At 38.8% G+C, this 262215-nt stretch overlaps 2 protein-coding genes across 7 annotated transcripts; one reads left to right on the top strand and one right to left on the bottom strand.

Annotated features, from left to right (window-relative positions):
- Nucleotides 1-73364: 73364 nt before the first annotated feature.
- On the top strand, nucleotides 73365-126982 carry slco5a1.S (solute carrier organic anion transporter family member 5A1 S homeolog). The gene is made up of 10 exons (XM_018223786.2): nucleotides 73365-73673; nucleotides 80923-82366; nucleotides 94144-94276; nucleotides 97267-97487; nucleotides 103768-103932; nucleotides 110585-110783; nucleotides 114011-114170; nucleotides 117775-118016; nucleotides 121589-121653; nucleotides 126259-126982. The coding sequence occupies exons 2-10, from the start codon at nucleotides 81382-81384 to the stop codon at nucleotides 126717-126719; spliced, it is 2631 nt and encodes an 876-aa protein (XP_018079275.1). The 5' UTR covers nucleotides 73365-73673; nucleotides 80923-81381; the 3' UTR covers nucleotides 126720-126982.
- A 10246-nt stretch (nucleotides 126983-137228) lies between these two features.
- On the bottom strand, nucleotides 137229-239968 carry sulf1.S (sulfatase 1 S homeolog). Of its 6 annotated transcripts, XM_018223784.2 has the most exons (22): nucleotides 239617-239967; nucleotides 217728-217829; nucleotides 208179-208369; nucleotides 190608-190847; nucleotides 188845-189084; nucleotides 183949-184100; nucleotides 174759-174928; nucleotides 174175-174325; nucleotides 171645-171820; nucleotides 171090-171218; nucleotides 169834-169890; nucleotides 167873-168002; nucleotides 163259-163475; nucleotides 160578-160881; nucleotides 159248-159344; nucleotides 157390-157484; nucleotides 156806-156871; nucleotides 154146-154321; nucleotides 152178-152320; nucleotides 151969-152092; nucleotides 150718-150751; nucleotides 139707-139877 (listed from the first exon to the last, which is right to left on the bottom strand). In XM_018223784.2, exons 4-22 carry the CDS (start codon nucleotides 190777-190779, stop codon nucleotides 139847-139849), a joined length of 2664 nt encoding a protein of 887 aa, XP_018079273.1. In that variant the 5' UTR covers nucleotides 190780-190847; nucleotides 208179-208369; nucleotides 217728-217829; nucleotides 239617-239967; the 3' UTR covers nucleotides 139707-139846. The 6 variants fall into 6 exon arrangements, with proteins under 6 accessions (XP_018079269.1, XP_018079271.1, XP_018079270.1 ...); XM_018223780.2 differs by lacking the exon at nucleotides 150718-150751 and having other exon boundaries at nucleotides 137229-139877; nucleotides 239617-239968; XM_018223785.2 differs by lacking the exon at nucleotides 139707-139877 and having other exon boundaries at nucleotides 150722-150855; nucleotides 239617-239968.
- Nucleotides 239969-262215: the final 22247 nt, after the last annotated feature.

The following is a 262215-nucleotide window of genomic DNA, read 5'->3' as shown; positions in this document are numbered from 1 at the left end:
CCACCCTGGACCAACAGCCAGGGGAGTTGATAAATCATAATAATAATTAAAATTAAGTAAAATAAAGAGCTTATAAATGATTGCATTGAAGAGCTTTCAAATGGATTAGTGAGGGGTCTGATATGTCTCGTTGATGCTGCATGCAAAATATATAGCAGGTCTGATGGTGGGTCAACTGTCTTGGTGTGCCCCAGGCAAATGCCCTTTTTGCCCATTTTTAAAAGGGGTCCTGCATAACTGTGGCCTGATTGGCTGAATGACCATATTAGATGACTACTCTGTGTCCCTATTGGGCATGTCTTTCTCAATTTTTCCTTCTCCCTGCCCTTTATGGAGGCTTTTAACATCATTCCAGACTACACCCAAAATTAAATTAGATTAAAATTTTGTTTTCTCTTTTGTGTTAGCTAAGATTTTTATATATATATATGTATATATACTATATCCTGTATATCCTAATAGAGGTGCTAAATGACACCAGAGCAGTGACCTAAAACAACCCAGCAAGATCATTTTCTTTTTAACCTGTAGCAGTCTCTGCAAATCTGATTGGTCACTACAGTTATCAAAACTTGTCGACTCTTCTTAGTACTTATGGGAGAATGAACTTGTCTATTGATAGTGTATACTGTATATGTACTTATTAATAACGAAATATGTGTCAAAAACAGAAAAGATAAGACAATGGTGGCCTCTCAAATACAGTATGCTGATTTTGAAGAGTGTGATTAGGGCAGATTAGGGCAAATGTTTGTTGTCTATTCCGTGCCTCAGCCACTGCTTAATAGGGAGTATCAAATGTGCTTGCTGCATAAAGGGTTACTAGCAGGTGGACAGGAATATAGAGGGCCAGGGATCAGGCACATCATTTATTTACACACAGAAGGCACTTGCAAATGGCCCAAGGCTATGGCCAGTAGGATATAGAGGAAACAATTGACCCCCTATGGCTTTGCTGGTAGGTCAGTCTGAAGGCAGAAAGTGGAAGGGCAAAGTAACAAATTCCCTCCTGTTTTTGTTTTTTTCAACATAATGACTTGATAGGCATGATTAATTGGTGGATAATGCATTAGATAAGCCAGGATCTGTTTTTCCTACAGATGCTGTGTGACTGCAACTCCCACTCAGCACCCCACTGACTGCTGAAAGGTTTGCTTAATATCACTATATTGCTGCCACTTTTGTGAGCTGCTGCTAAGTTATGCCCAGTGCATGAGTAATCATTCAACTCCATATGTTTACATGAGGCACAAAACAAAGGACTGTCTATTGCAGTGATCCCCAACCAGTAGCTCGTGAGTAACATGTTGCTCTCCAACCCTTGGATGTTGCTCCTAGTGACCTCAAATTAGGTGCCTATTTTTGAATTCCCGGCTTAGGTGCAAGTTTTGGTTGCATAAAAACCTGGTGTTCTGCCAAACAGAGCCTTAATGTAGGTTGACAATCCACATAGGGGCTATCAAATGGCCAATCAAAGCACTTACAGTATTTGGCACCCCAAGAACATTTTTCATGCTAGTGTTGCTCCCCAACTTCTTTTACTTCTGAATGTTGTTCACGGGTTCAAAAGGTTGGGGATCCCTGGTCTATTGAACCTGCCTTCCCATACATATTCATGCATACCCAGATGGATGGGTGGTAAGGTGGGAACATTCTGTCTCAAGAGCTATAAATATCTGGTAAACTAAATTCTCAATAAACATTGCTTAGCGATGTCATCCTGTAAATGATTTCTATTACCTGCTCTTAGTGATGTAATCAGTTATAATCAGTGCTTAGTGATGTAATTTATGTCACTTCTGAGTTCCATAACCTGTATAAAATCACTTGGCCTTTAACCTTGTGCCTTTATATGATCATGGAACGCCTTGGTGACATTTTATTTTAGAATGGGGGATACATTATTCTCTATACAGCATATTCACCTTTTACTAATGGGAAACTGACATTTTTTTTTATCATGCTTTTAATGTTTCCTAAATTTCCATTCCATTTTCCAAGGGCTACTACTGCATTCCTGCGACTAATCATATTCAGTTTTCCGAAAGCTACCAAAGTGGCTACAACTTTTTAATAATGCAAGTACAGTGTAAATCTAATTTGAAATCCTAATGATGTACAGTATGTGCAAAAACATGTGGCATTTGAAAAGACGTGGACAGGATTTTTTGCGGAATGTGCTTTTTAACTATATAGGTGAAACGTGCAGACAATGAACAAAGATTTGTACAGGAAATAAAATAAAACAGAGTTTTAACTTTATTGCTCATGAATATATATATATGTGTGTATATATATATATATATATATATATATATATATATATATATATATATATATATATATATATATGGCGTCTAGCATGCCGAATCAAACAACAAAACTTCTGAACTGATCTTTGTCTCATGGTATGAGCCGAGGTCCTTGTGGTTTGGAGGTTGCCTGTTTTAGTTCTCCTTTACTCCCAAGTTCTCAGCGGGCTAGAATGACTCTCCCTGGAGGAGCTTCACTTTCCAACATGTTCTGCTCCCAGACTGTCTCCGAGTGTCTACCTGTCAGTTCCTATTACAGCCGTACCTTTGCGCTGCTCCACAGAGTGCTGACCACTGACTGACAAATTACCTGTATTGATTATCTAATAGCTGCCAAGGTGGAGTGATACTATTCTAAAAGATCCTCCAACATCTTAGCTGAGTAGGACCATAAACACTCCATTAAAAGGTTTTACTCAATAACAGCTCATCTCTAAAATAAATGGACAAATGTCCTCAGTCTACCCGGCAAACAACAAATGTTATTTTCAGGAGAATGGAAGATGAAGATGCCAATAAATCATATATAAGAACAGATTATGTATTGCAGATAGGGCAGAATATTAAAGATTACGCTTAGTTTACAGGCTATCTCACTGGTGCTACAGGTTCAATAGCTCTATATACTATAAATCCATATTTCATATATTCCTCTTAGTTCCTGGCAGTTTGTAACAGTAGCATAACTAGATTTTATTGGGCCCCACTGCAAACTCTTATACATAAATTCATATGGATTGCTAGAGCTTTATGTAAAACTGACACACGACAATTGTTATATTGATCTGATAGGTGAGCCTCTGGGCAGGGAAAATGGAACTTGGTGCTAATTGTTGGCCTACAGAGCTAATTGGCAAAGGATGCAGAAAGGAAGTACAGCCCCTATCACTTCCTGTAATTTAATAATCACTGCAATTAAATAATTGGAGATAATAATCAAATGAATTATCTCCATTACTATTTTCTGTAAAACTGGAATCTACACTGCCACTGAGTGTGCACATTAGTGACATATAGTACCCCACTCAACTGATGTCCAATAATGAACCTTGTTATGTATCCCGAGGCTTCTAAGGTAATATTTAAAAAAAAGGCACAATTTTGGATCTGAAACCATACTGTATAACAATGAATGGGCAGGTAGAATTTATTGGTCAACTGTCTAAAAGCAAACATCTAATTGGTTGCCATGTGTATTTACAGCTGTTGCAGAGTTTGTGCCTTTTATTACATTCTCATAACACCATTCCTAGTACAGGTATGGGACCTGTTATCCAGAATGTTTGGGACCAGGGGTTTTCCTGGATAATGGATCTTTGCATAATTTGGATCGTCATACCTTAAGTCTACTAGAAAATCATGTAAACATTTAATAAACCCAATAGGCTAGTTTTACTTCCAATAAGGATTAATTAAATCTTCGTTTGGATCAAGTACAAGGCACTGTTTTATTATTACAGATAAAAAGGAAAATCTTTTTTTTTAAAATTTGGTTAATTTGGATAAAATGGAGTCTGTGGGAGATGGCCATTCGGTAATTCGGAGCTTTATGGATAACGGGTTTCCGGATAAGGGATCCCATACCTGCACATATCCAGCTGAATGCTGAATCCTGTAACATATTGTGCTGAATGGATGCATACCTTAAAAGGGCCCTTGCACAATATGGCCACCTTTCTATTGTTATCTTGTTTAGGCCAACAGCCTGATTGATGGGAACAGCAGGAAGAAAAGACCAAGTGAATTTTTATTTAGTCTCACATGTGCCCATGTATTATACATTGGCCAACATGGTGCCTCAGCATATTGAATAATTGAATCCTACCTGATTGAAGAAACAAACAATAGCCATGGTAAATACTTATCATTTGGGATTGTCCAGCCAGTGCACATGGACCACGTTTTTAACAAAACAGTTGAATTGGTACAGTATGTGTATGGACAACTTAACATCATAATCACCCTTCATGCTTTTAGCGACAAAATATAGCAAAATATTTCCTTTATCAGCCAAAATAATGATTTCTTATTCAAGGAAGCACTGATTATTTTAATTAAAATTTCATTCAATTACATAAAATTTTTAAAAACAACCTGAATCAGATTCCAATGTGCGGTTGTGGTACCAATAAGCCACAATACAACTGTGTAGTTAGAATTTGCACATTGTTTACTAAAAAATCCCACCAAGAGTTTCAAAAATCAGACCTGTGTCCATTATATTATTATTTTTTTCCTTTGAAAAACAGCACACCTTTTTTTTTTTAATTAAGCTGCGTAGAATCAGTTTCCCCACATGCCATTTAAAGGGATTCCAAGCAGATGATTTGCCTGCCATGGCAGATGTTAGCCTCACCACTTGTGCTGCTCTTGATTAATTCTGTCTACCTCCGGGTCCCAGAGGAGTCAGTCTCACTGGCCACTTATTCACTTCTGCCCAGGGAGACTGCTAAATATTTTCTAAGGCTCTTTGTAAGTGGGATGACCACCCTGAAGATCAGGCAGTTGCAGTCAAGCTAATGCATCTCTGACTGTCAGAAAATTACTTATTCCTTTTTCTCTTCATTCACAGTTTTTGCATATTTAACTGTAAAACATTTATGCTAAAAGGCCCCTGCAAATTGCAAATGAGATTAGGGAAGCAGATTTTAGCAGAACTAGAAGAAAAGCCTTTCCATTTTATCAATGCGTCTGTAAACACTGTCGGAAACCTTTAGGAACAAACTGACCAATACCAAGGTTGCTATACACATGTATGGTCTTTTGGATTGCTGCAATACTGTTATGGTTGACTCATGTATGGTCACCTTAAATAGGTAACACCTAGGATGTTGCCCAGCACCCTGTCTTTTCAGGCATGGAGGTCAGAACTGGTTTAGCCCCCCACTTTATCTTTCTATACCACCACTCAGTCCTTGGCAGTTGTGGAGTATTTCAAATACAAAGAGCTGGAGGGCTGCAGGAGGGAACTTCCTATTTCCAGCATTTTCTCATTTAAAGCTCTGCTTCATAAAACCATTGCAATAATGGTTACAACAAATTATGGTTATTACCAACATATAATCACCAGATATGTTCACTGTTGAATAAATACTAATGCCCCATGATCCCGAGGTCTAATTCTGACACTGTAGAACGTAATTCCCAACTGAGTTCCTAGGATGAATTGCACAGTGGGTGATATTCCATCCAAGCCTATACAAGGAATTCTGTATTTTCAAGAGGAAAACACGTTACAGGCTATTTGTGACTTCCCATAGAGACTACAGTTTATATTTCCGCCCACAGTTGGAACTGGAGTCTCTGCCACCTAATGATCATCATTTATTTAGGGCTCATTGGCTGCATTATTGTACCACATTAGTATTGATCATCACCATTTTCTAAAGACTTATTTTCAGGTTTCACAAAAAGTGAGTCAGAGGTCAGATAGTAATTAGGCTGAGGTTCCAAAAGAACTGGGATTCTTACACTCATTAACAGCTAATCAGAAGCACAATGAGATGTGATATCAATGGTGCTTGTGTGATGCTATCCTGCATTTCAATAATAAAACTACAAAAATATAAGGGCACATTCTCTTACTCTGATGCAGTGAGCAAAGTGTAATTTCAAGCACAATTGCAATTTCCCCCCACAATGCATAACATGAGTGTTGGATAAGACACAATTGTGCTGTCTGATTCATCAAAATGTTCACAACTGAGCATGCACTCCATTGCAAAGTAGATGAAGTTGCCCCAAATACTTTTTATGTCTCCCTGGCACTCTATGACCTCCATGTCACTTGGAGTGCAAGTGATATCTGTGCCCAATTCTTTAGATATAATTGTGTGCCAATAAATGCAGGGCGCTGAGTGGACGCAAGAGGTACTGCCTGGTCAGGAGGTGGCAGTAGCTTCATGGTTTCCCTGGCATCAACAGGTGCAGCTGCACCCATTTCAGAACAGAAGACTATATGGAAGAGCACATTTGGACACAAGTGCTTTTACTATGGGGATAAGTGCTTTTTTACATAAATGAGCCCTATAGTTTATTTGTAGGTTTTACTTATATACTTGAAATAAAGATAATCAAAAATGGATAGCACACCCAATTAAAGAAAAATTTATTACAAAACAAAAAAAAAAATTATAGAAAAAAAAAATCACAAAAAAATACTTAGTGAGCCCAACGCGTTTTGACCTTAAGGATCTTCCTCAGTGGCACAAATGATAAAGAAATCAAAAAAGGTAGCTATCCATTTTTGATTACCTTTAGTTATTTTTGGAGACCCTTATGGGGAGCCTCCTATGGATCAGTACCCTGTAGTTTATTTAGAGGGTGTGCGTCTCCTCTCTCTATTGTATAGTTACTTATATTCTTGCTCTTTATGTTTTGTTAACAGTTTCATTGACCATTACTTGGATATACCAGACGCTTATTTACTCTTGATATACCATGCTTAATGCGACCATACAGGACCAGATTTGGTCAGACAGCTTGGCTAATTTTGAATTTACTGCCTGAACATCTGGGCATGTAAATTACATTGGTCACCCATACACTGGCCCAAAAAAAAGGTTTGGAACTCGGGGTAGGCAGAAGAGGCACGTGCTTAGGGTGCAAAGCTTGGGTGGGCTCCTAATATGTTTTTTACCCCTAGTCCAGGCTCTTGTCCCTACACTGCCCACAAGCTGAATAACTCTCTGTACTGCCTATAACAAGTGCGTGCACTTGCTTATTCGCTTGGGTGGTTGGGAAAAGGTGGCCGGCTGGGTTGCCTAGGGCACCTAGCTGACTTGGACTGGCACTGGGCCAATAAGCCTCTAACTTGTTCTGGAAGGGCAGAGTTGGCAACTATTACTTAACTTGCAAGCTGGAGGCCCCAAGCTGCTGACTTTGTTACTTCAGACCAAGATGGCAGCTTATATCCATCAGCCATGATTTTATAATCCTGCCTGAAAAGGACTGCATTGTCATATTGATGTGATCCTCATCTAATGGCTCATGGTAAGTCTACTGTATGGTCCAAAGGCTCGGACTGGCAAAAGGCTTGGACTGGCAATCTGTGGGTTTTGGCAAATGCCAGAGGGGCTGCTGTAAAATGCCAATGACAGTCACTATTTAATGGGCTCGTGGGAGCTGTTTGGGTCTCTTGAAATTCCAGGGCCTATTTTAATTCTCAATCCAGACATGGCCCTGAGTCAATGGCTGGATCAGAAATGTTTGGCTCACCATACCGAGCAGAGATCCACTCGTTTAGCAAACTTACCAGACATGCAGATATCAACACGTACGGCAAGTTTAACAGATCATAGACTGACAAGCAAATATATGCGCAAACATCCTGGCCATTTTATTATAAGGATTAGGCTTGATGGAAGTAGTATAATATTACACTGTAAGTGAATCCTTGTTAGAGCTCATAGCTGTTAAGTCACATATGGGGTTCCCTCCTATTTTATTCTTGCTCAGCCATCTGAAGACATCATAGTGACTGGCTGGTGTGAACTAAGTGCTGTGGCTGCAAATTATAGATTTTATATGCGCTATTAAAATAACCTAACGGTCTTGATTTTAGCGATCGAATAACACTATTTTTAATCTTATTGCGGTTGGATAATTTTAGCTTCTTCTTCCTCTTCTTTTGGATTTGTTAGGGAAGTCAGTTGCTCCATCATAGATAGGGAAGGTACTATTGAAACCACTGTCCTTGATACTCTGACTTCTCCATCTCTGTGGTGTCCCAGAGGCTGCAAAACTACAGATAGTTCTATGAATTTCCTTTTCCATGCTGCGATCAATGAATTTGAGTTTTAGGTATAATTAATATCAACAGCACATCGTCACTTTAACTTCTGGAATCTTTTTTTATGTTATAATTTATGAAATGGAGTATAATGGATAATTGACCAATTATTCTTATTATATCTATATATATATATATATATATATATATATATATATATATATATATATATATATATATATATATATATATATATATATATATATATATAAAATTATATACTTATATTAATTTCCTATTTAATCAATTGAAATCATTTATGCATGGGGGGCATTGTAATTTAGTATAATTAATTTAGTGAACAAGCACTAAGCACTTTTTAAGTATACATAGGTGGGAAATTATTTGATAATTTAATCCTCAATTTAATTCTTGTATTGCAAATTAAGAGGAGAGGAGTTAATGAGCTCAGTACTATTTGATTTCGAGTGTACTATTTCATACGATTAATTTATAGTAATCAATTCATCGGTCATTTGTTTAAAAACTGTGGGAACACAGGTTTCTCTACTCTTCATTCATAAAAAACGAAATTCATGCTGTGGCTGCACTGTAATGGACCCGGTTACTTACCCCGTGATTTCCCCTCTCCATGGTCAGCAGCGACACAGCTGAGCATCGTTTCACTCCACATATAAACTGCATTTCTGTGATTTACTAAAAGCCTTTATTCTGCCATCTGTCTCATTCAGCACTGGCCAAAAACACTGCTCTAACATTCAGTAACTTACAGTATCTAAAATTCTGTTTTGAAAATCCACCTGAAAAGGGCAAACTCTGCCCCTTGGGGGGTTATCATTGTTTGACAAATGAAAGAAAAACAAATTAGATTAAACATGTTTGATTATTTCATACAGTAGTTATTCATAAATACAATTGTAATTGGAAAGACTGTAAACTGCTTATCTGTTCTTGAACAGGAGTAGGGATTCGATGTCAACTTCTGGCACATTTGAGGGGGTTTATTAAAATATTTGTTTATTTGATTTTATTAAAAAATTCAACATATTTTCAAAGAAACTCTATGCAGGGAAAGGTATATTTTTGTCTGTTTGATTGGCTTTTTCTACCGAGCAGTAGATGGTTAATATAAGAAACCTTTGCATCCTTTTATTTCCAGAGTTAATAAACTGCCATGAGGGAAGGATGGAAGGAGACAAATTTGGGGAGGTCATACAGTCACGCCAATATCAGTTAGCTGCAGTTAGCTGCAATTTCCCTACCCACCTCCCTTGGGTCCATCTGCTTCATTATCTTATATCCTAATCTTTTACACCTTCTCCTGTCCCCAATGAGGCTTCATTCACTGTATCATGACACTCTATTCATTTGTTCTGGGCACCCCAGCACCCGCACGTTTCATGATACATCATCTATACCGGTCATGAGAAATGACTTGGGATCTATTAGCCACCTGTTATCCACAGAGATCCGAAGTAAAGCAATGCCATTTCCCTTCTACTGCCCTTTTGGCCTATTTCCTTTTTAATCTGTAATATAAAGCCAGTAGTATTAAGTAAGGCTGCACTGAGGAAGACAGAAGACCCAGAGAAGTGCAGCTCATTTACAATCCCTAGAGAATTGTGCCCATGTATAAACACACTTGCACCTATCAGTGCCACATACACCAGTTTGCAAGTAGCACCTGTTTTGGTGTACAAGGTTCAAGACGTAGTTCAAGCTGGAGCAAGGACGAGACGGAAAGTACAGGACTCCTGTTTGTGACTGTTGTACCACTGCAAGTGAATGTAAACAAAGTGTGTGTAAGTAAATAAAAAGTCCTTCTTTACTACTCCACAGTCATGATGTGAACTGGAATTGTTCTCATTTTATTCTATTACCAAAACTGTTTTATATAGTACAATGCACTGCCAAAAAAGATTTAGGACAACTTTAATTAACTTTTAGTAAAGCAATTTGCAATTGAACTTGTTTTTTGGGGTTTACTTTTGTTTTTTCAGTTAGCTTTTTGTGTAGCACTTCTTCGCTTTGTTATTACATCAGCTATCTGGTTGCTAGGGTCTTATTTAGCCTAGTAACCAGGCAGTGGTGTGGATAACAGACTGGACCGTGAATAGGACTTAATAGAAATATATGTAATAAATGAGTAAAAATAATAAAACTGTACCTTCGGCAGAAGAGCAAGACAAATAATTACAAATGTATTAAAAATAAATTATGAAGACCAATTGCAAGGTTGCTAGGAAGAGACCATTCTATAATATACTAAAAGTTAATGTAGAGGAAAAACCACCCCTTTAAGAAGAACTGAATTTCTTGCATAAAGCTGTGTTGGAGGAAACTCTAAAAAAAGAGAAGCTAAAGGCAGGAGTGTATAGGAGATTTATAGGCTATAATTAGGATATTTCCCCTTGTTTAGAAAATGTTGTATTTAGTACAATGAGCATAGCGCTGGAGTTTGCACCCAATAGAAATGCACATTGCAGCTGTAGCACACACTGACCATTGACTGGTTTCAGCCATTGACTTTCCAGGCTGCTGATATGTAAGAGCTGTTTAGTGGATTTGGAAGGATTAGGCAATACACAGGCAGGCATTAGGCCAGATTGCAGGGATGGCCTTCCTCAAGGGCCGAAGGCTAATAATTAAACCTCCCGAGACCAATAATTTGATAAGAGCTTGTGTAGAGCAAAGCAGTGCAAGAAACATGATAGAAGAGCCAGGGAGTCGAATGTTGTTCAGCTGATTGATGGCAGAGGGTGGTAAAACCTGTTTTATCAATAAATGTCATTAAGAATTAACAACGTTGACAGAAATGTAGCCAGTTGGAGGTTTAATTTATCGAAGGGCCTGCCTTCCCCTCTGCCTCCTCCTCTTCTTGCCACCTTGCCTGCTCTAATCAGCCTCTAAGTCTTCTTCTGATTTAAACATAATCATAACAATGACTGATCTAATAGCCTGCTCACCAGCTAAAGCCAAGGGGGAGAGCAACTAGTGCCATGGGCAGCTGGCCGGGGGCTTATTGTCCATCTTTATACCATGTTACTTGCTCTGAGGGGCCAGACACCTCTGACCTTAACTTGTTTAACTGACATGATTAAAAAGCTATGTGGATAATTGAAGCTGACAAAAGGCATCTCAGATCTCAATAACTCACATCCCCACAGCGCCCTTTCAGTGGTTAACATATTTCTCATTCTGCCATGGAAGTGGAACAGACCACATTATGTAACTAAATGAATTGGACATTCTTGTACTGTGTATTTGCATAGGTATCACCCGTCTCACTGAGAAAACATCAGCAATAAAAGAGAAAATATCATGGCATAAAACCATTTCTGATATAGATAGGGTAGTTAAAATAACAGCCACATGCAGATCCACCCTTAGGTGCTAAGAACTTATAATTCACTTTATTTTTCAGATTCAATACATGATTAAAATTAAGGTACAGCAGAAAGAACATTTGTCCCGGATCCTCAGCACTCAGCAGGCAGGGTCTACACTGGCTTTTTTTTACTACCTGAAGCAAAATGCTGCCATACTGCTTATCCCACCCTCTCAGAACCCCCTTTACTTCTATAATAAGTCTCAATATGGAGCAGAATGTTGTACTGCAGAAATGGTGCTTTAACAGCTGCAGCTACAAATGATTTATCCTTACTTCAGCCCCAGTCTTCTGCATACGGCTGCCGAGTTGCACAAATATTCTGATGGCTATTTTAATTAATAATTAAAAATATTTAATAGATTAAATAGGGATGCAACGAATCCAGGATTCGGTTCGGGATTCAGCCAGGATTCGGCCTTTTTCAGCAGGATTCGAATTCGGCCAAATCCTTCTGCCCAGCTGAACCGACATCCTAATTTGCATATGCAAATAAGGGACAGGGAGGGAAATTGAGTGACTTTTGGTCCCAAAACAAGGAAGTAAAAAACGTTCTCTCCTTCCCACCCCTAATTTGCATATGCAAGTTAGGAGTTGGATTCTCTCGCAAAGGATTCAGGGGTTGGGCCGAATCCAAAATATTGGATTCCGTGGATCCCTAATATTAAACAACCTACCAAATATTTTAAGAAGAAAGCAATACAGATAAAATGAAGACCAAAATACCAGGCAGACAGGCAGGCATATTTACTGACACTGGGCAATAACCCAAAGCAACCCAAAATTGGCTCCCTGTGCCTTATTTACATTAATATAAGCAAGGTATATTTGGGGTACCTATCTATGCAACTAATAACTGGAGAATTGGCAACCAGATTATTGTATGTAGTTTACAGGGAACTAAAGTTATTCGTATTAAACTGGAGATGCCGTTGAGGGATATGATTACCTGATACAGGTATAGAACTTTTTATCCGCAATGCCCTGGACCACTGGTTTTCTGGATAAGAGATCTTTCTGTAATTGGATCTCCATAACCTTAAGTCTGTTAAAAAAAATAATAATTGTATTGTTAATATTAAATAAACACAGTAAGATTGTTTTGCCACCAAATATGGATTCATTATATCTCAGATGGGATCAAATACAAGGAATTGTTTTATAAATATAGAGAAAAAGGAAATACTTTTACAAAAATGTCCAATTATTTGATAAAACGGACTCTATGGGAGATGGCCTTCTGGTAATTTTAAGCACATTTTTAGGTTTCTGGATAACAGGTCAAGTCAATGAAGAATATATGTCATGTTTCTTCTCTGGGACAGAGTGGGTAGAAATGAATGTTCACCATATGTATAAAGTAGGTAAGTTATGGAACTCTGTTATTAGAGGCTGTAATGTACTTATGTTATCATCAAATAAAATCAGTACTGATTGATCTGTTTAATTGGAGTTAGGAAGTATTGTTTCCCATGTATAAGGCTGGATTGGCATCTGCCATACATGTCCAGATAGTGGCAGGCACTTTGGCTAATTTTGATCCCACTACCCTGTCTTGTCTTGGGGCTTAGTATCTGATCTATCCAGTATGTTAATTTCTTTCATTGATGCACTGTGTCACCTAAATATCATTTCCATGACATCTCTTCATTTTATGCAACCAGTCTCTAGCATTTATAGCAAAAATCACGCCATAGCTTTATAAGCATCCTGCAGAGAAATAACTGACATTTTCAGTTTAACCACCCTTAAAGCGATCCTGTCATCGGAAAACATGTTTTTTTCAAAACACATCAGCTAATAATGCCACTCCAGCACTGAAATCCATTTCTCAAAGGAGCAAACAGATTTTTTTATATTCAATTTTGAAATCTGACATGGGGCTAGACATTTTGTCGATTTCCCAGCTGCCCCATGTCATGTGACTTGTGCCTGCACTTTAGGAGAGAATTGCTTTCTGGCAGGCTGCTATTTTTCCTTCTCAATGTAACTGAATGTGTCTCAGTGAGACATTGGTTTTTACTATTGAGTTATGTTCTTAGATCTACCAGGCAGTTGTTATCTTGTGTTAGGGAGCTGTTATCTGGTTACCTTCCCATTGTTCTTTTGTTTGGCTGCTGGGGGGGGGGAAGGGAGGGGGTGATATTACTCCAATTTGCAGTACAGCAGTAAAGAGTGATTGAAGTTTATCAGAGCACAAGTCACATGACTTGTGGTAGCTGGGAAATTGACAATATGTCTAGCCCCATGTCAGATTTCAAAATTGAAAATAAAAAAATCTGTTTGCTCTTTTGAGAAATGGATTTCAGTGCAGAATTCTGCTGGAGCAGCACTATTAACGGATTCATTTTGAAAAAAATTATTTTTCCCATGACAGTATCCCTTTAATTTCCCTAGTTTCAACATTATCTAATAAGTGTCAACCCCAAATATTACCCTCAAGGAGCTTTCAAATGTCTCTAGAAGAGCAAACTGGTCACCTGTATTGTTTGGGAAGAAGAACAACATTAGCCTGTGGTTGTGACCTCTTGCGGGGTCTTTCCTCCTATCTACACCGGTTAGCAATGATCATTTGTTTTCTTTCGCCCTTCTCTGAGTGCTGATAATGTGCTTAATTGGTAGAAAGGTACATTAGCCTGTTCAGGGCACTATCTAACTAATAAGACAAATTCTTTGTACACTAAACTCATTTACCCCCTTCATGGTATATTTTACAACAAGCCCTATGCAAAAACAAGGAAAAACAGTAAAGTTTGCTTTTAAAGATTCATGACTTGTTATTGGCCCTCATTTCTTTTTTATGTGCACTAACTGCCGTCTCTCTACTGCCAGGGCTAATGCACTATTGGAAGCATCTAAGTGTAAACAGCCAGATGACCCCAATTTGAGCAGTGCTGGTCAGCAGTGAAGGGAGCAGTAGATTCTGTGCGGTTACGACACTAACCAGAGCTTTCCAGTAGTGTGTGACCTTGTATTAATGACCCATCTCTCAGCAGCTCACATACACGTGTCATGACACCAGTCTCATCATATTCAATATATCATATAATAATCATATTCTGCCCTGACATCAACATTTACAAATTTCTCTTGGATATACCAGTCTGCCAGTCAACATAAGTCTTTAGTTCCAAGCTGTAAGATATGAAAAAAATGTAAAGTAGGTTAGCATTCACCCCTACATTAACCTGTTAATGGTTCTATTAGGAATCAGTGAGACGTCTAACATCTCAGCTAGATCTTATAAGGGCATTACTCCGCTCATATAAAACCATATCTATGCCAATATCGCACAGCTACAAAATATACTGTCTCCGAGGCAAATCTGTATAGAGTGCCGGATGCCTGTTACTTATGTTATTACTATGCTAATTTTTATATCAAATTAAAACATATATATATATATATATATATATATATATATATATATATATATATATATATATATATATATATATATATATATATGTATATTTATATATATTTATTTGTTTATATGTGGATATGGGCGCTGTCGCATGTGGGGGTTTTATAATATCAGCAAGCTGCCAGTTTAGGGATTCACAGCATTATGTAACTGCCTGGAGCACCTACTGTTCCAGTTCCAAACAGCTTGACTTATGCTGAAGCCTATATCATATATAATAAGCACACAAAAAAACTCCAAATACATTGAGATGCTAATCTGGGAATTTATTTTGCATTTAATTAAATATAAATTTAGATTTCTAGAAAATATTTTGGTACAAAAGATGTTCTTTAAAGAGAAAATATACAATACAGTGTATTATATATATATATATATATATATATATATATATATATATATATATATATATATATATATCAAAACAGGGGGGTTGTGGGAGCACTCTAAAGGCTTTAAAGTATATATATATAAGTATAATAAATGCTATTGCATATGTACTCAAAACAGGGGTTATTTTGTTACAAAGTTATGATCATAAAATTGATAAGCCACCATACCACGTCAAGGTAAACCCCATCCCACCCCATACCCCCCCTTTAAACTAGTGGTGATCCTATGCTTTTAAAATTGGGCGTTTGTTTTGGGAATATCTCTCCTTTAAAAGCCTGATTGCTGGCTGGGGAGGATTTAGCCCTCAGTGAAAAAACAGCGTTCAACGGACATTGATTACAGGTAATGCTAAAATGCACATAAAATATAAAACAAGTTAGGGACCCCCATTCGGGGTTTACCTTGACGTGGTATGGTGGCTTATCAATTTTATGATCATAACTTTGTAACAAAATAACCCCTGTTTTGGGTACATATGCAATAGCATTTATTATACTTATATATATACTTTAAAGCCTTTAGAGTGCTCCCACAACCCCCCTGTTTTGATATATATATATATATATATATATATATATATATATATATATATATATATATATATATACACACACACACACACACACACACACACACATACAGGTATGGTATGGGATCCATTATCCGGAAACCCGTTATCCAGAAAACTCTCCCATAGACTCCATTATAAGCAAACATTTTGTCTGTAATAGTAAAACAGATCCTTGTTTTTGATTCAAACTAAGATATAGTCAATCCTAAATGGAAGCAAAACCAGCCTATTGGGTTTATTTAATGTTTATATGATTTTATAGTAGACTTAGGGTACTAAGATCCAAATTACGGAAGGACCCATTATATGGAAAGCCCCAGATACCTGTATTATACAGTATATAAACAGTATATAAATTACATGTATGGGATCCATTATCTGGACACCCATTACCAGAAAGCTCTGAATTACAGAAAGACCATCTCCCATAGACTCAATTATAAAAAATGATTTCCCTTTTGTCATAAAAAAAACAGTACCTTGTACACGATCCAAACTAAGATATAATTATTATTGGGACAAAACCAGCATATTGGTTTTGCTGATTGAGAAACAAAGCATAAAAATAATTCCAACATGATCCCGTTTATGGAATTCTTTCTGGCCATTCTAACTGTGAAAACAATTCATGGTGCCTAATTCCAGCACGGTGCAAATGTCGGCCCTTTCCAATTAAAGCAGAACAACAGTAATATTATTTGTGGCGTTACAGTCAGTCTATTAAAAAACAAAAGACCTTATGCTTCTGTCGCTTATGGATGCACTATTGATAATTACTAATTGTCTGAATCCCAGTGTGAGAACCTTTGCTCTGATTGGCACGACAACTCCATTTAAATTGCTGTGGAAAGGAGAAAAAAGAGACAAACAAAATGCAAAAACAACTCACTGTTGTGGAAACCATCTGTAAAATCATTTAAATGGAGCCTTTCATATTAAATGAGATGGAAATAAAGGATATCGGATGATGGAATCTTTCATGCTGACTGGTTTTAATGGTTACATTTGTGTTTGGATTATAAATCGGAGAGTCATTTTTCTTCTTCATTCCAAAACAGGATTCTAGTTAATTATAAATAACAGCTACTAAAAGTGATAATTCCTTATTTCAGCCAATATTCTGTTTTCCACTAGTCTTTGCTTATGTACCCTGGCTGTTTTACAGATCTATTTCATTGTAGTTACAGGCTTTAAAACTGAATGGATTATAGTAATACTCAAGCTGTCTATATTCATGTGAAAAATTCTGAGAACTATTATACAGAGGAACAATAATATCAGTAATATCCATGCTCTGAAATACAAAGGTATTTCTCGATATGATCACATTCTGATTTCTGTTGACAGGACCCTTTGTCTGTTCTTTGCTTTCCAGCTGCCTCCGGGAAATTACAGAGGAATCGTCCCTAGAGTTTATGGAGCCTTTACAACTATGTTTATACATTTTTGTTAGCTACCATTGAACCTAACACTCTGTCAATACCCAATTAGTTTGAGCTGCAGTTTCCAGCAGTTTATGTAATGTAAGCAAAACATAAGTCAGATAAAAATTTATCTATCCATGTTGTTTGATTCCCAGTTCAGATTGATTTCTTGATTTTTTAATGCCTTTTAGCATAAACATACCTTCGCTGCATTTGTGTACTTAAATTGTACCATAAATGGCTGACGCGTGGCAGTACCTTTGTATGGCATATATATGACGCTCCTTAGTCATTATATTGAATATGTCTTACTTTAAAAAGTGTGACCTCGAGCTGTCATTGGTCTGGTGAAACAGGCCTCTATTAGGAAGCATCCATTAATGTTCTAAGATATGTGCTACAGTAGAGCTCATCCCCCAGAGAGACGCAATATAAAGGACCTTTACTATCCTCTAGACACTATGATCCATTTGCTGGAAAACTTACAAGCTGGAGGTGATGGATTATAAAACTCAGTTGCTTTTTTTGGCAAAGCGCAGTATATATATAGCTAATTATTTGACTAATCCCTTTGTTTTTGAAGGTTAGACTCATGTTATAATTTTCTTAGACTGGCTACGTCTGGCTTCGCCATAATATCTGATTATTTAGAGTGCTATAACTACCTGCTTGACTTATTAGATATGATCAATATAAGCAGTAAAATAGGAATTTTGTTTTTGAAGGTTAGACACATCTTATTTTTCTTAGACTTGCTAAGTCTGGCCTCGCCATAATATCTGATTATTTAGAGTGCTATAGTTACCTGCTTGACTTATCAGATATGTTCAAGGAGGAAATCAGGTTCAAAATGCCTGATAAAATTAACCATAGTGTGCCCATGTGATAAGGAACCCAAGCTGGCCATGTAGGTCCATATTTACATGGATAGTCTGGGCAATTTCAACTATGCTGTCCAGCTATCAGGGGGTTAGGGGTTCAATTAAGACAGACAATCTTAAGATCCTGCCAGATCTTCCCTATTTGAAAATTCTGCCATTCAATGCACCATTTAGTGGTTACATAGCACATTCCCAGGTAAGGATTTGAAAAGGAGACACAACTACTTTCTACTACAAATCTCATAGTTTGGGCTGTCAGTCCAAAGGGACAAAACAATAGAAGGTAGCCATGGTCACTTGTACGTTATACATCCATCCGGCCTCCTTTTCTCCATTTTCTCTAAGACCAATACAATCCCTAAGATCCAGATATGTAAAGTAATCTTCTCCTGTACAAGAATAGTGAAACTCAATCTAGATTTGATTATAGGTGATGGAGTTTTTATCTGCAACTATATAATCACTAGTCTATTATTTTTTATTTAAACTACTTTTCTCTCAGTATCTATCTATACAGTATGTGACCACCTCTCTAATTTGCAAAGTCATTAGTCTTAGCTTGACATTGTTGTGGTTGCTCCAAAGCAATTTGCATAATGGTTTTCAGAGAGTCAGGAAACAATGTTCTTATATGATAGCACTGCATTAGTAGCTATTTGCATTCTGAGCAGGTGACATACAACTATAGCACCCATTGCTCTCTTTTGAGAGAAAATATGCACTATATCCCAAAACCTGGCTGAACTTTTAGAACTTTTAGGAAATTTATATAGGTCTATGTAGGCTATATAGATAAATTGCATTTTACAATATAGAAGTCATTGAGATTTGATTAAATAAATAAAGTCTTGCAGACACACAACACTTACTCATATTGTCTGACATATGTTTCTCATTTGACGCAACTCAACCTACTATAGAGGGTTACATTATACCATACAAGGATATCTTTAGAGCATAGCTTTTCATATGGATACCAGTGGGGCATATGCAGTCGTCCAAGGCATCTTAATGGCTCATAGATTTCACCAATTTATTCTATATAACATCATCTTTAGCTGGCACCACAAACAACCAACTATATGGATAAAACTTGACACCACTACTAGCGTATCACAACAATCTGATGTTATGTCCTTTGTCTACTCATCATTTTCACCCCAAATACTAGAAAAGATTCTCGAAAATGTTGGCCTACCGGTTGCAAATAATGTCAGGCTTGCTCTCCTGGCAGCTGCTATGATGCTGGAATTTTTGGAGAAAACATGAAGAAACATAGTGACTGCTTTGGAAGTGCACTTTCCACACTTGGTCTGCGTTAAGTAAATAACCTCTATTGCCTTTTACACCAATTGTACCAACTGACCAGTTAGGTTTACTATGGTTAATGTTACCATATTGCAGTTTATATAACTCTTGGGATCAAAAAAGCTGTATATAAGGTTTTATCTTGGAAGCATTCATATTTAATATGAAGACCGAGTCCCATAAACCTAAGTCACTGATTATATGGCTGGTTTTCTAATAGACATATAAAATGTTTTTTTTCTAGGCCTTGGCAATCTACGATCAGCTTAGCATATTTATAATGAGCCCATCATGTTTGTCATTAAATTAATTTCTAAGAAACTTGTAGTTTTGATGTGTCTGGGGGTGAATAATATGTAATGATGTCACACCCCCATGTAGTGTGGGGTATTAGGGGAAATATTAATCTGCTATAACTGTTATACAGTTATATTCAATCACATATTTAGAATAAGGATTGCTACATCAGCTATAAGTTTCTCTTATTCTTTGCCTTAAGTAAATAAAAAAGATCCGACTAAAATCAATGAAGTAACTGTAACCAGTAAACATGCCTAAGTGCAGGAAGACAGAAGGTAATGATGGTTTATGATACATGGAGTTTTATTCCTTGCTGACATCTATCACTTTATATGTATGAAATCTCACTTTAGGCTTTTCTTTTACCAGAAAGAAGAGCATCTTTAAAGGAAATGCTTCAAGACAACTTCTCAACGTCTTAAGCTAATGGTCCTTAATATACTGTGCGTGTTTCTATATCTTATCATCTAATTTTTCTTCTCCTTCTGGATTGACTAATTCTCAGCTGTATAAGAACTAGAACTGGGAAACTCACATAAACTGTTTTGGTAATATTATTTAAAAAAAAAAAAAGACCTTATTGTTCAAACAAAAAGCTGCAGCATTTTTTATCTACAGCTATTCCATTAAAATGGAAGATCTATTGCGCCATACGAAGGCCAGTTAGGGGTGAGATCTATGGAGAATGGCTGATTTCTTTGATTGTCCTAGAGGGTAGTGCCCTGTCATAGGGACACATTGGGAACCGTATAGATGAAAAGCAGCCTAGGTTATTGGTGCCCATGATGTGTCCTAAATATAAGACTTAAAGGTAAAGAAACAGTAACACCAAAACATTTAAGTGCTTTAAAGTAATGAAAATATAATGTACTGTCGTGCTGCACTGGTAAAACTGGTGCATTTGCTTCAGAAACTCTACTATAGTTTATATAAACAAGCTGCTGTGTAGCCATGGGGTCAGCCATTCAAAGCTAGAAAAAAGGCACAAGATCCACAGCAGATAACAGAAAAGATCTGTAGTATACAATGGGATTTTTCAGAATTTATCTATTATCTACTTTTAATCCTGTGTTTGAATGGCTGCCCCATGGCTACACTTAACTGTATAGTAATGTGACGCAAACACACTAGATTTACCAGTGCAGGGCAACAGTACATTATATTGTCATTTCTTTAAAGCATTTTCTTTATTTGGTGTTAAATAGCTAAAAAGACAGGGAAGTGAAGGGAAAAATAACATTTAAATACAGGAACTCACCTAAACCAAACTTCATCTGTTAGATACTAGTCCAACCCTCTTTTTCAATACGGTATTATATTCTTTATTTGTTAAATTAAAGGAGAACTAAACTCTAAAAATGAATATTCTATACTCTATACTGAACTTATTGCACCAGGCTAAAGTTTCAGCTTCTCAATAGCAGCAATGATCCAGGACTTACCGCACTCACATGCTCAGTGGGCTCTGTGCAACTCTTGAGAAGTTAAGCTTAGGGGTTGTCGCAAATTATCAAGCAGAAAATTAGGTTTATCTGTATTATAAGCTGATGCTACATGGCTAATTATTAAATTCTGGTGCTAATTACACTGGTTTCTGTGCTGTCATGTAGTAATTATCTGTATTAATTACTAATCTGCCTTTTATTGTGACATTTCTATTCTATGTGTACTGTATATTGTGAGTGGGTCCCTAAGCTCAGTAAGTGACAGCAGCACAGAGCATGTGCAGTGAATCAGCAGAAAAGAAGATGGGGAGCTACTGGGGCATCTTTGGAGACACAGATCTTTACTGCTAAAGGGCTGTGGTTTCATTGGGCTTTCATATAGGTAAATGTCACCACAACCTTTCAATGCCTTTAATGCTTTTCACTTGGTCTGTTTACCCATATCCATTCCTTAGCTCCTGCATGCAGGGACTGGGCATTGGAAGTTTCAGAATACAAATAAATTGTAACACCTTGTAAACTACTGTATATCATTGTTGTGCTTGGGGGTTGCCTCCTGTTGCTGACAATCGGATCTGTTTCCAAATAACCCCTGTAGTTACACCCAACAAGGCTTTGATAACAAATCTGTGATTACTGTTTCAATAGCTTGTATGATACATAAGGTAATGTTATGGTGGAGGAGGTTAATGCCAGACTGGCTAGAAAAATAACCAAAGGGTTATATACACCAATTGTTTACACTCATTAGAAATACTTTGCATAACTAATCAAGGAAACAAAACCTTAAATAACTAATTAAACAGCAAAGCTGCAAAGTTATAGTTCATTAGAGTAATTTATAGTATCATCCTACAGTTCTTCTAAAGTAGTTATTCCAGGCGCATACAGCACATGATTATGCTATAAATTAAAAACGTTACATAATTAAGTATAACTGTCCAACAATTATATGATTAAGATTCAATATATTGGGTTCTGCAAAGAATAACTTTATGAAAAAAAGAACAGATGATGGTTGTCTGTATTTGTCTGGAGTCATTTATGGATTAGAAATTACCTTCCCTCTGTCCTTGTGTGGCTTTAAGCATCAGTGCTCCATTGATCCCAATTGGGAAGTTAATAAGGTTTGGGCTAATTAATCCAATGCGTAGAGACTGGAACTGCACTGCAAAGCTCAATCAAGTCATCAGAACTCTCTGGCCATGAAATAGGTAATTAAAGAGAGCAAATGCCTGGGATTCAGAGACGGAACTTTTGCAAGAGCTGAACTGCATGATCATGTGTATATTTTCCATTAAAGAAATGCCCTAAAATCGCTCACACCTGGTAATTTTATTTTAAACATAGGTTCAAGATAAGAAGTGTCAGTCCCTTTCAGAACCAGTTCAATAGATACCATAATCCACATAATGATGCCGTCAATAACCAATCATTAAATCCTTAAATGGAATATACTCAAAATAAACACAAAAATAGAGAAATTGACCTGAAATGTAGGAAGGCCCTGACGGCGCTGTGTGAAGTTAGATAAATCTGCAACCCTCCTTCAACTGTTGGTTGGATGCTGACATTTATTAAGGTTTGGGCTAATTGTAAATTTCACTAATTACTTGGCAAAAAGTACAAAGTGTTAAATCTCCTTCATAAAAAGTGCTCGTCAATTCATAAATAACACAAGCAACGCTTGCTTCAGGTCTAGCCACATTAAGCTACCAATATAGCAAACATGACATTAGGATGATTTCCATAGTTTCCAACTAAGGGCTTGTCACTCCAATATGTAGATAATGTATTAAAGGTGAAACATTTCTGCTAGCTCTAATAACCTGTAGGAAGTAGGAACCAACCAGATGTTTATTCTAATAACCTGTAGGAACCAACCTTGCTTTGCAACTTTAGCATAGGAAAGGCTAACTGTGATTGGTTGCTATGGGTTACTACAACTGAAGTAAGCTGGATATAACCCAGTTAATGTATTAAAGGTAAAACATTTACACCGGTTCTAAAAACCTGTAGGAACTAACCAGATGTTTTTTCTAATAACCTGTAGGAATCAACCAGATAGAATAAATATAATACACAAGAGCTATGAATATCCTGTAAATTATATCCTTATAATCTACAGTCTGGTCATATACCCTATGGGACCAGACTGTAAATTAGATCCTTATAAACAGCGCGTTCTGATGTCAGAATGTGCCGTTTATAACAGGGGTTCCCCGGCCACCGAATTTGACTCAGCGCGTCCGAATTTGATGCTGCACGTCCGAATTTTACGCCGCACGTCCGAATTTGATGCTGCCGCGTTCAAATTGACCGCCAACATGTCCAAATTGGACACCGGCCCCTCCGACCCCCTTCGGCCTCGTGCTTTTATATGGTCACAAAACTCCTCATTGACATAATATCTTTATAAATTACAGTAGGGGGTACATTATCCACTATATAAATGGTGTTTAGTTATGTCATCAACAAGCCTTGGGCTTGTAGTTTTATATCAAAAAAAGGATTGAAAAAAGACCTATGCAAGTCTGAAACTTTGTGTTTTATCTGGGTCAAGAGCCTATGTCTCAATAAAAGCGTTTTAAGAAAATACATTCATGGATGGTGCTGTCTGTGATACAAAGGATTTGAAAATCAATTGGTGGTGGAAACTATATATATATATATATATATATATATATATATATATATATATATATATATTCAAATACAAGAGTCCTCTGCACTCAACCCATTATCAATATATTTAAGACAGCGACATTTTGTGCATACTGCTACTAAAAAATGCCTTACCCTTTAAACAAAACAGGGATTGTTTGTCCATATATTGCAATATATTTAAGCTGGCCAACTACGTCAAAGTCATCCCATATCTGGCCAGTCCTATGCTTAATTTTCATCTGATTCATTAAGAATTCTATTGCTTCATTATACATTTTACAAAGGGACTAGGTTTTACCTGCAACTTACTTGCTGCTTTCAAAGTAAACCTCCATACTTGGCTGCCCTTTTATTAGACACCAGTGGGATCACCTGACTATAGCTGGGAAGGGTGGGAGCTACAACATGGAGCTGGTCACTGCTCCTGTATAAACTATAACAAACAAGGGAAAGTTGTGCTCACCACTATTTCCTAAAACCATTAGGCGGGGGTGCAATGAGGCTGTGACCACAAAATACATATAGTCAAATACAAGAGTCCTCTGCACTCAACCCATTATCAATATATTTAAGACAGCGACATTTTGTGCATACTGACGTAGTTGGCCAGCTTAAATATATTGCAATATATGGACAAACAATCCCTGTTTTGTTTAAAGGGTAAGGCATTTTTTAGTAGCAGTATGCACAAAATGTCGCTGTCTTAAATATATTGATAATGGGTTGAGTGCAGAGGACTCTTGTATTTGACTATATGTATTTTGTGGTCACAGCCTCATTGCACCCCCGCCTAATGGTTTTAGGAAATAGTGGTGAGCACAACTTTCCCTTGTTTGTTATATATATATATATATATATATATATATATATATATATATATATATATATATATATATATAGATACAATTGTAAAATGTAAGGATAAAAGGATAGTATAATTCAGGAGCTACATGACTATACATATAAAAGCACAAGGCCAAAGGGTGAGTGCTTTTGCACAGGTCATGGAACTCCAAGGTTACATCTAATATCCTCATATTTTGCAACAGGGGGGTACTTTATTCATTATAATACACAAGTTTCAGTAAGACATGTGACAGAAATGACCTTACTAAGCTTTGATTATAACTGATTACACCTCTTTCAATGAGGAGAAACATACAGACCCCCCATATACAGCAAATGATAATGAGCCAGTGAGATGCAGGTTGCGGCATGGTACCATTTCCCAGTGATGGTTCTCAGATCTGCTGCATCTGAAACACCAAACACTATGCTCATTTACAGAACAGCAAGTGCCAAATCCCTTGATGATAATAGTAATTAAGCAATGCAATTATATACATGAATTGAAAGGTGTTACTCTTAAGCCTAATGATCACCTTTCCTATAAATCTAAGTTTAGAATCTGCTGCCCCTTAATCCTTCAAAAGATTCATTGGCACTCAAAGGCTGGTGCAAGCAGGGACGAACCCTTGCGTGTTTATTTGCAGTTATGCAACGGGTAGCGTAGCGCTGGCGGGGGGCATTTAAAAAAAAAAAAACTACTGTTATTCCCAACCGGAATGTGGGCTCTATTAGCCCCCAACTTTGGTTGGGGATAATATTTTTAACCAACAGGTGCCCTTTAAAAGCACTGAAAATGTTCAATAAATGTATATCATAAAGTTGCTTAGAATTATGTTTTCGTGTATTAGGCAAATTTTTATTTTGGGGTTGACTTGCTCTTTAAAAACTGTTCTTGCTTTAAGGTCACTCGTGGATATACCTTGGAGGCCGAGCATGCATATTTACAGTACCTTGGAGGTCACTCACATGAATATACCTTGGAGTTCTAGATTTGCCATTTTTCCACCTACAAAGCATTTTAGTATGATTCCTACTTTAGTCATCAGGCTTTTGGCAACATTAGAAGTGTCACTGGAAGTGTGAATATAAGTTACAGTATATGCAATAGCAAGTCATTTCTACTCAGCAGTAGATCCATTGGTCTTTAAAGGTAATGGTGGATCTGTGCAGAATAAATAAATTTTTATATTTTGACTAAATACGCGAATGCATTTTTAGCATGTGAAAAGGGACACCTGAGCTTCCACATATGACTTTTCTATGTAGAGCTGTGAGTGTGTATATGTGATATATGTCAATTTTGTTGTTCAGTGATAAAAGAGGATGAACAATATAAGTATACCGTAAGGAAACTGTAACTGATGTTTCTCCTCCTCAAAGCAAACATCTCGGCCGAGGAAACACCAAAGTCAATATCATATACAGAGTACCCATTCACAGGTGTACAGGTGTACACCAGGGGCCCACCAAACGTTTTTAGACCAGGGGCCCACCCTCAGTACTATTTTCTTCCTCTCCTCACTCAACCTCTTTCTCCTAGTCTCTTTTTTTTTACATACTATAATCTATTATTCCACCAATTTAGCCTCTTTGTTCTCATAGAAATAAGGAATGACCATGAAATAGCCCAAAAGTTTAGCAGCATGAGGGCCCACTGACATCTGGGCACACCGGGAGTTTTCCTGGTATCCCTGTGGGCCAGTCCAACACTGCTTTATATCATTATATTTCTCACCAGGGCCACCATAGGGGGGCACAGGGGGGACAGTTGTCCTGGGCCCAGGGGAATTTAGGGTGAAATGGGGTGGGGGCGGCTGTGCTCTACTTTCTGCATTAGCTGGGCCCCCTTATGAGCATGCAAGCCAAAGCCAAAGACCCAAAGCCGCCAAAAAAGACCCAAAGCCATGAAAAGCGATGAAGACCCAAAGCAGCCAAAAAAAAGACAGAAGCTGTATGCCTGAATGCCGTAGAAGATAATCAAAGAAACTGCCATTGCCAAGGACAAGGAAGAAGTTCCACTGAACTTTAATGTTTTTAGTTTTATTTTAATTAAACCCCTGGCCACCAATGTTTTTTTTTTTTATATTTCTAAGGGGGCTCCTGACCACCAATTGTTTTTTTTAACTTGTAGGGGGGATCCTGGACACTAATGGGCTTTTTAACTTGTAGGGGTACCCTGGCCACTAATGTTTTTTTAAACTTGTAGGGGGGGACCCTGGCCACCAGTGTAATTTATGTAATGTTTATGGGGGGACCAGACCACCAATTGTTTTTTATTAACATGTTGGGGGACCCTGGCCACTAATGGTATTTTGAACTTGTAGGGCGGACCCTAGCCACCAGTGATGTTTATGTAATGTTTATGGGGGGACCAGACCGCCAATTGTTTTTTTTTTTAAAGAAACAGTAACATCAAAAAATTAAAGTGTTTTAAAGTAATTAAAATATAATGCAGTGTTGCCCTGGTAAAACTGGTGTTTGCTTCAGAAACACTACTATTGTTTATATAAATAAGCTGCTGTGTAGCAATGGGGGCAGCCATTCAAAGGAGAAAAGGCTCAAGTTACACAGCAGATAACAGATAAGCTCTGTCTGTCTAATGGTGTTATCTGTTATCCATTAGTTAACCTGTGCCATATAGCCTTTTTTCAATTTCCGCCATTGCTCCACAGCAGCTTGTTTATATGAACTATAGTAGTGTTTCTGAAGCAAAAACACCAGTTTTACCAGTGTAGGGGTAAGGAAAATACATTATATTTCCTATTACTTTAAAACACTTTTATTTTTTGGTGTTACTGTTCCTTTAACTTGTAGGGGAGGCCCTGGCCACAAATGGCCTTTTAACGTTCATGTTTTAGCGCTCATGTTTGTGTGGCTTTTTTTAACTGTTGTGTGGGGGGTCTGGGAATGTTGTGGTGGGCGAGGCCCAAAGGGCCCAGAAAATATTTTGTCGTATGGGGCCCCTGTGATTTCTGATGGCGGCCCTGTTTGTCACTGTCTAACATGTTACACACTTTGTTTTAAAGCTCAGCTTCCCCATTGCACACACTAGCACCTTAAAATGAAATGTTTTTAAATGCACTTTTTGCTCCAAAAATTAGGATTTTAGAAGTCAACCTAGAGATCCTTTGAGGCACTCACATGGTGTTATGGAAAAAATATATCTGGAACGGTCTAAATCCTAAGACGGACGAATGGCTAGTGTCAGAGGGTTGATAGTTGTCACCCCCGCCCTCTATGACGCCATAACGCTATAGGGCCCAAGGCAGGATGGACTATAAGGGCTAATGGTCAACTGTGGACAATGGTCACTCATATAACTTATACTAGGCCATACAAATAAATTATCTCCACTCTGTTACTTAGAAGAGTGTCAGCATAGTGTAGGGATGGGCGAATTTTTTCGCCTCGTTTCGCCGAAAAAATGACGCCCATAGACTCGTATGGCAGCGTGCATCAAAAAAAAAAGACGCGCGTCAAAACAGTCCTGACTGTGAAGAACCCTCTACGTTGCTTCAAATGAAAGTTCTTTTCTTCTAGTCTAAAGGGGTGGCCTCTGGTACGGTGATCCACTTTATGGGTAAAAAGGTCCCCTGCTATTTGTCTATAATGTCCTCTAATGTACTTGTAAAGTGTAATCATGTCCCCTCGCAAGCGCCTTTTTTCCAGAGAAAACAACCCCAACCTTGAGTCTCCCCTCATAATTTAAGTCTTCCATCCCTCTCACCAATTTAGTTGCAGGTCTCTGCACTCTCTCCAGCTCATTTATATCCCTCTTAAGGACTGGAGTCCAAAACTGCACTGCATACTCCAGATGAGGCCTTACCAGGGACCTATAAAGAGGCATAATTATGTTTTCATCCCTTGAGTTAATGCCCTTTTTTATGCAAGACAGAACTTTATTTGCTTTAGTAGCCACAGAATGACACTGCCCAGAATTAGACAACGTGTTATCTACAAAGACCCCTAGATCCTTCTCATTTAAGGAGACTCCCAACACACTGCCATTTAGTGTATAACTTGCATTTATATTATTTTTGTCAAAGTGCATAACCTGCATTTATCAACATTGAACCTCATTTTCCAGTTTGCTGCCCAGTTTTCCAATTTAGACAAATCACTCTGCAAAGTGGCAGCATCCTGCATGGAACCTATAGTTCTGCACAATTTAGTATCATCTGCAAAAATAGAAACAGTACTTTCAATGCCCACCTCCAGGTCATTAATAAACAAGTTGAAAAGCAAGGGACCTAGTACAGAGCCCTGCGGTACTCCACTTACAACACTGGTCCAATTAGAAATGTTCCATTTACCACCACTCTTTGTAGTGTATCTTTTAGCCAGTTCTCTATCCATATACAAATACTATGTTCCAGGCCAACGTTCCTTAATTTAACCAGTAACCTTTTGTGTGGCACTGTATCAAATGCTTAATAAATGACTTAAAGACTCCACTATTTTATGTACCATAGTGTCATACATACATAGATGAATATAAACTAGTATGCTATTGATGTGCAGTCCACAGAATGCACATTCTTGAATAACGGTAAGTGGAATTGGATACTGGAAAAGCCCATGCGTGGAGGGTTAATATGTGGGACACGTGCCTCATGAAGCCTCTCCAGAGAGGCCTGTGGACATTAAGGATATTGAGTAAAATGTAAAGATGGCTGTTTAAAAGGTTTAACCAGTGAACAGTTTGACCTCATAACAAAGGGATTGTGTTTGGGAAGGGGAAAAGTGCATCTCCTTTAAGTAACTCAGTTGAAATGTATTTGACAACAAGCAGATCAGAAGAAAAGCCCTATTTGACCCCTCTCTCTCTTGAGATTCCCTTGATCGGCCTGATCAGACAACAAATGGGTTAAATAAGAGGTGCACGTTACTAAAGTGAGATCTGTATTACATGCACATCTGTCTGCTTTCCACCTGTGCTAAACCCAGACTGCAAGACAGTTGGATGAAATGAAACCTTCCCAGGTGCTGAAATGCTCTCTCTCTTTCCCCTGCTCATTTTACACTGCCAGATGGAACACACCGGCTAATGAAAATCAGATCTTGCAATGATCTCCAACTGCTTCTAATATTTGGCAAGGCTTACTCAGAGACCGGTACCTAAAATTCTCTTTATTGATATAGACCACTGTCCTAACCAAATTCTAACCCAGACACTGATAGTTATGGGCAGGAGCCAGAGGATCATGAATATAGACCAAGATTAAAGGGACCAAGCTATACCTTGTATGTTACTAACAGGGACAACACATGCTAAACATGGTTTATTTTCCCTTGTTTATCAGATACCATGCTGCTTATTTAGCAGAAGCATTTTTCAAACACTGCAGCTGCAACAGGCAAATATTTATTTTACAAAGACTGCATTAATTGTTATGAAACAGTACTTACTTATTTTACATTTATTACAGACTGCTGAGAGTCCCTTAGACAAAGAAAGCAAGATGGTAACTCCCTTGTAATAGTGCAAATAAGCTTAAAATAAATATTTTCTAAAGGTACTATATATCCACTGGTTTATTCAATGTTAAAGGAGCAAAATGAACGATAAATCAAGCTTGTAGACATGGTACAGGTATGGGACCTTATATCCAGAATGCTTGGAACTTGGGGGATTTAAGATCTTTCTGTAATTTTCATCTTCGTACCTTAGGTAAACTAAAAACATATGCAAACACCCAATAAGTTGATTTTGCTTCCAATAAGGATTACTTATATCTTAGTTTGATTCAAGTACAAGGTACAATTTTATTAATACAGTGTAAAAAGGAAATCATTTAAAAAATCTTTCTGGGTTTCCAGAGAACGAATCCCATACCTGTATATCCTCATTATTTCATTCATAGCAATAATATCAAAACAGAATGTTCTCCATAACTCAATATAGACATTCTGTGTATTCAAGTAACATATAATACAACACAGATAAACATACAGTCAATGGAACCTACTCCCAAGAGCTAACAATCAGATCATTAAAGAAATAGTCAGCTGCGTGTGCCTTTGATTAAATATGTCTTTAATGCTTTGCACACAAAACATGACAGTATTAATACCCTGAATCCCGCACTCAGCTCCGGACTGTAACATTATGTTCCAAGACCAGCTCATTGCTGCCCTCTGAAACTCCCAGGTAATATATTTACAGTAAGAATCAGGACTGGCGTTAGAGATGAAGCAAGGTACGCCAGATATAACATAATGTGAATAATCATTCTTAGGGCAGATTTAATAACTGGTGAAAATTCATCAGCGTCCACTTCGCACCCATTGCAATACTTCGCCAGGCGAAAATACGCTCAGACAATGCTAATTCATTAAAATGCGACGTTTCATCGTGGGCGCCAGATGCTGGGAAATTTTCACGTTACTTCCGAAAAGCAAGCAATTCAAAGTGAAGATGCGCTAGTGTTCATTTGTGCCTAGCACAAATTTGCACCAGATCTTGTCTTTATGTTATATGTGGCAGCAAACACATTACATTTACACTATTAAGGTTTGTAGTTTGGATTGTACAGATATTCTGTAAATTATTTTATAGCTGTAATTAAACTAAATGTCCATTTACAATGCTTTGCATTGGTTGCAAATGCAGCTGTACCCTGACCTGCTGTATAGATTCCCATTAACTAATAAAGAATATGTGCTAATGGCACTCTTTCTTAATTGATACCTTTCTATAGTTGATACATAGTTTTTGATTATTTCTATTCTTTGCAAAAAGCTAGCTATTTAACCAAGATTTTTTTCCTGAGCCGTATCAAAAAAATGTAATCTGGAATAAATAAAACCTGTGGCTATTCCCAAGGGATAGGCTGTGTCCTCAGTTTTCCTGAAGCTCATACAGTACACGTAGAGGGGAATTTGGGAGCTAAAGCCCATTAAGACCAATCAGTTAACAGGTCAGTCATTAAAAGATGACATGTTTGTCACACCTCAGTATCACAACAACTGCACTGGTGCATACACCTGGAAGGATCTAATGGTCATTCATCTGATTTACTCCAACAACAGTAGACAATACATACACAAATAATACCCAAGGCAACCTATTAGCTCAATGATTACCCCACTCATTGCTGTTGCACATAAGGAAAATGAGTCTCATGATCCTTATTGTGTTCCAGGAATCTCTGCTGTTACATGAAGTCATTCTTTTTGCTTCAGTGAAAAAAATAGCACCAACTTTTCCATTTGATTTATTGTTTGATTTGGACAAGGAAAGTCTATTTAAAAATCTAATTCTAACCCCTAGCTGCATCATAGCATACTACTTGCTAGACTAAACTGGAAGCCCAACACTATTCTGTTCTTTCTATTCCATTTCTTACTGCACTGGCTAATCAACGTCCATCTTGGTGGTACAGCTATGGGATCAATTATCCAGAATCCTTGGGATCTGGGGTTTTCCAGATATAGGGGTATTTTATCATTTGGAACACCATGAAAACTTAAAATAAAAGCTCAGTATGATTTTACTTTCAGTATGGCATCTATATGGATTTATGCAACTTAGTTTCATAAAGTACAGGGTTTACTTCTTGTATAGGTTGCTGGTTGTTTTTTTGTATGTAATACTTACAGTATGTTCAATGTATACATCTTTTTATAGTACAGTACTGCAGAATATGCTGGGCCTTTATAAATAAACGTTTCTTTTCAAAATATTTTATTTATTTGTCATTGACAAGCAAAATATACAGCAGTATGCCAAAATGCTATTGTAAGGGTAAACAAACCAGATATTCAAATCTGACCAAATGGCAGGCATGCTTTACAAACTAGTAAAATATGGTAAAAGAGTATAAATCAAAACATATCTCTTTTTCTGCTCATATAATTTATAATAGAGTATAAAGGATTGATATGTAAATAAATATATGTTAATATCAATTATATTAGTTTTTACAGAAGAAAACAAATGCATAAAAAAAGATAAATTGTCATTTAAACATTATTGCCTGGTTTCTTTCCTTTAAAAAAGAAAATATATGTAATTAAACGTTTAAATGTTTATTGAATATAGAATAATGGTATTGCATAGAGCATGATGAAAGTAAAGAGTCTGATGCTGATTTCTTTATATAAACCCATTGCTCTGCATTTTCTAATGCAAATTCAGCAGTTTTCTTTCAGCATTTTTTATTTTCTATTGTAGTATGAAACTTGATGTAAAAGGAGATCATGGTGCTCCACCCCTAAATACCCCGATAACCCATTTTGCAGTCCTGACCCATAGGGGGGTTATAAAAATAAAAGCTCACTATTTTCTGAAAACTACTAAGACCAAATCCACACTGACTTTTTCACCCATTTATCAATACATTTTTTCATGTGCAGGAGAAAAATCGTTAAAATTGTGAAAAAATCCAAATCGTACGAATCTTTCAGATTTCTCTCCGAAAACTGTGACTTTTTTCGGATTTTACGCCCAAAACCTGTGACTTTTTCGAATGAAATCTTCCAATTATTGAACAAAACCCAGACCAGATCAGGATATCGGTGGGACATCTGCCATTGACTTCTACATGAACTCGGCAGGTCTAAGTTGGAGTACTTTTTTATTCAGACTTTTAACATCATCAGGGTTTAATAAATCACAAAAAAAATCTTTTTTTTTTTTTTAGACGAAAAAATTGTTTTTCCCCTTTAAGTCAGACCAGAAAAAATCTTTAATACATAACCCCCATAGTGTTGTCAGATCTGCATGAAGGTTTTGGCTAGCTGGTTGTTGGCATGTCGGGTGGCAGTTCTAAGAACAGGTGCCCTATGCCAGCATTATTTCTTATTTTTTATGGTGAAAAGTAACAGTGCCCTTCCACTTGGCTGTCTGTCCTATCCATTTATTTGTCACACATCATGTATTTAGTTTCTTGTTCTATTTTACACACTTGTTTGTTGAATTTATACATCATTCTTTGTTGTTACCCCCTTTTTTTAATTGCTTTCCTTCATTCCTTCTGTCTTTCTCCGGCGACCTATCCATGCATCTACCTACCTTTGCCCATCTATCTTTGTTTCTCTATCTTTGCCACTATCTATAGATCATCTGTCTCTGTCCTCATGCTTTCTTTGTATCGGGGTAATGTACTTAAACCTACTGCCCACATGATGAAGTTAATTGCCGTTCTTAACTGCTGTGTCTATATGTAAAAGAGTGGCACACTTTGAATGGCGGGGCAGTAAAAGAAAAAAAAAGACTTACCAAAGGGTAACCCCCCACCCTTTAAAAAAAACCTTACAGTGCAATTGCCTTTATTACCAAGACCACAATGTTGTTAGAAGCCCACACAGGCCTGATGCTAGAAGACTTAAACAATGCCTGAGGCACATGCAGACACAATTACCATAGGCCTGCACACTTTACATCTTAATAGGGATTAAGTCTTCTTAACACGTGTGCAGCACACTCCCAGCAGCCATCGCACTAATTCTGTGCAAGGCAGCATCAGTCAGAGACAACAGAGAACGTAGGACAGGGCAAACAGAATGCGAATACAGTATATTGAATGATCCCTTTAAAGCCCATGTGCACTTTTGAATGCATTGAATATCAGCACCTCTGTTCAGGGCACCTATGGCAACCATAAAAACCTACAGTTTATGGCCACCACACCATAGTACGGCATCATTGCTGGCTGTCGCTGAAGCAAACAGGACTTTTATTAAATGACTTACTGCCAAGACTGATTTAAGTGTTTACAGTCTCATTGACAGCAGGAATCTCTATACACATATAACTTGTCCAATTATCAATGAGCTAAACTGAGCGCTCTTGTATCGTGATGGCTTATTTTGGATCAACACTTTGTAAGACAAACCTCTCGGGGAGATAACCTCTTCTGTAGGTCAAGGCACAGTCTAGGTGAAGCGCTACCATAAGTCATCCAGTTGACCCTAGAAAAAGACTGATGCTTTGAAGACGTCTTATTTGGTTAGAATGATATAGCTTGCACTGAGGTATAAATGGAACATGTCTTGATCTCTCTAAATGTATGCTGACAATTTTCTTTTATCTAAAAAACACAGACAAAAAAGAGTAGGGAAACATGCACGGTGTTAAGTCCAAATAATGACAATAAATAATACTAAATAATTAATAATTATTCTCATAAATGAAACTGGACTGATATAAATATGTATTAATATTAGGTTCCAAGAACAGTAAAGAAATAATACTATAAGCAGTGCAGGAGCTGATTGCTCAGTATATATTATTGTAGTTATAGTACAGGGGCATTCTATACAACAAAATACCCATAACTGGAGCATAGTGTGTGGTCTTTTCTTATTCAACATGTCTGTCTGTACTTTTGGGGCACTACTTGCAGGCAAAGTCACCATAATCACAATATTTTGTTAACTGGATTTATATTGAGACAAATGGGCAGTGAGAAAAGGTTAATCTCACGGTTTATCGTGTGAAAACTCACGGATGAGATTCACTTCGAGGAGAAAAACTTTTCTCCAAATTCAGTACTAGTTTTTTCATAGACTTCACATGATAAACTATGAAATGAGTTTTTCTATATTGAAATGCATGTCAAATTAAATCTCATTGATGACTTTTCACATGATAAATCTTTTTTTTTTCTGAATTAAATGTGGCCCAAAGCATTATACAGCTATTATCAAGAATGCTTGGTGCCATGGGCTTTCTGGCTACACTTCTTTTTTTCATAATTTGGTGCACCATATCTTAAAGCTAGAAATACTATTATAAATAATAATGCCATTGTTCTAAGTTTGTTATCAAATACAATGCATTGTCTTATGATTACAGAAAAACAGCATATGTGTAAAAAACAAAGAAATGCTTGTTTAAATAGGGATTTCTGGATAATAGACGCCATACTTGTAATATAAATAATATGTTTTGCTCATAGGACTTTTTGTACCATCCCAGAGGAACAACAACAGGTCTAATACAGTGAACATGCCTCTTAGGTTATCCCGTGTAGCTTCAGCTTTTTCTGATCTTGTTCCACAATTGCCATGCTATGGGAAGGCACTATATACATCACCATGTGTTCAATGCTACTATAGGTTTATAGGATAGCTAGTCACGAATTAATATTGACAAAAGTTTAATTTCTGATTTGTATACCCATGGGTGTATGATTGTATCGAATGATAGTTTTCTCGTACCCCAGAGTCAATGGGGCAAATTCACTAAGCGCCGAACGCTAGCGTTACTTCGCTAGCGTTTGTCATTTTCGTTACTGCGCAAATTCACTAACGAGCGCTGGCGTAGTTTCGCTAGTGTTACTTCGCACCCTTATGCCTGGCGAAGTTTCGCTAGCGACGTAACTACGCAAATTCACTAACGCGCGCAGTGTACTGAACGCTACCTTTTACGCTAGACTTCCTTCACCACCTCAGACCTGGCGAAGCGCAATAGAGTAGATAGGGATTGTTTCAAAAAAAGGCAAAAATTTTTCTAAGTCCCAAGAAACGCTGGCGTGTTTTCTACATTATGGGTGATAGGCTGCAAAAGATCGAAAAATTTTTAGGGGCTCCCCTCCTTCCCCCCTACATTTCCTGACTCATGGCAACTTACCTAGACAGTGGGCACATGTGTAGGGCCAAATAAAATTTTTATTTGATGATTTGAAGGTTTTCTAGCCATTTGTAGTGCTGATACGTATTCCTCCATTGAAATTTGAATTTCGCGCCGTATGCAAATTAGCCTTCGCTAGCGTAACTTCGCTTTACTTAGCGAATCAACGCTAGCGCAACTTCGCAACCTTACGCTACCCCAGAGCGCAACTTCGGATTTTAGTGAATTTGCGAAGCGCTGGCGAAACTACGCCTGGCGAAGTGTGGCGAAGTGCGGCAAAGTTACGCCTGGCGCAACTACGAATCTTAGTGAATTTGCCCCAATATGTCTATGTCTACCTGGTAGCGTCTCTCTGGCATATTTCCACCTGGTTCCAGTGGTGACAGGTAGTTTATGTTAAATGATAGGTGGTACAGAAGCTTTCAAGCATTTCTCCATCTGGTGAAATAGCCTGTAGAGAATGTGTGACATTAGCCCCCAAAAGCCAAATGCTGTGATGAGTAAAAGGACAACAGTCAACAGGTAAGGGGCATTCTGTAGTGATAAGATTGATTCAATTGGGTCAGTTGTCTGGATTAGCACAATTATCTCAACATGGTAAAATGTGCATGCATGGTGTCATCAGTATGCTGGGGCAAAGGTAAAGGCCTCCATTAGGTATAAATCTATACGTGATAATTTTGAAACATAATCCTTCACTGTAATTTCACACTTGTGCTTAAAGTATTTGATTTCTAGCCTGTTGTCTTGCTGGGCATTAGCTACCCTTTAAGGGTATTGTTAAAAATTATTTTCAGACTGAACTGCTACAGTACCACCTACTGACGACAAGGGGGACTGCTGTTGCTTTAATGTGTCTGTGTTTTCACATTCATTATTGAGCATAAAAGAAAATGAGCAGAATTAAGGCATACGTGGACATATACAGGGCAAAAATGATCTGTACACACAATTATTCCTCCACATTCTCTACTTTATTGTCTATTTAACAGAAATAATAAAGATATAGAGGAATTATATAAACTGAATATATTTGATTCGGCCAGAGATACAGGTATAGGATCTGTTATCTGGAAACTCATTATCCAGAAAGCTCCAAATTACAGAATGGTTGTCTCCCATAGACTCCATTTTAATCAAATATTTTTTTTTAAAGTGATATCCTTTCTGCAATAATAAAACAGTACCTTGTACTTGATCCCATCTAAGTTATAATTAATCCTCATTGAAGGCAAAACAATCATATGAAGTTGGGAAAAAGCTTTACTATTTTAAAATGGGACCATTTTCCCAACATCAGCTTTTTATAAAGAGGCACCAAAATATAAAATACAATCCAGGAGTTCAGAGCATGATTTATGAGCTTAGGAAATCTTTTCATAATCCAAAACTTGTGAAGGGGTGGGGTTTGTTAGTTTTTAGCATGTTAAAGAGTGGCCAATTTTATTGGTAATTATTATTAATTTTGTTAAAAGTTTTTTCATTATTTGACTATTTCCAACTTTTAAATGGGGGTCACTGACCCTAGCAGTCAAAAAACTATTGCTCTGTGAGGCTACAATTTTATTGTTATTGTTACTTAATTTGTTGATTCAGGACCTCTCCTATTCTTTTACCAGTTTCTCATTCAAACCATTCCTTGGTTGCTAATGTAATTTGAATGCTGGCAACCAGATAGCCACTGAAATTCCAAACCAGAAATTTGCTAAACAACAAGTGAAATAATTAAAAACACAAATAATAAAAAATGAAGACCAACTGCAAATTGTCTTAGAATATTACTCTCTACATAATACTAAAGGTTAACTCAAAGGAGAACAACCCCTTTATATCAATGTGTGCCTCACGGAGTTTCACCTTCTCTGTGCCATTGGCAAATGCCATTCCTGGTTTAGGTCACAAAAGCTTTCTTTTGAGACTTCATGATGTCTTTTTTTGTGCGCCTAGTCCTTTGTTCACTTGTTGTGGTTTTTTGGGAGCACCACGGTAGTTAGAAAATATTCCTAAACTAGTGACTATCACATCATCTCTCTCAAACATGCAGAATATCTAAGCCCTCTGATAAAACAGCAGCACCCCTTTAAGCATGTTTGTAAATGTAAAAAAGAATTGTAGCAAATTCCCGGTACAAGTCCATCCTTTATGCAGTATTCCAGGAAAGTCTTGTCCATACACTATAAGTGTAATTCACGAATGTTGTTATAAATGACAGCTAAATGCAGCCATATCAAGCTCAAGTATTAGTGTATTTGAAGCTGCCACTCTGAATGTGATCGGTGCCAAGTGACTTGCACCCAAGGGAATGTGGGTTTCTGTGTAAGATAAGATCCTCAAGTGATTCCTGTATCAGCGCACAATCTATATTCCTTACTTGTCATCTACATTTTTAATTAAATACCTCATTTATGTAACATTTGTATATATCATTTTACAGCTCTTTAGAGAACAAAGGTAATATTGTGAAAAGTTACTATTATATACCGTACCTCTTGCTTTCTGTAGCAAAGTGGCGGCTGAGTGTTTCCCTACATGTTTGTTCTCTGTTTGACCTTGACTGTCAGTTCAAGCTCGTTATTCACCTCACAGTGGTTACCACTTCATTCCCCCCCCACCCATTTTTTTGGATTTATGTCTCCCTCTGGAGAAGATGTTTATTAACCTTGACTCAATTGCGGTCTTAAGCTATCAGTCATTCATTATTCAACATCATCCTATCCTCTAACCTCCCTCCCTATCTTTATTTATACCATCCGTGCAATATAAAATGATCCACAACCACAGATACAGTGCAACCTTAAAGGGATACTGTCATGGGAAAAAAAAAATTTTTCAAAATGAATCAGTTAATAGTGCTGCTCCAGCAGAATTCTGCACTGAAATCCATTTCTCAAAAGAGCAAACAGATTTTTTTATATTCAATTTTGAAATCTGACATGGGGCTAGACATTTTGTCAATTTCCCAGCTGCCCCTGGTCATGTGACTTGTGCCTGCACTTTAGGAGAGAAATGCTTTCTGGCAGGCTGCTGTTTTTCCTTCTCAATGTAACTGAATGTGTCTCAGTGGGACATGGGTTTTTGCTATTGAGTGTTGTTCTTAGATCTACCAGGCAGCTGTTATCTTGTGTTAGGGAGCTGTTATCTGGTTACCGTCCCATTGTTCTTTTGTTTGGCTGCTGGGGGGGAATAGGGAGGGGGGTGATATCACTCCAACTTGCAGTACAGCAGTAAAGAGTGATTGAAGTTTATCAGAGCACAAGTCACATGACTTGGGGCAGCTGGGAAATTGACAAAATGTCTAGCCCCATGTCAGATTTCAAAATTGAATATAAAAAAATCTGTTTGCTCTTTTGAGAAATGGATTTCAGTGCAGAATTCTGCTGGAGCAGCACTATTAACTGATTCATTTTGAAAAAAAAAATTTTCCCCATGACAGTATCCCTTTAATATGAAAAAGTATATGCATATCCAGTAGATTATTTCAAGTGGCACTTTGATCAGTATTAAAGTTTGTGTTTCTGTAAAACATTGTGTTAAATTCAACACAGTTATTTTAGCTTTATTAAATGTTATAGAGTGTGTGCAAGGATATTATTTCCTGTCATGTGACTTTTTTTACTTCCTTTCTGAGGCTGTTACCTGGCTGCATTTCAGATAGATTATACAGTGTTAGCTGTTGCTGTTCCTTTCTGTTTTGTAGTGCCAATGCCACTACCCCACCTAATCCCGCCCCTAATCTGCCAAATCCAGCCCCCATTTCTGATGAAGGGAGGGTTATTCCCTAAAAACATCACATGTCATCTAGTTTAATAAAATAGTCTAAATGACTTGAATGCACGTGGGTGGTGTTTCTGTTATTACAGATATAGGATGTATTTGTTACGATTGGTATTTCAAACCCAGAACAATCCCCAAGGTCCAAGTCGCGGCTCAGTCTTCCGCCTATAACAGTCACCTTTCGCTTTGGATGAGCCCTCCGCTATTCGGGTGTCGCCACGTCTTAGTGTGAGAGGACCAGGAAGAGAGTTCTGGGCAGGCAAGGGAACTCGTGGAACAGGAATGAAGAACAGGAAGCATATCAGAACCAAACAAGAGAGGCAGTAGTGGATCAGTAGACGAGAGAATAGTCAGGGTCACAGGCCGGCTCAATAACACACCAATATCTCAGTACAAAGTAGGAACCCAAGAGAGTAGTCAGAACGGGCAATGGCCAGACAGGCAGCAGACAGGAGAGAACCAGGGACAGGCAGGGCCAACAACTACTGGAATCAAACTAAGAAAGCAACCCTTTACGTTGGGCAAGGTTGGATGGTGCCCTAAATATTTGAATTTTGCAACAGCGCAAGGACGTCAGGTGCGAAGGCGCCAAATAAATCCTGAATCTGCTGAGTGACACGCAAACCCAGAAGTATTGGAGTGGAAGGCAGAAGCAAGCGCTGGGCGTCCCCGTGACTGAGGCAGTGGGCGTCCCTGCCGCCCAGGTAATTTTTTAACAGTATTATCCCAAATGCTTGGGATTTTGGGTTTTTCATATAAGGGGCCTTTCCATAAACATTTAAACAATACAAACAGAACATTAAAACATTTAAAACAATAAACCTGACAGGACTGTTTTGCCCCCAATATGGATTTATTCAGCTTAGTTGCAATCGAGTTCAAGGTAGTATTTTATTAAAAAGGAATGAATAAAAAAATGGAAATGACTTGCTTTAAATGGACTCTTTTGGACATGAACTTCCTATAATTCTAGTTTTCTAGATTACAATTTTTTGGATATTGGATCCTATACCATTAATATAATTTTACATGCCTAGCCCGACCATCCGGTTGGTCGGGGGCCTAACACTGTGTGATCGGGCCCCTAGCAGAATACATTTTCCAGGCCCCCCACTCCATGTAGTTCACTGGTCTCCCTTCCCCCATGTCTGGGTATATACACAACTGTGCATGCAGTCACAAGTCCTATATGTGATGAGATTGGTGTGTTTATGGTTTAATCCCCCACATTAATAAAGTTATTTTAAGTCCTATTTTGAGCAGCCACCATTCGATATCAATCTTTCACTTCTATGAGGCTTAGTCATTATCTTTAGGTCTTATTTGGAATAATACAGGTGTCCAAAATGTTTTATTTGTTTAAGGCTGAAGAGCAGAATATGGTTTTAGTAAGTGGCTTTGTGAATTGGACATGCATCCTTTAACAGGGAAATACAATTGCACTGTAAGCTTCAGAAAGGGGTAAAGCAAACCTAAGAAGCCTGCATATTCAGTTTAAGGCTTCTACATATAACTGTAAGTGGACAACGCTTCAGTCGTTTTTGGAATGACTTGTGGTAAATATGAATACGTTTTCTATATACACAAACTTAGAGTAATTGGCATGGATTGCGCACAGCTCTTGCCCCTTGTAGCTATTCATCATGTCTCTTGGTCAGTGACTGAAAGCAGAGAACCTTTCAGTGATCAATTAGTCATTGACTAGATTGCTCCTGTAAGTGGCTCTTCTGGGAATGACTAAATAAACACATCCAATATTTCAATAGAATAAAAGCAATGCTGCATCTGAGTTTCCATGATAGTTAGATGATCAGTTTCATTGTTTTATACAAACTTCCATCATATTCTGTTTCAAGATATGTCGATGCTGTGGCTCTTCAACTGTAAATCAGCTGTAAACATTCATCCTCCTCTCTTATTCTATTTTTTATAGTTCATATTGACAGTGAGCCTGCTCATTGTAGCTCCTTGTTTTTTTCTATATAAAGGTCATCAACCCACATTTGTTTTCTTATACAGTCACTTCAATGCGAGAACTTCCCACACCAGTCAGTTGGACTGAAGAAGCTGCACGGATGAGTAGTAAAACATCTTCGTTGATTACTCAGCAAGTCCAGTTTTTTTTTTTTTTAGATTTACCTATACTAGATATCACTTCAACTGCATTGATTAGTTGGTTAAACTCTTTCTTCAGTGGCTTCTTTGGGAACAAACCCCACAATTAGTCTTCATCTGTTATTCCTGTGTTTAGCACTAGATTCCATACAGAAACAGACCTTATACTATAAGGTCTGTTTCTGTATGGAATCTAGTTGTGTGTTCCATAATGTTCCACCACTTAATAACTGATTCCTTTCATACTATAAGGCTTATAGTATGAAAGGAATCAGTTATTAAGTGGTGGAACATTATGGAACACACAACATGGCTCTGTGTGAAGATAGACTTGTGCATACATGCCCATAGAATACAGAGGATTAACAAAATACGTGATTGTCCTGGGTCTTATATTGTACAAAAATTACAATAGGTGAAACTTTCCATTAGAGCTGTCTCTGAATTAGGGAGAGAGGTTTCATTTTGTGAAGTCACTGTGAATACATCTCAACAGCATCTTAACAGCTACAAAGAATACTTATTGGAAGAAACTATGCTATATTAAGGTGGCCATAGACGTAACAATTACGATCTTTCTTGGAAAAGATCTTTCCAAGAAAGATCGTTTGTTTCAATACACATGTGTAGAGCTGAATCGCCAGATATACAGGTAGATATACGGTAAGAAACAATAGAATTCTACCTGTATCTGACGATTCAGCACTAACAATGGGCAATGTTTGGGTCCCTTCAAAGGCACCCAATCAAAATTTTCCGTCCAGCCCGATTGACAAGCCAACCGATATCCATGTATTCTGCCGATATCGGTCGGCTCTTTTTCCACCATACACGCAACGAATATCGGACGAAAATTTGTTTCGTACGATATTATCTGTGTGTATATGGCAACCTTTAGGGCTCTTACAGACGAGTGTTTTTACCTGCGCTCCCCTGCGTTCCGTTTTTCTGCGTTCAGCCGCAGGGGAGCGCAGGGATAGACGCATTACATTTTTTCCAATGGGGCTGTACACACACAGGCGCGTGTAGGCGCATCACATCTAACTGTGAGATGCATATATTTATACCAGTACAACCCAACCTGCAGCTTTTTAGCTGTTGAAATACAACTCTCAACACCCATAGGCTGTTAGAGAGAGCTGAAAGTTGCAGTTCAGCAAAACCTAAAAGGCCATGGGCTGGAAAACCCTACTGTATAAGGAATGTAGGTCCTTGCCAGCACTAAAGGCAGCCCTACTGTTATTACACTTCCCAACAAACTGTTAAAGGATTGTCCTTATTTATAATGTATGCTGGAGATGTTTACACATGACTTTTATCTAAATGGATTTTATCATATACCTTTACTATAGTAGTAGGACCCGCTGTGCATTCTCTCTATGTCCATGACACAAACACATATAGCAATTTCATTGTGTCACACACATGCGCTGAACCAAAGCTTTGCTCTATGATGTGAGACACTCACTGAGCTGGAAACTGGTTTTGCTGATTAAGCTCATTAATCAAAGCCATCTGTTAGTATACTATTGGGGGCTATTTCATGTCTAGATACTTGAGGCGCATCCTTCTAGCTTGCTGTATCGGATGCCCTACCCAATCCTTTATGTCTATATTCACTGTATAGCATTTCAGGCAAGTGAAACGATTAGGGAAGGGAAATGTGCTGTACAATAAGAGAAGGGTATTTGTTTACAAATAAAGACCAGCAAAAAAAAAAGCGGGACCCTACTTATTAGTGCTTCTACGAAGTAAAAGCCAAATTAGAGAAACACAAGCTCTGCAGAGGGGAGAAAAGTAACTTAAAACTCATTGAAAAATTGTAACGAAAGTATGTTGCAATTTTGCTTAGAATTACATTTGTTTTTATTACATTACAAGTTAAATTATACATTTAGATTTTTAATCCTACATCTACTTTAGAACACTGGGAAATAAAATAAAAAGGGCATAAAATGTACATAAAGAATGAGCTGTGAAAAAAAAACATTTATCTCACATAAATTATTGCTTTCTTGTAATTGGCTACTGTATTTAATTGTATAGCTGTGCTTGGAAAATGTTTTGAACTGTTCTCACATCCCCTCCAGCCTACCCAATAAATCCAACCAGCACACTTGTGATAAAGCAGCAGCACAGTTCCCCCAGAGATCCCACTTCAGGTGTATTCCTGGCAACATTATACTTAAAAGAATGACTAACAAAGTGCACCTGTTGCAGGGCAGCAGAGATTTCAGCAGGCTGCACATGGGTTCATTTGCCAAGAGATAAGGGCCCTTGCACAGTGACTTAGTGTGTCTAAATGTGCCAAAGCTCTCTTATACACATGCTGAGCATGTAAAAGAGCATATATTGAGTTTAAACTTGTTTTTTAACACAACCTAAGTGTGTTTTTTTCCATTCCAAACGCTACACTCTGTTCTATCAATAGCTGAATGAGCATCAAGCACAAGAAAATGCAATATGCTGTGTCTAACTCGAAAAAAACACACTGCAACACAAATGGAGTAAAACAACTCAGAATGTTCATGAGTACAACCAGGCAGAATAGAATCGGTTAAATTAGTGAATGCGTTTATTTGTGCTCAAACCTGCGTTTAAGGGCTTTTACAGACGAGCGTTTTTAGCTGCGCTCCCCTGCGTTCCGGTTTCATGCGTTCAGCCGCAGAGGAGCACAGGAGTAGACGCACTGAATTCTTTTCAGTGGAACTGTACTCAGACAGATGCATGTAAGCGCCGCACGCAGGAAAAAATGCAACATGTTGCGTCCCAACCTGTGTTCAGCGCTTACATCTGTTCTATTCTATTTACATCTGTGTGAGTACAGCCCCATTGAAAATAATTCAGTGCGTCTACTCCTGCGCTCCCCTGCGGCTGAACGCGTGAAACCAGAACGCAGGGGAGGGCAGCTAAAAGCACTTGTCTGTAAGAGCCCTAAATGCATGTTAAAACCCCCCCAAAAAAACTCCTGTGTGTAAAAGCTTTAAGCTCACAAGCTAATTAATTGCACTTTATTCTGCCTGCCTGTTTCTGATTCGTGTATTAGCACAATTGTGCTTATTTGCAACATTTTGCATTTTAATGCACTTAAGGGCAGGACTACATTGCTGATTCAGCTGTGATCTGACACGCTGCGCAAAATCGCAGGCGTCATGTCGGATGCGACGGAAATAAAGTAAGTAATTCAATTGTGGCATCATGTTGCAGCATTGATGCAACGCAACACGACTGTCGGATGCAGACGCTGCACGCTGCTTCTGCATCCGACAGTCGCGTCGCATCAGCAATGCAACAAGATCTGACACTGCCATTACTTACCTTGTTTCCATCGCATCGGACGTGACGCCTGCGATTTTGCGCAGCGCATCAGATCACGGCTGAATCGCCCATGTACTTCTGCCCTAACACATGTTCAAAAGATAATAAAATAGAGAAATGCATGTTAACCACAAAAAAAACACATGGCAAAAAATGAATAAGAACATGATCTATGCATTCAGAATGCCTGTAAATAGATGCACCCATGTGGAACGGCATTGAGGGGTGTCCTACACGGCAGCTTTTGTTGCACATTCCTGAATCCAATGGAGCTGATCTGTAGTTTACCCAAAAGATACACACCATCAGAAGGGAATGTTGCATGCTGCATTTTCATCTAGCAAGATATCAGATCAGAGTCAGATAAACATTTGTGTTGAAATACAGGGGCTGCCGGATGTAGATTCATGAAAACAAGTAACTTAAACCATCCAACGTTATCTGATCGGATTTTACATTGCAGCACTGGGGGTCAGATTCTGCAGAATCCGCATCTCAAAAATCAAAGTGTGCTGTAGCTGCAGCTGTATATATATATATAGATTTTTTTGTTGGACAGATAACTCTATCCTTCCTATGTAGTTTAGCCTTCAGAAATAGGTAGGTAGTTATTTTAGAAAAAAATTAAGACAGAACAAGCATTTAACTGTAGTAGGAATAGATTAAACAGTTGCATGTACAGTATATTACATACAATATAGCAGGTGTACCCTGAAATGATACCTGGCGAAAATGCAGTGGATATTTTCATACTGAATGATTTCCCAACAGGTTTGATGTTTTTGGTTGCTCTTTAATTGAGGCCTCCTGTACAATTCAAATGCGAGTGCAGTCGATCAATTGGATTCATGGGCTTTCAGAAACTTGCATCCATTGAATTGTGGTTTGAAATGTGATTTCTGACAATGCAGCGGGGGGATGGATATGCCTACTCTGTCCCTCTCTATAGCAGTCGTTATTACTGCCCTGAGTTTTCAATGCACTGCTGATTTTTAAGAAGAGTACTATTTACAGGGGACATGATAGAGAGTATAACCCAACCAACTACAGGTATGGGACCTGTTATCCAGAATGTTCAGGACCTGGGGTTTTCCAGATAAGGGGTCTGTCTGTAATTCGAATCTCTATACCTTAAACCTACTAAAAAATAATTTAAACATTAAATAAACCTACCAGGATTGTTCTGCTTCCAATAAGGATTCATTATATGTTAGTTGGGGTTAAGTACGAGGTGCTGTTTTATTATTACTACAGAGAAAAGAGACATATTTTTTAATTTGTGAATTATTTCATTAAAACTGAGTCTATAGGAGGAGGCTTTCCTGTAATTCAGAGCTATATGAATAACAAGGTTTCCGGATAACAAATCTCATACCTGTGCTACAAACTACTTATGATCCTTTGCACAGATATAACAGATATAATCTCAGCAAGATAGAATTGACTTTATACGGTATATCCTTCTGAGATAGGCTTTTGATTTAGCCCTCTTTCATTTACCCATTGTCCCAAATCCACTGTTCATACAGTATGAATGGACATGATATGAATTAAACAAATATTTAAACCTCCAGAAATAATAAAGCAATGCATAGGAAACAATGCAAGTGTGGTAGGTAATTCTTCAAACAGAAGTGTTTGCCTGCCACCCCCTGTAAGATTAAGATCTAGTGATGAGCAAATTTATTCGCCAGGCATGGATTCGCGGCAAACTTCTGTACTTTGCCACCTGCGGATTTTTTCGCCAATTTTTGAAAAATTCTGAAAACATTTTTGAAAAAAAAGTGAAAAAATTTGCTGTGACAAAAAAGTCACTTGTGTAAAAATTGTCAGGTGTAAAAAAAAATGTTGACGCCCATTGACTTGCATTTGGACAAAAAAGTCTCAGAGACAAAAAAGTCGCCAAAGTCAAAATTGTCACTGAGGTTTTTGCCGCTCATTGACTTTAATGCATTTGGAGTGAGAAAAAATTGTCATGTGTAAAAAAATTTTTGGAGTTTTGCTAATTTTTCGGTGAAGTAAAACTGGACAGATTCACTCATCCCTATTCAGATCTAGGCCTTTATGGCATTTCCCCAAATTTAAGATGGATTCTGTGTGTCTGCTTTCAATTTGTGGCCTTTAATTATTAAAAGGGTGGTTAGAACCCAATATTAACATTCAAATCCTTTAGTGTAATTCTGTTCTGTGCAAAGGCAACACAACAAAGCTGTTTGATCTGTTGGGTTATTGGACTGGGTCCTATGTTACTCTTTTAGCCTATAAGTGTATTTCAAATGGGCAAGATTTTGGCCATTGGGTTGAACAGGCAGATCTGCCATTATGTAAGCCATAGACTTCTAATTAACCAAAAAAACGAAATTCCTAAATATGCCCTGGTACTTGGTAGGGGTATTAACTGGCCGGTAAAATCTGATAACCCTGCCCCTGCGGTACTTTTACAAACCCTCTCTTCATGCCCAGCAGCTGAAATATCAGTTTTATTGTAAGGCTGTTGCTGTTGGAATACTTCTGCAATTTGTGTAAAACAAAAGGGATTTCTTAGTGTAGCAAAACTCAGCCAGAGAATATTGTCAGGCCTGTAATATTCATTAGCTCCTTGCATTCAAATGCAATGAAACATCAAGAGCCCCACTGAGCTGTTGTCCCACGATCTCTGCATTCAGCTCTAACCCTGCATTTACCTCCACTGTCTCTTAACTGGTCATTCAGTACTGATTAATAATGTGTCTACAAGCACAACAACTCCTCCTGTTATGGAAATGTCACCCAGTGGAAGCTAGCACAGAAGAAGAAGCGCAGTTGGAAAAGCTTCTTTGTTCGCTACTTATGGAAATGTTCTCCATTTCTACCCTGTTGAGTCATTAACACTGGGATGTGTACTATACAGGTACTCTACCTGCCATTGTTATTGCGATGGCCCTTTGAGGGAAGAGTTTCACATTTCATGAGCAAATGCAGTGATGACAACATGGTACTGAGAAGACTTCTGAAAAAAGTTTAATTCCACATTGTTCACCTTGAATTCTTTGTTTGGCTGTACAGAACAGGACCATAGTTAAATAAAAGGTGACCTCAGGCAGTGTAGGAAAGTTGACTTGTTAAGGTGATTATTTTGGGCCCAAAGGCAGAGTTTTTGGCCAATTTCTACCTGGGCAAGAGCATCTTAACCCCCTACAGGTTTAATAGCTGTAATGTCTTCAGCAATATATAGTAATTAACTATATTAACTGGCTCCATATTATGCTAACATCTTCATGCTATATTAGAGGGAAATTGTGGAAGCACTCAAGGCTAAATCAAAATATATTTAAATATAATGGAAGTGCTACTTACAATGCACTTCCCTGGGCCCCTGTCTCATAAGTAATTCAGTATAAATGCAAGTGCATGTTTACAAAACAGGGGTTTTTAGTTACCAAAGTTATGATCATAAAATTGAAAAGCCACCATACCACGTCAAGGTAAACCCCATATGGCGGTCCCTAACTTACTTATTAAAAAGAAATGTTTCTCTGCATAATAGCATTACCTGTGTTCAGTGTATGTTGAGCATTGGTTTCAATTTGAAGGCTGAATCCTCCCCCGCCAGTAAAGGCTTTTAAGAGAGAGTGATTGCCCAAACCAACGCCCACATTTAAAAGCATAGGACCACCATTAGTTTTAAGGGGTGGGTATGGGGTGCTATTGAAAAACCACATGAAGCTAGGCCACAGCTTCAGGCCAATATACTATATTAGAGGGAAATTGTGGAAGCACTCAAGGCTAAATCAAAATATATTTAAATATAATGGAAGTGCTACTTACAATGCACTTCCCTGGGCCCCTGTCTCATAAGTAATTCAGTATAAATGCAAGTGCATGTTTACAAAACAGGGGTTTTTAGTTACCAAAGTTATGATCATAAAATTGAAAAGCCACCATACCACGTCAAGGTAAACCCCATATGGCGGTCCCTAACTTACTTATTAAAAAGAAATGTTTCTCTGCATAATAGCATTACCTGTGTTCAGTGTATGTTGAGCATTGGTTTCAATTTGAAGGCTGAATCCTCCCCCGCCAGTAAAGGCTTTTAAGAGAGAGTGATTGCCCAAACCAACGCCCACATTTAAAAGCATAGGACCACCATTAGTTTTAAGGGGTGGGTATGGGGTGCTATTGAAAAACCACATGAAGCTAGGCCACAGCTTCAGGCCAATATACTATATTAGAGGGAAATTGTGGAAGCACTCAAGGCTAAATCAAAATATATTTAAATATAATGGAAGTGCTACTTACAATGCACTTCCCTGGGCCCCTGTCTCATAAGTAATTCAGTATAAATGCAAGTGCATGTTTACAAAACAGGGGTTTTTAGTTACCAAAGTTATGATCATAAAATTGAAAAGCCACCATACCACGTCAAGGTAAACCCCATATGGCGGTCCCTAACTTACTTATTAAAAAGAAATGTTTCTCTGCATAATAGCATTACCTGTGTTCAGTGTATGTTGAGCATTGGTTTCAATTTGAAGGCTGAATCCTCCCCCGCCAGTAAAGGCTTTTAAGAGAGAGTGATTGCCCAAACCAACGCCCACATTTAAAAGCATAGGACCACCATTAGTTTTAAGGGGTGGGTATGGGGTGCTATTGAAAAACCACATGAAGCTAGGCCACAGCTTCAGGCCAATATACTATATTAGAGGGAAATTGTGGAAGCACTCAAGGCTAAATCAAAATATATTTAAATATAATGGAAGTGCTACTTACAATGCACTTCCCTGGGCCCCTGTCTCATAAGTAATTCAGTATAAATGCAAGTGCATGTTTACAAAACAGGGGTTTTTAGTTACCAAAGTTATGATCATAAAATTGAAAAGCCACCATACCACGTCAAGGTAAACCCCATATGGCGGTCCCTAACTTACTTATTAAAAAGAAATGTTTCTCTGCATAATAGCATTACCTGTGTTCAGTGTATGTTGAGCATTGGTTTCAATTTGAAGGCTGAATCCTCCCCCGCCAGTAAAGGCATCTTCATGCTACCAGTTAATTCCCGCATTAGTACAAACTGCTCTGAACCGCCCCTTTTGACCAGGTCTGATGCTAAACTTTTAAGCACGGAGCGGGAGAGAGGGGCGGCATCGGGGTTGCTGCCTCGGGTGGCAGCAGCCCACGGATCACCCCTGTGTATATGTGTATATAAGTAACACGAAAATATAATATTGGTGTGCTGATTCTTCCTTCAAGTATCTACATAGTTGGATCAAGCACCCATCTTAGTGAATTGGATCAGAGTGCGGACACACATTTGGATTTGGAAAAGTAGGAAGGTTCATGTTGATAGAGAAAAGTATGGACCAGCGATAAATATAAAGAAAGAAATCCCTATTTAATATTTTTTTGTTTTTTAAAATCCATTTTGATAACTCGAAAATCACATACAATAAAACATTAAAAAATCTGGAAACCCATTGCAAATTGTCTCAGAATATCACTCTCTACATAACTCTAAGAGGCATATTTATCAAAGGTCGAATTTCGAGTTCATGGGAGTTTATGGGAGTTTTTGAAAACTCACATGAACTTGAAATTCGACTTTTGATAAATGTGCCTCTTAGGGGCATATTTATCAAGGGTCGAATTTCGAATTGGAAAAACGTTGAAATTCGAATTCAAAAAGACCAACCGAAATTAAGACAAAGGTTTTTTTTGGTTGAATTGGTCAGTTTTCAATCGAATAGGTACCTGTATTCAGCGGAATTCGAATCGTATGAATTGCAGAAATAGCGCATTCGATCAAATTCGATTCAAAGTTTTTCCCAAAAACAACTTTTTTCAAAGTCCACCAATTGACTCCAAATAGGTTGTAGGAGGTTCCCCATATGCTAAAACAGCAATTCGGCAGGTTTTAGATGTCAAATGGTCGAATTTTTAAAGAAACAGTACATGATAAATTTCGATATTCAAATTCTTTTCAAATTTTAATCGAATTTGGACTATTCCCTAGTCGAAATACACAAAAAATAGCTTGAAATTCAACCATAAATTGATTTGAATAAATAATTGGAATATGAATAGGAGAAGACCTGAATAGAAAAATGAGTAATATCAAGTAGCAATAACAATAAGGGGCATATTTATCAAGGGTCGAATTTCGAATTGAATAAACTTCGAAATTTTACTTCAAAAAGACCAAACGAAATTAAATCAAAGTTTTTTTTGGTCGAATAGGTCCGTTTTCGATCGAATAGGTCCGTATTAGGCCAATTTCGAATCGTACGAATCAAAGGAATAGCACATACAATCGGATTCGATTAGATTTTTCAAAGTCCACCAATTGACTAGGTTCTAGGAGGCCGCCCATAGGCTAAAACAGCAATTCGGCAGGTTTTAGATGGCGAATGGTTGAATTTTTAAAGAGACCTTACATAATAAATTTCGATATTCAAATTTTCGAATTTTTTTCCAATTCATTATGGCCTATTCCCTAGTCAAAGTACACAAAAAATAGCTCGAAATTCGAATTTTTTTCATTTGAAAATTCACTTCGACCTTTAATAAATCTTCCCCCAAATGTTTAGACTTACAGAGCATTTGTTTTTTTAGATGGGGTCAGTGTCCCCTGTTTGAAAGCTGGAGAGTCAGAAGAAGGCAAATAATTCTAAAACTATAAAAAAAAATAATGAAGGCCAATTGAAAATTTTCTTACAATTGGCCATTCTCCTGGAGAGTCACATTGAGTATCTTGGCCCACCCTGGGCGAGTCTGGTTACTCACTGCATTCTATATTCCTTTTAGAGATGCAAAGAGACAGAAGAATCAAGGTTTCATTCGTGTGTCACTGCAATCAGTTTCTTGCTAAACATTGCATGGAGCATAAGGTCTCTTCTTCATTTACAGCATCTGTCATCCTTCCACCCAACCCTGGGCCAAACCATGTGGCTCATTACCTTTTTCCCATTTCTCCTGCCTTTGTAACTTTAGCCCATAATTGTATCCCGGACTTGGAGTGACCGCCACTCTTCAACCGCTGGTTTATATGAACTATAGTAGTTATTCTACAGCAAACACCAGTTTTACCAGTGCAGGGCAACAGTACAGTATGTTTTCATTATTTTAAAACACTTTAATTTATATCTTAGTTAGGGTGAAGTACACGGTACTGATTTATTATTACAGAGAAAAACAAAATCATTTTTAAAATTTTGGATTACTTGGATAAAATGGAGTCTATGAGAGAGATGGTCTTTCTGTAATTCAGAGCTTTCTGGATACTGGGTGTCCAGATAACGGGTCCTATACCTGTACTCTGTAGAAAGGCAGTGTTGATCATCGAATCTATGTTCAGGAATATGTTGATGGACCCACAGTGGTATTATACTCTTTAGCATGACATGATTATATGATTAGAGAAACTTCGGAAAAATTAGCAAAACTGCAAAATTTCGCAAAACGCAATGAAGTCAATGGGTGTTTTTACGAGCAACAAAGTTTTACGTGCATAACAATTTTTCTCGCTCCAAACACATTAAAGTCAATGGGCGTTTTTTCTTATGGCGACTTTTTTTCTCCAGCACAGTAAGAGAGCATCCACCATATTGATTTTGCATGCAGAAAAAAAATGACAGTTCTGAGACTTTCAGCTACCAAAGGAGGCACTTTACAGGGGGGAAAGTATAGTGATTAAGTTGTGCTAAAGGGTAGGATTATTTTGCTTAAACTTGTGTAAACATTAAATAAACCCAATAGGCTGGTTCTGCTTCACAATAAGGATTAATTATATCTTAGTTTGGATCAAGTACTAGGTACATATTATTATTGAGAAAAAGAAAATATTTTTTAAAAATGTAGATTATTTGGATAAAGTCTTTCCTTAATTCGCAGTTTTCTGGATAACGGGTTTCCGGATAATGGATCCCATACCTGAACTGTTATATTATGATGAAAAAAAGGAAATTTTTAAAAAATTTTGCATTATTTGATTAAAATTGGCTCTATGGGAATTGGCTTTCCCATAATTCTAAGCATTCTGGATAATAGATGTGTGTTTTCCAGATAATGGATCCCATACCTGTATATGCTGTAATGTGACTTCTTTGCTGAAGGATCCACTGCAGTATTATATATGGCAGCATGTCGACATACAGATCAATAATCTGGAAACCTATTATCCAGAAACCTAAAGGCCTTCTACATTTTAAGCACACATATATACTGTATATATATATATATATATATATATATATATATATATATATATATATATATATATATATATATATATCTATATATATATATATATATATATATATATATATATATATATATATACAGTATATATCTATATATATATCTATATATATATATCTATATATATCTATATATATATATATATATATATAAATATTTGTATGCTTTTTTGTAATAATAAAACAGTAACTGCATAAATCCATATTGGTGGCAAACATTCCTTCTTACATTTTTAATTATATTTTAGCAGACTCAAGGTAAGGTGATTCCAATTATGGAAAGACCTTTTATTCAGGAAACCCAGGTTCTGAGTATCTGGATAACAGACCCCATTTTTGTAGCTCGACAGCTATGGCACACCCACAGTAGTACTGTATTATGAAAATGTTGAGGGGCCCTTGGTAGTACCATACTGCACTGTAGTATCACAGTTTTTTTTCCTTACTTTGTTGTTTTTATACTCTGCAAATATAGTAGCAAATAAGTGATTTATAAAAGTTTTGGTGGAAAGTCATTCTGCTCATTTAGTTATTAATCTGTAAATAGGGTTTAGAATTGAGCTGAGCATTTAGAGCTCAGAAACTCCTGTACTGTTGATGGCGGCGGATGGGAACTAGCTATATGTTGATACAATGTCGCCACCTAATGTCAGAATAAGGTTCAGAATGATGTCTCTGTTCAATTGTTCTACTTTCTTTCTTACTATTGTCGGTTAAATAGTGAACAAGTAATTTACTATTTTTGGAAATGTGACTATTTTCATTATTATTTGATTATTGAATTTGATTACAGTATTTACAGGCCAGGAACTATACCAGCGGTTTCAGAGCTAAACTAGCTATAGGCTGGTACAACATTGCCACCGAGTGTCAGAATGGGGGTAAGCAGGGATGCTTCGCGAATGAGGCAAGTTGAGGCTGCCGCTCCTGGTACTTTCAGAACCGAATTTACTGTTTTCAAACCGGAAATTCAGCTCTTCTAGCGCAGAGAGCGCAGTTAGGCTCTCTGTGCAAGCGTACTGGCCCTCTCTGCTGCCCTCGTGGACCCCCCTGGTAAGCGCACGGGGGAGGGGGGGCGACAGCAACTGCTGCTGCCTCAGGCGACGGAGGGGCCAGGATCGCCCCTGGGGGCAAGATTCATGGTCCCTCTGTTTTAAATTTTGTTTTAGTAACCAAATATCTGGTACTAGTTTGATGAACCAAACACTGGATCACTGAAACTGCAAATTTGCTCAGACCCAATATGGCTGTTCCTGCTGGCTGAGGCTATAAGGAATGGGATGGTATGTTCCAAATTAGAAAAGGAATATTTTGCAAAGTCACCATATCTTCCTATTATTGAACATTAGCATAGAAAAACCTAGATGGTACATTGTAGAAACTGATGTTGGAGGGTAGAGGCAATCTGCTTAATCTCGCACTGATCTGCTTCCTCAGGGGCTCTCCCCCCAAAGCTCCCCGCCCAATCGCAATTAGTGTTTAACTGTGGTGAAAAAGTGAAATCCAATTTTGATTGGTTGCCATGGGTTACTGCTCTAGTGTAATTTTGGTTCTCTGGCCTGCATTGGGCTATCTGACCAATAATATTTCAGAGTTCCATTGGTGACAACCAAATACAAAAACATCTACCTAGGGGTTTTCAAAGGTGATGATCTTCAATTTGTGACCCCTCAAATGTCACACCTGGCCATCTGACCAATCAAATTGCACCATTCCATAGTTTTGGAGTACTATATTGTACCAGAGGAGAAAAAGAAATTCAGCTAGGGGTTTTCAAGGGTGTGGAGCTTCCATGTGTTTACAACAAAATCACACGCTTCCCCTCTCATGACCAATGAGATTATTTCATTCTATATTTTCAGATGATTAGCCAGCAGCACATTATGGAAAGAAGACAATATGCAGTTCAATCTGTGATCCATTTACCCCTAAAATCCCATGCTTGAAATTGGACCCATTCAATAGTATCAGAGAACTACTCAGTAGGGCACCATGAAAAGGTTAAAACATGTACCTAGAGATTATAAAAGGTGCTGAGCTTCAGCCTGCCATCCTTCATTGGAAAATAACATGCCTTCCATATGACCAATGAGATTGCACCATTCCATAGTATTGGCATTGTGCCAAAGGGCAATACACCTACAGGTGTTCAGAGGTGCCGATGGTCAATCTGCCATCCATTTACTTCAAACTCACTGGCCTGTCCATCTGAGCAACCAGATTTTCTTTAGTATCAGAAACTACTCAGCAGAGCATGGTTGGTAGAAAAAAAATCACTGATTGGGGGTTTCAAGTGTGTTGAGCCTGGTTGTGCAGTCCATTTGCCTGCAACCTCGATTGGTTTATCAGTCAATGCTGGCTACCTATCTGGCAGGTGGTAATTCATCATATCAAACACTGGATAACTTTTATCAGCACTAACACTTTGCAAGGCAGAGGAAGTACAGTATATTTAACAATCATCTATTGTTTGAATGCTGTAACATTACATTTTCCAGGTAATGTTGGATGCATCAACTACTATAATACAGTAAATATATATATATATATATATATATATATATATATATATATATATATATATATATATATATATATATATATATATATATATATATTAGCACTGGCATATTCTGCCATATCCAACAGTGTTACATCAGCCACTGATCCAAGAAATGTTATCTTTACTTGCTTACTGCAGGATCTATCGCTTTCTCTCCTATATTTTTGTTTGTAGGTGGACTGGAAGCCTACACACATCCGCAGAGAAAATACAAATAATATAGTCACAAAACCCAGAGCTGCAAGTTTAGAGCGCCACCTAGCTGTCAGTGTAAAAAACTCCACAATCCACTAATTAGACACTGGTGTTTTCTCTTACAGAGAGCTGCTTTGTCCAGATGCCCCATCAGGCCCGGACTGGCAATCTGTGGGTTCTGGCAAATGCCAGAGGGGCTGCTATAAGGTGCCATAGAAAGTAGGTATTTAGTGGGCTAGTGGGGGCAGTTGGGCCTCTGTGTGGGCTGATTGGGCCCCTGTGTACCTGAAATGCCAGGGCCTATTTTAATTCTCAGTCCGGACCTGATGCCCATTATCCCTGAGAATACTGTGGTGATTGAAACGCCCCGCACAGCAGTGCAACTGTTGCAATAAATGAGATTTTCTGTGGCAGATATAAAAGTGGTAAATTATCAATGGCTTTTTTTCATGTTGCCCATGGGCAGGGGTCGCACCCTCTTAACACCCAGAGGGAGTAGAATGGAAATCCAGTGTTATATGGGTTGTAGCCAGTGAATAAAGGAGGGATACACAAAATGGAAACTGCAGTTCTATTCACAGAATCTTTGAACAACAATGAAAGTTGAGAACATGTATATATTTTTTTTCATTCAGCAATATATAAGGCATTAAAATATAGATACAGCAACTTACAAATGTCATCAAATCATACTGCAGACTCAGCAACCTTGGAATTTTACTGCCATCTAGTGGCTCAGAGTAAATATAACTGTTGGGTTTTTTTTTTTTAGCAAAACACAATTTAAATTATGGGGCACACTCTGGTCCATGCCTCCATTTTTGTATGATGTAGAGAGTAGTGATGAGGGAATCTGTCCGGTTTCGATGGAAAATTAGCAAAACTACCTGGAAATCTGAGAAACAGTGAAAACTTTGTGAAAGTTTTTTGTTGCGTATCTATTTTTTTTAGAATCTATGGGCTTTTTTTTTCATATTACCTTTTTTCCCACTTTTGGACTACCAATAAAAATGTTTTTTGTACTTTCAAGTCTTGTTGACTGTGTTGAGCAAATTTGCCATATTTTGCTTTGTGTCAAGATTTGCAACTGGCATTACAATTCGCCAAATTGCATTGGAGTCAATTGAAAGGCAAAATCACATAATTTTTCCGCTCAGTATACTGCTACACACATGCCCTACATGGTTAGGGCACCTTCTATCTACTGGGCAGCTGCCTTTTCAATAGAAAAAAGGTTCCCATGTTGCCAATTTCTTACAAAATTTCTGAAATTACCTCTGGTCAACTGTTAATAATAACTCTGTTGCTGTTAAACCAAAATGTACCATATACCACCTTTCTAAATGCCCCCATTACCTTAGTGGAAGTGCAAGACTCAATAGCCTCCCTTCATCCTAACAAGACACCGGGCAAGATGGCCTTCCCTCAGACTGGTAAAAAACCTCTAGGGAACTCCTCTCCCCTTGGCTACACAAAACCCTAATGGATGTCACATAGGAGAACCAGCTCCCTTCCTTGTTAAATGAAGCACTGATAGTTGTTATTCCGAAAGAAGGGAAGGATCCTCTTGATTGCGGATCCTACAGACCTATTTCCCTTCTCAATACTGATGCCAAGGTGTCTGCAAAAGTACTGGCCACCAGACTAAAACAGCTAGTAGAGGAAATCATAGAACCAGACCAAACCGGATTCATGCCCAGTAGATCCACCAATATGAACATCCGCAGACTATTCACAAATATACATGCAAATCATAGTAACCAAGGCTCATGCATAGTATTATCCCTAGATGCGATTTAGGCTTTTGATTCCGTGGAATGGTTATACCTTTGAGGAATAGTGAAGAAATTTGGTCTCGGGGACCAATTTATTCGATGGGTGCAGCTCTTATATAAACAACCAACATTAAGAGTCATATCTAACAGCCAGCGCTGGATTTCTTTTCCGGCTGCCCCTAGGCCGCGCGGTCCGACCAGGCGGGCGCGCGGTCCTAGCGCCCGCCTTTCCAGTGCGCTGGTGAAAAAAACGCCGGTGCAGCTGGTGTAGTTGAACGGGGACGCGAACGTCCCCATAATGTGGCTGGGCGGCATGCCGTCCCTATTTTTTGCCGCCCTAGGCCCGGGCTAACAGCTACCTGTCATCAACCTTTAACCTGTATAGGGGCACCCGACAAGGATGCCGTCTGTCACCACTTCTCTTTGCCATAGTGATAGAGCCCCTGGCAATCCTGATTCGTCAGGCTGGAAACATTACAGAGCTTCGCCTGGGGGGAGTGGAGGAACGCATATCCCTGTTTACGGATGGCATACTGTTATACCTGGACAACCCAGGTAACTCTTTTCAGGCGGTCCTGAGCATAGTAGACCGGTTAGGCCAATTTTCAGACTTAAAGATCAACTGGGGGAATTCTAGATTTTCCCCATCGATACTGACATTGATCCTAACTCATTCCCTCCCACCCCTCTGGTTTGGGTAGACTCGTTCAAATACCTTGGCATCACTATACATAGAAGCCGTGACACTTTTATACCCTCAAATCTGGAGCCAATTCTGTCTAATATGAAAGAGAAACAGATGGTGTGGGCTAACTTACCCATATCGATTTGGTGTAGGTTCAATCTCCTAAAAATGAAATTCCTCCCTAAGTTCCTCTATGTCTTTCACAACCCCCCTGTTGCAAAAAATGAAAAGCCAATAGCTTATTCAAAAGTGGGGTGTTCCCAAATTTATTGTGGTGCTCCAGACACGTGAGTCATGTTCAGATGTTTCGGGACAACAACTGCCCTTCCTCAAGTGACAACCCACCATAGATCCCAGCATTGCTTATATATAAATATATCTAGTGCCATCTAGTGTGCAACCCCTATATTGCAAGCAATGATACATTGTATATAATTAACATTAAACAGTTGCAATAATAGCGACATTTCAGCTACAGTGTAACACCAAGTTCCAAAGATCCGTTTCTTGAATCAAAATTGTATAAAAGTGATACGAAAAAAATTACATTTTTTTTTTCCAAAAATAAAGTTCAAAAGTAAAGTCAATCCACCTGAGTCCATCACTATTAATTCAAAGTGAAAACAGGTCTGGTATATATATAACGTTATGTTAATAATTTCCAACAATTGTGTTAATCGTAATACTTACTAACTGCGGTGAAGGAAAAGACTCTATCTTATACCTTTCACTCAAATAATTTTTCAATTGTGTTCTTCTCCTTCACTGCAAAAAACGGAAGGCAGATATTAGACATCAGATTCATAAGAAACATGTATAATTAATTGCTTCATTAAGGCCCCTATGTGCCAGCATATTCAATTTCCATATCCAAAATGTTTCTCTCTGGTGAAGTTTCTGATCAGCATTGCCTGATTTGGTCGCCACCTCCCCTAACGCCATCCACCGTAGTTGTGAAATTGTATGTTACTCTCGGACCAATGTCGACTTACAGATGTTGGTTTAGGTTTAACATTTCGGATGGCACTTCTATGCTCGTTGAGTCTTACTCTAACCATCCTATTGGTTTTGCCCACGTAGGCTAGACCACAGGGGTACTTCAACAGGTATATAACATTAGTGGACATGCATGTATGATACCCTCTAATTTTGATCTGTGCCCCTGAAGTAGGATGTGAAACAATAGCCCCTTTGATGATTCCATTACAATTTTGGCATAAAAGACAAGGAAAAGTTCCCATTAGCGGTTTTCCTATAAATCTTTGGGTAGTCTTTGGTTGACTGGGATTCACATCACTATGCACCAATTGGTCCCCTAGGTTTTTGACCCATCTATAGGCAAACAACGGGTATTCTGTGAATACCCTTGAGGTACCTGGGTCATTCATTACGATCGGCCAATATTTCCTAATGATCTTACGTACCTCCTTTGAGTGGCAATCATAGGTCGTTACAAAAGGAATTCTATTGGTTGTATTTTCTTTTTTATTACATTTCAATAATTCGGTTTGCGGGATACGGTCAATTTGACTCTTAGGGGCCCATTCATTAAGTTCGAGTGAAGGAATAGAAGAAAAAAATACTTTGAATTTCGAAGTGTTTTTTTGGCTACTTCGACCATCGAATGGGCTACTTCACCCTTCGACTATGACTTCGACTTCGAATTGAACGATTCGAACTAAAAATCGTTCGACCATTAGATAGTCGAAGTACTTTAAGAAAAAACTTCGACCCCCTAGTTTGCCACCTAAAAGCTACCGAAGTCAATGTTAGCCTATGGGGAAGGTCCCCATAGGCTTGGCTATCTTTTTTTGGTCGAAGGATAATCCTTCGATCGATCGAACGAATTGCACAAAATCCTTCAACTTCGATATTCGAAGTCGAAGGATTTTAATTCCCCAGTCGAATATCGAGGGTTAATTAACCCTCGATATTCGACCCTTAATACATCTGCCCCTTAGACTCTTGTAACAATTTCTCAGGATACCCACGTTCTTTAAAGGGCATGTAGAGGCAAAAAAATAAAATCCCATTTTTAATTTTTTTATGAAAAAGAAAACTATCTCCAATATACTTTAATTAAAAAATGTGTACCGTTTTTATAAGAAACCTGACCGTATGCAGTGAAATTCTCCCTTCATTTACTGCTCTGGATAGGAATTATCAGATGGTCCCTAACTGCTGAGCAGGGAAACAATCATACTTATGAACAGCAGGGGGACCCCCCGCCTTACTTCCCAGCCATGCAGAACTCAAACAGCTTTGTTTATGACCATCCCTAAGCAGCCCAGACCACACTGAGCATGTGCACAGTCTTAGTCTTGCAAAGATGTTTAACAAAGTTACAAGATGGTGACCCCCTGTAGCCAACTTTGAAAGCATAAATTATTTGTTTGATTAGGCTTGTGGTGCAGTAAGTTCATGTTTATATTTAGTATACAAAAAACAGCATTTCTAGCCTTATTCTAGTTTACACCACATTATTTGGCTTTTGGGTAAGCCTTCTGTTGTGCCTGGTGGATGGAAGCTGTTATATAGTAGCATGTTATTTTTCTCAACTGGTTTTCTATATAGATAGTAGATAACATATTAGATTCACGGCATATTGAAACATCAAGGAATTCAATGTGCGAGGTGTCATCGTGTAATACAAATTTAATAGTAGGATGCCCCTTATTGATGTATTCAATAAACTGTGAAAGCTTACTGTGAGGTCCCCCTCAACATACATACCATTATTGGGAAATTGCTTTCTCCTGCACTTGCAGAACATAACAGCATTTAAAAACTGGCCGCACTGGGGCCTACGTACACTAGGGAATTTGCTTAAGGAAGGAAAGCTCCTTCCAAGGAAACACCCTCAAACTCAACAGGTCCTCCCTTGGTTCTCATACTTTCAACTGAGGCAAGCGCTGCAAACACAATTCCAGGGGAACAATATTCCCCTCATCATTATGACTATAGAATTAGCTCTCAGGGACACCTTCACCAGGAAACTAGTCAGCACACTATACACACGCAAATCTACTATCAAACCCCCATTCAACGCAGCAGGGGTCATCTGGACTAGGGACATCCCAGATCTGGAGAAAGATGACTGGGAAGAGGCATCTGAAAGGGCCTATGATTATCTGGTATCTACCAGAGACAAGCAAAACCTTTTTTAATATTAAAATTAAAAACATTATACCACAATGGTGCATAACAAAGGCACATAGAGTTGTACACAAACAGAATTTACAGAGCAGCAGGAGGGTTTCCCTTTAGTGAGGAAAATGCTTTTAACCTCCTGTTAATCCTGTTGGAACAGCAGGTCAGTTGTTGGCTCCTGGAAAGGCTCCCCAGTCTGTGTTGCCAAATCCTGGGGAGTTAGCAGTGCTGCTTCTGCAATTAGCGCTCCTGCGGGTGTTGGTGCTCCTGCAGGTGGTGTTGCATCCATGCATTGATTTGAATAAGAAACTGGAATATGAATAGGAGAGGGCCTAAACAGAAAGATGAATAATAAAAAGTAGCAATAACAATATATTTGCAGCCTAACAGAACATTTGTTTTGTTAGATGGAGTCAGTGACTCCTGTTTGAAAGCTGAAAAGAATCAGAAGAAGAAGGAAAATAATTCAAAAACCATAGAAAATAAAAGCCAATTGAAAAGTTGCTTACAATTAGCCATTCTATAACATACTAAAAGTTAACCTAAATGTGAACCACCCCTTTAAGAATACACAACACCTTTCAAACAGATTGCTATTCCTATATCTCCAGTTAGCACATGCACTTAAAGCACAACTGATTCCCACGATTTCAGATTAATTGTGATCACAGGCAGATGCAGTTGCGCTTGGACTTCAATGTGAATCAGACTCCACTGCACTGAAAATTTTCTAAGCTCATCTGGTGTCTATTTGGTGAAACTGTGCTGCAGAGATTGGTGCAGAATATGGGAACCCTGGAGTTACTGCTTGGTGTGGAGGTGGTGGTAAGAAGAATTTCACCGGCACACAGGAGTTGCAGTAGCAGGGCAAGCCCTTGCAATTTTATTATGCAGTAGTGCAACGTTTCGGGGTCACGCCCCGTTGTCAAGCATGCTTGACAAAGGGGCGTGACCCCGAAATGTTGCACTACTGCATAATAAAATTGCAAGGGCTTGCCCTGCTACTGCAACTCCTGTGTGCCGGTGAAATTCTTCTTACCCTTGTTGTGAGGCGGCCGATTCCTCTATCACTGGGCACCAGGATAAGAACCTTTGGGAGTGTGTGGTGTGCGGCTTCTCCAAAGTTTACGTGGAGGTGGTGGTATCAATAGGCATGACTGTGCAGAAAAGGAGCTAATGGGACTTTTATCACAACTGATTGCAGGGAAATTTCCGCCCCTCTCCAACTGAGGTGCAGTAAGTAAATGACCCCTATTGTCTAAACTCTACAAGAGATGTTGCTCTACTTAAAGCTGGCCATAGACGCAAAGATCCGATCGTACGAATCAACGTACGTTCGGACTTTCCCATCTCCCGACCCTCCACTAACCATTCAGATCAAAGTCTTACCATTCCGATCAAAAAGAACAGATCACCTAATGTTCTGCCCCTGACAGCAATCGTACGATACTTATGTAGGGGCCCCTATGGGTTAATCTGCCCTGCAGCTTTAAGGCCCCCACCTTTTTCTTAGAGTGATCTGCCAGGAGAGAATGACACTCCCCTGCTACACTGCTATATAGTGTGTGTAGGGAGTGGCCACTTCCTCTTTGGCCTGTGGATGGTGATCCAGCTGGGTGTGCTCAGGGGAGCCTGGGTACAGCTAGGCCCAGAAAGGCCCATGTGCTTTGGAGAAGAAGTCGGGGACCAGGTAACCCCGTGAATGAGGAATAGTTACACTAGGGCAGACTTGTCATAGTCTCTCTAGGAGAGAAAGGCAGATAGGATAGAGAGAAAGAGCAGCTGAAGCTCCAACAAGGATTTGCAGTAAGGGAGTAGCTTCCCAGAGGCTCTGTGTGTTGCCTCCAGTCAGGGACCTCAGTGAAGAGGGACTGTAGGGTAGAAGCTGCTTTCCTGACAACTTCCAGGAGGGAATGAGTGTGTAATACTGCAAATGCCTAATGGAGACCTTTCCTCTGTGAGAAATGCCTAATGCCTGCAGCTCTGTGTGAGAAATGTGCTATTGCCTCAGCTCCAGCGTGACTACTAAACCTGTGGTCACTTGCCTTGTTCATAGTTAAATAAACCGTTTCTGTTTTACTGCAAGAACCTCCTGGCGCCCATCTTTTGTTGTATGCATAGTAGCCTGGGGGATGTAGTTGCACTACACCATAAAGGGAACACTTCCACATGGCGAAGGCCCTGACCCTGTTGTGTGAGTCACAGTGTAACCCATGCTTCTACTGTTAGCTGGACAGTTTAACTATTTGTGTGCTATGCAGCCCAAATAGGTGTTACACTTATGTCTGACAACACTAGTGACAGTCTCCCTCTGAAAATCGTACGATCGGCAATACATACAGAGATATTATCGGCAGCCGACAGAAATTTTCTAACCTGTCCGATCGACCAAACGACCGATCTCCGACGGACGAAAAATGTCGGGACTCTCCACACATGGTCCGAAAATCGTACGAATCCACGATTCGTACGATCGGATCTTTGCGTCTATGGCCAGCTTAAGACTGACTAGCGAAACATCAGACAACTCTTCTAACTTTCTCAACAGAGAAACATCTCAACAGCTTTCTTTTCTGTAGACAGTTGGCCCAAATGACCAGCAGGTGGCACTGTTTTTACAAAACTCATCACAGCAGTTCAACAAAATCTAAAATTGTATAAATCTTGGAAATAAAACAAAAATTTTGTGCAATTTTACATTAACATTTTATTTAAGGGTTTACATATATCTTCAATTTAAATGATGTTTGTTTTACCTGTAAGTTTGGTTAAAATACCCTTTATTTTTATCAGCCTTGCTACACAGAGATGCCATGAAGAGAAATAGCCACACCGTTCCACAATGAGAAGATCAGGTTTAATGTAATGTTCAATTGGAGCAACCAAACAGGTTACAGGATATCTCTTTCCAATGGAAGTCTTTAAGAAACGTTGCATTTATACAGCTGAATAACACTATAGAAAATACTTGCATCATTTTACAATATTATGTGATTGTCCCGACAAGCACAAATATATCCAAGGCAGTCATCTTTAAAGGGGACCCGTCACCCAAAAAAATTATACAAAATCCTATTTTATCACATTGGTCAAAATGAACTTTAATTACACTATCTCAATTATTTGAATCTTGTTTCCTTCAGTCTGGGAATTCATAATTACAGCAAGCAGACAGGAGCCATTTTGTGGACACTGTTATTAAGACAAGCCTTGCATCATCTCAGAAACTTGTTTGTGCACCAGAATGGGGGACCTGATGTCCATCCCCATGCACTGGCTACACAATTAAACGGTGAAGAGAACGGGGGAATGTGGGGAGAGCAGTGGCATCTAGGAAGTGCTGAATGGAAAGTGAAAGTAATTGTCTGCCCTGCCTCTATGCCTAAGGCATAGAGAATGGACAGACAATATTTGATTGACAGCTGAGATGTTTAAATGAGTTTACAACAGCTATGAATGCTTTAAATAAAAAATAGAAATTGGATTTCATGTTTAATTTGAAAATGAATTTTATTATACAGCTTTTTGTGTCTGGGTGACAGGTCCACTTTAAAGGGGACTAGGGATGTAGCGAACTGTTCGCCGGCGAACTAGTTCGCGCGAACTTCGACTGTTCGCGTCCGCCGCAAGTTCGCGAACGTCGCGCGACGTTCGCCAATAGGCGTTCGCGTCAAAATCGTTCGACCATTCGATCGCTAAAATCGAACGATTTTCGTTTGATTCGAACGAAAATCGTTCGATCGAACGATTAAAATCCTTCGATCGTTCGAATCGAACGATTTTCGGATGTTCGAAGTTCGCGAACAGTTCGCGAACTGTTCGCATTTTTTGCCGGTGTTCGCGAACGGCGTTCGCGAACACATACTCGGCGGTTCGCTACATCCCTAAAGGGGACCTGTCACCCAGACACAAAAAGTTGTATGACAAAAGTCCTTTTCAAATGAAACATAAAACCCAAATTCTTCTCATTTTTATAAAAACATCCATACCGGTTATAAAAGTACTTACAAATATTAGCTGTCAATTCTAAATTGCCTGTCCCGCCACTATGGGCAGTCAATTACTTTCACTTTCCATTGAGTATTGAGTACAAAGGACTAAAGAAAACTAAACTAGACTAAAGGAAACACATTTTAAATAATTTATATAGTATAAGTAGTGTTTATTTTGCTTGGCAAACACAGTAAAGCTCTGCCTTTAGTATGAATACTGCTGATATCTTGCCAGCATCATACTTGGGATCCAGGGCCCACAGGGGCTTCCACCTCAGGGGCACCCAACCCCACTCCCACCCCCAGGGCCCTCCCACCACAGTCCTGAAGTAATTTGTGTCATGTGAGGCAGGGAGGACAAAAGTGCCCCTGTGTGGTCTTGGATTTATATCCCCAGTTCCACCAATGGAATGTTCCTTTGAAGACCCACAGCTGAATCAGCAGTGCACATTTTGGTAAACCCTACTTCTTAAGTTAGCATCAGAGAATAGATACATACACTACTGTATCATCATGCCATGGCCTCTAAGAACACTCAGTTACATCTATACATTCGTAATTAAAACAAATGCCGTCTGACGCCTTTTGTGCTTTCTATTATAAAAGCAGCCCAGACCTCACATTATGAAACTATAAATCTTCTTAAATGTCAAAGAAGATGGGACCTCAGAAAAAAACCCCAGCATTGTTACAGATCTTTTACAAGAACTTTATTTACACTTGCTGAAGAATAGAGCAGATGTGAAAAGTCTGTTGGGGGTTTGCTAATAAAATCCTAGCTGACACAGTGGTCATAAATTCATTTTATGGCTGGTCACAGATGAGAACTGTGTAAAGATCATTGTATACAAAATCACACAAATAGCTGCTTTTAACAATCATTTGCAATCATATAATGCTTTGTTCATTTTCTTTTTTTTACAGAAAATTTGACTATTTGACGGTGTCCTGTGGTTGCCAGAGTCAGTTATTCTAGCAAAAAAAAACTATTATTGCAGGGATGTGTAAAATAGCCATCCCCAGTATTATTTAGCAGGCAGTCCTTTAGTGTTATAGACACCTAACTGGGTCCTAAAATACAGTTGGGAGGGGTACTGTTTCCTATTCCTGCTTTAAGCTATGCCCCTTGTTGTTTCTCACAGTGACCAGTAGATGGCATTGTGGCAAAGTATAAAACCCTCTGAAGCCATGCTTTCAGGGTTCATTTTGTGCTGGCTCTAACCTGAACAGGCAGGTAGAGCTCTGTGGAACCTAGACAGGTCAGGTCTAGGATAAGATCGGCTACTCACCCTTAAGAGGTCACTCTGGGAGACAGGTTATTTAGCTGAGCAGCTAAAGGCTCCAACGAGGAGAGTCAGAGGGATTAAGATCCCGGGTACTAATAGCCCAGAAGTAGGTATTAAGTGTATAGTACTAGGGTTGAGAGGTTCCCCTCAGGTTCCACATAGGGAAAAGGCTGAAAGCTGGGTGTACCTTCATTGCTGCTGAGCACGTCCTTTTACCTGTGGGGACGAATACTGACCAACGGTGATGTGAGTATGTGCCTATCCATTGTTGATGTGGAATCCTGTCTGCTCTACTGCATACTCCATTGAAGATTGTATATGTTAAATAAATATGTTCTTGGTTAAGTTATAAGAACCACTGGCGCCCAATTATTATACCCTGTATCCAGTTACAGTTGCACTACACCCTGCCTCCACACCGCTGCGAGGGCTTACTTCCTAAGATTATAGGTCTCATCTGGAGCACAATATTGGGAGTGGAGCTCAATAGTAGTGTACAGAGCACACAATTTACTATAGCGCTACATTAAAAAACAGTAATCATCATAGCTATCAATGAATATAAAACAGTTTGGCATTTATAAAATAGTAAACTTTCTATATTGCAGCAAAAAGGATCAGCATTAACTACTAGTTTTGCAGATGCAACTTTATCTGTTTTAACTCAATGCAGGCTGTATGTGCTGAAGACAGTATAAATCTAGTTTGCAGTGGCATATCAACAGTTTTTAAAAAGTTTATAAACCATTAGGATAAGGATTACAACCTGAAAGACAATAGGAACATTTGCTTAATCCTGCACATGGGAGCTTGTGCATCAGGTAAAAGTTCCTGTCTCAGTTGTGCACATTGGTTCCTCCTGCACTAACAGAGCAGCCAGTGTTCTTACAGAAAAAATTTATCGCACAATTTTTATTGGGGGGGGTGCTTAAATTTGTACGTCTTACAAGTGACTCCAAAAACCAAAATAGGTGCATCTATATAAGTTTATTCACAGTCTATTCAAAGGGTATGGCCCTTCAGTAATAGAGAGTGTAACTTAGGCAATGAAAACAAGCCCCAATGTCTAGAAAGAATGGTGTTCTACAGTGGAGATTGCTACATTTTTCAAGCTCAGGCCAGGCCAGTATTTTTACCAGCAATGATGTAATGAAATCATTCCAGCCCTGGCACGTCCAGTCCACCCCAAGCAATGTTGCATCTAAGGTGTTTGTCGTGTGCAAGCACACAAATTTCGAGGACAGCGCACATAACAAATTGTGGTGCACTCAAAGAATTTTGTGTGAAAATACAACATTTTGTATCATTTCTGACCTGAGCACATCTTTTTTTAAAAACTGCACGCACAAGTTTAAAATGTGCTCACAAAATAACTTTTTTTGTGCATATAGACAAGGAAAAAAATTAGAGGGAACATTGCCCACAACTAGGTTTGCCACCTGGCCCGTATTTAACTGGCCTGGTCGGTAAAAAGTATGGTTGATCCAAATTAGGGTTGCCACGTTTGGAAATGGTGGAGACCGGACAAGGGGCGGGGCTGTGACATCAGGGGCGGGGCTGTAACATAGAGGGGAGTGTCCGTAAAGACAGGGGGCGGGGTTTGATGTGGCGATCGGCCATTGGCTGATTGACATGTCAATCAAGGGAATCCTGCCCGGTTTTCCTTATTTCCCCCGTGAATATATCTTATTGGGGGGCTCATTATTAAAATCACCAGAAATCCTGTCTCTCTACATGCAGAATTTGTGCAAAAGACAGTTATTGTGTTGGATTTTGTTTGTATTGGAATCAGTTATTTGAGTGAGCTCTTATACATCTGCTAGGAAAGGGAGCCCCCCCCCCCCTATAAGATATATTGGATCATTCATCGGACACCTAACTGCTGCATGAAGACAGAATGAAGAGAAACAGATGCTGAGAGAGGAATAGTGAATATAAACTTAATTATTTTAGAAACAATGCAGAATTTTTAATTTGTATTTAAAAAGTTTCTTAGTTCAGTATGAGGAAGCTTATATTAAATTTACATTTTCGTGATCTTTCCCCTTTAACATAAAAACTGAGATTGCCAGCATGAAGATTTGCCAGTGTGCAGTTGTGTTGCAGATTGCTGCAACTTATTTTGGAAAGCTGCATAAGAGTGGAAGGTATTGAAATCAAGTCTTTGATACAATTCAGCACCAAAGCTCTTCAGTTTCTTGCAGGGGATCTAAACCCAAAAATAAATTGATGTCAATTTACTCAGGGTGCTTCTCTCAGCACTTTTGCAATTTATATGAATTTTTTATTATTTCTGAGTTGCCTTTTTAGACTACTAATACTAGTCTTTTGGCACAAATGAGTGTCAGCAACCCTAGGATTATCTGAATACTGCAGGATTGTAGAAAATGCATGGACATTTAGGGTCACTGACACTATGACCTTCAAAGAGCGCTGTTGAAGTAGCATTTGCAGTCTAAAACTGCTTATATTTCAGAAACTACTAAAAACAGGAAAAGGACCACTTAGAATAAGTATACATTAATTGTTTAAAGGGTAACAACCATGAAATAAAAAAAAATCTTAATATAAGCTTTATCTTGTGGAAAAAAAGAAAACTTTCTTTAAAAAAATCGATACTGTTTATTAAATTGTGAAATTAGCCTTCAGTATTTCCCACTCAAAGGGTTTGTTCACCTTCTAATACTTTTTTCAGTTCAGTTGGTTTCGGAGAGTTGATCAGAAATAAAGACTTTTTTCAATTACTTGTTTTCTATTTGTGATCGTTTTTCTAATACTGAGGATTTTAATTTTTCACCTTTGTATGTCTCTCTGAAGCAGCTGGGGGGTACCTACTCTGTAATTGTTTTAAATTGATACATTTGTTATCTTTGTCCCTGCTGAGCAAGAATTGATACAATAGTTGATAATAATCCATAAATGCTGAAGTAGAATGTATCAACTAATCTAGCAAATTGTAAAACATCAGATTCTGCACCTGGATTACTGAGTTGCCAGACAGAAAAACCAGAAACAGGAACATTATGCTTTAAACTTTCTGGGGGGAAAAAAAGGTACAAAATAAAACATGGAAAAAAAACTTTATTTCTGAACTAACTATTTCTGAACAACTGAACTAAAAATTTTGGCAGGTGAACAACATTTAATGCAGAAATCTGAGTTTATTGACAGTTAGGTCTAATACATCATTGGTGTTTGCTTCCTTTAAATGGACAATGTATTAGAGCTAACTCTGTTTTCAGAATAACTGACACCTAAACAAAGCTGTATGTACAAAGAAAATTCCTAAGAGGGGGATTGTGAAGAGTAACTTGATTATTTAAGAATTGGTGGAATTTGTTTGTTACTTCCATCCGATGAAGCTTATATTAAATTTTCACTGTAGCTCCCCTTTAAGCTCTGTACAAATAAATTGAATACAGACAGTAAAGTAGCACATATACACAATGTAACCAGATGGTGCTTAGTGTGTTAGCAGCAGAGCGGAAAAACTGTTAAACCAGAACAATGACATCCTGTTCCTGTGAACATCAACCCTGTGTATCATGCCATAAGATGCATTCCAAGTACTTTCCTTATGTAAAGAACAAGCGCTTATCATGTGCATGAATGTGCCCCAGTGTGGCTGCCTGTACTGGGAGTGGGCACCTGGTGCAGAGGGCATAGCACCCAGTATTGTCCTTTTTCTGAAGAATAATATAGTTTCCCTCTTTTAAAATACAAAAGGTGTAAGCCTGAATCTCTGGTGGGGAAATTTTTTCTGATAAGTATCCTTTAAAGTATTAGAAGATAATGGTACAGCTCATTATCACTAAATGATTTGCCCAGGCCATACAGAATATCTTTAGTAGTAAGATAATCTAGACAATCATCATGTAATACATTCATTATTCATACATAATAAACTTTCAAAGCTTGGCTGCCATTTCGATACTATATGATGCCAGCATTCTTTAAAATCTCAACCTAGGGGTAAAAAGGTTTTTGGAATTACTTTTCATCACTTCTAGTATAACAAGTAATAAATGTATCTCTCAGATTTTCCTTTTTCAGTAAGCAGGACTTCATGTAAGTTAATGTTAAATGTTCTTACTATAATTGAATGAAGGCAGAATAACTTCCTGACACAGCAAAGACAATTTGTTTATCTGCAGGCCCGGATTTGCGGCAAGGCCGCATAGGCCCGGGCCTGGGGCGGCAAAAAAATAGGGGCGGCATGCCACCCAGCCGCATTATGGGGACACGTGCGTCCCCATTCAATTACAGCAGCTGCGCCGGCGCGCTGGGAAGGGGAGGTGGGCGCTAGGACCGCGCGGCCGCCTGGTCGGACCGCGCGGCCGCCTGGTCAGACCGCGCGGCCTAGGGGCACCCCTCATTGAAATCCGGCGCTGTTTATCTGTGCATAACAGAGATGGTGCCTATAGTAACAGTGTTTCTGGGAAGGGACTGTGGTTGTGGGATAGCAGGTATAGTAGGGGGAGATGGTGACTATAATAACAGTGGGATAATAGTCATTGGGAAGGGAGTGTGGCTGTAGGATAGCAGGTATAGAAGGGAGAGATGGTGCCTATAATAACACTGAGGATAATAGAAGGGCCTCTGAATGGACAGTCTTAGTTTATATAGGAATTAAATCCTACAGAGGCAGCAGGCTGATTTACCCTTAGAGCAATGGATAATAGGTTGAGGTAATGTACTACTTATGGACAGAAATATTGGGGTGTCCTGTTACAGAACCCTGTTTTGAGCATTGGATAGTATCCCATCTTTCGTGTTTAAGAGGAATGGGAATTGGGCCTCTTGTTTGTCCCCAAGTTTGTAGAGTTCTGCAAAAGACAAAAAGATTGTAGTTGGATGAGATTTAAGGGACCCTTAAAGTGCAGTAAATGGCATTCAAAGTTGTGAATTTTTGCAGGTATCGCAGACATTTAGAAGTGCTGTTGTATTCTAGTGTTGTTTATCTAACAACTTGTGAATATAGAGCCCAAAATGTGGGTAAAACCACATGAACAGCAGGAACTCCGTTTTTAGAACACTTCTCTGCAATTAACAGGGGAGTATAAAATCAGCGATCTCTAAACATGTTAAAGAGGCTCATGACGGTCGTGCAAGGGTTGACTTTCAGATAATAGATAAACTCAGACATAAAATCCTTCGACTTCGAATATGGAAGTTGAAGGATTTACCGCCAATACTTCGATCAAACGATTCTAAGGATTTTAATCCATCGATCGAACGATTTTCCTTCAATCAATTGCTTGCAAAACTTATGGGGAAGGTCTCCATAGGCTAACATTGGTGCTCGGTAGGTTTAAAGTGGCGAAGTAGGTAGTCGAAGTTTTTTTTAAAGAGACAGTACTTCGACTATCGAATGGTCGAATAGTCGAACGATTTTTAGTTCGAATCGTTGAATCGCAGTCGAAGTCGTAGTCGAAGGTCGAGGTAACCTATTCGATGGTCGAAATACCCAAAAAAAAACTTCGAAATTAGAACTTTTTTTCATTCGAATCCTTCACTCGAGCTTAGTAAATGTGCCCCTTGTTGTAGGATGTACATTTATGTGGTGTATATGTGGATATTGAAGGGTTAATGGTTGTAAAAGAATGGGGTCTGTATTAAGGAGGTATTTATATGTGTAAATAAGCCCCTCTGGCTTCTGAGGAAGTAGCCAGGGGCTACAAAACTTGTGATCTCCTTTGGAAACCTTTTCTTCCATGTGATGCACTATGTTTTTAAATAATAAATGAATAATAATGATTTTTAAACTTTAAATCCACAGTGCACCGTTTGCTTCACTTCAACTGATGTGAATTCACCAGAGAAACCTAACTACCCAATACCACATTCCTTCCATGTAAAGCCTGTGATACCCAAGGGACCTTAGTCACTGCTCTCTATTCTTCCTGAGCAACAAATGCAGGAGGAGCCTGAAGCAGTTGGGAGGGATAATAGCAACGCCTTATGCTGATTGGCCGGGACTCTCTGTTCCTGGCTGTGTGATTGGCTGCCGGGGCTTCAATTGCCTCTTTGCTTTACATTAGAGCAGATTGAGAGAGAAAGAAAGGAGAGGGAGGAGAAACCCCCTCGCCGCTATCATAGCGGGACCAGAGCATAACGGGACCAGGGAGAGGGGAGGCAGCTGATCGTGGGACGGACTGTACCAACAGCACAATAGCTTTCCTCTTACAGTAACGCACGCTGGCTCCATGCTCGCCTCGCAATAAGCAGCAGAAGCACAGTCAGTCAGTAAGAGTATTCAGGCTCTGATTCATTGCTGCTGACCTTCACCTCAGGGTAAGTGCTGTGTAGAGCTGCTGCTGCTGCTGTCTCTTGTGTGGGGACAACTGTTACTGCCCAACTCTCTGCTTGTCACACACTGAGGGGACGAAACAAAGGGACGCGCGTGGAATTACACAGGGAATGGAACAAAGGGGGACACAGAGGAAGCCCTGCTGCTGCTTATCCGCCAGCTGATTGGGCAACTGTAGGAAGCGGAGGGCTATAAAAACCACAGGAGCAAATGTCACCTCAGCAACAGGGGCCACAGTCAGAGGGGCCCTGGAGTAATTCGAAACCATATAAATCAGGGAGGTCCAACCTGCAGCCCTCCAGCAGCTGTTTACTTGTATCTCTCTGGATGTTTGTAGGTCAGACATTGTATATGTATTTGTATAGGGCTCATTGAGGGCAAAGCACTGTACAGCAGAACAATACATTAGTGCTACAAGGGGTCATTAGAAATACAATTCACATAAATATAAAATATAATTACAATACAGATCAAGTGCTCAGTGTCAAGGAAACAAAAGGCTCGAGGACCAGACCCCGTAGGGCTTACAGTCTAAATGGGAGGGTAACTTACAGACACAATTCCATTATGTAGGTATAAAACAACAACTATAATAATAAACACTTTTACTTTCACCCACAGTCTTCATTTCACAGGACATATGCCCTTGCTGCCCTACCCTTCCTCCCTAGTGCCCCCACTGTAATCACTATAATGTTCAGCATCTCTCCCCTCTCTTATCTCTTGGTGCATTCCTCCTTCCCAGCAGCGAACGTGTTAAAAGTGTTGTCACTTGGGTTTGACCTGTGTGACTCCCAAGTGTCCTCCTTTATTCTCCCTGCAACACCCACCAAGACAGTCATCCCCTCAAGTCCTGGCTGCCCCTCTCTGATCAAGATGAATGCTGAAAGGCGGCTGGATTGTGTTACCTGGGAAAAGGATTATTGCAGGATCTCACTCATTGTTCCTCTGTAATTGTATTTTGCATTGGGTTATCCCTGGTAACCAGATCCAGCACTCCATACAGTGCTTATACTGTCTATGCACAGGGAACATACAGCACATTCCTCCTGCTGCCCCCCACAGCAATGAATGGATTGCACTGCACTCGGCTTTTCCTTTGTATGCGGGGCCCTTACTCACTTCACTCTTTGCTATAACAAAGCCTTCCATGCCTTTGTGCTGCTCAAATCCGTGCACTGCTTTTTGTCTATCAAAACCTGAACAGCAGAACACAAGTGCCGGGACAAACTGCCTGCTGGAGATAGTACATTCCCTGCTGTATGTAACTGAATATTCAGCTCAGCCTGTGCGGGTATTTATAGTGCTGCCGCCACTCTGACATTTTCATTCTTGCTTGCCTCCAAACTACATTCAGTGCCATTTATCATTTATATGAAGCTGTTCCTCTTTGCTCACAAATAGACAATACTAATCTACTACTGTGCCACAATAGTGTTCATTTATATGTGTGTGTATATATATATATATATATATAAATACACACACACACAGTTAAACTCCCCATAGACGCGACGATTCTTCAAAATTATCGTGCGGTTAGTGGGATTCGAACGATCGTACATTTTACGATTTTTCGGCCGACATCTGTCAGGAAATTGATCGGCCAGGTCAAAAAATCTTTGTCTGTCCCAGTTGATGGTAAATTCGTACCATCGTTCCGAGAAAATCATGGTCTCACGACGAGGATCTGATCTTTTAAAAATCTCAACATCTATGGCCAGCTTAAGGTTCATAAATCTTTGGACAGAGACAACTTTATTTCTAATTTTGGTTCTGTACATTACCACAATGGATTTTAAATGAAACAATTCAGATGCAGTTGAACTGCAGACTTTCAGCTTTAATTTAGTGGGTTGAACAAAAACATTGCATAAAAATGTCAGGAACTAAAGCCTTTTTTTTTTTTTAACACAATCACTTCAATTCAGGGGCTCAATCCTTGAAAAAGGCCCTAATGTGAGCCAAAACGTCGGATATGCACAAAATAAAATTAATTTAATTAATCATAGAAGGTCTTTGAACAGATTTATATATACTACTTTTGATTCGAGTGTGGCTGCTTAGTTTTGACATATATACTGTATATAGCCCTCTGTTACTCTTATAACCTGGAACACTATGTAATTGCAGCTTTAATCTTTGCTTTGCTGGGAGGGGAGTGCCACATCTCAGTGATAAATGCACTGCCTATTCCTCTAGGTACAAATCAGCTGTTTCAGCATACTGTCTCAGCACTGTATGATTCATAGATTTTAATTTGGATGCATTGCCTAGAGTATTGTTGCTGAAAACTGACAAGCGGCATAATACATACAGTATATAGAGTTATAGAGTATATAGAGTTATAAATGATTATATGGAGATTTGCTATGGAAAGCATCAAAGCATCTTTAGCTGTCATGTATCATCTGTAGAGTCATCCAACTGCCAACTGCTATTGTTAGTCTTGAAGGAACAGAATAGTGTAAAAATAAAAACCGTATAAATAGATAGACTGTTCAAAATAAAAAATGTTTCTAATATAGTTAGGAAAAATGTAATATATAAAGGCTGGAGTGACTGATGTCTAACATAACAGAACACTACTTCCTGCTTTTCAGATCTCTAACTCTGAGTAAAGCTCCCCAAAGACGCAACGATTCTTCTTGCCGAGTGGCCGATTTTAGGGAAGTCCGACCAATCCTTCGAAATTATCGTGCTGTTAGTGGGATTTGAACGAACGTACATCTTACGATTTTTCGTCCGACATCTGTCAGGAAATTGATCGGCCAGGTCAAAAAATCTTTGTCGGTCCCAGTGCAATCTATCTATGTTTGCAGGGCCAAGCAGGCAGCTCACCTTTGTTTTTCTGGCAAATTGGTCTTTTTAGTTGATGGTAAATTCGTACGATCGTACGATCGTTCCGAGAAAATCGTGGTCTCACGATGAGGATCTATCTGATCTTTGACTTGAAGGGGGGCCATATGGGACATAAATGTTCAGTGAGTTGCAACTGATCCTCAGCATTCATCTCAGATTCAAAAGCAACAGTTATGGCCCATGTGCCCCCCCAAGTCACTGATTGGTTACTGCTTTGGTCACCAGGGTACCCAGTCAGTGGAAACCAAGAGATCTGCACAGCAGGAAGTAGTGTTCTGGCTATTATGTTACACATCCAGTCACTCCAGCCTTTATACATTACATGTTTGCCTAACTAACTATATTAGATTTTTTTTTATTTTGCACAGCCTATCCATCTACCCAATTTTTATTTTTATACTGAACAATTCCTTTAAATGTCACCTTCTGCCCAAAAATATTTTCCCCTACCAAAGCTGTGGGCTAATAGAACCCACACTTCTGCCATCCTGTGCATGTGCATAATGAGCAGGTTGGGGTATTCACTCATTATACGCATGCATGGCTGCTTAAATCAGGAGCTGCCATACTAGTGCTGGCGGGGACAAAAAAAATACTGTTACCCCCAACCAGAGTTCAGGCTCTATTAGCCCACACCTTTTGTGGGGGAAAATATTTTCGGCCAACAGGTGCCATTTAATTCTTTTATGCTGGGTTATAAACTTAAATGTCTCCAAGATGCCTGTTTAAATAAGCTCACAGTTCAAGGCAGGGAAATATTAGATGCACCTGTAACAGAAACAGAAGTCTCAATGACCATTACTAAATTTAAGAATGGCAAATCCCTGGTCCAGATGGCTTGGGAGCAGAATTCTATAAACTATTACTCTCAGAAACTACATCATTATTGACATCTTTGTATAACAACATTCTACAGGGTGATCCATTATGGGACAGAGCAACCAAAAAATTATTTTACTACAAAAAGAAGGCAAGGATCCCACAATACCATCCTCATACAGGAAAATCTCTTTACTAAATCAGGATTTAAAAATCATAACAAAAATAATGGCTAACAGGTTACAAAGAATTCATCCATACATACTTACCCCTAATCAGATGGGCTTCCTTCAAAATAGGCACCCGGGCCAGGCAATCAGAAAGGCTATAGCCACAATTTACCATTGCAATCTAGAAAAAAGAAGACAAGGATTATTAATAAATTTAGATGCAGACAAAGCCTTCGATAGAATTTCACATACACATATAAGACGACTCTTGAAATTCCAACACTTCGGAATTCATATGCTTAATCTCTTCAAAGCCTTAAACGATTAGCCTCAAACTTTCTTAACAGTCAATGGATACAACTCAGAAAAATTCAAAATTCAACAAGGGACCAGACAGGGCTGCCCTCTGTCCCCTTTATTATTCAACATAGCGCTAGACCCCTTAATACAACATCTCCTTCTCAATAAAACCTTCACAGGAATTCCTCTGGGGCATTTAAAACAAAAAATAACAGCTTTTGCGGATGACATCTTACTATTCATTAATCACCCCCAAACAGAGCTGCCTACAATATTAGATACCATCCAACTCTTTAGTACGTTTACAGGCTTCCGAATAAACCTGACTAAATCAGAAGCATTGGAATTTGGAGTAGAGGGAACAAATAACAGGACTGATTTTCCATTCAAGTTAGCGCAATCACACATAACTGCCAAAAAAACATACAGAAATTTACTCATTGAATATACGCCACACTATAGCTGATACCCAACAAGAACTCAAAAAATGGGAATCTTTGAATTTAATCTTTTTAGGCAGAATACATTTAATAAAAATGATCGTTGCCCTAGAATACTATATCAGTTACAAATGCTACCATATCATAAAGCCCTCAGACTACAAGAGACTACTTAAAATATGGATAAGCTTGTTTAAGCTACAACAAACTAAAGAGATGGGTGGGGTGAACTTCCCAAATATACGTGACTACAATGATGCATCACTTCTACGCTTTGCAGGTGATTGGATACACAATAGAGACATATATACCTCAACAGAACTAGATCAAACACTGACAGGAGAGCTTTCTCTCAACTATTTGCTTCACTCCTCGTTAAAAGATCTTCCTCAAGATATGCTTGAACACCCTCTATTCATAGATACTTACAAAGCTTGGAATGCAGTAAGACATAGATTTACGCTTACACCAGGTCACTCCACCTACCTTACATGGATGGGCAACCCAACTTTCCCAATTGTGAAAAATAATAAAACGTTACTAAATTGGCAAAATCAAAATATGAGATTGATCAAAGACGTAGCTACTGATCAACTCACTATACTTACCAATGAAAATCTAACTCAGAAATTCCCATTTCTATCCGACGATTATTTACTCTCTATCCAAATCCTTCATTTTGCTACTAAAGCTCTACAACACCTTTCTCAAATCGATAAAAATAACCCAATAAACACACTATGGCCCAGAAGAAATACAGTTAAAACCACATCTCAAATATACCATACAATTAGGACCACCCTTATAATTGAAACCCCAGATAATTTCATAAACAAATGGACTGCTGTAATCCCACAGACAGAGGCTACTCAGATACTTCAATTTCACGCAAAATCTATGCAAACATTATCGACTAGTAAATATCAGGAGATACAGATATTGCATCAATCTTACCTGACACATCTTCGGAGACATCACATAGGCACCACAAATACAGACAAGTGCTTGAGATGTCATCATCCTAGAGCTGACCTCGTACACTGCCTTTGGTCTTGTCTTAAAATCCAACAATTATGGGGAGAAGTTCAGGTATACTGGAAATCTCTAACACAACTGATGGCCCCCTTTACGTTAATATGGGTGATTATCGGGACACAAGCCCCCCCCACAATTGAAACTTACACGTTCAGAAAGGCTTCTAGCAGAAAGACTGACTGCCGCAACTAGGAAAACTATTCTACACCATTGGCTCTCTTCATCATCCCGCCCCACTCTCACTAGTCAAACAAAAACTCCAACACATTTTCCATATGTATTGGCTGGAATCTATGACAAACAAAGAACAACATACAGAAAAATTCTTCTTAACCTGGTTGAACTATATTGCCTCTCTTCCTACACATATTAAACACCTTACTATTTATGTATTTAGACACAACACATGGTTCGACACAGAATGACTATCTAACAACCCCATAGTACAAGAAACAGATGTATACATTCAAAATCTTTCTCTTCCACTGAAGCAGGGTCAACAATCACCCCCCAGGAGCCGCCAAATAAATCGGATGTTACTTGAATATCGCTAACTACCCTAAACTATGACAAGAGGAAATATCGATGTTTCTATTATTCTTTACTGACTATACTGATCTGTTACCTGACATGTTCTAGACAAAAAAATCTAAGAATATATTGAAATGGAACCCTCCTTATGTACCTCCAAACTTTTCCATTTTGTTATTACTGTTATTTACTTTTATTTGAAAATTAAATAAAAACATATGTTAAAAAAAAAAAAAAGAATAAGCAGCACCAACAAAAAGTAAAATTTCTCTGTATGTTTTTTTCAATGATTTCTGTTTGAAAAGTACAGGTATGGGATCCGTTATCCAGAAATCCATTATCCAGAATGTTCCGAATTACGGGAAAGCCATCTCTCATAGCCTTTATTTTAAGCAAAGAATTCAAACTGTTAAAAATCATTCAAACTAATCACATATTTAACTAAGATGTAGTGAATCATTATTGGAGGCAAAACAATCCTATTGATTGTTTAAATTATTTTTTAGTAGACTTAAGGTATGGAGATCCAAATTATGGAAAGACTCCTTATCCAGAAAACCCCCGGTCCTGAGCATTCTGGATAGCAAGTCCCATACCTCTTAGTAAATGACGTATGGGGAAAGTTTTGTCTGAAAATATAGGGTTACCATTTTTAGGGCAATAATAACCTTAGTTTGATGGCAGGCCTAAGGTGTTGAAAGGTCAGAGAACAGCATTCAACCCTTGAATTTTGGTCACCAGTGAAGTACTTAAACTGTATTCTAAAAGGTTTATCTGTTATATGCAGATCCTGCATACCTGCCTTTGCTGCTATATAGTAGCATATTTATGTACATATTAGAACTTCTGAAACTCACAGGCCAAGGAAACAATTAATCATATTTCTATGAAACCCTTACTTTTTGCTGTTACACATCAGTATGGTCATTAATAGGTATAGACTAAAGCTTTAAGGAATTTTTTTCAAATTATACATCATTATTCCTAAAGTTGAACTGCACCCAGATGCATTGTGCAAATGATTTGCTGAGCCAAGCAGCAGCCTGACCTTCTTTGCTTCTCTCACTGTATTACAGATCAGCAGAATTACCATTGGAGACTTTTACTGGAGACAAAAGGGATGAAAGAACTGCTGTCCGTGGTGGAAACAGACACGTGAAAGATGATGGGGGATAAATAATGGCAAACAATGCACCAGAGGATGGAGCTGTATTGAACTAATAGCACTTTTCTATTGAGCAACACCTCCAAATAGAAAGCTCTATGGGCCAACAGCAAGTGGAGGGAACAGAATCCCATTACCTTTGGATTCAGGGAGTCATTGTTCATATTAAATTCACTATGGGATTCACAACAGTGTATTGATGGAAGCTATGAATAGAAAACACTTTTCGGGGGGGAAAAAAGACTTTTTTTTTGTTTTTCCAAATTAACATAATACAGAAGGAATATGCTGTGCTGCTCTGAATATATAGTTAGTCCATTTCACATTGATATATCTTTTATTCATTGCACAAGATATATATTTGCTGATCATGGCTTTAGAAATCCATAATGCACCGGCTTTAATTGCCACATATCAACCTGACTGCAATGACCATGAAGAAAAAGAGGGACCCAGGGAATATGTGGAGAACTACAGGTCTCTAAGTCTGCCAGTCTTAAATGGGTGTTGTAGAACTGCTTGTCAAGGGTTTGAAGGAAAACTGGTGGACACAACACAGACAAACTTGACTCGGGATACGAAAAGATTTTTGCACAATTTTCAAGGTAATATTGATGCTCAAGGGAGACTTTCTAGTGATGTAACATCTCAAAGTCATGCATCTTCCAGCAGGATGGACATTTCTTTTCAAACCACTAACTTTTTGGCATTGGGAAACCCAGAATCAAATAGCAATGGTGGCAAACGGAAAGGGCTCTCTCAGTCTTCAACAGCCTCCTCCATAAGAAGCAGGAAAGGAGTTTTTATTGCACTGGCAGACTCCCGGTGTTTTCTGGTATGCATGAGCTTTCTAACTTTTATCCAGTCCTTAATGGTCTGTGGTTATTTAAGTAGTGTAATCACTACCATTGAAAGAAGGTATAGTTTAAAGAGCTCTGAATCGGGACTCTTGGTCAGCTGCTTTGATATAGGCAGTCTTCTGGTGGTGGTGTTTATCAGCTACTTCGGCGGCAAAGGACATAGGCCGCGATGGCTGGCAATAGGAGGCCTGCTCATTGCTCTCGGAGCGGCTCTGTTTTCTTTACCTCACTTTATTTCACCACCATATCAAATTCAAGAGCTGAATGCTTCAGTCTCAAATGAAGGATTGTGCATGAATGGCAACACTACGGCCAAAGATTCATTGGAGTCATCATTGTGCCCTGGTGAATCAGGTGGGAAAGATCACTCCCTTTATGTAGCTTTATTCATCTGTGCCCAAATACTGATTGGCATGGGATCTACACCTATTTATACTCTGGGACCAACATACTTAGACGATAATGTCAAGAAGGAGAATGCATCATTGTATCTAGGTAAGGCTTTAGTTGCTTTGTATTCTTACTTTTTATATTGTGTTAAGTGTTACATTTGCATGAGCTTATTCTCATCTGGTTTTAGGCTTCTCTCCATCAATCATTAAGTACATATTGATATTATTGACCAAAAGGTGCGAAAAGCCAACTAGCATAGAGCAAGTTGAAGTGATAGACAAGACATGGGACCTGTTATCCAGAATTCTCGGAACCTGGAGTTTTCAGTGTAATGGATTTTTCTATAATTTGGATCTTCATACCTTAAACCCACTTGAAAATCATGTAAACATTAAGGGGCAGATTTATTAAGGGTCTAATTGAAAATCCGAATTCGAAATTAGAATTTTCCAATTTATTTATGGTCAAAACTGTCAAATTCGACATGGGAGTTATTCAAATTCAAATTGAGTTTTTAAAAAAATCTGAATTAGATATTCGACATTTATCATACTCTGGCCCCTTTAAGAACTCAAATTCAGCTATTCACCACCTAAAACCTGCCGAATTGCTGTCAATGGGAGATGTCCAGGGATCAATTTGGAGTTGTTTGCAGCCTTCCTGACTTTCGAGTTTTTTTTGGAGATTCGAGTTTTCGGGTCGATTTAATTCATCCAATTAGATTCTTTTAATACATTTTAAAAATTTTAATTATCTGGATAAAATGGAGTCTATGGGAGACAGCCTTCCTGATAACAGGTTTGTAATCTGCTGCTTGCTTGCTAAGACATTTATAGCAGTACAGGTATGGGATCCGTTATCCGGAAAACTATTATTCAGAAAGGTCCAAATTATGGGATGGCCATCTCCCCAGGGGCACTCGCCTCAGGCGGTAGCGCCCCCCTGGTTGCCAGGGGCTGCAAAAATGCCGCTCCTGGTAACTAAGAGCCGAATTTCCGGTTTTCAAACCGGAAATTCGGCTCTTCTAGCGCAGAGAGCGCTATTGCGCTCTCAGCACGAATCGTCGCGGACCGTCCCTGCCCTCTCCGGTGCTATAAAGGTTAGTGCCGGGAGGAGGGAAGGGGGCGGCGAAAGAAGGCCGCCTCAGGCGGCATTATAGCAAGAATCACCCCTGCATCTCCCACAGACTCCATTTTATCCAGATAATTCAAATTTTTAAAATGTACTATCTCCTTTTCCTCTGTAATAATAAAACAGGTTTGTACTTGATCCAAATTAAGATATAGTTAATCCTTATTGGAAGCAGAATCAGCCTATTGGGTTTATTTAATGTTTAAATTATTTAAACTTATAGATTTAAGGTATGAAGATCCAAATTATGTAAAGATCCATTATCTGGAAAACCCCAGGTCCCAAACATTCTGGATAACAGGTCCCATACCTGTAATATATAAACAATGCAATATTTCAGTTACATCAGTCTCCTAACTCAGGGTAACAAACATAAATAACAATCTGTTTATATACTTTTTGGCAAAGTTTTTGTGCTTAAACACTGTACCCTATTGGTTGGTCCTGTAAACAACATAGTGCTGTATGTGTGTATAGATACAGGTATCCAAAAGGCTCAGGTTTCCAGATAAGGGATATTTCCATAATTCTAATATCTAATAATCACCATACTTTAAGGGGAAGATTTATTAATGGAGTTCACCATTTGATAAATATGCTTTTAAAAATCCCATAGGAATGATTAAGAAAGTGTGTGAGTTTTATTGTGGTGAGCTCTAATCTCACATTTTGGTAAATCCGATCCTAAATAAACCCATTAGTTCTGCCTCCAATAAGGATTAATTATATTTTAGCTTTGATCAAGTGCAAGGTGCAGTTTTATTAATACAGAGAAAGGGGAATCAATTTAAAAAAATTTAATTATTTGATTAAAATGGGTCTGTGGGTGATGGCCTTCCTGTAATTCAGAGCTTTCTGGATAATAGGTTTTCAGGTAATGGATTCCATACCTGTGTATATAAGTCCAAAGAGTAATCAGTTTGCTGATGCATGGGAATAACTGTATTGCAAAGCTGTCAACTTTTCTTTATGGGTCTCCAGGAGATAATTTTCTGGGTTTTGACTTCAGCAGAAGCAGATGTCATTGAAGCAGATGATAAAGGACTGATTATTAATCAGTTCTGATGCAGAATTTGCTCGTTTGTATGCTGCCATGTAAAGTGATGCTGAATTAATTACTAATTGATTACTGTGTTGAAAAAAAGTGAAAAAAGCTCAAAATCCTTATAATAGCACACAGGCGCACTGGGGAGCTGCGCGTCCCTGGTGCTCCCTATAGAGCGGCTGGGCTGCATGCCTTTGTGGCCTCACCACAAATCCCGGCCTGACAATACTCACAGGTAACTTTACACCTTCTTTGATCTTCCTGGAGCTTATCATGTGCCATTTTGGCTATTCTTTTATTCATTCAAATGGTAGTTTTCTGTTTTCTTCCACGTCTTTTAGGTTTGGTTGCCATTTTAAAGCATTTGAGATCTTTTTAGCTGAGCAGCCTATCATTCTCTGCACTTCTTTATGTGTTAACTATATAATCAATGTATGCTGTTCTAAACAACATCTGAAACAACCCATTTTACTCAGATTTTCAGAGAGAAATTCACTATAACCAGCATGCACAGCATTTGCTGCCTTCCTTCCTTAAAAAGGGACAGAATTGACACCTGTTTTTCACATAATAAATTACCTCACTAATTGAACGCCACAAGGCTATTATTTGGAACAAGCTGTTATTATTTTGAACAAGACTAAATGAATGATTCAGTGAGCACACAATCAGCAACATGCATGTCATGACTGTTGGGTCATGACATTATTTGCCATGTAGAAAATAATGTGTAGCACTTGTAGCCTAATGTATTTTCCAATACATTTTCTGTTCTTACACAGCACATCAACAGAAGAGGAAAGTACTGCTGCCTTGCAGCTGTATGTGTGCGCTGTGTATAATCAAACTCATAATAATTCTTTAATTCATATAGCATGGATATATACGGCCTTTAAACATCATTTACATCAGTTTTTGCTCCAGTACATCTATATAAAAGCTGCCGACAGACCGAGTCAGCAGCTCATTGGCCCGTGTATGGGGGCCCTTGACGTGCTTCCCCGATCGAGATCTGGCCAAAAGTCGGCCAGATCTCGATCGGATGGGACTAAAAATCCCGTTGGATCGCGCCCGCATCTGTCCGACTGCCTGTTCGCTAGGATCCGATCGTTGGGCCCTAGGGCCCAACGATCGGATCAGCCCGATATTGCCCACCTCAAGGTGGGCATATCGGAGAGAGATCCGCTCGTTTGGCGACATCGCCAAACGAGTGGATCTCTCCGTGTATGGCCACCTTAAGGCAGTGAGTGAACCCCAACCATGTTGCTCACCAACCCCTTGGATGTTGCTCCCATTGACCTCAAAGCAGGTGCTTATTTTTAAATTCCAGGCTTGAAAGCAAGTTTTTGTTGTATAAAATCAGGTGTACTTCCAAACAGCCTCCTGTAGGCTGCCAGTCCACTTAGGAGCTACCAAATAGCCAATCACATCCCCTATTTGACCTTTTTCATGCTTGCGTTGCTCTCCAACTCTTTATATTTGAATGTGGCTCATGGAACAAAAAGGTTGGGGACCCCTGATCTAAGGTATCTTTTACATTCGCACAAAACAGTTTAATCGGGAGCCAGTTCACCTTGCTTTGTCTTTTTGGCATGAAGCCCATGTAAGCAAGGGGAGAATATACAAACACTTGGAAGAGAGAGCCTCAGCTGGAATTGAACTGTGGGCTCCAGCACTGCAATGACTGTGCAGTTTCATGGTCTGCATTGAGTTTTTATATACTCCTCCTGTTTCTTGTGGTTTCATCTTTTCTTTGTTAGTCCAATGCAGATTTAACAGTGCATGGCCGGTGTCAGATATCGCTAAAAGAAGGCTGGTAGCAGCATGAAATGGGGTTCAATAACCCTGCAATCTTTAGTCAGGTAGTGATAGGTATAGTTGTAAGACCCCCCACAGTGATGAGGTTTTACGAGGTCTCACCTGGGGTTGTCAGTAGACTTTCATTCTCCTTTAATGGTTAGTCCACACGAGGAGATTCGGGGAGAATCTCAGCGTGTTTTCCGCTACAATGAAAAGTCTCCTGCACTAATGCACATGCGGCGATGCGTTTTCAATAGTTGCCCAAAGTTGCCTCAGTGAGGCAACTTCGGGCGACTATAGAAAACGCATTGCCGCATGTGCATTAGCGCAGGTGACTTTTCATTGTAGCCTATGGGAAAAGGCGCTGAGGCAGTTCGGGAAGATAGTCGCTCAAAAGACGAAGCGATTAGTCGCCAGGCGACAAAATCTCCCCGAATCTCCTCGTGTGGCCTTACCCTTACACGATTCAGATGAAAGGGAGCTGAGAATATATTACCTTAGAAGGAAAATAGATAGTAAACTTCACTGATTGGGGCATGAAGTCATATAAACAATTTCTTTAGGGTAAGGACACACTGGACGATTTGTCGCCAACGTTTTTAAAAAGTAAATCGCGGCGACAAGACGATCGTCTTTTTTGAAAAGACGATTCACAGCGACTATTGGCACCGAGCGATTTGTATCCCATTACTCTGTGCGGTACGTGGTCCACCCAAACCGGAAACGGTTTGTGCTTCCCGCTGTAACCTGGCATCTTTACGTGCTTGCGTTCTTGCGTCATTGCGTTCGCATTGTAATTTGAATTGTAATTTGCTGCTACTTATCTGTGTGTGTGTGCGTGTTTAGGAGATTTCAGTGATTTTCTAAGTACATGCTATTTCTGATAAATCGCTCGGAAAAGGGTCTCAGTGCGTTTTGGAGCTACAGGCGATTCACAAACGCGCTGTGGGCACAGGAGCTGGCGTTTTTCATTTGGTTTTGTTCAGAGACAAAACAAGCGATATGTCGCCGCGATTTGCTTTTTAAAAACGTTGGCGACAAATCGTCCAGTGTGTCTTTACCCTTAAAGTGATGTGAAATATGTCAGGGCTTTATCTACTTTGCCCACTGGCTCCGCCCCCGTTTGTATCACAGCCTGCCCCTTTATTGTCTGCCCCCACCACTGGCCGGTATTTTTTTTTTTTTTAAAGGTGGCAACCCTACTTGCAACCTGGGCACTAGCCCTAGCAATGCTGCTGCTGCCCACTGTTTGCCAGCCCTAACGTTAGCAATGGGCTTCCAAAAGAGCAGTCAGATTGCACTGGTCTGAAACTATTGTCATAAAAATAGCTAAAATTTCAGCCGTAATGCATTGCACAGCTGTTGCTATGAGAGAGAGAGAGAGAGAGAGAGAGAGAGAGAGAGAGAGAGAGAGAGAGAGAGAGAGAGAGGGGAAGGAAATAGGCAAGCACAAAACATGACATGTTGTTTCAGGCACAAATACAAACTTTGTTTTTGATGACTGTGTCCCTCAATAATATCTTGGGCTTGGCACCCACTCTAATATTTGAAAAAAATGGTGTAAAATACAGGAAAATGTAAAATCAGGGAAATTTATTATGCATAATATATCTGTGGGACCACAAAACAACAATGTAAAAAGGGGGAAAACTTAAAATCAGGGGATGTAACATTGGGCACATGTTGAAGCAAGTACCCTTTATCTGACAGGGATTTTCTGTATTGTACATATATATTTACTGGTTGTATAAAAACCGTAATGCACATACATTATTCACGTTTATTACTGGCTGAAATACTTGTGTGCATCTGCATATTTGCCCAATTAACCTAACAAGGCTCTGAACTTTGTATGACCTCTAAGCAGCGTGGCCATTTAGGAAATCCAGAAGCCCAGGAGATTTTGCTCATGTGTATTTGGATGCCCTTTTTCTTGATTGTTCATCATCTTTTGAGATGATGATGACTATGTGTTGGCAGACTGTAACCTGCTTTATTTCGTGTCACAACTAAAGTAAACGTATAGCTCCCAGCAGGTCTGCCGGCTCATCCCCCTCAAGGATGCAGCACTAATTTGCAGTTCATTTAGAGGGATGCTACTGACTGCACTGGTTTCTATGCAACCATCTAGTAGCCAGTATGCATTTAAGTTAATGAAACGACTTATGCAGTTTCTTGGCCACTCACATAGTAACATAGTAGTAACATAGTAAGTTAGGTTTTCAAAAAAGACATACATCAACAAGCTCAATCTTTTATGTCTATATAAACCTGTCAGTTGATCCAGAGGAAGGCAAAAACCCCTCTCCAATTTGCCTCAGAAGGGGAAAAATTCCTTCCTGACTCCAAGATTAGTCCCTGGATCAACTTGTGCTATGATCTATCTTCCATAACCCTGTATTCCCTCACTTGCTAAAAAGTCATCCAACCCCTTTTTAAAGCTATCTAATGTACATGTATCAGCCTATACGACTGATTCAGAGCGAGAATTTCACAACTTCACAGCTCTCACATCCAGGATTCGGTTCGGGATTCTGCCTTTTTCAGCAGGATTCAGATTCCGCTGAATCCTTCTGCCCGGCAGAACCGAATCTGAATCCTAATTTGCATATGCAAATTAGGGGTGGGAAGGGAAATAGAGTGACTTTTTCTCATAAAACAAGTAAGTAAAAAATGTTTTTCCCTTCCCACCCGTAATTTGCATATGCAGATTCTGTTCGGTGTTTGGCCGAATCTTTCGCGAAGGATCCGGGGGTTTGGAAAATCCAAAATAGTCAATTTGGTGCATCCCTAGTAAAGACCCTTTCTGAATATTGAATCACATGTTCAGTCTGAGCATGTGCATAATATAATTGAAAAGTCAAAGACCTAGGCATTTAGCACCTTGGACCTTTTTTTTGCTTATTGGCTGGTCTAGGTCTCATTGTTTTGCGGAGGATAGTCCCTGGATTGTTAGAACTTGTTGTTCGTGCTTTCCTCATTGATGAGATAATCTACTGATGTAGGTGCTAAACTGACCCAGTAGAAACCAATCATATCTTCGCTTGAAATGTCCAATGACAATTAATTGCACCCTAATTGCTATTGTTAACTGCACTAAGTGCATAGTAGATATATACATAGGCAAATTCACTGTATTTCAGATATCCCTGTTAAAATCTCTAGGGCATGTATATTTCTCCTAAAATAAGTATTTTCATACTTATGAGCAACTGGCTGCATTGTAAATATGGCCTTTTTCATGTTTACATCAAGGCATTCAGATCACTATAGAATCTACAGCCCAGAACAGAAAAAAAAATGGCTTAAAGATAAGAGTGCCTACAGAAACTTCTGTCAAATGCACAATTTTAGTATAATTTTCCCCAAAAGACTTTAGCTTTGTAACCTTGAAGCTTTTAGTTACACTTTTGTGAATCAGGAGTCTCCAGGTGCTACAGAGGCTTGTCAGCATATTAAGTGCAGCAAGTATACTAAGTGAGCTAACCTCATATGGTGGACTATCTGGTGCAATTCTGTAACCCATAGCAACTAATTAGTATTGATTGATCTAATGCAGTTAAACTGAAATTAGCTCTACTTCCAAAGTATTACTGCAATGGGGTAAATGTGCAAAAAAAAATAGGCAATTAACAGTGAAGGAACCAATAAAACTGAAATGGTGTAGAGGCAGAATAACGCTAAGGAACTGGGAATAATTTGTCATTTATTTAACAGCGGTGTAGCATCCTATAAAATTATTGTGCTGTTGTATGACAAGATTCTGTGAATCAGACGCAAGACTTTCTTCCTGCCATATAATTCATTAGAAACACATCTTACTTAAACTGGAAAATGAATGTAGGCAACAGCATGGACTCCTGAGTCACTACTACTGGAGAGAGAAACTGGTGTAGCTGCTATTGTATTTGCATTTTATCACATTTTTTAAAAGCATTTTTTTAAAGGAGAAGGAAAGCTCCAAGACAGTTTATTGCCGACAGATTAGCCACAATAGTGCAAGCTAGAACACTATATTTATTCTGCAGAACGCTTTACCACACCTGAGTAAACAGCTGTAGACACTGTCTCTGTTTACTTAGGATAGAAGTTGCCATATAAGCTTGGTGTGACATCACTTCCTGCCTGAGACTGCTCACTTATAGCTCTGAGCTCAGATTACAGCAGGGAGGGGAGGAGGGAGGGAGAGAGGAGCAAACTGAGCATGCTCAAGCCCTGCCCTGGAGGTTTATACTGAAAACAGGAAGTCTGATACAGAAGCCCATGTGTACACAATAAAAGGAAAGAAATGCTGTGTTTCTTTTGACAGAGGACTCAGAGCAGCATTACTTTGAGGGTTTACTGGTATATTTATATAGACCTTTCTGATAAAGCTGTAAGGGCCGACCTGATTTGTTTACGCTCACTTTCTGCCTGCCTCGACCCGGACAGTTTCGACTACGATTCTGTTTAACACCTTGTACCATGAACTTCTACCCAAAGACTTTGCTAACAGGCGTGGCCCCTTTGCTTTTTCAGAACCTCTAGCGTTGCACCTCTCGTTTAAGTCCTGGTGGCATCCAAGTAGCTGAGGGCTCCTCCCGAGGCCAACTGCGGTCACACTACAGGTGAAGCATGAGCCGAGATCAGGGTGCTTGGTATTTGTCCTGGTGTTGGGTGCCGACCGTGACCAAAGCTTACTTAATTTTAGCCTTTCCTTCTCCTTTAAGACTGCATTTTCTTGTACTTGACACATGTTCAAGTAGTAGAATAAAGCTTTGCATTTGGAACATTTCAGAAATGCATATTTATGCTTTAAGTGCTTAGCATGCAGTTGTAAACACATACAAATTCCAGTGTGCGTAAAATCCCTTACAAGGGAACAGGTTTATATCCAGTGCAGCAGAGGAAGCAGAGTGAAACAGAGCCATGTCCTTCCACAAGAAGGTTGCAGACCCCTGGTTGACCCTTTTATTCTTTCATGAATTAGCATACTTGCCCTATAACTAGACAGTAACGATATGATGACTTAGTTCATTGTGTGCACAGAATATTCTGGGTGGCTGACCTCTAGCTGCAAGTGATGTGTTATTACAGGTTCATTGTGGTGAAATATGGACAAGGGACCCTAATGTATATAATGACTTGTCAGTGACAGTGGAATTTAGAGGGTTCCATTTTTTTGGCATAGTGCTATGCACTCCTCTTCCTTAAAGGCTTTGTTCACCTTCAAATACTTTTTTCAGTTTAGCTGGTTTCAGATTGTTCACTAGTAATAAAAACTTTTTCCAATTACTTTCCATTTTTTATTTGTGACCATTTTTCTAATATTGTGTAAAGTTTCATTTTCACCTTCTAAAACAGTTCTTGGAGGGAGGGTCGCCGACTTTTCAACTGATCCTTATTGATACATTTAGTTGATACATTTCTTATGTTTGTTCCTGCGGAGCAGAGTCCCTGAGTTTCATTAAAGGCAGCTGTTAGAATTGATACGATAGTTGCTAATATTCCACAGATACTGCTGAGAAATGTATCAACTAAATGTATCAACTAAATGCAGCAAATTGTAACAGCCCAGAATCTGCTCCTGGATCACTGAGCTGCCAGACGGAAACACTAGAGACACGGACATTCAACTTTAAACTTCAATTTTGAGAAAATGGTAAAAAAATAAAAGATGGAAAGTAATTGAAAAAAGTCATTGTTTATAGTGAACAATCTGAAAACTACTGAACTAAATCAGTGTTTGGAAGGTGAACAACCCCTTTAATCATTACAAGTTCCCCATAATGTATGCAACACATAAACAAAGGACACAATCTCCTTTGTAAATAAGCGTGTCCTTTGGTCATTGCTAAATACTTCCGTGTAGCTGTGGCCAGCTCTTCTGGCCATTGGCAGTGATCATCTTTAATTTATTCATTTGCCAGCTGGCAGCAGTGCTAATCTGTTTCCCAGATGCCAGTGGTTAGCAACAAGTAATCCCTTTGCTGGGGTTTTGTTCGTTTTTTACCGTCATTCTTTGTTAGGCACTCGAGGCAGGTGCATGGGAGGCATGTGTAATCCCTACTAAATTTGACCATCCAGGCTTGTAACATGACAAGCACCTAACAAGGCCTGATATAAGTTATTATTGATTGGATACATTAACCGGAAACCCGTTATCCAGAAAGCTTTGAATTATGGGATGGCCAACCATCCATAGATTACATTTTATCCAAATAATGCAAATTTTTTTAAAAATGATTTCCTTTTTCTCTGTAATAATAAAATAGTACCTTGCACTTGATCCAAACTAAGTTTAATGTTTAAATGATTTTCTAATAGACATAAGGGGTTGATCACCTTTGAATTAACTTTTAGTATGAGAGTAGAGAGTGATATTTTGAGACCATTTGCAATTGGTTTTCATTTATTATTTGTGGTTTTGACTTCTTTATTGAGCAGGTCTTCTGTTTCAGCAATTGCAATTTGAGCAATGTGGTTGCTAGGGTCTAAATGACACTAGCATCCAAGCATTGAGTTGAATAAAAGACTGGAATATGAATAGAAGAGGGCCTGAATAGAAAGATGAATATTACAAAGTAACAATAAATGTGTAGCCTTACAGAGTATTTGTTTTTTTAGATGGTCAGTGACCCCCATTTGAAACCTGGAAACAGAAGAAAAAGCAAATAATTAAAAATGCTTAAACATAAATAAATAATGAAGACCAGCTGAAAAGTTGCTTAAAATTGACCATTCTATAACATATTAAAAGTTAATCTAAAGGTGAACCATCCAAATTATGGAAAGATCCATTATCTGGAAAACCCCTGGTCCTGAGCATTATGGATAGCAGGTCCTGTACTAGTCTTAATGCCATTTTATGTTCTGTGTAACTGCACATCCACTACACAGAAGGGAGGGGTGGGCAGAGCAGTGTTTAATATAACCCTTATCTCTCACACAGAAAAGCAGCGCCACAGAGACAAACGTCAAAATACGACCATTGAATTGCAATAATGGCCATAATCGATCGAAGTAAAATCGTTCGATCGATTAATTAAATCCTTTGATTTGAACGATTTAATCGATCAATCGAACGATTTTACTTCGACTTCTAAAAACTTAGCCAAATGTAGGCTATAGGTTCTAGGAGGTCACCAAAGGCTAACATAGCAATTCGGCAGGTTTAAGGTGGTGAAGTGTCGAAGTCGAAGTTTTTTAAAGAGACAGTACTTCGATTTTCGAATGGTCGAATAAGTATTTTCAATTCGATGGTCGAAGTCGAATTTGGCCTATTCGATGGTCGAAGTACCCAAAAAATTACTTCGAAGTTTTTGAATTCGAAAATTCACTTCGACCCTTAGTAAATGGGCCCCTAAGGGTGTTATTTAGCAAAGGTCGAATTTATGTGACTTTTTTTAACTCTTAATAAATTCGAATACACTCACAACTCAAATGGGAGGTTATTTATGAAAAAACTGGAATGTCTACTATTCAATCGAATAGTCCCGACCCGAAAATTCCTATTGAATTTAAATTAAGTTTTCCTCCGAAATACAACATAAAATATTCAAATGGTTCAACGGACCTCTGTAAATTAACTTGGCAGGTTTTAGGTGGCGAATATTCTAATTAGAACTGTTTCCAAGGTTGAGGTAAATCTCACATTCTAATTTACATTCAAGTTGGTGCTTTTAAATTTTAATTTCTGAGTTTTGACTCAAAACTAATTTTAAAAATCCAAATTCGAATCTATTACTACTTATAGATTATGAGCAAGCGTAAAAGATATTGAAATGCAAGAAATAGTTTAAGCAAACAAAAAGTACAAGGAAAAAGCATCAGACGGACAACTCTTATGGAGCGCATGTAGTATGTACTCCATGCCAGAGAATCTCATTCTTTCTGTAAGTTTCCTACTTCTGTATTTTCACAGCAATTATGTACGTCATGGGTGCACTTGGCCCCGCTGCAGGGTACTTAGTGGGTGGAGTCCTCATTGGGTTTTATGTAGATCCCAGAACCATTGTCCACATCGAGCAGAGTGATCCCCGTTTCATTGGGAACTGGTAAGAACACATTTAATTTATTATACACAGTGCTCATGATTTCTTATTCCTGATTTTTATTACTTGCTAACTTTTAATTCTGAAAGTGTTTCATTTAGAAAGTTTTATAGAGAATATTTATTTTATGATTAATGCATATACAAATGATCTTACATTAAGGGGGTCATTTACTAAACTCCGAATGCAAAAATCACGAAAAATTCGTGATTTTTTAAAAATTAAATCGGACTTTTAAAAAATCATGAATTTTTCGGAGTTCATTCAGAGAATGGAAAAGTCCGAACCAGAAAATCCAGCATCTCAGATCTGTCAAGGTTGCACATAAGTCAATGGGAGAAGCCCCGATGATTTTTTCATGTGTGCTGGGTTTCGTGCAATACCCCGAAGTTTTCGGGCAAAAATCTAAGCTTTCAGGTGAAAAATCCGAAAAAATCACGAAAATCTGATTTTTTTCCCGCAAACCAAATTTCCGGGAAAATGTAATAATAAATAATCGTAAAAAACCTGAGCGGATTTGATCAGAGTTTGTAGCAGAAAATATTGAGATAAATTCGGACTTTGATAAATAACCCCCTAATAGACAACATACATAACAATGAATAAATATTCCTCCCCCTCCAAAAAACAAAACAAAAACAGGTGTAGGGGGGAATGCACCAAATGTTAGATATAGTGCCTAAGCACAATAAGGGTGGTTGCTTATACTGTTACTGTATATTCAGTAACCACAGGTATTAATTGGTCTTATTCTTCTCTGTACCCATAGAGACTGCACAAGTAATAAACACAGAGAAAATAGATTGCATTGCAGCTGCATTACCACACACCCCACAGAGCAGCATATTGGTTTCATTTTACATGGAAAATAGAACACACTTTTTGTATAAGTAGTCAGTGCTGCATGCATTGTTTATCACTTGATTTAGAGAGTCAGAAAAAAAAACAAATCCATAACTGGGCAGAGGATTTAGCTTTCATGTGCTGCATTGCAGTATGAACAGTGATAGCAGGAGAAAAGCCTAGGTATTAGTATAAAGTCATAATGCTGTGTAGGCAGTAAAACCAGGGCAGGCTAAGGGGAGCAGGAGGATAAGCTCTAATATAATGGAAGTGCAGATAAGTGAAAGGACAAAGGCAGCAATGCTGTAGCATCAGTTAATATTACTGCAGGGATATTGCCTGTTATTGCTTTATAAGAAAGGAAACAATTACAGGTATTTAACAGTACACACATGTAAAACATACGCCACTACACTTTACAAGCACAAGTGCAGTTTTGGATGTAAGATTATGTTTTTTACCCAAAATGCTGCCCCCCCCTCATAATTACAATGTAATAGTGGCCTTTCCCCGAGTTGCATCCACTGCAATTGCACTTAAAGGTGCACAAGCATCATAATGCATTGCATCAGCATATTGTCTCCATCGCATCCATTTTAGAGCACCCCCACTTTCAGGTTCCTTTGTAAATCACCCCAATTGTGTTCCAGCTAGGGTTTCCACCTGTCCGGTTTTGACCCAGACAGCCCGGTATTTTGAGGGGCTGCCCGGGTCTATACTTCCTGCCCGGTTTTCCAAATAAGGAAAACCGGGCGGGATTCCCTTAATTGACACGGCGATCGGCCAATCGCTGATCGTCATGTCATAGCCCCAGCCACTGACGGCACGAGTCCGCCCACTGACGTCAAAGCCCCGCCCACTGACGTCATGGATCCACCCACTGATGGCACAGACATGCCCACTGACATCATGGACCCCTCCCCTGGTCTCAGCCAGACATAAAGTTGGCAACCCTAGTTCCAGCTCTCTCCTACAAAGTACATGCTATCTGCTTGCTAAGATGGAACCAATTGATTGTGAAGCTGAAATGTTATTATCATCATTATTGTTGTGTTTTTATTGCTTATGTAACGCTTTTTTGGGCTATCCTGCCAATAAGGAGTTAAAGAGTCCAGCTAGTGGAGTGAGCATGGGTTACATGTGACCTACACAACAGGGCAGGGCCTTCACCAAATGGAAGCTTCCCCTTGTAGTAGAACTACAAAACACAGGCTATTAAGTGCCAAAGTAGATAGAATGGACGCCAGGAGGTTCTTTGATGAAATAACAGGAAGGATTTATTATGCAAAGCAAATGTCCCCAGGTTTTACTCACATGACATAGGAGGTAACAGTAGATGGAATCACAGTGGACAGAGTGCCAAAAATTCAGTCAGATAATTGTAACTCCTTAAAGTCTCAGCAGACAGGTGTACATCAATTCATACAAGACAAATATTACCAATGTGGTGATTGGGATCAATCAATGTAGAGACCAGGCAGTCCTCTGCTAACCTAGGTCCCTATCACGGAGTTCCCTGCACTAAAGGCAACAACAAGGGAAGCCTTGTAGGAAGCTACTTCCTTCTACCAATCCTTGGTGGAGCGACAACTGCTCTTTCTGCTTAAAACTCTCTGCCTCACTCTCCTAGAGAGTCTATTACAATTGACTGACTAAGCTAGCTATTCCTCGTTCACTGGGTTTTCCTGGTCCCAAGCACCAAAGGTGTCAGGTCCCTTTGGGGTAAATGGCTTTACTGGGGCAATGGTGATCCCAGGCTCAATGGGAAACACCTAGCGGCACAGACACCAGGAGCCAAAGAGGAAGAGGTCACTCCCTACACAACACTATATAGCAGTGTGGCAGGAAGTGGTATTACACCGTTTGGCCTATAGCTGTAGTTGTTATAAAATAACTGTTACAATGGCTTATGCCCAATAACAAAGGATATGAGAAAAAGGGTAGGGAATTAACTCTATAGGGATAGCAGATCCTATAGGTCCCTACACTTATCTGTCTGCCTAAGCCCTCTGCAGCTAGTCATTCAAACCATTGGCTGTTTTATAGCTGTATTCCCTTTAGGGCCTTTATAGTATATTGTACTGACTGTATTCTTGTCCCAGTGCCCTGTATGTAGCTTTAATATAACTGGAGTCTGCTTCTGCTTTCAGGTGGAGTGGATTTCTGCTTTGTGCCATGGCCATGCTACTTGTCATATTCCCAATGTTTACTTTTCCAAAAAAGCTTCCACCTCGACAGAGAAAGAAGAAAAAGAAAGGAAACTCGTATGATGTTTCCAGCGAAGATGATGTCATGAAAGAGAAATCAAGCAACAAAATGAAAGCAAATGCTGATCCCGGTCCCTCTATTGGCTTTGGGAAGGATTTTAAAGGTGTGTCGATGATTTTCCTGTTACCATTTGTATGCTATATGGATGTTAGGGCAGTGGCATTCTCACATATGCTAATGGCCATAACAGATAATAATATGAAATATTGTGGTATCCGTTAGAGTAGTACATATTATGTACCAGAATCTTTTTGTGTGCAGCCCCCCGGGGAAAACCACAAAACCAGAATGAGGGTAAGAAATCATGGGTTGTCTTGTGAACTTTTATAAATGATTTACAGTAATTCTTAGCTTTAGATTCTACAGGCTTAAAACCAGTGTACATTGTCTACTAGTAATCAATATTTTAGTATTGAAGGCATGCCTCCCCCAACCCAGCAAATGCCTAATGACATCCATCATTCATCCAGTTTTTTTTACTTTTCTCCCATTAACTCAGATGTCCAGTATATTGTTTAATATTGGGCAAGTAGAGCAGGAGGCATTCATTCATTCATCAATGTTTTTAAATAGCAGAGTATTGTTTTTAACTGACCCTACATGTGAGCTGCATTATAAGAACATTAAACAGGTTAGATAGCATTAGTGATCACTGGTGTTTATTCAAAGCTCTGGCCATCAGGCTTCCTCCCCTCATCAGTTCTTATTATGATCTCTGACAGGCACTTGCTCAATAATTGTGATTTTACTGTATGAGCATGTTGGACAGTACTGGCTGCTAGAGAAGCATGTTTGGATCCATGTAGTGTCTGGTCAAAACACCGTACATGCTTCATAATGCAGACTACGTATAATAATCCCCTTTTCTGCCCTTCCTAACTAAGAATTTCACACCATTGTATCTTATCGGTCATCTCTAAAGCTGGCCATACATGTTCAGGTACGGGATTTGTTATCCTGAAACCTGTAAACCTGAAATCTCTGTATTACAGAAGGCCATCTCCCATAGATCCATGTTAATCAGATAATTCAAAATTTTAAAAAACATTCTTTTTCTTTGTAATAATAAAATGTGTCTGAATTTTTTAGACACACATGTACTGCTACTAATGATGGGACCTTGGAGGTGGTGGGAGCTCCAGGGCTGCTGGACATGGACAGTTAGGTCATATAGTGTATGGCATGGGTCTCCAACCTTTTTTTTTTTTTTTACCCATCAGCCACTTTAATGCAACATAAGCATTCTAAAAGTTTCTGGGGTTGCCAACATGGGGTGTGATTGGCTATTTGGTAGCCCTTATGTGGACTGACAGCCTAGCAAGGATCTGTTTGGTAGTAGACATGGTTTTTATGCAACAAGAACTTGCCATTAAGCCAGAAATTGAGGCCACTGGGAGCAACATCCGATAGGTGGATGAGCAATAACATGTTGATTACGAACCACTGGTTGGGGATCACTGGTACATGGTGTGACCCCATGTCAAGCTGGCCATAGACACATAGAATCGAGGATTCGTACGATTTTCGGATCGTGTGTGGAGAGTGCCGACAGCTTTTGTCCGGCGGAGATCGGTCGTTTGGTCGATCGGACAGGTTTGATTTTGACCCGACCGATCCCGCCGGAGCCCATGGCACATCGTAATCGGATCGTTCGGCCATATGGCCAAACAATCAGGTTACCCCCGATATAGCCATGCTCGTTAATGGCATATCGGGGAAAGATCTGCTCATTTGACGATGTTGCCAAACGAGCGGATCTTTGCGTCTTTGGCCACCTGTCTTAAAAGTATGTGCACACTTGCTGTCTATAAATTCACCAACTCATTAAGGGGCAGATTTACATAGGGTCGAATATCGAGGGTTAACCCTCGAAATACGACTGCTGAATGTAAATTCTTCGAATATCGAAGTCGAAATCGGATTTAGTGCAAATAGTTTGATCGAATGAAAAATCGTTTGATCGAAGGATTTTAATCCATCGATTGAACGATTTTTCTTCGACCTAAAAATTGTTAGAAAGCCTATGGGGACCTTCCCTATAGCTTAACATTGCACCTCGGTAGGTTTTAGGTGACAAAGTAGGGGGTTGAAGTTTTTTTTAAAGAGACGGTACTTATAGTCGAACAATTTTCAGTTCGAATCGTTCGATTCAAAGTCGTAGTCGAAGGTCGAAGTAGCCAATTCGATGGTCGAAGTAGCCAAAAAAAACATTCGAAATTCGAAGTTTTTTTTTATTCTATTCCTTCACTCGAACTAAGTAAGTGGGCCCCTGCATGTCCCTCTATGATCATTTGCCAATGCTTTAGTAGGATTTACTATTTCCTACTCTGGTTAATGTCTCTGTCTATGTTAGCATTTATATACAGGGTAAGTGTCACAATCATTCATTAAACCTTTCCCTTAAGAGTATGACCTTAGAGTGAATTACATATTGGATGACAGTTGTACGTTTTGCACACACTCTATAATACAATGTAGAGCAGTCGTGTTTAGTGATATCATGGTCAGAGTAAACCATATTCCACTTCTATTGTTTGCTGCTGCTAATGTAGCAAGTGTGCATTGGAGGCTTATTAGGGACCTGAGGACAATATAAGAGAACATGTTGGAAAAGGGTAAAAACAAAAGCCACAATTAAAGCTATTATTCACTTTCTAAACTATGCGGCAAATAAAAGGCTGCCCAGCTTCAGCATATTGCATTGCAAGCATGAACATATCGAGCTGTGTAATCCACAGACTCTCCAAAACAGGAGGCATGGTAAGATGAGAGATGTACTCTATTATTAGAAATATGAAAGGATAATAGAGGCTTTTACTTTTCTAGCCCTGACATTGATCTTAAAATAGGATCTAGCTTCCTGCAATCTTACAGAACAAAGGTCTGAAAGGATCAAGTGAAGGAAAATATCTGCCCATTATGCCTTCCAGTTTACATGATTTTTCTGTAGAAATGTGGGAAGGGATACTGATTGGACAGGTTTAAAATTCCTGTTGGAGAAAGGAGCTTTTGTGTTAGAGGCAGTCACTCCAACCGCCTGTTTTCCTATCATTATAATCCAATTGTTGGGGCCTAGGGCTATACACTTGAAGATATGCTTGTGTTACATGCAGATCATCTGGGTTCAGATGGGCTTTAATGTTCCACAGTATGAAGTGCACTTATTGCCACACCTTGATAAGCCCCAGAATACAATATTGTATATAACGGTGGTGCTGTTCTTCCAGAGCAATGCAATGCATCCATATAATATAGTACAGATATGGAACCTATTATCCAGAATGCTCAGAACTTCCAGATAAGGGGTATGCTCCATTCTAGTGATGGGCGAATCTGACCCCTTTCACTTGAAAAAAAGCTGCCAAATGAAGCCTATGGGTGACAATTTTTGATTATCCATTGGAATCTGATGAGTCTTATTTTCATGGCAAAACCTGGGGAAGAATTTTGCTTATTGCTAATCCATACCTAATGGCCACTAAAGAAAATCATTTAAGCATTTAATAAACCTGATGGGATTGTTCTTACTCCAATAGTGATTCATAATAGTTGGGATCAAGTACACGGTACTGTTTTATTATTACAGAGAAAAAGGGATTTATTTTTAAAAAATTTGAATTATTCAATTAAAATTAAGTCTTTGGGAGGTGGCCTTCCCATAATTTGGAGCTTTCTGGATAACGAGTGTCTGGATAACAAATCCCATACCTGTGTCTAAAATAATAAACACTCTGAAACAAATTAGGTAAGTCGCAGATATACATTATACATTGCCAAGAAACAAAATCCATTATGATTCCATTATGGAAGATATTGGGATTGAGATGTTGGTCTTGCTTCCTGGTGATGAATATTTTATAACTGAACCCAATTTGTTTGGGAGTGTGTTTATTTTTATGCATTTTATTAATGCACCATCTGTACTGAAGTATTAATGTATAGCAAAACACTTAAACACATAAAACTCTGCTTAGGATAAGTTTTCTACAGTCCAACAATAAAGAAAACTTTGTTCTACTGAGGAGCTGGTTCAACCTTTCAAGGCAACTTGGTCGGGTTAGTTTGGGTCATGCACCTCCTTCCCATTGGGTTTGCACATAATGTACGAAAATTGCTATGACAGAATCGTCTGGTACAATAGATGAGGTTATTATGTTAATTAAAATGGTTGTGGTTCAGCTGCAGAGAAACAGAAAGCTGACAGTTTGAAGACAGGGAGCTTCTAGATGTTGCAGTTGGAGGCCTCTGTCCTTAGATAACTTTCTCATTGTACATATTTAGTGGCATGACATGAGCAGATATGAAACATGTGCTTTATTTAATTGGTGAACATCACATATATTACTTATCTTGTAACAGAATTCAGCTGTTCTAGTACATTTGGTGGTTGGCTTTTTTAAAAAGGTAACAATCTCCAGTGGTGTAACTACAGAGGAAGAAGACCCTGCAGTTGCAGGGGGCCCAGAGAACAGTGGGGCCTGGACTGTGGCATCTGCTTTCCTCAATAGCTAATAAAAAAACCCTCTTCCCCAGCCACTCTCTCTTACCGAGGACGGTGGAAGCAAGTCGGGCCAGATATGGTCCTTTATTGATATTTTCATAAATGGTGTATGATGTATGTCGAAGCAATTAAAATATGCTACCTGCACCATCAGTCCTATTTCAAAACGTCAGCTGAACTGCTTTGTAGAAATACAGGCATTCTAGCAGCAGCTAAAGAGCTACGGAAGGGCCCCTGTGGTAAGCCCACCTACAATGCTTTTTTTTTTAATAAGCGCTATGCATGTCCCTTCACTGGAAAGCCATATCTGTCACCTTTATGGGAAACCATTGCATTTGATAGAATGCCCCTGTATCCTTACAGCTGTATGTGGCTTGATTTGACCATGCATTTATTATAGATGTCACCACTATTATAGATGTCACGTTAATTCACTTCCTTCTTGTTACACATACTTAATGGTTACAGATGTAGCACCACTTGGATTTATAATTTATTGATACAGATCCAGCAAGTTACACAGCACTTTACATTAATTTATTACAACAATTAAACAATAATTAAACAAACAAGGATTACAAAGTAAAAATCAGATCAGAGGGCCCTGTTCACAAGAGCTTACAATTTTCCACACACTCATTTCCTACAATGTCCTGATCATGGAGTGTAACTGAGTATAAATTAAGTTCTTTTCTTACTACCGTATTACCCAGATGCCAAGTAACTAACCAGATTTCATCAGTAGCTGTCTAGAATAATTGATTTGAATATAACCCCTCTAACCCACAGGAAGTAGAACTAGACATATAGGCTGCCAGGGGAAGTGTATTTTTGATATGAGCTAATTCAGTCTTGGTTTATGTAGAAAAGGTACAGAGCTTCAACTCTTTTGACTCAGCAGGTTAATTTAGCACAGGGTATACTAGGCTATAGCCTAGAGCCCAGTGTGATCAAGGGCCCATCTAACCTTTTCAATTATTATTTCTATATATTTTTTCATGTTAATAGTTATTTTTATTTGGGTCTGGTCGATCATACCTGCTGTAAGAAGAAGGCAGGCAAGTGAGGGAATACAAAGTTATGGAAGAGAGCTCATAGTAAAAGTTGATCCAGGGACTGGTACAATTGCCATCTTGGAGTCAGGAATTTTTTTTCCCCTCTGAGGCAAATTGGAGAGGCTTCAAATGGTTTTTTTTTGCCTTCCTTTGGATCAACTAGCAGTTAGGCAGGTTATACATAGACTTAAAAGGTTGAACTTGATGGACGTGTGTCTTTTTTCAACCTAACTTACTATGTAAGACTATGAAAGACAATGTAAGACTATGTAAGACAATGTAAGGCACATGTGTGCACGCATCCAGACCTAGCAGTAGCCTAGTAGGGGGCCCTTTGTGGATGTAGCCTAGGGGCCCCACATGTTGTTAATACTGATTCTACAGATTCAAAGGCATACCATGATCACTGGGAACAGTTTCCACCCCCTTAGGCTCACAGGGTAACAAAACCCTTCCCTAAATTTGTTCCATTGTGAATCGATGGATTCTGGGACCTCTGCAATTTGTATAAATTGCTGCAAAATCGCAACCTTCAATATTAACAAATACAACCCTTAGTTTGGGTTTATTGAGCAATTCGATCCTCCAGCAAATTCCACCCACAAAATCATTGCCAATGTTTTTATTGTAGTTATGTGTGATTCCTCTCTTGCCTCTTGCCCTTATAGTCCAATCTGTGCTAATATCAAGTGTGAAAACTCCTAATAGTTATAAAGTCAAAGCAATTGCACAGCCGGAAACCCATTACATGCTCTCCATTGCCGAGAATCCTGCTTAGATTTGCTTTTCCATCCATTGTTTATAATTCATTTCTTGTCATTTTTTAGACCTCCCAAGAGCAGCAGTCAGAATTTTAAGCAACATGACATTCCTTTTTGTGAGTTTGTCATACACAGCTGAGAGTGCCATTGTCACCGCTTTTATTACCTTCATTCCCAAGTTCATCGAGTCACAGTTTGGCATCCCAGCTTCTAGTGCCAGCATCTACACTGGTAAGATGATCATTATCACTGCAGGTATCAATAAGGGGGGCATGTGGGATCCTTTCAGGATAATGAGCCATGATTAAATGACAGATAAAGGACTTTGATCAGTAGGAAATTGAAGCCATCGGTAAGTTTTGTAAAGGTAAGTTTACCTATTAAAATTCTAGTGAGTTCTGCAAATTGTGCTACCGGTAAATGTTTTTTGCTGAGCCATCACTGTTATACAGTTCCTAAGCTGCTTCCTTTGGAAGAATAACTCTTTGTTTTTATGTTATTAACTAATCAGTGTGACTTCTGGAACAGTACATTGGAAATGATTTCCCTCGGGATCCGCATGTTTGTTGTCAGTAGCCGTCACTCTTCATAAGTTATTTCCTTTTAAAGCTTATTTGTTTGTTTTGTAAATAATCAGTGTGACTTCCGGTACAGCACATTGGCGCTCATTTCCCTCGAGACCTGATTGTTCTTAAGATATTTGTCATACAGCAAGGTTAAATTCATCGATAGTAAAATGTGAAGGAAGCCAAAAAACTGCAGAACTTTGCTGCTATTTTTTATTTTATGACATGTTTCAGATCACATGGACCCTTTCTCAAGTTTTTATTTTAAATAGGTTAAATTACTTTGAAAAAGATCCTGGAAGACTTTTTAAATTCCCAGATCTGCAGGGCAATAGAATGTTTCAGCCTTCCTCTGACAAATAAACACATTACTTACCGCCTTCCCCAATCAACCTTCTTCATGTTTTGTCTAGTTTTCCTTTCCATTCTGCCCATAGATAAGTAACTTCACAATTTACAATGGCCACATTACAACAAGCATTGAGCTACAACTGTGAGATCAGAGCCATCTATATTGGCCTTAAAAGAAGAGTAAAGCCTAAAAGGTCCACTTAGGGTTAGGCCACACTGGGCATTTTGGGGAGATTTGGTCGCCTGGCAACTAATCGCCTCGTCTTTTCGGCGACCGCCTTCCCTCACTCTGCGCCGGCTAAAATGAAAAATAGCTGGAAATGGTATATTTTATATACTGGCCTCTCTCTTTATCAGCTGAAAGGTTCAGCAGTGCTGTAACATTAATGATCCAGGCCTTCAAAGTTGCCCACCATCTTGCTCCCACCTTGTTAGGCCATATTTTGTATGACATTGGCACTGCATGTGCTCTGTACACCATGGGCTGCTATTGAAAAGCTAAGCTAAAGGCCAAGAGCAGACTGAGTGTTGGCTCTGCTAATCTGTGCCTACATATGTTTTCCAGACTGAGAGAAGCTGATCCATTCGATGCCCCATCTCCATTGATTTGAATAAGCAGCAGCATCGGTGGGCTCAAATATGAAAAAGCGAGCATTTTCAACCTGATCTCCGCTTCGCTACATGAGACTGCACCCTAGAGAATCTTATTCAAATCAATGGAGATGAGGCATGGAGCGGATCTGCTGCTCTCAGCCTAAAAAAATATGCAGACTGAGAGCAACATAGCTAATCCTCTACCTGCCCTTGGCCTAAGGGTTGTTTGATGTCAAAAAGAATAAAATGAAATTCATCTGTCACAAAATGGGGCTATTAAATTCTGATGAAAAAAACTCTGGTTACTGAGTTGCCATGTAATGTCAACAAAATTAATTACTAATCAGCCTTATATAAAGCCTATTACATATTTATGTAACATACATATAAAACTACAAATTGTGTGCAGCCCTGAGGATTTATGAAGATGGGGATCTACTTGTTGCACCTTCTGAGACAGAGATTCTCACAGCTAAAAGGTTGTGCTGGCCTATGGAGTTATTAATCAGGGTCTGTAGAAATAAGTCAAATCAACTGGACTTGCTATTTTTTTCTTGAAGACGTTCCACCAGTCATCCAACTGGCTTTCCTAATTCATTCTGAATTGAGAAAGCCAGTTGGATGACTGGTAAAACATCTTCAAGAAAAACACAGCAAGTCCAGTTGATTTGACTTATTTCTACAGATATACTGTACCATGACCTGTATCAATGAGAATCTTCACAAACATAATCAGGATCATTTACCAACTGGAAGGTAGTATGCAAACTGTAGAAAGCAGGAGTAGTCCATCATTTTATTTGCACTTTGCACCATGCTTTCCAGCCTTAACCAATTGCCACAGGTCTCTGCACTTTGTTTAAGAGCAGAGACACCTGCAACTGCCCCTTGAATACAATGCCACCTCTGTGCAGCAGCACTTTATTTATGATGGGCAGAATGGGCCTGGCATGTAGGTGCCCCCATTACCACCCTAATCAGCTGTCATTGACACATGCAAGGGAGTGGTGGAGGATGCAATTTGCATGGGCCTGTGCTCAATGACTCTATGCTCTGCAGTTTAGGCACAAGGTGCAGAACTTCCTGAGAAAGAAGTGCTTTCTGTATGAACATTTTCACATTGTTGCCTGGGATTATAAAAAATGTGTAGCATTTCTAGTTTCTGCTTCTTTGAACTTTTCTCCATCTTCAAGAACTAAAGTTTCCAGAATATTTGCTGGTTGGAGCATGCTGGGAATGTTCAGGTATCAGCAGATACTGCAGTGTTTCTCATCTCAAGGGCTTACCCTTATGAATCATCACTAGTGAGATTGTATAGTTAAGCTGATGGGGTCTGCAGTTAGGGTTGCCACCTCTTCTAAATTGTTTTATGGGCCTGTCAGGGGAGGAGATGTAAAACAGGCAGTATTGTCATATGAGGGCAGACATTCTAGCATAACATTTGGTCTAGATACTAAACGTTCCTTGCTGACGATGCTATGGCTGATGCTTTATTTTTTCTTCAACAAGTTGTTCAGTGAATTCTCTGTATTTGGATTAGCAGAACCACAATTTTTTAAAACAAGTAAGACAACGTTTTATATGCAAACCCCAAAAACATTAAGGCGTTTCAGATAGAGCTGTTGGCTAAAACAGATTTTTTGATGAATACTGAAGCATATTGATACTTAAGCATAAACAACATGATTAAATACACCGGACTCTCAGACATAGCTCTGGTAAAAATAGACCTGAAACGTTAGCACAAAATCAAAGCAGACTTCTATTAAGCAGAAGAACTTCCCAAGGACAATCCATTTGCATTTAGAGGTGACAGCTGAGAGGACCTAGACATCCAGAATGCAATGTAAACCCCTGCCTGCAGAAAACAATTGTACACATCCAAAAAAATTATTTTCATGTTTTTCCTTTTGACCATTCAATGACAATTAGAAGTATATATATATACTTTCTAATATTTCATATTTTGCACTAATGTTTGCACAGACTTCATTGCTTCTTTCAGAGGTGTTGAATTGAGATTAAACATTTTCCTATAGTAAAGGAAAAAGGTTTGATTCAAAAGAGAAACATGGTTGAGATGGGAAGGCTTGTGCATTTGTGGCACACAATGCTTGAAAGGATACTGTCATGGGAAAGCATGTTTTTTTTCAAAACACATGAGTTAATAGTGCTGCTCCAGCAGACTTCTGCACTGAAATCTGTTTTTCAAAAGAGCAAACTGATTTTTTTATATTTCATTTTGAAATCTGACATGGTGCTAGACATATTGTCAGTTTCCCTGGTGCCCCAAGTCATGTGACTTGTACTCTGATAAACTTCAGTCTTTCTTTACTACTGCACTGCAAGTTGGAGTGATATCACCCCCTTCCTTTCCCCCCAGCAGCCCATCAACAGAACAATGGGTAACCAGATAACAGCTGCCTGGTAGATCTAAGAACAGCACTTAATAGTAAAAATCCATGCCCCACTGTGACACCTTCAGTTACATTGAGTAGGAGCACTGGCTCTTTCTGAAAGCACATGACCAGGCAAAATGACCTGAGATGGCTGCTTCCACAGCAATATTACAAATAAAAAACTTCACTTCTTGGGTTAGGAATGAAACTTTATATGGTAAAGTTACATAGTTTAATTGGGTTGAAAAAAGACAAAATCCATCAAGTTCAACCCCTCCAAATGAAAACCCAGCATCCATACACACACCCCTCCCTACTTTCACATAAATTCTATATACCCATATCTATACTAAGTATAAAGTTTAGTATCACAATAGCCTTTGATATTATGTCTGTCCAAAAAATCATCCAAGCCATTCTTATAGTCATTAACTGAATCAGCATCACAACATCACCGGCAGTGCATTCCACAACCTCACTGTCCTGACTGTGAAGAACCCCCTACGTTGCTTCAAATGAAAGTTCTTTTCTTCTAGTCTAAAGGGGTGGCCTCTGGTACAGTGATCCACTTTATGGGTAAAAAGGTCCCTTGCTATTTGTCCAAATGTCCTCTAATGTACTTGTAAAGTGTAATCATGTTCCCTCGCAAGCGCCTTTTTTCCAGAGAATTATTTGCAGTGTAACAGTATAATTTAGAAATAAAACCTACACCATAAAAATCATGACAGAATCCCTTTAAGCACCATGTGGCATGGAAAGCCTTGTGCGAACCATGCCTGTGGCTTCTGCATGTCTACAGTTTACTACTTCTACTATTGTACCTCATTCCCCCAAAATATCGAAACCTCTGTGCTCAGATTCCCTGAAAGGGCAAATTGATTAAGTCAACTCCCTTGTGTGGGTGCAGTTATATGGCTCCCAGCTGTTCCTTGAAGCAATGGGAAGAAGAGATGCTGGAGCACTTTTGGCATAATGTGATATTTAATCTTCTTATTGATTGCACTTTGTGGACAGGCTTGTTTGCCCTTTCAAAGCTGAAAGGTTAAACTTCTTCCTGGTACAAGGCCGAGACACATTTTCCTATTGAATGTGACCTTGTGCTGTTCCGTCCTGTATAATCCACACCAACTCTGTCACCCTTCTAGTTTTGAATTGTGAACAGTTGCTCATTACTAGTCTGAAGCTGCTGCTCAATGTCCTGTAATTAACTTGTAACAGTATAAAGTGCACCCATATTCCCTAGGGCCAAACGATCGGATTATAACGAAGGAAATGGGCGCCAATGGGCCATAGGACCTCATCAGCTAGTTGATGCGGTCCTCGATCTCAGGAAAGATCAAACATGCCGATAGATATCAGGCCAATTTTTGGCCTGATATTGATCGGGGAGACTCTGAGAAAGCCCCCACACACACAGGCAGATAAGCTGCCCAATTGTTCTAAAGGACTGATATCAGCAGTTTTAATCTGGCCACTTTAAATCATTAGAATAAACATAAACATCTGAATGTGTGGAGGAGACATGTCAGGGTCTTAAAACCAGGATGCATCAGGCCAACTGTCAAAGGAAATGTAAACTATCAAAGCAAATAAACTCGAAGCCTTATCTTCCTCATTTAAGATATGAGCACAAGGACCTAAAAGTCACCTGATGTTTATGATTCTAATATAATGAAACTGAAACAAACGCTCCACCTGCTGGTCAGTTCTGCCAACTGGGCTGACAGGAGAACATTTCAGAAGAACAAGAGGAAACTCTTCTGATGTTGCTCTGAGAAGGCCAGAGAAAAGTCATTTGGTGTATAGCTGATTTCTAAGCAGCCAAACACCAGTCGGCAGACATTGACCAGCAGGTGGCACGGCCAAAACCAGAATTAATGTAAATTGGAAATAAATAGAAGTAAGGAAAAACATTTATATATTTTAGTCCTTAAAAAAAAATCAGTTTTTGCCTAAAGAAAATATCATTCAAAGTAACTTTCCATTATGCATTAATTCAACATTTTGAATCTTTTAAAATGTATTTAAAATGGTAATTCCCATTGGAAAAACTGTTTTCTAATTGGATTTATTTTATTTTTTTATAGCTTTGGAACTTTTTGTCTGATATTCGTCCCAAGAAACACATACACATGTTTATTATTATTCTTAAAACATATACGTATAAAGTGCCAAAATGTTCCACTGAGTTGTACATTTCATGGGTTTATACATAGAACATACAGAAGTACATACAAAGCAACCAGTAACCAATATAAGAGGTGAAAAGGGCCATGTCCAAAAGAGCTTGCAATCTAAAAAATATCTATTTCTTTATGTATTAAAGGGTTTTTCACCTTTGAGTTAACATTTAGTATGATGTAGAGCAGTGATCCCCAACCAGTAGCTCGTGAGCAACATGTTGCTCTCCAACCCCTTGGATGTTGCTCCCAGTGGCCTCAAAGCAAAGTTTTGGTGTACCAGATGTACTGCCAAGCAGAGCCTCAATGTAGGCTGACAATCCACATAGGGGCTACCAAATGGCCAATCACAGCCCTTATTTGCCACCATTTTTCATGCTTATGTTGCTCTCCAACTCCTTTTTCTTCTGCATGTTGCTCACGGGTTCAAAAGGTTGGGGATCCCTGATGTAGAGAGTGATATTCTGAGACAATTTGCAATTGTTTTTAATTTTTTATTACTTGTGGGTTTTGAGTTATTTAGCTTTTTATTCAGCAGCTACACAGTTTGCAATATCAGCAGTCTGGTTGTAGGTTCCAGTCTACCCTGGAAACCATGCACTGATTTGAATAAGAGACTGGAATATGAACAGGAGAGGACCTGAATAGAAAGATGAGTAATAAAATGTATTTGTCTTTTGTGTACAAAAATGTCAAATATTATTCAGCTTCTTCCAAAAGCAAGAGACAAGCTTTTTCATCCCCTCTATTATAACCACAGTTAAAACATGATGAAATGTATGTTCTCTTTTAGGCCTGATCATTGTGCCAAGTGCAGGGGTTGGCATAGTACTGGGAGGTTATATCATTAAGAAGTTGAAGCTTGGAGCAAGAGAATCTGCAAAGCTGGCAATGATCTGCTGTGGTGTTTCCCTGCTCTGCTTTTCCACCTTGTTCATTGTAGGATGTGATAGTATTAACCTCGGGGGTATTAACATACCTTACACCACTGGGTGAGTATAGTAGCCTGGCATTAGCAAGTCTCATGTGTGCCGTATACACAGTATGTGCAACAGGGATGTTTGTTTGAAACACAGTTAACTGCTCAAAACTATTCTTTATGCTCTTCCCCTATTTTCACCTTTTTCATTCATCTTAGAGGCAAAACCCCCAATAAAGAGATTAATCAAATCAAATATCATCAAAGATCTGGTATTTACCTGCTGAAAATAAGAAACTGACCTCATATATTTCCTTGTTATTCCAAGATGGTAATTTCCACTATAATTAAATTACAATTTTTTTATGACTTTTTGAAATACTCTGTATCAGGGCTGTCCAACTGCTGGCCGACGCCCCTTATGTGGCCCTCCACATCAAAGTCGGCCTGCTGTGTCTGTTTACCATTTGTAAAATTTAAAAGGTATCACTACAGAGATTAACTGGCCCCTGCATTGTTTAAACCTCAAATTCGTTTAAACCTCAAATTCAGAATAATCCCCTGTATTGTTCACACATGTAATGCCCCCTGTATTGTTCACACTTGTGACACCTCTATTGTTCACACCCTAAAGGCCTGTTCTGTTCACACCTGAGACCCAGACTGAAATTTCCCACATTGTTTAGTTATTCACACCTTATTCAAAATGCTAATGGAGCACCAGCACTGTGTCACTGTATGTAGTACATATTAGACTGGTCCTGATTTTTACTGTCTCCTGCTCTGTTCTGTCTCCCCTCCCTGTGTGTGTCATACTTTGCCTGCTCTTTGCACCCTGTGTGTGTCATACTCTGCCTGACCTATGATGCTTATGGAACATAAGCCTGGTATTTGTTCTGGGGGTTTGTTAGCATTTGAAAATTATTGTTAGGGGCCCCTAAGGTGTTTAATCATGTGTTGGAGGTACTGTATTATCCACAGGGGAGGAGGAGGCATATGGATTTAAGGATATGTCTTAAAATGACTTAACTTTTTTTCAGTGGCATCCCTGCCGGTGCCGGGCCAAGGTAGTTCGGCACCCTAGGCAAGAGCTTCAAACAGTGCCCCCTCTGTCCTGCATTACCATTTACCCCCTTACCATGATGGTTATTAAAAGAAAGCAAGAAAATGTTAAACACTTTTTCATTTATATTACTGCCCCCTGTACCAGCAAGCCCAGCAGCCATCCATCATACTACCCCCCATACCTGTGCCAGTAGCCATCCATTATACTGCCCCCCATACCTGTACCAGCAAGCTCAGCAGCCATCCATCATAGATCCCTCCAGCAGCCATCATATTGCCCCCAATCTTTACCTGTGTCAGCAGCAGCCAAAAATAAATCTGATCACATCATATTGCCCCCCAAGTATTTATGTACCTGTGCCAGCGCCCAGCCCAGCAGCAAAAGCAAATATATGGCCCCCAAATCTGTACCTGTCTGTGCCAGCAGGAAGCCTCACACTTTCACAGTAATAGAAAGAATGTCTTCAGTTCAGTGCAACTGTGCAAGGCTGAGAGTGCAAGCCATACCAAGCAGCCCCCCAGCTCTCTGCCTCTCTCTGCCAACCAACCGCATCAGTGATGTCATTGACGCATATACGCACCGCACAGAAGGAGCTATTACTTGCTGTCAAGAGGGAGAAGGTGAAGGAGGGGGGATTCCACCCAACTGATTGACCATGATTACTGAAACAAATTATTAACAAAAAATAAACGCTTGAAAAAAACCCAAAAAACGAAACAAACCCCCATTAAAAGTGCGCCCCTCAATGATGGCGTCCTAGACAGCCGCCTACTCTGCCTACCCCTAGTTCCGGCCCTGATCCCTGCAGTGAGCACCACCCATCTGTTTTTTTGGTGTGTTTTTAATGTGGACATGGTCTTGTGGTAATATGGGTGTGTTTTAAAGTGGGTGTGGTCTAAAACAGGGAGTGGCTAACACTGGCTTCCATTATCAGCCCTCCACCATGTGGATTAGAAAAATTCCGGCCCTCTGTACCATATAAATTGGACAGCACTGCTCTATATGCTTTTTGAAGCATGTAACGTAGGGTATCCCAAAACCCAGAACTAACACCAAGATCATGGCTAATGCTTCTGCCTCTTACTGCTGCCTTTTGCTTTTGAAGGAGCTGCTACTTGGATGCTGCCAGGTCTTCTAGTGAGACGACCACAGGGTCAGAAACAACTGTAGCACAATATGGTAACAGGATCCAAGAGAGGGGTCAATAACGGGCAGAGGTCAGGACAGGCAGCAGACTAGGAACGGTCAGGGACAGGTAAGGTCAGTAACAGGCAAGACAACTAGAAAACACACCCAGGAACTACATTGGGCAATGAATGTTCTCACTAAACTAGGTGACGTCACACGCAGCATGCGTGTCAGAAACCCTGAAGTGTGCATCAGAAGAAAGCAGCGCATCCCTACCATCCCGCTAGACCACCTTGTACTCTCACATGTAATCCCCTCTCCACATAGTAGGAAGTCATACAAGGAATATTCCAGAAGAAATGGTGAAATTGAGATGATTTTATTTGTTCCGCCAACCAAGCGATGGTTTAGCTCTACCAGCCCATTATCAATTCTAGCACCAGTTACACTAGTAACCAAATCCTGGCCCTAGCTTTAGGTTTGGCTGAACACTTAAAAAGAATATATAGCCCCACCCCCTTTAGACATGAGCTTATTCGGTTTATATAGAAAAGGAGCATAAATAGCATCTAAACTTCCAGAAACAAATCTAAATGTATTTTTTTGTGCTGCTGGGACCAGTTCTCCACCCTCCTTAGGCTCACATTGTAATGCAACCCCCTCCCTCAGGTTTTTCCTATATGAACTGATGGATTCTAGCACTTTCCCTCTGCTTTCCAGATAATCTGGAGAATCAGCAAAGGGACTTGAAGTCCCAGAATCCGTTACTTCACAACAGAACAAGTTGAGGGAGTGGTTGCATTACACTGTGAGCCTAATGGGGGTACTTTATGCTCTGGTGGTACCCGGGTTTGTGAGATCTAGTTGGAGGTACTATAGGACAGATAATAACCAGACATTTTGACATTGTTCTGTACAGTACACACTTCCCAGTCATAAAATCTATATTCTGCATTCCCCATAACTTGCCCGAGTGATCAGAACAAATATCCCAAGTACTTTGACTATTGAAATCCTTGTGAGAATTATAGGTATCTGTTCTGATCATGAATAAAATAAGGAATGTTACATGCAAGTGAGATGACTGTCTCTTTCTGAATTCCCAGACCCACACTCACCATGACGCAGAGAAATTTAACCGGTGGATGCAACGTTAACTGCGGCTGTAAAATTCATGAATATGAGCCAGTCTGTGGTTCAGATGGAATAACCTATTTCAATCCCTGCCTTGCTGGTTGCAGCAGTGTGGGAAATCATAGTGTAGCGGTGAGTATATCAGATGGGGTGTTCAGTAATGGAGGAATAATATACTAATGTACAGTACAGCTTACTGAGATAGAGACCAAAGCAGCAAAATAAAAAAAGCAGAAAAAGCTGTTGGGGTACTATAGTGCAGAAGCCTTGGATGCAGAGCTATCAAAACAACTATAACAGGGCTAGGCAAACAGTTTGGGGTTTATTGGCACACAAGTTTTTTTTTTTTGTAGTTTTTTGAGAAAGTAGGTATCCCTCACATAGCCACATGCAGAGCCTTTGTTTCAAACATTCAGACTTAGGGGAACTGTAACCCAGCATAGTAACTAGTGATGGGTGAATTTGTCCTGTTCTGCTTTGCCGAAAATTTTGTGAATTTCCCGGAAAACGTTGACGCCTGCATTAAAGTCAATGGGCGTTCGAATTATGTTGACGCAAGCAACTATTCCGCCACGCGTCCAAATGTTTTTTAGCGCAGACGAAATTCACCGCAAATTCACGTCTGGAGAATTTATTCACCCACCACTAAGGGCAGGACTACATGACGCGCTTGGACCCGACACGTTGCAATGCGACTAAACGCATGCGACGTGTCGGATGTTTTACATAAAACGGCAGTGAAGGAGAAATTGCATGTTACAACCGTCGGATGAAAACACACCTACATTGATCCGACAGTCGATTTCTCCTTCACTTCCGTTTTATGTAAAACATCCGACACATTGCATGCGTTTAGTCGCATTTCGCCGTGACGGGTCCAAGCGCGTCATGTAGTCTTGCCCTTATAGTAACCCATATCAACTGTGTGAATTCACTTACGTACCTTTCCTCCAGGTTCTTTTAGTTATTGTTAAAAATAGGTAAGCATGTAGAATAACAAAAGTAAATCTGTGATTGGTTGCTTTTGCTAGCAATGTCCATGTAACTGTCCAGTTATCTCTCATAGTCATTTTGTTATGGGTGGATAATGAAGTAGCTAAGATCTGTTCACAGAGATGAAATACTACAACTATTTAGACTATTTTATAGGGATTCACCGAATCCACTTTTTTAGATTCGGCCGAACCCCTGAATCCTTCGTGAAAGATTCGGCCGAATACCAAACCGAATCCGAACCCTAATTTGCATGCAAAAAAATTTTTTTACTTCTTTGTTTTATGGCGAAAAGTCACATGATTTTAAGGATTCAGATTTGGTTTGGCCAGGCACAAAGATTTGGCTAAATCCTGCTGAAAATGGCCGAATCCTGGCCGAATACCGAACTGAATCTTGGATTCGGTGCATCCCTACTATTTTATGTTGCATTACTCTCTAAAACTGAACAAAGACTGCAACTGAGAAACTGCTCTGATGATTCCATCTAAATATGTGCCTCTCTTTTCATAAGCATAAAGGCTGAGCCGAGCTGGGCTATGTAGACGCTGTATCAGTTGCAACTTTAGGATTTGATCTCAGTAGTCAAATTCCATTCTGTGCCTGGCCAATGCAACATGAGAAGCATGTGTTGTATTATGTCTTACTCAAGGAATCACTGTTCTTAAAAATAAATCAACAAGCACTTTTTTACTTTTTGAGAAATAAAATAATGACGAATGATAATCTGAAAATATTAATTTATGAGAATAATTGATTATCTAAATTGTATATAATTTTATTAAGCTCACCATACATGTGCAGATTTAAGATGTTGATTGACACTTCAGAGTCAGCAGCTTATCTAACAGGAAAGGTTTATACAAGGGCAGATACTGGGCCATAATCAGACACATACTGTGCTTATTGGGCAGATTGAAAATCCCATCAGGCCTGCATTGGCGCTCATTATGATTAGATCTTTGGCCTGGGGACCAACGGTTCGGATCAGACAGATATGGCTCAGAATGAAGGTGGTCAAATCGGGCAAAGATCCCTCATTAGGTGTCCTTGTCAAACAAGTGTATCCTAATGTGTATGGCCAGATTTATAGACAGTGGGGCTCATTTTTAAACACCAAATTTGCACCTGGGCAGTTACCCATAGCAACCAATCAGTGAGTGGCTTTTTTCAGCCAGCTGCAGGTTGAGCAATTGGTTTCTACGGGTTACTGCCCAAGTGCAAATTTGCCCAGTGTTTAAAAATGAGCCCCACTGACTTTTTGTATCTGACTATCTGAGCCAAAGATTTTCAAGAGGCTGTACCACCAGTAGCTAAATTATGGAAAATAGCAGAATCCATGCTGGGATTTACTGAAGTAATAAGGTATCTGTCTTACATAGCATAACTTTGATTTCATAGTGGGTTCCAATACTAAGATGTTACTGGAACTCTTTTATGTTCTTTATTGACTGTTCTTCTGCACCATGTTCCGAAACAAAAGCTAAAACCAGACCAGGGCCACACGGTGCTATGCTGCTCTTTTATTGAATGCTTGTGTTTGAACATCTCTCGTTGTGCTTAGAAACAATGAAAACTTTAGCATTACTGGTCAGTATAGTGTACCTTTGTCTTTGGGGTACATTGGGCAAAGGGGACTTGGCACAGAAGAACTGAGGTGGGGTTGCTCAGGCACATGTTTGTGTGGCCCTGATAGATCAGGCATGCTTGGTACTCACAATGCTTGCAATATTAAAAAAGGAAAATCTGGTTCATAGTCAAAGTCTATAGGTTGGGTCTAGGTGCACATACCCCGCGTATAGACAGCTCAAGGTGGAGGTTTTCAATCATGGAAGAAACAGCAGGTACTCACAGATCTCACATACTGCCAAAAGGCAAACAAAAAAAAGAACTGCAGACTTAATTACAGGCAAGGAGTGAAAAAACACACAGCCTTATGCGTTTCTTGCATGCCGGCACTCAATCATAGGCTTCAATGCTTGCCCTCACAATGCTTGCACTTATATAGAATATCACGGTGAAACCAGAGAAGGCAGATACTTGGCTGAAGCATCCGAATTCTAACTTTATTTATAACTGTGTAGACTGCACTAAGAACATTGGCATTTCCCTGCCCACAATCACTGGGGCTCAATTATAAACACTGGGCAAATTTGCTGCTGGGCAGTAACCCACAGCAACCAATCAGTTGCAGGGTGAACACTGAAAGCAATCATCTGATTGGTTGCTATGGGTTACTGCCCAGGAGCAAATTTGCCCAGTGTTTTTAAATGAGCCCCACTGAGTTCACTGACACTGGTGCAGACATACATGTATACAGCCACATCTCATTCATACTCAAGGCTTGCCCATACACCTCTAGTAAGCATAAAGGGGGACAGATACAAGAGAAGTAGAATTCTGCTTCTATATGCATCATTCATTAGCCACATATTAAATATAGGCTGGAGTTTTAGACTGTAAGCTGTAATAAGAACATAAAGGGACACTGACATCATTTTTATATCTATCCATTTTCTTTGTATAATTTTGCCATAAAAGTATTTGCCCAATGCCCTGTCTGATCCCCAATGTGAGGAGGCTGCCATATTGGTGCAGTAGTGGTCTGTTAGCATTAGAAACAGTTTGACGGGGGCCAGTCAGGTTGGCAAAACAGTAGGTTTAGGAACGCCAAATATGATTGGGTGCATGATTCATTATCAGGCACTGCCTAACGTTCTATATTCTATATATTTTGTTTTAGATGAGAAATTACACGGAATGTGGCTGTGTCCAAAGTCGCCAGGTCATCACTCCTCCAACTGGGGGACAACGTAGTCAGATGCAAGTGGTCATTGTGAAAACATATCTGAACGAGAATGGCTACGCTGTGTCCGGGAAGTGCAACCGAACATGCAATACTCTTATTCCGTTCCTTATCTTCCTTTTCATTGTTACACTCATCACTGCTTGTGCTCAACCCTCTGCAATCATAGTGACACTCAGGTGAGAAACTCTTGTGTTCTTCTAATGCACCATATTGTTTGGCCACTCTCTAATCCAGGAATCCCCAACCTTTTGAACCCGTGAGCAACATTCAGAAGTAAAAGGAGTTGGGGAGCAACACTAGTATGAAAAATCTTCTTGGGGTGACAAATAAGGGCAATGATTGGCCATTTGGTAGGCCCTATGTGGATTGTCAACCTACATTGAGGCTCTGTTTGGCAGGACACCTGGTTTTTATGCAACCAAAACTTGCCTCCAAGCCTGGAATTCAAAAATAACCACCTGCTTTGAGGCCACTGGGAGCAACATCCAAGGGGTTGGAGAGCAACATGTTACTCACAAGCTACTGGTTGGGGATCACTGCTTTAATCCATGGATAGATAGAAGATAGAAATTGTAGCTTTCCCTTTATTCTCTTCTACTCTCTACACTACAGTGATCCTTTATGAAAACAGTGCAGCATGCAAAGTACAATTTTAGACATGTTTTACCCACACTGCGGCATTTCCCCCCATTCATTTCAGCACGATTGCAACTATGCTCTGAGCTGTGGCCGTCACATTTGTCCCTGATACGTTTAAATGGATGCACTTACAAATTGCCCCTGTTTTTTGCACTTTGCCTTCAAAATAGTAAATGACCCCTTTTGTCTTCAGGGTCTGCAATGGTGCAATAGTTATTAATTAGGCCTCAGTGAACAAATAGCAAATGCCCAGCGCTGTACAGAAGTAAAAGTGCTACCGGTAGAGACATAAGATACATGTTTGCAGATTAGGGAGTCTAAGCAGCGGATAATTTGCTCTGAAATCTCCTATTTTTAAATTGTATAGATAATATCAGGGTCGGAACTAGGGGTATGCTTAGGGCGCAACAATGTGGGGGCACTGGGCAGGTGCCTGTTCAAGATTCTTCTGCCTACCCCTAGTCTGGATTCTCTCCCCTCTGCAGGTGTCGTCTACCCTCTCTGTTGCTCGCTCCTCTGCCCCTCTGTCTCTCAATCCTCTGTCCCTCCTTTGTCCATCCCTCCCATGTACGTCCCTCCCTTCCTCCCCTGCCGTGCCTTCCTCCATCCCCTGTTCGTCCCTCCCCTGTCCGTCCCTCCCTAACCTGTCAGTTCCCCCGTCCCCTGCCCTGAACCACTTCCCCTTCTTGCACCTACGTTATGGTGCCCGTGGGTGCACATATTCGCGTATGCATGCACGCGGGGGCGAGGTTAGCCAACCGGGTTGCCTAGTGCACCTGGTCAGCTTGGCCCGGCCCTGGATAATATATAGCCCTAATTTAGATCAATCTATTTTCTTTTAAATTAACCTTGAATTATGAGGATGCGGCTTCTTGCGCGCATTTTCAGTTTTACTATAGGACCATCTATGTTCAAACAGCAGAGGAGCTGTTCTATGAAGGTGTATGGAGAATGCTCTGTAGGAGAGCAGCAGTTTGCTCATGTATCAGTATATGCAGAGAGGGAATGTTATGTGACTGCACTGGGCTATAATATACATTGCTGGTTCTTGGGCATTAATACATATTATTGGTGGCCGCTTTAGTCATTTTCAAGACAGTTGAGAATATTTATTCAGCCTCTCCAGATGATTAGCGCATTGTACTTTGCTTTCAGGCTGCTGCTGATGCAGAACATGCACTGGGAATTGAACTGACATTTACATTCTGTGCAGAGAGGAGAAAAAACATTGAGAATCATCTGTGTCCTGGGAAGAACCCTGAGATGTATCACATGAGACACCCAGTTCTTAACTGCAGCCTTAGGCCTGTTTTTTTTTAAAGTGAACTGAGTTGACTTTCCTGTTGGCAAGACCAGTGCCCAGAGTATTACTGATTATAGATTAAATATATACAGTAGATATATAGATATCTTCTAAATACAATTGCCTGTTTTATTGGCTGTTTTCCACGTTAAATTGTGATTTGGTTGATAAAGGAAACAGTAAAAGATTGTGTGCACTTTTAGTGTCCCAGTTGGTACATCTTGTACAAGTTTCATCTGAAATGTTTTCGCATCAGTGTGGGTAATGACCTGGGCCACTGATTGTCATTTTTGGACCAGGGACCCAGGAGCAAAAGTCTCTAGCAAAGTCATACCTTCCAACATTTTGGAAACAGAAAGAGGGAAAAATTTTGACCTTGCCCATTTTGTGGCCACACCCCCTAATTACTGGTTCATTTACAAAATGTGGCAGGTTATGAAAGTTTGAGCATATTTCTGTGGTTTTTATGTGTTATTACAGTTTTACTAATGAAGGTGAATTGCCCTTTAAGCTGTACTTTCCCCTAGAGACCTGCTTATCTTAAATAGTTACAATTGTTTCTTTGCTGATCTTAAATTGTTACAAAGTATCCAAGTGCACCTGCTGTGTATTGTGGGCTCTCTGCCAAAAGCCAATTAGGTTAGAAACTTTGGGGCAAATTCACTAAGCGCCGAACGCTAGCGCTAATTCGCTAGCGTTTGGCATTTTCGTTACTGCGCAAATTCACTAACGAACGCTGGCGTAGTTTCGCTAGTGTTACTTCGCACCCTTACGCCTGGCGAATTTTCACTAGCGACGTAACTACGCAAATTCACTAACGCGCGCAGTGTACTGAACGCTACCTTTTACGCTAGACTTCCTTCTCCACCTCAGACCTGGCGAAGCGCAATAGAGTAGATAGGGATTGCTTCAAAAAAAGTCAAAATTTTTTCTAAGTCCCAAAAAACGCTGGCGTGTTTTCTACATGATGGCTGATAGGCTGAAAAAGATCGAAAAAATTTTTGGGGCTCCCCTCCTTCCCCCCTACATTTCCTGACTCATGGCAACTTACCTAGACAGTGGGCACATGTGTAGGGCAAAATAAAATTTTTATTTGATGTTTTGAAGGTTTTCTAGGCATTTGTAGTGCTGATACGTGTTCCTCCATTGAAATTTGAATTTGGCGCCGTATGCAAATTAGCCTTCGCTAGCGTAACTTCGCTTTACTTAGCGAATCAACGCTAGCGCAACTTCGCAATCTTACGCTACCCCTGTGCGCAACTTCGGATTTTAGTGAATTTGCGGAGCGCTGGCGAAACTACGCCTGGCGAAGTGTGGCAAAGCGTGGCGAAGTTGCGCCTAGCGCAACTACAAATGTTAGTGAATTTGCCCCATTGTGTCTGTTTCTGGGTGTTCAGTGCAGGAGATCAAAGAGAAAGTCGGGACATTTCAGTAACAAACCCGGGACTGCGGGTTGAGCTGTTAAAATTGGGACTGTCCTGGGAAAAATGGGACAGTTGAGAGGTATGGCAAAGTTATTAGGTAGGAAAAAGTCCAAGACTCAGCACAGAGTGGGTTAACAAGGTCCAAGTCCAAAATCCTGACTATAGTTTAGAGGCAGCATGTGGGCAAGTCAGTGATAAGCAATGCTCACAAATAGCAGGAGGGGCTACATATGGAGCAAAAAGGGCTATGCAAAATTAAAGTAATAGGAAATATGAATTTTCATTCGTAATTTTGCCTATTTATTTCTAAAGTTTTTCACATTCACTGTGAAATCAAAAGAGAGAAATCATACGTCACAGTTCCATTTCTTTTCTCCTGTAGGTCAGTGGATGAAGCAGAGAGGCCATTCGCATTAGGAATGCAGTTTGTTCTGCTAAGGACTCTGGGTAAGGCTCAAGCCATTATTTTATCAGTGCAAACAGTCTCCTGCCCCTACACTGGCTGGCACATGCAGCTTGGCTTCTATGCACATACACTGAACACTGCCTTGGAAATATAAAGGTCTCTGGTTATGTTTATTTTCCCATGTCTGTGAATAGAATGGGCAGCTTTAGTTTCTAAGGCCTTCCTAGGAGCAGCATGGGGCGACGATTACCCTTATCAATATAGAATCTTTGCCACTCCAGCTGTCATTATCTTGTGTTTATTTTTTTAAAATCTTATTTATAGCAAAATCTGACACAAATCTCTCCATTCACTGGTACAGTCGGTGATAAATTTCCTTCAGGGAAAGGGCAATGTTTGTGCAAAATGTTGCTCCTTTGTGCTCAATCTCCAGGCACCTCTCCCTGGGCTTTACTGCACTTCGCACCTTGGAGTAGAGTAAATTTTTTTAAATAAGATGGCACCCGCAAGGCTTCCCTGTTCTTACGGCAAGTATTAAGTATGAGCTCCTTTGCAGCTTGTACCCCTTGCACATCTGACTGCGTTAGGGGGCAGAAAAGTGTGAAGGCTTGTGCCTGCTTTTTGCACCTTGTGCCCTGCCCTGCCATCAGTAAATGAGCCCTCCAATGTCTTAGAATAGCACAGTCATATAACGGCACAATTATAGAGCACCACAGGAATATTATATTGCACAATACACATTATTAAAGGAACAGTAACACCAAAAAATGTAAGTGTTTTAAAGTAATGAAAATATCATGTGCTGTTGTCCTGCACTGGTAAAACTGATGTGTTTGCTTCAGAAACACTACTATAGTTCATATAAACAAGCTGCTGTGTAGCAATGGGAGAAATAGAAAACGGCTATATGGCACAGGTTAACTAATGGATAACACATAACACCATTAGACAGACAGAGCTTATCTGCTATCTGCTGTGTAACTTGAGCTTTTTCTCCTTTAAATGGCTGCCCCCATTGCTACACAGCAGCTTATTTATATAAACAATAGTAGTGTTTCTTAAGCAAACACAGCAGTTTTACCAGTGCAGGGCAACACTGCATTATATTTTCATTACTTTAAAACACTTTTATGTTTTGACATTACTGTTCCTTTAAGTGCAAGGCACTATAAATAATGACCATGATGATACTTTTCAGTATATAAAACCTGTGCCTAGTGGAATAATCATTAGCTTTTTTTTCTATTCCATAACATACTAATGTTTTCCTAATATTAACATAACTGTGCGATTTTTTTTTTGATACATTGGAAACCAAATGACAGTGTGCAAAGAATCAAGTGAATATTTGCCTCCAGTATACCATGCTGTCCATTACTGATAAATATGACTTGCTGAATGCCTTTTCCTCCTGCAACATCTGCTGCAGCTTTATATATAAATAAATATATATATATATATATATATATATATATATATATATATATATATATATATATATAAAGTTCCAGCTGTGCTGCACTCCAGTCAAGCGTTCTCTTCATGCCTGGGTGCTGTCAAATATATTGTAGAAAGTAGTTCCCCAAGATTGACGCACTCCAGGACTTCATAATGCAGTTTAGAAAAAGAAAATTTATTGTCAACGTTTCGGTCCCGTTCTGGGCCTTTCTCAAGACAATATATATATATACTGAAGGACACTATTAGGCTGCTGCTCCTTTTAGATGCACAGGAGAACTTAAAATAGATAATTCCACAACAGAAAAATCTGAAATAGCATAGAAAAAGCCAATTTATAAGAATGAGCATGCAAGAACGTGGATTTAGGTACATTGTGTGTCCTGAGTGGAGGCTTTGTTATTTGGGGACGGCAAGGCAACCAATGACCCAGACTAATGGGCCCCTAGTTACACCACACATTACTCTGCAGTTGTGCAGTGCTTCACTAACTGATCTTTTTATGATTGCAGTTTACTCTATAGTGTTATACACTGTCAATCCACTAGATGGCAGCCTTATCCAGCCATTGGCTGTTCTGGAAATACATTTTTCCCTGTTTCTGTAAGAAACTGCTGCAGTGCCTGCCTGGGTGCTAGTAGAAATTTCCCTTAGATTTTTTGTGCACAAATGTTATGGAACTTTAAAAAAACAAAACAAATACTTAGCTGCGACTCGTTTCGCTGTGCGTCAAAAAAAAATACCTTGTGTTGAAAACCAATGTTGCGAGCATCAAAAAACGATGTATGTGCCAAAAACACGCAACAAAATAGAAGCGTGCTGCAAACCAGTTTCACGAATTTGAATTTCTAAATACAATTAATTACATTTTCTGAATCATTTCTGAAATAATCAAGTTTATCTTCGCTATTCCTCTCTCAGCATCTGTTTCTCTTCATTCTGTCTTCTTGCAGCAGTTGGGTGACAGATATTCATTAACAGATAAATCCAATATATCTTATAGGGGGGCTCCCTTTCCTAGCAGATGTATCAGAGCTCACTCAAATAACTGATTCCAGTACAAACAAAATAACTGCCCTTTCCACAAATCCTGCATGTAGAGAGACATTGGGGCAAATTTACTAAAGGGAGAAGTGACTAACGCTATTCACCAGCATAACGTCATTTCGGACTTCACTGATTTACTAACGGTCGCCGGCGTAACTTCGCTAGCGAAGGAGATAGACTCTAGCGGTACTTCGCTCTAACGCCAGGTGAATTTTCTCTCTGGCGAATGGACGTTACTCTGCAAATTCACTAAGATGCAGATTTTACTGAACGTTACCTCTTGCGCCAGACTTGCCTTCACCACCTCAGACCAGGCGAAGTGCAATAGAGTAGATAGGACTTCCTCAAAAAATAGTTGTAAAATTCTTCTAAGTCCCAAAAAACTCTGGCGTCTTTTCCTTTTTCAGGGTAATAGGCTGCAAAAGAGCGTAACTTTTTCTACATTTCCTAACATATGGCACATAAACTATATACAGTGGGTTCATGTGTAGGGCATTATAACACCTCTATTTTATTTTATTAAGGTTTCCTGTGCTTGTGTAGTGTAATGTATTTGCTGCAACATATACGTCCAGTCAACTTGCAAATTAAGCAATGCTAGCGCAACTTCACTTTGCTTGGCGCAGTAATGCTAGCTCAACTTTGCCAGCGTTCGACACCCTGTCAATTTTAGTGAATTAGCGTTGTCCTACGCCAGGTGAAGTGTTGCACTGTGAGCGAAGCCGTCGCTGGCGAATTTTCGGAGGTTAGTAAATTTGCCCCATGATGATTGGTGATTTCAATAGAGTGAGCTCTAATACATGTTCTAGGCAAAAGGAGCCCTCCTATAAGATATATTGAATCTAACTGTCAATGACTATCTGACACCCAACTCCTGCATGAAGAGAGAATGAAGAGAAACAGATATAAAGGTAAACTTGATTATTTCAGAAATTATGCAAAAAATGCAATTGATTGTATTTAGAAAGTTTCTCATTTCAGTAGGATGAAGCTTATAAAATTTCATTTTCACAATAGTTTCCCTATAAGGACTATAATTAATTGACACACCTTGTGCTACCACACCTTCCCCCACGTTCACTTGATGCTATTTATCACAGAGCAGTGTGTATAATTATAGGCTTGATAAAGGGCCCAGTAAGACCCGAAACGTTGTCTTTCTTTGGCAGCATTTGTTTCAGCTGATAAATTCACCATGATACAAAACTGATTCTCCCTAACAGTGTGCTGCAGTTCCTTGGACTTCACGTTTAACTTTTGACCAGTGGCAGGTTGGGTAGTAAACTGTTCAGCACCTGATCCTAAAGGATTATAAACAGATGTTGAGCACATCATTATTGTTGGAATACAGATATGTCAGATATGACTTTGGTTAAAGGGATACTGTCATGGGTAAAAAAGTTTTTTTCAAAATGCATCAGTTAATAGTGCTGCTCCAGCAGAATTCTGCACTGAAATCTATTTCTCAAAAGAGCAAACAGATTTTTTTATATTCAATTTTGAAATCTGACATGGGGCTAGACATATTGTCAATTTCCCAGGTGCCCCAAGTCATGTGAATTGTGCTCTGATAAACTTCAGTCACTCTTTACTGCTGTACTGCAAATTGGAGTGATATCACCCCCTCCCTTTTCCCCCCAGCAGCCAAACAAAAGAACAATGGGAAGGTAACCAGATAACAGCTCCCTAACACAAAATAACAACTGCCTGGTAGATCTAAGACCAACACTCAATAGTAAAAACCCATGTCTCACTGAGACACATTCAGTTTCATTGAGAAGGAAAAACAGCAGCCTGCCAGAAAGCATTTCTCTCCTAAAGTGCAGGCACAAGTCACATGACCAGGGGCAGCTGGGAAATTGACAATATGTCTAGCCCCATGTCAGATTTCAAAATTGAATATAAAAAAATCTGTTTGCTCTTTTGAGAAATGGATTTCAGTGCAGAATTCTGCTGGAGCAGCACTATTAACTGATTCATTTTGAAACATTTTTTTTTCCCATGACAGTATCCCTTTAAGGTTAGTGTATAATCAGGTTTATAGGAGTGCATCCAGCACACAGTAACAAGATAATAGTGAGAGAATGGAAAATACATGGGATTCCTGCCCTGCTTAAACATTCCTTGTGTTTGTGTTGCAGCTTACATTCCCACTCCCATTTATTTTGGCGCAGTTATTGACAGGACGTGCATGCTCTGGCAGCAGGATTGTGGCGTTCAGGGATCTTGCTGGGAATACAACGTGACATCGTTTCGCTTTGTTTATTTTGGATTGGCAGCTGGTCTGAAATTCTTAGGATTCATTTTTATATTTCTGGCCTGGTATTCCATAAAACACAAAGAGGATCAATTGCAGAGGAGCAGATGGAGAGCGTCGCCAATAAGCACAGTCAGTGAGATGGTCGGCAATGCGACCGCTGAGCAGAGTTATGCACGCGCAAGGTCCTGTCCAGCTTTTGGTGCTAGGGATGAACCCAATGAAAATATAAACCACCTCAACCGAGGAATCCAACACACAGCACAAACCTACACTGGAACTTTCCTAGAAGCAATAAATTCCTCCTTTGAAAACTCTCAAGAAGAAACCCCAGCTGAAACTTAGACCAGACAATCAGTTTCATGGACCTCTCGGTTCCTTGGAGGAGTTCAGTGTTGGCGCCTTGTGGAACACACGTGCCTTCTTTTTCAACTAAAAAGGAGAAATCACAACGCATTTTATGAGTAGCTACAGGGTGATTGAGGGCTGGTTACCTCAACAGTTCATTTATTCTCCTAAATAAGTGGAGTTTTTAGTTTTTAGTAGTATCTTCATCTGTTCTCCTACCCTATGTGATAGAGTTACAAAAATGTTCGAAGTTCAGCAAGCCCTCAGCTCATAGGTGTCTTCACTCGTATGAAACTTAGTCCTCAGCTGAAACTTAATAAGCTCTCAGCTGATTAGTGACTTCGACCCGGCTGAAACTTTAGCATTCACTCAGCTGATAGGTGTCTTCAACTTGGCTGAAACTTAGCAGGTCTTCAGCTGAAACTTAGTAAGCCCTCTCACTTAGCTGATTGGTGACTTTGACGGCTGAAACTTAGCATTCACTTAGCTGATAGGTGTCTTCGACTTGGCTGAAACTTAACAAGCCTTCAGCTGAAACTTAGTAAGCCCTCAGCTGATACGGGTGGGCAACTTGGCTGAAATTTAGCAGGCCTTCATCTGAAACTTAGTATGCCCCCAGCTGATTCGGCAACTTGGCTGAAATTTAGCAATCATTTAGCTGATTGGTGACTTTGATGGCTGAAACTTAGCAATCACACAGCTGATAGGTGTCTTCAACTTGGCTGCAACTTAGCTGATTGTTGACTTTTACTCGGTTGAAACTTAGCAATCACTCAGCTGATAGCTGTCTGCAAACAATGCATCTGAACTTGACTGTGAGGTATGCTTTAAAGCACAACGACATTAACCTAAACTATGCAACTACATTTGGAAAATTGCATTTCAAGCATGTTAAATACGTAGCATAGGGAGAGATCAAACCTACATCATATACAAAGGAATATAGAAGCTATAAATCAGGTTTACTTTTATATCAGACTTCTATAATGCATAACTTAATATATACCAAGCATGGAAAATGTTTGCTCTGTCATAATCGTAGGCATTAGCTAAAAGTGGCCTGATATATCTCAAGAATATCCTTGGCTGTATATCTTCTCTGGGATTCAGAACAGAATGTATGGCTTAGAGGAACTCCTGTTTCATAGGCTTTATTTAATGTATGAGTACATTTTATATTTATTTAGCAACACACTGAGCTGTGCATGTTTAGAGAGGGACTAGTGGTGAACTCCATTTCATCAATTTTACTTCTTGCAGCCCTAGAACAACTCTGAATTTTAGTAGAAGTGCCTTTGGAGCTCACCCGAGGGACATCAGTAAAGTGTAATGCATATGGCAGCAATAGTACATCTTCAAGGATCGCTACCTACCAGACCCTTAACTGGAACAGATTGCTGAGTTCACATTCTACAATATTTATCAATATACTTACATAATTGGGTGCTTGAACCTACAGTAGATCTTTGCCCAGAGTGCAGAAATGGCAGCCAAATAGGACACATGCAATTCTTTGGAGAGTATTGAAAATGCAAGAACGCATGCCACATGATTTGAATCAAGATTTAGGAACAACATTGTTTTTGTTAAACTGAATATAATACAAAAAGGTAAAGCAATAACATTTCTCATGGGGCGAATTCACTAAAGGGCGAATTTTCACCAGCAACTGCTTCGCCACACTTCGCCATTTGTTAACACTACGCTAATTCACTTAAATGCAAAGCTGTGTCTCAGCAGCCGAACGTTGGCGAATTTTCACTAGCGTTACTTGGCAGTGTGAGCATTTCATAGCGAATTTTCAGCAGTGTTCATTTTTGCCTAGCGAAACTTCGGTCGTGCTGTTACGCTTAGGTCAATTTGAATAGAGCGGGGACATTAAAGTCGTATGGACGTCTTTATTAGAGATGGTGGTGCAAATGCTTGAAGTGGTCACTTATTATTACAAATGTCCAAGGAACCTGAATAAAGACAAAAGAGATCCTCCAATGCCCTAGACTTGAGCCCACCCTAAAACAAATGTGCCATGCCCCTCAAATTGTTAAAAAGATGTTAACACAAAAATACTAATAGTTGGGACTTTTGAAGGCAATCCCGCTTTAAAAAGTAAAAGTCGCCGGCATTTTTTACAACTTTAATGCATTTCCTGCAGACAGGATATGATGTCACTGACATAAGATTGAGGAGGATGTAGCTTTGTTTTATCAGTTTGCCTGGTCTGAGGTGGCGCAGTAAACTCTGGTGAAAGAGGTAACGTTCAGTAAAATTCTCACTTTACTGAATTTGAGGAGTAACGACTATTCGCCAGAGTGTGAACAAATGCTAGTGATGATCTTGTTCGCTAGCAAATTGTCCTCTACGCCTGTTAGTGGCGATGTTCCTGTGGATGGGAATTCTGGCGATTTGTCGCTTGGGTCGGCCACTTCGCCCTTTAGTGAAACTGCCAATATGGGAGGTAACTGCCTTCTAATAGCAACAGCAGGGTCGGACTGGGCCAGTGGGAGACCGGTAAAAAACTTGGTGGTCCCCCACCGACCCAAGTCCACCTCTTCACCTGGAAACTGCAGCCTCCAGATGCCGATCACGGAGCTCCCCTTGTGCACACAGTTGAGTATGCTCAGTCGCATTCAATGTAAGGTATGTGGAGGTGGTTTTTTTAAAAAAATTCCCGATTGGGAGGGGGGTTGGTTGCACTCACAATTAGGATGGGGGGCCCCAGTTAACGGCCCGATGGGGCTCGGAGATCCCAGTCCGACACTGCCCAACAGTACAATTTTAGCTCTTTTTTATGTGCAGCCCTAAAGATCTTGATTAGAGATTTGATGACTGGCTGAAGCCTGCAGGTTGGGCGGGTCCAGGCAGAATTACATGCAACCTTTGTGTCCATGGATTGGTTCAGATGCCAGTTCTTCCTGCAACCTATGTCTGCTTCCATCAGCAGTGATGGGCTGGTGTATAAATACAGCACTCGCTAGATTAGGAGCCGGTGCAGGTGCCAAAAGGGCAGGTTAGGGTTGACCCTCATATCACTGATCTTGATGTAAGGTCCTACTGAATCATTTTTATGACTCCTGACAAGATCAGATAAAAGGGTTTTGAGAGTTTTAGGGTTCGTGTAGCATTCTTCTCTGTATCAAGTTTATATCAGAGTGTCAGCTTTGGGCAAGCATTAAAGGGAAAACTGTTGGTTCAGGGGCGTAACTACTGGGGGAGCAGGGGGTGCAAATGGGCCAGGGCCCGCACCCCCGCAGGGCCCCCCCGGAAGATCGTGCGCGCTGCAGCCGGCTGGAGTCGGCTGCAGCGGCACAGAAAAATAGCGCACACGAGGTTGGGGGCGGGCCCGTCTGCACGGCTCGCACCAGGGCCCGCCCCCACCCCCACCAAGTTACGTTATTGTGTTGGTTGACACCCTAGAGTGACAGTGGTTCCTATTTATTAGCCTGTGAAGGACATTAATAGACTCAATTATTTAAAGAGGTTGTTCACCTTTAAAGTCACTTTTAGTATGATGTAGAGTGTGATATTGTGAGACAATTTGCAATTGATGTTCATTGTGGCTTTTGAGTTATTTAGCTTTTTATTTAGCAGCTCTCCAGTTTGCAATTTCATCTATCTGGTTGCTAGGGTCCCAATAATCCTAGAAACCATGCACTGATTTACACGAGACACTGATATATGAATAGGAGAGGGCCTGAATAGAAAGATGAGTGATAAAAAGTAGTACTAACAATAAATGTGTAGCCTTTCAAAGCATTTGTTGTTTTAATGGGGTCAGTGACCCCCATTTGAAAGCTGGAGGGAGTCAGAAGAAAAAGTAAATAAGACAAATTGAAAAGTTGCTTAGAATTGGCCATTCTATAACATGCTAAAAGTTAACTTTAAAGTAAAAATCTCTAGAAAAATGGAATTATCAGTGTCAGAATGAAAATTACAATCAGATGTAGAATGTTACCCCCCCCCCCTTTTTTTTTTGTTTCATGACATTCTTATGAGTAGGGAAATTTTAATCATTTATTTTCTAAAATGTGTCCAAAAAAAACGAATTCTCAAAGCTTGGAGTTGAGAAAGAAATGTTATTGAAATGTTGGTAAAAGTAAAATACACTGAGAAGTAGGTTAAAAAAAAATGAAAAACAGATTGTGCTAATTTTACAAATTCCAATCAGGGATCTACTGTAGGTCCATAGTACAGTGTTGGGTTTGGAACTTGTATTCCACCTCTGTGGATGTCTACGTTCAGTTCAGGTTTTACTTATACTGAATAAAATTGGGGATCTCACCCCCATCCCGATCCCTAACTGCTTCAACTGCGCTGCAATTCATATGTAGGTAATAGCAGATTCTGGGTTACATACGGGATATTACCTGGTGTAAATATTCACTCAGGGATCAATATGGAGGCGACATTAGCAGATCCTCCTGTTTCCCCCAACTGTCCTGCCTGTTGGGAATTAGACCTTGTCCATTACTCTATTATATTAACAGATGAATCTGAGTGATCCCTGAAACATTAAGATGGAGGCTCATCTCTTTTTGTCTTAGTAATAACTATTCCCTTATTTATTGTAGTCGTCTCTATGAAAATCCAGCACGTACTGTATTAGTGACTGTGTATGTTCTGTATAGATATTAACATCACTTGGGAAGGGATTAAAGGCCTTGTGGGACCAAATGATGATGAGAGATTCGGGGAGATTTAGTCGCCGGCAATAAATCGGCTCTTCTTCGGGGCGACTAATTTCCCCCGAACTGCCTCCCACCGACTAGAATCGAAATCGCCGGCGGGATGGCACTCGGAGAGTTTCATTTTCTAAAGTTGCCCGAACTTTCCTCGCAAGGCGAGTTCGGAAAACGAATCGCTCCAAGTGTGATCCCGCCGGTGATTTACATTGTGGAGAAAAGCAGACGATCCATTTAGTGTCCCCTTGCCCTAAAGGGTTGAAGACGGCAGATTAGAAACCTGCACTAAAAGCAATGGAATCAGGAGAGGGTGTGTGGGAAAGTAAAGCTATAGATAGTTCCCCTTTAAAGTGGATATAGAAAGGTAATGTAGGTGGGTTGTCAGGAATCATGGCAGTTAAATCAATTACAAATTGAGAGGTGTAACATTGGCATCTGGAAAAGAGAGGATAATGCTCTCAGCAGGATGATAAACAGTTAATAGAAGCAGTGCCAAATCCTGTGCAACCACCACTATATGCCACGTATATTTTAATTCTTTCTTTAATTCCCTATTTGCTCCCCCCCCACCTTGTCCAATATTTAATGTAGAACTTACAACAGTTGTAATTCCGAAACTTGAACAAAGGGGCAGATTTACTAAAGGGAGAATCGGCAGACGTTGCGGCACTTCGCCAGACGTAAATTCATTAGCACTAGGCTAATTCACTAAAGTAAGAAGTGGTGTCCTGGGTGACGAATGCTGGCGAATTTTCACTTGCGTTACTTCGGCAGTGCGAGCGTTTCAAAGCGAAATGACGATAGCGATCACTTCTGCCTAGCGAAACTTTGTTAGTCCTCTTACGCTTAGGTCAATTTGAATAGGGCTGGTACATTAAAGTCGCATGGACATCTTTATTAGAAATGTTGGTGCAAATGCTTGAAGTGGCCACTTTTTATTTCAAATGTCCAAAGAACCTGAATAAAGACAAGAGATCATATAATTCCCTACACAGGAGCCCACCCTAAAATGAATGTTCCATGGCCCTCAAATGTCTGGTGAAAACGTTAACCCAAAAAAAGTTTAATAGTTAGGACTTTTGCAGGCAATCCTGCTTAAAGGAGAAGGAAACCCCCTGGGTGCAAAAACCCCTCCACCCCTCCTGCCCAGCCTCCCTCCTCCCCCCTGGCCTACCTGTCCCCCTGGGCAAATGCCCCTAACTTGTTACTCAGGTCCAGTCCACAGAGTTCACAGACGCCATCTTCTTCCTGCTTTGACCAGCGCATGCGCAGTAGGAGCATTTCGCCGGTACGGATCTACTGCGCATGCGCCAAAAAAGTCACGAAGTCAAATCGGAAAACTTTGTGACTTTTGGCGCATGCGCAGTAGATCTGTACCGGCGAAATGCTCCTACTGCGCATGCGCCAAAAACGCCGGTTAAAGCAGGAAGAAGACCGCTTGGGAGAAGATGGCGTCTGTGAACTCCGTGGACTGAACCTGCGCAGAAGGCTAAGTAACAAGTTAGGGGCATTTGCCCAGCGGGACAGGTAGGCCAGGGGGGAGGAGGGAGGGGAAGCAACGCAGGGGAGGGGGAGGGTTTTTGTGCCCAGGGGGTTTCCTTCTCCTTTAAAAAAAGAAAAGTCACCATCTTTTTTACAACAAAAAGGGCAAAGTACAGTAAAATTCGCACTTTACCGAATTTGCGGAGTAACGACCATTCGCCAGAGCGAAAAGTTGCCTGGTGACAGAGTGCGAGTGAACGCCAGCATTGGTCCCGTTCACCAGCGAATTGTCACCTACACCTCTTAGTAAATTGGTGATGTCCCTGCAGATGGGATTTCTGGCGAAATGTTGCTCGCGTTGGTCACTTCGCCCTTTAGTGAATCTGCCCCAAAGTCTCTCTCTCTACTCTTCCCAATAGTTTGACTTAGCAGTGCACTGAGTTCTAGAATGTTTTGTTAGTTCCTTAGAATCCATAGTATAAATCATGGTTACATGAGAATGCTGCGTGTGCACCTATTGGGAATCATAACGGTGACTTAGAAGTGAATATATATCATGGAAGGTATTTGCTTACACAATGGTATTACCCATGATCCAGTATTATGCCTATACAGTTGCACTTTTATTTTTCCAAATATATACATTAGAAGAGAACAAGAGCCAAAACAGGAATTATGGGTAGAAAATTCGAAAAGCCTATCCGTTCATGTTTTAATAGCGCCTCATATAGAGGGTTGATTTGTGCTGCTGGAGCGATGGGGAATTCTTGCAAAGGATTTATTTGGGCATTTCTATCATTTATTGTACCTCTAGCAAAGCAATGACAGATGAACTGCTACGATATGTATATAATACACAAAAACAATGAATATCTTGTAAATTATATCCTTATAAACGGTGAGTTCTGATGTCATCAGTTATAAACGGTGAGTTCTGATGTCATTTCGGTCACATGACTCACTGAAACTTGCGTATTATAATATATTATAAAGTATATATTATAAAGTACCCCCAGTTGCAAAATATGAGGATATTAGAAGTTACCTCGGAGTTCCATGACCTGTATAAAAACACTCGGCCTTCGGCCTCGTGTTTTTAAATGGTCATGAAACTCCTCGGTAATTTTTAATATCCTTATATTTTACAAGAGGGGGTACTTTATTCACTATATATTGCACAGTTTGCAAAATTTCATTAAAGTCTAAAGGGCAGAATTATGGGTCGAACTGAAAATTTTAAATTTTGATTTTTTCCTGACGGTCCAAACTCGATTCGAGTTTTAATTCGAATTTAGAGATTTATCATACCCTGCCCCTTTAAGAACTCAAATTCGACTATTAGCCACCTAAAATCTGCTGACTTCGTGTATAAGTCAATGGGAGAGGTCCAGGACATGTTAGTAGCCTTCCTGACATCCGCGTTTTTTTCCAGAGAATCGTCGAATTAGATTTAGTCTTATTCAAGTTGGTAAAATTTGTGCGAGTTTTAGATATACAATTTTTTTTTACTAAATAACCCCCCAATCGAATTTCGAGTAAATTTGAATTTAAAGGAGTTTAAAAAAAACTCACATGAATTCGAAATTCGACCTTTAATAAATGTGCCTCCCCGTGTGTTGTGTAAGTGAGGAGCTTTGAAAGAAACGATGGAGAATTCTGTGCATTTCCTACATACGTTACTTACTCCTTAATTGGACTTCTTTGCGTCTCAGTGTAAATTGCCTGTATTGTTGGATGCATGTGTAAATGCCATATACAGGGGCGGATCCACTAAGTGTCAGATTTCACACCCGGATCTGATGCTGAGAGCCACACTGACCATGAGCCCATGCACCAGAGGAGGTTGCCACTGGCCGAGGGCGGAGGCCGAGTATTAATATGTTTTACTTGTAGTGTAATAGAGAAGCGCAGAACTGATTGCTGAATATGTTTTGCCTAATATAGGTTTGTTTTTAACTGATATTTATTAATACGGTGACATTAAATTCATTTGAAGCAAGCCCGACTAGTTTGTTTTATTCTTTATGACAATGTTTGTTTACAAAACTTTTTTGTTATACTTGATAACGTGACAATAAAAGAGAAACTGTATTCAACTGGTCGGCTCATTTCAATCTGTGTGTCAGACTCACAAGACTGCGTTTAGGGGAGGGAGTCTGTGCTCACACCCAGAATCACAGGGAGCCCTTGGAAGTTTCAGAGCCACTAGTCCACCATGAGCTGTGGTTATTTAGGAGGACGTTGAGCACTTGGGGTTCCAGAACAGGTAAGTCCAATAGCTTTGGGTTAAAGCAGGGGTATCCAAACTACTATTTTTAATTGGCCCGCAGCCAGGGCTGGATTACCCGGTAAACTGGTTGGTTTTCTCCACTCCCACGAATCAGGGCCTGCCTAGCTGAAGGGCCGGCCCATCATGGAGAAAAAGATCACCTGTCCCCCAAATCTTCCGGGCCCCTGCCGTGACGTCCGGCGAACTTCTGCGGGGGAAATGATGCCAAACTGTAGTGATACCCTCTAGTGTCTCTCTCTCTCTTCCTTCAGCACAGCATCCAGTGTCATTGCAAGTTCATTTATCTAATACACAGGCATAATATAATAATGATGCACGTGGTGCACACATTGAAAATATAGGATCATCAGATTAGCTTGACTGTTAGTCACACTCTCTCTCTCTCTCTCTCTCTCTCGCACATCTCAGGAGTGAGGGGAAAAAGGAGAGCACAACTAAAGATCCCCTTTCCCTCATTACACCCACTGCTGCAAGTTTAAACTTCAGTAAACATACTAAGCACAATTCAGCAGGAACAGTCCCCTAAATTTGCTCATAGTCTGTACAGAGAGATCCCATATATTGTAGTGGCTTCACAATTGATTTTGCCTGGGATCCAGCATGTCAGGCTCAATGGTCGGCCCCCACACATTTTCACCTCACCAAATCTGGCCCTCGTTGTAAAAAGTTTGGACACCCCTGGTTTATAAGAATATAATTTACAGGATATTCATGGCTCTTGTGTAATATATATTATATACACAGTATTGTATAAAGTGTGCCTGATTTGCCAAAATTAAAGCAAATGTGCTTCATTACAATTCATACACAATTGTACTGAATATTTGTCATGTGCCGTCATTTGTGGTATTCGCTGTGCAAGTGGCGTGTGCAGTGGAGTAACTACATATTACTGGTCTCACAGCAAATTTCAGACCCCCAAACTGTCTAGGGGTTGACCAGTTCTACAGATATTTATTTAATTTGTATATAAATTAGGGGCATTTAGTACAGGTATGGGATCCATCATACGGAAACCCGTTATCCAGAAAGCTCTGAATTACAGAAAGATTGTCTCCCGTAGATTCCATTATAATCAAAATTATTTCCTTTTTCTCTGTAATAATAAAACAGTAGCTTGTACTTGATCCCAACTGATATAATTATTCCTTATTGGAAGCCTAACCAGCCTATTGGGTTTATTTCATGTTTACATGATTTTCTAGTAGACTTAAGGGCAAATTCATCAAGGGTCGAATATCGAGGGTTAATTAACCCTCGATATTCGACTGGGAATGAAAATCCTTCGACTTCGAATATCGAAGTCGAAAAGGATTTTGCGCAAATACTTCAATCAAACGATCGAAGGAATAATCGAGGGATTTTAATCCAACGATCAAAGGAATATCCTTCGACCAAAAAAACTTAGCCAAGCCTATGAGGACCTTCCCCATAGGCTAACATTGGGTTCGGTAGCTTTTAGGTGGTGAACTAGGGGGTCAAAGTTTTTTCTTAAAGAGACAGTACTTCGACTATCCAATGGTCAAATAGTAGAACGATTTTAAGTTTGAATCCTTCGATTCGAAGTCGTAGTCGAAGGTCGAAGTAGCCAAAAAAACACTTCGAAATTCGAAGTATTTTTTCTTCTATTCCTTCACTCGAAGTTAATGAATTGGCCCCTGAAAGTATGAAGATTTAAACTACGGAAAGATCCATATTCCTGGAAAACCCCAGGTCCCGAGCATTCTGGATAACAGGTCCCATACCTGTAATGTAAGCAGTTTAACACACAACTCACTGTGTGGAAAGGTACAAGTTGCCCATCGATTTTGCACTCATAAATGAGCCCTATAGTTTCCATTCTCAGAACTAATACTGATATTTATTGACAAATCCTGATTCTTACTACAGACAACGCCATTGTATTTATTTTCAGGACAGAGAGTAGATGATTTATTTACCAACAGGGAGTCTGAATCTACACCTCGTCCCTCACGCTGGCCGGCAGCTGACTCACTTCATACCTTGTTTTGTATTTGCTCACAAATAAAACAATCCTTTTGCTCGAATCTTGGACATTTTTAAAATTAAAACACATTTTTATTTAAAGAAATCTTGCTTCGTGACTTTCCTGAAGTCAGAATTGTTCTATAAAAGTATAACAGAATTCTATACATGATTAAAAAAAAAAACGCAAAAACGGAAACTTAAGCATCCGAAAACTATTTACAAAAAAAAAAAAAAAAACCCCATCATTCATAACCATAAATAGTTTGTTCTGTCATCTGGCACGTGTATGTGTACAGCCACAAGTCACTGGTGGATATTTATCAAGGAGTGACGTTAGAGATCGCCACAGTCCATTCATTTGTATGGGATTTTAAAAGGCGTATTTATCAAAGGATAAACTTTCATTTTCACCCATTGATAAATACGCTTTTAAAAATCCCATAGAAATGAATAGAGAGAGGTGGAATTTCACTCTAGAGGACGGTGGCGATCTTTAACTTCACTCTTTGATAAATATTCCCCATTGTATTTTAACATATGTACATAGAGCATATACGTAAGAGAGGCTGTGACTTTGCCATCCCTGATATAAGGATTGCCCTATAAGTTATCTAGTCTGTTTTTTCCCCAGGGGGCTGCAGTACATTTGACCCACTGCCTGTGCCCTCTGAATACATTATACAGAATACGGGAGCCTGCGAGGCAAGAGCTCAGCTGCTACTTACTAAGCTCAAACCCCACAGGCGGAACGATGAAAGACAAACGCATTGATCATGAAAATCCTTAGACAACATGTTGACTGACAAGAACAAGGCATGGCTTCCACACAGACTGAAGGAACTGGCTGAACTATTATGTGTTTATTATAGGATCATGTGGATCTTAATGTAAAATATGTGCCACGCTGGTTTAGGGAGAGGTTTATCTGTATAAGAACAAGTAGAAGTTAGGCACCAAGCTGCTCTTTATATGCAACATTCATTGTGTAAGAGCATCAGGAGTAGAGTAGAACGTTCCTCTGTGGCTTTTCTTGTATAACCTTTCCAAAGGGGGTGGAATTGGGGGGGGGGGGGTTGCCTGTACAACAAAGGCAATCTCTAGGGGTTATTTATCAAATTTATTTATCAAAATCCGAATATTTTCTAAAATATACCCCAACCAAATCCGCACGGGTTATTTCCCCTTATTTATTAATCCATTTCCCCCAAAGAAATTGGAAAAATGATGAAAATTGTCCAAAAATTTGAATCGTCTAAATTTTTTTGATTTTTTTTTTAAACCACAAAATCTTCAGATTATTCCAGCACAGATCAGGAAATCTTCAGGACTTCTCCCATTGACTTCTATACAACCTTGGCAGGTCTGAGATGCCGGATTTTCAGATTCAGACTTTTTCCATCCTTGGGTATACTAAATCCCAAAAAATTTGAGGGTTAAAAAAAAACCAAATCCAAGTTTTTCATGAAAAATTCGGATTTTATAGGCAAAACACTCAGATTTTCCGAGTTTTTGGCAATCAGACTCTAATAAATCACCCCTAGTGTGATTGTTAAACATGGTTAAAAAAAGGTTATTTACTTCCACAATGTGCCACCAAAAGTAGAAAAAATGAAATTATGGGGTAAATTTGGTGCTAAAAGCTTCTGAAAGTGCAACAACTTAATTGTGATATCAAGACATTCCAGTGGTTAGAAAACAAAGCACAACTATATATTTAGTAGCCAACAAGCCGACCCATTTGGTGAAGGACATCAGAAGTGAATGTGGTGGTGTGTCCCACAATCCGTAGGAATTACATGCCATGCCGTACAAACAATAACATCGTGGGGAATAAAAAGTTGAATGGCCACATGGTCTGAAATAAACCTGGAATGTCAGGTGCTCATGGTTCTGTCGCTAATTCTTGCTAAACGGAAAAATGTTCTAATCAGACAAAAAGTGGGGATAAGGCACTGCCTTCTACATTGTCCTTGGAGATCTCCTCTGAATAACCCAGTTGAGATATGTTCTTCATGGTTTCCAGTTTGTTCGCGTTGTCTAGCTGTAGTGCAGGTAAAGCCATTTGGTGCAGAGGCTTTGAGTCAATGGAAAGGTAAACCTGATCTTCAAAAACGGCTCCACTCCTGTCTTGTTGACGCTCTTTAGAGAGATAAATATTTGTTTGAAGATGAAAGATGTTTTTGGATTCCATCTCTGTTAGTCCATTGCCACTAAACTCCACTTCATAGGGGTTGGATGCTGCATCTGTTGACCTCTCTGTGTCTCCGTTGCTCCAGAGTGATTGGTTCAAATCTGTCTGCTCAGGAAAATCATTGATTGTTTCAAGTTTTTTCTCGTTATTAAATACCACTATGCTCACATTCAAAGTACTAAAGTTTGTTTCCATAACAGGTTCTCTGTCTTCTGCAGCTGCACCACTGAATTCTTCGTCAGACTCTGCAGAGGCCATTTCATATAGTGAGGCGTTTGAGAAACCATCTGGTTGAGTGAGCAAAGTCTCATTTCTTCTAGTTTGTTTAGAGTTACTGTTCAGCAGTGCAAAAACTCTATCTACATCCTTCAAGTAATTAGCCCAGTCATCCAGACTAAGTCTATAGTTGTTTCTGTATCCATATAAAGTTTCATTTATGCTGTACAAATCTTCCAGTCCTTTCCAGTCAACCTCCTCTGCGAAATTTGGCAAGTTAGCCCTCCCATCTGTCCCATAGATGTCCCCTGAAATAATAAAACAAAACTTAATGCACTTTTAAAAGTTACTCAAAAGCATTCAACTTCCAGAACAACGAATGAGTATCTGAGCAAGCAGAGAGAACGCGTGGAGGCACATTTATCAGGGGTGGAATCATGAATTCATATGAGTTTTTTTAAATCTCTCAAACTCCCATGAACTTCAAATTCGACCAATCAAAATGTATTAATAAAATCTAATTTTTAAAACTCAAATGAATAGAATCGACCCGAAAACTTAAATCAAATTTGAATCGGATTTGAGTTTTTTTCTCTGAAAAAAACTTGAATGTCAGAAAGGCTGCAAACAACTCAAAATTGATCCCTGGATCTCTCCCATTGACGTAGGGGGCAGATTTATCAAGAGTCAAATTTCGAATTGCTAAAACTTCGAAATTCGACCATCGAATTGAATAATTCAATAGTCAAAGTTTTTTTTTTGTTTAAATTTAGCTGTTTGCGATCAAAATAAAATCGTTCGATCGAAGTACCCAAAAATTACTTCGAAATTTGAAGTTTTTTAATTCGAAAATTCACTTTGACCTGTGATAAATCTGCCCCTTACTGTAAACAGCAATTCGGCAGGTTTTAGGTGGCAAATAGTAGCATTCGAGTTCTTAAAGGGGTAGAGTATGATAAATCTCGAAAATAGAATCTAATTTGAATAACTCCCTAGTCGAACTTGACAGTTTTGACCATGAAAAAACTAAAAAATTCTAATTAGAATTTTCAATTTGACCCTTGATAAATCTGCCCGGTGGTGTTGCAGGCACAGAAAGTCTTACAACATGAGCACACATTCGAAAAAACAAATATATTAGTCGGTGTTCAAATGATATAAATACGGTATATACAATCTATCATCGATAAACCCAATATTCAAAAGAATGGCCCAATTGATACAAATAATTTTTCTTTTTTGACTGGATTTGCTATTTCCCTGTAGTAATAAAGTGCCATGTAATTGATGGCAAGTAAATTGCAAGAATCTCAATGTTGAGGGCAAAACAATCCTACTGTTATTTTTTCAGTAGCTTTAAAGGTATAGTGTTTCACATTACAGAAAGGCCTCAGAAAAAGCCAGGTCCAATAATTCCAAAATAACTGATTCCATACATTAGAATACAGTATATGTATCTGTAGGAGGAATTTGTGGCTGCTCCTCCATATAAGAGACATTACCTTGATCCTCTGGCCAAATCGCCTGCATCATGAAAGCCGAGGAGCTCCATGCCCTGGGTGTAGAAACTCTAGGTTGCCCAAATATGCACAAGTATGGCACTTTGCACAAGGCACTTTATGGAGCACATTTACTTAGGGTAGAATATTGAGGGTTAATTAACCCTCGATATTTGACCGTCAAAGTAAAATCCTTCGACTTTGAAGTCGAAGGATTTACCGCTATTCGTTCGTTCGATCGTAGGAAAAAAACGATTAAATCCTTCGAATCGAACGATTCGAAGGATTTTAATCCATCAATCAAACGATTTTCCTTCGATCAGAAATTTGTTAGAAAGCCTATGGGGACCTTCCCCATAGGCTAACATTGATGCTCGGTAGGTTTTAGGTGGCGAAGTAGGGGGTCGAAGTTTTTTTTAAAGACTATTGATCGAATGGTCGAACGATTTTTAGTTCGAAATGTTCATTTCGAAGTCGTAGTTGGAGGTCGAAGTAGCCAAAAAAAACATTTGAAATTCAAGGTTTTTTTCCTTCTAATCCTTCACTCGAGCTAAGTAAATGTGCCCCTAAGTGTTTACAATGCACTCACATCTTTTGCTCAGGCCTTTTGGCTGATTCAAAAAAACTTTTTATATTCCATCAGTCTGGGGCATATCAATGAACTTTTATCATTATTACTCTATTTATTTATCGTGCACTTTTTTCACATCAATTTTGTATACAACCTCTTCCACTTGGGTATTAACTTTTATCATTTTTACTGTATTTATTGTGCACTTTTGCACATCAAGTTTGTATACAACCTTTTCAACTTGGGTATTAACTTTTATCATTTTTACTCTATTTATCGTGCACTTTTGCGCATTGAGGGTGCAATTGACTCACTAGGGCAATGCCCCACAGACCAAGGGGAGTGAGAATGTAGGACCATCAGGTTCTGGATCCCAAAACAAAAACAAGACTTTAGTCTGGAAGAAACCCTGGGGGAAAATGATCCTCTTTGGCTGTGACACTAACATCAGGCAAAAAAAAATTAAGGGGGTGAATTCATTTTCCTTGAACCTCGAGCACTTGTAGTAATCGTTGCCTGATTAAGACCTCTGTTGTATTTTCTTATAGCAACCAAAGGATTATACATTTGCCCCTTAGGGGCAGATTTATTAAGGTTTGAATTTTAAATTCGAATTCTCGAGTTGGATTTTTGTTCAGAACTCACAAATTCGAGTTGGGAATAATCAAAAACTCGAATCAGAGTATATCATACCTTCACCCTGGGAACAACTCGAATTCGACTATTCACCACCTAAAACCTACCGAGTTCATGTAGAAGTCAATGGCAGAAGTCCAGTGACCCATTTGAAGATGTTATAAGCCTTCCTGACATTCAAGTTTTTTTCGGAGAAAAAACTTGATTCGAGTTTAGTCAATTTAAATTTGAATTCGATTCGAGTTTTCAAATCAGTAATACTCGTTCCAGTTTTAGACATTGGAGTTTTTTTCTTAAATAAGATACTATTTGAGTTTCAAGGTAATTCAAGTTCATTTGAGGTAAAAAAAACCTAACATTCGACCTTTGATAAATCAGCCCCTAAATTTTTTGGTTTCATTTTATCTCTCCATACTAAAGCTTAACTACAAAAGCTCCCTTGAGCAGAATGACTAACTTAGAGAGGGTAGATGAATAAAGAAAAGTATATAAAAAACTTTTTTTAACAGTTAATTGAATTATTGCAGTTTGAAATTCAAATTCCTATACAATCAGTTTTAAAAATGATGTTCGACATAAGAAGATTATCTTGGTTTTGGCATTGTATTACTTACATTTTTCTAAATCATCCCCTTACTGAAGGTTAATTAACCCTCGATATTCGACCGTCGAAGTTAAATCCTTTGACTTCGAATATCGAAGTCGAAGGATTTAGCGCTATTCGTTCGATTGAACGTTCAAAGGAATAATTGTTCGATCGAACGATTAAATCCTTCGAACCGAACGATTCGAAGGATTTTAATCCCTAGATCTAACGATTTTTCAGAAATTGGCTAGAAAGCCTATGGGGACCTTCCCCATAAGCTAACATTGATGCTCGGTAGGTTTTAGGTGGTGAAGTAGGTGGTCAAAGTTTTTTTTAAAGAGACAGTACTTTGACTATTGAATGGTCGAACGATTTTTAGTTCGAATCGTTTGATTCGAAGTCGAAGCCGTAGTCGAAGAAGCCAATTCGATGGTCGAAGTAGCCAAAAAAATACTTTGAAAGTATTTTTTATTCTATTCCTTCACTCGAGCTAAGTAAGTGTGCCCCCTATGTGTTTACACTGCACTCACATCTTTTGCTCTGGCCTTTTGGCTGATTCAAAAACACTTTTTATAATTCCGACCATCAGTCTGGGACGTATCAATGAACTTCGATCATTTTTACTCTAATTATTTATCGTGCACTTTTGCGCTTCAGTTTTTTATACAATCTTTTCCACTTGGGTATTAACTTTTTTAATTTTTACTCTATTTATTGTGCACTTTTGCGCATCAAAAACAACCAGTTTTAAAAAATTATGTTAGACATAAGACGATTATCTTGTTTTTGCCCAGATACATTTTCTAAATCATCCCCTTACTGAAGGTCAATAAGAAGACTTTTTGTAATTATCTTTCACTTTCTATAATGGGTGCAGAGGGAAAATTGTTGTAGTCTAATGAGACATGGAAGATTAGCTTTGTAGTTACTATAAGACTGGCCACATACAGTAAGATAAGATTTTTTTAATGACAAAAACTATCCGGGGGAAAGAATGATAAACTATTGAAGGGGTTGTTCACCTTCCAAACACTAGTTTTCAGTTCAGATTGTTCACCAGAAATAACACCCTTTTTTTAATTGCTCTCCTTTTTTGCAATTTTTCCAAAATAAAATGTAAAATTGTAATGTTCCTATCTCTGGTGTTTCAGTCTGGCAGCCCAGTGATCCAGATGCAGATTCTGAACTGTTATAATTTGCTCCATTAGTTGCTCCATTTCCCAGTAGCATTTAACAGTTTACAGAGTTGGTGACCCCCTCCCAAAGCTGCTTTAAAAAGACATATGAAGGTGAAATATGAAACTTTTAAACTTCAAAAAGGTCACAAATCAAGAATAGAAAGAAATTGGAAAAAAATCTTTATTTATGGTGAACTGAAAACAAGTAAATTTAAAAAATGTGTTGGAAGGTGAACAACACATTTAAAATGAAAACTTTACCCCCAAAATGAATATTTAAGCAACAGATAGTTTATATCATATTTAATGACATGTCTTACCAAACTTGTATATATATATTTATGTAAATATTGCCCTTTTACATCTCTTGCCTTGAACCCCCATTCCGTGATGGTCTGTGTGCTGCCTCAGAGATCACCTGACCAGAAATACTACAACTGTAACTGTAACAGGAAGAAGTGTTGAAGCAAAAGACAGAACTCTGTCTTTTAAGTGGCTCATGTGACCTAACATATAAGGTTTGTTTGTGTGCACCGTGAATCATAGGATCCCAGGGGGCGGCCCTTCTTTTTTAAAATGGCAATTTTCTATGTAGGATTATCCTGTGGCACATCCTACTAAAAAAGTATATTATAAAAATGGTTTATTTACATGAAGCAGGGTTTTACATATGAGCTGTTTTATTCAATATCTTTTTATAGAGACTTCATTGTTCGGAGGGTATGGTTTTCCTTTAACAAAAACGAAAAATCTAGATGATGAGATAATAATTATAAAAGTCTGGTCATTCAACCACTCATGCATGTTGAAGAAATTCACCAGCAAAAAAAAACAACCATATTATCCATAATATAAAGATGTCATTTGAGCCAAACTAAACTTTCAACCTGACAGATCAATGAAACAACCAAGATCTATGGTATGTCTGTTCCTGACACATACATCCTGAAAATCTTTTAACAACACATATCTTACTAATATCTGTAGATAGTACAGTATAGTTACATAGTTAAATTGGGTTGAAAAAAGACAAAGTCCATCAAGTTCAACCCCTCCAAATGAAAACCCAGCATCCATACACACACCCCTCCCTACTTTTAATTAAAATTCTATATACCCATACCTATACTAACTATAGAGTTTAGTATCACAATAGCCTTTGATATTATGTCTGTCGAAAAAATCATCCAAGCCATTCTTAAAGGCATTAACTGAATCAGCCATCACAACATCACCCGGCAGTGCATTCCACAACCTCACTGTCCTGACTGTGAAGAACCCTCTACGTTGCTTCAAATGAAAGTTCTTTTCTTCTAGTCTAAAGGGGAGGCCTCTGGTATGGTGATCCACTTTATGGGTAAAAAGGTCCCCTGCCATTTGTCTATAATGTCCTCTAATGTACTTGTAAAGTGTAATCATGTCCCCTCGCAAGCGCCTTTTTTCCAGAGAAAACAACCCCAGCCTTGACAGTCTACCCTCATAATTTAAGTCTTCTGTCCCTCTAACCAATTTAGTTGCACGTCTCTGCACTCTCTCCAGCTCATTTATATCCCTCTTAAGGACTGGAGTCCAAAACTGAACTGCATACTCCAGATGAGGCCTTACCAGGGACCTATAAAGAGGCATAATTATGTTTTCATCCCTTGAGTTAATGCCCTTTTTTATGCAAGACAGAACTTTATTTGCTTTAGTAGCCACAGAATGACACTGCCCAGAATTAGACAACGTGTTATCTACAAAGACCCCTAGATCCTTTTCATTTAAGGAAACTCCCAACACATTGCCATTTAGTGTATAACTTGCATTTATATTATTTTTGCCAAAGTGCATAACCTTGCATTTATCAACGTTGAACCTCATTTTCCAGTTTGCTGCCCAGTTTTCCAGTTTAGACAGATCACTTTGCAAAGTGGCAGCATCCTGCATGGAACCTATAGTTCTGCACAATTTAGTATCATCTGCAAAAATAGAAACAGTACTTTCAATGCCCACCTCCAGGTCATTAATAAACAAGTTGAAAAGCAAGGGACCTAGTACAGAGCCCTGCGGTACTCCACTAACAACACTGGTCCAATTAGAAAATGTTCCATTTACCACCACTCTTTGTAGTCTATCTTTTAGCCAGTTCTCTATCCAGGTACAAATACTATGTTCCAGGCCAACATTCCTTAATTTAACCAGTAACCTTTTGTGTGGCACTGTATCAAATGCTTTAGCAAAGTCTAAGTAAATCACATCCACTGCCATCCCAGAATCGAGGTCTCTACTTACATTCTCGTAAAAAGAAATTAAGTTAGTCTGGCAAGATCTATTACGCATAAAACCATGCTGGCACAAACTCATAGTATTATGATTTGCTATGAAGTCCAGTATCTTATCCTTTATTAACCCTTCGAAAAGCTTTCCTAATACTGACGTCAGACTAACTGGCCTATAGTTTTGAGGCTGAGAACGGGATCCTTTTTTGAATAGAGGCACCACATTAGCAATTCGCCAGTCTCTCGGCACTATGCCAGATCTCAATGAATCAGAGCTAAGCTCACTAATTACCCTGGGATGAATACCATCTGGCCCTGGACCTTTGTTAATCTTAACATGTTCAAGTCTCTTTTGAATTTCTTCATGTGTGAACCATGCATCATTAGTTGTATTACTAGAATGTCCACCATAACTGGGGAAATGTAAGTTGCTGTATAACTATACACTGATATAATGTTAAGGAACCCTGTAGTCAGGTCCAAACTGGGATTTAAAATCCAAACTGCCTTCCACCAGCCCAATAATTAGTGATTGTCCAAGGCAGTGGTCCCCAACTCTGGGTCCCTAGCTTATGTCACGACTCTGTCCCTAGCTTATGTCACGACTCTGTCCCTAGCTTGTGTCACAACTCTGTCCCTAGCTTGTGTCACGACTATGTCCGTAGCTTGTGTCACAACTCTGTCCCTAGCTTGTGTCACGACTCTGTCCCTAGCTTGTGTCACGACTCTGTCCCTAGCTTGTGTCACGACTATGTCCGTAGCTTGTGTCACGACTCTGTCCCTAGCTTGTGCCACGACTCTGTCCCTAGCTTGGGCCACGACTCTGTAACTAGCTTGTGTCACGACTCTGTCCCTAGCTTGTGTCATGACTCTGTCCTTAGCTTGTGTCACGACTCTGTAACTAGCTTGTGTCACGACTCTGTCCCTAGCTTGTGTCACAACTCTGTCCCTAGTCCAGTATCTTATCCTTTATTAACCCTTCGAAAAGCTTTCCTAATACTGACGTCAGACTAACTGGCCTATAGTTTTGAGGCTGAGAACGGGATCCTTTTTTGAATAGAGGCACCACATTAGCAATTCGCCAGTCTCTCGGCACTATGCCAGATCTCAATGAATCAGAGCTAAGCTCACTAATTACCCTGGGATGAATACCATCTGGCCCTGGACCTTTGTTAATCTTAACATGTTCAAGTCTCTTTTGAATTTCTTCATGTGTGAACCATGCATCATTAGTTGTATTACTAGAATGTCCACCATAACTGGGGAAATGTAAGTTGCTGTATAACTATACACTGATATAATGTTAAGGAACCCTGTAGTCAGGTCCAAACTGGGATTTAAAATCCAAACTGCCTTCCACCAGCCCAATAATTAGTGATTGTCCAAGGCAGTGGTCCCCAACTCTGGGTCCCTAGCTTATGTCACGACTCTGTCCCTAGCTTATGTCACGACTCTGTCCCTAGCTTGTGTCACGACTCTGTCCCTAGCTTGTGTCACGACTCTGTATCTAGCTTGTGTCACGACTCTGTCCCTAGCTTGTGTCACGACTCTGTCCCTAGCTTGTGTCACAACTCTGTCCCTAGCTTGTGTCACGACTATGTCCCTAGCTTGTGTCACAACTCTGTCCCTAGCTTGTGTCACGACTCTGTCCCTAGCTTGTGTCACAACTCTGTCCCTAGCTTGTGTCACGACTATGTCCGTAGCTTGTGTCACAACTCTGTCCCTAGCTTGTGTCACGACTCTGTCCCTAGCTTGTGTCACGACTATGTCCGTAGCTTGTGTCACAACTCTGTCCCTAGCTTGTGCCACGACTTTGTCCCTAGCTTGGGCCACGACTCTGTAACTAGCTTGTGTCACAACTCTGTCCCTAGCTTGTGTCACAACTCTGTCCCTAGCTTGTGTCATGACTCTGTTCCTAGCTTGTGTCACGACTCTGTAACTAGCTTGTGTCACGACTCTGTCCCTAGCTTGTGTCATGACTCTGTCCCTAGCTTGTGTCACAACTCTGTCCCTAGCTTGTGTCACGACTATGTCCGTAGCTTGTGTCACAACTCTGTCCCTAGCTTGTGTCACGACTCTGTCCCTAGCTTGTGTCACGACTCTGTCCCTAGCTTGTGTCACGACTATGTCCGTAGCTTGTGTCACAACTCTGTCCCTAGCTTGTGCCACGACTCTGTCCCTAGCTTGGGCCACGACTCTGTCCCTAGCTTGTGTCATGACTCTGTCCTTAGCTTGTGTCACGACTCTGTAACTAGCTTGTGTCACGACTCTGTCCCTAGCTTGTGTCACAACTCTGTCCCTAGCTTGTGTCATGACTCTGTCCCTAGCTTGTGTCACAACTCTGTCCCTAGCTTGTGTCACAACTCTGTCCCTAGCTTGTGTCATGACTCTGTCCCTAGCTTGTGTCACGACTCTGTAACTAGCTTGTGTCACGACTCTGTCCCTAGCTTGTGTCATGACTCTGTCCCTAGCTTGTGTCACAACTCTGTCCCTAGCTTGTGTCACAACTCTGTCCCTAGCTTGTGTCACGACTCGGTCCCTAGCTTGTGTCACGACTCTGTCCCTAGCTTGTGTCACGACTCTGTCCCTAGCTTGTGTCACGACTCTGTCCCTAGCTTGTGTCACGACTCTGTCCCTAGCTTGTGTCATGACTCTGTCCCTAGCTTGTGTCACGACTCTGTAACTAGCTTGTGTCACGACTCTGTCCCTAGCTTGTGTCATGACTCTGTCCCTAGCTTGTGTCACGACTCTGTCCCTAGCTTGTGTCATGACTCTGTCCCTAGCTTGTGTCACAACTCTGTCCCTAGCTTGTGTCATGACTCTGTCGCTAGCTTGTGTCACAACATGTATATTAGAAGTAGTTGGAACGAGATCAGAATGTTACGTAGTAGCTATGCTAAAAAGCCATCCAACCCCTCTTAAAGCTATCTAATGTATCAGCCTGTACAACTGATTCAGGGAGAGAATTCCATATCTTCACAGCTCTCACTGTAAGAAACCCCTTCCGAATATTTAGGAGGAACCTCCTGTTCTAATTGAAATGTGAGATTCCCCAGTTGTTATCATTGGCAGCGACTAAGGGAAATTATTAGTTCTGTTCCAGTCCATGTAACAAGGAATGTCACTCACACACAGTGTCCAGAGTGGGCCCCAGAAGTCCTTGCGCCAGAAACACAACAGAATTATGATTAGTGTTTTACACAGATGATATGGGGGCTGAGTGATTAAATGCTCATACAACCTGTCCAGTGGGCAGGTCCAGAGAATGTAAACCAGTTTCCTAGGTGGTTTATTTATCACACACCCCCTTGTATGAAATGAAATCTGTTGTGCGAGTTGTACAAGTGATTAAAAATGACTCCAGCAACCATACATTGATTTGAATAAGAAACTGGAATATGAATAGTAGGGATGCACCGAATCCAGGATTCGGCTCGGGATTCGGCCTTTTTCAGCAGGATTCGTATTCGGCCGAATCTTTCCGACTGGCCAAACTCAATCCTAATTTGCATATGCAAATTCGTGGTGGGGAGGGAAATTACATGACTTTTTGTCACAAAACAAGGAAGTAAAAAATGTTTTCCCCTTCCCACCCCTAATTTGTATATGCAAATTAGGATTCGGTTCGGTATTCGGACAAATATTTCATAAAAGATTCTGGGGTTCGGCCAAATCCAAAATAGTGGATTCGGTGCATTCCTAATGAATAGGAGAGGGTCTAAAGAGAAAGACGAGTAATAAAAAGTAGCAATAACAGTAAATGTGTAGCCTTATAAACATTTGTTTTTAGATGGGGTCAGTGACCCCCTTTTGAAAACCGGAAAGAGTCAGAAGAAAAAGCCAAATAATTCAGAAACGATAAATAATAAATACACATTAAAAAGTTGCTTAGGACTGGCCATTCTATAACATATTAAAAGTTAATGTAAAGGCGAACCACCCTGTAGCCCAATAACAAATAATCCGTTCTAATTTTAATATATATTGATATATACAAACCTATATATTTATACAACTAATGTAGGTTTAATAACTTTCACCACACTTAGATAAACAATATGAATAATTCAGAAACAAACCACAGTTAGAGGAAAAAAAAATACAAAGCACCTTCTTTTCTATCAAGTGATGTGGGAGTGGGTCAATGTTTGATTATGAAATGAATCCTAGGTAGAAAAATGAACACCACAGGCATGGAATGCGTTTATTGAGTGAATGCTTGCTGTGACAATGACGTATGTTAAATGCACAGTGGGTGGGTTTGAAAGCAGTGACTGAATTAAAGATGAGCACGGTTAGAATTGACATGCACCAAGAGCTACACCATGACGGAATACAAACATTAGTTGGAATGGGCTGGATCATGCAATTATTTGGAAAGAAGCCGCTGGAGAAGAATAGATAAAAAAGGAGCGAATACCTGTGCAGATCAGAACTTCCGCCATCTTTACTTCCTGATGTAGGAAAATACAAGAGTAACGTTTTGTTATTCACAAGGTAGATTTTCCTTGCACAGCAGTTTAAAAGAGGAACAACTGAGCCAGGTTATAACACGACTCTGATCCGATAACAAATTGGAAAAAAAAAGTAAAAATAAAGATATTAAAGGCAAACTAGTCAAAGCACTCGATTTTGTTATGCATATCACAATGCATTCTTCAAATAAATAAAGATGCTGCTTATCTCTAAACAAAAAAAAAAAAAAACAGAATTAGGGGGAGCAAGTAAAAGACCCTAGGGTTATCAGCAGGTTAGTGGCTTCATTTAGACAAGTGGTTAGATATCAAAAGCACCACCATTCTGAGCAGGTTTGGTTTATTTAATAGGCTTCTTATTGACTCAAGTGATCAAGAAACACCGTCTCTAGCCATAGAGTTTAATTCTTTCATTTTAGAGGGTATCCTAATTTTTTTTTTTATTTACGATACTTTAATAAAGTTATGTAGTATTGCATTTTAAGACTTAGGTTGTCCCCTTTTTATTACAACAAACCCCCGACAATGAGGTTTTTATTGATGCCTGAGCCTGTAAGGGAAATGACTAAATTAAGTTACTGTAATGAAATTCATTATTTTTTGAACTGCAGAGAACAATCCAGAGAAGCAGCTTCGTTCACTGAATAACATACCAGCAACAGGCGCTGAACCTGAAATTCTGCAGTTGCCACAAGGGGAGGCCCATTTAGCAAAGTCCGAATTTATCTCAATATTTTCTGAAAAAATCCCGACCGAATCCGTACGGGTTTTTTCTCCGTATTTATCAATACACTTTCATGAAAACTTTGTTTGCGGGAAAAAAAACGTGTAAAAAATCGTGAAATAAAACGAATCATACGGATTTTACACCCAATTTTTTCGTATTATATATTCAGATTATTGCACGAAACCCAGCGCAGATCAAAAAATCTTTGTGACTTCTCCCATTGGCTTATATTGAACCTCGGCAGGTCTGAGATGCCGGATTTTCGGATTCTGATTTTTTCCATTCTCGGGGTATAATAAATCCTGAAAAAATTGTGTTTTTTCCCCCCACTAAAAACAACATTTTTTTAGTTTTTTTGGCAAAATTAGTAAATAACCCCCCATACAGTAAGAATGCGAGGGGCAAGCAGCTGCAAGAACAAATCAAATATGTGTGTGTGATAGGAATGAGATTGATAGAACTTAATTACCTGCTTCTAAGACTTTGGGCCGTGGGTTGCATTGCTTGTGACCTTGACAGCTTCTCAATTCCATTAACTGTATGTGAAGCTGATTCAGAACTCCTCTTTCAATGGTGTGCACGGCATTTGTTAGCTGACATTGGGAGAGAAAATAGAACATATTACAGAATATAAAACCAATGTCATTTGGAAACGGTGCTTGGAAAGCAAGTGGTTACCTGATACGGATCAGTGTTCATATCAAAGTACTCCAAAAAGCCGGTGGCAAATTCGCAAAACAGGAAATTGTGAGTCTCATTGATGGTTCTCAAACACCAGTAGGTATTGTTATTGGAGCTCGTACAGGCACAAAATGATCCCACTGTAATGAAAGGAATGAGGCCCTTAGTGAAGTAGAACAATACAAAAACTTTTTAAAGGTAAAGTTTTTATTGTTTTAAAACACATAGAAAAACATAGAACAAAACACACGCCATTAAGCAGTAAAGTTTCGGTTACAAAATATTTATGAAATATGCGTTGTAGTAGTATTTTCGCTCCATACTGTTGGTTGGTTTATCAGTCATCTTAATCCCTGGGCGGGTGCCTATTCTTGTGTGAGGAGTCCTGCATTTCCCCATACTTACTGACGAATAAGGTTTGACCACTTCCGAGTTTTTACCAAGCAGTCACTTTAACTGATGCAGCTTTGAGTATTCCAGTTCATGTTAAGGAACCGTGACCACCTAGCCCTGCCTCCCACCATGGGCTCCAGATCTTGTCAAATCTTTTTTGTGAGTCTCTGGCTAATAGGATGACCTTAATTAGGGGTAGAGTCTGGTTCACTAGTGTGATCCAGTTTTGCACCACAGGGGGTTTGGGTCCCATCCATGCTATTGCAATTATTTTCCTAGCGTAGTATAAGAGGGTTCTGGCATGGTTAGTATTTATAAGATCATCTAGGACCCCTTATATACACACGTGTGGTGTTTAGGAAAGTCTAATTTGTCTGCTAGTAGATTCATGACTTCCATCCAAACCTTGGCCACCTGCGGGCAGGACCAGGCCATGTGCCGGACGTTTGCCCCTTCTGATCCACACCTGTAGAAACTTGCCCTGGGATTACTTCCCATAGATCTTAGTCGTACAGGTGTGAGATAGAATTGGTGAAGCCATTTAAACTGGACTAGTTTATCCCCTATAGAATATAGAAAGTAGTAGCTTCTATCTGTTGCCTCCTCCCAGTCTTCCTCTGTGAGGTCTGTGATATCAGTCAGCCATTTATGATAGGCCTTTTGGAATGGAGGGGAGGTTGTTTGCAGTAGAGTTTTATATAATGTTGACGTTGGTTTCATTAGCGAGGGAGACCAGAGTACTGTTTCCAATTGGGGTTGGGAGACCTCAACTCCACCAAATTGTGCTTGGAAGTACCGGAATTGGGATAGATTTGGTTCTGCAAGTTTCTCCTTAAAGAACTCGTACAAGCCAAGACTAGGGCCATCTAGCATATCTTGTAGGTGCCTAACCTGTTTTCGGGGCCAATATAGAAAGTCAGGAAAGTTATGGAAATGGGGAAGGTGAGAGTTCATCCACAAGGGTACATTAGGTATTAGAATTGGAGAATTTTGCAAGGTTCCAAGCCTTCCTCAGGGTTGTCATAACATCTGGAAGTTTCCTTTGTTTGAAATATTTTATTTGGTTTTCACAATAAACCATAAAAATCAATATGATAACAAATAGTATGCAGAATAAGAAGATTTCATCTGGAAGTTTCCCATGATCTGAAATTGCTCTATATGGAAGACCTTCCATTGGCCCTACAGCCAGTGCCTGAGGTGTCTGGTCTGGGTTGAACCACCATTTGATGTAGTGCAGCCAAATAATAGAGATACAATAAAAAACGTTAACCACTCAAATGCTGCTGATTGTAGAATCTATGGCATCAATATGTAAGTATTATAGTAAAGATTCTTCTCTGGCATGCTAGGCAACTGGAGAAAGAACTCTCAGCAAGATATTCACTGGAAAATATGGAGGGGCTGCATCGCTGCAAAAACATTTCTATAAAAGTGTCACACCCATTAAACTCCGTGAGGAATTTTCTCAGAACTTATATAGTACTGTATTTCTACCCTTTGATAAATATGTCTCAAAAATTTGGTTGCTCTTCCTATAAAGCCAAGCTCCCACTGATCTCCTGTACTTACAATTCCAGAATGGTGCTGTCTGCCAGTGGTTGTTATCATGAGTGAAGCAAGTAAGCCCAGGAAGGCTGCATTCTTCTCCCTTCTTCTTCTGACGTTTCTTCTCTTTCCTCTCTTTTTTCTTCTTGCGGTTCTCTTTAAATATCTGAAATTTATTGTCTACTTCTTGCATGCCTTCCCTATAAATATACATAAAATTACAAATGGAAAATGATGATCCAGTACCCTTATCAAATAAGGGCAATCCAATGGGCCACTGAATTGAGAAGTAAAGTGGTTTATCCATGGATGGGGCACCAGACTACCCCTGTAATCAAGTGTATCATCTTGTACTACAACCCACACAGATATAATTACATACCACCGCTCCAAACGCAAGTTCTATAACAGCAAATTTAAAATTTCAATATGCTGACTTTAAACGAGAATTCAACCATTTAAAAAAAAAAAAACCTACCCCCCACCCTACGTAGACCAATAACTTTATACTTACCCCTCGGTGCAGATTCAGGCATCGGAGTTCACCGCAGCCATCTTTCAGGTCAGCTGAGTGGGAGGCAGGCGAAGAGGCGCATGCGCAGTTGGAGCAATTTACCGGTTTGCGACAACTGCGCATGTGCCGAAATGGACGGAAATTGTCAAAGCTCCAGAAGAAGACATGAAGACCCGGAAGATGCCTGCGGTGAACCCTGATGCCTGAGGGGTAAGTATAAAGTATGGGGCATCTCCCCGAGGCGGGTAGGCTGGGGGGGAGTCTACGTGGGGTGGGGGAATGCCCCATACTTTATACTTGAATGGTTGAATTCTCCTTTAAGAAAGAGAAACCCTCATTTGGTTTCCATGAACAAATACCCCCTGACCTAAATGACCTTCAGTGGCAAGCGTTGGTAGTTAAATATCTATGGCTGCATATTTAATTTTGTGTAAATCCTCTAAAAACCTTCACATTTATTCTTCCAAATTAAAAACAGCAGAAATTGGTGAATAAAGTGCATAGCCTTAACAAATAAGTACTCTGATTTCTGCTGTTTTTAATTTGGGAGAATAAGGGGTCGATTTACTAAGGGTAGAAGTGTTTTGACCAAAAAAAAATTTGAAAATTCGAATTAAAACTTGACTTGAGTTTGGATGATTCACAATTAGAATTTGAGAGTTTTGACCATACAAATTAGAAAATTCATATTTTCGGAGAAAAAAACTCGAATTGAGTTTTTTTTAATTTGAATCGAATTTGATTCGAGTTTTCGGGTCGATTCAATTTGTCTGAGCTGAGAAAATTTGATTTTATGAATACATTTGGATTGTTTGAATTTCGAATTAATGGGAGTTTATGGGAGTTTTAAATAACTCACATGAGTTCGACCCTTGATAAATGTGCCTCTAAATGTTAATGTTTTTAGAGAAATTGATTTCACTGAAACCCATCATCCAAAAAACCCAGTATCCGGAAAGCTCTGAAATATTGGAAGGGCTGTAATGGGTAGTGGCTCCAGGTAGAAAGTGAACAGAATGTAGAGAATGGAATGCTGTTGGGGCAGATTTATCAAAGTGGGAAATACCAGCTCACCACAGTAAAATTCCACCACTTTCTATTCATTTCTATGGGATTTTTAGAGGCGTATTTATGAATGGGTGAAAGATCACCATTTGATAATGAATAAATAAATATAAAGTGGTGGAAATTTAGGGGCACATTTACTAAGGGTCGAATATCGAGGGTTAATTAACCCTCGATATTCGACCATCGAAGTAAAATCCTTCGACTTCGAATATCGAGGTCGAAGGATTTGCCGCAAATACTTCAATCGAACGATTAAATCCTTCGAATCAAACGATTCGAAGGATTTTAATCCATCGATCAAAGGATTTTCCTTCGATCAGAAAAAGCTTAGAAAACTTATGTGGAAGGTCCCCATAGGCTAACATTGATGCTCGGTAGGTTTAAAGTGCCGAAGTAGCTAGTTGAAGTTCTTTTTAAAGAGACAGTACTTCGACTATCGAATGGTCGAACGATTTTCAGTTCGAATCGTTAGATTCGAAGTCGTAGTCGAAGGTCGAAGTAGCCTATTCAATGGTCGAAGTACCCACAAAAAAACCTTCGAAATTCGAAGTTTTTTTTACTTCTAATCCTTCACTCCAGCTTAGTAAATGTGCCCCTTAATGTGGTGAGCTCTAAATTCACACTTTGATAAATCTGCCCTTATTGTACAGCATGCTAGGCACACTTGTATGCTCATTATGGGACCTGTTATCCAGAATGCTCGGGACCTGGGGTTTTCTAGGAATATGGATCTTTCTGTAATTTGGATCTTCATACTTTCAGTCTACAAGAAAATCATGTAAACATGAAATAAACCCAATAGGCTGGTTTTGCTTCCAATAAGGATTAATTATATCAATTTGGGTCAAGTACAAGGTACTGTTTTATTATTACAGAGAAAAGGGAAATTATTTTTAAAAATGTGGATTATTTGTTTAAAATGGAGTCTATGGGAGACGGCCTTTCCATAATTTAGAGCTTTCTGGATAAAGGGTTTCCGGATAAATGGTATAAAAGTATAGTAAACGATACTATACCTGTACACAGGTAAATAAATATGCTCCCCTGTGTCCAAACTAATACATGAGGATAATTTAACACTCAAACATAAAACAATACTTACTTAAATGGGTGCATGTGGCCTTTCAGCCTATCCTGCACTTTCACCCCTTTTTCTTTCTTGTAAAACCTGCAAGGACAAGGACAATACAGGGAATAAGGTACAGTTATTACCCAGTTAACTCATATGAATGCCTCAACTTTCAATAAGGTTTAAACATTAGAATTTAGATCATGAAATAAGGGAAATTATTTTAAATGAAAAATGTAATCAGATATTTTTCAGATATGTAACTGAAACATAAGGAATGTAGGATCGTGACCTATAATTAAAAAGAATCATTAGAAATAATTTCTTTGTATTTTTCCAATTTTACCATGATAAGATCTCTCTAGATTTAATCTAGATGCACTCGGCATAGCTAGTGGCATTAACTGGATTTTTTAGGGCCCCCCAAACATCAGGAATATGAACTTTTTCTTAAACATACGAAATGACACACAGTTGCTTCAGAACATTAACCTGTGATTTTAATTTTGACCAGATCTCTATCTGGGCCTAGAAGCTAAATGTTTAAGCATACATAGCCAAACAAACAGACCTATTTCCCCTATGTAAGCATTTCAGTGAACATACTCCATACTCACCCAGGCTTACTGCAGTCACATTCATCAGGTTTTCTTCGTTTAAGGTGTCCTCTTACTTCCCTTAAATCCTTGATTTTATCTTGAAGGGCTTCAATCTATAAAAGTACACTGATATTAGCATTATGATTTAGCGGTTCTTAAAGGAGAAGGAAAGGCTAACATTAAGTAAGTTTTATTAAAAAGGTCTATAGAAATACACCAATAAACCTTCAAAGTAATGCTGCTCTGAGTCCTCTCTCAAAAGACACACCACATTTCTTTCCTTCTATTGTGTACTCATGGGCTGTATCAGACTTCCTGTTTTCAGCTTAAACCTCCTTGCCCCGGGCTTGAGCATGCTCAGTTTGCTCCTCTCCCCCTCCCTCCTCCCCTCCCTCCTGTAATCTGAGCCCAGAGCTATGAGCGAGCTGGGAGCTCAGGCAGGAATTGATGTCGCACCAAGCCAATATGGCATCCTAAATACAGTATGGCTATCCTAAAAAAACAGAGAACACTTCAAGAGCTGTTTACTCAAGAATGGTTTAACATTCTGCAGAATAAATAGTGTTCTAGCTTGCACTATTGTGGCTAATCTACTGGCAATAAACTGCTTCAGTAGCTTTCCTTCTCCTTTAAACTGTTTTATATCATACAGTCTGGCATTATCTTGAATATCTTCCATCAAAAAATAGGTGAACATATTTTTCTGTTGAGTATTCCCTACGTACTCCTCAACCCCCAGCTTTGCTGACAGATATATAGAAAGGTCTGCGGCTGTGGATGGGGGACTTTTTTGGTTTGAAAAGATAATGTCTTTTAGATCGGCAACCAAGGGCTACCCACTTAAAGCAGTGGCCCTAGGCACAGGCACTTCGGTGCCTATATATAAATACGGCCTGTAATGAACAGGGCAAATAACCTTAAAACTATGGCAATATTTTGTGTGTTTTTTTAACTATTTGCCTTTCCAGTCTACTACTTTCCATACCACTTTGTTTCAGCCAAAAGTTTTAAATGCTATCTGGCTTAGGGTCACCGTCCACAGCTGCAAGAAAGTAGATACATTCTAAGGTTAGCTTTAAATTATTTATCACTTATCTTTGTGTTCATATTGAATTCTGTCATTCAAACTACTATCTTACTTCTAGTGGCAGATTTATCAAGGGTCGAAGTGAATTCGAGGGAATTTTCTAAGTAAAAAAATTCAAAATTCTAAGTAATTTTTTGGATACTTCAACCATCGAATAGGATACTATGACTTCGAATTTACTTCGACTCGAAGTAAAAATCGTTCGAATAGTCGACCATTCGATAATCAAAGTACTGTCTCTTTAAAAAAACTTTGACTTCAATACTTTGCCAAATTAAACCTGCCGAATTGCTATGTTAGCCTATGGGGACCTTCTACAAACTTTTTCCAAGTCTTTACACATCGAATAAAAATCCTTCGATCGATCACTGAAATCCTTCGAATGGCTCGATTTTTATTCGATCGCAGGATTCCCAAATTTGCTGAAAAAACGTCAAATTCGATATTTGAATTCAAAGTATTTAAATTCGATGGTCGAATTTCGTAGTATTTTCAACTTCGAAATTCGACCCTTGATAAATCTGCCCCCTAGTGTACGTGAGGCTGTAGCAACCCAAATTGGAGAGTTGAAGTACAAAAAAATTAAACAAACTTCCTTAGAATCCCATTGTCTATTTCTTACTACAAGTGAATTCTATGTGATCTGCCAGTGTAATTGTATCTTCAAGTATCTGTCACTGCAATCATGAAAACCTGATGCTTGCGCATAGCAGACCTGCAGTGTTCTACTGATCCCTGGAGGCACACGCAGTGAGGAATCAGATGCTATTTGATGTGGGTGCACTTTACCTCTTTATCAATGTAAGCTTTGTGATCCTTCCAGGCTTTGGTTGAGTGATACAATTCTCTCTCACAATGTACAGTATCGTTGGCAAGAATATAACACCTAAACAAGAAAAATTGATGGAAGATTATCAAGAATGCTGCTTGTATCAACACACACACACACTGGGTCCAGAATACGTTGCCAGACATAAACAGGGCATTTTTATAGATGCAAAGTAAAGTTTGAGCGAAAAAATTGTGTAAAAATTGGTATAAACGTAAAACATACTGTATCTGTAAAGCTGCAGATGTTACCCCGACTATTTTAGAAGGTCCTGTACTTGGAGTGGTCAGTTGAATTAAGTGGAAAAACAACATTGAGTATTTCACTGAATTTGTCATGATGAACAGCAGTGAAAAAAACAGCAAGGGAAATTAAAGGGGGTAATTTTTTCTTAAGTCCAAATTTTTCTGGTTCGATTTTTAAAGCAGAAAACACCAATTTTCCATGGAAAAAAAATAATAATTTTTTTTCAAATTTATTATACACCAAGGCTGCTAAAAGTCTGAATCAGAAAATTTTCCATCTCAAACCTGTCGAGGACATGTAGAAGTCAATGGCAGATGTCCCTTTTACAATTGGAAGATATAATCTGCGCTGGGTTTAGTATGATCATCTGAATAATTTGTGGTTTTCCGGCGAGAATCAGAAAAAATTGTATGTTCTGAATTTTTTCACGATTTTATTGAGATTTCAGAGTCTTTTCCTGCCCCAAAATTTTTTAAATTATTTTATTGATAAATAAAGTAAAATTGAAGATGGGAATTTGGTCGAAGATGTTTTTAATAAAATAATGAGAAAACTTCGGATTTTGGTAAATAACCCCCAAGAATTTGACATCACATTGCCATTGTAAAACAAAAATGGCCTAGAGATTCTATTTTTGGCATATTGCTTTATTATTGGGTTAAACCCTATCAAACAAAGTGGTTCAGGTACAGGTGCTACAGTGCGGGACCAAAGCCACCCGTGCCACTGAGTCTCCCTCAGTCTCCCCGTGCCAACTCCACCCTCTTCCTCTCTCAGGGGATGTCACTTCCTGATTGTCTTTCCCCACCCTCAGGGGTGGCTTCTGAATGGGATGGGCCAGTTGGACAGGGATGACAGTTCCTTCCAGGCAATGACTAAGTTTTGTTTGAATTTACTATAAAATTTACTATAAAATCCGAATTTTTAGTAGAAATTCATATGAGAAAATGCCTGTATTTGGCCAACAGAACAAAAAAATCTTTGCAATTTGAGGGTAAACGCAAATGGAAAAAACAAATGGAAAGTAAAACAAAAACTACGTACTTATGTGTGACTCGGACAGATGCAGATTGGCTTGCACTAATCACCCCATCAGCTAACATCATCTCATCTTCATCAGGAATAGTGGTCATATACTCCTCATCTTCCTCATATTCTTCATTGTCATCATCAACATCTTCACCACCCACTTCTTCTTCTTCTTCAGAAATGTAATGCCTCTTAGTAATACTCCTGAGCTGGGAAGCCTGGTGGTCCTCTTCTTCCAGATTTATGTCATAGATTTCACCTTCAAACTCAACGGAAAGTGAGCGTGTGTGCCGAGTGTGGACAAAACGAGGATTGAATTCTGCAGGAGACCAAAAAAAAAATAAGGTGATCTCTACAGGTATTTGATAAAAGGTTTCCCAATCCAAGAAATCAAAAGATGTATATTCCGGTACAAATGGTGCAAGTGATGACAGCATTGGATCTGGGACTTCAAAAAAGGTCCCCAAAGATTGGGTTTAGTTAATGTTTAAATCACATTTTAGCAGACGTAAGTTATGCGGAGCCAAATTATAGAAAGACCCCTGACCCTAGGTCCAGAATATTCAGCCGTTGCTTTTGAATTACTTATCGTTCTTCTCTGGTTCTCTCTCATTATGAGCACACAAACCAGATTTCATATTGACTATAAGATCAGAAAAGGCCTAGTCTACATAATCCATACATCACGTATACAGGCAGCCCCCGGGTTATGTACAAGATTATGTACAAGGTTCTGTAGGTTTGCTCTTAAGTTGAATTTGTATGTAAGTTAAAACATATACATTTACTTGTTAAACGCAACTTAGACAGATGTTTGTCTTAACATAGTATTAATTTTTACCTTTTTGTGCTCTGCAGTAGACAACTCATGCCAGAGGGGATTGGGGCAGGTGGTTTATTAAAGCTAAATGCTAATAAAGGCCAAGCAAAACACAGTATGTTACTGTAATAGCCTCTGTTTGTAAGTGTGAGTTGTATGTAAGTTGGGTGTATTTAACTCAAGGACCCCCTGTATTAACAGTGTCTACAGCACACTAAAAACTGACTATAAAAACCATCAGTGTGGATAAAACTCTAGATACGTGACATACACAGGCAGAAAAGTAACAACTGAATGAGAAAACATCTCTCATTTAACAAATGTGAATGCAGTTATATTCTTTTTTGTATGCATGGTTCTCAAAAACCAGCATGGTCTTGGCTTTGCTGTTATCTTCATTGGAAGTGCCATAGCTGCAATGTTTCTCTCCTCAGACACAAACAGTTAATGTGATTCATAAGGTTTTTCCCATCCATCACACTGTTGTTCTCTGCAACTCACTTAACGGAGCAGCTGTACACATAGAATTTAGAAGCTGTAACCCAAACATCTGGTGGCCTTTCATTAACTAGACCAACCTTTGTCCTTAACTGAGCTCTGACATCAGTAAGATCAATTAAGCTAATTGAAAAATGGCCTGAGTGAAATACAGACAGACTGAGATCCACACCAACTCAAAAAGGCAGAGGCTGTTTAAAAAAATAAAAAAAAAAAAAAAAAAAAACAGGTTCGCATATATGACTTTGTGGAGAATATTTTGAGGACTCTAAATAACAATTCTGAAAATTAATTTAGCAATTAAGCATCTTAAATGAATGGGAAAGACATAGCCTATGAACTCTGTACCCTTTAATGGACCACACAGTAACCTCCTTTCTCACACTAATTGCTGTTTACGTTGGTCCTTTATGACAGTATGAAGAGTTCCATGCACACGACTATTATAAAGCAGGGGGGGGGATTTTGGTAGCCCTTATTAGTACCCTACAGGCCACAGGTGGGAGCCATTATCAGTGACATTTGAAAGAAACAAATTAATCTCTCTCATTTCACTCCTTTCTTTGATTCTTTCTCAGTGGCAGAACAGAATTTAGCAAAGCATTTCCCTGGTAAATTCGTAATGTTTATCGTTGTGGCATTGTGCTCGCAGTATAAATGATGGAATTTGGATGACAGAATTGTTTCAGAAATCCACTAGGGGCCACTGTGTGATAATAATTAGTAGAAGGATTTGCTCATGCACCAACCCACATTCACAAAATACTAATTTATTGGTTTACTGGCAGAGCAACAAATGTTAAAATACGTTACAATAAGCTGTCATTAACCAGGTATAACATTTACTGCATCAACCTGGCCAAGCTGCGAATGTGTAGGATGCAATCCACATACACACACAACAATCTGGTCTTTGGCCGGTGGGATATTCCTACTGAGCAAGACTAAGCATCAATTAATCAGTTTAGGCAATCATACACATTCCATAAGGTTTCTGGGTTACTGTTTCTCATGGGCAGTATATATGCAAACTCATTTTTCTGCTGTATTGCTAACATGTCTCCCTTTTCCACTCTGGCATCTGTCCCTTAAAGAAGAAGGAAAGTTTAAAACTAAGTAAGCTTTATCAGAAAGGTCTATATAAATACACTAGTAAACCCTCAAAGTAATGCTGCTCTGAGTTTTCAAACATACAGATTTTTGGAAACATTGTATGAAGATTTTATTCAAATTGTGGCATTGGGCAGTATTTCAAATTTCAGCAACTACAAAATTAAAGATAATAGATGATTAACCTTAAAAAGAACTGGACGGTATTTCTTTGCCAAATAGCCTTCATACTGTTTAGAAGTCTTCAGCAGAACACTGATGAACTTACTTTTATCACCGGGAGTTCTCATGAAAAGCCTTTGTTTCTTCTTCTGACTTCTGCTGGGTTTGTAATCTGCTTCCCCACATACACACTCTTTTTGCTTTCCTCCATAGCCCTTTGAGTTTATACTCCGTGTCCTCTTCTTTAGCGAAATGGTGTCAGCGGCCCCTTTACATTTATGAATACGAAGCTTCCCAGACATGTCTTCAATGCACTGCCATTTCTACAAGGGATGACAAGGATGGAGGTTACATGGAAGCCACTGAGAATCAATTCAAATGTGTCAAGTTTAATATTATGAAATCTGACTTGGTTCTCTGGTTGAAAGAAACACACATGCTGATGGACAGAGAATGAGAAAGAACATGGCACAAGTTTAGAAGGGAGCTCACAACACTTGAATAGACAATGACTTTAAATAGATCCTGAGTAGTAGTAATTTATTTCAGCTAATGTAAGGTCTTCAGTGCCTTAATTCCAATTCTATTAGCTTTCTCTAGGCAGAAAATCTGAATATATATATATATATATATATATATATATATATATATATATATATATATATATATATATATATATATATATATATATCACAAATGAGGCATTGGAATCTCCCAACCTAACTGCTGTGTGTTCTGATAAGAAAAGAAAAGAAATCATCCAAATTTATAAAGTGCTGGAATTATTCAGTACATAAAAATGTAAATAAAACAGGACATTGCGTTATCCAAACCCATTGCTCTTTAACGTGTATTTACTGATAACTCTGCTTATGATACTAGGAGCAGACAGCTAAGTAGCTCCAGACTGGATACAACAGCTGCTCTCCAAGAGGTTAGTATGTGAAGTAAGAAAGGAATGGGGTCGCAATTAATCATTAAATGTGCTATAGAAATGCTAACAGTTACAATGATGGGATATTATATTACTCTATTGCTTCTGGGAAGATACTTAACCCAGTGGATCATAATTATATTTGGCTAATGAGAAACAGTAGTTGATCACTAGCTTATTAAAGACTTGAATTGCTGCTCGATGCTAGCACCATGTCCAGCTGACAGAATTTACAACTATTGCTTCCTAGGAAGATGTATGGCGTTTATCCTACACCAGACCAGCTGAAATATCTCTATGTGCAGTATCACATTACCCCATCAGCTCAAGTGTTGGACAGTCAAGTTATATTTATGGACAGGGTTTCAAACTAGCACATTAAGGAAACAGCTGATACATGTGTTAGGGAGCATTTTTAGAATTTACACCACTCTAGTAGCAAAACACTTGCACGATGTATGCCTCGGGGGCTGTTTACATTTTCAGAGTAATCAGAGATGAAAATCCCCTGCCCTTTATAGGCCACTTTAGCATTAGAAAAGCTATGAGGTCCATTTTAAACTTGAGCTCTATAAATAGATGTTCAAACACAAGAAGTCAAGAAAGAGTAAGTCTCATCAACGCTCATCTGTCATCATCTGCAGGCATATTTCTATTGCAAGGCTTACTTAAAAGTGTAGACGAGAGACATAAAGTACATGACACAGCCCACCTGCCGTTCATAAATACAGAATGTCTCTGATTAAGAAATAATAAAAAAAATTTTTTTAATGAATGAATGTAAAATAAGAATTCTTGGACTACCGACATAAAGAGGATTTTCTGTTATAATAAATGAAAGGTCGTGTCAGTCCATATACTGTAGATACAGATATTGCCAAGGTTGCAGCAGTAAACTGGCACATCCTCTTAGGAAGATGGATTCAGAAATGTCTTATATCACCTCACCCTATACTCTATGTAAGGTTTATTGAGGAGTAAAACCGTAACGTGTTTTGGTAATAAAGTACAAGGGTTTGGCTCAAACATCTGTGACCGCCAACAGATTCCCTCCTATTGACATCAAAGAAGTGCCGCAAGAAGCCCTTTACCTATTTAGGGTTGCCACATTTTTTTCCGCAGCTTTACTGGCCAGCAATCCAGGGAGGCCAGTGCGGTGATGTCACAGGGCGGAGATTGGGAGGATCGGGGGGAAGAGTATGGGAGTATCAGGAGTGAGGTATGTATGGTTCAGGGGCAAGAAGAGAGTAGCTGTTTATAAAGGACCTATGTTAGTGCTAAAAAGTCAATATCACAGGAAGAAATGCTGACGGAAAAGTGGGACGTACAAATTTACCAGCAATGGTGGAATGCCGGCACCAGCTTAGGCCCAATGCTAAATGTGGTTCACCCCTTTGAATTCAACTAGGCTTCCTCTGAATTAACTGGGACATAGGCAGGTTTTATTTCGGCAAAGAAGTTGAAATTAGAAGACATGTATGTTTTTTAACCTCATCCACTATGTTACTATGTCAGTAGGTGTGACCCATGGTGAGTAATGGGATTTTTGACTTCTTGTATCGGTCCAAACATCACATCTGATCAGGGTTAGCACAGATCTACTTAATTAGTCATAGTGTAATAGAGGCATTTTTTAAACTAGGTAGGCTCACTGCAATTGGTTACCTTTTACGGAACATGAACAATAAATCATTTCACGTGACAATCTAACTAGATGGGGCTGGCAAGGGTTGCTCCAAATACACACAAAGCTTAGATCTCTATAGGGTATCATGTCTCACACTTGCTCCTGGACTCACAATGACATATTAGGTGTATACCCTCTATGTTTACCATGGGAAATGTATGCGGAATTATTCAGATATGAAATCACATTTTAGAATTTCCAGTTGTGTGACAAATGTTTTTTAAAGTAAACTTTCCAGTGCACAAAAAGCCCACAGTCCTGCTACACTCAATGACTATTGTTTTCCATAATGACAGAAGAAGTTAAATGTTCCTTAATACCCAGAAGAAAGCAAAATGTAAAGTGATCATATTTATTTGCCATTTCATTTCATTTCCATGAACTTTGTGGTTATGCCGCATACTGACGCTTATTTACGTTAGAGAAGAAAAAGGCCATTCTAAAGGAGAAAAACTCAAACTGTTGAAATAAAAGGCCGAAGTGGTCTATGGTGTTAGGAAGGGTCTGCCTAGGTACTCTCTGCCAATATCTGGCTCACCATCTAACACCTCCACCAAGCAAACCCAGACGTGTATGGATTTACTCAAACTGTGCAGCTGGATTTGGAAAAGAAGTTTACAAATGAACAGTTGGAAAAAGGTTTGTTTCATAAGAAAAACAGACTTCAGAGCCAAACCAAATGACTTTTTCCTTTGTCAAAAGTATAACTATAGTGTATAGACATGATTCTTTACTGAAATGACAATATAAGCAAAAAAAGAAGAAAAAAAAAAGAATAATGATGTGAAGTGTCTGTTTGGCTAAGTGTGGGACTTTCTTCTGCTCCCTCCTGATTACAAAGGAAGTGACAAAAAAATGTGCCTTTTTAGTATTATTTGTGTATCTGGATGTGAAGCAATCGTTAAAAATGCTGACCAATGAATATTTTTGGTGCCAGGTTGGAAAAGGCGAAAACAATTTAGTTGTGGGTATAAAACACTGAGGGCTGTGGTGTTGGTGTCATTTTTGCTGAAAGCATGGAAAGAATAATTGAGGGAACATTTAGTGTGATTGGAAGAAAACAATTGTTGTGAGTGGGAGGAAATCATTTCTAGGAGACAATTAGTTGTGAGACAGGAGTGATGAGGCAACATCAAGTGTAAGGAGAGGAATGTTGGGAAGGCAAATTTGATATGACTAGCAAAAAAGCAAGTAAACAAGAATGTTGTCATAGAAGTAGAAATTGGTGAGAAATATACATGTGGAGGATCATACCTTATGTAGGGACAAATAAAGTAAATAACTGAAGATGAGCTACAAGTACAAAAAGGGAATAATAGAAGGCTAATACTAGTGTAAGGAAGTGAGGGGAGGGGATATCTGAGGTGAATTTGAAAGAAACAGGAACTAGAAAGAACTATGTGAAGGCTTTAAGGGAAACAGATAGGTTTGGGGGAGGAAGAAATGTTCCAAAGTGAATACTGGGGGAATGAACCCAAGTAAAGGAATGAAAAAATACAGAAATACACCTAGGGGCACATTTACTATTGGTCGAATATCGAGGGTTAATTAACCCTCGATATTGGACCCTCGAAGTTAAATCCTTAGAGCGAATGATCATTTAACATTTACATATGAATGAGCCAATACCTGGAAGAGGGCTCTAGTAGAATGATTTGCATGCTGTGATCTACTGGTCAACAACTCATGAGCTACTGGTTGAGAATGCTTACCTTTTGAGCAACCCTGGGCTGGACCACAATGTAAATTATTTAAATATTTAAAAACAGAAAATGTGTGTGAGAAGCAGCCCATATTGAAAATCATCACATATCAATATGGCTGGGGTCAGGAGGACCAGAGAGATCAGAGGAGATCAGAGCACCGATTTTCTGCATAGACCTGGACTAAAAGAATCAGTTAATAAAAGTATCTGAGATCTATACATTTAAATATGATGTAAGTGTATGGGTTTATAGCAGTAAAGATATCACATTTATGGAGATACCCCAAGAGAAGGGAAAAGAAAAAGTGTGCCTCAACTAAAACCCAATCATGTCTGAGTGGGTTTTTGATGGCAATAGAAGGTACAACTAAATTCACTCTCTTATTCAACTCACTTGTCCTGGCTGCTCACATGCAGTTTGGTATCTGGCCTGTTGACACAGCTCCTTAACTCGCTCATATTTTGGTAAGTGATTGGACTGTGGAGTGCTTTTGCTTGGCTCCTCCTTCTTTCTCAGAAATTTTCTAATGAGACAAGAAAAAAGCAATGTTTTTTTTTTTGTAAACAAATCCATTTTATTATGGACATCAGACAAAACAGTGAAGCAGATTATCAGAGTTGACAGTATCCAACATGAGAGTCTAAGCACTTGTCAACTTATGAAACAATTGGAGCACAGCCAATACGATAACTGCAGCACTGAGTTCAGGGATGAACAAAGTTGCTCAAACTTTTGCAGATGCCCATACATAAAGGTGGTTATTTATCAAGCTCAGAATAACTGAACCTCGAATAATTTGTAGTTTTCGAGATGTATTAAAGTCTGATGGTCTAAAAACTCTGGCTTTTTTCTTCATAAATAGGTCCATTTGGGAATTCGTAGTTGCTCGAAGTTGGATATTAGAAATACTGAGATAAATTTGGACCTTGATAAATTAGCCCCAAACTGTTAATAACATATAATAATAGCCACCGTATCTTCACCTTTAAAGCATATAGAAACCATTCCGCCAGTAAACAGTGAAATAAAAGGTTTTCTGGATTATTATTTTCAACTTTTCAAATGTAATATGAACTGCAAAAAAATAACATTTGTGTGTCTTTTTATATGTGTCTTTCCATAAGTTTTATTCATTAGGACATATGATCATATGCTCGCTGAATCTCTACTTGTTGGGTTTGTCTTCATTTTTACTTAGGACATACGTTTATGTTTTTCTAAACATACATTTACAATAAACATAAAAGAAGGAATGTTTTCTTGAAATTATTATTGTCTTGCAAAATAAAGACCAATTCATTTTCCAAAACTATTATCATCATAATTTACTGTTCAGGATGAAGGAAGGAAGATTTTTTTTTTTACATGTTTCTACAGGCCTAAAACATGTATCCAGTAAAGGCATACCAGCAGCGTATAATAACGAATCATAGCACCCCCTACTAACTGCTCCATGACAGAAGTTGTCTCTGTCATTTCATAGATGAGGTTAATCACAGAAACTTACAAACATTACAAAAATGTTTGCCTTTCTTGCCATTTGTTTTTTGCACTAAAGACTTGTACTCTTTTGTATACTTGCACTCGCAGCCACTGCCATCTTCCTGCCTCTTGTTCTGAATCGAAAGCTGCTGCACCTATAGATACAAGGGAACCTTGAAGCTACAGGCATCTCCAAACTAGGTGGTAGTTTCATGGTCTCCTTCACATCCAGTGTCATTAGGTACAGTAAACTTGTATTTAAAATATTAGGCACACATGTCCCTCTCATACTGAACACCAGAAATGAAGCCAACCAATCTTTCAGTGCAACTGCAGCCAATTCACAGTAAAGTGTGATCACAATTGCGCTCATTTCGGTGCATCGGCTGCAACTGTGTCATGTGCAATTCCCACTGACGACCACTACAGGGTGGAATTCTGGGAGGAAAAGGCTGTATTGTTGGGGGAAAACATAACAATTGCACTTACAATTGCATTTGCACACTGCACTTGTACTCGTAAATGACCCCTATAGTTTTTAATTTAAGAGATTTAAGAAATCTCTTTGAGAAATGTTGAGAATTATTTAAAAAATATAAGATCAAGTCATGCTTATGACAGTGCTGTTCAAGTTATTTAACTGTGCCTATATTATTTCTTACACAACAGCCCCACGTTATAGTAAAACAATGATGTAAAACAAAGAACTAAGTATACTATGGACATAAAAATCCCCTGGAGGACACATAAGGACCATGTGCCTCCAAGTTGGACAGCTGCACTTAAAAAAAAAGGCTTGTTTTTAAGTTGTGGTCATGCACAAAAAAATTATTTTGACAATCATGAGAAGGAAAACACCATCTGAGTAGTACCCTCTTTCCACAAGGAACGCATCTCTCCAAATTTTGTTCTTCTTATTAGTGCGCAGCCTGAAAGTAAATTTAAAAAAGTGAATATTTTTATTCATACAGTCAATTTTCCATTTTTATATAAGAAGCAAACCAACTAGCCAGTGACATTGAGCTGCATTCAAGTCCAGATACCATATCAATACGTTATATAACATGTGAATTAACAGTTCTATTTTAGTTAAAATAATCGACATACATTCAGTATTTATTGATATTTATCTCTTTATACCATAATGTTTGTTTGTGTGTCGTCATTATTTTCTGTTCAGAGACATTCTGAGGCCAACTGAACCCACTTGATTCAACTGGGCCTCAGACCAACAGGGAGGTCTAACACTTTGTTTGCGACCTCCAGTTTCAAAAAATAAGGCAATGAAGATTAAAGGGGACAAAACAGCACAAGTCAAATAATATCTGCCAGAAGCAGATACAGCAAGACTGATTAATAATCAGAATATACAGACTGCATGGGGTCCTGTGTTGTCAGGTAATCTAATGTGGATTTTAGAGTTTTTGTATTGTTTAATACAAACTTTCTTCAACTCTGCAGAACCAGTAGTTGCAGCAAAATAATCCTCCAAATAGAATCCCAGTTTAAGATCCCAGTTAAAATAGAATCTGTCTTTAAATCTGGCTCCATGATCTTTGACCCTGCAGCTGGAGTTGGAAACAGTAAAGGCAAAAATAAATCCAATACACATCTCTACACATTTGCTGACTGCTCTACAGGGAAACAAACAAAGATGCTTGAGTTCTGCATGACTGGGAAGTAAGGTGGGGGCTCCCCCTGCTGTTCATAATTATGATTGTTTCCCTGCAGAGCATTTAGGAACTGTCTGACAATTCCTATCCACAGCGGTGGAGAGAATTTCACTGCATACAGTCAGGTTTCTTATAAAAACGGTACACATTTTTTAATAAAGTATATTGGAGATAGGTTTCTTTTTCATTAAAGAAAGTAAAATTGGGATTTAATTTTTTTGCTTTTACATGCCCTTTAAGATAATGTATTGGTCAGTATTTGAAAGTATCAAAGCTTGGAAGGGGGATTTTTATTTGGCACTTGCCTTAACAAACCCAAATCCTTTTAACTCCCCACAAAAAGCACTGAAAAAGCCAGGGAGCCCCATATAAGAGGACCCCAACATTGGCAATCTCACTAATTTAGCTGCTCCATGAAAAGGAAAAAATAAATGAGACATAAAAGTCAAACTGACCTGTTACCGGGTCTTTCAATGTCCAGCAAAGTTAGAACAGACTTCCCATCCATATCAGGAGGTGCGTCCAGCCCAGCTATATCCAGAATAGTTGGTGCAAGATCTAAATTTAAAACAATTTGTGGCACTCTGTAACACAAACATAATTACATTTATGTAAATGATTTTGTGTAATTGTAGTGTAAGCGACATGGACAAGGATGTTGAAGTTGGGACTGAGGGTATCCCAAATACTCTTAATCAGTGGCTCTCTTGTACATAGTGGAACGGACATTGCATTTTCCTGAAAGCATTTCATTGGTTACCAGCTGGTCTGTTGCTTAGTACTAGTCTCCAATGCTTTAAACGTATTTACACACATAAAACAATAAATGACTCTAGGCAAAATAAATAGAGAAAATGCCTTATAATAAATATATGTGATACACAGAACAAGACACAGATTGCTGTGGTGAGCAGGTCATTCAAAACCCATTTAAATAACTGCTGCTAGATACCTTTTTAAAAATGATTGAAAATATGGACAGCTACTACCAATTGTGATTTAGTACGTACACTGATCCTGGTTCCACGTTAGGACCTCGAACAAAGAAAGGAACGCGAATATCGAAGTCATATGGCATAGATTTTCCTTTCACCAGTCCAAACTGCCCTATGTGATAGCCATGATCCGATGTGTAGATGATGTAGGTGTTTTCAAGTTCCCCAGTGTCCACCAGCATATTATACAACTGCAAACAAAATTCATGCTTTGGTTTCTTTATGTATTGCTAACTCATAGTAACACAGATTACATTACATCAGTTTAATATGATTACTTAAAAAATGAATGTTTTTCAAACAGAGAAACAAAGTCCCAGGTGGATGAGAGTAAACTATGTAAACTATGTAAATATTGAGGGTTTGGCCTTTGTTGGTGATCATTATCTATGTGTTGGTGGCTGATTTGATTTGAAATCCCTTTTATGGTATTTGAATTATTCAGCATTTTGTTCTGCAGCTCTCCAGTTTAGAATTTCAGCAGCTATCTGGTTGCTAGGGTCCAATTTGCAGAGTAAGCAGACAGTGGTTTGAATGAGAGATTGGAATATGAGTTAAAAAAGGCAACAAAAAGGAGTGAAGGATTCGAAGAAAAAAAATTTGAATTTCGAAGTTTTTTTTGGGCTACTTCGACCATCGAATGGGCTACTTCGACCTTGACTTCGAATCGAAGTAAAAATCGTTCGACTATTCGACCATTCGATAGTCGAAGTACTGTCTCTTTAAAAAAAACTTCGACCCCCTAGTTCGCCATCTAAAAGCTACCGAAGTCAATGTTAGCCTATGGGGAAGGTCCCCAAAGGCTTGCCTGACTTTTTTTGATCAAAGGATATTCCTTCGATCGTTGGATTTAAATCCTTTGAATCGTTCGATTCGAAGGATTTAATCGTTCGATCGAAGGAATAATCCTTTGATCGTACGATCGCAGTATTTGCGCTAAATCCTTCGACTTCGACATTCGAAGTCGAAGGATTTCAATTCCTAGACGAATATCGAGGGTTAATTAACCCTCGATATTCGACCCTTAGTGAATCAGCCCCTAAGAATACAATTTTAGCCTCACAGAGCACAAGTGTTTTGGCTGCAGGAGTCAGTATTTGGAATTAGAAAGAAGAATAAAAAGAAACCAAATAATTAAAAGAAGAGTAACACCAATAGATGAAAGTGTTTTAAGGTAATTAAAATATAATGAATTGTTGCTCTGCTCTAGTACAACTGATGTGTTTGCTTCAGAAACTCTACTATAGTTAATATAAGCAAGTTGTTGTGTAGCCATGGAGCAGCCATTTAAAGCTGAAAAAGGAAAAATGCACAGGATACACAGCAGATAACAGATAAGCTCTGTGGTATATAATGGGATTGTTCAGAATTGATCTGTTATCTACTGTGCGCCCTTTGCTTGAATGTCTGTCCCCATGGCTACACAGCAGCTTGTTTATATAAACTATAGTTTTGTTTTTGAAGCAAACACACAGGGGCACATTTACAAAGCTCGAGTGAAGGATTCGAATTAAAAAAAGTTCGAATTTCGAAGTGTTTTTTTGGCTACTTCGACCATCGAATGGGCTACTTCGACCTTCGACTTCGAATCGATCGATTCGAAATAAAAATCGTTCGACTAGTCGATAATCGAAGTACTGTCTATTTAAGAAAAACTTCGACCCCCTAGTTCGGCAGCTAAAAGCTACCGAACTCAATGTTAGCCTATGGGGAAGGTCCCCATAGGCTTGCCTGTGTTTTTTTGATCGAAGGATATTCCTTCGATCGTTCGGTTTGAAGGATTTAATCGTTCGATCGAACGAATAATCCTTCGATCGTTCGATCGTAGGATTAGCGCTAAATCGTTCGACTTCGATATTCGAAGTCGAACGATTTTAGTTCCTAGTCGAATATCGAGGGTTAATTAACCATCGATATTCGACCCTTAGTAAATCTGCCCCACAGTTTTACCAGTGGAGGGCAACAGTACATTACCTTGTCATTCCTTAAAACACTCAATTTTTTTCGCGTTACTGTTCCTTTAAACAATTAAAAAAAAAAAACTATAACATTTAAATCTTAAGTAAAAACATAGCCAGAAATATTAATAACAAATGATAAATGTAACAGAAGTCAAGTGTTGGTAACTCCCAAATATTTCAAAACAAGTCTCATTTAATACAGCCTCATTAACTTAAACACTTTGAGTGACAAAAATACCCTAATTCTTTTAAAGTCATTCTGCCTGTTCTGGAATAACCTACTCTGGCATCCAAAAAATACACCAGCCCCATAGGCAAATGGGAAATATCCCCCAGTTATTTTAAAAGAAAGAATATTATTCCACATAACTGCAATATAACCCATTGCTGTTGGTTATGTTCACTGGCATTTTTCAGTTGATGTCCAAACCTAATTTTTACCTTCCCCAGATTTTATGTTTTCCCACATATGTGCTGTGGTACCGCAAATATATAATGCATAATATATTTTACATTTTCCTGGATATTTATTATTTCTTGGTCCCCATAAAAAAATTAAAATGGGGGGTTCTGCTGTTATTTACCTTTTCCATAGAGTCATCAACTGATAAGAGAGTCTGTAGCCTCTTTCTATGCAGCACATTTGTAAACTCCATGTGTATGGGAAGCATGGCACCTGTATACTGCATGATCCAGTGTTTGTCCATATTGGGTGCATAGTTATAGCTTGGAGTTCTGAAGGAAAGGAACAAACAATATGTATGTTTTATCAGACAAATTAAACTAAATTTGTAGGGTAAACTAGGACACAAGCATCACCTCTCCAAACTATCAGCTACAACTAGCTGAGTTTGGCCCCAGTGTGGCCCTAGCCTTAAAGTAGGAAAGAAATGAGGAAAAATAATACATTTTCAACACAAGTCCAATATATTGTGCTCATGTTAAACAGATGGATATACAGGTGATAAATGCCCCTCTAAATATTTTGCAATGTGCTAGTTATGTTCATGAGACCTCTGCTTCAATCACCACTTCCTAGGGACAGGCTTAGAATATGAATCAAAGCGAGTTAATCTCTGAGTGGTATGTATGCATTACTTTAAATAAACAGCGATATCCCAGCACACAGGGAGAAGAGAAACCCATGGCCTATCCAAGCAGTACTCACATGTGTTGCGAAGCATTTGGGAAAAACTCTGAAAATTGTGGAGCAGAATCTTCTGGTCCATGTGGAGCTGCGTGACTGATAACCATCATTATGGGACGGTGAGGGTACATTTTCTTGGATAATTTAAAGTAACTAATACTGTCATTGGTAATCAAGTCTGTAAAGTAATCCTGTAAATTATAAACAAAAAATAATGTTGGGGTTGACCAGCAGTTCTTTTTATTCTACAGACACATGTGACACCTTTATTCCATTCCAGATACCACTGTATTGTTAAAAAGGTGCATAGCATTTTAAATATGATTAAACATGACATTATTTCAGAAGAGGGAAAAGAAGCACATCGCCATACTCCAGCTCTTGCCTTTTAAAACATTTATTTCAGCAATTATGTAGCACAAGCTTTCAAGGAGTAACTCCTTCCTCAGGCGAAATACACACTTAAGGAAGCATTAAACATCCTTTATATAATGTGACAAAAAATCTCAAAAATGTCCATTAAAGGAGAAGGAATACCATTTTCTATTTGGGGGTGCTTAAAGTTAGGTACCCCAAGTGACTACTTTTAGTTACCTGACACCCAGGGCTGGTGCTCCTAGCAGCAGCACGGAACGATCCTCTTCCTGCTTGTTCAGGTTTTAAATTTCATGGGGCAGATGCATGTGCAGTAGATCGAAATAGTCTGCTTTTTCGTTAAGGTGTAGCTCTCCACTCTACTGCGCATGGGCAGCCACAAGATGGCCTGAAGAAGCAGGAAGAGAATCACTCCGTGGTTCTCGCTAGAAGAATCCTGGGCAGGTGCAGTTTTCTGCTGATAGGAGCACCAGCCTGGGGTGTCAGGTAAGTAAAAGAAGTCACTTGGGGGTGGCTAACTTTTGGCACCGCCCAGTTAGAAAATGGTATTCCTTCTCCTTTAATCAAATAACACACAAAACTTTTGTGTTATTTAATTAATGTTCATTTTTTGAGAATTTTTGCAACGAGTGGTAAAGGCATCAAATGGTGTGAAGAGTCAGTGGTGTAACTAGATATTACTGGGCACACATCAAATTATATTTCAGGCCCCAAAATGTCTAGAGGCTGACTTGTTTTACCAGTATTTATTCAAAATGTATATGAATTAGGACCTTAATGGGGCCCCTATACCTCCTGGGCCCCCCTGTTTGCTTCCTCTATAGTTACGACCCTGCGAAGGGTATTTAATGCATTGTGTTCCCTAAGTGTATAATTCACCGGAGGAAGGAGTTATTCCCCAAAAGTTTGATCCACATTACTGCTGTGATAAATGTTTTAAAAGGCAAGAGCAGGAGTATGGTGGTGTGCTTCTTTCTTCTGAAATACAGTCGTTATGCTTTGCTTAGAGGCAGCCTGGGACTGAATGCACCCTATGAATACAAATAAGTGGTGTGTCGTAGATCAAATTGCTTTAAACGTGACATTAAACTTTATTAGAAACTTTTTTTAACAAAAAGGTGAAAAAATTCAGAGAAATAGAACTGAAGCTTCTACCAGCCGCAACAAAGGATGTGTGCCACCCTGATACCAGTTTCCTGGCAACACCTTTTATATGGGCTAAACCAAACCCATGATATCCTGCAGAACTTAAGTATTCCATTAAAAAAATAAAGTATTTTACAGATGAATCAAACAGCAACATTTTATCATAACAGTAATATTTGCATAGGAAGCACTGCCCCAATAAACAACATGATACAGGTGTGTATGGTGTGTACCTTAGACAGCATGGTGTTTGCTCCAGTGACCCTAACACGCAATGCAATTCATACCTATTTAAGATAATTCTTTGTAATAAATAGAATAGTCTTTCTTAAAGGGGAACTCCACACAAACATATAGTACCTTAAGCTTTTTGAAAAGTAAACGTAATTTCAAGCAACTTTGCAATATACATCAATTTAAAAATATGCAGACTTTTCATGATTTTTACTGGTTTGGAACAGTTCCCTAAGCCAAGCCCCCTACTCTCCTGCTGATCTGTCTGACTACTTTGCTGAGCTGGCTGACTACTGTTTCTTTGTATCAGCAGCCATCTATCCTCAGCCTGCATCCTCCAAACCCCACAATTCCCTGCACACGTGATTTCAATAAGGAACCGGACATCACAGTGCAATGTATTATGGGTTATGTAGTTCATTCATGCTGTCTGTAAACTGAGGAGAAGTTGTTACAATTTGTAACATCTGTGTTTAGTCCCTTTTCCCTGCGAGGATTTCAAATGATGCAGAAAGAGAAGAACTGTTAAACAGCTGGATTTCAGCATAGAAAACTGCATTTATTCAGACTTTTTGAAGAAACCGATAACTGTGATGGGTATATTAGGGGTTTCTGTGTTATGTGGGCCTCTTTATCAAATTTTGGTTTGGAAGCCCGAGTTCCCCTTTAAATTGGATCAATAATATGAGAAAGCCCACAGGAACATGAAAATGATCTGGACTGCAGTGGCACATTATAAGGCTTCAATCAATTTGCAAAGAGGATAATCCATTATCGTAAAGAGACTTCGACTGTTCCATTGCAAGAATGAATGTTCAATAATCTAAACAATAAATGCACCAGACAGCATTCTTTTACTTTTGTCCTGGAATCCTGTCCCAATGTAAATTGTATGCAGCTGCACCAAAATGTGATGTGATTAGAGTAATGTAGGTATACAGGGTTTTTTTTTATCTTAGATTTATAGGATTAAATAGGTGGGGATAATTGGATTTTAACCTTTATGCTGCCAGAGGGGCTCGCAAAAGATATAGCAGTGTGTGTAGTAAAGTAAATGTCATTATAAACAGCTATTTCCTTTAGTACAGCTGCTGACCCTGAAAAGAGCCGGCTTCCTACTTCACCGGCATAACACATAGCCAAGATGGCTCACTGAAATTGTGGGGCTCAGGGAAATTGAGGAAATGGAACCTAAGCAGGAGATGGAAGATGAATTTTTAAATTAAACCACCTGCCAGTAAAGTTATCCTGCAGACTTTATGGGGATAATGCTGAAGATATTCTCAGAGGCTCAAGCACTTTCCAGGCACAGCCAATCATGTGCTAGTTATTCAAAGCTGCACAGATGCAGAGCAGGGCCCCGAGGGGCCTCACTGAACTGACACAAGTGAACCAGGTGTAACCCTACTCCTTTAACCAGAGTATGTAATTGCCACTGTTATAGTTCAGAACAGTGTAAGGCTCTTGAGATGGCTAAGTACACTAAAATGAATGGTCCCGCAGTCATTCTAAGGGACTTTCACAAATCACTTCATTTGCTCAGACAAGCTATTAATAAATCATTGGGGGAATTTGGTTTTCTGTTTCAATTTCGATGACAAGTTTTAGAGCCATAATGTTTAAACTGGGTTATGTTTAAACTACAGACCTGCAGCTGTTCTGGATTTCCAGTACCCAACTTGCTCCAGCAACTGAAGCTGGTTATTTTAGGTCGGTACATCCAAAGGTTTGACAGGACCTTATTTTCAGGGTCTACCCCTATTGCACCTGAGGAAGGGGTTGACCCCTGAAAACTTATGCCATTTTCTGCTGAAATAAATTATTTAAAGGCAATGCCGAAGTTTCTGGTGAGCTTCCTCCCTATGGGAAATCGAATGTGTGTCTTAAGACCATCAGATTATTTTAGTAGGTTAAAAGGATAATATTTTAAAGGGATACTATCATGGGAAAAATAGTTTTTTTGAAAACGCATCAGTTAATAGTGCTGCGCCAGCAGAATTCTGCATTGAAATCTATTTTTCAAAAGAGCAAACAGATTTTTTTTTATATTTAATTTTGAAATCTGATATGGGGCTAGACATATTGTCAGTTCCTCAGCTGCCCCCAGTCATGTGACTTGTGCTGTGGTAAACTTCAGTTACTCTTTACTGCTGTACTGCAAGTTTAAGTGATATCAACCCCTCCCCCCAGCAGCCTAACAACAGAACAATGGGAAGGTAACCAGATAACAGCTACATAACACAAGATAACAGCTGCTTGGTAGATTTAAAAACAGCCCTCAATAGTAAAATCCAGGTCACACTGTGACACATTCAGTTACACTAAAAAGGAGAAACAACAGCCGGCTAGAAAGCAGTTCCATCATAAAGTGCTGGCTCTTTCTGAACGCACATGACCAGGCAAAATGACCTGAGATGGCGCCTACATACCAATATTACAACTAAAAAAAATACACTTGCTGGTTCATTACATTTTATATTGTAAAGTGAATTATTTGCAGTGTAAACTTTATTTAGAAATAAAAACTACATCATAAAAATCATGACAGAATCCCTTTAAACTATTTATGCCCCTGTTTTATTCTTATAGAATATTTGGTCCCCGGCAAAGCAGAAGTGGAGGGGTCCTATTTGATGTGGGAAATACATAAATTATGTAAACTGCAGGAGGAATACATAAATCATACTTAACCAACATTCCCCAATAACCGGATTATTTCAGGACCCTAATCTTTACATCCTATATAATAAATAATATAAGGAAGATAAATGGATCCAAAATATGGGGGAAAAAATTGCTCAATTGTTTCCAGAACTGATAAATACCCAAGTACAACAGCGTTGTATAGTATTTCACTTTACGACTAAGGCGGTCATAGCTGATGCATGGCCTGAGAAAAAATGCAGGCTAAGAATCAGTCCCTACATCAGTTTTCCTCCTTGCCTGCACCAGGAACCAATGCATTTTAGTGCCGAAATCAACCTTGTGTGCCTGAACTCGGGCAGACGCAGTGGTTTTGTGTGGAGGCAAGGAAGAAGGATGATGCAAGTGTAGGGGCTGATTCTTGGCCTGGGTTTTTATTTAGTGGTGTACATTTAGTTTAGTGATCATCCCTGTTATGTAGTAGAATTATCAAACTGGCAGAAGGCAAAGGGGTTTATGTGAAAAAAAGACAAACGTGTTACAAATAGCTTCACCTGGGAAGTTCCCAAATATAGGAAAATAATTTATATTCAGCATTACTATTAGTCTTTATTTTCATAGCGCTGACATATTCCTCAGCACATTTCAGAGATTATATATCATTTACATCAGTTCCTGCCCCAGCGAAGCTTACGATCTCAGGATCTCTATCACATTCACACATGGACAATGGTCAATTTCATCAAAAGCCATTAAATCGCCTGTATGTTTTTGATTGCTGGGGAAACCCAAGCAGACATAGGGAGAAAACACAAACTCCATGTAGACTGTGCCCTGGCTGGATTTGAACCTAAAATCGACGAGCTGCAAGGCAGCATTGGTAACCACTGCATCTGGAAATATTTTCTTAGCTAAATACAAGACACTTTAAGAATATGCAGAGGGTCATCAATTGTAGCAAAAGGAGGCTTGTGCTGCCCAGAGCTTTTGTTGATAGCTCAGGATTTACAGGAATTCAGCTAATAAACTCAAGGCTACATCATTTTAATATCTGGGATTAATTATCGTTTTCTGGTATACTAATATGCTTCAGAATCACTACACAGGCTGGAAGAATGTTGCTACCAACCTAAACGAATATACAGTAGGAGCTTTCACGTGTAATCAAGTGCACAAGATTATTTTCAGGCACACAATTGTAATTATTCTGTTCGCCGCTAAATATTTAATTAAGCAAAATGATGGTATTGCAATGAATTCCCAGCAAACCTCTTTCATACTGCAAGCTGAAGTATTGCATTGGAGGGGAATAGAAGTTTTGAGAAATGCTGGTTGAAAGGCTTGAGGCAATACAGGAAAGGGGTGACTTGTTAGTACAGAGTGCGCAAGTTTGATAATACAGTGGCCCTAATTCACTGACATACTAAATCCAGACTACAATATGTAGCCAGTCAGCAATCATCCTTAAAGGAACAGTAACACCAAAAAAATTAAAGTATTTTAAAGTAATGGAAATATAATGCAGTGTTACGCTGCACTAATAAAACTGATGTGTTTGCTTCAGAAACTCTACTATAGTTTATGTAAACAGCCATTCAAAGCTAAAAAAGGAGAAAATGCACAGTATACACAGCAGATAACAGATAAGCTCTGTAGACAAGGTATGGGATCCGTTATCCAGAAACCCGTTATCCAGAAATCTCCAAATTACGGAAAGGCTGTCTCTCATAGACTCAATTATAATCAAATAATCCAAAGGTTTTAAAAAGATTTCCTTTTTCTCTAATAATAAAACAGTAACTTGTACTTGATCCAATCTAGGATATAATTAATCCTTTTTGGAAGCAAAACCAGCCTATTAATGTTTATATAATGTTTACATGATTTTTAGTAGACTGAAGACATGAAGATCCAAATTACGTAAAGACCCCTTATCCGGAAACCTCCAGGTCCCGAGCATTCTGGATAACAGATACCATATCTGTACACAATGGGATTCTTCTCCACTTATCTGTTATCTAATGTGACTCCTGTGCTTGAATGGCTGCCCCCATGGCTAAACAGCAGCTTGTTTCTATAAACTATAATTGTTTTTCTGAAGCAAACACACCAGATTTACCAGTGCAGGGCAACACTATATTATATTGTCATTCCTTTTAAACACTTTCATTTTTTGGTGTTAGTGTTCCTTTGATTCTGTTTTGTTCATTTCCCTCAATAAAAGCAATTTCCTTATTGGCTGCTGCACTTTCCTTCACTGGTACAAATCTGAGTTGAGTGTTAAATACTGCTGACTGGTTTCAGTGCATTTTGCAGACAATGGGTCAAAGTTAGGTTTGGGTTGCATTTTTTTTAAATTTTAACTACCTGCTGTAACTTAACCTGGGAGTTGGGGGCTGCAGTTCCATAACAACTAGAGAACGGCAAGCTGGACATCTATCACTGATGTATTTGTTATTTTCAGTCGATGTCCCTAGCCTTCATCCATTGCTGGGGCCTCCTCTTGTGTAAACCAGACATAGTTAAATGGCGTAAGTGGAAAATCTGTGTCAGTGGCAAGTAGTTACAGTATGTGAGCAGCCCTCATCCCACGGGAAAGGCCTGTGGATTACAGCACTTAGGAGTTCCATGAAATCACAGTGTTGTGGGCAGGTCACTTTGGCTAACATTGCCCAGCTTTGTTATGAGTGAGGTCTAGCCTTCACAAGCTTCCCAAACCATTGCTATTTCTCACATATCTATTCCAATTGTACTGTCCTGAGACCCAACAGAATTACTTTTTCCATAGCATAATGAGAATCAGTATGAAGCTTGGCTTGTTTGTGTGTTTTATAGATGGAAATACACGGTAACATCATTTATCGGAACATTAAGGTCCCGTGAATTACTTCTATTGTCAGACTTTCCACTTTTCGGTTTCATAGGATGGACTCATTTCACTATTTCGCAATGTCAAAAAAAAGGATAAGATTATAATTTGTTTTTATTTCACACATATACTATATATCTCATCAACATTGGGAAAGTTTTCCCCAGTAACCAACAGAGGAAGACAGGCTCGGATGGGAATTCAAAACAGGGTCTTCCATTTCAAGTATACAGAGGACTAAACAGCTCTCCACCAGCCAACTAAATAATGACTGTCTATAGCATCTTACAGCAGCTTCTCTGGCTTTTGCTGGAATTCACACATTGCAGCCTGAGCCTGCAGGTACCATGAGCATTGTTTGACCAAGTCATGCAACAATCAGCAGTTTGCTTTTAATATTCAGTATTTAGACCAGTTAAAGATGACAACTGATTGGTTGTTGGGTTAGTCTGTTAGAGGATAGGGGGAAATGTTACCTATAACACTGTATAACATTATATTATTATGAATTTGGTATTTAACAAAATAGTGGGGGACTGTTACGGAGACTGAAAACAAAACGTATAGGCTTTTTGGAACAAAGCTTGGAGTACAGAGAAGCTGAAAAACCAAATTGGATATTGTGAAAAGGGCTTAGTGATGTTGTCCCATTATGATCTACATCCATAAAAGCATTGTTAGCATTCTGTTCCATGGGAAATATTACTTAAAGGGGAAGTAAAGTCTAAAATAGGATAAGGCTAGAAATGCTGTATTTTGTATACTAAAAATAAACATGAACTTACTGCACCACAAGCCTAATCAAACAAATGATTTATGCTTTCAAAGTTGGCCACAGGGGGTCACCATCTTGTAACTTTATTAAACATCTTTGCAAGACCAAGACTGTGCACGTGTTCAGTGTGGTCTGGGCTGTTTAGGGATCGTCAAAAATTATCAAAACAGGGAAACAAACAAAGCTGCTTGAGCTCTGCATTGCTGGGAAGTAAGGTGGGAGCTCCCCCTGCTGTTCATAAGTGTGATTGTTTCCCTGCTCAGCAGTTAGGGACCGTCTGACAATTCCTATCCACAGCAGTAAATGAAGGGAGAATTTCACTGCATACAGTCATGTTTCTTATAAAAATGGTACACCTTTTTTAATTAAAGTATATTGGAGATAGGTTTCTTTTTCATTAAAGAAATTAAAAATTGGATTTTATTTTTTTGTCTTTACATGCCCTTTAAATACTGATGGGAAAATGTAAATTGCTATATTTAACAAACAATTATTTCCTATGTAACCTTAAAATAATAATTATGTGAATGAAAAGCATGAAATAGGAGGGTGATTTAGAAAAGCTGTTTGTTGACAGTGTCTACTGATCACCAGTTAGTGTCAGGGCACACGCTCAGATTCGGGGAGATTAGTCGCCAGCGACAAATCTCCTCTTCTTCGGAGCGACCAGGCTAGATTGTAAATTGTGGCACTCGGTTTTCTGAAGTCGCCCGAAGTTTCCTCATGAGACAACTTTGGAAAACAAAGTGTTTTGAGTGCCATCCCGCTGGCGATTTACATTCTAACTGGCGGGAAGCAGTTCAGGGAGATTAGTTGCCCCGAAGAAGAGGAGATTTGTCGCCGGGCGACTAATCTCCCCGAATCTGAGCATTAAATGTCTACTGCTAGATCCTATCTACCTTTTGGGCACCCCTGGGCTAAAGTGATCAAAATATCACAACTCACAATGCATGACATGCAGTCTAAAGCCTTCTGAACTATTACCACAAAAATAAAAGGTTTTAACTTTAACAAACACAAATCACTCTTTAATGTTCCTGTAACATCACCAATGAACACTGGGAATTAAAGAAGTTATCTGAATTCTAAATGTATTTATTTGGATACACTGAACAAGTGAAAAGCTACAAACTGTTATTTTATTAAGAAAGCAAAAATGTAGCAATTACCTTTTCATATTCAAAACCATGTTTTTCCTTAAATCCATTCCTGCACATTGTATAATTATAAAAGCGAGAGTTCTTCACAAGTCCAAGCCATTCCCGCCACCCAGGAGGGATGTAGCTTCCATTATACTCGTTGAGGTATTTTCCAAAAAAAGCTGCAAAAGAAAAGAAAAACCATAAATTGCTGGTTAGAATAACTATGTAGGAATAGAAAGTTACACCTAGCTGCAAATAAATGTAAAGTTGTAGCAAGGGTCAACTCTGGCCCTGCTGCTTCAGATGTCACCCACTTTGCTCCGCTGGCACCTCTCCTGTAATTAGACAGAGGAGAGGAGGGTGGTGGTATAGTTGCCACACAAATTAATGTAGGTGATTTCAAGTTTTTTGTCTCGACAGATTTACTAATCACTTGGCATACTTAGCTAGATTCACAAAAATGCAAGTTAGCTCAGTTATCAAATCACCATGAGTGCCACAGTCAGGAAACAGGAAAATAAAGTCTAAAATAGAATAAGGCTAGAAATGCTGTATTTTGTATACTAAACATAAACATGAACTTTCGGCACCAGAAGCCTAATTAAACAAATGATTTATGCTTTCAAAGTTGGCCACAAGTGGTCGCCATCTTGTGTAAACATCTTTGCAAGACCAAGATCATGCACATGCTCAGTGTGGTCTAGGCTGCTGCTTAGTGATCGTCATAAATTATCAAAACAACACAAGTCAAATAATATCTGCCATTGAGCCAGATACAGCGAGACTGATTAATAATCAGAATATGCACTGGGTCCTGTGCTGTCATGTAATCATTGGATTTTATAGTTTTTGTATTGTTTAACACAAACTTTCTCCAACTCTTCAGAACCAGTGGCTGCAGCAAAAAAAAAAAAATCCTCCAAATAGAATCTCAGTTTATCTGTTTAAATCTGGCTCCATGATCATTGTCCCTGCAGCTGGAGTTGGAAACATTAAAGAGGACGTAAAGGCAAAAGTAAAATATTATCTTTACTTTATTAACTGAAAAAGAAACCTATCCTCAATATACCGTACTTTAATTAAAAAATCTGCACAGTTTTTATAAGAAACCGGACTGTATTCCCCCTTCATTACTGCTGCAGATAAGAATCTCTAAATGGTCACTGGCGGTTCTAAAGGGAAACAAACAAAGCTGCTCCAGTTCTGGGAAGTCCCTCCCACTGCCGTTTGAAAGTATGATCCTTTCCCTGCAGAGCAGTTAGGGACAGTCTGAAGTTTCCTATCCGCATCAGTCAGAGAAAGTAAATGAAGGGAGAATCTCACTGCATACAGTCAGGTTTCTTATAAAAACAGTACATGTTTTTTATTATATTATATAATTATATTGGAGATATGGGTGGCTTGGTAGATTTCTTCCAGTGTCAGATAGGCAGTTCAAACAGCATTTTTTCTCAATTAAAAACAGTTCTCAGGGGTTAGCATCGTATTATAGGCTGTTGCTACTAAGCACAAAGTATAGTGGTTAGTGCCAAAAGTGTATATGAGTCTAGGTCAAATGATTGATAACAAAATCCTTTAACTGTTTAGTAAACAAATGGCATCCTTTAATGGATCCTCACATACTATGTGTTTTGAACATACTCTATCCATAACAAAAAGAAAAAAAAATGTAAATTAAAGCTGTGAAATCCAAACCAGTGTAATTATAATAGTGCCACAAGGTCACTAAGCCTGTTGGCCTAAATCTTATAATTCCATGGGCATCAAATAGGATTTTTCTGATTACGCATAGAGTTTTAATAAATATCCATGCTTTGTTTCCAAGAACCACTGACACAAGGCAGAATACAGACTATAATGATGAATGTTTTCACTTTAAGAAAGGGAGCTCTGTGAGGCAGTTCAGGAGCCAGAGCAGTGACAGAGAGGCGAGAAGGAGGGTTTTTGGGAGTCTGGCCGAATTCAAGTTACACCCAAAGGGAAAGTATGACACTGCATTAAATGACCTATTGAAACCACAATGAAGTTGCTTTAGTTTTCGTGGCAATGCTTATCAAAGTTATTCTACCCAAAAAAATGGGTCTTTCATTGCATAATGAAAGAAAATGCAATTCTAAGCAACTTTCCATTATATGTTCATTAAACAGTTTCAGTTGTTTAAAGTAATTTTTAGATGTAACTATTGCATTGTTCAGTATTTTATTATCTCTTTCTGTTCACTGGGTCCGACTCCTGAAACAATGTAGAAGAAGCCGGCTGACTAAAAGAGCAAGAGGAGACCTGGCTCCTGTTTCTTTAAAACCAATGAAAATGCTTAATCAACATCTACATCTACAATTAGTATAGTTATAAGTACCGTTATCCGGAAACCCGTTATCCAGAAAGCTCTGAATTACAGAAAGATCGTCTCCCATAGACTCCATTATAAAATACAAATAATCCAAATGTTTAAAAATGTTTTTTTTCTCTGTAATAATAAAACAGGACCTTGTACTTGATCCAAACTAAGATATAATCAATCCTTATTGGAAGCAGAACCAGTCTATTGGGTTTATTTAATGTTTATATGCTTTTATAGTAGACTTAAGGTATGAAGATCCCTTATCTGGAAAACTCCAGGTCCCGAGCATTCTGGAAAACAGGTCCCATACCTGCATTTAGTTTATATATGTCACTGTAAAATAGGTCAGTATAAGTATGTGCATGTATGTGCGCTGTGGTACATTTGGAGTGGTTGAATTTAGTGGACTTTTTTAACCCGGCTTAGGGTTACTTAGAATTAATTTTTCTTTCTTTATGCAAAAAAAACCCAGCATTTGGTGGAGTACCACCTTTAGGAAAAACATTAAGGGGAACTCTTATTTCACTAAGGTGGCCATACATGGGCAGATTTAAGCTGTGGATTCAGCCCTTCAGACTAATTTGGCATCTTATCTACCCCCTGTATGGAGCAATCCAATGGGCCCACCTGACCGATATCTGATTGAAATCGGAGGTTTGTTTTTCACATCAGATCAAGGGCTGTACTGGTTCATTCATATGGTCCTCGCTCCGACGGTTATTATTCTTGCCAATGGAATCCAATCGTTAGGCCTAGGTTAGTCCGATATAGCCTAGCTTAAAAAGGCATATTGGGGAAAAGATCCGGTCATTTGGTGACCACACAAAACCAGCAGATTTTATAGTGCATGTCAGCTTTACAGGAAGCCATTATCAGTTCCTGTTTATAGATCTCTGTGTAATGCAGCTCTTCTATCTTATCCTGAACTAAGCCTGCCCCACTTCTGCACAGGGGAAGACTGGGTAAGATACCAATAACATAAGGCAGTAAAAATGATATCCTCTGGCACAGACTTGAGCACCTACTGGGCAAGTCTCCTTTACAGAACATTCTCTACCTTTTCATGGCTTGTCTAGATAGCTGCATAGTTTCTGTACCGCAGCTACGCAAATATAACAGAATAAGTGGGACCACATCGTAACGGCTTGTTTGAACTGCACAGAGTGAGCTAAGTTGCTGATACTATAGACAGAACACAAACATAGTTATGATGAATCATTAACAGCATGAGATTTGGCACATTTTTTGAGTTCAGCACTCTGTGGGAAAAAAGAAGGTCCTTGTTTTAGACTGGGCACATAAAATGTTTGGTTCAGCTGTATCGCAGTATCTACAGTCAGTCAATATCGAAAACTGCATATCTGGATTTCTTTTTTTTTTTTAAAGGTGCATATTTAGATTAATAAAGTGCAAGTTAACATAGTGTTTGGCTTTTAGGGTGCATTCTTTGTAGACAACCAGTGTCCAGATTTATTTTTATATAGCCTGTGTTGCCATATGGCTTGCTTTAGCTGTGATATACTCCATATAAAAACTTTGTTTCTGGCTTCTACAGGATGTGGTACAGAAATCTACAAATAATGCTTCTGCAGAAGCAAGCACTGTGTGTATAAACACAAAAATGAAAAAAAGGAATTATTGTGCACAAAATAAGCCACACTAAGGGGCAGATTTCAAATTCAAATTTTTTGAATTTTTTTATGCTCAAAACTGTAAAATTTGACAACTCGATTAGAGTTTTATATCATACTCTGGCCCTTTAAGAATTGAAATTTGACTATTAGCCACCTGCCGAAATACTGTAGAAGTCAATGGGAGAGGTCCAGTGACCAATTTGGAGTTGTTTGCAGCCTTCCTGACATTCGAGTTTTTTCCAGAGAAAAAGCTCGAATCGAGCTCGAAGCTCGAATTCGATTTGAGTTTTCAGGTCGGTAAAATTATTCTGAATTTGCAATACCAAATATAAATCTCCCCCAATCTAATTCAGATTAACATCGAATTCATGTGTGTTATAAAAACTCACATGAATTCGAAATTCGAATCTTGATAAATGTGCCTCTATAATTTTTTTAAACTTGTTTTTCAATTCAGAATTCGAATGGTATGTTATTTATGAAAAAATGTGAACATCTAACATTTGATCGAATAGTCCTGACCTGAAAACAATTTGAACATCGAAAATTCAAATCGAATTAGGATCAAGTTTTATGCATCAAATTTTTATTTGATGCTCAACATTTTTTTCCACCATTGGAGTCTATGGGGCATCATTTTCATTTTAGAATTATTTCCAGTGTCGAGTGTGATAAATCTCACATTCTAATTCAAATTCCAGTTGGTGCTTTTAAATTTGAAATTGTGAGTTTTGACCACATTTTTTTTAGAACATTCGAATTTACCATTCAAACCTTACTAAATCTGCCCCTAGCAATGAGTAGGCAGTTGCATAAATTTGCTGATAAATGATGTAGATTTTCAGTTTTAAGTTTTAGAGAATATGCTAGTGAAACATCTCTCTTATTTTCGAATCAGGACTCATGGTTTAGGAGTGCCTGAAAAAACATGAGCTTAAAGTCCCCTACCTGTCCTGTAGCCTGTGTTATTGAGATATACAGCGAATGTGCGGGGCTCGTGGATGGCTTGCCAGGACGGAGAAGAGCAGTTCTCATTGTTCGTATATATGTTGTGGTTGTGAACATATTTCCCAGTTAGCATTGAAGAGCGAGAAGGACAGCACATGGGAGTGGTCACAAAAGCATTGATGAATGAAGCTCCTCCTTCTTCCATGATCCTTCTCGTCTTGTTCATCACCTGCAACGAACCTGAAATAAATAATATGCTTTGCTAATGTACATGTTCATTTTTATGAGTTTTATGGGTTAAACAGGTACTAATCCAATATTATTTACAATCACTGAAAGAATAGTCTGTAGCCTCCAATGACATATTATAAAAACATGTTCTAATCTCAATAGCTTGACACATAAATCCAATTAAGGGGAAAGATTCCACTTTGAACTACATTTTACTATGGTTCTGAGACAATTTGAAATTGGTCTTCTTCCTTTTTTGTTTTTTTACATTATTTGTTTTTTGTTCATGAGCTCTCTGGTCAGTTAGTGGTATGAATGATAGACTTGAAGATGAGCAGTAGAGAGCCTGAATAGAGATGAATAATAAAATGGAACCAACAATAAAATTGTAGCCTCAAAGAAACATTTTTATAGCTGCATGTGTCAGTGACCCCCATGTGAAAGCTTTAAAGAGACTCAGGGAGGGGAAAACTACATCATTCAAAAACTATGGAAAAAAGCTGAGAATGTAACATTCTATTACACATTAAAAGTTGACTTTCAGAAAAAAAACTGCCTCTTTAAAGGCAGTTATATATTTACTTTTAAAGGAACAATTCAGTATAAAAATAAAAACTGGGTAAATGGATAGGCTGTGCAAAATATAAAATATTTCTAATATAGTTAGTAGTGTTCTGGCTATTATGTTCGACACTCCAGCCTTTATAGATTTTATTTTTGGCTAACTAATTATATTGAAAACATTTTTTATTTTGCACAGCCTATCTATTTACCCAATTTTTATACTGAACAATTCCTTTAATGGATTTTCGCCAATAGAAACAACTAGTTGTTTTCAGATAGATCACCAGAAATTACAACTTTTCCCAATTTTTTCCAATATCGAAGTGTTTACTGTCAATTTTCACCTTCTAAAGCAGCTCTGGGAGGGGGGTTGCCGACCCTGTAAACTGTTCTAAATTGATACATTTACTTGATACATTTCTTATCTTTGTCCCTGATGAGCAGATTCCAGGAGTTTCATTCATTAATAAAGGCAACTGTTGGAATTAATACAATAATTGCTAATATTCCATAGATGCAGCTAATGAATGTATCGATTAAATGTTGCAAAACTGTAACAGTTTACAGTCTGCACCTGAATTACTGAGCTGCCAGACTGAAACACCAGAGACAGGGACATTAAACTTTAAACTTGGATTTTGGAAAAACAGTAAAAAAATAAATAATGGAAAGTAATTGAAAAAAGTCTTTATTTCTGGGGAACAACCTGAAAACAGCTGAACTGAATGCACAGAATAAATCATACATGTGCTGTATTCCTTGGCTTCCAAAAAAGGTGAAATAATTACAGAAAAAGACACAAAAACAACTGATTGCCAAGGTGCTTGGGTGTATCTTAATGCAACTATTACATCTACTTCCCCTTTAAAACACACGAGCTTTAACCATGCATTTATCAAATCCCCTTGAATCAATGGCAGTGTAGACTTACAGTATATAATTAGTTCTGCCTATAACCAAACTCTTACCTAACTCCACATCTTGATCATCTGTCAAAACAAGAATAATATTGGGCCTTATGTTCCTCCTGTCAGGTTGTACTCGCCCTCTGAATCTGGAGGCTTTGAGTGAAGAGCCAAGGCCCATAGGCAGCTCCATTTGAAGCAATATAAAGACAAGCACAAAGCCCAAAAACTTCATGATAGCATAGACAGTGGCTTCTATAAAATCAGATTATGTCGGATGATTTCTGAGTTTTATAGGATGCTCTGAAAATACAAGAGAATGAGAATAAAAGTTAAAATACACAAACTAATACAACACAGTGCTATTTTATATTGGCATAAGCCCTATAAAGATATTGTTGAACTACAATTCCCTGCACCCTGCTGCCACCTGAAAAATGATCCATGATTTTGCCCAATACACAAACAACTAATGAATAACTGATCTTTGCAGCCAGACTATTTATATGTATACAGAAACGTGGAAACTGTTATACTGGTTTACATTCCCACATACTTGGTAAAATTTTGTTTTACTCATTTAATGGAAACTACGCTTTTAAATTCAATTAGTAATCCCTATTTATCTGCATATTTGTACTTAATACTAAGAGTAATAGCTGCAACAAGACTTATTCCGCTTGGATAAAACAAAATATTTTCTGCTGCTTGCTTCTGCAAATATGAATTTCTACACGGTCGTTGGCTGCGCTACAGGGAAACAAACAAAGCTGCTTGCGCTCTGGGAAGTAAGGTGGAGGTTCCCCCTGCTGGTTGAAAGTATGATCCTTCCCTTGCAGAGCAGTTAGGGACCGTCTGAAGTTTCCTATCTGCAGTAGTCAGAGCAAGTAAATGAAGGGGGAATTTCACTTTTTCATTAAAGAAAGTAAAAATGGGATTTTGTTTTTTTGCCTTTACATTCCCTTTAATATAGATCTGAAAAAGGCCCTTAACACAATGCTGATGGAGTCACATTCATAATCAGGGTAGTGTTGTGAAAAAAAGGTCTGGTTCTAACAATTATATTCAGAATGTATTGTAAGTCTTATTCCCCTACTGTAGGAAAAGTCAACATTCTGTGTTCTACTTTTGGCAAAATGTTAAATTCCATCCCAGCTCTCCTGTTGGTCGGATGAAAATAATGGGGAATTGAGTTCCCCCAGAACAACAGAGAGCTTTTTAGTGCTGAAGATTGTGATGTGAGCACAACATCCTGCTGAAAAACATACCAATGACAACTTGAACCCTGGTCTGTCCATATATTTCTAAGCAAAAGGCTGCTTGTAAGATGCACCACTTTTGTTGTCCAATTTACATCAAAATGAAGGAGAATATGTAGGTGGCAATAAGTCTTGTAATCAAAAAAGTCCTTTGGACTGGGTACATTCCACCAGCAAGCCCCTATTGGGTTATTTTGTCAAAATCCCAGGGCCCACCTAGATTAACTGAAAGTCACTATTAGGACTCTTACTGACGAGCGGTTGAAGCTGCGCTCCCCTACGTTTCGTTTTTCTGCGTTCAGATGCGATGGGGAGCGCAGGAATAGACGCATTAGGTTTTTTTCAATGGGGCTGTACTCACACAGGCGCGTGTAGGCGCCGAACGCAGGTTGAGACGCAACATGCTGCATTTTTCCTGCATTCGGCACCTACACACGCCTGTGTGAGTACAGCCCCATTGAAAAAAAACCTAATGCGTCTATTCCTGCGCTCCCCTGCGGCTGAACACAGAAAAACGGAGCGCAGGGGAGCGCAGCTTCAACCGCTCGTTAATAAGAGCCCTAAGAGAACAGAGAGCTTCATCTTTCAAGAACCAGGAGAATAACACAGAGCTTGTTTCCTGCAGTCTTAATTAGAACTGACCGAGATTCATTAGTTGCGCAGCACTTTTTCACCTGAGACATTCCCTGCAGTAGTGTTTAGACATGCAACATTACCCCGAATCAGACAAGTAAGGAAAGCTAATTGTGTGTGAAAAATCCATCATTGGGAAAAGGGAGATTCGGGAGACAGCATGGGTGATTTCGATCATTCACGGGGCACTGCTAGTGAACAGAAATAATTGGAGCTACTATATAACTTGCCAGTTACTTTGGAACATGTTTTTGCTAAATGTCTGAAGATATCCAACAATGTGGATCCATGCAATACAATCCTCCACAACATGGTTGAAATACATAAGTTCTCATTTGCTAGTCAGAATTTCATAGTTATATCTGCAAAACAAACTTTTTTGGCCTATGGTTTAGGGAGGTCTTGTATATGGCTAAATTAAGGTTTGTGTGCACATACATATTATAACTGTTTTATTTTACTCTTTAGGGAAGTTTGCCAAATATCAAAAATAAAATCTTAAAAAGCCATACCAGTGGGAATAATAACCCATTGCAACAGTAGTTGGTTCTGATAAATCAACTGCATTAAAAAAAAGGAAATTAATGGTTAATGCCCAGCTGTTATTTTCAGCCCCTGTCGTACTATAAATGGACAGACTTACAATACTGTACTGTCACTAGTAAACGGGTTATGGCAAACAAGAAGCTTGTATGGGATTAAAAAAAGGTTTCATTGTTTTCAGTTGGGCAAGCCACACAGCCTATCCCCTAAAGTTTCTGCCCTAGGCACAGGCCCGCAGGGGCTATTCAGATATGTTCCTGTTTTATGCCTGCTACAAACACTCCAGTACAACATGCTAATTGTGTGACCAGTTTTAAACCTCCCATATTTACTGTAAAATGCAACCAATATTTTGCCCATACACACTGGTATATGGTGGAGGTTGGCCTAGTTAAAGGGATACTGTCATGGAAAAACATGTTTTTTTCCAAAACAAATCAGTTAATAGTGCTGCTCCAGCAGAATTATGCACTGAAATCCATTTCTCAAAAGAGCAAACAGATTTTTTTTATATTCAATTTTGAAATCTGACATGGGGCTAGACATTTTGTCAGTTTCCCAGATGCCCCAGTCATGTGACTTGTGCCTGCACTTTAGGATGGAATTACTTTCTGGCAGGCAGTTATTTCTCCTACTTAATGTAACTGAATTAGTCTCAGTGGGACTTGGCTTTTACTATTTACTGCAGTTCTTAGATCTTCCAGGGAGCTGTTATCTTGTGTTAGGGAGCTGCTATCTCGTTACCTTCCCATTGTTCTGTTGTTAGGCTGCTGGGGGGGAAGGCAGGGGGTGATATCACTCTAACTTGCAGTACAGCAGTAAAGAGTGATTGAAGTATATCAGAGCACAAGTCACATTACTGGAGGCAGATGGGAAATTGACAATATGTCTAGCCCCATGTCAGATTTCAAAATTGAATATAAAAAAAATCTGTTTGCTCTTTTGAAAAATGGATTTCAGTGGAGAATTCTGCTGGAGTAGCACTTTTAACTGATGTGTTTTGAAAAAAACATGTTTTTCCATGACAGTATCCCTTTAAAGACCAGGCAAGTGAGTAGGGGTGGTACAGGGGAACATTGGTACAATTACAGAAGCCATGTGCCGTTTATTTTAAGTGAAATGTTGTTTCCCTTTAAAAAGAGCTGTGTGTGTACACTGTGAACATGTACAGGATGTTTAATAGGTTTTAATGTCTCTGTTTAGGGTTTTTGAATGCCTAAATAGTTTCCTTTCTATGCTTCCTCAACCAAACATTCTCTTCCCAGGTTAAAATCAGATAACTGATGCTGAGTCAGTAAGTCAATGACTGGAAAGCAGCTGTGCTTCCCGGTCATTGACTCACACTGTCTGTGAGCTATTAATTTGGTTGCAACTGTGGGAAAAAATGTTGGGACAAAAAGAAGCTGATTTAGTGGTTATCAGTGGTACACAGGGTACAGGATCTATCCACAATGCTTGGGACCCTGGGTTTTCCAGATAGGAGATCTTTCTGTAATTCTGTAATTTTCTGTTATAAACTATACCTTAAGTCTCCTAAAAATCATGTCAATGTTGAATAAACCCAATAAACTTGTTTTGCCACCAATATGAATCCATGCAGCTAAGTTAGAATCAAGTAAAAGGTTCTGTTTTATTATTATACAGAAAAAGGAAAGAAATCTAAACATTTTTAATTATTTGCTTATAATACACAAAAGCCATGAATATCTTGTAAATTATATCCTTATAAACGGTGAGTAGTGATGTCATCAGTTATAAACGGTGAGTAGTGATGTCATTTCTGTTACATGACTCACTAAAATGTGTGTATTATAATAAATAAAGTACCCCCAGTTGTAAAATATGAGGATATTAGAAGTTACCTCGGAGTTCCATGACCTGTATAAAAACACTCGGCCTTCGGCCTCGTGTTTTTATATGGTCATGAAACTCCTTGGTAACTTATAATATCCTTATATTTTACAAAAGGGGGTACTTTATTCACTATATAATGGACTCTATGTAGATGAAGATAGCCATCCTATAATTCAGAGTTTTCTGGATAAGGGATCCCAAACCTATACAATGAGTTATACAATAACATCTGTATTGTGAGATGCAATAGATTATTTTAAAAAGGACTGGTTGCATTTTAAGTAGGGATGCACCGAATCCACTATTTTGTATTTGGCCGAACCCCCGAATCCTTTGCGAAAGATTTGGCTGAATACTGAACCAGATCCTAATTTGCATATGCAAATTAGGGATGGGGACGAGAAAACATTTTTTACTTCCCTGTTTTGTCCCTCCCCGCCCCTAATTTGCATATACAAATTAGGATTGGGATTCGGTTCGGCAGAATCCGAATCCATCTGAAAAAGGCCAAATCCTGAACCGAACTTACAAGTGAGAAGGTACAAAGTTAAAATAATAATCCTGAGAATTACCCATTTGGAATAAACCCCCTCCCCCCCCCATGATTTTTCAGTAAATTAGAGACAGCTTGGTCAGACAGATGCGGTATTCCACCTTCCCCTGTATTAGCTAGAAACCGTAATTATTTGAGAAAAGAGATGAACTTTTTTGTCAACTTTACCATATTACTATACTGTATATATCCTCAGGGCTAAAATTTAAAGGACAATATATAGAGTGGAGTTTGTTTTTAGTTCGGCAAACTTTTTCCTAATTTCAGCTGTTTAAAAGGAAATATAAAAAGAATGATAAATCACCCAAATGTGCTTTAGATCTGTGCTATAAACTGGTGTTCCTTTGCAGGCTGTACCATATGCAAGATTTCTGATCTAATGCCAACTCCACCTGAGGACTACACATGGCTGTCATTAAGGAGCAGCTTAGCTCTGAGAATCAGACCCATAGTTAAAATGATACAAATTTGCAGCAGTCACATACGTGTACAGGAGCAAAGTTATTCCAGATCCCCATTACTCGAAAATAATAAAAGTGCTCAGAGCCAAAGATACACAAAGGTAACCGACATGTTGCGTGAGATTTTTTTCTGGTGCTGTTCCACTAGTTTATAAAAGAAAAAATACAATTTTACTCCCACAGGGAACTCACCTCGGTGTAACATCAGGACGGCAGAAGCTGCACACAAAGATTCCAACGGCATTTGTGTTATACAGAAAACATTTCAGACAGTGTTGACCCAGAAAGTGTAGTCATCCTGACTGCACTGTGCAAACACTGGCAGCTAAGTGTTTGACTATGCCTGTGATATGGAATGCCTGACAATTACACCTCACTGCTAATAAAATTCACACCATCCCAAAACACTAGAAACAGTCCCTCCCCCTTGTGGCACCATATATTCTGTTTTGACTTCTTGCTTTAAATCAAATTGAAACAAACTGAGCTCTGGTCTGTCCATTTAAAAGGTTGCTTGCAAGATGCACCATGTTTGTTGTCCGATTTACATCAAAATGAAGGCATATATGTAGTCGGCAATCAGTCTTGGAACCATAAAATTCCTTTGGAGTTCCATGGGAAGTAGCATAGCAATCCCTATAACTAAGCTTTTCCTTATGGGAAAATGCCCCATTCGTAGCCAATTATTTATCTGGAAGAAGAAGCCAGAAGATCTTTCCGTGGTGCTCACTGGAATAACCCTGGGCCGGTGCAGTTTTCTGCCTCTAGGAGCACCGGCCCGGGGTTTCAGGTAAGTTTAACGTTTGGCACCCCAAGTGCAAACAGACTTTCCTTCTCCTTTAACAGATGATAAAGTATGCAAGTATATACTTTATTGAGAGCACAGAATATGAAGCCTCTGCATACAGCATCTATTTCAATGAATGGGAGCTGCCACAGCTAACACTGTCCAACATGATCAGTAGTAGTGATGGGCGAATTTATCCTGTTTTGCTTCGCTGAAAAATCCACCAATTTCCTGCAAAATTCGCAAAACAGGAAAATCGTAAAATCAGGAAGTTCACGAAAAACCGTTTTCACTAGAAAATCGTGAAAATCGGAAATTGACGCCGGCGAATTTTCACGGGAGATTCGTTTATTTATTCGCCAGCGAATTTGTGCCAGGCGAATTTATTCGCCCATCACTAATCAGTAGTAATGAACAGATGGTGCTGCTAGAAGTTTAGACCTAGAGGAATATCTGGTTATATGGCACACACAACTTAGGGAGTTTTCAACTGTCACATTTTACAGTACTAAAACACTGTGAAATAACTGTGCACCATTAGGAAAGTTCCATGGGATTCCCCCTGAAACTGTGTATTTGTGGTTTACCATGGCAAGAATTACATGAAAATCATCTGTGATGATTCCTGTAGGCAGCAATATGGACAATTTCAAATGTGAAGAATGTTGCATTAAAATTCCAGATTTATGCCCTGACAAATTAGGTCAAATAAGGGTATGAGCTCATGAACACTGGAGATTCTGATGAAATTGGATAAGAGCAGGTGGATCACGAGTACTCTAAACTTTTGGCACTGCTGTGAAGTATGAATCGTGACTATGCAATCTGACTCAACAACTGACAGTGCTGGAGAAGGTAGCAAAGGCTTGCATCTAAAGCCTTAAAGGAAAACTATACACCTCAAACAATGTAGGTCTCTATAAAAAAGATATTGCATAAAACAGCTCATATGTAAAACCCTGCTTCATGTTAATAAACCATTTTCATAATAATATACTTTTTTAGTAGTATGTGCCATAGGGTAATCATAAATAGAAAACTGCCATTTTAAAAAAATAAGGGTCGCCACCTGGGATGGTAGGTTCATGGTGCACTCAAACATTCCAAAAAAAACCATACTTGTTTCTGGTCAGGTGATCTCTGAGGCAGCACACAGACCATCACAAAATGGTGGTTCAAGGCAAGAGATGTAAAAGGGCAATATTTACTTAAATATATATATTACATTCATTTGATTAGATTCTTTAATATGCAACTTAATTTGATATAAACTGAGAATTGCCCATTTGGAATAAACCCCCTCCCCCCATGATTTTTCAGTAAATTAGAAACAGTAACATGCCAGGTAAAAATACAACATGTGTGCCATGAACCCATAGGTACCATTCTGTTTAGCAGATATTTAGAATGCATATATAAATAGGGGTCAAATGACAGTTCCAGTGCACTTAACACTGGTTCACCTTTAAGTTAACTTTTAGTATTTTATAGAATGGCTAATTCTAAACATCTTTTCAATTGGCTTTCATTTTTTCTTTCATATAGTTTTTGAATTATTTGACTATGTCTCCTGACCTGTTGCAACTTTCAAACCCCATCTAAAAAACAATTGCTGTGTAAGATTTGAAATTGCAAACTAGAGAGCTGCTGAATAAAAAGCTAAAAAACTCAAACACAATTAATAAAAAATGAAAACCAATTGCAAATTGTCTCAGAATATCACTCTCCACATCATATTATGGGGCAAATTTACTAAAGGGCGAAGTGGCTAATGCTAATGAAAATTCGCCAGTGTGACTTCATTTTGGTACTTCGCCGATTTACTAACGGGTGCTGGCGTAAATTCGCTAGCGAAGTTGACCTACTCTAGCGTTACTTCGCACCCTTACGCCAGGCGAAGTTGCACTATGGCGAAGGGAATGTAACTACGCTAATTCACTAACTTGCGGATTTTACTGAACGTTACTTCTTGCGCCAGACTTGCCTTCGCCACCTCAGACCAGAAGAAGTGCAATAGAGTAGATAGGGCTTGCTTCAAAAAAAGTAGAAATTTTTTCTAAGTCCCAAAAAACGCTGTCATCTTACTTTTTTAAGGGTGATAGGCTGAAAAACATTGTAAATTTTTGTTCGGGGTACCCTCCTTCCCCCCTACATTTCCTAACATATGGCAACTCAGATATACAGTGGACACATGTATAGGGCAAAATAACAACTCTATTTTATTTTATGACGCTTTTCCAGGGTTGTGTAGTGTAATGTATTTGCTGCTACATATACGTCAATTGTACTTTAACTTGGCACCGAATGCAAATTAGGCATTGCTAGCATAACTTCGCTTTGCTTGACGAATTAATGGTAGCGCAACTTCGCTACCTTTTGCCTCCCTGAGGGCAACTTTGGATTTTAGTGAATTAGCCACGCCCTGGGGAAACTTTGCCTGGCGATGTGCGGCGAAGCCAACGCTGGCGCAACTTCGAAGGTATGTAAATTTGCCCCTAAATGTTAATTTAAAGGCGAACAACCCCTTTAATAAAACAAATATCCTGTGCAAAAAAAAAAATAGGCCAAAAGGATCTATAATTGTATATTGTATTGCATGATCATTTTTGGTGTTATGAACACATTACGTTTTTACTATTTAACATATTAATCAGTAACAGGGTTTCAAAATCAAAGGGTTTCGATGCTGGGTGACAGATAATTCTTAGGACTCAAATGTTCCAATCACTTATCTCTTGGTACGTGCAGAATAAATAAGATGACATTTTAGGAAACATTTAGAACTTTGAAGACTCTGTGAATGCCTAATGGAGAGTATTAATGACTTCCGGTGCTGGGAGCAGGAAATAAGGTCTAATAATCTACATGAGTTCAGATTATGAGTTCTGTACTTTCTTACACATCTGCCTACAATATGGCCCTTTGGTATGTTTACCTTGCATTTTACAGAGAACTGGCTAATTATTACGGCCTCCTAAAGCTTCTGGGTTACTAAGTGGGTTAAAGATTTAGAAGGAAAGTATTATATATTATATAAGGTTGCCCTCTGCAATACAGAAAACAGATTCTATTTTCATACAGACGGTTCTTTATTTCGCAGTGACCTTAACAAATGTATCATTTATTCTCAGCTCTGCTTTCGGCTGCATTTGCAGAGAATAAAAGAGAAGGCAAAATATGGTTCTCAACGGAACAAACGAGAAATTCATAAATTTCATGATCCTGCAAAATCCTCAAATGCGTAATCTACTAAATGACATTTGATAATATTTAAGGGTCATTGTTGTGGTTTTTGAAGAGGGTGGCTGCAGGTCACTTACAATAAACCATGAAAAAAATTATTTCTGGCCCCGGGCTCCAGCTAAAGTAATGACTGATGGATAATATAGAACATCTGTGTTGTTTCATATAAATATTATATGTAAGGGTTCCGCAGTGATAAACATGACGTGCTGAATTTCTGTAGAGACCTTTCCTTTATCTCTCATCCTTTGATGTCTGTTTGCATACACTAGGGATGTTTTTAATAAAAAATAATCACTTTTTAATTATTTGTATAATCCTTTCTTTCTGCATTTGATGGAACTAACTAGGCCTGGCCCTTAAAGAAAAGAACAAGTGAGATTTGATTACTTTGACATTTGAAACATATGAATAAGGGAATCAATATAAAGGAATAGAGGAAAAATAGTTCGAATTTCGAATGTTTTTTTTGGCTACTTCGACCTTTGACTACGACCTTCGAATCGAACGATTCAAACTAAAAATAGTTCGACCATTCGATAGTCGAAGTACTGTCTCTTTAAAAAATTATTCGACCCCCTAGTTCGCCACCTTAAACCTACCGAGGCCAATGTTAGCCTATGGGGAAGGTCCCCATAGGCTTCCTAACAATTTTCTGATTGAAGGAATATCCTTCGATCGATGGATTAAAATCCTTCGAATCATTTGATTCGAAGGATTTAATCGCTTGATCGAACGATTATTCCTTCGATCGTTCGATCGTAGCAATAGCGCGAAATCCTTCAACTTCGATATTCGAAGGATTTTACTTTGAATATCGAGGGTTAATTAACCCTCGATATTCGACCCTAGGTAAATCTGCCCCAAATTGTCACTGAGTACTGTAACACAGCAAGTAATCTAGGCAAAGCATTACTGAACTTTGTTTTTTGATTCATTTACATTTTTGTATTAAAAAGTGTATTTTATTAACACTTACCCAGTGTGACCGTTGGGAGCCCAAAGTCAGGCCTGCAGTCTCCTAATAAGCAGACAAATGAGTGACACATCAGACTGACCCATCACCCACTCCTGCAGTCTGAGTCAGCTTTACTGTATTCAAGTGATCTATGGGCTATCAAGTGAGATATGAAGCACCCTTAGCAAGCTTGTGCTACACACTATGATAGCCCTCCTGCTTCTGGGATACATACTTACATTCCAGATTAGGTATTACAGAATATAACCAAAATGTTGCTTTGGAAGTAATATTCCCATTTTAGGGATGTGCACTTTCAGGTCTGCAGCCTTGTATTGTGATATTTATATTCAAAGGTCAAAGTGAAAATTCGAAAAGATAATTTTTGTATACTTCGACTAGGGAATAGTCCAAATTTGATTTGAATTTGAAAAAAATTCAAAAATTCAAATTTAGAAATTTATCATGTACTGTAAATCCAACCTCGACCATCTAAAACCTGCCGGATTGCTGTTTTAGCCTTTGGGGGACCTCCTATATGGAGTCAATTGGTGGACTTTGAAAACTAGAAGTTTTCTTTTGGAAAAACTTTAAATCGAATTCGATCTAATGCACTATTACATTGATTATTACGATTCGAATTCGATCAAAAACTGACCTATTCGATCGAAAACTGACCTATTTGGCCAAAAAAAAACTTTGATTTTTTTAAAATAAATTTCAGTTGGTCTTTTTGAATTCAAATTTAAAATTTGACCCTTGATAAATCTGCCCCTTGGTGTACTGTTTATTTTGAGTCGGTCCATAAGCTCAGTAACTGACAGCAGCACAAAGCATGTGCAGTAAATAAGCAGAAAAAAAGATGGGGAGCTACTGGGGCATCTTCAGAGACACAGATCTTCATTGCTAAAGGGTTGTGGTTGCCTTGGGCTTGTACAGAACCCCAAAACATAATGTACAACATTTCTAGCTACTTCTTTAGTTTAACTGTCGTTGTCCTTTAAGGAAGATGGAAAGCTACAGAGGCTATTTATTGCCAATAGATTAGCTATAACACTATATTTATTCTGCAGAATACTTTACCATACCCGAGGATAGCAGCTGCCATATTAGCTTGCTGTGACATCACTTCCTGCCTGAGTCTCTCACTGCTCACTCATAGATCTGGGCTCAGATTACCGCAGGGAGGGGAGGAGGGAGAAGAGGAGCAAACTGAGCATGCTCAAGCCCTGCCCTGGAGGTTTAAGCTGAAAGAAGGAAGTCTGATACAGAAGCCCATGTGTACACAAAAGAAGGATAGAGATGCAGTGTTTCTTTTGACAGAGGACTCAAAGAAGAATTACTTTGAGGGTTTACTGGTGTATTTATATAGACCTTTCTAATAAAGCTTACTTAATTGTAGCCTTTCCTTCTCCTTCCCTTTTACTTACTGAACAATCAATTCTGGAAGGAACCCCAGTATAGCTCCTAAAATTTCCATTTTCATAGAACACCCTATAGGGTTCTTTTCTGTTTTTTTTTTTGTAGCTTATTATGTGGCAGCTCTCCAGTTTGCAAATTCAGTAATCCATTGTTGGGGTCCAAATTACCCTAGCAACCATACACTGATATGAATAAGAGACTGGAATATAAACAAGAGAGGCACTGAATAGAAAGAGGAGTAATAAAAAGTAGCAATAACAATAAAATTGTAGCCTTAGGGCAGGGGCACACGGGCACATTCGGGAGATTTAGTCGCCTGGCGACTAATCGCCTCTTCTGCGGGGCTACAATCTCCCCGAACTGCCTTCCGCCTGCTATAATGAGAAAACACCAGCGCAATGGCATTCGCTGCGCTTCGATTTCCAAAGTTGCCTCATAAGGAAATTTCGGGACTTCGGAAATAGAAGAGCAGGCGTCGACTAAATCTCCCTGAATCTCCTGGTGTGCCCTTGCCCTTACAGAGCTTTTGTTGTTAGATTGTTTGTTTTTAGACTCCATTTGAAAGCTGGAAAGTATCAGAAGAAGGAGGTAAATAATTCAAAAACTATAAAAATGAAGGCCAATTGAAAAGTTGTTTAGAATTAGTCATTTTATAACATACTAAGTTAACTTACAGCTGAACCACCGTTTTAAGATCATTTTGTCCACTGCATTTTTAAGAAACTAAAAACAAAGCAGTCAAAATCCTTGTCTAACAATCCAGCATCTACAATACCCAAAAAAAGCCCCCTCCCATTATGGTTAAAAGGGAACGGAGTACAAGCATTGTTAAAGTGTTCTTGAGTCACCCTGTTTGCTATAATACAGGCCCTTGAACATTTTGTATATAAGGTCATTTAACATGGAAAAGGTTGGTTAGCATGGCCCTAGTAAAATAAACTAGTAATGTTTTATTTAACTAATAATAATTAATCAGCACTAAAATATGATCTTTATTTAAATGCAGGACTTTATATTTAATAGTGAGAATGGGGGGGTCCAACACCTTTAGATTTACAAATACAATAATCATTTAAACATATTGATTAGAATGAATTCAATAAGATTCAAATGGTGTTGATGTTCCAGAGAGCATTTGTGAATACAAAGGACAGAATAAAGCAAGTCATTTCTTAAATAAGCGCAGAAATAACAGAGCTTAGTTCCTGCACTAACTATATACTTCCCTCGTTAATTATTTAATTGCAAACTCTAAAAGGCGCATACACTATAGCTATGCCAAAATATGCCGACATTTGAATTGGGAATGGAAATGTTGGGAGGTACACAAAACTTCACACATTCAGCTGTGAGATTTTATCACCCTTCTAATTTCGAATTATGAAGAGTTTCGTTGGACTTTGGCCTGTCATCTACAATTCACTCCTGCTGCTGACATTCTCCCACAGAATACAACTTCCCATGAATGGTTAGGAAACATATATCAGTACTATGAACCTGCTAGAGACAATTTATTAGAAGCTGAAAGATAACTTCCATTAGAAAAATAAATTCGGGGGTACCTCCCTTGACCAGCAAGGTTATTATGTGCCCTGTGACCCATTACCACCTTCCATTATTTATTGTTGAAATACATACCACATTCCTTTCCCAGTGTTTTTTCATAAACTCCCAACATTTTTTACTTAGTGCAGAGACTCCTCCAAATCCTTGGAGTCTCTCCTCCTTTCTGTGTTGATTTAACAAGTGGAATCTATTTCTATAAAAAAAGTAGCAAAATAAAAAAAAAAAACTAGAAGGTGCTGCAATCGTGAAGTTGAAAGGCACACAAATCTTTGGAAAAGAAACACTTTTTGGGTAGAGACACACTCAGCAGGATGGCGACTTTGGGTAACTTCGGAAAACGAAGCACACCGATTGCCATCCCGCCGGTGATTTACGTTCTAGCTGGCAGGAGGCAGTTTGGGGAGATTAGTCGCCCCAAAGAAGAGGATACCGTATATACCCGAGTATAAGCCGAGTTTTTCAGCATCCAAAATGTGCTGAAAAAGTCTACCTCGGCTTATACTCGGGTCAGCGGTACCCGACCCGACTAGCTGAGATTGCAGTCACTTTTAATCATTCCTATACCAACAGTACACTTGGGGAGAGACTGCAATATCCCACAATGCCCTGTGTTGGTTATATGAAAGAATAACAGTGCGCCCTCTGTTGGTTATATGAAAGAATAACAGTGACTGCAATATCACACAGCGCCATCTGTTGGTTATATGAAAGAATAACAGTGACTGCAATATCACACAGCGCCATCTGTTGGTTGTATGAAAGAATAACAGTGCGCCCTCTGTTGGTTATATGAAAGATTAACAGTGACTGCAATATCACACAGCGCCCTCTATTGGTTATATTAAAGAATAACAGTGACTGAAATATCACACAGCACCCTCTGTTGGTTATATGAAAGAATAACAGTGACTGCAATATCACACAGTGGCATCTGTTGGTTATATGAAAGAATAACAGTGACTGCAATATCACACAGCGCCATCTGTTCGTTATATGGAAGAATAACAGTGACTGCAATATCACACAGTGCCCTCTGTTGGTTATATGAAAGATTAACAGTGACTGCAATATCACACAGCGGCCTCTGTTGGTTATTTGAAAGATTAACAGTGATGGCAATATCACACAGCGCCCTCTGTTGGTTATATGAAAGAATAACAGTGATGGCAATATCAAACAGCACCCTCTGCACATGTTAGTGGGACAGTGGGACAATACACACAGTAATCCGTTTGGCAATTCTCTGTCACCATCAACTTTGCAAAGAAGTCCGGTTGATCGCTGGGGGGGTCGCTTTGGCAGAATGTGCGCTGCTGGGAGACAGGGCTGTAGTTGTGTCTAGGCTTATACTAGAGTCAATAAGTTTTCCCAGTTTTCGTAGGTAAAATTAGGTACCTCGGCTTATACTCGGGTCGGCTTATACTCGAGTATATACGGTATTTGTCGGTGGGCGACTAATCTCCCCGAATCTGAGTGTGTCTCTGCCCTTGCTCTATAGAATTTTTACTACCATTACTATTATTTAAATATTTAGCAATAAAATCTGATAAAATGAGTTGTTATATTGTTTGCATCTGCTAAGGCTTCCTTGCTCGCAGCACAAAACCTAATGTTATATGACTTTATTGCCATACATGTGCATATGAATTCTTCTCCCAGGGCAATCATTATACAAGCTTCCACTTAAATAAATACATGTATACAATGCCATCTGGACAATCTAGAGGGCACAACATCAAGCATTCAGCTTCAGATTGATTAAATGTGACTTACCAAGATTTAGATTTTTTGTAAATCTTGAATGTACCATATCTGAAACCTTGAATGAATCAGATTCACACATAAAAGAAAATGTGTATGCACTTTAAGGGGCAGATTTATCAAGGATTTTCAAATTTTTTTATGGTCAAAATTGTCAAATTCGACTAGAGAGTTATTCAAATTCGATTTGAACTCTAAGAACTCACATTCCACTATTTGCCACCTAAAATCTGCTAAATTCGAAATGATTAAGTCAATGGAAGAGGTCCAGGGATCAATTTGGAGTTGTTTGCAGCCTTCCTGACATTCAAGTTTTTTCTCCGAAATGTCAGGAAGGCTGCAAACAACAAGTTTTTAAAATTCTAATCGAATTCGATTTAAGTTTTCGGGTCAATTTAATGCATCCAAGTTTAAAAAAATTTGATTTTATTAATAAATTTAGATTGGTCGAATTTCGAATTTATGGGAGTTTAGGGGAGTTTTTAAAAACTCACATGAATTCAAAATTCAACCTTTGATAAATGTGCCTCCCTTTTTGTGTTCCTTTAGTTATGTATACATATGTATGTATACATACGGTACATTCATTTTCCTTTCTGCAGATTACTAGGACTCACTAAATCTTCCCAGATTCCATAAATTGCTGCTGTATACCAACGTAAAGGCACGAAAATACACTATTCTTAATTAACCTTGAAAAATGTCAAGAATCTCCTGCAGTCTTTAGCTCTGCCCCAGAACTGTGGCTGGGGGGGGGCAGCCTGAACACCTGTTAGGATGCAATTTAGGTAAGGATGGAGGGAGGGTTTCCCCCGAAACGTTAAATTACTGTGGCATAATAAAAGGAGTATATTCCCGACTGCATTCAATTGAGTGTGTGCGGATCTGTTTCCAGACAATTGCTATTGCCATTTAGGTATACCACTTTTTTACTCACCTATACGATAAATTAGGGTCGCAAGTAAGATATTTGGAGAACACTCTAGTTGAATTGCTAAAGTCGACCATAGACGCAAAGATAAATTCATACAAACATTTGTTTTATATGATTTTCAGACCATCTGTGTGCTCATCATTCGGTCATTTAGTCGATCGGACAGCTCATAAAACATTTCTGTCTCTTACACACAAATATTTTTTATGCATTTACAAACACATGCTAAGCACAAAAAAACATATATTGCATTTATATGCATTTTTTAAATGCAGATTTAATGTGTTTATGCCAGTTCCAAATTAAAACCCTGTATTCTATTGGTTTATGAATGTTTGTCAAGTGCAAAAAAATGCACCATATTGCTTCTAAAAACACGCAATGAAAGCCAAATAAAGTGAAAAAAAAACCTCAATGCTCATGACCAGGCAGAATATAATGCAGGTTTGAGTTCACCTGAACACATTAGCTTACGTCCCAAACACTCATCAAACACATTAAAAAACGCTTGTATGTAGCACAATGGGCATTTTTTCCTGTGTTAATTCAGGTTTAAGTGCGAAAAACCGCAATCACTAATTGATTCCATTATAGTCTGTCAGGCTGTTCTGAGTTGGGTTTTACTCCATTTGCGTTTGTTTAGACACAGCCTGCTGCATTTTTTTGTGCAGCTATCAATAGAACAGAGGTTTGTGTTTGGAATGGAAAAAAATGATCTTAGCTGCAGCAAAAAAATGCGATTATGCGTTTTATCTCAATCAGCATTTGTTTGAAAAAGGCAGAAGCAATCACCCGTATGTTAGAGCCCTTAGAGTCCTAAAACCTCTGCTTTTAAGAGGAACTATACCCACACAAATAGTTTTAGGATATTACCAGTTTTACATAAAAAATAAACCCATCAAGACAATAAAAAATTTCTTTATGGCTTTAGGCTTTTACTTTTTACTGACCCGTACAAAAAATAAAAAATCAGCATTATGTCTCGAGCGACACTAGGGCAGACGGCATGTACAATGCACTAAACAAATAACCTTCCCTTTGGGTAATGGCACACAGGGCATTTTCGGGCTCACAAATACCCCTCCATAGGATTAATCACTAGGCCATTACCCTGAGCAATTCTAAAATTAGCACACAGAGGGGTATTTGTTGGCAACTGCATGCAACAATACCCATTTACCCTTCAGAGGTATTAGAGGAATAATACTCGTTCTTTGGGGTTAATGGTGTACATGTGTGCCTTGCCTTAGTTCTACAGCTAATCTTCTATAAACTCCAAGCTTAATTTTGCACAGAATCAGAAAGAATCAGGGACTACACTGGAAGGATTTGAGTGAGACCTTCCTACTCAAGGAATATATACATAATTATATACATCAATAAATTCATATCCTTAAGAGCTATTTGCTTAGCATACACAGAATCTCTGGTCCCAAACACATGAATCCAGCTCCCATGGTTCCCCAGCAGCCAAAATTTATAAGAATTGAGTTACACACCCTGGACTTGTGCTGCCATGAATGACTGATTTACAGACAAATGTGTCTGGACAGATTCTTTCTCAATTGGCACCTCTGATAATTTGAACATGACACAGCAAAGAAACTTCAGAACATTCAAACTTCAGAGTCAAATAAATATATCAAGGGCTGGCACTTACTTCAAATAAAATCAGGGCTAATTGCTATATCTTTTATTTTATTTGGTTATCATTAATTACTCCATTACTTCTTCTTATTACTTTTCCTTACTCCAGTCTCTCCTCCATGGCTCCATAGAATCAATGTCCCACTCAGTGCAAGAGGATTTTGGTCACTGAGCTCCTCCTTTTTTCTCTGTGTTGCCTGTGTTCTGTTTGAGGGATAACAATGTGGAATTCAATAAACTGTTATAAATACGTTGGCTTGGGTACTAACCCCAGTGGATATTTTACTTGATAACAACAACAAAACAATTATTAAAATCAAAAGTTTGAATTACTTTTTGTGGCCAAAGCAAGGTTTCTCATGTGTCCAAGAAAATTTAGCATTCCATGCTTTTACAGAAGCATTTGGCCAACAGAGAACATGTGGCATTTAAGGGGCAGATTTATTAAGGGTAGAATTTCGAGTTATTTAAAACTCCCATAAACTCGAAATTCGACCAATCGTAATTTATTAATAAAATTGTATTTTCTCAGCTCAGACGAATTTAATCGACCAAAAAACTCAAATTGAATTTGATTCTAATTAAAAAAACGCAAATCAAATTAGATTCTAATTAGAAAAACTCAAATTGAATTTCATTCGAATTAGAAAAACTCAAATTGAATTAGATTTGAATTAGAAAAACTCGAATCAAATTTAAAAAACTCGATTCGAGTCAGGAAGGCTGTAAACATCACCTAATTGATCCCTCTCCCAATGACTTAAACAGCAATTCGGCAGGTTATAGGTGACGAATAGTCGAATAAGAGTTCTTAAAGGGCCCTAGTATGATAAATTTCAAAATTCGAATTAAAACTCGAATCGAGTTTGGATAATTCACAATTCAACTTTGAGAGTTTTGACCAAAAAAAAAATTAGAAAATTCAAATTTTCCCTTCGACCCTTAATAAATCTGCCCCTTAGTCTTAAGTGCATGAGTGGGGTCATATAAAAACAAATATGCAAATAATTAAGTCGTGCTGTGCCAATGTTCATTTAAGTGCTAATGTTGCTTGCTGACATTTTTAAAAGAAACAGTGAAACACAGTTTGTGTTGCATAGAAGAATAAATTGTAATAGTTATTGTGCTAAATTGTGTGTTGCAATCCCTTCCTTGCCCTCACTTTTTATAATGGAGCAGTGACTTATAAAGTGCAGCTGTGTCTTTTAAAGGGGAAATTGATCCAAGTAATGAAAAAAATATAATTCTAAACAAACTTCCTGTGTACATAAAACATTTTCAGTGGTTTTGCGGACAAGCAGAAATACATTCGTATAAAGGGGAAAACATAACCTTTGTATACCATACTGAGATGAAGCTGGGAGTTGTAGTGCTTGAAAACCGTCAGCTTATTGTGAGAAGGATTAGTTCACTGGTCAAAAAGACATGTTTCATTAAAGGGATTCCGTCAAGATTTTTATGATGTAGTTTTTATTTCTAAATTACACTGCATACACTGCAAATAATTCACTGTACCATATAAAATTTCATTCCTGAACCAGCAAGAGTATTTTTTAGTTGTAATATTGGTGTGTAGGCACTATCTCAGGTCATTTTGCCTGGTCATGTGCTTTCAGAAAGAGCCAGCACTTTAGAATAGAATTGCTTTCTGGCAGGCTGTTGTTTCTCCTACTTAATGTAAGTGAATGTGTCACAGTGGGACCTGGATTTTACTATTGAGTGCTATTCTTACATCTGCCAGGCAGCTGTTATCTTGTGTTAGGGAGCTGCTATCTGGTTACCGTCACATTGTTCTGCTTATGGGCTGCTGGGGGGGGGAGTAACCCAATCTTGGGATTGGGAAATAACAGATTCTCTTCTCAGCCAGTGTCCCCATTAGCTAATTCAGAAAAGAGATTTCCACTCAGTAAGCCCCATTCCTCTAGTGATCAGAACGCAGTTTTTTAACCAGTAGTATATGTCAATACATGATGGATATCAACTGGATCAATGACTTCCAACTTTGTGCTCTCCTTTAAGGTTAGTAGCAGGAAGGTTTGCTTACGGAAACTGTAGATAAAAAGCATTCTCATTATTTAATTAACTATATTTGGGTGATATTTACTAATGAATGGACTGGTATGGTTGGGTTCTAATTTGGTACTGTTTTGAAGGAAAATAAAGAAGAAAGAAAGAAAAATAAAGAAGAAAGAAAACCATTAAATATATATGTATAAAAACAGATAATTCTAATAAGAACAACACAGAATATCCTGAGCATCTAAAATCCACACCAAAATACAGGACAGAACTGCTGTCTAGAAATAAATCATACCAGAACTAGGGAATACACTGCCCACTGAATGGGAATAGAATGATTTTTCACATAACAACATTGCTACACAATAGTACAGATTCATCTGGAGCAAAAGTACCCTTTTTGCTTGGGGAACCCTCTTTACTGTAGTACTAGGGGCAGATTTACATAGGGTCGAATATCTCGGGTTAATTAACCCTCGATATTCAACTGCCGAATGTAAATCCTTCGACTTCTAATATCGAAGTCAAAGGATTTACCGCAATTCGTTTGATCGAACGAAAAATCGTTCGATCAAACGATTAAATCCTTCGAATTGTTCGATTCGAAGGATTTTAAATCCATCGATCAAATGATTTTTCTTCGACCAAAAAAAGATTGCAAAGCCTATGGGGGCCTTCACCATAGGCTAACATTGACTTCGGTAGGTTTTAGGTGGCGAACTAGGGGGTCGAAGTTTTTTTTTAAAGAGACAGTACTTCGACTATCGAATGGTCAAATGATTTTTAGTTTGAATCGTTCGATTCGAAGTCGAAGTCGTAGTCGAAGGTCGAAGTAGCCCATTCGATGGTCGAAGTAGCCAAAAAAAACATTTGAAATTCGAAGTTTTTTATTCTATTCCTTCACTCGAGCTAAGTAAATGTGCCCCCTAGATTTCATATGAGAAGTGCAGTCAATACGTTCCTGTTAAATATTAAATAAAGAATACTCACACTTTACTGAAACCATCCACTCATTCTGCTGTACTCAAAAATATGCCAAAACCCCATACACAGTACTGTATGTGAGTGCTGTATGAGTAAATCAATACACTCTTTTCAACCTGAATCCCCTTAATTTACCAATATTATATATACAGTATTTAACTGCAAAGTTGGGCATGAAAAGCATGAAAAAATCTCAAACACCTGAATGGAGCACAGAGGCCTCCGGCTATTTGCACAGTGTAAAGTGCAAAAAAATGCTGGAATGCTGTTTTTTTTTTTTACAGTTTACACACTGTGTGGGGCATTGCAAATTAGCCTTCTTAGCCTAAATTGCTTCCAGTATGAAGCTATTGTGAACCAATACAATACACATAGCAGTCTGGTCAAGCTGCATGGCTAACAATGTAAAGAAAATGTCCAAAATATTCCTGAGAGTGCCTGTTCTCAAAAATCCAGAAAACAACTGTTGCAATATCTCAGTAAATACCCAAATGCTGATATTTCCATATACAGTTTGCAGTTTCCTTTTAAAGAAGGAAGGTAGAGAGTTAGCTCCTCCATGTGACACCTTGTGTAGTTAAACTCAATGAATAAAGAAATATAATAGCTGTAAGTAACTCCTCAACAACAGAAAAATCCCATACCCACTTTTTTCTTGTGCAAAAAAACTTTCCTTAAGGGCAACTTTCTTATGAATAGCTCCTGCAACACAAAGTCTTCGCAGCACTCATGCATGCAAGCAAGACAAAAGGCAGCCTCTACCTGACGCTGATTTAACAAACAAGCTTCCACTGTAATCCAATGTGCCCTCATTTGTTTTCTCTTTTTTCATGAGCCTTGAAATGATCAAAGTGGGGAATTCAGTCGGCAAGAGGAATTTATCCAGAAAAAAAAAAGATTATGTAGAGTGGAGAGCTTGTTGCAACTGAGCATGTCACCTGCCCATTCTTTCCTACTCGCTCCACCGTGGAGGTCGGTAAAGAAACTATATCAATCAGAACATGTTTACAGTGCAGCATATAGAAAAGCAGCGATCAGAAACTAGAACATTAATTGCTGCCTCCACCTTTTGGTATTTCATTTGACAATAACAAAAAAAGGAACTTGAAACTTTTGAATTCTCCATGTGCCATGTTATAGTGGTAACATTCCATCTAAAATTCCTATTCCTAATAAAGTAAACCAGGTAACTATGTTACAGATATGTATTGATTGTATGGTGGCTATAAAGGGCTTTATTAGAGACTTTTCGGCACATATGAATACTCTTGGCTTTGCTAGATAACCATATGCCCTATTAGCCTAAATAGCACCCTCCAGACATTCCTCAATTTACCTAATGACATCTCATTGTATTCATTAACATTCCTAATCCTCGTGTGGGAATTTGTGTCATCTTTTTAAAACCAATAAAAATTTAATCTTTTCAGTAGGTGTAATTTTTTATTTTTGAACTGATCAGTCCCTTCACTGGTAGCATTAGCTGCATTGAGTCCAGTGCAGTGATTTTTACTCTATTTCCCATTGTATGGAGCTGGTGTAAGCTTCCTCTAATGCACCATCTACATTCAAACAAAGTTTTTACTCTAATACTGTATGTTTTCTATCACGCATGAATACCTCTATAAGGATCAGTTACACTTACTGGCACAGGTAAGAATGCTGTGCCAAATAGCAGATAAAGATAACAAAGAGTAGCAAAGTAGATTGTTTTGTGCATGTGTATGAGGGAACACATAGGTGGAATTTACATTGGCACTGAGTGGAAAGCTATACAGTTTAATGGGAGCTTCGGTGTTCCAAACATTATCCGACATCTGTTGCTGAAGCTTTAGGATGGGACAAATAAGTGAAACATGACATTATACCATATAATAACAAGAGAATCATTTATATTTGGTTCTAGTGAATGCAGCTTTAATGTACAATACGATCGTTCCTATTCTGCCAATATGAAGATATATGAAGCAGCTAAAGATTTTCTAACTAGTCAGCCAACTGCATGCAAAGTGCCACAGGGGTCCAGACAAAATTAAGCTCTAAAGGTCACTCCTGTGGTTTACTAAATCCTTTTGCAGCATATTCCAAGGAAGAAAGCCTAAGCCTCTGCGGGCAGACACTTGCCAACTATTTTAAATAAAGGCTGGACGTGACCTAACAGAGAAACAACTTGTCATTACATGTGCTGTCAGGCCTCGAAGATGCAAGACCTTTGCTTCTGGCGAAGAGCACGTTATAGCCCCACGGTGCTTTAAATGAGAAACGCAGAGCACAGAAATGAAAGTGACATTCATGCTGAATTCATGGGATTTGTAACACAAATCCCTTTCTGTATTATGTGGCAGGTTAAAGGGGAACTCCGGCTTCCAAACCAAAATTTGATAAAGAGGCCCACATAACACACAAACCCCTAATATACCCATCACAGTAACCTGTTTCTTCAAAAAGTATGAATAAATGCCATTTTCTATGATGAAATCCAGCTGTTTAACAGTTCTTCTCTTTCTGCATCATTTGAAATCCTGGTAGGGACTAAATACTGATGTTACAAAACAACTTCTCCACAGCTTACAGACAGCATGCAGGAACTATGTCACCCACAATGCATTGCACTGTGATGTTCCGTTACTTATTGAAATCATGTGTGCAGGGAATTGTGGGGTTTGGGGGATACAGGCTAAGGACAGATGGCTGGTGATACAAAGTAACAGTTATCAGCCAGCTCAGCAAAGTAGTCAGACAGATCAGCAGGAGAGAAGGGGGCTAGGTTTAGGGAACAGTTCCAAACAATTAAAAAGTCTGCATATTTTTTAATTGATGTACATTGCAAAGTTGCTTGAAATTATATTTACTTATCAAAAAGCTCAAGTTATGTTTGTGTGGTGTTCCCCTTTAAGCTTCCATTTATAAACAAGCCACCTTTTAAACCTCTGGTAAGAATATTAAGATGTTAACTCAAATTCGATTCATAGGCTGCTTTTAATGCCCTCAAAACTGGTTTCCATCCAAACGCTCTGAACTGAAATATTATTCCACAGCTTAACAAAACCTCCAAGTCTCAAAAAATGTGCCCCTGCTAATCTATGCAGACAGTTTGTATTAACAAATAACCTTCCAAACCTATGTTCTCTGACCAGTTAACAATTTGTTCACTGCAGCTGCAGTGCAGCAAGAAAAGTGATTCTTCAAAACCCACTTTGAAGAAGCAACAATCAGCTTCAGCAGGTTGATCTGGCAGATTGCTATGTATATGTAGCTCCAAGTCCAGCAAAGCCCTCCATACAATGGATCATGGAGAATTAAGTCTCGATTTGGCAGGGTCAGTTTTTTGGTTAACTAATGCTGGTGAAAGCAACGATTGTTTAACTTGCCAGATCATTCACTTGAATAGCCCACGCATACACCAAAAATTGCTTGGAAATTGAACAAACTGCACAAAAAATGTCCATAGTGTGACAGCCTTCTCTGCAGCCAGCTTCTTTGCTATATAGGCATCCACTTAGCAAACAAACAGCATTAGTGGCTAACTGCCACACCACACCTCTATTATCCCTGTCTGACTTAAGAAATGGAAACTATACTGGTACTTTATTGCTCTGTACACAGTTAGAAGTAGAGGGAAGAAAATACTTCTACCAATTACCATTTACAAACCCTGTGCGTTCTTATTAGCGGCTGACCATCGGCCCGTTTGTCTTTCTGGAAAAAGGACCTGAACATAATTAAAAATTTGGGAAGACCACACTTTTATACTCTACCTCCACTTCATTCCTGCCATCATTTAGTATTTTAAGACATTAATCTCCAATCCATAAAAAAACAAAACATATCCTGGAACAGAAAGGGCACACAGAATGAAGTTTCAAACCAATTCTTCATCTTCGCACCAGCTATACTGGGAATATTTTGGGATATAGCCAAAGAGTAAAATTTTTCTCATGACTCATGTTATTGCAACAAGCAATTTTTGTGTTCCGGACTATATACAAAAGCATCGCTGAAATTTATCCTCATCTAACAGTTGTATTTCAGCTTCGACCTTCACAAAAAATAAAAAAGCAATGTGACTACACTAACATATGGCCAAACAAGAGCAAGTATTCATAGAGACATAGGCGGTCATAAAACCACTTTCCCTGAATGCAATGTTGTCTGCTAAAGGCATACTGTTTTGCAACATACAGTAGAATCCCCATTTATGTTTTCCAGTAGACAACAAATGGGGTAAAATCCAAGAAAATGTAAAATCAAGGAAATGCATTATATACTGTATTGGTAGGGCCATAAAAAAAGTTTAAAATGAGGGAAACGTAAAATCAGGGTATGTGCAGTTGAGGTTGTATATTGGCCTATCTTTAGGGGATACTATCATGGAAAAACATGTTTGTTTGTTTTTTAAAATGCATCAGTTTATAGTGCTGTTCCACCAGATTTCTGAACTGAATTCCGTTTTTCAAAAGATCCATTTTTTATGTTTAATTTTGAAATCTGACACGGGGCTAGACATGTCAGTTTCCCAGGTGCCCCCAGTCACGTGACTTGTGCTCTGATAAACCTCAGTCACTCTTTACTGCTGCACTGCAAGTTGGAGTTATTAGTAAAATATTCCATGTATCCAACAGATCAGTGGTAGGCTATTGTTTAGATGGCATGAAAATGAGTGTCTCCATCGTTCCAGATTGGCTGTGATCTAACAAATAATTCAAAGCTGAGTTTTCTGCTTTTGCTGACTAGCATTGGTGCAATTGCCCTGGGGTTTCATTGACATACATTTTGGTTGGAAATTGACTACATTTTATAGGGAAAAAAACAGTGTGTCTTTCTAATCCAAGGTCCCAAAGATGTACCACATTCATTATTACGAAGACATAAAACAAGGTCTGATGTGGTTCAGTGACTTTACTATTGAGCCATAGCTCAATGGATGATTAAAACAGGCAACTGATTAGCAACTATTCTAAATCCACAGGTTCCAATTTCAGAGCTACAACAGGGCACATTTAACCTACTGGCATCAGACAGCTTAGAAACTACACTTTTGCAGTCTAGAGGTTATTTTTAGTTTAAAGAAGAAAAAACAGGTTTTTGTGCTTGAATAATAAAACAGTGCCTTGAACTTAAAGCTAATTAAGATGCATTAATCCATATTGGTGGCAAGATAATCCTATTAGGTTTATTTAGGATTTAAAAGTTTTTAGCAGACAGGGTATGGTGATCCAAATGATGAAAATATCCCTTATCCGGTAAACCCCAGGTCCCAAGCATTCTGGATAATATAGTATATCTGTACCCTATACCTGTACTGGATATTGCAGTATTTTCTGATAATACAATAAGACTCTAAGCCCTAGCTTCCTTTTCAATACCAACAGTCAAAATGGTGCAAGACAATCAGAATTGCTAATTCTCATGTTTTAATTTGCCTTCCTTTTTATTTAGCTTTTGTTGGCCTTTGTATTTTTATTTAAGGGCAAAAAAGTAATGAGGGTCAATAAAATGGATTCAAGGTTGTCTCCTTTTGCCCAATGTTTGTCATTCTCATTCTCAGCTGTCCTAAGCAGCCTTCAACATCTTATGAACCTATAATGCTTATTATGCACAAGGAACCTGTAAGGGGAAATGTACCCAAAGAACATATTCTACAAATGTTGTCTCTTTTTGGATCAGAGGGTCCACATCTATAATACAGTAATTAGAATGTCCAGTACAACTGGATATATTTGGGGGACTTGAACCTGGTTTGCAAGTCTTTAAAACATACATATAAACACATGCAGAAAACTTAAACTCAATTCTTTTGTGAAAGACTTTTTTGAAACACACTTGTCTTGCTGTGCTGAGGAAGGATAGGATGTATACTATTATGAGGAGTAGGGGTTAGTTAAATATCACAATTGCACTTTATTGTTATAGGGAACCTTTTACCCTAAAATAGTTTCCCACACCAAAGTTGCGGACCAATAGAACCTGAATTCCTATTGGGAAAACAGTCATTTTATTTAAAAAAAATTGCACCCATCAGCGTTAGGACACATACACCATGAGGGAGCGGCTACTGCGAGCGGGGAAGTTGGGGCTCATATGTGCATAATGATCAAGAGTTACAATTCGCCCATCATGCACATGTGCATGACATCAGATTACAAGGTGCCTACATCAGATGCTCATTATGCGCACTACCCAAAATGGCTGTTTGCACTGGGAGTTTCAACCAGGTGTGGGTGTCCTAGCGCTGGCAGGGACATTTAAAATAAACAAATAAAAACACACTTATGTTTTAGCCTGCACCTTTGGTAGGAGAAACTATTTAGTGGCAGGTGCCCTTTAAGAGGCTCCATAGACTTCTTTGTTGAAAATACAAAACATAATTTAGTAAAATGCAGTTATTGAACATGTGGTATGTGAAATAATCATCCCACTTCATGTAATCAATTGAACTACACTGACACACAGTTTGACCCTTTAACACTGGTACAAATAAAAACAGTCACATAAAATTCCATTTAATCATACATACACTATGACCAGTTATGGACAATGCATCTAAATCTTTACTAACCTGTTTATAGGTACACTGGGAAAATGTACTTTCTTAGATATGATCTGAGAACAACCTTGAAGCAGCACACCAAGATCCAAAGCAGAATATAGGAGTTGTTACCTAAAACAAAAGAAAGCAGAATTTAATGTTAGCCTGTTCGCAGAAGAAATTAATTATTTGTATATTGTACTCTTCACAAGCTAAAAGTAAACCATCTCTATATATAAGAATATTATATATAATATATAACTATTGATTTTATTTAATTTCATTTGTTCTTGGTTAAGTAAAGGAGACATGAATGTACTAGCTGTAATAATGCACATATAAAGGTACATACTGCAGGTATTGCAGCCTATTTCAGAACCATGTGTTCCTTTACTGCGTTACTGAACTGAAATAGCCAATGACATGCTGTGAATTAAAAAGTCCAATGCAGGGATGTACAACTGGAGGTTCTCGGGCTGGAAGTGGCCTACAAGGAATTATATAACCTTCACTCAAGAGTACCACAGATATCCTTGTATGCCATAATTGATCCCATGCCATCGCCTCTACTAAAACAGTGTGCTCCCATCCTTACACCAGTACTTACTCATATATTAAATTTCTCACTAACTTCTGCTACTTTCCCTTCATTTTTCAAACAGGTCTGTGTCAAGCCCATTCTGAAAAAGGACCCACTGGACCCATCCTGTTTGTCTAACTACTGGCCTGTCTGTCTCTTACCGCTAGCCTTTAAACTTCTGGAGCATCTCGTCTTCTCCCGTATTACAAACATTCTCTGCACCAATAATCTGCTTGACCCTATACAGTCTGGCTTTCGACCTGCACACTCCACTGAGATTGCCTTATGTAGAGTTGCAAACTATCTCCAGACTGCTAAGGCCAAAGGATTTTACTCTATTCTCATTCTCCTGGACTTATCTTCTGCTTTTGATACTGTTAACCATTCTGTCCTAACGCAAATTCTCCATTCAATTAGTATCTGGGATAGAGCTACATTCTCTTCCTACCTTTCTGACTGTTCATTCTCTGTTACTTTTGCTAACAAATTCTAACTTGATAGAAAAGAATTTGGAATTATTTCTTGCGGTGACAGGTCCCCTTTAACAGCGCCTTAGAAATAAAGTTATACATACATAATTTAAAAAAAAGATCAAACTGGCAAATCCAGGAGAATTCCCAAAGGTTTTCTTAGTTATGGAAGTGTATAGATACACACAAAAGGATAAGCAAACTGTCTCACTCCATATGCAAAACAGCTGCAATTCCTTGCATTCCACTCAAGCTTAGGTAAAAGTATGCTAGTAGTTTACATATGTATACATACATATGTATGCTAGTAATTGTACTTTACATATGTAGCAAAGAACATCACCTATCGAAAAAATAAGCCATCTTATTTCAGCTCTAGCATAATTTTGAAGCATTATCTATTAGTTTTAAAATGCTCAATGACTTCAAAAATCAATTTAAGGAACAAATGTTTGAAGATGGCAGCCATTGTAAACAATAGGCAGACTGTGTAGGTGGAACCCAGCTCATCATCACATACCCACTGTCTCTAATAAGAAAGTCATACCGTGAAGTTGTAATTCTTCTAGCACAGTTGAAAAAAATGTCTCCCTGAAAGAATGTTTGTATTTTATTACGGATGCACCGAAACTACTATTTTGGGATTTTGCCGAATCCATATCCTTGGCATATGCAAATTAGGGTCAAGAAGGTAAACACTTACAGATAAACAGTTTGTAACTTGCTTGTTTGTGTGATGTAAAGATGCATGATTTTAAGGATTCTGTTCAGCCAGGCACTTGGCTTTGGTGCATCCCTATATTTTATTTAAGAAACAGCCATACTGGGCTAACATTGCAAAATAATTTTCGAAGTTTTTTTCTTGCTGAATTTTCTGTGTGTATTTTTGCAACAAAGTCATGTGGAACTATGCCTGCTGTGTGCAGAATTAGAATAAAATTAAGAAGCAAAAGAAGAGAAAGAGTTATTGTGACCAAGGAGGAACCACTGATTTAGCTGATTTAGTGAAAGCAAAATACATAAAACTGAGCACTAACTCACTTTTCATCAAAATTTACAGGTGTTTTCTATACATCCAATAAATGGTACACCACAGACAGAAAAGTGTTCACTGATGTAAAAAGACTAGTTAACAAATAAATTACATATATGTATTTATTTATATTTAATCCATTTTCCTCAACAGTCTGTTTGGCCAAGCCAAATATTGAATTTTTGTTTATCAGCTACACTTATGGGCAGATATATCAAGGGTCGAATTGAAAATTTGAATTTTTAAATTTAGAGTTTATTTTAGTGTAATTCTACTAGGGAATAGTACTAATTCGATTCGAGTGACGACATGGCGACAATGCATCGTGCGTCGCTCGATTTCTTCTCCCTGGCTATCGCCGGATAGCCTTCTCTGAAGAGGAGTGCAAGCGGAGTTTCTGTAAATTATTTCTTAATAAAGGCTTTGCGGTTTTAAAGTTTAATTGGTCTTGGTGGGTTTTTTTCGTGGTATACCTGAACTAACATATTTTTTTAAAAACATTTTTGATGTTACTGGTCCTTTAACTGCAAACCCATTTAAGAAAAAATTCATTCCTCTGTACTGCTATTGCTTTTCTGGGAACCAGCACACAGTTAAACTAATCTATCTCTCTAATGACCAACAGGTGTTCAAAATATTAATGAGCAGCGTAACGGATACCCTCAGAAAATCAGAATGTGGCATCCTAAATATCAGTCAAGCTGTCATCATGTGATAGTGACACATTAGTTGTATCAGATTGTGATAATGTAACTTCCTGATGCTCATATAACCGTCCCTCATCCACACAACCATCCCACATAGACAGTGGCATAGCTTTCTGGCATTCCCAACTCTTCCTAATTGGCAGTAGCCCAGCATTTCTTACATTATTTACTCTCCCACACTGGCAGTAGTGATGTTTTCCTTTATTCCCAACTCTCCTACAATGGCAGTAGCACAGTTTTCCAACATCCCCAACTTTCCCACACTGGCAGTAGCACAGTTTTCCTATATTCTGCAACATTGTCAGATAAGGGTTTCCTACAGCTCTCCTGCACTAACAGTAGCACAGTCCCTGTGCTCACACACACTGGCAGTAGCACAGCATTCCAACATTCCCAACTATCCTACAATGGCAGTAGCACATTCTAACTGCTCACAAACTGGCATGAGTAGGAACTGATATTTTCCCAGCTCTCCTATTTTCCAAGCTCTGGCACACCATAATGTGTTTATCTGGCATTAGGAAACAACCATTTAATGCTTCATGAATATGTCCCCAACTACACTGCATTTGAGAATTTGTTTAAAGGGATACTGTCACGTGAAATATTTTTTTTCAAAACACATAAGTTAAAAGTGCTGCTCCAGCAGAATTCTGCACTGAATCCGTTTCTCAAAAGAGCAAACAGATTTTTTTATATTTAATTTTGAAATCTGACAAGGGGCTAGACATCTTGCCAGTTTCCCAGATGCCCCCAGTCATGTGACTTGTGCTCTGATAAACTTCAGTCACTCTTTTCTGCTGCACTGCAAGTTGGAGTTCTATCACCCCCTCCCTTCCCCCCCTCCCCCAGCAACCAGATAACAGCTCCCTGACACAAGATGACAGCTCCCTGGTAGATCTAAGAACAGCACTCAATAGTAAAATCCAGGTCCCACTGCAACACATTACAGTTACATTGCATAGGAGAAACAACAGCCTGCCAGAAAGCATTTCCATCCTAAAGTGCTGGCTCTTTCTGAAAGCACATGAAAGCAAAATGACCTTAGATTGTTGCCTACAAACCAATATTACAACTAAAGAAAAATACACTTGCTGGTATAGGAATTTTTGAGTAAATTACAGTGTAATTTAGAAATAAAATCATAAAAATCATGACAGAATCCCTTTAAGGATTTTAGCTTTTCCCACTGTACCTAGAGACGTACTTCTATTACAGGTATGAGATCTATTATCCAGAATGCTTGGAACCTGGGGCTTTCTGGATAAGAGAATATAAGAGAGAAATGTATTGTTGGTGTCTAAGAAAAAATATATTTTATCTCAGCAGAACAAAATATGTGGCAGCTCACAATTAAATACATTATGCATTGGTTTGATATACAAGGAAAAACAATGAACTATGATATTGTTTCAGTGTCAGCAAATTCTGTCAAGCGATCTACAGAGAGGGATACTGGGGTCAGACTGCAATAAATTTATAAATGGGTCATTGATAATAAAAATTAAATATTCATTCTAAAAGAAAATCAATTCAGATTTTGAGGCAGATAGACAGGCAGATAGATGCTAGATTATGCATGACTACACAAGATCAACGTTGAATATCAATCTCATTAGCCTTCTAGCTGTTCCGGAGAATATCCTGTTACTCTAGACTGAAGGTAACAGGCAAAGCACTAACAAAAGAAACCTAAAAACTGTCATGTCGTTCATATATATAATGACATATGTTACAAATGTTTACCCTTAGGTACTATTGTATTTATATTCTAACATGTGCTTAAAGCATCCAGCTAACTGCTGCTCTGCACATAGGGTGATATCAGAGACAAAATGTAATTTTCAGCAGCTCTTTTGAGTGAGGTGTTTTGAAAATATTCTTTTAATAAAACAATAATAATATTCTTTTTTTTTTTTTGCAAAATGGGCAATGATGTTTAATTCTGGATTAAAGGGGAACTAATGCAAAAATGAAAATTGAATATAAGCTTCGGCATACTGAAATAAGAAACTTTCTAGATCCATCATTTAAAAGTTCTGTACCATTTCTGAAATAATCAAGTTTATCTTCACTATATCTCTCTCAGCATCTGTTTCTCTTTGTTCTGTGTTCATTCAGATCTATATCTATAATACACAAAAGCCATGAATATCTTGTAAATTATATCCTTATAAACGGTGAGTTCTGATGTCATCAGTTATAAACGGTGAGTTCTGATGTCATTTCTGTCACAAATTTGTGTATTATAATAAATAAAGTACCCCCTGTTGCAAAATATGAGGATATTAGAAGTTACCTTGGAGTTCCATGACCATGGTCATGAAACTCCTCGGTAACTTATAATATTCTTATATTTTACAAGAGGGGGTACTTAATTCACTATATATATATATATATATATATATATATATATATATATATATAAACAAGGGAAAGTTGTGCTCACCACTATTTTTTAAAAGGGCAGCCAAGTTTGGGAGTTTTACTTTGAAAGCAGCTAGTAAGTTGCAGGTAAAACTTAGTCCCTTTGTAAAATGTATAATGAAGCAATAGAATTCTTAATGAATCAGATGAAAATTAAGCGTAGGACTGGCCAGATATGGGATGACTTTGACGTAGTTGGCCAGCTTAAATATATTGCAATATATGGACAAACAATCCCTGTGTTGTTTAAAGGGTAAGGCATTTTTTAGTAGCAGTATGCACAAAATGTCGCTGTCTTAAATATATTGATAATGGGTTGAGTGCAGAGGACCTCTTGTAGTTGACTATATGTATTTTGTGGTCACACCCTCATTGCACCCCCGCCTAATGGTTTTAAAAAATAGTGGTGAGCACAACTTTCCCTTGTTTGTTATAGTTGTACAGGAGCAGTGACCAGCTCCATGTTGTAGCTCCCACCCTTCCCAGCTATAGTCAGGTGATCCCACTGGTGTCTAATAAAAGGGCAGCCAAGTTTGGGAGTTTTACTTTGAAAGCAGCTAGTAAGTTGCAGGTAAAACTTAGTCCCTTTGTGAAATGTATAATGAAGCAATAGAATTCTTAATGAATCAGATGAAAATTAAGCGTAGGACTGGCCAGATATGGGATGACTTTGACGTAGTTGGCCAGCTTAAATATATTGCAATATATGGACAAACAATCCCTGTGTTGTTTAAAGGGTAAGGCATTTTTAGTAGCAGTATGCACAAAATGTCGCTGTCTTAAATATATTGATAATGAGTTGAGTGCAGAGGACCTCTTGTAGTTGACTATATGTATTTTGTTGTTACACCCTCATTGCACCCCCGCCTAATGGTTTTAAAAAATAGTGGTGAGCACAACTTTCCCTTGTTTGTTATAGTTGTACAGGAGCAGTGACCAGCTCCATGTTGTAGCTCCCACCCTTCCCAGCTATAGTCAGGTGATCCCACTGGTGTCTAATAAAAGGGCAGCCAAGTTTGGGAGTTTTACTTTGAAAGCAGCTAGTAAGTTGCAGGTAAAACTTAGTCCCTTTGTAAAATGTATAATGAAGCAATAGAATTCTTAATGAATCAGATGAAAATTAAGCGTAGGACTGGCCAGATATGGGATGACTTTGACGTAGTTGGCCAGCTTAAATATATTGCAATATATGGACAAACAATCCCTGTGTTGTTTAAAGGGTAAGGCATTTTTAGTAGCAGTATGCACAAAATGTCGCTGTCTTAAATATATTGATAATGAGTTGAGTGCAGAGGACCTCTTGTAGTTGACTATATGTATTTTGTTGTTACACCCTCATTGCACCCCCGCCTAATGGTTTTAAAAAATAGTGGTAAGCACAACTTTCCCTTGTTTGTTATAGTTGTACAGGAGCAGTGACCAGCTCCATGTTGTAGCTCCCACCCTTCCCAGCTATAGTCAGGTGATCCCACTGGTGTCTAATAAAAGGGCAGCCAAGTTTGGGAGTTTTACTTTGAAAGCAGCTAGTAAGTTGCAGGTAAAACTTAGTCCCTTTGTAAAATGTATAATGAAGCAATAGAATTCTTAATGAATCAGATGAAAATTAAGCGTAGGACTGGCCAGATATGGGATGACTTTGACGTAGTTGGCCAGCTTAAATATATTGCAATATATGGACAAACAATCCCTGTGTTGTTTAAAGGGTAAGGCATTTTTTAGTAGCAGTATGCACAAAATGTCGCTGTCTTAAATATATTGATAATGGGTTGAGTGCAGAGGACCTCTTGTAGTTGACTATATATATATATATATATATATATATATATATATATATATTTGAGCTCACTCTATTAAATCGCCAGAAATCCTGTCTCTCTACATGCAGAATTTGTGCAAAAGGTAATTATTTTGTTAGATTTGTTTGTACTGGAATCAGTTATTTGAGTGAGCTCTAATACATCTGCTAGAAAAGGAAGCCTCCCCTATAATATTGAATCTATCTGTCAATGAATATCCAACTCCTGCATGAAGACAGAATCAAGAGAAACTGATGCTGAGAGAGGGATAGTGAACATAAACTTGATTATTTCAGAAACCATGCATAATGTTTAATTGTTTGTATTTAGAAAGTTTCTTATTTCAGTATGATGAAGCGTATATTAAATTTTAATTTTCACGATAGTTCCCCTTTCATTTATTAAAATACTCCCTCCTTTTTTCTAATGCACTAAACCCAATTAGCACATCAGGTTTTGTTTCAAAGTTTCTATAATGCTACTTACTGGAGAATTCTTAATTGCTTGTGGTGTTTTTATTAATTGATCTGTATTATTTATGCTTTACCACTTTTGATTTATTAATGTATGCTGCCTTCTTCTGAAGGCTCACTGACCAAAGCAATGCAATGACTTTGCACCTTTAATTTTGTCATTCTCTTTTTTTTTCTAGGCCCTCTACTTTTTTATTCTGATATCAAAAAGGCTTCCTGATTGGCAGTGAACAAATAGTTTAAATTCCAATTTGAGGGCTGCAGAAAAATAATTAAAACCCAAAAACACAAAGGCCAATTGCTAACTATTTTAGAATTCTGCTGCTTACACCATAGTAAAAATTAAATTTCAACCTATCCTAGACTAATTAAGCCATAAATCAAGCCATAAAGGAATAGCCAATTCCATACAAAAAGCCACTTCGGTCTACATATTTGTATTTAATAATACAAGTATTCAGTGTGGGACTGGGCTGGTGGGACACAGGGTAAATACCTAGTGGGCTCTGCAGACCCAGACTCTCTCCCCCACCCACTCAGATCATGGCCTCAAGGAAGAATAGAAGTGTGATATATTATGACAACATATTATTATAGAGAAAAAGGAAAGTATTCAAATATTAAGGAGTGTTTGCTTCAGGAAAATAACGAATTCCTGTATTGAGAGAGAGCCATCATACAGTGTCATGAAATACATTTCTGTGAATCAATTGCTTCTGTTACTTTTTGAAGCCAACTGCATAAAGTTTGTTAAATTTTGGCATGTGTCGAATTTCCAAATAGGTGCTTAAATAAGACAGAAGCTTATATCATCTAAAGATCATTAACAGTTTTTATCAGGGCTCAATTCAAGTGACAAATGAAAAAAAAGACAACCCAACATTTCTCACATTAGCAATTTTGATAATTTTTTTTTAAATCAGCATCATTTCTAGAAAACTTGATAAAGGTCATGAATTAGCCTTCACCGAACATAAACGACGAGGTGGGTGCTCTATAGGAAAGAGGTTAAAATATAAAAAAAATGCAGTTTGTATTACTGTGAAAAACCCATAAGATTTGGATTAACCTTACAAAAGCACATTATTATGTAACAACACTGCAAATAGAAAAGTAAACTTGTTACATAGTAGGTTTGAGTAAAAAATATTTATCCTAAAAGAGGTCTAATACTGTAGACCCCGCATTTTATGTTTTTCAGGGGACTAGGGGAAAAACTATATAAAATCTGGGAAAATATAAATCCAAGTAAATGTGTTAGAACAACTTATTCTTCAAGTAGTAAAAGGATATAAGCACATATTTACTATGAAATATGTGTATGAGCCACAGTCTCACTGGACTATTTACCGTATATACTCGAGTATAAGCCGACCCGAGTATAAGCCGAGGTACCTAATTTTACCTACGAAAACTGGGAAAACTTATTGACTCTAGTATAAGCCTAGACACAACTACAGCCCTGTCTCCCAGCAGTGCACATTCTGCCAAAGCGAACCCCCTCAGCGATCAACCGGACTTCTTTGCAAAGTTGATGGTGACAGAGAATTGCCAAACGGATTACTGTGTGCATTGTCCCACTGTCCCACTACCATGTGCAGAGGGTGCTGTTTGATATTGCCATCACTGTTAATCTTTCGTATAACCAACAGAGGGCGCTGTGTGATATTGCCATCACTGTTATTCTTTCATATAACCAACAGAGGGTGCTGTGCGATATTGCAGTCACTGTTATTCTTTCATATAACCAACAGAGGGCGCACTGTTATTCTTTCATACAACCAACAGATGGCGCTGTGTGATATTGCAGTCACTGTTAATCTTTCATATAACCAACAGAGGGCGCACTGTTATTCTTTCATACAACCAACAGATGGCGCTGTGTGATATTGCAGTCACTGTTATTCTTTCATATAACCAACAGATGGCGCTGTGTGATATTGCAGTCACTGTTAATCTTTCGTATAACCAACAGAGGGCGCTGTGTGATATTGCCATCACTGTTATTCTTTCATATAACCAACAGAGGGTGCTGTGTGATATTGCAGTCACTGTTATTCTTTCATATAACCAACAGAGGGCGCACTGTTATTCTTTCATACAACCAACAGATGGCGCTGTGTGATATTGCAGTCACTGTTAATCTTTCATATAACCAACAGAGGGCGCACTGTTATTCTTTCATACAACCAACAGATGGCGCTGTGTGATATTGCAGTCACTGTTATTCTTTCATATAACCAACAGATGGCGCTGTGTGATATTGCAGTCACTGTTATTCTTTCGTATAACCAACAGAGGGCGCTGTGTGATATTGCCATCACTGTTATTCTTTCATATAACCAACAGAGGGTGCTGTGTGATATTGCAGTCACTGTTATTCTTTCATATAACCAACAGAGGGCGCACTGTTATTCTTTCATACAACCAACAGATGGCGCTGTGTGATATTGCAGTCACTGTTAATCTTTCATGTAACCAACAGAGGGCGCACTGTTATTCTTTCATACAACCAACAGATGGCGCTGTGTGATATTGCAGTCACTGTTATTCTTTCATATAACCAACAGATGGCGCTGTGTGATATTGCAGTCACTGTTATTCTTTCATATAACCAACAGAGGGCGCACTGTTATTCTTTCATATAACCAACAGAGGGCATTGTGGGATATTGCAGTCTCTCCCCAAGTGTACTGTTGGTATAGGAATGATTAAAAGTGACTGCAATCTCAGCTACTCGGTCGGGTACCGCTGACCCGAGTATAAGCCGAGGTAGACTTTTTCAGACTTTTTTTTTGGATGCTCAAAAACTCGACCATGGAAAAATATCTGGTTAGTATTTTAAACCTCTTTTTTCACTTATAATAACATTCATAGAGGACAAACAGCAACTTTTGGGAACATTAGGACAAAAAAATGATGTAAACTCTAGGAGAACTTTAAGTAAAATCAGGGGAAAGCACCTGTTGAAATGCATTATAAATTGTAAAATGCAGGAAAAAACAGGGTATGTAAAATGGAGGTTCCACAGTTAATAACTGTTTCATTACAAAATGAGTCTAAAATAACATTTAATATGTCAAGGGGAACAGTACCATAAATTATAATTTCATGAATCAAACATGGGACAAATGAATCTAAAGCCGAAAGAGGAACAGACCTCAATGTCGATTCTTCGCTACAGTATCCAAAACCACAAGACAACTGCTTCCAAAATTATAGTAGTACTGAATCTTCACCATTGTAAGAGTCTCAACATGTCTCTACATGATGAAATCATTGATATTTATGGCACAGTTGTCATCCTGAAACATCCTGTAATAAAGGTCAATGTGTATCTAGAGAAATAAATAATCCCCTTTAGTATTATGGTCTTATTTATCAAAAATCTAATTTGTGAGGTTTCAGAGTTTTTTCTACTTCGAAATAAACTGAAAATTTAAAATACTTGCATGTATGTTTATTGATTAAAAAGTCCAAATATAAAAACCTCAATTGAATACAACTGTGAAAAAAAAACTCGAAAATTTTAATTTGTGAGTTTATAAACTCAAAAAAAATTGAAAACTCGGCAATCTCGAATTAAAACTAATAGCTTGAATCTGGCGTAGGACAACTCCCATTGACTTCTACATGAACTAGCAAGCTTTATGATGCTGAAGTTTTACTTTCGAGTTTTTTGAGTTTTTAGTGCTTAATAAAATTGAATTAAAAATTCAAATGTTGATAAATCACCCTTTTAGTATTATATGTAGGGGGTTATTCACTAAAATATAATTTTTCTCACTTTATTAAGAAAAAAATTTCTCCCAAACCCAAATCCACAAATAATGTTTCTTGAAAAAAATTGATGTGAAAAAACATTGCTGTTCACCACTGACAATATTCCAAATGCAGCTTTCAATGGAATCACAAATCGTTATTGACCTGTCAAGTGACATGACTCTTTCTTTTATGTTAAAAACAGTCATCTACAGTTGTCTAGTGCTTTACTCACACTTTTAGGGGGTTATTTATTAAAGTTACGTTTTTTTTACTTTGAAATCCAAATTTTTAGTGGAAAATTTTATTTTTTTCGAGAGGCTGATAAATGTCAGAATGTGAAAATACTTTGAGGCACATTTATCAAAGGTCGAATTTAAACTCTCCCCTAAACTCTCATAAATTCGAACAATCCAGATTTATTTTAAAAAATCTATTTTTTTTAAACTCGGATGAATGCAATCTGATTTGAATTTTTTAACACTCGATTCGAGTTTTTTTCCGAAAAAAACTTGAATGTCAGGAAGGCTGTAAACAACTCAGTATTGATCCCTGGACCTCTCCCATTGACTTAAACAGCAATTTGTCAGGTTTTAGGTGGCAAATAGTCAAATTTGAGTATGATAAATCTCAAAAATCGAATTTTTTTTTTTAAAAAAACTCAAATCGAATTTGAATAACTCCCTTGTTGCCTTTGACAGTTTTGATCATAAAAAAATTAGAATTTTCAATTTGACCCTTGATAAATCTGCCCCTTCATCTTTAACCTATTTGCAATTCGAAGTTATTTTTGCCTGCACTGGGTTTCGTATGATAAACCAAACATTTCGGGCATTTTTCATGCAAAAAATCTGACCAATTCAATTTAATTATGTACTAAATCCTGGATTCAGTATATCCTTATGTCTGTCTCATGATGCAACAGGGCATTCATGTATCCTTTATGTAAGGTTCTAGACATTGTCGATGTTCATTTTATTCTAACAAGGCGTCTAGACGGCCCCCCCAAAATCAGTCAAATCTGTGACTCCACTTGCTTTGGGAAATAGTAGTGAAATGATGCAAAACACGAAACAAAACAGAAAGGAAAGCCGTATAAATGCTGCCTGTATGAATGAGGCCTGAGGCACTGACTTAAATGAGTACCATTAAATGGAAGTGCTGGATTTGTGGGCACATTTGTATTTCTGCTGGAAGGCTGCAGCCCAGACTACTGCTATAAATGACACCAGAACCCCATGTTAGCTAGTGAGAGCATCGGTTGTACCGCACACTTGCTGTCACTAGAAAAGGGCATGATGGGAATGCTGAATGAACCATAAATATTTTGCCTGAGTGTTCACCACCTGGAACCGTAAATTACTTTTTGACAACATGCTGGACTTCCCCAGAGGCAGACGCATAGAGGTGTTCTATTTATTGCACTTGGGACAATTACTTTTTAAAATTCACCCAGCAGTGTTTTTTTTTTTTAATCCACCAATAAATCTGTAGGTTTCAGGTGTTTTTTTCGCCCTTTCAGCACATTTAAAAAAATGTGATCTGTGAGCCCAGGTGTAACCTGTCTGCACCAAGTAGTGGGATATGTAGCCAAGAGAAAAAGCTGCATCTGGGTACAGCAGGACTTGGGTCAATGGGCAAGTAGCTATCTCTGCTTTATATAGTACTCATTCTTTTATATGTTATCATGGCACTGTAACAGAATCTAGACAATTCACTAGATTGCAAAATAATGACTAATGTGCAAGTTTTTCAGTCCCAGGGTTGCTTTATCATCAAGACTTTGGCATTTGATCCATAAAAATGCTTTGGGTTTATTATCTTGTAAAATCAAAGACAAAGCTGACCAAAGAGATCCTTTTCACTATGTACGTTTTATAGAGGCCCTGCCAGTAAAAGGTTTACACCACATATACAAGCCCATCTGATGAATGAAGAACCCTATTTCTAAAAAGAAACAGAACAAGACCTAGAGGGGCATGGCAATACTCTGGCCCATCAGAAAACACAATAACTGCTCCACTTCCAGGCACAGCAAGCACTCTAGTGCCACTTCAACTGCCACTCACTGGGTAGTTCCAATCATGTGGGTTGCTGGATTTTAGAATTGACTGAACGTATAACCTGAAAGATTTGGGAACTTGTGTCAGTCTCATCTCATTTATAGATGGCAAGGGTAAAAGCAGCATATCACAAATACATTTTGTTTGTAATTATTTGCTGGTTTAGCTTCTAAGAGAAAGGGGGTACAGGAGAGAGTGTCAGCTGTGAGATAAAGGGATACTGTCATGTTTTTTTTCAAAACACACTAGTTAATAGTGCTGCTCCAGCAGACTTCTGCACTGAAATCCGTTTCTCAAAAAAACAAAAAATTTTTATATTTAATTTTGAAATCTGACATGGGGATAGATATATTGTTAGTTTCCCAGCTATCCCAGTCATGTGACTTTGACTGTGATATCACCCCTCCCCTTCCCACCCAGCAGCCTAACAACAGAACAATTGAAAGGTAACCAGATAGCTCCCTGGTATATCTAAAAACAGCACTCAATAGTAAAAATCCAGGTCCCACTGCAACACATTCAGTTACACTGAGTAGGAGAAAAACAGCCTGCCTGCCAGAAAGCAGTTTCATTCTGAAGTGCTGGCTCTTTCTGAAAGCACATGACCAGGCAAAATGACCTGAGATTGCTGCCTACACACCAATATTACAACTATAAAAAATACACCAGTTGATTCAGGAATGAAATTGTATTTGGTAGAGTGAATTATTTGCAGCGTAAACAGTGTAATTTAGAAATAAAAACTACACCATAAAAATCATGACAGAAACCCTTTAAAGGTGAAAGAAAGCAACGGAGGCATTTTATTGCCAATATTTTAGCTGCAATAGTGCAAGCTAGAATGCTGTATTTATTATGTAGAATGTTTTACCATACCTGAGTAAAAACTCTCTGTTTGTTTAGGATAGCAGCTGCAGTATTAGCTTGATGTGACATCACTTCCTGCCTGAGTCTCTCCCTGCTCACTTATAGCTCTGGGCTCAGATTACAGCAGAGAAGGGAGGGGGGGAGAGGAGCAAACTGAGCATGCTCACGCCCGGGGCAAGGAGGATTATGCTGAAAACAGGAAGTCTGATACAGAAACCCATGTGTACACAATAGAAGGAAAAAATGCAGTGTTTCTTTTGACAGAGGAGCAGCACTATTTTGAGGGTTTACTGGTATATTTAGGTGGACATTTCTGATAAGGCTTACTTAGTTTTAACCTTTCCTTCTCTTTTAAGAAGATACAGACAAGTCTGGCTTGTGGACTTTTGGCCTGCTAGCAAGATTATTGCTCACAACTACTGCCTGCTTGTGGGCCTTGAGGCAGACAGCTAAATGCAATAAACCCAAGAACTTTGGGGCTATTCTGCTGACCTTTCATACTCATGCCATACCCAAAAATACATAAAAAGCATGATCCATGCTAAAGAAATGAACCCTGTTATTTTTATCCACATAAACAAGCAAAGGCACAATATAACCTGTTTATAAGGAGGACTAGCATTAATTCTATACATTTCCATCATTCAAAAGTCTGCACAGCAAGCTTTACTCCGAGTATCCTCCCAACATTTTAAGAGAAACAATGGCCTCTAGAGATCAAATTGTTATTCAAAATGGCTCTATACTTGCTTAGCCTGACAGCCGAATTATCTGAACATTCATTATAATATAAGTTATTAGTTAATCTGTGAAAACACAGATCATTACTCTGCAAATTTATATATAGTGATACTGACCCACATCTGACTTTTAGTATGTTATAGAATGGCCAGTTCTAAGCAACTTGTCAATTGGTCCTCATTAATTATTTTTTATAGTTTTTTAATTATTTGCCTTCTTCTTGTGACTCTTTCCAGCTCTCAAATGGGGGTCACTGACCCCATCTAAAAACAAATGCTATGTAAGGCTATACATTTATTGTTATTGCTACCTTTTATTACTCAGCTTTCTATTCAGACCCTCCCTTATTAATATTCCATATTGTCATTTAAATCAGTGCATGGTTGCTAGGGTAATTTGGACTCTAGCAACCAGTTTGCTGACATTGCAAACCGGAGAGCTGCAGAATAGAAACCACAAATAACAAATAATGAAAACCAATTGACTCAGAATGTCACTCTCTACATCATACTAAAAGTTAATATAAAGGTGAACAAACCCTTTAAGAAATGCCAATGTTTCGATCACATCGATAAAATAATTTTCTTTTTAAATAGCAGATATTAAGTCACTCACTTAAGATACCTTATGACTGTGTTAGTTTGTTTATAGACAGGCAATACATATGCAGATCACCGCAGGGTAAACAAGCAGACTATACACCAAGAAAATAAACAGAAGCATGTGGTGGGCCAAACAAAGCTTCACACAACTTTTACAGTATATATAAGGTGTTCCTAGGATCCAGTTACTGTCCAAGGCTTAACCTGCCAAGTTTGAAAGTCACTGTTTTACTATAAAACAACAATTTGTTTCAGCTGTTGAGGGGTGCAGAAAGTTGTAGTTTAAAGGTCCTACAGTATATACCCTTTACTATTCACATTGTGACGTGCTTATTATAGGAGATTACCCATGACACCATTTTATGTGATCTCTCCATTCATGGCAAACATGCTCTACTGCAGTTACCCCTGTACCATACATATCATTTTCGGCTGTATCTGATCACACCCAAGTGATATAGCTAGGGTTACCAGTTTTAGCACTCTTATCTTTACATACAATACTAGACAACACAAAACTAGACAGCACATCAAAAAAAACCCTAGATCAACTAGAGGACTAGTGGGAGGACATTTATATGTATCAATTAATACAACATTGCAAAGGGTGCCTCTAAAGTTGGCCACACATGTAGATGTTAGTTGCCAATTCAGCTTTTGTTGATAGAAATGGCAGCCATTTGTCCAATAAAGGGCCAATATGATCTTAATTTCTACTCAATGTCTATTTGGTTTTGTTGATCAGGCAGAAATTCCGGATTACCAAGGACCACAGTGGCCCATGTATATGGTTGGTCAAATGTCCAAACCGTAATGTTTACATGTATACGCGACCTCTGCTGCGGTATCAGCTGCTAAGTAACAATGTTTAGATCCCAGAACCCAAGGAACAAAAATTATGCATTAGAAAATGAATCTAAATGAGTGCTTGCAAGTGTCCTAGCTTTGTGTTTATGAGTGCACTATATTAAGGGCAGTAAAAACACCATGCATTTCAGTGCATTAGCTCTGATGGTGATAAGATTTATTAACTACCCGGCTTAAAGGAAATCAATAACTGTTGATCCTAAGTCATTTGTATCCTTCACAAATACGGTTCTCAATCTTTTTAACAGCAGCTAGAACTGACATTGGCTTTATGGAAAGAGCAGTTTAATAAAAAAAAAAGGAGCTGCCATCCTGACTATGATTTACATCTGTCCTGACATATTTTGTGGTGGTACATGAGCTTTTCTGAGTTAACAAATCCCCAAGTGGCATGAAAAGCTGTTGCATACTACAACTTTGTCCTGACTTTCCAAGTATGGTAAAATATATTAATGGTGATCCTGATTTGAGCCAAACACCATACAATACAAATGTATCTTAATATGCCAAATCAGCTGAAAGTCTGTACTTTGTATGTGACCTAAAAGTTGGTCAGGCACAACCAGAGGAGGTTTGCCCCAGACCCACCCATAGAAAACAACAAGCAGTTAGCTCTCACTGGTAAAGTGCAACTAGACTTAAAAAAAAAAGCATCTCATTGATTGTTATGGGTTACAGTTGAACTTATATATGTGCTGATTTCAAACTGGTTGAATAGGAATAGTTTTCTTTGTACTGGTAAAATAATTATGGCTCCAAGTAAACCCCTGTTGTGTTTTACTGCAGCTTTACAGATGCCCTTAAGCTGAATTCTGTATCGAAGAACATGTCATAAGTGTACAAAGAAGTTTGTGTCCCCCAGCAACTTAGCAACTATAATTTCTTCTATGGAGAAATCAAATAAAATGTTAAGTATTTTAAGGGGCAAGTGTGTCAGTAATGATTCTTAATCGTGTGTATCTCTGTGGGGCTGCATTACTATTTCCCATGTACAATAAGTGATGTTAAAGGCTCCAGGGTATTAACTGTTCTTGCAGGGCTGGAACCGATGATATCAGAAACCCCAATTAAAAAGTACAACATGCAAATGCAACATACATACAGTACATACAGTATTTTGCAAAGAGTTAAGAGATGGACGCAAGCATGACAGGGCTGAGGGGTGAGCTGGGAGACTAAGGAACCTTAACTTAACTTACTTTTCTCTTAGGGGCCGATTCACTAAATTCGAGTGAAGGATTCGAAGTAAAAAAACTTTGAATTTCGAAGTATTTTTTGGGCTACTTCGACAATCGAATGGGCTACTACGACTACGACTTCGAATTGAAGGATTCGAACTTAAAATCATTCGACTATTCGACCATTCGATAGTCGAAGTACTGTCTCTTTAAAAAGAAGTACTGTCTCTTTAAAAAGAACTTCGACCCCCTACTTCGGCAGCTAAAAGCTACCGAAGTCAATGTTAGCCTATGGGGAAGGTCCCCATAGGCTTTCCTAAGTTTTTTTGATCGCAGGATATTCCTTCGATCGTTGGATTAAAATCCTTCGAATCGAAGGATTTAATCGTTCGATCGAAGGAATAATCCTTCGATCGTACGATCGCAGAATTTGCGCTAATTCCTTCGACTTTGATATTCGAAGTCGAAGGATTTCAATTCCTAGTCGAATATCGAGGGTTAATTAACCCTCGATATTCGACCCTTAATGAATCAGCCCCTTAATGTAAATTAGACCATTTCAGTGGTGTACACCAAATCATAAATCACCAGCAACACATTGATATCAGAAATAGTTTAGTTCAAACATTTGTTGTGCTTATTGAACATGGTAATACAATACACATGTTGGCGAGTTAGTCAGCAGATATGACCTTCACGCATCAGTTGGATAGTAAATTAATAATAAAGCAATTCATGGCTGTGATTCTAACACATCAATCTGCCCAACTAGATCCAATTCCAGAGCCAAGAACAAAGCAGACAGAGCTGCACATACAGTATATAGCACATCAGGTTACAATGCGGTTATAAAAACCATAAGAGCGTGATGAAGTAATTGTGGGAAAAAATTATACGTCTGCGTTCATAAAATAAACCATTTCATTCATTATTACAGTACCAAAGTTTGGGTTTTCTTTGCACATATGCATTTTGCACAAATTCTGCATGTAGAGAGACAGTTGATTAGGGATGCACCGAATCCACTATTATAGATTCGGTCAAACCCCAGAATCCTTCTAAAAGATTCGGCCGAATACCGAACCGAATCCGAATTTGCATATGCCAATTAGGGGTTGGAAGGGGAAAATATTTTTCCCTTCCTGCCCCTAATTTGGCATATGCAACTAGCCGGGCAGAAGGATTCGTCCGAATCCGAATCCTGCTGAAAAAGGCAGAATACTGGCTGAACCCGAACCGAATTTTGGATTCGGTCCATCCCTACTGTTGATCTTAATAGAGTAAGCCCTAATACATCTTCTAGGCAAAAGGAGCCCCCCTATAAGATATATTGTATCTAACTTTCAATGATTATCTGACACCCAAATGCTGCATGAATAGAGAATGAAGAGAAACAAATGCTGAGAGAGGAATAGTGAAGATAAACTTGATTATTTCAGAAATGGTACAGAATTTTTAATTGGATATATTTAGAAAGTTTCTTATTTCAGTATGCTGAAGTTTAAATTTTCATTTTCGTGATAGATGCCCTTTAAGTTGACAGTAGGCACATAAATATAGGTTGAAATGAAAGGGTTTTTAGCTAAGCCTGTTTTTTTAAAATGCGTTCATTATATGTGCTTGAATTTACAGTCAGGGATGTCAAAACTGTGGCTGGAGGATATCTAATGTTGCTGTTAGTTGTAGTTTACAGGCTGGGGAATGGCTGTGTAACCTAAAATTACATAAGACTTGATAGCCAGCATGCAATGCATACAGGTATATCCAATGACAGGCATGAATAATACAGCTTGATTCCCTACAGCACAACATCTTCGGAAATGAGCCATCTCCAATATAGCCAATGGTTCTGTCCTTGGATCTGGTAACCTTAGTGATTTACACCACAGTTAGTGCAGATAAGTTCCCAATACAACTTTGCACACACAATGCGCCCTTCTGTATGTGCCCCCCCATGCACTGAGCAGAACCATCTGTATGACATCCCGTGTAGTGACCATACCAATTAGTGCTACCGGACTGGCAAATCGGCGTATCACTATAGAAGCTTTGTTTTGCCGTTTGCGAGGCTCATGGGTTACATATCCTGTGTTTAGCTATTTGTGGCTGGTGACTTTATTTTGCTAATGATGCTCAACGCCTACACCATTAAATATTTCCTGTCTCTCTATAAATGGGATGTTTGCGGGACTTTGGTACATCGTTTCCAATGCACGGCTCTCTTCCACGTCCTTAACTTTAACCACTAACAGAACTGCTTTCGACAGAAATGAACACAATGTTAAGTGTCACAATGGGAACTTGCATACACAAGGCAATCTGCGGTTTTATAGTCTGCAACCCACAGGTTGATACAACATGTAGCGCTTGCATGATAATAAAAAAGTCTGTATAGTATTTGTAAGATATTACGACAATAAGAATTGCTTTGTTTTTTATATTTCCTGAATCTCTTCAGCCCGATGTATGGGTTGCTAGGAATGCTGCTGTCGCTCACTGTTCCTCGAAACCATCAACCAGTGCAAACACCAAATCAGTTTATTCTCTTTTTACTTAAAAATCCCTTTACTCCTTTTCTTCTTCCGATTCAGCCCTGAAACTACTATGCATTAGCTCTATTATCCAATTTTCACCAAAAATCACAAAAATCATACTAAAAGGAATCGATTGCGATATCTTGCCCTTTAATTAGAAAGTTGCGACTTTTCACTGATATAGTGCACCCAAATTAGAGATATATAGGGGTATATTTATCAAAGAGTGAAGTTAGAGAACACCACAGTCCACTAGCGTGAAATACCGCCTCTCTCTATTCGTTTCTATGGGATTTTTAAAGGTGTATTTATCAAATAGTGAACTTTCACTTTCACCCTTTGATAAACTGGCAGATAGGTAGTTAAAAAAAAAAAAAGGTTGAACTTGATGGACATGTGTCTTTTTTCAACCTTACTTACTATGTACTATGTTACTTACTATGTAAATACACCTTTAAAAATCCCATGTAAATCAATGGAGAGAGAAAGGGGCCGATTCACTAACTTCGAGTGAAGTATTCGAAGTAAAAAAACTTCGAATTTCGAAGTGTTTTTTGGGCTACTTCGACCATCGAATGGGCTACTACGACCTTCGACTACGACTTCGAATCGAATTAAAAATAGTTCGACCATTCGAACATTAGATAGTCGAAGTACTGTCTCTTTAAGAAAAAACTTCGACCCCCCTAGTTCGCCATCTAAAAGCTACCAAACTCAATGTTAGCCTATGGGGAAGGTCCCCATAGGCTTGGCTAACTTTTTTTGATCGAAGGATATTCCTTTGATCGTTGGATTAAAATCCTTCGAATTGTTCGATTCGAAGGATTTTATCGTTCGATCGAAGGAATAATCCTCTCTTTGCGCTAATATCCTTCGATTCCGATATTCGAAGTCGAAGGATTTTAATCCCCAGTCGAATATCGAGGGTTAATTAACCCTCGATATTCGACCCTTTGTGAATCGGCCCCTAAGTATTTCACTCTAGAGGACTGTGGTGATCTCTAACTTCTCTCTTTGATAAATATACCCCATAGAACTTTGGAGAGAGAGAGAGTGTTATTTGCATGTGATATCCATATGAGACTGTTTAGGCCTGAACTTTGTTCAACTTTTCAGTGCAAAGTGGGGTAAATCATTAAGGCTGCCACTCCTAACTGATAGACATATATTAGGGACAGAATTTGGGGGGGGAAAAAAGAGTGCTTGGTACCATTGCAACTCCCTGCACCCCCCGAGCAGCTTCTGACAGACAGTACGATACTGGGGGGCTGACTGCCATACGACAGCTATAGAGCTGCTGGCTGGACCTCCCTGGTGGGTATAGTTAAATAAATAACATTATAGAATAGGTAACTTGCTTGTGAGGGGCCCCTTCTGATGGTGGTGTCCCAATAAATACACTTTGCCCCCTCCCCCAAAAAATACATTTCTCCCTGTCGAAAAAAAAATATTTTGTTTCCTCGGAAAAACGAATATGACCCAAAAAGGCAAAAAAACAAGACTTTTCCTACTACAAATGATATAGTAAGTGGACTTCCCATTACCCCACATACACACACTGCCCAATTCATGTAGCAGGGAATTGTGGGTAGTCCGCAGGGACTCTTTCTAGGACAGGGCATGGGGGGAAAGTGTCTGTGTGAGTGTAATGTGCACCTTGTCTCTTCCCGAGGCAGGAGCAGCATCCACTTCTGCACAGTGTTATCTATCAGGCACAATAAGCGCATTGATAAGGCGGCAGCCCCCTGACAAGTAAAGCAGGAGAGGCATTCCATCCATGCACGCACAGTCTCCCTCACACTGGAACATCTCACTTTACCTCATGGACAGGGGGGCACCCACTTTTTTCCCTACTTCCACACAACTGGAAAGGTTTCTTCTTCTTCTTATAAATGTTCAGCGGACCACACAGCTCCAGCAATGCGCCCTTCCTCATCTAATCCCCACTCCAGCGCGATGACACAGTCTAACCCCAACCATCTGTTGAAACACGTCCTCAAGCACTCAGCAGCGGCGGCGGCGGCTTGTGTCAAGGCAAAGGCTGCCCAATCCAATTGCTGGGGCTGGTTGTCTGTTGAGAGCGCTGCAGAAACACACACACACACACAGGGAGGGAAGGACACACACTCTGCAGGTCTGCAAACTCTTCCCTAAGTAACCTGAGAGTGGGAGAGGGGAGCGCTATAAAAAGGGGCTGGTGGGAGGCGCTGCTGCAGGGAAGGTAGAGGGGAGTGATCACATCTGATGAGCTGTTGTGTTACTTTTCACCCCCCCCCCCGCCCATCCCCTGGGACCACTTGGACCCTACAGCACAGGACAGCCAAAAGAAAAGCAGCAATAGGTGACACCTCAACTGTCCTACAATTTGGGACATTCCAGCCCTGACTTCACTGCAAGCAGATGGAGGATTCTGGGAGTTGTAGTTTTAATGTATATTAAAATATAGATCCAGCTGCATGCGTCGCTTGCTGGTGTTCCAGTTAAACCACAGGCAACAAACAGCATTTGCTCACAAAGCAAAGACACTTCATTCTATAATGGAGACTGTAAATATTTGCAGAGCCCTGTTCAGCTTTACTGCCCTGATCCTGGTCTGCTAAACAGCACAACAGACAACTTATATCTGTTGTATTTATCTGGGCCGGGCCAAGGTGACACTCTAGGCAAGGGCTTCAAGCTGTGCCCCACCCAGTCCTGCATTACCATTTCCCACCTTACCATTCATATTGTCTCTGTACCTGTGCCAGCAGCCATCATGTTGCACCATGTACTTGTACCAGCACCTATGATATTGCACCCATTTGTACCTGTGCCACCATAAGCCAAAACATCCATCATATTGCTACCCCCAATCTGTACCTGTGCCAGCAGCAGCCAAAAAAATCCATCATATTGCCACTAATTTGTACCTGTGCAGGAACCAAACATCCATCATATTCCCCAAACATCTGTGTACTTGTGCCAGCAGCCACCATATTGCCCTATGCAGGGCCGCCGTTAGAAATCACGTGCCCGTACAACAACATTTTTGGGGGCCCCCTGGGCCCCGCCCATGCGGCCCCCAAGAGCCGCGCCAGATCCCGACCCTCTCCACATCACAGTTAAAAGACCACACAGACACCAGCGCTAAAAAAGGTAACCCACACACACGTTATAAAAAGCTATTGGGGACCAGGGCCCCCCAATAAGTTAAAGAAAAAAAATTGGTGTCAGGGCCCCCCTTAAAAGTTTTTTTAAAAAGCATTGGTGCCAGGGCCCCCCTTAAAAGTTAAAAAAAGTGGGGTCCCAAAGAATATTTTTAAAAAAACATTGGCGCCAGGGGCCTATAGAGTATTAAAATAATACATTAGTGGCCATGGAATCAAAAAAATACACACATTGGTGTTCAGAGGAATTGAACTTGTGGCTTCAGGACTTCAACTTTGCATACTTTCGTGACTTCGGGTCTTTTCGGCGCTTCAGGACATCAATTTCGGCTGTTTCCGTGACTTTGGGTCTTTTCGCCGCTTTGGGACTTAGGCTTCAGCTATTTTCTTGGCTTTGGGTGTTTTCTTGGCTTCGGGACTTCGGCTGTTCAGCTTTTTCGGCACTTCTGCATTTCGGCTGTTCGGGACTTCGGAAGGAGGAAGCTTTGTCGCTGTCAAGGGGAGCCCGGCTCTTTCGAAAAGTTCAGCACTGCCGCCCCTCCCCTTCAAGCCTGGGCCCGGTACATTTGTACCCCCTGTGCGCCCCTGATTGCAGCCCTGGCCCTATGTGCCTGAGACAGCAGCATCCAATTCCTCATACTCCCTCCGAATATGTACTTGTGCCAGCAGTAGCCAAAAATCCATCATATTGTCCCCAAATATGTATCTGTGCCAGCAGAAGCCAAAAATCCATCATATTGCCCCTTATCATCTGTTTACCTGTGCTAGCAGTTGCCAAGAGGGAGGTGGGAGTGCAAAAGGGGATTGAAACAAGCAGTTTATGAAATTGAAAACTATTAAAGACCAAGCAAACCAGGGTTTAAAAAACAAAAGAAAAAAAATTCCCTTAAAAGTGCACCCCCCGCGATTGCACCCTAGGGGGGTGCCTACTCGGCCTACCCCTAGTATAGCCCTGGTATTCATGCTTTGCACACATTTATTCTCCCTCCTTTCAATATTGCACTTTATCTGCCATAATAAAGAACCTCCCAAAATGTAGCCAGTACCTATCGCTATCCTATAATGTTGTCCTGATGCAGGAGTTTCAGTGTGTGCATGCAGCACCATTTACCCATATTGCACTCTGATTTCTGGGATTATCATCTTGTTTAAAGGACCAGAAAAACTAATAAATTAAAAACATTAATGTGAAGTGCTGTTGTCTTTTTATCTGTGCCTTACATATAAAAATATATTTTCTTTGAAGTAGAAGCCCTGTTTTTCATTAGCAGAGTTGTTATCATCAGCACTGCCATTTTATAGGTTGTGCCTGAACCAAGCCCCAACTAGTCTATTGTTAGAAAATGCATATTGATATTACCTTTAATATAGCAGCAACACATGCCACAACACTTTACAGAGACTATACATCATTCTCATAGCTCGTGGAACTTATACAATGATTTGGTCGATTTCGACCATACTGACAACCATCTGGCCAGTTGTGGCAAATCAGGGCAATCCTGTTGGATTAAGGATTATCTGTCCTAATGGAAAATGTCTGTTGGTTGTCCAAATGGATTGATCCTGGAATCCTGCCGATTGTTTGGGCAGTTTAAAATAGGCCCTGGCCTCATGGGCATCTTTGCTGGAAAAGATCTTTCCAAGAAAGATCATTTGCTTCAATACAAACATGTAGATCTGAATTGTCAGATACTGTATATAGGTAGAAACAATAGAATTCTACCTGCATCTGACGATTCAGCACTAACAATGGTGCCCAATTAAAAATTTCCGACTGGCCCAATTAACGAGCCGACCGATATCCAAGTCTTCTGCCAATACGGTCTCTCGTCTCCCACCATACACACACAACGAATATTGTACAAAAATTTGTTTCATATGATATTATCAGTGTGTCTACTCTATGGCCACCTTTAGGTCCCAATTATATTCACACAAACTATGTCGGTCAGTTTGGCGTTCCTATATGTTTTTGGCGCATGGGAGGCAGGCAGGCAAGGTACCTCAGGAGCACAATCAGATATTTTTGCCCTGGGTGAAATTGAACCTAGGACTGCAATGCTAGCCACAGTGTCCCCACCACAAGTTCTACCAGCTCTGTCGGGCAGGACCCTCTTCACCTCTTATATCAGTTACTGTTTTGCTTTGTATGTGTAATGATCACCGCTGGGAACCAGGGTGATCGAGGAGAGCCACTCCCTGGGGAGCGGATATGGGGGAAGCCCTGGGGTGTAGCCAAAGATGGTAGGAGGCATGGGCATGGTTGAAACGATGATTTAATAGCAACAAAAGGGTAAACAAAGGCAAGAAGGGCAAGGTGAAGATAGGGTCAGGCCAAAGTCAAAACAGGGGTTCCACGGGATACGAGGTAATGGGGTACTCACACAGGAAACAAGGATTTCAGGAACAAGGTAATCAAAGTCCAAAGCATTTAGGGCACAGGATCCAGGATACAACAGCACAGAAACATTTATGACTCAGCCCTGAGCAAAGCTCAGGGCGGGGTTAATAAAGGGCAGGTAATTGGGAATGGGGAACACATGAGGGTAAACGAGGTGGGTGGAGAATAGGGAGGAACAGAAGAACAAACTGTGAACAGGCAGATAGCATAAGTAACAACAAGAGTTCATGATGAGCCCCAAGAGCCCCTGGTGGCTCATCTGGCAAGGTGCCGTGTCCAGAACCCAGGAAACCAGGGATCGATCCTGGGCTTATCCTGACAGTATGCAAATCTGTATGTCTAGTGTATGCACCCTTTTATTGTACAGCGATGTAGAATATGCACTATGCAGTGTTAAGAATAGCAATAATAATAATAAACTTCAAATAAATAAAATAACACACTTTCTAGAAATTATGCAACATTTTAAATATGCATATAAATATATAAATATACAAATAAATAAAGGAGAACTAAAGTCTAAAATAGAGTAATGCTAGATATGCTGTATTTTGTATACTAAAAATAAACATGAATTTACTGCACCACAAGCCTAATTGAACAAATGATTCAAAGTTGGCCACATGGGGCTGTCATCTTGTAACTATGTTAAACATCTTTGCAAGACCAAGACTACGGTACTCACATGTTCAGTGTGGTCTGGGCTTCAGCTGGGAGGTTAAGCGTAGGGATCATCATAAATTATCAAAATAATATCTGCCATAGAAGCCTATACAGCAAGACTGATTAATAATCAGAATATGCAGACTGCACTGGGTCTACGGATACAAATCTCTACACGGTCGCCGGCTGCTTTATAGGGAAACAAACAAAGCTGCTCGAGTTCTGGGAAGTAAGGTGGGGCACCCCATCTCCGCCATTTGAAAGTATGATGACCTCCCTGCAGAGCAGTTAGGGACTGTCTGAAGATTCCTACCTGCAGCAGTCAGAGCAATTAAAACGAAGGGGAAATTTCACTGCATACAATCAGGTTTCTTATAAAAACGGTACACATTTTTTAATTGAAATCTATTGGCGATAGATTTCTTTTTCATTAAAGACAGTAAAAATTGGATTTTATATTTTGCCTTTAAATCCCCTGATGGTCCCATATGAAATATACATTGTCTGTGATTTCTTCAGTTTATAGACTGTAAAGGCCCCTATACACGGGCCAATATAAGCTGCCGATAGGCCGAGTTGGCAGCTTATTGGCCAGTGTGGGGCCATCCCCAATCGATATCTGGCCAAAAGTCGACCAGATCTCGATAGGGTAGGTTAAAAAATCCCGTCGGATCGCGCCCGCCCGTATCGGATGCATTATGATCCGATATCGCCCACCTCAATGTGGGTATATCGGGGAGAGATCCACACGTTTGGCCACATCGCCAAATGAGCGGATCTCTACGTCTATGGCCACCATAAGCTCTACGGAGCAGGGACCTCCTTCCCACTATGTCTTTAACCACATAGCACTTAAGCTCTTTGTTCTGATATGATCTCTGTGTATATTTATTATGTGATTTGTCTTCCCTGTGTATACTTTTAGATATATTGTACTTTTATGCAGTGTACACCGCTGCGGCTCCTTAAAGGGCATGTAAAGGCAAAAAAATAAAATCCCATTTTTACTTTCTTTAATGAAAAAGAAACCTATCTCCAATATACTTTAATTAAAAAAGGTTTGCCGTTTTTATAAGAAACCTGATTGTATGCAGTGAAATTCTCCCTTCATTTACTGCTGTGGATAGGAATTGTTAGACGGTCCCTAACTGTTCTGCAGAGAAACAATCATACTTATGAACAGCAGGGGGAGCCCCCACCTTACTTCTCAGCAATGCAGAACTCAAGCAGCTTTTTTTGTTTCCCTGTTTTGATAATTTACGACGATCCCTAAGAAGCCCAGACCACACTGAACATGTGCACAGTCTTGGTCTTGCAAAGATGTTTAACAAAGTTACAAGATGGTGACCCCCTGTGGCCAACTTTGAAAGCATAAATTATTTGTTTTATTAGGCTTGTGGTGCAGTAAATTCATGTTTATGTTTAGTATACAAAATACAGCATTTCTAGCCTTATTCTATTTTAGACTTTACTTCCCCTTTAACAGCACATTACAAATAAAGTTATACATACATGTCAGTATATAACTACAGAAGTGAGGTTTGTAAAGTGTCCACTAGCTGCTAAATATAGTTGCTAAAGATTCTTTATTCGGATGAATGTGCTGTCTAATGTAAATGATGGAAGCACCGTCCCCACTAAACATGAACATCATTAAGTTCAGAACTTGTCCCTTTTCATGTCAGTGAGTTGAACTGTGAACTTGCCTACACTAGCCATGGGCTGCTACACGAGATCCTGCTGCTCGTGCCATTGTCCCATCTCTTTGCAGCATTGTATGAAAGGCTAGCATGCTAGCAGTACAAGTCGTGGGATCTGCCCTAGTGCAGAGGGGATCCTTAGCATTTGCTTGTCTCTGCTTCACATATAAATAATGGCTAATTATCAGTCTCTTATCTGTAAAAGGATTCATAACATTCCAGTGTTTTCTTTATTGAGCTGCTATTATTACTGTGATCAGCAGAGAGGTCCCATGGCCAGGTTTAAGATTAAATCTGTTTGCATATTGCTGTGGGGCTGCTTTTAGATACAGAGCAGAAAAAGCATATGCTCTGGGCCTAATGCCCAGGGAACCCACTGTTCAGAAATTTTTTTTTTAAAGGGATACTGTCATCGGAAAACATGTTTTTTTCAAAACGCATCAGTTAATAGTGCTACTCCAGCAGAATTCTGCACTGAAATCCATTTCTCAAAAGAGCAAACAGATTTTTTTTATATTCAATTTTGAAATCTAACATGGGGCTAGACATTTTGTCAATTTCCCAGCTGCCCCTGGTCATGTGACTTATGTCTGCACTTTAGGAGATAAATGCTTTCTGGCAGGCTGCTGTTTTTCCTTCTTAATGTAACTGAATGTGTATCAGTGGGACATGGGTTTTTACTATTGAGTGTTGTTCTTAGTTCTACCAGGCAGCTGTTATCTTGTGTTAGGGAGCTGTTATCTGGTTACCTTCCCATTGTTCTTTTGTTTAGCTGCTGGGGGGGGGAAAGGGAGGGGGGTGATATCACTCCAACTTGCAGTACAGCAGTAAAGAGTGATTGAAGTTTATCAGAGCACAAGTCACATGACTTGGGGCAGCTGGGAAATTTACAAAATGTCTAGCCCCATGTCAGATTTCAAAATTGAATATAAAAACATCTGTTTGCTCTTTTGAGAAATGGATTTCAGTGCAGAATTCAGCTGGAGCAGCACTATTAATTGATTCATTTTGAAAAAATATTTTTTTCCCATGACAGTATCCCTTTAAGTTTAATGTACACATTATTAGTAGTAACAGCATTTTTAGGGCATGTAACGGACCGACTTAACATGGGTTTTTAAACTAGTATAGGTATAGGACCTGTTATCCAGAATCTTTGGACCTGGGGTTAAAGGATCTTTCTGTAATTTGGAACTTCATACCTTAAGTCTATTAGAAAATCATGTAAACATTACGGGGCCGATTCACAAAGGGTCGAATATCGAGGGTTAATTAACCCTCGATAATCAACTGGGAATTAAAATCCTTCGACTTCGAATATCGAAGTCGAAGGATTTTAGCGCAAATAGTGCGATCGAAGGATTATTCCTACGATCGAACAATAAAATCCTTCGAATCGAACAAATCGAAGGATTTAAATCCAACAATCGAAGGAATATCCTTTGATCAAAAAAACTTAGGAAAGCCTATGGGGACCTTCCCCATAGGCTAACATTGAGTTCGGTAGCTTTTAGATGGCGAACTAGGGGGTCGAAGTTTTTTCTTAAAGAGACAGTACTTCGACTATCGAATGGTCGAATAGTCGAACGATTTTAAGTTCGAATCCTTCGATTCGAAGTCGTAGTCGTAGTCAAAGGTGGTAGTAGCCCATTCGATGGTCGAAGTAGCCCAAAAAACACTTTGAAATTCTAAGTTTTTTTACTTCGAATCCTTCACTCGAAGTTAGTGAATCGGCCCCTAAATATAAACATTAAATATACCCAATAAGGATTAACTATACCTTAAAATTAAGGACAAGATACTTGAGGAAAATTACGTGGTTTTTAAATATGTGAATGATTTGGAAAATGGAACCCAAGGAAGATGGGCTTTCCGTAATTTATGGATAACAGGTTTCTGGCTTACAAATCCCATACCTGTATTAGGGCACAATGATGTTTTGCTTGCTTTAGTCAGCAGACATTTATCCTTCTAGTTGCCAATCACCTTCAGTTACCTTTGTTTTTCCTTCTTGCCCAGGGTCAAAGTATATAAATTCAGCTCTATGCCATCATACAGAATAAAGAGCCCATGGTTAGTGGGCCTTTGTGTCCCTTTACTGTGTTCACCCAGAATGTTCAACCTAGAGCCTTCCAGCTGTCAGTCAAGTACAGTTCCTATCATGGCCAGAGCAGATTGGATATCCCTAATTTTTATTAATTTTTTCTCCCGTTCATGGGCTTTAATTCCTCATCATACCCTGTGTGGCTACACAGTGTTTCTGTATTTAAAGCCTCATGCAAATTAGCAATTTGTAGCATACATTGCTACATGATATTCACTTGCTGTTATTTTGCCACACTAATAATAATAATAATATTAACAACTGCAAGAATCTATGGGAAGTATGGTTCTTTACCTGATGAGATGTGACTCAATAAGAAGGATCTAAAACTCTAAAGATATCACCCAATTAACCACTTTAATTGGTAAACTATGATGCCCAGGCAGACTTATGGGGCAAAATTGGCCAAATAGTGCAAGTTGTTGATACATTTTTGTATCCTTTTTACAAATTACCCATTGAACACAATGGGGAATATTTATTAAAGAGAGAAGTTAGAGGTCACCACAGTCCTCTAGAGTGAAATTCTGCCACTCTCCATTAATTTCTATGGGATTTTTAAAAGAATATTTATCAATGGGTGAAAGTGAAAGTTCATCCTTTGATAAATATGCCTTTCAAAATCCCATAGGAATGAATGGAGAATTTCACTCTAGAGCAGGGCTGTCCAACTGGCGGCCCGCGACCCCCCTTTATGTGGCCCTCCACATCAAAGTCTGCCTGCTGTGTCTGTTTACCATATTTAAAATTTAAAAGGTATCACTACAGAGATTAACTGGCCCCTGCATTGTTTAAACATCAAATTGAGACTAATCCCCTGTATTGTTCACACCTGTGATCCCCCTGCATTGTTCACACTTGTGACATCTCTATTGTTCACATCCTCTACTGTTCACTCCTGAGACCCAGACTGAAACTGCCCACATTGTTCACCTGTTCACACTTTATACAAAATGCTAATGTGCACCAGCACTGTGTCACTGTATGTAGTACATATTAGACTGGTCCTGATTTTCCTATCTACTGCTCTGTTCTGCCTTCCCTATACTCCCTGTGTGTGTCATACTCTGCCTGATCTATGATCCCTATGGAACACAAGCCTGGTATTTGTTCTGGGGGTTGTTTTCATATGTTTAATCATATGCTGGAGTACTGTGTTATACACAGGGGAGGAGGAGGCATATGGGTTTAAGGGTATGTCTTAATATGAAAACTTTTTTCACATATAAGTGACATCCCTGCCAGTGCCGGGCCAAGGTAGTTTGGCACTCTAGGCAAGAGCTTCAATCAGCGCCCCTCTGTCCTGCATTACCATTTACCTCCTTACCATGATGGTTTTTAAATACAGAAAGCAAGAAAATGTTAAACACTTTTTCATTTATATTACTGCCCCCTGTACCAGCACTCCCAGCAGCCATCCATAATACAGCCCCCCCCCCAGGCAGCAGGGGCCAGTTTCACAGATTTAGAATATATTTCGGCAGTGAAAAACATTGTCAGGCAAAATGCTATGATAATTACCATGGGGCAGGTTCACTAACAGGCAAATTTTCGCCAGCATCAGCGTCACACCCCTTGCACCACTTTGGCAGGCACAAATGTGCTTCGAATACGCTCATTCACTAAAATGCGAAGTTTCATCCTGGGCGTTGAACGGTGGCAACTTTTCGCTATCGTTACTTCGGCTGTGTGAGCATTTCATAGAGAAGATGCGCTAGCGTTCATTTGTGCCTAGTGAAAATTCGGTAGTGATCTTGCGCTTAGGTCAATTTGCATATGGCGGGAAATTTAAAGTTGTATGGAGGTCTTTATTATAAATGTTGGTGCAAATGCTTGAAGTTACCACTTTTTATTACACATGTCCAGGGAACCTTAATAAAGACAAGCAAGTTAATATAATGCCTTACACAGGAGCCCACTGTAAAATTAATGTTACATGTTATAAAATGTGTGGAGGAAACTGGTTACCCAAAAAAAATCTAAGTTATGACTTTTGCAGCCAATCCTGCTTAAAAAAAGGAAAAGTTGCCAGCGTTTTTTGAACTTTAATGCATTTTCGGCACACAAGATATGATGTAAGTGACATAAGATTGAGGAAGATCTAACTTTAGCACTTCGCTTGGTCTGAGGTGGCAAAGTCAACTCTGGTGAAAGAGGTAATGTTCAGTAAAATCCGCACTTTAGTGAATTTGCGGAGTAGCGCCCCTTCACTGGAGCGGAAAAACACCTGGCGATAGGGTCCGAAACTGAGCTAGCGACGGTCTGGTTCGCTAGCGAATTGGCGCTTGCTGCTGTTAGTGAATTGTCGATGTCCCTGCAGATGGCAATTCTAGCAAATTGTCGCTAGCGTTAGCCACTTCGCTCTTTATTAAATCTGCAACTAAAGATGGCCATAGACGCAAAGATCCGATCGTACGAATCCTCCATACGCAGGATTTTCGGGCCGTGTGTAGAGAGTAGGGTTGCCACCTTTTCCGAATTGTTTTACCGGCCTGGTGGGGGGCGGGAACAAAAAGGGGCGGGTTTGACGTCAGAAGGGGCGGTGCCATGCCGTAAAGGGGGCGTGGCCACAGTGCAGACATTTCAAGACAGCCACAAAAGTCACAAAAGCTAAGTTTTTCCATGGGATTGGGGCAGGCCGAGGGGTCTTTTTATGGGTATTACAAATTTACCGGCAGCTACATTGCTGGTAAATTTGTAATACCGGCCCCGGCCTTCGCACGTGTTTTACCGGCTAGGCCGGTAAAATACCGGCTGGGTGGCAACACTAGTAGAGAGTCCCGATATTTTTCATCCCATGGAGGTCAGTTGTTTGATCGATCAGCCAAAAAAGATTTCTTTCGGCTGCCAATAATTTCTCTGTATGTATTGCCGATCTGACAAAATCAGTGGGAGACTGTCACCAGCTTTTGTCGGACATAACTTTCGTACGATTGTTGTAGGGGCAGAACATCGTCTGATCTGTTCTTTTACGACTTTATTTGATCTGAAAGGTTAGTGGCAGGTCTGGAGATGAGGAAGTCCGATCGCTCGAGGATTCGAACGATCGGATCTTTGCATGTATGACCAGCTTTAGTGTGCCAAGTGGAGAACAGTTAATATAGTCTTTTGGAAATTCCTGTTTCTAGGGGAAATGTTGCCTCCATATACACAGTAGGATGTATAAAGTGCCGCATCAATTAAGCCTTAGCCCCTTTCAGATATTTGCCTCTGTTATTCTAACAGAGCTATTATAGTAACAGCTTACTGCTAATTGATTACTGTTCTGCTTACGGAGTAAGTGAAGATATCAGGACCCATTGCCTGGCATATAATCCATTTTAAACTGAACATATTCTATATCGCTGGTTAGTAATTAGTTCTGTGGTTAATATTGTTGGGTAGAGGTGTGCATATGAACTAATTACAGAACACAGGCATGATTCTGGCTCATCGTGAGCATTCAGACACACGGCCATGAGCGTTAAATGTTTGTTATTGCTTTAAACACACCTTCACACAGTGGCAACATGTACTTTACATAACCATGGCTTTCTTTGCCAGCATTTACAAATCAAGTGTTAAAACCTGCCAAAACTGGCCACACGCAAACCTGAAATGTTAAGAGCAGCAATTATTGTCAGTTGGGGATTAAAGGCTTTAGAAATCATAGTGTTACTTTTAGAATCAGTGTATGTTTTTCCATAAACTTTTTTTTTTTTTACAACGTCTGCCTCTTTCACAGTCATAAAAAGAGATGAGTGGCTGTGTCAGCCCCCTGGTGAGTGATAGGACTTGCTTGCCAATAGCACTAATGCGCATTGTGTACTTTATGGCATACGCTGAAGTTCTACTTGGATTTTTAACTGCGAGAATTAATTATGGAAATGTGGGATTCAGCTAATGACCACAGACTTTGGATCTTACTGTGTCATACCTACATACAAGCTTGTTGAAAGACTTGATATCTGACTAGAATTCATGTAGATTTAAGATAGCAGCATATACTACAGCTGCCGGGGTCACCTTAAAGGAGAGCTAAGCCCTAAAAATTAATATGACTAAAAATGCCAAATTTAATATAATGACCTTATTGCATCAACCTAAAATTTCAGTTTCTCAATAGCAGCAATGATCCAGGACTTTTTCATATGTTCTTCCTCCTTACAGCCTTTCTAAGTTGTAATTTATACAACATTTCCGTTCTTTACCTGTTTTATAGTACATCCCACTATAAACTTGTGCCTTCACGTGTCCCTGAACCTACCCCATATGTAATAATTGACAAAGAGCAGAAACCCCTTTGAACCAATAAGATGTTTGCTTTTAAACAGATGACCAGTAGTTTCTACCTGCTCACTGGCCGATATGGGTTACTGCACCAGAGCAAACATAGTGCCTTTACATAACCCTAGCAGACCCCTGGCCAGGGCCTTTATTGCTTACTGTAAGAACTGTATAGGTTTGTCTCTATGTCACTTGTAATGTACTATTATGTACCATGCTGCAGAATATATTAGCTCTTTATAGATTAATGTAATAATAATAATAATAATAATAATAATTCAAACCATACAATCCAGTAGGAGGCACTGCTGGGTTAAAGGCATATCCAGAAATTTCCAATCCCAAGAAACCTGTAAAAATTAATTGGCATGGACATTAGATGGACATTTCATTTTCATATGAACATTATTCTTCAGTTTTCAGCATCATGTTTATATTATATAGTTATATTTATATGTACAAGTCCAGTGAGGCTTTTAAAGACCATCTCTGTGAGCAGTTTGCCTTTGTAGATAAGCCAAACACTGACAGGCAGGTTACACTTTATGTTTTAAATATACCTTAAAGGAACAGTAACACCAAAAAATCAAAGCGCTTAAAAGGAATGGCAATATAATGTAGTGTTGCCCTGCACTGGTAAAACTGGTATGTTTGCAATAGGTTATATAAACCAGCTGCTGCGTAGCCATGAGGGCAGCCATTCAGGCATGGGATACACAGTCGATAACAGATAAATCCTGAAGATTCCCATTGTATACTACAGAGCTTATCTGCTGTGTATCCTGTGACTTTTCTCCTTTTTCAGCTTTGATGTTAACATTTTTACAATGTACTCTGTAGAAGATGACCTTCATGTAAAATGGAGCATTTTGGATATCAAGTTTCTGAAATAGAGGTTCCAAATCTTTATATTAGTATATTGCTAGCCACAGTTGCTTGAGTATTCAAATTTCATGTGAATATTGTTGATCTTCTGTTCGACTGGTGACAAAAAACATGTGCAGTTGAAGCCATATCTGGATCAGCTTTTACAGTGTATGCTCTTGTAGTGATGTCCAACAGAAGAGGATCTGAAGCCCTGTAAGATTTGCACAACTCTGCATTTCCAAACGAGGCATAGTGGGACATTTTTGAGACCAGTGGCATATGGAGGGAGTGGAGATGGTTTAAAATTATTGTTTATGAGAAAGTTGCTTAGAATTATATTTTCTTTAATTACTCAAAGTAAAAAGAACCAGTTTTAATTGGCTTTGAAGTGGTTCTGATGGTAACCCTCACCACTATGTAAGTATCTCATGTGGCAAAGGAAAAACATGTGTAAAACAGACAAATACAAACCTAATGTGTTGCCACATATACACTTCAGGCAACAGGTCTCATCAAACATAAAGAACAACAATAACATCAGCACTGTAATTAGTGTCATAAATATGAAATATTTCTTTTGAATTACAAATTGTGCTTAAACCTTCAAGCTGTTTTCCAAAGCAAACAACCCTTTGTTTAAATGGCTGAATTTAATGACGCTACAAAAAATTTGCTGCCAAAAATCAATTAGAAATATTCTAAGCCCTAAATATGACCACACTGTACCATATAAAACAGTCAGAGGTTAAGCTGAAAATATGTTTTAATGTCAGTTTTAGTGTACAGCAGTGTCACTATAATTAGGTCATTCCCAAAAATCCTATAATGTAATTTTTTTTGCCTATGGGGCCAAAAAAGTAAATATTTGGTGAGTACACAAGCCGATACCAAGCAATTAAGCTGTTATGAATTATTTGTGTGGGAATGAGGGATCTATTTAAATGCAAATTAGGGTGAGTACTAGGGATAATGGCCATTTGTTCTCCCAGATACACCTGACAGCCCAGCTTTGGCCACTCAGGGTGATATATGGGGTGAGTATGTATTTTCTGTTTTTTATATTCTTGGAATTGTGCCTGAACTACTGTAATGCTAACATTTTCCAAAGACTGTAACCATTTGCTGACCTAATGCTTGGGCCAAAGGCTGAACTTTCAATGGAGGCTCTAGCCAAAGGTTGGACCTTCAAGGGGGCTTAAATTGAAAAGTTTGACAACCACTGGCTTAACGTATTAGGACACACTTATTTATCAAAGTCCGATTTCATCTCAACATTTTCTGCTGCAAACTCAGATCAAATCCGCTAGGGGTTTTTAAGCTTATTCATTATTACATTTTCCCGAAAATTTGGTTTTGTGTTTTTTTGGATTTTCCCCCAGAAAAATAAGATTTGTTATGTTTTTTGCCTGAAAACTTCGGGGTATTGCACAAAACCCAGCGCACATCTAAAATTATAGGGACTTCTCCCTTTGACTTATATGCAACCTCGACAGGTCTGAGATGTCGGATTTTCTGTTTCGGACTTTCCATCCTCAGGGTTTAATAAATTCCGAAAAATTTTTAATTTTTTTTAGAAGTCCAATTTTATAAAAAAAAAAAATCACACATTTTTCGTGATTTTTGCATTCAGAGTTTAGTAAATAACTCCCTATAAGTCTAATTGTTCTACATCATGCATCACAATATGGGATGTGAGTTGGGGTTTGGCACATGCCAAGAGATTGCTAAATGCCTGAATGTGTAATGCTGTCTGTAATGTTTGGTAAATTATCAATTAATGGTTTGAACTAGGGCCACTGGATGCAATATTCACGCATTTCAGATAGTTTTCTAAAACTTTTTGAGTGCATTTAAATTCATAATACAGGTATGGGACCTGTTATCCAGAATGCTCGGGACCTGTGGTTTTCCGGATAACAGATCTTTCCGTAATTTGTGTCTTCATGCCTTAAGTCTACTAGAAATTCATTTAAACATTAAATAAACCCAATAGGCTGGTTTTGCTTCCAATAAGGATTAATTCTATCTTAGTTGGGATCAAGTACGAGCTACTATTTTATTATTACAGAGAAAAAGGAAATCATTTTTAAAAATTTGGATTATTTGGATAAAATGGAGTCTATGGGAGACAGCCATTCCATAATTTGGAGCTTTCTGGATGTCGGGTTTCCGGATAAGAGATCCTATACCTGTAATTGTTTTGTGCAATGCAAAGTAAACAGATAAATATTCTTGAGCATTATTTTGGTTGTATTTTTAACCACTTTTGTAAAATTGTCAAAATTTCAAGCTTCCTACTTTGTATCAGCTTTTGGAGAAGGACCTTTCTTGTTTCAGCCCAATAATGCCCTGTGCACATAGTTAAATCTGTGCAACCCAAAGATGGAAACTGTGGGCAAATTCACTAAAGGACGAAGCGCCTAATGCTAGCGTTAATTCCCAAAGTTGCCTCAGTGAGGCAACTTCAGGCGACTATAGAAAACGCATCGCCGTGTGTGCATTAGCGCAGGCGACTTTTCATTCTAGCCTATGGGGAAAAACGCCAAGGCAGTTGGGGGAGATAGTCGTGCAAAAGACGAGTCGATTAGTCGCCAGGCGACAAAATCTCCCCGAATCTCCTCATGTGGCCTTACCCTAACCTGTTCCACCCCTGGGAAAACACTGCACATCACTACAAGTGTCTTTTTGTATTTTATTTGATAGAAAAGTCTATAGTTCTGTAGAGTGCTATGAATAATATTTGAATAATATTTGACCTTTGTTTGTCTCCCTGGTGCAGTATTAAAAACTGTGCATTATACACAGCTTAACTGTTGTCTACTTTGTAAACGTGAACTCTGTTATTTCAACTTGAGTGACTGCCCTTATGTCTTCATATGAGCATTTTATTACAAAGATAGTTTGGTTATTTTATAATATGTGTTTATAAAATTTGTGTCTATAAAATTAGTGCATAACAAGGGGAAAATGTCCATAAAACACATTAATACCATTAACAGGTTAGTGTCACTGTATTGGAAACAATTAATACATTCAGTGTGGAGCTTACATGTAACTTTTAGCAGATGGAAACCAATTATAAATGCAGGCCTGTTGCTCACAATACAGAACATAAATGGATCCCAGATGCAAAAAACTGTAATTGTTTCTGAAATCTATTGCTTGCATGAACTATCCTTTAATCACTTTTGGGTTAGAACTAATACAAGTCAAGATAAGGCTTTATATACCAGGGTAAACATTGTGCTTGGTTGCCTGGGGGTGGCCCCTTCTATATTTTTAGGATTCTCTTGGACTATCACAACTGACTTCATATCTAATCTTAGGCCCAGGACACACATGCGTGTGATTTTCGGCACAGATTGTGCCTCGGTTTTTAGAAAACATGCGTAAATATGCTAGTGTCATGTGCAATTGCCTAAGCTTGAAACCGCTAAGCATAAATTTGAGACCGCCCTGAAAATGCGGCGTGAATCCGCATGTGTGTCCATGCCCTTAAAGACATTATGGTAGTGGTGCAATTTTCTGATCTGCATTTTCAAGAAAAGCACAATTGCTTTTTCACATTAAAAAAAACCTTAAACATCAGTTTGTTTAGCCCCGCTGACTACTATAGAATGTCGACAGACTTTAGAATGCAATGTTTTTATTTAAATTTACTAAATTTTTGCATTTATTAAAACCTGAAATGTTGACTTGAAAAACACATACAAGAACAGATTTATCAAATCACAGAAAAATACAGTCTCGAAATGTAATAAATTTTCCCCACCGATATAGCCAGTTCTCAGAATGAGCAGGCATGAGGCCACCATGGCTGAACATATTATTTAAAAAAAAATCAATCACCCATTTGTGAATTAAAGCAAAGAGGCTGATTTTTTTTACTGTTTTTACTGGACCTGTTATCCAGAATGCTCGGGACCTGGGGTATTCCGAATAATGGATCTTTCCATAATTTGGATCTTCATACCTTAAGTCTACTAGAAAATCATGTAAACATTAAATAAACCCAATAGGCTGGTTCTGTTTCCAATAAGGATCAATTACATCTTAGTTTAGATCAAGTACAAGGTACTGTTTAATTATTACAGAGAAAAAGTTAATAATTAAAAAAAATTTAATTATTTGATTAAAATGGAGTCTATGGGAGACGGCCTGTAATTCCGCTATCTGGATAACGGGTTTCCAATAAACGGATCCCATACCTGTATCTGCATGGAAGAAGCCTTGTTCCACATTAGTGAAGCAGTGTTGTAGAAATAAATTACATTAGGTTAAAAAATACTCCTTTTGAGATTTTTGCAAACTAAATTGAGGCAATAACACTTTATGACAATTGAATGATATTTATAGTTTCCAACAGAGTCATTAATGCTCAATGGAAAGTATGGAATGTGACATGTTATAACTCACTTTCTGTGCTAAAGCGATTTGCTGTTAGATACCATCTCCACTACATTAAATAAATAATCACTGCTTCTGGAAAGCTCGTTATCCCTGACACTTCTTACAAACAAAAGGACTCCAAAAGGCAAACGCCAACCAGCTCGTTGTCTTCTGTTGTCTCCCATCCCAGCAATTAGTAAATGGATCCTTTGCTAAGCAAAGATGCACCAAGTGCAGAACATTGAAAGTCTACAAGGGGGGGGGGGAGTTGGGAGGACTCCTAGTAAATAGGATTGTGACTTGTAAGAATTTCAATAGGCTTGCGTTATTCAAGATAGCTGAGATTCTGTAAAAGTTCTCCTTTGTAACCTAAAAGCATCCAAATGTTACAGTTGTGCATCTGGGATGGTGAGGTGCATCTTAGCCTTTTTAAATGGGAACATTTAGGACATTGAGACTTTTTTTTTAGTTTAAGAAAAATTTTTTAAAAATTTTAATAGCTCAACACCTTAACACATAATTTGAAGAGTTTCTTGCTCTGGACTATGCTGCCCAGCTAAAGCAGTAGATGGTATCCCATTAAATTAGATGCGCACTGATTTCCTAAAAAGCAGGCTTACAAGTGTATTGCTTTCACTGAAGGTGCAAAGTACCAGCAGATTATTTGATGATGAAAAGAAATATGCATAGTCTGACCAGAATTATTGTTTTCTGTAAAATATAAGTTAATAACAATAAAAGAAGTACTGTAATATATGTGTCCTAACCTGGGCTAAACATAAAACTCAAAGGAAAAAACTCACTTAGATTTTTAGGTGTCAAAACTGTCAACCTCTAGCCATTCCTCTGTGGCTGGTAGGATTTGTATTTCAACATAAGATTAATTTGCAAGAGAAAGATAGTATAGCCACCTTGTATCTTATATTAATGTCATTACAGTATTTTTACAAAGCACTGGCAATGGCTGGAATAAGCATGATCATGGAACCACTAGATATGCAGGCAGATTAAACAAATCTGATTCAGTGACCAAGACCTTAGAGGTTCCCTGGTACTTGGTAATGACCCGGACAATCTTTCCTCTACAACCCACTAGAAAAATCATTACCCCACTGGCAATACTGTGACTCATTCTGCTACTGCATACATACTAAAAACATGCATTTGTGAATTTGTAAACGTTTTCTTCTTTCAGTTCTTTCTGTTTTCAGTCAATGGTAAACAATGATACAGAGACCAAATTCAGAGTAGTCTGGTTGTTTAGCCATTCATATTGGCCAATTTATGAATAACAATATAGCACTGATCTTTTTTTTTTTTTGAGGGAGGAGCCTCAGACTCTTTACCTCCTGGCTCTGTGAAGGCCTCATCCACATTATGTTAAGGAGCATTAGAAGATGGCATTTTCAGTCCAGGCAGATGAACTGAGATCAAGTGGGATTAAAACATAAAAGTCGGTAACGGAAAAACTATTCACAATGAGAAAAGTTATGCCTTTGCACAAACAAATTTTGCTTTGCGTAAATCCAGAAACTGTTTAGGGACCACTTCCGACAGTGGAAGACCGTTCGCAAATTTTATAGTTTGCGCCAATGCGCAGTAAACGTGATAAAACTTCTTACTGAAAAAGTCGTTATGTTTGCTCCAAAAACACTTTCAAGCACTTCTTAAGAGTGCGCCATTAAAATTCGCAATGTGCAATTAAAATTCACAATGCAATAACAGTTTAAGGAACAATATGACATTGCGAGATGTGGATTTTTATTCTTATTGGTGCGAATTTGTTTTTCTCTTTGCGACTTTATGTTCCCCCCATTCTGTTGATACTGCCCTATTACTATGTATGTGTTAAAACTTGAACTTTGAAGGGCACCGATGCACCCAAACTGCTGTGATACACGTAACTTCTCATATAGCTACCCTTTTTACTAATGACACCACAGGAATTGCATTTGTACATTATGAGACTTTTCATGGAAGCAGTGCTAATTCCATATTGCAGACCTGTCGTAGCTATATAAAGTTATGCAATGCAGGACATGCAAAGGTCTGAACAAGTTAAAAGAGACTTAAGGCCCTTCAGTACTTAACTAAATCCAGTTCTTCCCCAAATTATTGGATAAACTGTAATACCAAAGATTAGTTATGTAATTATTTGTTTCCCAAACCAGACAGTTGGAGAGCATGAAAATCATAGAAACTGGATGAGCACTGATCTCATGGAACGGTGACACATTGCTGCTACTGAAATGATAAACGTTCTCTGTTTGGCAATCAGAAGAAATGATACCATGTAATTAAATTAAAAAAGCCATTCATCAGTTCGACCACTGAGCCAGCACCTATAAATACTTCCCCAAATGCATGACTTCAGTTGATTTAGTGAACCCTGTTGTTCACTGAGAATAAGTTACATACTGATTTCCGGTCAAAATTGCCATTGTCCTTATCAGTTCAGTTTAGTATTCTTTTACAGCTTCACAATACACTTTTCTATATGCATTTGATGATGCATATGTAAAGATCTCTGGTGGTCCTTGGAGTCCCAGCTTGATGCATTTACTCACAATTATTGTCTTATCTGCATTGCATCTGTTTTTTGTTTTTTTTACATTTTTAGAAAAAGGTAACTAACTTAAAGGAACAGTATATCCCCTTCAACAATATTGGTTTAATTAAAAGGACTTAAGGTGACCATACTTTTTACCTATTCTTATAATTAGAAAATATCTATTTTTTTATATTTATTGCTGCAAACAGAACAAACAAATATGTTGCATATTGAACTGGTCTTTTACTAAAAAATAGAACAGGCTGTAGCTGTTACATTTAACAGTTACTTATAAACACAGAGGTGTTAGGAACTCCCTGGTTTAGAACATAACTGACCACTAGTGCTGGGCAATTTTTTTTCAACAATCCGTGGATTTGCAGTGAAATTCCACATTTCATCATCTGCAAATTTTTTCATGAAACGGAGGCAAAAATTTCCTGCAACAAAAAAGTTATAATGCATTTGAAAAATAAAGTTGCCTTAAGAAAAAAACGCCCATTGACTTTGAAGCATTTGGAGCAAAAAACACTGTTGCAAGTTTCAGAAAATTGTTGCTGAGAAATTTTTTTGACACCCATTGCGATTTACTATTTGTTCACTGTTTCGTGAATTTTTTCACAGTTACGAGATCTAATGAAAGGGCTATTTAGGCCTACCAACTTCCAACAACATGTGCTGGATCATAAGCCCTTCTAATGTGATCAACCTTCTGTTCCTGAGTTCCTAGTATCTTGAATTCCTGCATCCTGAATTCCCATGTCCTGAAGTCCTTGTATAGCAGAATCATGTGAGGCTGTTCCTGCTTGTCTTTGTTCCCCCATTATCTGACTCCCTGGTTTTTGACCCCTGGCCTGTTATTGGTTTTCTGACACAATCTAGTGCCTATTTCATGGACTATGTTTGATTGTAGCCTGCCCTGACCAATTGCCTGAATCTGGACTTTGTTTTTCTGTCTGCTCCTTACACTTCTGCAAGTTATTAAAAGTAATTTGTGTGAAGCCTCTGTAATGTAATATAATCAAATGGTTGTACAGCAAATTGGATCCTTACCAACAGTATAACCAGCAATCCTATCAAGAGTTTTCTCAAAAGACTGCTGACTAGTTTGACTTTGCTCTTTGGGACCAGGAAGTAGAATGTGGCTTTAGTTTCATTTTCAAATGTTGCCATGTTTAGTGCAAGAAATAACAAACATAGATATTTACTAATTAAAACAATAGGCAAAAAGTATGGCCAAAACAACTAAAGCCACATTTTATTCCTGATCCCAACAAACAAAGTCAAGCAAACCAGTCATGCGCAGAGAACTCTGGATAATTAACTGCTTTTTATCTAAAAAGATAACAGGTCTTTAAAGGACAAGGAAACCCCCAAAAAAACGTATGTGCCATCAGTTAAGAAGTATTAAAAAGAGGGTATACTGTATACACTTAACAGTTGTTTCAAATATGCTTAATTTCCCCAGCAGCTTTCTCAGGGTTGGGTGATGTCAGTTGCAGGAAAGCGAGCACTCTTTAATAAGACCAAAACTCAACACATGCATAGAAAGTCTGTTGCAATTTTAGCGCATGCACACTGTAAGCTCCTTTGCTTTGATAATGTGAGTCTTAGTGGTTTACACATAGACCGGAATGAATGATGACTTTGGCGGAAGTAAAATGGCAGCTGCAATCATCAAACGACTCAGGGTTGCTCCAGTAAAAGTAAGCAATTTTGTACTAAATAAATATGGCGTTTGGCAAGAGGTTAGGGTAGAAGGTTGCTTGGAAAAGATATACTTCTGTGCCTTTCCTTGTCTTAAAAACATAGAACAGGCTGTAGCTGGGGAGGGAGGGGTTTATTTATAGAGAGGTTTTTCAGTAGACTGCTGATTTGTTTGACTGTGCTTTATGGGATTAGAAACTAGTATGTGGCTTTAAGTTTCATTTTCAAATGTTGCCCTGTTTATTGCAGGAAATAACAAAAACACTGATATTTCCTTTTTAAAACAATAGGCAAAAAAGTATGTTCAGGACAAGCCCCATTCTGATGTTAAACCTTTTCAACTGATGATGTCCCTTTAAATCCAGAAGAGCAGAAGTCAGAATTCTCTCACATAAAACCACAGATTCAAAGTGGGATGCATTACAAACCTGACCTATCTCAGACATTTAGAAAATAGGCACTGATGGGACAGATAATTAATTCTCTTCAGTTTTCAGATTAAAGCATAACTATTAGGAATCAGTTCCAGTAAAATATCATATAAGCCCTGCTATCTTTTGATCCCTTTATAATTATTCCTCACCTTCACACACTGTATAATCTACTAATCAAATTGGACGG

This window comes from Xenopus laevis, chromosome 6S (assembly GCF_017654675.1).
Source record: "Xenopus laevis strain J_2021 chromosome 6S, Xenopus_laevis_v10.1, whole genome shotgun sequence".
NCBI classification, from domain to species: domain Eukaryota; kingdom Metazoa; phylum Chordata; class Amphibia; order Anura; family Pipidae; genus Xenopus; species Xenopus laevis.
The sequence above is the reverse complement of the archived record's forward strand: the minus strand, read 5'-3'. Positions and strand labels throughout refer to the sequence as shown.

Bases quoted from the DNA above. Each gene is read 5' to 3' on its own strand.
- slco5a1.S (XM_018223786.2), top strand. From the start codon at position 81,382: ATGGCTTTAGAAATCCATAATGCACCGGCTTTAATTGCCACATATCAA. The intron at 82,367-94,143 runs GTAAGGCTTTAG...GTATTTTCACAG, and splicing joins GAATGCATCATTGTATCTAG to CAATTATGTACGTCATGGGT. The intron at 121,654-126,258 runs GTAAGGCTCAAG...TTTGTGTTGCAG, and splicing joins TGTTCTGCTAAGGACTCTGG to CTTACATTCCCACTCCCATT.
- sulf1.S (XM_018223780.2), bottom strand. From the start codon at position 190,779: ATGAAGTTTTTGGGCTTTGTGCTTGTCTTTATATTGCTTCAAATGGAG. The intron at 168,003-169,833 runs GTACTACTCAGA...TTGTCTCATTAG, and splicing joins GCGTTCCTTGTGGAAAGAGG to AAAATTTCTGAGAAAGAAGG. The intron at 152,321-154,145 runs GTAAGTACAGGA...CTTTCATTACAG, and splicing joins GACAGCACCATTCTGGAATT to TGGGATCATTTTGTGCCTGT.